This window comes from Durio zibethinus, chromosome 25 (genome assembly GCF_047325235.1).
Source record: "Durio zibethinus cultivar Kanyao isolate XHJ-2024 chromosome 25, ASM4732523v1, whole genome shotgun sequence".
NCBI classification, from domain to species: Eukaryota; Viridiplantae; Streptophyta; class Magnoliopsida; order Malvales; family Malvaceae; genus Durio; species Durio zibethinus.
In genome coordinates this window covers 1,379,665-1,668,022 of record NC_143186.1, presented here as the reverse complement: position 1 = coordinate 1,668,022, position 288,358 = coordinate 1,379,665, and the positions used below count along the sequence as shown (strand labels likewise).

General features: G+C 37.0%; 23 non-coding genes and 27 pseudogenes across 23 annotated transcripts; 33 read left to right on the top strand and 17 right to left on the bottom strand.

The window, feature by feature from the left end:
* Positions 1-83,702: 83,702 nt before the first annotated feature.
* On the bottom strand, positions 83,703-83,858 carry LOC149511511 (5.8S ribosomal RNA). Its single transcript, XR_016333861.1, has one exon. It is a non-coding gene; the product is annotated as a 5.8S ribosomal RNA (ribosomal RNA).
* A 3,384-nt stretch (positions 83,859-87,242) lies between these two features.
* On the bottom strand, positions 87,243-90,577 carry LOC149511510 (25S ribosomal RNA). Its single transcript, XR_016333879.1, has one exon. It is a non-coding gene; the product is annotated as a 25S ribosomal RNA (ribosomal RNA).
* Positions 90,578-90,816: 239 nt separating this feature from the next.
* On the bottom strand, positions 90,817-90,966 carry LOC149511509 (5.8S ribosomal RNA; annotated as a pseudogene).
* A 3,450-nt stretch (positions 90,967-94,416) lies between these two features.
* On the bottom strand, positions 94,417-97,760 carry LOC149511508 (25S ribosomal RNA). Its single transcript, XR_016333872.1, has one exon. It is a non-coding gene; the product is annotated as a 25S ribosomal RNA (ribosomal RNA).
* Positions 97,761-97,999: 239 nt separating this feature from the next.
* LOC149511507 (5.8S ribosomal RNA) lies at positions 98,000-98,155 on the bottom strand. Its single transcript, XR_016333855.1, has one exon. It is a non-coding gene; the product is annotated as a 5.8S ribosomal RNA (ribosomal RNA).
* Positions 98,156-101,861: 3,706 nt separating this feature from the next.
* LOC149511506 (25S ribosomal RNA) lies at positions 101,862-105,233 on the bottom strand. Its single transcript, XR_016333874.1, has one exon. It is a non-coding gene; the product is annotated as a 25S ribosomal RNA (ribosomal RNA).
* A 239-nt stretch (positions 105,234-105,472) lies between these two features.
* On the bottom strand, positions 105,473-105,628 carry LOC149511505 (5.8S ribosomal RNA; annotated as a pseudogene).
* Positions 105,629-109,347: 3,719 nt separating this feature from the next.
* Positions 109,348-110,842, bottom strand: LOC149511504 (25S ribosomal RNA; annotated as a pseudogene).
* Position 110,843: 1 nt separating this feature from the next.
* LOC149511503 (25S ribosomal RNA) lies at positions 110,844-112,060 on the bottom strand (annotated as a pseudogene).
* An 8,235-nt stretch (positions 112,061-120,295) lies between these two features.
* Positions 120,296-123,613, bottom strand: LOC149511502 (25S ribosomal RNA). The gene has a single exon (XR_016333881.1). It is a non-coding gene; the product is annotated as a 25S ribosomal RNA (ribosomal RNA).
* A 711-nt stretch (positions 123,614-124,324) lies between these two features.
* Positions 124,325-126,180, bottom strand: LOC149511501 (25S ribosomal RNA; annotated as a pseudogene).
* A 262-nt stretch (positions 126,181-126,442) lies between these two features.
* Positions 126,443-126,597, bottom strand: LOC149511500 (5.8S ribosomal RNA; annotated as a pseudogene).
* A 3,702-nt stretch (positions 126,598-130,299) lies between these two features.
* LOC149511499 (25S ribosomal RNA) lies at positions 130,300-133,677 on the bottom strand. The gene has a single exon (XR_016333876.1). It is a non-coding gene; the product is annotated as a 25S ribosomal RNA (ribosomal RNA).
* Positions 133,678-133,913: 236 nt separating this feature from the next.
* Positions 133,914-134,069, bottom strand: LOC149511498 (5.8S ribosomal RNA). The gene has a single exon (XR_016333863.1). It is a non-coding gene; the product is annotated as a 5.8S ribosomal RNA (ribosomal RNA).
* A 3,268-nt stretch (positions 134,070-137,337) lies between these two features.
* Positions 137,338-137,493, bottom strand: LOC149511497 (5.8S ribosomal RNA). Its single transcript, XR_016333890.1, has one exon. It is a non-coding gene; the product is annotated as a 5.8S ribosomal RNA (ribosomal RNA).
* A 3,707-nt stretch (positions 137,494-141,200) lies between these two features.
* On the bottom strand, positions 141,201-144,594 carry LOC149511496 (25S ribosomal RNA). Its single transcript, XR_016333873.1, has one exon. It is a non-coding gene; the product is annotated as a 25S ribosomal RNA (ribosomal RNA).
* A 237-nt stretch (positions 144,595-144,831) lies between these two features.
* LOC149511495 (5.8S ribosomal RNA) lies at positions 144,832-144,988 on the bottom strand. Its single transcript, XR_016333865.1, has one exon. It is a non-coding gene; the product is annotated as a 5.8S ribosomal RNA (ribosomal RNA).
* A 12,530-nt stretch (positions 144,989-157,518) lies between these two features.
* LOC149511494 (18S ribosomal RNA) lies at positions 157,519-159,268 on the top strand (annotated as a pseudogene).
* A 285-nt stretch (positions 159,269-159,553) lies between these two features.
* LOC149511493 (5.8S ribosomal RNA) lies at positions 159,554-159,709 on the top strand. The gene has a single exon (XR_016333862.1). It is a non-coding gene; the product is annotated as a 5.8S ribosomal RNA (ribosomal RNA).
* Positions 159,710-159,942: 233 nt separating this feature from the next.
* On the top strand, positions 159,943-163,320 carry LOC149511492 (25S ribosomal RNA). Its single transcript, XR_016333882.1, has one exon. It is a non-coding gene; the product is annotated as a 25S ribosomal RNA (ribosomal RNA).
* Positions 163,321-167,739: 4,419 nt separating this feature from the next.
* Positions 167,740-169,440, top strand: LOC149511491 (18S ribosomal RNA; annotated as a pseudogene).
* Positions 169,441-169,731: 291 nt separating this feature from the next.
* On the top strand, positions 169,732-169,886 carry LOC149511490 (5.8S ribosomal RNA). The gene has a single exon (XR_016333899.1). It is a non-coding gene; the product is annotated as a 5.8S ribosomal RNA (ribosomal RNA).
* A 231-nt stretch (positions 169,887-170,117) lies between these two features.
* On the top strand, positions 170,118-173,420 carry LOC149511489 (25S ribosomal RNA; annotated as a pseudogene).
* A 5,478-nt stretch (positions 173,421-178,898) lies between these two features.
* On the top strand, positions 178,899-180,665 carry LOC149511488 (18S ribosomal RNA; annotated as a pseudogene).
* Positions 180,666-180,946: 281 nt separating this feature from the next.
* LOC149511487 (5.8S ribosomal RNA) lies at positions 180,947-181,102 on the top strand. The gene has a single exon (XR_016333892.1). It is a non-coding gene; the product is annotated as a 5.8S ribosomal RNA (ribosomal RNA).
* Positions 181,103-190,217: 9,115 nt separating this feature from the next.
* Positions 190,218-190,373, top strand: LOC149511486 (5.8S ribosomal RNA). Its single transcript, XR_016333902.1, has one exon. It is a non-coding gene; the product is annotated as a 5.8S ribosomal RNA (ribosomal RNA).
* Positions 190,374-190,628: 255 nt separating this feature from the next.
* LOC149511485 (25S ribosomal RNA) lies at positions 190,629-192,411 on the top strand (annotated as a pseudogene).
* Positions 192,412-200,831: 8,420 nt separating this feature from the next.
* LOC149511484 (18S ribosomal RNA) lies at positions 200,832-202,636 on the top strand (annotated as a pseudogene).
* A 288-nt stretch (positions 202,637-202,924) lies between these two features.
* Positions 202,925-203,079, top strand: LOC149511483 (5.8S ribosomal RNA). Its single transcript, XR_016333905.1, has one exon. It is a non-coding gene; the product is annotated as a 5.8S ribosomal RNA (ribosomal RNA).
* Positions 203,080-203,310: 231 nt separating this feature from the next.
* Positions 203,311-206,003, top strand: LOC149511482 (25S ribosomal RNA; annotated as a pseudogene).
* A 120-nt stretch (positions 206,004-206,123) lies between these two features.
* On the top strand, positions 206,124-207,274 carry LOC149511481 (25S ribosomal RNA; annotated as a pseudogene).
* LOC149511480 (25S ribosomal RNA) lies at positions 207,275-208,751 on the top strand (annotated as a pseudogene).
* Positions 208,752-214,096: 5,345 nt separating this feature from the next.
* On the top strand, positions 214,097-215,890 carry LOC149511479 (18S ribosomal RNA; annotated as a pseudogene).
* Positions 215,891-216,181: 291 nt separating this feature from the next.
* Positions 216,182-216,335, top strand: LOC149511478 (5.8S ribosomal RNA). The gene has a single exon (XR_016333901.1). It is a non-coding gene; the product is annotated as a 5.8S ribosomal RNA (ribosomal RNA).
* Positions 216,336-217,523: 1,188 nt separating this feature from the next.
* Positions 217,524-218,990, top strand: LOC149511477 (25S ribosomal RNA; annotated as a pseudogene).
* Positions 218,991-228,711: 9,721 nt separating this feature from the next.
* On the top strand, positions 228,712-229,808 carry LOC149511476 (18S ribosomal RNA; annotated as a pseudogene).
* Positions 229,809-241,153: 11,345 nt separating this feature from the next.
* Positions 241,154-242,932, top strand: LOC149511475 (18S ribosomal RNA; annotated as a pseudogene).
* Positions 242,933-243,217: 285 nt separating this feature from the next.
* Positions 243,218-243,373, top strand: LOC149511474 (5.8S ribosomal RNA). The gene has a single exon (XR_016333864.1). It is a non-coding gene; the product is annotated as a 5.8S ribosomal RNA (ribosomal RNA).
* Positions 243,374-243,627: 254 nt separating this feature from the next.
* Positions 243,628-244,986, top strand: LOC149511473 (25S ribosomal RNA; annotated as a pseudogene).
* A 2,171-nt stretch (positions 244,987-247,157) lies between these two features.
* On the top strand, positions 247,158-248,933 carry LOC149511472 (18S ribosomal RNA; annotated as a pseudogene).
* A 290-nt stretch (positions 248,934-249,223) lies between these two features.
* On the top strand, positions 249,224-249,379 carry LOC149511471 (5.8S ribosomal RNA). The gene has a single exon (XR_016333906.1). It is a non-coding gene; the product is annotated as a 5.8S ribosomal RNA (ribosomal RNA).
* Positions 249,380-249,611: 232 nt separating this feature from the next.
* On the top strand, positions 249,612-252,959 carry LOC149511470 (25S ribosomal RNA). The gene has a single exon (XR_016333887.1). It is a non-coding gene; the product is annotated as a 25S ribosomal RNA (ribosomal RNA).
* A 6,899-nt stretch (positions 252,960-259,858) lies between these two features.
* Positions 259,859-261,657, top strand: LOC149511469 (18S ribosomal RNA; annotated as a pseudogene).
* Positions 261,658-261,914: 257 nt separating this feature from the next.
* Positions 261,915-262,070, top strand: LOC149511468 (5.8S ribosomal RNA; annotated as a pseudogene).
* A 223-nt stretch (positions 262,071-262,293) lies between these two features.
* On the top strand, positions 262,294-265,664 carry LOC149511467 (25S ribosomal RNA). The gene has a single exon (XR_016333883.1). It is a non-coding gene; the product is annotated as a 25S ribosomal RNA (ribosomal RNA).
* Positions 265,665-271,020: 5,356 nt separating this feature from the next.
* Positions 271,021-272,797, top strand: LOC149511466 (18S ribosomal RNA; annotated as a pseudogene).
* A 288-nt stretch (positions 272,798-273,085) lies between these two features.
* LOC149511465 (5.8S ribosomal RNA) lies at positions 273,086-273,241 on the top strand (annotated as a pseudogene).
* A 233-nt stretch (positions 273,242-273,474) lies between these two features.
* LOC149511464 (25S ribosomal RNA) lies at positions 273,475-276,846 on the top strand. The gene has a single exon (XR_016333877.1). It is a non-coding gene; the product is annotated as a 25S ribosomal RNA (ribosomal RNA).
* A 281-nt stretch (positions 276,847-277,127) lies between these two features.
* On the top strand, positions 277,128-280,309 carry LOC149511463 (25S ribosomal RNA; annotated as a pseudogene).
* Positions 280,310-285,821: 5,512 nt separating this feature from the next.
* Positions 285,822-287,035, top strand: LOC149511462 (18S ribosomal RNA; annotated as a pseudogene).
* Positions 287,036-288,358: the final 1,323 nt, after the last annotated feature.

Sequence of the window (288,358 nt, the reverse complement as noted above, 5' to 3'; positions counted from 1 at the left end):
TAATATTAAATTATTAGATATTAGTATATATAATTAATTTATATTATTAAATTATTATGGAAACATTATAATATTTATATTATCATAATTAATCATTTAATAATATTAATTATTAATTAATTAATTAATTATGTTAATTATTTTAACGAGTTGTTATTAATATATAATTATATCTATTAAATAAGTTTATGATATAATATGAATTATTAAGATTATTTATTAATATATTATAATATATATTATAACTTATTATTATTATTTAAATAATAATAATGATTAATTAATATATATTTTGAATAAAATATATATTTTGAATCAAAAAATAATAACAATTGGTTCTATTCATGCAAGCATATTTTGAATAAAATAATATAAATTTATTAATATTTCACAAATTAATAAGTATAATTTTAGAAAATAAAGCTATTTTCTAAACACATACAAATAGTTATAACTATTTGACAATTATTTATTTCAAATCATTATGACCATTTGTTTTGTCATAAACCAATTGTTTCTGTTCAAACAAGCTTACTTGGAATAAAATAATTCTAATTAATTAATATTCTAAAATTAATAAGTAAAAGATTTAAAAAATAAATTTGTTTATCAAGTGAGTTCAGATAGTTATGATTGTTTGAACAATTATTTATTTCAAATCGTTTTGATCTTTTGTTTTGTTATAAAACAATTGTTTCTATTCATACAAGTTTATTTGAAATAAAATAATACTAATATATTAACATTCTAAAAATTAATAAGTTGAAGATTTAAAAAATTAATTAGTTTACTAAACCAGTTCAAATAGTCATGTCCATTTGAACTATTATCTATTTCAAATTGTCATGACATTTTATTTTGTTGTAAAACAATTGTTTCTTATCGATCAAGTTGAAATAGTTATGACTATCTAAACAATTATCTATTTCAAAACATTATGACAATTTGTTTTTTCATAAAACAATTGGTTCTGTTCATGCAAGCATATTTTGAATAAAATATATAAATTTATTAATATTCTAAAAATTAATAAGTAAAATTTTAGAAAATAAAGCTATTTTGTTAAATTAATATTTATATTAATATACAGATTAGTACAAGGAAACTAATCATATTTTTTTATAATGTTTATTTATAAATATTTTATTATAAAATAACTATATAAAATATTTTATTGTAGTTTTTTCCTTTTTCTATATTAGTTAATTTGACTATAATTTAATTATATTACACTATAATATTATAAGATTCAAAATATTGCTAAACAACAATTATGAATAATAATATTTATATTCGTATAATAATATTTAATAAATTTTAAAATATTAATATTTATATATTAAATATAATTCTATTAATAATTAATAGAATATATTAATAATTAATATTTTAAATAACTAATTTTATTTACTATAATTAATTATAATATATATTTAATTATTAATTATACTAAAATATAATTATTAATTAATAATAAACTAATAATATTTTAAAAATTAATAAGTACGAGATTTAAAAAATAAATGTATTTGCTGAACCATTTCAAATAGTTAAGACTGTTACAATAATTATCTATTTTAAATCATTCTGACCTTTTGTTTAGTCATAAAATAATTGTTTAGTTCATACATGTTTATTCGAAATAAAATAATACTATTTTATTAACATTCAAAAAATTAATAAGCACAGAATTAAAAAATAAATTTGTTTAGCAAACAAGTTTAAATAGTTATGACTATTTAAACAATTATCATTTTAAAATCATTATGACCTTTTGTTTTATCATAAAACAATTGTTTCATTTCATAAAAGCTTATCCAAAATAAAATAATATTACTTTATTAATATTTCAAAAATTAAGAAGTTGGAGATTTAAAACATAAATTATTTTATCGAATCAGTTCAAATAGTTATGGCTATTTGAACAATTATCTATTTCAAATCGATTATTAATTATTTATATTTCAAACTTATAATTAATACTATTAAATAGTAAAATTTAATTAATATCATTAGAAATCAAATAAGTAATTATTTATAACAATTTATTATTAATACTTTTTGTACTATTATTTGAATAGTTTACTAAATTTATATAATATAATTAATTTAATATTAAACAATTGTTATAAATAAAACAATTAATAAATTATTAATAGTTTAAATAATAATAATTTAAACAAATATATAATTAAACAATAGTACAAAAAGTCATAACGATTTGAAATAAATAATTCATTAAATAATTAATGCAATAAATTAAACTATTAATAAACAAATATATTAATTATAATTATAATTATAATTATATACTTAAAAAATAAGTATTTTAATAATTCCAATAAATTATTTAATAATTTATATTATACTTAATATAATTACTAAATTATTAAATCATTCAAATGGTCATATTATAATCATAATATTTAATTATAATTGTATATATTAATAAATAAAATAATATATAATTTTTATAATAAATTAATTCTCAAAGTGATGTTATATTTTTTAAATATAAATATACTATAGTTATAATAATAAATGTTATTAGTACTATTAGAATAATTATTAAACCAAATGACTATAATAATAATTAATATTTGAATAATTATCAAATAACTAAAAATAATTATTAAATTATTAATAATAACAAATAAGTTATAAACAATTGTTACATAATTAAATTATATAATTATTAATATTAGTTAATCAAGTTATATGTTATAAACTATTATTAATATAATGATTATATTGAAATTATAAATTGTTTTATATATCTAAATTCTTCATATATAATATAATAACTTAATTAATTTATATTAACTTATAAATTTGATAACTATTATTTTATAAATGTCATATTATGTTATTATATAATTTATTAATTATTAATTAATAGATAATTTATTAAATATTATAAATAAAATAGTAATAATATATATTAAATATTGTTAATAATGTGTTTACTGAACAAATTCAAATGGTTAAGACTATTAGAACAATTATTTATTTTAAATCGTTCTTATTATTATATATATAATAATTAAATTATTATAATTTGATAATATATTACTTATTATTACTATATCTATTATTAAATTATAATAATAATATCATTATTAATAATTAGTATTATAGAAATACTTTGATTATAATTATACTTAAATATAATATAATAATAAGTTATAATAAATTAATTATTTGAACAGATTAAATTATTATATTAATTATAATAATTTGTAAATATATTCAGATAATTATTCAAATAGTCATGACTATTTGAACTTGTTTGGTAGACCTATTTTTTTTTAACTATAATACTATACTAATAATATATATATATTTAAATTAGTTAATAATTTTATAATAATCAAATAGTATAATAATTAAATGTATATGTGAATAGTCTATTGAATCAATAATTTATTAATCAATAATTAAAATATTTATGATTATTTTAATTCTATATCTTTATATTATAATTAAGAATCAATATTTCACTCTAAATAAGCTTATATGAATAGAGATAAATAATTGTTCAAATAGTCATAACTATTTGAACTGGTTTGCTAAACAAATTTAATTTTTAAATCTCTTATTAATTAAAATATAATATTTAATTAACAATTAATTAAATAAAACCTAAAATATAATTAATATTAACATTAATAATAAGTTAATATATTCAATATATTATCAAGAATTTGTTTGCTAATATAAATAATTGTTTGACTATTTAAATTATTATTTAAATATGAATAGATTAGTATTAGTTTTTAAATCTCTTATTAATAAATTACTTAATAAATAGTTATATCTAATTATAATAACATATTAATTAAATTAATTATAAAATTTTTACTATATTTAGTTTAAAGTAAACTAAATATTTAAAATTATTTGATACAATTAATCAAATTTATTACTAAAATTATTTTTTTTATATCTAATTAAATAATAAATTATTCATAATTTAATTTTTTATTGAATATTATTATTATTATAACTTAATAATTAGAATTAAGTTAATAATTATAGTATTAATAGTTATATAATATTATAAATAATTTATAATTAATATAACTATCGCTTCCATATAAATTGATTATAATTATATTAATAATTCAAATAATATGATAATAAATATATAATATAATTAATAATATTATTCTAATAATCTAATATAATTATAAATAATAATTTATTTATATTAATCATAAAATAATAATTAATATTTATAATATACTATTAATATTTATAATATAATTAATATAATTATTTTAAATAAATTCGAATTAATAATATTGTTAAGATAAGAAAGTAATAATTTCAAATTTTAATTATTATATTTTATATATAACTAATTTGAAAAGATCATAACGATTTGAAAAAGATAATCATTCATAGAGTCTTAACTATTTGAACTGGTTTGACAATTAGATTTATTTTTTAATTTTCTTAGTTATTAAGTTTTGAATTATTATTAAATTAGTACTATTTTATTCTAAATAAAATAGTATGAACAGAACCAATTGTTTAATGATAAAATAAAAGGTTATAATGATTTGAAATAAATAATTATTGAAATAGTAAAAACTATTTGAAATAGTTTGGTAAACAGATTTTTTTTTTAAATCTCTTACAGATTTATTTTCTAAATATTAATAAAACAATATTATTTTATTTCAAACAAACTTATACTAACAAAAACAATTGTTTTATGACAAAACAAAAAGTAATAATGATTTAAAATAGATAATTGTTCAAATAGTTATAATTATTTGACTAAACAAAAACATAATTATAACTTTTCGAACTAGTTCAAATAATGTCGTAACGGTTTTGGGACCGTCAGACGTAAAGTGTTTTAAAATCGAAGTAAATGAGAGGAGTCGCCACCAATCTTTGTTAGGGTGTGATTGGCCACCCAAAAGTTTATCTTTTTAATAAAACTATAAAAACGGGTTTAAAGTTTATCAAAAAGATAAATTTTGATCTATGAAAAATCAAGTTGGGTTCGGGAGTCGGTTACGTGTGGGGAAGGATTAGCACCCCCACAACGCCCATAAATTGGTACCATTTAATTATGCGCTACTTTCGGTGTTGGATAAAAATGGTTTTGACTTGAAATTTAATACTAATTCCCTTCGTTTTTAAAAATATTTTTGCTAAAATTTTTACTTAGAAATATTGAGAAAATCTTTAAGTTAAAAAATTATCTTAAAATTTTTCAACATCTAGGCAGAATTTAAAATAACTCTTTTCACTTAAGATTTAACACAACAATCCTTAAAATGAAATAACACTCTTTATAGAAAATTGTTGGTGACTCTCCAACATCTAGGCAGAGTACCAAGAATTATTTCTTTCGAAATGTTATTTTTATTTTATTTTGTAATATCACAATTTTTTTAAAAACGTATTATTCTTTTTTTATTATAAAATATTTTATCACCAAGTAGTAAATAAAAATTAAAGATGGAATAGTGCAAATAATTACTGATAATAACATGCTAACGTATGTATGCCAAGGAATGTTATGTAGGATGAGATGCAATTTAAAAGTTGGATTCTTAAGTATAATGAAGCCACCCTGACTCTCCACCATCTAGGCAGAGCTTAGGTGTGATTGTTTATATTTAAGATCCCAATTTACTGTTATACTTTTTATTTATTAATCTTATTATTAATGCGAATTAATAAATCATGTGAAAATACTTAACGAAGTAAAATTTCCTAAATACCCCATAATCTAGGCGGCATTCAGGAACAAATTGCTTTAAATGGAATTTTCACATGTGTCCTTAGGATTTTTAGGATGTTTTGAGTAAGGGCTTTAGTAGAGGTTTTAAAGGTTAAAGTTTCAAGATTTTGAAGATTCAGATTTTAAGGGTTTGGATTTAAGTTTTGAGAGTTTTAGGGTTTGCTTTTAAGGTATGGAAGGTTTAGGGTTTTGATTTTAGAGTTTGAAGATTTTAGGGTTTCGATTTTAAAAATTGAGGTTTGAAGTTTTGATTTAAGGGTTTGGATTTAAGAGTTTAAAGGTTTGGGATTTCAGATTTTATGGGGTTTTGGATTTTAGGGGTTTCGGATTTTAAGAGTTTGGATTTAAGGGATTTTTAATTTTAGGGTTTTGGATTTTAGGATTTTGGATTTTAAGATTTTGGATTTTAGGGGTTTTAGAAACCTAGGATTTTGGAAATTAAGAATTAGTGTTTAAGGTTTCATTTTTAAGAAAATACAAACATCTCTAAAAGTCCCCAACATCTAGGCGGATTTTCAAAGCAAGTTCGATTTTTATGATTTTTGAAAATTAATTAAAAATTTCTTACATATATTTTATTTTATTTTTTTCATGAAAATTTATTAATAATAATTTCCTAACATCTAAGCAAAATTATTTCTTTAGAAAAATATTTTTTATTCCCTCCAGCATCTAGGCAGAGAAAATAATAATAATAATTATTATTTTTTTGAACATTTTTAATATATATTTTTAATTACTACTTGTCTTCAATTTTATTATTATTAAAACAATTAAAATTTCTTCTAACAAATTTAAGAATTTATCATGCATCAATATAAAAAAAATAATATATAAAAAATTAGAAAATAAAAAAAAAAACAAAACAAAACACAAAAAAAATTTACCTGAACGGACCGGTCAACGGTCCGATAAACGCTGGTCTAGACCGATCTGACCAGTTTGATGATTCAATCAGTGGTTCGGGTAGCCTAGTGGTTTAGACCGGTTCGACCGGTTCACTGGCAGTTCGTCTGGATCGATTCAAGGTTGGTTGAAACGGGTTGGCGGATTGGTTTATGCGGATCTCGAGTCAGATCTGGGTCCACGCGCGAATCCTCTTTGGCTAAAACGGTGTCGTTTTGGGTCTTTCCCTAAACGATGTCATTTTTAGTTTTGCTTTCCTATATATAACTAAATTTTTTTTTGGTTCATTCCTTTCTATTTCAGAGAAAAAAAAAAAAGGGAAAGAGAGCTCTAGGGCTCTCGTCGTCCGGTCGTTGAACCACAGCACTGACAGTCGCCTGGGTCATCGTCGGTGGTTTTCGATCGTCGAAAAATGCAAAAATTATTCTGAAAGCTCTCTTCAACGTCCACTTTCTAGATCTAGCTCTCTTTTCGCCAAAAACAGCCCTATCATTGTAGATCAGGGCTTGAAGCTTTCTGCCTTTTTCCTTTTTTTTTTAGACTAAAACTGATCTGTTTTCTTAGTTTTTGGAGGGAACTCGACGTTAAGGTTCCTCCCTACGGGGAGGACTGTTTGTCTTTTTTTTGTTTCTGTTTTTGTGTTTCTGTTTAGGTATGGGTTTGGTGAGGGTTGAGGCTCAGATTGGGGTGCTAGTATGGGGACTGAGCTTGTTGAAAGGGGGGCTAGGCAGTGATGAAGGGTAAGCCCTTCGTGTGTCCGAGAGAGAGAGGTCCCAAGGGGAAGAATCTATGAGGTTTTTAAGGAGCTTCAAAGGGGAGCAAATGATGGTTGTAGGGGTGGCTATAGGGAGTGGCAGGAGGTGGGCTGTAGGTAATGGAGGTGGGTTGTAGGGTGGCTGGTCAGGGGCGACAGCAGCGCCGTACACTAGCCACCCTACTTTATGTTTTTTTTTTCCTATTTTCCTATTTTTTTCTTTTTTTAATAATTAATAGTTATTTTTAAAAAATATATATATTTATTATTATTAATTTTAATATTAGACCTGGATAAAATCGGTGTCTACATCTGCCCCTCTTTGCACATTACTGAGAATCAAGAATAGGGCAAAGACAAAGACAATGATTTTGTCCGAAAGTAAATCGTGGATTTTTTTTTTAAAACACAAAACGATTGGGATGACACCGCAAGTCAAAAAATAAAGAATCGATTGAGATAAGACCGTGAATCGAATTTATGTCCAGAGGTCTTAGAAATCATGTCCGGAAGTCTTAAGAATCATGCCCGGAGGTCTTACAGAATCGACCAAGATAACACCGCAAGTCAAAAATAATGAATCGATCCGGACAACACCGCGAATCGAATTTATGCCCGGAGGTCTTAAGAATCATGTCTGGAGGTCTTAAAAATTGATCGAGATAACACCGCAAGTCGAAAGATAAGGAATCGATCGAGATAACACTGCGAATCGAAGTTATGTCCGGAGGTCTTAGAAATCATACCCGGAGGTCTTATAGAATTGACTATAAGTCAAAAAAATAGAAATCGATCGGGATAACATTACGAATCGAAATTATGCCCAAACGTCTTAGAAATCATGCCCGAAGGTCTTATAGAATAGACTGGGATAACATCATAGCCGAAAGATAAGGAATCGATTAAGATAACACCACGAATCAAAATTATGCCTGGAGGTCTTAAAAATCATGTCCGGAGGTCTTACAGAATCGATTGGGACAACATCGTAAGTCAAAAAATAAAGAATCGATCGAGATAACATCGCGAATCAAAATTATGTTCAGATGTCTTAAAAAATTGACTGGGACAACACCGTAAGTCAAAAAATAAAGAATCGATCGGGATAACATCGTGAATCAAAATTATGCCCAGAGGTCTTAGAAATAACATCTTTGAATGCTCTTCTAATCCGAGATCTGTGAATTTTGAAAATTAAAAAAAAAATTTTGCCCAAAAATCTTGAAAGTTGTGCCCGGAGGCTTTAGAGATTACGTCGGAGGTTTTACAAATCTCAAAATCTTTGAACACTTCTCGTAATTAAAGGCAATAAAACATTTTAAAAAATTTGAGAATCTTTTGCCCATAGGTCTTGAAAGTTGTGCTCAAAAGTATTAGAGATTACGCTTGAAGGTCTTACAAATCTCAAAATCTTTGAATGTTCCTCATAATCAGAGGCAATGAAACTTTAAAAATTTAAAAATCTTTTACCCAAAAATCTTGAAAGTTATGCCCGAAGGCTTTAGAGATTATGCCCGAAGGTCTTGAAAGTTATGCCCAGAAGTCTTAGAGATTATGCCTGAAGGTCTTATAGATCTCAAAATCTTTGAATGCTTCTCATAATCAGAGACAATGAAACTTTAAAAATTTAAAAATCTTGAAAGTTATGCCTAAAGGCTTTAGAGATTATGCCCGAAAGTCTTGAAAGTTGTGCCCGGAGGTTTTAAAGATTATGCCCAGAGGTCTTACAAATCTCAAAATCTTTAAATGCTCCTCATAATCAGAGGCAATGAAACTTTAAAAATTTAAAAATCTTTTTAATCATGACTTTTGCTTGATCAGAGATTTTTGAAACTCTAAAGGTCTTTTCTGATGAAGGTTCTCTCTAAAAAAAAGTTTTGAAATCTTGATTGAAATTGGTTCCTTTTAAACAGAGGCTTTGAAATCTTGATTGAGAATGGTTCCTCTTAAACAGAGACTTTAAAACTTTAAAAACATGCCCCTTTTTTTCTTTTTTTTTTGTTTTTAATACTTACAAAGTTGATAAATGCAAACATGATACAAATGTCTATTCCCATCAAATGATGCTAATGAAAATGTTGATGCAAATGTCAATGCCAATGTAAGAATGCAAATGCTTGATACATTTGACTTTTTCACAATACAAATGACAATGTCCTTTTCATATAGATGCCCCTACAAATACCTTTTCTTAGGATACAGATGCCATAATGCAAATGTAAATTCTTCTTATGGTGTGAATTCAAATGTCTTATACAAATGCCAATGCAAGTGATGCAAATACGAATGTCTTTCTTGTGATGTAGATGCAAGCGATGCAAATGCCAAGACTCTTTTTGCCCCCCTTTTTTTCTTTTGAAAAATTTTTGTTTAAATTTTCATTGTTTTATTTTCACCCAAAAAATATCTCAGTATTATGTACAAAATGCTCAAATAATCTTGAAAATTTTCAAAAGTGATCAAAAATTACCCCACATAAAGTATCTTCGCAATTAATGAAAAATTTAGAACTCAAGACTTTTGAATCTCTTGGAAGTCGTTCACAACTATTTGTAAAGCTTATGGATGAGAGGGTAATTGACAATTCAACTCCTTTTACTGGTGGGCATATCTCATGGAAAGGCTCGACGAAGGTTGCGAGGATTTCTCTTGGGCTCATAAAAGAGATAATTTTTTTTTATAACACTTTTCTTTTATTGAAAACATGATACTTTAATGTAAGTCAAAACTAGCCATTACTTTCCAAACAAGATTTGGGAAGAAGACAAGGTTGGTTTTTTTTTTTTTTTGTTAAAATGAAAGGTCTTTAGTAGGTATTGGTCTTTCAAAAGGCTTTGCATCCTGATTTTTTTTTTTTATTTTGGATAGAACTTTGAAACTCTGAAATTCATTTTGGGGCCTCAAAAATGACTTTAGCTCTAAACTCCCCTTTTAAGGTTTTCACCTTAAAGTTATATTTTCTATCAATGAAGAATTCAACAAGTATATACAAATTCAAGGACATTGCTCTTCAATCCAAGCGTCAACATTTAATCAAAATGGACTTTTCAAGGTATGTAATGAGGGCCAAGGTTAAGGGTTATGAAAGGATGGATAAATAGGCTCAAAATATATTGTTTAGGGTAATTAGGCCAAAGATCCTGAGGAGCATTCTCTGACTTTCTTTCTTTGCTTTTTTTTTTGAAACATTTGGCTTTAATTTCAACAACTTTACTCACCCTTTTTTTTTGCCTTGAATTTTCATTTTCAAGGTACATATTTTCTCTTTTTTTATTTTTTATTTTGATTGAAGCTTCAGATTCTTATCTCCAAAGTTTCTTTACTCTTTCTTGGAAATACCCAACTTTATCTTTGGCTGTTCACTTTCCTGAATCTTGAGATTCCAATTAAAGCCTTGTTCATTTTTTATCCCAGACTTTCAACTTTGAGGGGCAGGTTAGACGCTTTCAATATATGAAACTTTTCTTGAAGTTAATCTTGAATGTATCCTAATTTTGCCCCCTAATGTAGAAAATGATCTTTGGCTAGGGTTTGTTTTGGAACAAAAAATCTAATAGGCTCAAATGGGTAGCAAATGGATAATTTTTATGTACGAAAAGGATAGAGAAAGATGGCCATTCATCATTTCAAACATGATCACTTGGCTAGAAGAACAAATCATTGAATATGTCCCTTTTATTTTTTTTTTTACTTTTTTTTATTTTTTATTTTTTTTGATGCCCCATCCTTTTTTACTCAAGGTTTTAATGACGATCAAGTCGTATAGGATTAATCGCATAGTTCAAAAAGGCTCTTTGGGCTTCAAAATTTTTTAGCATTTTCTTGGTAAAAGGAAGAGAAAAGGTATAAAGGTATGAAATAAATTGTCTTAGGCAGAAAAAGATTTTTTTTTCTTTTTCTTAATGTGCCTTAAGACATAGAACAAAGGTTATTTAAAAAAAAGGCTCAAGCATTTTATATCTATGGTCATAGCAAAATTTTGACACACATTGAATTATCAATTGAAAATTTGAAAGAGTATCCGATTTTTAAAATTCAAAACAAATTTTCAAAATTAATCTCTTTTGTTCTTTGCCCAAGAAAAGATTATCGGCCTTTTAAAGTCTGAACTCAAACTCACATTCCCTGAAAAGTTATGGTTGACGAGTCCAATCATTTAAGTGATTAGGGACATGAAAGTATTTGAAAAGGTGTGAAGGTATTTGATGAGCTTTTTCCTAATAGTAATCACCATTTTCCCTTAAGAAACCTTCCATCTTTATTGCAAAAGAAAACTTCTTTTTCTTTTTTTTGGTTTTTTTTTTAAAGTTACTTATGTGGGACTTTTATTCAAACAAATGCATAAAGAGAAAATTTCATGAAAAAGATCTAAAGTATTCAATTCTTCCAAAATAAGTTAGATAACTTCTAGAGACATAATGCACATGTCATACATATACAATAAAAAAATAAAAAAGAAATCATCCTATCCTGATTTTCAAAACTCGAAACCTCCCTCTTCATCTCAACTTCTCACATTTGACAATTGAATGGAGTCAACAAGTCCATTGTTCTATTAGCTCCGGAGTCAGAATACCATTCTTGATAAAATCTTCAACCTTTTCTTTCAATTGCCTGTATTTTTCAGTTGAGTGGCCAATTACCTCTATATGGTAATCACATTTGTCATTGGGATTGTAACTTCTTGCTGATGAATTTGGTGTATTTTTAAAGGCATAGGAGTGAGATATCAACCTTCTATTAGCAAAGGCAAAAGGTGAGAAATAGGGATGGCCAATTTCTCTTGATCATTCTTTTATCTTTTTTGATTCTTTGTTGGATGGGTGGTGGGTTCAAATGTAGGAACAAGATCATGAATGACCATTTAAGGATGAGAATTTGCTGGAAAGCTCAAATGCTGTCTTGGTTGGCAAAGATATGAGTTTTGAGAGATATGGCTTATGGTATGGTGATGAGGTTAATAAACAAGATAACGATCGTATGGGATAAAGCTATTAGGTAGATACCCCTCCATTGTGACTGCTTGCACCTTTCTTTTATTCTATTTTGATGTACTTTTCTCTTCAACATCTGTCGTATCTTTTAACTTAATCCTGCCACTCTTGATTGCATTTTCTATAATAGGGAGTGTCCCATGTCCAAAAAGTTTTTAGAGATATTCCCAATCATTCTTTCATAATAGGGAGTGTCCAAAGAATTGACAAACAAAACAATAATTTCTTTCTCTAACAAGGGTGGTTGTACTTGAGCTACTTTGTCTCTCCACCTATGTGCATATTCTTTGAATGTTTCAGTTGATCTTTTTTTCATGTTTTGCAAGGACAACCTATCTGGCACCATATCTTCAACATGCTTGTATTGTGCTAGGAAGGTCCTAGCCAATTCATTCCAAGAGCAAATTTTACTTCGGTCTAACTGAGCATACCATCTTGCTGCAGGTCCAGTGAGACTATCTTGAAAGTAATGGATCAACAATTTATCATCATAAGTGTAGCCTGTCATTTTTCGATAATACATGGTAATGTGTATTAAAGGGCATTTTGTTCCATCGTACTTCTTGAAACCTGGGGCTTTGAATTTTGATGGAATAACAAGATCAGATACTAGACTAAGTTCATTGGTGCCAATATTCTCGTACACATCGTGGCTTTTAATTGCTTTCAATCTCCTTTCCAACAGATCATACTTATCTTTCATCACTATATCTTCTGATGGATTTGGCACCCTTTTCAATTTCTTTAATTCTTTATGATCATTCACATTAGGCACAGTAGTGAAGTCGTGAGGAGTATGCCCAGGATTGACATTTGTTTGAACTGATGGTAACTTGGCAAAATGGCTAATATAAGGTTGATGAGTTATTGGAGATGCTTGAGACACATAGGGATCTTGAATATATGTGAACCCAAATGGATACAATGGTGTCTCGATAGCTATTTCCTCCCTTGTTCTGTACGTCTTAACAACTCCTTTTCCTTTAGTCAATTTCACTATCATCTGTTTTAATTCTGCTAGTTGTCTATTCATGTTCTGTTACATTCTTGTGATTGTTTTGTTGATCTCTCCCTGAGCCTTTTCTACTCTGTCCATTCGATCTGCATCTTTATTTTTCATGACTCTGGTACAGACTCGAGTGCTATAAGTATGCAGACTAAACTGACCTCGTTTCCTAGGATAGCTATCCTTGAACCTTTTATTAATTATCAAAAGTCAGAAATGCACAACATGAATTTTATTATAAAAAATCTTTTGGCTTTGAAGGTTTAACAAAAGTGTATTCACAATCATCATCTTTTGTCTTTAACTAGCATGAAAAACAATGAATTCAAACAGATGATGCATGATGTGCAAGCCAAATTTTATTATTATTAAGAATGAGGAAACTCGAGTTTTATCATATATTCTAGCTGGGTTATCTAAAGACATTCTTTCCTCTTTGAAAGTTCGATGAAAGTATATTCACAGCCGTCATTCTTTTTCACTGGCTCCAATTATTAAAGGAGGACAGAAGCATCAATTCATAGAAAATTTAGGTTAAAAAAAGTTTTCATTTATTCTAAAAGTATCAAGTTTACACATCATAAACCATTCTAGGGCTGAGGTCAAAAAGTGCCAGACCTGTTCCCACTTCTCTTTGTCTCACCTAAAAAATAGTTGACTATGATTATTAGGGAGGACAACTTTTTACTTAAAAAGCTTTTTATTCATCATCCTGACTAACTTTACTGTTGCCTGCAGCACTGCCTACCATTTCGACATGGATCAAAGAAGGGTTCTCATGAATAACTGGCTTCATCTTGGCATCAAAACTCAGATATTCGACTTTCATCAATCTTTACACCCTATGTTTCAAAGCTGTGCAGTCTTCTAGAGAATGGCCCACGACACCAAAATGTATTCACATCGAAAATTTAGGATATACCATTTGGGGAAAGGTGGTTTGCGAGGTTCAGCAGAGATGGGGGCAATAAGGTAGTTCCCTAGGAGTAACGGGTATAACTCTGTGTAGGACATGGGTATTGGATCAATAAGGATTTTTCCTTTGGTGTTATCAAAGTTTTTTTGTCCTATGGTTGGTTTGCTTTGCTAAAAAAGTGCTGGTATAGTTGGTTTCGAGGTGAATTGAGAAACTTTGGGTTGAAGTTTGGGCTGATAAAGTGGTAATTAGATAGCATGCTGAACAAGCGATTGAAATGTGAGGTAGGGGATGTGAATTCAAGTGTGAAAATTTTAAAGGTTGCATGACACTTGGGGGCTTAATTCTAGGTGCTTGGAAAAGAGGTTTGAAGTAGTCATAAGGAGGATTTAGGTACGGGTTAGGATTTGAGATAGTTGGTGATGGTTGTTTGAAGCCAGGTGACTCCTTATTGAAAATCAAACTCTTGAGCTCAGTCATTTGCATGGCTAGTTCACTCATTCCTCTCTTGAATTCGCCTAAACTTTGATCATTGTTCAAATCACCCAATGCCTTAGTTTGTTCTGGAAAAGTGCTAAGACTAACAGGAGTCGATTGATCTTAACTTGATGGAATCAAAAGTGACAATGATCCTTGAAGAGGAACAAACTCAACTCCACCACTACCTTTAACCATTTCTATCAATTGAGCCATTTGTCTTTTCATCTCTCGAAGCTCAAGCCATAATTCCTTTTGATTCAACTCTAAAGCACTAATCCTTGCTTCCAATTGATCTCCCATTTTTGCCATTCTAATTTCTACCAAGACAGACATTTTATTTCGGGACTTAGACCAAAAATTCTAGACTATTACCCTTATTGAATGAATATCACAAAAACAAAGACACACAAAGTATTTTTATGAATACATGAATATGAGAATGTCACGAAATGCATATATATTTATGACAATGGATTTTTATATGTACAAAGACCCAAATAAAAATTTTCGTCAATGATGAATGTGTATGCAAAAAATGCAATGTTATGTTGCAAGAATGTGGGATATGACATGCAATGTATGTTCCATACGACCCTATTATTCATGAATCTATATGCATGAAATGCAATGACATATTTACATGAATGATGAGATGTATTCCTATGACTAATGCAGCATACTTGTATGGAATGCATGAACCTATCAAGTGCTCATTATATTTTTATATGAAATGCAATGCTTGTGTTATGTCATCCTAATGAACTGACATTACCTTTAAACATGTAATGAGATGGAATGTGCGCACTACTTATTAAGACATGTATGGTAGGCATGTATCATTTATCAACAAGTGTATAACATGGGATGCATGCATTGTCCATTGATATGGATGAAATGGAATGCTCATATTATCCTATCATGATGCGCATGGGATGGGATACATGTATTATTTCATCATGATGCATGAAATGCGAAAGATGAAACAAAATATGAAAAAAAAAATTGAAAAGAAAAAACAAAAGAACTAGGACTTGAAAATTAAGTTTATTCGGTCAATAAACAAAAAATTCTATAAAAAAAATCTTTAATTTTTTTGGAAACTTTTTTTTTTTCATTTTTTTTTTTTGCTTGTTGGATTAATGCTAAAAATAATTCATTCTATTCTAAAATATTTTATGAAAATGTAAATTTTGGATAACTACCAAAGCAATGAAATACATGTAAAAAAAAAACTTCAAGAAAATGTTATTCTCTTATTGCTACAAAAGGGCAATGCTCTATCGAACGCCGGTCCCCTAAGGTTCACTGTATGCTGAGTGAAGATTTGTTCATCTAAAGGTTTCCAAATTGTTCCTCACTGACATCCATACTGGACTAGTGAGGAACCCCGATCCTTACCCATTATAGGCTACGAACGAAAAGGGTTCAATTTGAGTGGAAGTGTTTTGCTAGCAAATACGGAGGTTATCACCTCACGAGAGCGTAGCTACTTCACTTTCTCCTAAAAAGGGTAGAGCCCGGGTATAAAGCTCATGCATGTAAATGAATATGCAAAGTGTGTGTAAAGCAATGTATTAATCAAAATAATAACTAACATGCAATTTATTCTATTTATTAACTTGTATATATATATATTTGAAAAATTAAAACAAAAGAAATTAAACTAAATATTAAATAAAACCAATTAAATCCAATCATTGCTAATAGCGCATAATTAAAATTTAGGCCTAACTCTCAAATGTTCCCAGTGGAGTCGCCAAGCTATTGTAATGGTTTTGGGACCGTCAGATGTAAAGTGTTTTAAAATCGAAGTAAATGAGGGGAGTCACCACCAATCTTTGTTAGGGTGTGATTGGCCACCCAAAAGTTTATCTTTTTAATAAAACTATAAAAACGGGTTTAAAGTTTATAAAAAAGATAAATTTTGGTCTACGAAAAACCAAGTTGGGTTCAAGAGTCGGTTACGGGTGGGGAAGGATTAGCACCCCCACAACGTCCATAAATTGGTACCATTTAATTATGCGCTATTTTCGGTGTTGGATAAAAATGGTTTTGACTTGAAATTTCATACTAATTCCTTTCGTTTTTAAAAATATTTTTGCTAAAATTTTTATTTAGAAATATTGAGAAAATATTTAAGTTAAAAAATTATCTTAAAATTCTTTAACATCTAGATAGAATTTAAAATAACTCTTTTCGCTTAAGATTTAACACAACAATCCTTAAAATGAAATAACACTTTTTATAAAAAATTATTGGTGACTTTCAACATCCAGGCAGAGTACCTAGAATTATTTCTTTCGGAATGTTATTTTTATTTTATTTTGTAATATCATAATTTTTTTTAAAAGTATTATTCTTTTTTTGTTATAAAATATTTTATCACTAAGTAGTAAATAAAAATTAAAGATGGAATAGTGCAAATAATTACTGATAATAACATGCTAACGTATGTATGCCAATGAATGTTATGTAGGATGAGATGCAATTTAAAAGTTGGATTCTTAAGTATAATGAGGCCACCCCGACTCTCCAACATCTAGGTAGAGCTTAGGTATGACTGTTTATATTTAAGATCCTAATTTACTATTATACTTTTTATTTATTAATCTTATTATTAATGCGAATTAAGAAATCATGTGAAAAGACTTAACGAAGTAAAATTTCCTAAATACCCCATCATCTAGGCGACATTCGGGAACAAATTGCTTCAAATGAAATTTTCACACGCGTCTTTAGGATTTTTAGGATCTTTTGAGTAAGGGCTTGAGTAAAGGTTTTAAAGGTTAAGGTTTCAAGATTTTGAAGATTCAGATTTTAAGGGTTTGGATTTAAGTTTTGAGGGTTTTAGGGTTTGGTTTTAAGGTATGGAAGGTTTAGGGTTTTGATTTTAGAGTTTGAAGATTTTAGGGTTTCGGTTTTAAAAATTAAGGTTTGGGGTTTTGATTTAAAGGTTTGGATTTTAGGGGTTTGGATTTAAGGGATTTTGAATTTTAGGGGTTTCAAATTTTAGGATTTTGGATTTTAAGATTTTGGATTTTAGGGGTTTTAGAAACCTAGGATTTTGAAAATTAAGAATTAGTGTTTAAGGTTTCGTTTTTAAGAAAATACGAACATCTCTAAAAATCTCCAACATCTAGGCGGATTTTCAAAGCAAGTTCGATTTTTATAATTTTGAAAATTAATTAAAAATTTCTTATATATATTTTATTTTATTTTTTTCATGAAAATTTATTAATAATAATTTCCCAACATCTAAGCGGAATTATTTCTTTAGAAAAATATTTTTTATTCCCTCCAACATCTAGGTAGGGAAAATAATAATAATAATAATTATTTTTTTTGAGCATTTTTAATTACTACTTGTTTTCAATTTTATTATTATTAAAACAATTAAACATTTATTCTAACAAATTTAAGAATTTATCATGCATCAATATAAAAAAAAAATACTTAAAATAACAAAAATAATAATATATAAAATATTAGAAAACTCAAAAAAATAAAAAATAAAAAACAAAAAAAAAATTTTACCTGAACCAGACCGTTCACGCTGGTCTGGACCGATCTGACCGGTTTGACAGTTCATCCAGCGGTTCGGGCAACCCAGTGGTTCAGACCAGTTCAACCGGTTCACTAGCGGTTCTCTAGACCGGTTCAAGGTTGGTTGAAGCGGGTTGGCGAGTCGGTTTACGCGGATCTCGAGTCAAATCTGGGTCCACGTGCGGATCCTCTTTGGCTAAAACGGCGTCGTTTTGGGTCTTTCCCTAAACGACATTGTTTTGAGTTTTGCTTTCCTATATATAACTAAATTTTTTTTTGGTTCATTCTTTTCTGTTTCAAAGAAAAAAAAAGAGAAAGAGAGCTCTGGGGCTCTCGCCGTCCTGTCGTCGGACCACCGGGCTGGCAGCCGCTTGGGTCACCATCGACGGTCACTGCCGGTGGTTTTCGATCGTCTGAAAATGCAAAAATTATTCTGAAAGCTCTCTTCAACGTCTTCTTTTCATATTTGGCTCTCTTTTCGCCAGAAACAACCCCGATCATCATAGATCAAGGCTTGAAGTTTTTTGCCTTTTTTTTAAAAACTAAAACTGATCTGTTTTCTTTGTTTTTGTAGGGAGCTCGGCGCTGAGGTTCCTCATACAAGGAGGATTGTTTGTCTTTGTTTTTTGTTTCTGTTTTTGTGTTTTTGTTTAGGTATAGGTTTGGTGAAGGTTGAGGCTCGAATTTGGGTGCTAGTATGGGGACTGAGCTTGTTGAAAGGGGGGCTGGGCAGTGATGAAGGGTAAGCCCTTCGTGTGTCCGAAAGAAAGAGGTCCCAAAGGGAAGAATCTATGAGGTTTTTAAGGAGCTTCAAATGGGAGCAGATGATGGTTGTAAGGGTGGCTATAGGGAGTGACAGGAGGTGGGCTGTAGGGTGGTGAGTAGGTAGTGGAGGTGGGCTGTAAGGTGGCCGGTCGGGGGCGACAGCAGCGCCATACACCAACCACCCTACTTTCTGTTTTTTCTTTTTCCTATTTTCTTTTTTTTTAATAATTAATAATTATTTTTTAAAAAATATATTATTATTATTATTATTATTATTAATTTTAATAGTAGACCCAGACAAAACCGATGTCTACAAATAATGATGACTATTTAAACAATTACTTATTTTAAATCGTTATTACTTTTGTTTTGTCATAAAACAATTGTTTTAGCTAATACAAGCTTATACTGACTAAAATAATACTAATTTATTAATATTTCTAAAATTAATAGGTAAAAGATTTGAAAAATAAATATATTAATAATTTATTTCAATTGTTATATTATATAATAATATCAATTATTAATAATAAATAAATAAATATTTGAATAACTAATATAATATGCTAACAATTTACTATATTAATATAATGTTATATTAATAATATTATAATAATAACAATTTGTTATAATATATTAATTGTTTTATTAATTTATAATAATAATATAATTATTAATAATATTTAATATCTAAATACAAATAATAAATTATTTTTATAATTATGATTTATTAATTAAATAATATTTTTAATGTTACAAATAATTATATATTAATTATTATTTATAAAAATATAAAATAATATGATAATAATAATAATAATAATAATATTTAAAAATATATTGATATAATTCTATTATTAATTATAACAAATTATTTATATGTTAATATTTAATATTTAATATTAATAATTAATAGAATATATAAATAGCCTAATTGTTAATTAAATATTATATTAATAATTCAAATACAATTATTAAATTAGTATATACATAACATAATATGTATAAAATATTATAATTGAATAATAATTATTCAATAATTATTTGAAGTAACTATTAGTTATGAAATATTAATAAAAATTTATTAATTAATGATTATAATCTATTCATATTAATTATTATTAATAGTTAATAATTTATTTATTTATAATTATATAGATAAATTATATTAGATAATATTAATAATATTTTATTAAATAATTATAATATGGATTAAAATTATATTGTGAATATAAATTTGAATTAATAAATAATAATAGTAATAGTAATTTATTACGACAATTTTAGATATAATTAAATTAGAGTATAAATTTTAATAAATTTATATTTAATTAACAATTAATTAATTTATTAAAGAATTATTAAAACAATTATAATATTTAAATATTATAATTAAATATTAATTAATAATAGTCTATTAATTATATAATTTTAAATTATAATTACAATATATAAATATTAATAATATAATTAATATGATTTATACTATAATATAAAATATTAATTATGTTAAATATTTATAAGTAATAATTAATTGTTAATTAGGATATATATGTATTAGAATATATTAATAATTAAAAATATTAAATAGATTAATAATATTTATTTGATAATTCAAAAATTATGAACAATAATATGTTATTAAAAATAATTCTACTTACGAAACCAGTTCAAATAAATATAACTATTTACACAATTATCTATTTCGAATCATTATTACAAATTGTTTATAATTAATTAATAAATAATTATTGATTATTAATAAGACTTAATATTAATTAGTAATTAATAATATCAGATTTATGGGCATTTGTCATAAAGTTTAAATCTTTATGATTATTTGAACAATTATTTATTTTAAATTGTTATGACTTTTTGTTTTGTCATAAAACAATTATAATTAAATCTAAAAGATTTATTATATAATTATTACTTTATTATATAATTATAAAAATATTTATCAAATATTAGTTCATTTATAATAGTTAACTTGTATAAGTTTAAATTATAAATATTATTTGAAATTAATAATTTAATTATATTTAATATTTATATAATTAAATATTATTTAGATTATATTTTATTATTAGTAATTATATATATTACTAAATAAATTATAAAACTTATAAATTTTAAATATCTATTATTAATTAATTAATTATTTTAAATTATTATTAATTTTTTATTTAAATTATATTAAATTATTTATAATTTAAAAGATTAGATAATTTAATAATTAAATATAATTTATTTTAATTTATATAGTATTATTATATAATTTAGTATTTAATTGTTACTACTATTTAATTAAACTAAATAAATTTTCTTTATTTAGTAATATTTAAATATTATTAGGATGATTATTATATTAGGATAATTTTAATTATTAGTAAATATTTTTAATAGAATATAAATTTTATTTGATAAAATAACTTAATCCTTTGTTTTGACAAAACACAATTGTTTCAGTTCATAAAAGCTTATCCAAAATAAAATAATACTAATTTCTTAATATTTCAAAAATTAATAAGCAACAATTTAAAAAAATTAATTTTTTTATTGAACAAATTCAAATAGTTATGACTATTTGAACAATTATCTATTTAAAATCATTATGACCTTTTGTTTTATCATAGAACAATTGTTTCAGTTCATACAAGCTTATTCGAAATAAAATAATAGTAATTTATTAATATTTCAAAAATTAATAAGTAAGTGATTTAAAAAATGATTTTGTTTACCGAATTAGTTCAAATAATTATGGCTATTTCAACAATTATCTATTTGAAATCAATATTACCTTTTGTTTGGTTATATAACAATTGTTTTTTATCATACAAGCTTCAGAATAAAATAATACTAATTTATTAATCTTTCAAAAGTTAATAACTAAGAAATTTAAAAAATAAATTTATTTATCAAACTCGTTTAATTAGTTATGACTATTTGAACAAATGTATAGTTTAAATCAGTTATTTAAAAAATAAACCTTTTTTATTCTGTCATAAAACAATTATTCATGTTCATACAAGCTTATTTGAAATAAAATAATACTAATCTAATAATACTCTAAAAAGTAATAACTAAGAGATTTAAAAAATAAATTTATTTGTTGAACCAATTTAAATAGTTTAAACTATCTGAACAATTATTTATTTTAAATCGTTATGACTTGTTTTGTCATAAAACAATTTTTTCGATTCATACTAGCTTATTCAGAATAAAATAAAATGAATTTATTAATATTTCAAAAATTAATAAGATATTTTAACAAATAATTTTGCTTACCTAACCAGTTCAAATAATTATGACTTTTTGTTTTGTCATAAAACAAATGTTTTTGTCCATATAAGTTTGTTCAAAATAAATTAATACTATTCTATTAATATTTTAAAAATTAATAATAGATTTAAAAAATAAATCTTTTTAGATATCTATTAATTAATAAAAATCAATAATTAAAATATTTAAATTAAAATCAATAATTAGATAATTAATAATAAATTATAAGTATTATAATAATAATTTAATTAAATATTTATATTTTAATTAATTCAAATAATTGTTAATAGATTAAATTTCATGATTAATCCTTAAATATTAATCTAATTCATTTTAAATTTAATAGAAATAGCATTTTAAATTAATAAAAATTATTGTAAATATTAACAATTATTTATATTTAATTAAAATAAGGATCTATATTGTCAATATTTATTTTAATATTAACAATTAATCAATATTAATATTAAATAAAGACAGAATTAATTAATCTTTTAATTATAATATAAATGTGTGTTTTTCTTGTTAATGTTGCAAGAACACTTTCTATTCAGCCATTATTATTAATATTAATAATTCAATATTATTATTAAAACATAATAATAATAATAATTAATAAATTATTATTAATTATAGATAATTAATAAATTAATAAATAATTATATTAATTTATTAAAATAAATTATTATTGATAATTTTAATAATTATAATATTTTTGTTAAAATTATTATTCTTATATAATATAGTTATTATATATAGTAATAATTAATTGTTATAATTAATATTTAAATTAATTAAATTATTAAAACTAATCATTATTATTTAATACATTATAATTTATTAAGAAAATTATTTGTTTAATATGCTTATTTATTAAACCCAATTATTGGATAATAATTATATATTTTATTAATTAAACCATAATTATTAGATAAATTATATTATGATTAAGCTTGTATGATAATAAAATAAAGATATTACTATGAATTATTGATTTTAATTTAATATAACTAATAAATGAATAATTGTATTTATTAATTTTCAAAATATTTAACAAATATTTTAATAATTATTATTAAATATATTTTTATTAGTTATATTTGATACTATAATATATATTAATTTTAAATATTAAATCTAATTTATTTATATAATTAAAATTAATTAAAAGATTTACTTATTAATTTAAAATTAAAATAATTGTTATAATTAAATAATAATATAATATAATTATAATATATAATTAATTAAAATATAATATAAATATTTAAATTTTAAATATTAAAACTAATATATATTGTTTTAATATATTAATTTGTTTAAATTAAAAATAAATATTAAAATTTATTTTAAGTAATAATTATTGCAATAGCTTAATAATTAATACAAATAAATCTAATTATTTAATCTAATTATTAATAAAGTATTAATTAGTTTATTATGTAAACTATTGTTATAAGTATAATAAATATTGCATGAATATAATAAATTATTGTTTATTATAAATTAAATATTAATTTAAGTTTCCATTCTCATATATAACCATAGTCATTCTCATAAAATCATTAACCTCAATTTCCAATCATTAGAAGGGAATGTTACTTCAACTCCTACAAGTGGGACAATTCTTCCGGGCATTACTTGTAAAAGCATCATTGACATTGCGGGTGGTCTTACTGAATAAGGTTTAGCTTCCCACAAGCTATCCACCTTTCTTCCTCAACTTTTTGCATGAACATAATTTAATTAAGACTTTTACAAAACTTATAGCTCTTCTGAATATATGCTGAAAACAAAAGAAAAAAGAATCTTTTAAACTGAATCAAGTTAAGGAAAATTATATTACTATAATATAGTATATAATTATTATAAAATTATAATTAATATATAATTTACTAATATTAATATAATTATTAACGTTAAATAATTATATTAATATTAAGTTATGTTATTGTGCTAAATAACAATATCTGCTTCAAGTTATTATATATTTATTCAATTATTTATAATTTAATATTTGAAATTAAATAATTAATATTTGAATATTAAATTGATATTATCTAATAATAATAAGTATAATATTTGAGTTCAATTATTAACTATATTGCTTATTATATTATATGATGAAATATTTCATTGTATATTTCATTTGTATAATTATAAAAAAAATTGATTTAATTAAATCAAATATTTAAATAATAATCATAATTATCAATTATATTTGAAATTTTTAATTGTTCAGATTTAACAATTATCTATTTTAATTCAAATAGTCTATAATAAGAAAATCTATACAATTGTTTTTTGATAAAACAAAAAGTCATAGCAAGTTGAAATAAATAATTGCTTAAATAATCATAATGATTTGAACTTATTCAGTAAACATATTTATTTTTTAAATCTTTTACTTATTAATTGTCTTAATATTAATAAATTTGTATTATTTTATTCGAAATAAGCTATTATAATCAACTATTATTATAATATAATTTATAAATTATTCAAATATTAATTATTATTATAGTCATTTTTTAATATTATAACTATTAATATTAGTTAATATTATAAGCATAAACTTATAAATTTAATATTATAACCTTAACTATTAATACCTTAATATAATTATAATTATTTAATAATTATAATAAATATATAAATTAGTATAATACTATAATTAGTTCTTACTTATTGTTAATTAAAAAAATTAATAGTTATTTATAGTTTATAAAATAATTATTATAACTATAGTATTCTAATTGTTTATTATAATATTTTATAATATATGTATTATTAATAATATAAGTATAACTAGTAATATTAACTAATAAGTTATTCATAAAACTAATTATAATTATAACTAATTAATTAAATATTTTAATTATATTGTTAATAAATCATAATATATTATATTATAATTAATAATTTATAATATAAATTATTAATTAATTATAAAATATTAATTAATAATAATTAATTATTATCATAATATATTATATTATTCTAGTCATACTATAAATTGTTACTTATAATTTATATTAAACTATAAATTATATAACATTATATTATACTATAAATAAAATATTATAAATTATTAATAATATTTACTAAAAATTTATAAGATATTTATAATAATTATTAGTTAATAATAAATACAACTATTATAGTTAATATTATCAAATAATAATATTAATTGTTAATATTATTAATATTTAAATTAATAATATAATTATTTATATTACTAGATTTATTGTCGGATTATACAAGTAAAATACTATATAATATAAACATATTAGTAACAAATAAAATATAATTAATATTAATAAATATTATTAATAAATTAATAATTAGATTAAATAATTATAATAATATTTATTATAATTATTTATATTTATTTATATAATTTATTATATTGTTATAATTTATTTATAAATTATGAATTATAATAATTATATTATTATTATTATTTATACTTGATATTATACTATAAATTAGTTATAGTATACTAATAAATAATAAGTTATATTAATAAGTTATTAATATAATATTTATTTAAATTATTATAATTTAAATAATAACAAAATAGTTTTTTTTATAAACTAATTAAAAAATATTAATAATTAATTAAGTTATTAACAAATAGTATTATAAATTATAATATGATTTAAAATATAAATTAATAATGATTTAAAATAGATAATTATTTATTAATAAATATTTATTAATTGAAATAGTCAATTATTATAATATTTGACCTTTTGTTTAGTCATAAAATAATTGTTTCAGTTCATACAAGCTTACTCAAAATAAATTAATACTAATTAATAATATTTTAGAAATTAATAAGAAAGAGATTTTAAAAAAAATAAATCTGTTTACCAAACAAGTTCAAATAGTTATTACTATTTTAACAATTGTCTATTTAAAATCTTTTTAACCTTTTGATTTATCATAAAACAATTGTTTCAGTTAATATAAGCTTAGATGAAAAAAATAATACTAAATATTAGTATTACCTAAATTAATAAGTAAGAAATTTAAAAAATAAAATTATTTATTGAATTAGTTAAAATAATTATATAATTATTATTATTATTCATAATAATAATAAAATAATACTATATCCAGTTACAAAATGTGAAGAGTTTATTATGATATTAATATAAAATAATTTCAATATTTCCAATGTTAACTATTAATAATTATTAATAATTTTTATATTATTATTACAAATATTTTTGTTATTAATAATATTAATTTTACTTATTAATAAATTACTAATAAATTAATATTTATACTATAATATCTATATAATAATTTTAATATTATTATATTTAATTAATAACTATATAAGTAAAAACTTATTATTAATTTATAGTTGGTTTTTTTATGTTATTTACAATATTATTTATAAATAATAAATTGTTATTTAAACTTATAATAATAAGTTTAATGATATGAGGATAAGAATGGATATGATTTTAAGTTTTTATTAGATACGAAAATGGAGATGGATAATAACGTACCCACCTTGTATCTGTACTCATATCCTACTTATATATTTATATATATTTAATATATAGATTTTTTATTAAATAATATAAATTATTATTTTAAATTAATTAGAATTAATATATTGTTATTGAAAAATAAATTATCTAACTATACAAGATAAAAAATTAAAAAATAAATTTTATTTATTATTTCTTTTAAAAATTATGGGTATGAAAATTACTCACACCGATTAAATACCTACAAAGATAAGATAAATTTAAAATATCCTTTTGGTATAGGTACGAGGATGGATATAATATAAAAATCTGAAAATGATAATGAAAACAATTAAAATAACTTGGCTTATAAATTACAATATTATTTTTAATCTTTTTTTAGTAATTATATAGTATAATTATCAATTTGGCTATTATAATTTGATATATTAATATAATTTCAATTTTAAACTAATAGTCATATATTATTTAATATTTATAATATTATTACTATTTCTTATAATAATTAATTTATATAGTATCATGTAATAATTTAATAAATTATTATAATTAAATATTATTAATAATATTTTATGAATCATATTAATTATTTTAATATGTAATTATAATTGTATATTATATATTATATAATTTAATTGGACATATATATTAATAATTAAATAACATAACGATGATTGTTTGACAATAATAGTTAATAAAATATTAATAATAACTATTAACTATTAATATTATAATTAATTATAAGTTATAATTAAAATTATTTGATATAATTATATTTAAATTTAAATTTAATTATTAATAGTAATTAAGTTATTTTATTATAAGTTATAATAATAATTTAATATTATTATAATTATAAAATTATGAGTTTATTAATATTTCATAATTGAATTATATATTATAATTCAATTCAATATATAAAATTATTCATAATAAATATATTGTATCTAATATATTATGATATTAAATTACTACATAATAATTAAATATATAATTTATTAATATATTGAATAATATATTTATAATAATAATTATTAATTAATAATTTAATTACTTATTATGATAAAATGTTATAATAAAATATCATTAAATATTCATATGATCTCTTATATGTTTATATAATTTACAAGTCAAAGATTAAACTAATTATATAATTTATTAATAACAATTTAATAATAGTTTATATAAATAATTATTATTATAGAAAAATAATAATAGTTATAATAAAATTATTATTATTATTATAATAAATAGTTAATAATATATAATATTATTGTAATGTTATTATATAATTATAAATATAATAATATATTTTTAACACATTTATAATTGAAATAACTTATATTATTATTAAATAATTAATTATCATATTATATTAATGGAAATATATTTGTAATTATTGTATCTATTATAATTATAATTATATAAACTTATCTATTAAAATTATATTGTTCAAATAGTCGTAACTATTTAAACTTTTTCGATAAATAGATTCATTTTTTAATCTCTTACTCATTAATTTTTGAAATATTAATAAATTAGTATCATTTTATTTCAAATAAGCCTATATGAACTTATACAATTATTTTATGATGAAACAATTGATCATAATGATTTGAAATAGATAAATATTCAAAAAGTTAAGAGAACTTTCTCGGTAAACATATTTATTTTTAAAATTTTTTATTATTAATTGTCAAAATATTAATAAATTAATATTATTTTAATTTGAATAAACTTGTATGAACAAAAACAATTGTTTTACGATAAAACAAAAGGTCATAATGATCTTAAATATATAATTTATTATTAAAATATTATATAATTATTTATTTATTAATAGTGTTATTTTTAATAAATAAACTTATAAATAAAATATTTAGTATGTTATAAACTATTATACAATTAAATAATTAGTTTAATTATTATTAATATTATAAATGTTAATATTAATTTATAATTAATAATTATAATTATTATTAATATTATAAACAATAATTATAATTTAAAATATCTTATAATTTTATATAATAATTTATATATATGATAGTTAATATTTATCATAAATTAATGATAAATAATTTATATTGTTTATTATAATTTATAATATTAAATTATTAGATATTAGTATATTAATTAATTTATATTATTAAATTATTATGGAAACATTATAATATTATAATATTATAATTAATCAATTAATAATATTAATTATTAATTAATTATAATGTTACTTATTTTAACAAGTTATTATTAATATATAATTATATCTATTAAATAAGTTTATGATATAATATGAATTATTAAGATTATTTATTAATATATTATATATATTATAATACATATTATAACTTATTATTATTATTTAAATAATAATAATGATTAATTAATATATAACAATATCTGCTTCAACTTATTATATAAATTACCTTATATTATATTTATATTATAAATATATTATAATTATATTATTGATAATCTATAAATAAATAATTATTAATAAATGTATATAATATAAATAGTTATATAACTATTAACTAAATTGATAAAATATTTAATAAATAATTGTTTATTATATTTGATTATTTTATAACCAATTCATAAAATATAAATTAATAAATCAACTAATAATTATATTAATTTATTACTAATATATAATAATTAAAGAAAATTTTCAAATATATTAAACTATCAATTTAAATAATAATATCATTATTAATTAAAAATTAATTAATAATTAATAATTAATTAGATCTATTTATATATAGAAAAATTAATAATACAATTATAAATTATTAAGCTATAATAAATTTTGATATTCTAATTATAATTTATAACTTATTCTTATATCAAGTTTGATTATATCAGATAATTATTAACTATAAAATAATTATTAAATATTAAGTTATAATTATATAATAAAAATATAAATAATTATATAATATTATTTATAATTATATTAGTTATTAATTAAATTATATAATATACTTAATTATTAAAATATTAAGTAGGATACTTAAAATATATTAAATAATAAGATTTAATATAAATTATTATTTTATTTCGATTATAATTAATAAATATAGAATTTTCATTTATAATTAAATTTAATATTATAATATTATAATAATATAATTAATAATATATTAGTTATAAATTAATTATTCATATAGCCTTAACTATTTGAACTAGTTCAACAAATAAATTTATTTTTTAAATCTCTTAATTATTAATTTTCATAATATTATTAGATTAGTATTATTTTCTTTCAAATAAGCTTGTATGAACATAAATAATTGGTTTATGACAAAACAAAAGGTTGTAATGACTTGAAATATATAATTGTTTAAATAGTCTTAATTATTGGAACTAGTTCAGTAAATAGATAATCTCTTACTTATTGATTTTTGAAATATTAATAAACTAGTATTATTAATAATTTAAAAATTAATAATATATTAATGATTATAATAATTAATTATGACTATTTTAATAATGAATTGTTTAATTATTTATATAAATTATGTATAAAAAGAACTAAGATAATTGTAATAATTATCATTATAATAATTTATAATATATTATTTATAACACGTTCAAATAGTTATGACTATTTTATTAAATAGTAAATCTAATATACTATTTTAATATTAAATTAAATATAACTATATATTAAATTATAATATAATTAGTTAATATAATTGAATATTAAGCTATTAATTAATAATATTGTTTTAATATTATAACAAACTTATTTCAAATCTATTGACCAAATAAGTTCAAATAGTTATGACTATTTGAACAATTATTTATTTCAAATCATTAAAATAATAATAAATAATTAAAATAAATATAATAATTATAAATAACTTAAATATATAATAGTTATTAATATTATATAAATATATTATATATTATATAATTATATAGTATAATATATTAATATAATTGATAAATATGATATAATTAGATTATTTTATCAAATAGTTAAATAATTATTTGTAATCATGAATTAAGATTAGTATTTTAACTACATTAATATTAATTATAGTATTATATTTAAATTATATAATTAATATTATTATTTAATATATTACTAATATAGAAATAATATAACATAATTATTAATTTCGAATAAGCATGTATGAGTTGAAGCAATTATATTAAATTTAAATTATAATAATTACTAATTTATTATAATAATAATATTATTATTATTTATTAATATTTTTTAAAAAATTTAAACTAATAGTTATATTAAATTGTAATACATTATAATAATCAAATAATTGAAATAAATTTTGATTTTAATATTATAATTATTGATTTGATTATAAACTTTAATCAAAAGGAATTTATTAATTATTTATTGTTATATTAATTTAATAATAATAATTATCCGTTATTTGATAATAGATTAAATATTTATACTTGTTTATTTTTATATAAAAATATACTCATTCATTATAATATAAAACAATAAATATTTAATATTATTTTACAAATAATATATAATATATATTTAGATATTGGAATAATATAATATTATTTTACTATTTGATTAATTAATAATTGTTGAAATATTACTACTATTATTAAAATTGAATATTAATTAATTATAAAATATTATAATACTTATAATATTATAATTAACATTAGAAAATTATTAAATTACTTATAAATTTAAAGTAATAGATAATTTAATAAATTACTACAATAATTTATTTTACTAATTTAACAATTAGGATTTTAAAAGGTCTTAACTAGGCTTCAAATATAACAATAATTATAATTATTAAATATTAATTAATTTGTTAATTAATCTATTAATTGTTAATTATAAAGTGATTTAAAAAATAAATCCATTTATCAAAATTATTCATTTCAAATCTTAACATATTAATATTATATAATTTATCCAATATTAGTAATAATTAATTGTATATTAATAAATTTAATATATTATAATTAAATAATATAATTTCAATTAGTTATATTATTAATAATAATTATTATTAAATAATTATAAATATTATATATTATACTTATATTTATAATATAAATTAATAAATTATATAATTAGTTACAATTATAAATAATTATATTTATTAAATATATAAATAATTTATATAATAATTTATATTGTTATTTATCACCTCTAACCAAACAAAATTATAGGACTAAGTAGAAGGCATAACCAAACAAGTTTATCATATGGGAGGTTCACTAAAATGGAAAATATTCTTAAGCATATATCAAAAAACAATAGGCATTACAAACTATTATAATGAACAATTTATATTTAATGTAATACTAATTTATTATTTTAAATTAATAACTTAAATAAAAATTATATTATAATTTATTTATAATAATAACTAGTAAATATATAAGATATATTAATTATTTTATCTATTTTAATGATATCTATATAATAATAATACTAATTTAATAATATAATTTATATATTATAATAAGTAAATATTTAATAATATTTACAATTATTATCTTTAATTAAAATATAATAAAATTTAATTTATAATTAAAAACTAAATTTATTTGTCAAACTAGCTCAAATAGTTAAGAGTGTATGAATAATTATCTATTTCAAGTTGTTTTTGTTTTATCATAAAACAATTTTTTCAATTCACGTTAGCATTTTTAGAATAAAATAAAATGAGTTTATTAATATTTCAAAAACTAATATGTAAGAGATTTAAAAAATAATTTTGTTTACCTAACCGGTTCAAATAATTATAACTATTTGAATAATTATCTATTTCAAATCATTATGTCCCTTTGTCATAAGACAAATGTTTTTGTTTATATAAGTTTGTTTGGAATAAAATAATACTAATCTATTGATATTTCAAAAATTAATAAGAGATTTAAAAAATAAATATGTTCATCAAACTAGTTAAATAGTTATGACTACTTGAGCAATTATTTATTTCAAATCATTACGACTTTTTAATAATTATTAAAATATTAATAATTATTAATAAATTATTCAATAATAATTTATAAATTATTATAATTATTATAATATATTATTAATTAAATATATATAATTAAATTAATATATCAATATTAATTTATAATCAAATTATAATTATCATAATGTTATTATTATGCTTATTTATTTATAAATAAATATATAAATTATTTTAATAAATACAATTTTTTAATAATTAGTTATTATAGATATAACATATCTATTGTTATTTATATTATAATATTAATTATATTAATTATTGATTAGATTTATGAATATAATATTTTATATTAATATACATTATATTATAACATATAATATGAAACAAAATAACAAAAATTTTAACGATTTGAGATTAATAATTGTTCAAATAGTCATAATTATTTGAACTGGTTTGGTAAACAAATTTATTGTTTAAATCTGTTACCTATTAGTTTTGAAATATTAATCAATTAGTATTATTTTATTTCGAATAAGCTTGTATGAGAAAAAAACAATTGTATTACAACAAAATAAAAAGGTCATAATGATTTGAAATAGATAATTATTCAAATGGCCATAATTATTTTAACTGATTTAGTAAACAAATTTATTTTTTAATTTCTTATTAATTTAGGAAATATTAATAAATTAGTATTATTTTATTCCATCTAAGCTTGTATTAACTGAAACAATTGTTTTATGACAAATTAAAAGGTTATAACATTTTTAAATAGACAATTGTTCAAATAATAACTATTTGAACTTGTTCGGTAAACAGATTTATTTTTTAAATCTCTTTCTTATTAATTTTCCAAATGTTAATAACTTAGTGTTAATTTATTCTGAATAAGCTTGTATGAATTGAAACAATTGTTTTATGACTAAAAAATGGTCAGAACGATTTGAAGTATATAATTATTCTAATAGTCTTAACCATTTAAAATAATTAATAATTAAACAATATTTATTATTTGAAATATTAAAATCAATAATTTTATATTATTAATTATTATTAAACTAATAAATCATAATTAATTATACTCATGACTTAATTGATTTTGAATTAAAGATAATAAAATTAAATATTTAGTAAAATATTAATAATTTTATCTAATAATTTTATAATAAATCCTAAATACAATTATTGATTAATATTATATTTATTATTACTAAATATAATTAATAATTTAAATTAAATAATAATAATTTGTATTTAGGATTTATTATAAAATTATTAGATAAAATTAGTGTTATATAATTGAATAATCATAAATAATAAATTATTATTATTCAATTAATATTAATTAAACCTTAATATTATTATTTAACAAATATTATGAGTTTTATAGTATATAAAAATATTGTTTAGTTTAGTTTATAATTACTATTCAAATAATTTTAATTAATAAATTTAACAAATAGAAATAAATATAATTGAATTGAAAATTAAATATAACAATTTATATCCTTAAATTGATAATTTTAAATTGTTAATATTAATAATAGAAATATATTAATATGTAAAATATTAATAATTAAGATTGTTATTTATAAAAATTTTAATTATTTAATTAAAAATTTGAACCCATAAATATTAACTATATAATTATATAATTAAAATAAATTAAAAGTAGTTATAATAATTTATGATTAATCTAATCATAAATATTAATAATAATATTTGATTGTTATTATTTATAATAATATTAGGAATAAAGTAATTATTTATTACTTATAATCTTATATAATTTAATTAAATGATTAAATTAATATAAACTAAATAAATATTTTATTAATTATTCAAACAGAATTATTTTATCAATAATCCAAAAAATTAATCATTATTAATTATTAATAATGTATATTTATATTAATAAAAATATTATATTCATTAATGATAATAATTATTTATTATTTATTATTTACTTAATACAATTTGGATTAATTGTATTAGTTTAATAAGGTAAATATTTATAATTAATATTTAAATTATAAATATTAATAATTATTTTAATGAATATTTTAAAAATCAATTTATTAATTATTATTTTAATAAATTAATAATAATATTATTATATTATTATTACTAATAACATATATAGATATTATAGTATAAATATTAATTTATTAGTAATTTATTATTAACCAATCGATAAAATTATTAATTAATTTTAATAATTTGAAACAATAGTATACAAATTATATTAAATAATTTGACTTTTAGTTATATTCAAATAATACTATAATATTATTAAATTAATAAAATAATAATTGTTTATAAATTATTAGTCCAAACTATTGTTAATATAATAATTGAATGTAAATGTTTATCATTATTAATAGTTAATAATTATAAATTTGATTGATATTTAATTTATAATTAATACTAATTTAATAATATTTTGAAAATTAATAAGTAAGAGATTTAAAAAATAATAAATTCCATAATAATTATGATAATTGTTACTAATAGTTTGTACAAATATGATTTGTTTATAAATCACTTAGTTATTAATTTTTGGAATATTAATAAATTAGTTTTATTTTATTTTGAATAAGCTTGTATGAACTAAAACAATTATAGTTATAATAATATTAACTATTACTATTAGTTGTATACTTATAAATTATTTAATTTATACTATTTAATTAATAATTAATAAATTTAAATATTAATTTAAAACTTATAATGTTTAGTTAATATTTATAACTATTTATAAATATCTCTTTTATTTATCTCTGTTAATAATTTTAATCCTTAAAATTATTTAATAAAACCTTAAATCTATACTAATGTGCCCCAAGTGGTCAGTTGAGGTGGTTGATCTCCCAATAGTTTATCTTTAATAAACTTGTATGAACTAATGATATTACCATTATTATAATTTTGAAATTTAATTATAATATTATTATAGTTTGTATGATTATTGTTAATCATTATTAATAAAATAATGAATAAGTTGTATATTCATTGTAATTATTAATGTTTTAATAACTATTAGTATTATGAATAATTAACTTAATTATTACTATTAATTATAAATAATATTAATAATATCATCTAATATTTCGTAAATGGTTATTATATCTATTTTTATTATTCAAAAAATATAAATATATAATTATTGAAAATAATTATACTAATAAGCTTATAAGACATGAAACAAATATTTTATGACTAAACAAAAGGTTTGAACTATTTGAAATAGATAATTATTCTAATTGTTTTTACTATTTGAATTGGTATAGTAAACATATTTAATTTTTAAATCTCTTATTAATTTTTGAAATATTATTAAATTAGTATTATTTTTAACCAAATAGGCTTCTATGATTAGAAACTATTGTTTTATGATAAAACAAAAATTTTAACAATTTGAGATTGATAATTGTTCAAATAATCATAATTATTTAAACTAGTTTGGTAAACAGATTTATTGTTTAACATAAATAATTACTATTAATTAGTAATTACTTTATTATCTATTATAGTTTCCATTCATACAGTCTTATTAATAATCCAAATATTAATAAGATTTAAATATTAATATTATATAATTTAATTATAACTTATTATATAATATTCTTTAGTCAAATAATAAATCATTTAAAGTTTAAATGAACATTTAAATATTAGTTATTTAAAATATATATAAATATTTACCAAACCAGTTTAAATAATTATGACCAGTTCAAATAGTTATTACTATTTGAATAATTATCTATTTCAAATTATTATAACTTTTTGTTCTATCATAAAATAATTATTTCTATTCAAACAAATTTATTTGAAAAAAATAATACTAATTTAATAATAGTCTAAAAATTCATAATTAAGAGATTTAAAAAATAAATCCATTTGCTAAATCAGTTTAAATAGTTAAGGCTATATGAATAATTATCTATTTCAAATCGTTATGATTGTTTGTTTTGTCATAAAATAATTATTTCATAATTATTTAAATTATAATTTTAATATTTTAATAAATCCTTATTAATTATTAAAATAAATATACTTTATATATTAATATAAATTAATTTTAAATAATCTCTTATATAATCATTATGACCTATTGTTTTGTCATAAAATAATTGTTTTAGTTTATATAATTAAATATAAATTATATTAATACACTATTTGAACTTTTTTGGTAAATAGATTCATTTTTTAAATCTCTTACTCATTAATTTTTGGAATAGTAATAAATTAGTATTATTTTATTTCGAATAAGCCTATATGAATTGATATAATTGTTTTATGGTGAAACAAAAGGTCATAACGATTTGAAATAGATAATTATTCAGATAATTATTACTATTTGAACTTGTTTAGTAAACATATTTATTTTTTAAATCTTTTACTTATTAATTGTTGAAATATTAATAAATTAATATTATTTTAATCCGAATAAGCTAATATGAACAAAAATAATTGTTTTATGACAAAACAAAAGGTCATAACAATTTGAAATAAATAATTGTTCCAATAGTCATAACTATTCAAAATTATTTGGTAAATAGATTTGAAATAAGCTTGTATGAATAGAAAAAATTATTTTATGACAATACAAATGGTTATAGCAATTTGAACTAGATAATTGTTCAAATAGTCATAATTATTTGAACTTGTTCAGTAAACAGATTCATTTTTTAAATCTCTCACTTATTAATTTTTGTAATATTAATAAATTAGAATTATGTTATTCTGAATAAGCTTGTATGAACAAATACAATTGTTTTTTGAGAAAACAAAAGGTCATAATGATTTGAAATAGATAATTGTTCAAATACTCATAATTGTTTGCACTGGTCAAGCCAAAAGATACATTTTCTAAATCCATTACTTATTAATTTTCAAAATATTAATAAATTCGCATTACTTTATTCTAAATAAGATTATATGAACAGAAACAATTGTTTTATGATAAAACAATTAGTCATAATGATTTGAAATAAACATTTGGTCAAATAGTTATAACTAATTGAACTGGTATGGCAAATAAAATTATTTTTCAAATCTCTTACGTATTAATTTTTGAAATATTAATAAATTAATATTATTTTATTCCAAACAAACAAAATTATATAAACAAAAACATTTGTTTTATGACAAAACAAAAGGTAATAACAATTTGAAATAGATAATTATTCAAATAGTCATAATTATGTGAAATAGTTTTGTAATCATAATTGTTATGACTTTTCGTTTTGTAATAAAATAAATATTTCTATTCATACAAGCTTATTTGGATTAAAATAATATTAATTTATTAATATTTTAACAATTAATAAGTGAAAGATTTAAAAAACTAATATGTTTACCAAACAAGTTCAAATAGTCAGGACTATTTGAATAATTATCTATTTCAAATAATTGTGACCTTCTATTTTGTAATAAAATAATTGTTTCAGTTAACATAAGCTTATTTGAAATAAAATAAAGTAAACAATATTGAAATTACATTTCAAGTTTACTTTATATATTAATTATTAAATATAATTGTTTTTGTTAATAAATTATTATAGTTATTATAATAAATATTATTTATATTTAATTAATATAAATTAAATACATAATTTGGATTAAACTAATACTAATTTATTAATAAATGGATAATTAATATGTAAAAAATTTAAAAAATAAATATGTTTACTGAACTAGATCAAATAATCATGAATATTTGAATAAATATCTATTTCAAATTGTTATGGCCTTCTGTTTTATCATAAAAGAATTGTTTCAGTTCACATACGCTTATTCGAAATAAATTAGTACTAATTGTAGACACCCAATTGGGTCCGGGCCCGGATCAATTGGGCCTGACCCGGATCAATTGGGCCTGGCCCAAATGGGCAAGGCCCAATTGAATTTTTACCCGTATTTTTTATTTTTTATTTTTATTTTTATTTTTATTTTTTTTTCTCTCTTGTGTATTTTATTATTTATTATTATGTATTAATATATGTATATATATATATATATTTTTTTTTTCATTAGAATAGATTTATATGTATATAGTTATATATTTATTATTATTATATTATTATTCTTATCTTTTTTTTAATTATCTGTTCTGATTTTTTCTGATTTTCAGATATTATTTGAAAATTTTTTATCTTTTGATTTATCTTTCCAATTATCTAGATTTTATTTTAGTTTTTATTTTGGAGGGCTAGGATTCAAAGTTGAAGACTCCCACTTTGAAGGGGAATTCAATCAGAAGAGTCCAATTGGATTCAAAGACTGAATTCCCGTCCAAAGAGGAATTGGGATTGATCAGAAACTCCTGATCAATCCCTATAAAAGGGACCCCCTGGAACAGTCAAGAAGACACAAAAAAAACAGTGAGCAAAGCTACTGAATTTGAGAGAAAAAAAGTGTTTAAAAGAGTTTTCGAAGGCTAAAGAAGGTCGAGAAGTGTTAGGATAGCTGTAGGGATCTGAAAAAATTTTTTAGAAATTTTTTTGCGAAAATTTTTTCTGGAAATTTCTGGGAAATTTCCAGATTCCGGCGAAAATTCCGGCGAAATTTGAATTTTCCGGCACAAATTCCGGCGAAACTTGAAGATTCCGGTGACCAACCCAGTTTCCGGCGAGATTCCCAGAAACCGGCGAAGATTCCGGCCATATTCCGGCAAAAATCCCAGATTCCGGCGACATTTCCAGAATCCGGCACCGGTGTTCTTCGGTTTTCTAGAGAGAAGGGAGAGAAAAGGGAAGGAAGAGAGAGAGAGGGGAGGAGCGTTCTGCCGAAAAACAGAGGAGAGTGCCTTAAATACCCTCCAAAAACGACGTCGTTTTGGCCTTAAGTAACCAGAGGATCCGCGCGTTTTGCCGTGACCCGACCCGACCCGAGCGTCGACCCGCTTCTGACCCGCGCGTGCCAGCCTCCCTCCGAGCCAAGCCGAGCCGAGCCGAGCTTCCAAGCCGCTCCTCCGAGCCGTTTTTTTCTTCCTTGAGCCGAGCCGAGCCGAGCCGAGCCGATAGCCGAGCCGCTCCAGGTTTTTTTTTTTTTTTTTTTTTTTTTTTGAATTTTTTTTTTTTTGAATTTTTTTTTATTTGACTTTGATTTTGATCTTGATTTTTTTTTTCTTTTTTCTTTAATTAATCCGACGACGGAGCCTCTACAAGTAAAAACAGTAGTTTTTCTTGCATACTCCTGAGGTGAGGGAATTTTCTCAATTTTCTGCTAAAAGTATTAGAGTCAATTGAGAATAATTTTCGATAATTAATTAATTGGTTGATCTTGATTTTTCTTTAAATAATCCGACGACGGAGCCTCTACAAGTAAAAACAGTAGTTTTTCTTGCATACTCCTGAGGTGAGGGAATTTTCTCAATTTTCTGCTAAAAGTATTAGAGTCAATTGAGAATAATTTCCGATAATTAATTACTTGGCTGATTTTGATTTTTTTTTTCTTTAATTAATCCGACGACGGAGCCTCTGCAAGTGAAACAGTAGTTTTTCTTGCATACTCCTGAGGTGAGGGAATTTTCTCAATTTTCTGCTAAAAGTATTAGAGTCAATTGAGAATAATTTTCGATAATTAATTAATTGGTTGATCTTGATTTTTCTTTAAATAATCCGACGACGGAGCCTCTACAAGTAAAAACAGTAGTTTTTCTTGCATACTCCTGAGGTGAGGGAATTTTCTCAATTTTCTGCTAAAAGTATTAGAGTCAATTGAGAATAATTTTCGATAATTAATTACTTGGCTGATTTTGATTTTTTTTTTCTTTAATTAATCCGACGACGGAGCCTCTGCAAGTGAAACAGTAGTTTTTCTTGCATACTCCTGAGGTGAGGGAATTTTCTCAATTTTCTGCTAAAAGTATTAGAGTCAATTGAGAATAATTTTCGATAATTAATTAATTGGTTGATCTTGATTTTTCTTTAAATAATCCGACGACGGAGCCTCTGCAAGTGAAACAGTAGTTTTTCTTGCATACTCTTGAGGTGAGGGAATTTTCTCAATTTTCTGCTAAAAGTATTAGAGTCAATTGAGAATAATTTTCAACAACTAACTACTTGGTAAAATTTTAAGGCTTTTGGATAACACAAATTCAAGCTGGTACCATCTTTTGATGGGCGTTGTGAGGGTGCTATAACCTTCCTCACACGTAACCGAATTCCCGAACTCTGTTCTGGTTAAGCAGACCCGAACCTATTCTTTTAGGGACCCTTAAGCTTAGGTGTTCCCTAAAAGGGCAGATTCCTTAGGTGGCCAATCGCACCTAGATAAAAAAGATTGGTGGCGACTCCCTGAAAATCAATGTCTAGCGATAGATCCCCGGATCTAGACGTTACGACAGCTTGGCGACTCCCTGAAAATCAATGTCTAGCGATAGATCCCCGGATCTAGACGTTACGACAGCTTGGCGACTCCACTGGAGATCCTGAGAGTCAGGCCAGCAAATAATTTGTGTTATCCAAAAGCCTAATAAAATTGAACCTTTTTGTATATATGTATTATTATTCATTCATGTCTGTTAATTATGTCATTCATATGCATGTGCATAACATGAGCTCTACACCCGAGCTCCGTCCCTTTAGGAGGGAGTAAAGTACCTATTGCTTTCGTGAGGTCTAATGCCTCCGCAGTGGCTAGCGAAATACTCCCACTCAAATTGAACCTTTTCCGCTTGTAGCCTGTAATGGGTGAGGATTAGGGTGCCTTACTAGTCTGTGATGGACAAGGATGTAAGGAACAATTTGAGGACCTTTAGACTTTGACCCTAAAACCGCATATAGTGAACTTTAAGAGTGCCTAACCCATAGATAGAGCCATCACCCTTCCCTGTTAGAATTGACCAAAAGCATAGGATTCATCCTTTTTACTTTGTGTGATGTTTAAATTTATTTAGTTATTTATTCTTTTTCTGGGTATACTAACCTTTTTTTTTTTCTTTTGCATTGGTTCATGTGCACATCATAAAGTTGCATAAAGAACATTTGCCTGAAAAACGGTCTTCAACAAATTTTTTTTCATGGACACCAATGAACGCCTAGTTTGTTCTTCATCAGTATTAGCACCCTGTGGGACACCTAATGAGGTAAGGGCCTTGTCAGAAAAGACCCAACTGAAGATGGGAGATTGCTTGCCAATTGGGTATGAGTCTACTCTGTCTCAAGAAACATCTATCCTCCTCAAACAGAATAATTTAGAAGATTTGGTTGACATCTGGAAGAAGATGAGTCCGTCAAGACAAGAGCAATTTTGTCAGAAACATGGGCATATAGCACACCTTCTAGCAGTGGCTGTTGATGACCAACTAATTAGAGCTGCAACACAATTCTGGGATCCTACATACAGGTGTTTCATCTTTAATGAAGTTGATATGACTCCCACCATAGAAGAATATTCGGTCTTGTTGGGTTTGTATCTCAAGACTCCTGACAAGATATATGTCAAAAAGCATAAGTCAGGATTTCGTAAAAGTCTGGCTCAACTCATGGGGATAAACAAGGAAGTTGTGGATTCTCATACAAAGAAGAAACAGGAACAGGTCTGCCTACCTTGGAAGTTCTTTCATGAGTTTCTGATGCAACATGCCAATGAAGAACGGGGGTTGGACATATTTGCCTTGGCTATATACGGACTGGTAATCTTTCCAAAGGTTTTGGGACATATTGAGATAGAGGTAGTTGATTTCTTCGAGAGTGTGATCAATGGCTGTAATCCCTCAACGGTGATATTAGCAGAGACTATCAGATCCTTGAGTTATTGTCGTCGGAATGGAGGGCGCTTCATAGGATGCATACAGTTATTGTATGTGTGGATGAAAAGCCATTTCGAACATGGAAATGGTGCTTTCTCGAAGATTTATATCCGTAATCGCTTTCCGATCAAAGAGTTCTGTGAAAGTGGGTGGTCAAAACAGAAGTCTAAACAAGAATGGATAACTTTCTTGCAAAAGTTGGAAGGTGCCAGAGTGAGATGGTTAGTCCCATGGATGAATCGAGAGCCTATGTTATACCAATGTGGAGATAGTACAGTGGTTCCACTTCTGGGTTTATGGGGAGTGACGAATTATGCACCGCTCTTAGTGAGGAGACAATTAGGGGGAGAACAGTTTATTCCTATGACTTATGGGCTTCATCAGTTAGATTTCTCTTATAGTGAGCCTAAAGCATTTCAGAGGATGAATGGGATGATCAAAGCATGGAAAAATCCCCAAAGAGTGAGTCCTGGACCATTCACTGAAAAAGTCACTCCAGGTTACTTGGTTTGGAGAACAAAGAGAAGACAGGAAATGGTATTCACTTATGAAGTCTCTCAACCACCGACAGAAGAAAAGCTTGAAGAGATACCATCAGAGTTAGAGCTGGCAACAAAAGAGTTTGAATTTGAAAAGATCAAGTTAAAGAAAGAGATTCAAGAACTTCAAGAAGAAAAAGCCCAGTGGAAAGGTAGAGCTGAAAATTATGAAGTTAAAGTTCATAAGATTGCTAGAGAACGTGATGCAGCTACTGAAGATCTAGCAAGGTTACACCAGGAGCATAAGAGGCTATGTGTGAGAGAAAGGGCCAAAGGGATAACCATTGTCGAGCTGACTGAGGAAAACACAAGACTGAAGCAAGAGTATGCCGAATTAGAAGAAGAAAGTACTGAAGCACAGGCAGAAATTAACATGCTAAATAGTTATTTGAGCGGGCTAAGTCAAAGGTTGGATGAACAAGGAGACCACATTGCTACATTGGTTAGAGAACATAGAGAATTATCATACCAAGTCTGGTGTGGTAAAAGAGAGAACCTAGGGAGGCAGAAATACATTGAGCACTTAACAACCCAGATCCATAAAGGGGTATGTAAGGCAAAAGAGATGGTGGAAGAGGCAGAAGCATTAAGACAAGTGGTGGCCCCAGTAGGAGAACATGGACAGCGTCTGTTGAACTTCATAGAAGAAGCCAAAGCCCAATATGAACAGATCAAACAATTTTATGGCTATAATTCTAGAGGGATAAACTCAATGTAGATCAAAGTTTTTTGGAATAAATAAAATTTTTTTAGTTGAATACCGTTTTAAGGCAAATGTTCTCTGCATACATACATTTTTCATTCATTGCATTCTCATTCATTACACTTTAACCATGTGATAATCATGCAAAGTTACTAATTTTGAGGTATGGTACTCAAGGTTCCAAGGATAGCTCCATCTAGCGAAAACCCTGCCCATCGTTTCAACACAAGATCCAGAGCAAGGCAAATGGAGCAGGAAAATTCTCATAGATTCGAAAAGCTAGAAAAAGCTCAGGAGAAGATTGAAAGTGAGCTAAGCAAGATTCTGGAGGCTCTAAATAACATGAACAAAGGAAAAGGAGTTGAAGGAAGTACAAGCCAGCAAGAAGTGGCTGACCCTTTGTACCCTCCAGGTTTTGGCCCGCCTCAAGCTCCGTCTGCCCAAGAGGTCCCACCACAACATTTCGCATATCCAACATATCCTGGAATGCCATCAACTTTCAACCCAGGGCAGTATAACAGTTATATAAATCCTGTCTTCACTGAAAAGGCAGTAGAACCAATTCCTGATCTAGATGATTTAAAAGAGAAGGAGAAAGAAAAGATGAGAGTGGAAGCTGAGGAGAGTTCCAAGATTAGCATGCTAGAGCAAAGGCTAAGGGCCGTGGAAGGATTTAGCTTCTATGGGTCAGTTGATGCTGCGGGGCTCTGCCTAGTTCCTGATGTGGTTATCCCCCATAAGTTCAAGGTACCAAAATTTGAAAAATATGATGGTACAAAGTGCCCCAAAACCTATATCACCATGTATTGCAGGAAGATGGCAGCTCATGCACAGGATGAGAAACTCTTGATGCATGTTTTTCAAGACAGTCTTACTGGTTCTGCGGCCAGATGGTATGTTCAACTGGACAGGACTCGCATTCGCTCTTGGAGCGATATGGCGCATGACTTTATCAGTCAATACCGACATATCATCGATTTGGCTCCAGATCGTTTGTCTTTACAGAATCTGGAGAAAAAGACAAACGAATCTTTTAAAGAGTATGCCCAGAGGTGGAGAGATATTGCTTCTCAGGTACAGCCTCCTCTGACCGAGAAAGAAACTACAGTGCTATTTGTTAGCACTTTAAAACCTCCCTATTATGAAAAGATGATAGGGAATGCAACAAAGAATTTTGCCGATATGGTAATTTCAGGAGAAATCATTGAAAGTGCCATCAAGAATGGCAAGCTAGAAGGGAATGAAGCATCTAGCAAAAGAATCCCAAAGAAAAAAGAAACTGAAGCTCAGGCTGTGAGCTTTGATAGACAGCAACTTAGGGGTTATTCGCCCTACCCCCCACCAGAATATCTGCCCTATCACCCCACTGTAAATAACACTTCTTTTCACCCATACCAACCACCATACCCCCAAACCTATCAAACCTCTCATAGACCCCAAAACACCATGTACAGTTCTAACATTCAACCCACCCCAAAACCACAAATTCGCCCAACTAACCCTGCTGGTGGCTCGCGGGAGCAACGAACCACTCGCGAAAGACCTATTTTTGACCCTATTCCCATGACCTATACGGAATTATACAAGGAGCTCTACAACAATCATTTGATTGCTCCAAGTAAATTGGAACCCCTCAAGCCACCTTACCCTAAGTGGTATGATCCCACTGCCCACTGTGACTACCATTATGGGATTGCTGGTCACTCCACCGAAAATTGCACTACCCTGAAATATAAAGTGCAACGATTGATTAAGGATGGAATGATTTGCTTTGATACTGGAGGGATGACTGCACCAAATGTTAGTGGCAATCCTTTGCCAAATCATAATGTGAATGCTATAGGTGAAGAGCATGAGCGCCATGTGAAGAAAGAAGTGGTAGATATTAAGACACCTCTCGATCAGTTGTTTGATGTCTTACAAAAGGCAGACATGATGCAACTGGTAAGTCCACACAGCTATCATGGAGCATATATAGCTGGTACTAGTTGTAAGTATCATAGTGGGGCAAGAGGCCACTCCATTGAGACCTGTAAACAATTTCACCGAGAGGTGCAAAAACTCCTGAATTCACATCAGATAGAGGTCTACGAAGAAAAAGAAAGCTTGAAGAATGCTGAGGTGTGCATGAATGATAGGCCTGAAAAGCTGTTTCCCAAACCAGTGACAATTCGGTGTGGAAACAAACCAAAATCAGTCATAGACAAGCTCCTCCCTAGGCCGGTAACTTTTAAAGTCCCAACTCCTTTCCCATACAAAGATGATAAAGCTGTACCCTGGAGATATGGATGTGACGCTGTAGTGCAGGGGCAAAAAGAAGAGGTCTCCAAAGCCGATGCTTCTAACATTACTGGTGTAGGAGGCATTACTCGAAGTGGGAGATGTTACACCCCAGAAATGCTAGAGAAGGCTAGAAGAGAGAAGGCTAAAGAAGGAGAAAGACGAAATAATCCAGAGATAGAGCCTGAAGAAGATCAGCCAAAGCCAGTATCAGAAAGGGAGGTTTGTGAATTCCTGAAGCTGGTAAAACATAGTGAATATTCAGTTGTGGAACAGTTGAATAAAATGCCAGCTCGAATCTCATTGTTATCACTGTTGCTGAATTCAGAGCCACATCGAAATGCCTTGCTGAAAGTGTTGAATCAGGCATACGTGGCACATAACGTGTCTGTCGAATATGTGAATCACTTGGCTGGAAACTTAGTCATGCCAAATCACATTTCATTCAGTGATGATGAGATTTCTTTGGAGGGAAAGAGAAATGCTAAGGCCTTGCATATCACAGTAAAGTGCCAGAGCCATATCATAGCTAAAGTCCTTATCGATAATGGTTCTGCCATCAATGTCATGCCTATGTCAACTTTGGCAAGGCTACCCATCGATTATTCTCATATGCGAGATAGTCAGATGATTGTGAGAGCCTTTGATGGAACCAGAAAAGAAGTCCTGGGGGATATTGAGATGCCCTTACAAATTGGGCCGTGCACCTTCAATATAACATTTCAAGTGATGGATATCTCTCCATCCTACAGCTGTCTGTTAGGAAGGCCATGGATTCACATGGCAGGAGCTGTACCCTCTACTTTGCATCAAAAGATCAAATTCAATGTGAAAGGTCAATTAGTAGTGGTAGTTGGGGAGGAAGACATGCTAGTGACCCAACCATTGAACACTCCATATGTAGAGGCTGCCGAAGAAGCATTGGAGTGCTCCTATCGATCTTTTGAATTGGTCAATACTGTAGGTGAAGGATTTCAAAGTCAGCCTTTTTCAAAGATAGTGGTGAGCCAAGTCATCAACAAAGGCTGGTGTCCAGGACTTGGGCTAGGCAAAAATTTGCAGGGAATTAAAGAACCTCCGACAATAGCGGACAATAGCGACAGGGCAGGCTTAGGATACGAGATGGCAGAGTGGGAAGTCAAAAGAAGGCCATCAAGAAAGACAGCAAGACTGATGTTTATCCCACAATTGTACGAAACCTTCAGACCTGGAGGATTTATGAACCCAGATGCAAAGAAAAGTGTGGAAGAGGACTTTGCCCAGTTAGCCATTAATGCTGTTGAAGATGAAGTGGGGCTCAACAAAGAAGAATGGGTTCGCCTTTGTCCACAAGACTATGAGCTGAACAATTGGAGTGCCATTGAAATGCCTCTGACTTTTGATTTTGATTCAATGTAATTGTAACATCTCAATAGCTTTTGCCCAAGGCTATGGGGTGATCCTTTCTGTTTGGGCCATTCATCATTTATTATTTTTAATAAAAAATAGGGAGGATGCATTTACATTTATTTCTTCTCATGCCTTCATTATTTTCACCTTTCAAACACATCTTGCCAACATATCCCATTTCATTCAATTTCAGGTCTTTAAATGAACAAGAAGATAATCATGATAACCATCAAGAGGTTAACTTTGAGAATTCAATTAATACTGATGAACTTGACAATGAAGAGAATTTTGAAGAATATGTTATGTCTCCGGACCTAATGAGGATCATTGAACAAGAGAATAAGCCAATTGAGCCTTATCAGGAGGTAGTGGACTTAGTGAATCTGGGAGATGAAGAAAATAAGAAAGAGGTTAGAATGGGCACTTCACTTCCATCTGGAGATAGGCGACGGTTGGCAGACCTACTTCAAGAATTTATAGATATATTCGCTTGGTCTTACCAGGATATGCCAGGACTGAGCACAGAGATAGTGGAGCACAGATTGCCCCTAAAGTCAGAATGTAAGCCCGTTCAGCAGAAACTGAGACGGATGAAGCCCGAAATGCTGCTAAAGATTAAAGAGGAGGTGAAGAAACAATTTGATGCAGGTTTTCTGCAAGTGGCCAAGTATCCAGAATGGGTAGCCAATATAGTCCCAGTTCCTAAGAAAGATGGAAAAGTACGAATGTGTGTAGACTATCGGGATTTGAATAAGGCTAGCCCAAAGGATAACTTTCCTTTACCTCATATCGACACACTGGTAGATAACACAGCTAAGCATTCGATTTTCTCCTTTATGGATGGTTTCTCGGGGTATAATCAGATAAAAATGGCTGCAGATGATATGGAAAAGACTACTTTTGTGACCATGTGGGGAACTTTCTGCTACAAAGTCATGCCTTTTGGGTTAAAGAATGCTGGGGCGACATATCAAAGGGCTATGGTAACACTCTTTCATGACATGATGCATAAAGAGATTGAGGTGTATGTAGACGATATGATTGCAAAGTCTTATGAGGGTGAAGATCATGTTACTAGCCTCAGAAAGTTATTTGAGAGGTTAAGGAAATTTCAGCTCAAATTAAACCCAGCCAAGTGCACCTTTGGGGTAAGGTCAGGAAAGTTGCTAGGCTTTGTGGTCAGTGAAAGAGGAATCGAAGTCGATCCCGATAAGATACGGGCCATCCAGAATTTGTCACCCCCCAGCACACCAAGAGAAGTTCGAGGTTTTCTGGGGAGATTGAACTACATCTCTCGATTTATCTCTCAGCTTACTTACAAATGTGATCCCATATTTAAGCTTCTCCGTAAGAATAATCCTGGGAAATGGAACGAAGAATGTCAAGAGGCGTTTGATAAAATTAAGCAGTATTTATCGAACCCTCCAATATTGGTGCCACCTGTTCCAGGAAGACCTTTAATTCTGTACCTAACTGTAAATGAAAATTCAATGGGATGTGTGCTGGGGCAGCAAGATGAAGCTAGCCGAAAGGAGAGAGCTATTTACTATCTGAGTAAAAAGTTCACTGAATATGAATCCAAGTATTCTTCACTGGAGAAAATGTGTTGTGCATTAGCGTGGACTGCCAAAAGACTCAGACAGTATATGCTTTATCACACTACGTGGCTCATAGCAAAACTGGATCCAATTAAGTATATCTTCGAGAAGCCTTCTTTGTCAGGAAGAATTGCTAGATGGCAAGTAATGCTCTCGGAATATGATATTATATATGTGAGCCAAAAAGCAGTAAAAGGGAGCGCTATAGCAGAGTTTCTTGCAGATCGTGCTACTGAAGAGTATGAGCCGATGAAGCTAGAATTTCCTGATGAAGACTTAATGACTATTTCCCAACTGGAGGAAGGAGAGCATATGGAAAAATGTTGGAGGATGTACTTTGATGGAGCTGCTAACGCCTTGGGGCATGGAATTGGGGCAATTCTGATTTCTCCAGAAGAACAATACTATCCTGTAACAGCGAGGTTAAATTTTAATTGCACAAATAACATCGCTGAGTATGAGGCATGTGTCATGGGCCTGCAAGCTGCTATAGAAAGAAGAGTGAAAGTACTGAAAGTATTTGGAGACTCAGCTCTAGTTATATACCAGTTGAAACGAGAATGGGAGACGAGAGATTCAAAACTCGTTCCGTATCATAAGTATATTCTAGAGTTGACGAAACAATTTGAAGATGTCCAGTTCGATCACTTACCTCGAGAAGAAAATGTGATTGCTGATGCATTGGCTACTCTGGCTGCAATGATTCGAATTAATGATGACACCGACATTCAGCCCATCAAGTTAGATGTTAAGGATATACCAGCGTATTGTTCTAATGTAGAGGGAGAAGAAGATGGAAAACCCTGGTATTATGACATCTTACAATATGTCAAGGATCAGCAGTATCCAGTTCATGCAACAGAAAATGATAAAAGGGTCATCCGAAGATTGGCTATGAGCTTTTTCCTGGATGGGGATATCCTTTACAAAAGAAGCAAGGATCAAGTACTATTGAGGTGTGTAAATGAGACTGAAGCGAAAAAAATCATTGAAGAGGTGCATGATGGAATATGTGGGGCACATACTAGTGGACATATGATGGCAAGACAGATTATGAGAGCGGGATATTACTGGTTGACGATGGAGAATGATTGCATTGATTATGCTCGTAAATGCCATAAATGCCAGATATATGCTGATAAGATTCATGCTCCGCCGTCTGCTTTACATGTTATGGCACCACCATGGCCATTTTCAATGTGGGGCATGGATGTCATTGGTCCAATCACCCCAAAGGCTTCTAACAGGCACAGATTCATTTTTGTGATGATAGATTACTTCACAAAATGGGTAGAAGCAGCTTCATATGCAAACGTGACACACTCCGTGGTTTGCAAGTTCATAAAAAAGGAGATTATCTGTAGATATGGACTTCCGGAGAAAATCATTTCAGACAATGCCAAGAATCTAAATAGCAAGATGATGCAAGAAATATGTGCTCAATATAAGATCAAGCATCATAACTCGGCACCATACCGTCCAAAAATGAATGGGGCAGTTGAGGCAGCCAATAAGAACATAAAGAGGATTTTGGAAAAAATGACCGAGACTTACAAAGATTGGCATGAGAAGTTACCATTCGCATTGCATGCATACCGAACGTCAGTTCGCACCTCTACTGGGGCAACCCCATTTTCTTTGGTTTATGGGATGGAAGCTGTACTACCAGTGGAAGTAGAGATCCCCCTTTGAGAGTTTTAAAAGAAGTTGAGTTAGAAGAAGCCGAATGGATTCGAGAACGTTATGAGCAGTTAAATTTCATAGAAGAAAAGAGATTGACTGCACTGTGCCATGGTCAGTTATACCAAAGAAGAATGATGAGGGCTCATGATAAGAAGACTCGGCCTCGTTGCTTTCGAGAAGGAGAGTTGGTTTTGAAAAGAATTCTCCCAATCCAGCACGATAGTAGAGGAAAATGGACTCCGAATTGGGAAGGGCCGTATGTGGTGAAACGGGCTTTTTCGGGTGGAGCATTGATACTGACTGAGATGGATGGAAACGATTTACCCCATCCTGTAAATTCTGATGCTGTGAAGAAATACTATGCTTGAAAAAAAAATACAAAAAAATAAAAAAATAAAAAAAATGAAAAAATGGAAAAAATGAAAAATGATGAAAAATGAAAAAAAAAATGGAAAAAAATGGAAAAAAAAGAAAAAGAATGAAAAAGGAGGACTCAAGGCGAAAACCCAAAAAGGGCGGTTTGAGTCATAGGGGGTTGTCTAAGTTGAAAACCTGAAAAGGCAGCTTAGATAAGGAGGATACGGCATCGAATTTAAAAGTCTGCTGATATAGGGGCTAGCAAGTTCGGAAGAGTTCCAAGTTGTTAAATACATCAGAGGGTTGAGTTTTCATAAAAGACTTTGAGATGTGTTATCATGATTATCTGATTGTTCATTTTGGGCTTTGTCCCCATACCTATCCTTGTAATTCTTTCTTGACCAAAGTTTGCCAACATTTTGCTAATAAGAGACATTCTATTCCATTCTTTGTGTCTTTTTTCTTATGACTGTTTCTCAACATTCAGATTCTTTTCTTCTTAATACCCCACCATTGAAGAAATGTGCAAATGCATTCTTACTTTTTGAATTTGAAATAATGATTGATGAATGAATAACCACAGGAAAGATTTTTACATTACATTGAATGAGTCAAGAGTGAGAAAGGCAGAATCGACATGTTCAGTTCCTAATTAGGAAATTGAATCTAGGAAGAGATTTCTTACAAGAAGAATGTGAGTGGAAGAGACAATTGAGAGCTACACTGGTTCGATCTTAGAAGAGCAGTGCAATTGGATCCTTGAGGAATCAAAGGGCTTGACACCCAAGAAAAAAAGAGCTTGAGAAACTTGAGTACCATACATTGAACAGGAATTAATTGACCAACATTTGCATAGCATGCATTGAAATTCATATGCATTTGCATAGCATACACTACTTTTCAGGAAAGTATAGTGTACAAATTCAAGAAGCAGGGGTGTTCCAACATCCCACATGGAAAAGACAGATATGAAAAAACTTTGCAAGTTTGAGAAAAAACTTGTCAGGTAAGTTCCTAATCCTTGAAATAGGATGTCTCTTGGTATCAGGGTTGATTTATAAGACCTTTGGGCATAATCTCCTGAAATCCCTTCAAACACAACTTTCAACTCCTTCGGACATGATCGTCTAGGAGTATTTACTTTTCAAAGTTCCGTTGCCTCTGTTTAGAGGAGCAATTTACTTTTCAAAAGTCGTGGTGCCTCTGTTTAGAGGAGCAATTTATTTTTCCAAAGTTTCGTTGCCTCTGTTTAGAGGAGCAATTTATTTTTCCAAAGTCGTGGTGCCTCTGTTTAGAGGAGCAATTTATTTTTCCAAAGTCGTGGTGCCTCTGTTTAGAGGAGCAATTTATTTTTCAAAGTTCCGTTGCCTCTGTTTAGAGGAGCAATTTATTTTTCCAAAGTCGTGTTGCCTCTGTTTAGAGGAGCAATTTACTTTCCAAAGTCCGTTGCCTCTGTTTAGAGGAGCAATTTACTTTCAAAAGTCGTTGAGTCTCTGTTTAGAGGAGCTTCGGCCAAAAAAAAAAAAAAAAAAAAAAAAAACAAAAACAAAAAAACAAAAACAAAAAAATCAAAAAAAATCAAAAAAAAAAAATCAAAAAAAAAAAAAACAAAAATAAAAAAAAATCAAAAATAAAAATGTTGAGTTGAGTCTTGATTGGGTGTCTACGTCTTTGCGCAATTTCTGTTTCACAGAAAATGTGCAAAGAGGGACAGCTGTAGACACCCAATTGGGTCCGGGCCCGGATCAATTGGGCCTGACCCGGATCAATTGGGCCTGACCCAGATCATTTGGGCCTGGCCCAAATGGGCAAGGCCCAATTGAATTTTTACCCGTATTTTTTATTTTTTATTTTTATTTTTATTTTTATTTTTTTTTTCTCTCTTGTGTATTTTATTATTTATTATTATGTATTAATATATGTATATATATATATATATTTTTTTTTTTTTTTTCATTAGAATAGATTTATATGTATATAGTTATATATTTATTATTATTATATTATTATTCTTATCTTTTTTTTAATTATCTGTTCTGATTTTTTCTGATTTTCAGATATTATTTGAAAATTTTTTATCTTTTGATTTATCTTTCCAATTATCTAGATTTTATTTTAGTTTTTATTTTGGAGGGCTAGGATTCAAAGTTGAAGACTCCCACTTTGAAGGGGAATTCAATCAGAAGAGTCCAATTGGATTCAAAGACTGAATTCCCGTCCAAAGAGGAATTGGGATTGATCAGAAACTCCTGATCAATCCCTATAAAAGGGACCCCCCTGGAACAGTCAAGAAGACACAAAAAAAACAGTGAGCAAAGCTACTGAATTTGAGAGAAAAAAAGTGTTTAAAAGAGTTTTCGAAGGCTAAAGAAGGTCGAGAAGTGTTAGGATAGCTGTAGGGATCTGAAAAAATTTTTTAGAAATTTTTTTGCGAAAATTTTTTCTGGAAATTTCTGGGAAATTTCCAGATTCCGGCGAAAATTCCGGCGAAATTTGAATTTTCCGGCACAAATTCCGGCGAAACTTGAAGATTCCGGTGACCAACCCAGTTTCCGGCGAGATTCCCAGAAACCGGCGAAGATTCCGGCCATATTCCGGCAAAAATCCCAGATTCCGGCGACATTTCCAGAATCCGGCACCGGTGTTCTTCGGTTTTCTAGAGAGAAGGGAGAGAAAAGGGAAGGAAGAGAGAGAGAGGGGAGGAGCGTTCTGCCGAAAAACAGAGGAGAGTGCCTTAAATACCCTCCAAAAACGACGTCGTTTTGGCCTTAAGTAACCAGAGGATCCGCGCGTTTTGCCGTGACCCGACCCGACCCGAGCGTCGACCCGCTTCTGACCCGCGCGTGCCAGCCTCCCTCCGAGCCAAGCCGAGCCGAGCCGAGCTTCCAAGCCGCTCCTCCGAGCCGTTTTTTTCTTCCTTGAGCCGAGCCGAGCCGAGCCGATAGCCGAGCCGCTCCAGGTTTTTTTTTTTTTTTTTTTTTTTTTTTGAATTTTTTTTTTTTTGAATTTTTTTTTATTTGACTTTGATTTTGATCTTGATTTTTTTTTTCTTTTTTCTTTAATTAATCCGACGACGGAGCCTCTACAAGTAAAAACAGTAGTTTTTCTTGCATACTCCTGAGGTGAGGGAATTTTCTCAATTTTCTGCTAAAAGTATTAGAGTCAATTGAGAATAATTTTCGATAATTAATTAATTGGTTGATCTTGATTTTTCTTTAAATAATCCGACGACGGAGCCTCTACAAGTAAAAACAGTAGTTTTTCTTGCATACTCCTGAGGTGAGGGAATTTTCTCAATTTTCTGCTAAAAGTATTAGAGTCAATTGAGAATAATTTTCGATAATTAATTACTTGGCTGATTTTGATTTTTTTTTTCTTTAATTAATCCGACGACGGAGCCTCTGCAAGTGAAACAGTAGTTTTTCTTGCATACTCCTGAGGTGAGGGAATTTTCTCAATTTTCTGCTAAAAGTATTAGAGTCAATTGAGAATAATTTTCGATAATTAATTAATTGGTTGATCTTGATTTTTCTTTAAATAATCCGACGACGGAGCCTCTACAAGTAAAAACAGTAGTTTTTCTTGCATACTCCTGAGGTGAGGGAATTTTCTCAATTTTCTGCTAAAAGTATTAGAGTCAATTGAGAATAATTTCCGATAATTAATTACTTGGCTGATTTTGATTTTTTTTTTCTTTAATTAATCCGACGACGGAGCCTCTGCAAGTGAAACAGTAGTTTTTCTTGCATACTCCTGAGGTGAGGGAATTTTCTCAATTTTCTGCTAAAAGTATTAGAGTCAATTGAGAATAATTTTCGATAATTAATTAATTGGTTGATCTTGATTTTTCTTTAAATAATCCGACGACGGAGCCTCTGCAAGTGAAACAGTAGTTTTTCTTGCATACTCTTGAGGTGAGGGAATTTTCTCAATTTTCTGCTAAAAGTATTAGAGTCAATTGAGAATAATTTTCAACAACTAACTACTTGGTAAAATTTTAAGGCTTTTGGATAACACAAATTCAAGCTGGTACCATCTTTTGATGGGCGTTGTGAGGGTGCTATAACCTTCCTCACACGTAACCGAATTCCCGAACTCTGTTCTGGTTAAGCAGACCCGAACCTATTCTTTTAGGGACCCTTAAGCTTAGGTGTTCCCTAAAAGGGCAGATTCCTTAGGTGGCCAATCGCACCTAGATAAAAAAGATTGGTGGCGACTCCCTGAAAATCAATGTCTAGCGATAGATCCCCGGATCTAGACGTTACGACAGCTTGGCGACTCCCTGAAAATCAATGTCTAGCGATAGATCCCCGGATCTAGACGTTACGACACTAATTTACTAATAATCTAAAAATTAATTATAAAAAGATTTAAAAAATAATCTATTTACTGAACAATTATTTATTTGAAATCACTATAATCTTTTTGTTTTGTCATAAAATAAAAATTTCTGTTCATACAAGCTTATTTCAAAAAAAATAATACAAATTTATTAATATTAAGACAATGAATAAGTAAAAGATTTAAAAAATAAATTTATTTACTGAACAAGTTCAAATTGTTATGACTATTTAAGCAATTATTTATTTCAACTTGCTATGACTTTTTTTTTTGTCATAAAACAATTGTTTCTGTTTATACAAGTTTATTCGGATTAAAATAATATTAGTTTATTAATATTTTAATAAGTAAAAGATTTAAAAAATAAATATGTTTACAGAATAGTGATGACCATTTAAATAATTATCTATTTCAAATTATTATGACTTTTTTTTGTAATAAAAGAATTATTTCAGTTCATACAAGCTTATCTGAAACAAAATAATACTAATTTATTAATATTCTAAAAATTAATGAGTAAGAGAATTAAAAAAAAGAATTTGTTTACTGAATAAGTTCAAATAGTTATGACTATCTAAATAATTATCTATCACAAAACATTATGACCTTATGTTTTGTCATAAAACAATTGGTTTTGTACATGTAAGCTTATTTCGAAAAAAATAATTTATTAATTAATTTTTATATCAATTATTAACTAATAATTATTATAATAATATTTAATTAAATATTTACTAAGTTATAATATTATAATTATAATAATTTATTAATTAATATAATAATACATATTATTATTAATTTTATAAGATTTAGTAAATTAGTTAACTTATACAATTGAGTTATTCTAATACTAATAATATAAATTTATAATATCTGATAACTTTAATTATTAAAATTCGTATCATTATAGGTTTTTTATAAATTATAATGAATTAATGAATTATTATCTAATATTTCATAAATGGTTAAATTAGTTTAATAATACTAATTTTATTCCAAATAAACTTGTATGAAATGAAATAATTGTTTTATGACTAAACAAAAAGATAGAATGATTTGAAAATAGATAATTATTCTAATAGTCTTAACTATTTGAACTAGTTCGGCTAACATATTTATTTTTTAAATCTCTTATTAATTTTTGAAATATTATTAAATTAGTATCATGTTAATTCAAATAAGCTTGTATGAAAGGAAACAATTGTTGTATGACAAAATAAAGATCGTTATGATTTAAGATAGATAATTGTTCAAATAGTCATAACTATTTGAACTGGTTTAGTAAATAGATTTAGTTTTTAAATCTCTTATTAATTTTCAAAATATTAATAAATCAAAATTATTTTATTTTGAATAATTCTGTATGAACAGAAACAATTGTTTTATGACAAAACAAAATGTCATAACAATTTGAAATAGATAATTGTTCTAATGACATGACTAACATCCATTTAAATATAATCTATATATTAATATAAATTTTAATATTAACTAAACATTATTTAATATTGTTTTAAAACAACTATAATAGTTTAACTATAATCTTATATTTTATTAATTATATTTTACACAAAAATATTATAAACTATTATTAATTTATAATAATATAATAGTAAATATTATAAGTTTATTTATATTATTAAATTAACTATAATATTTGAAAATTAACACGTAATTTATAAATTATTAAAGATTAATATAATAATTTATATTTATAATTATAATTAAGTTATTATAAATCTAATAAATTTAGATAATTTATAAATATATAATAGTTAGAATAATTATTGCTTAATATTTATATAATACATATAAAATAATATACTTAATATTAGATTAATAATTTATTAAATATTAGAAATATTGTTATTTTTATTAATAACTGATACTAATTTAATAATATTTCAAAAATTAATAAGAGATTTTAAGAAATAAATATGTTAGCCAAACTAGTTCAAATAATTAAGACTATCAGAACAATTATTGATTTCAAATCATTCTATCCTTTTGTTTAGTCATAAAAAAATTATTTTAGTTCATACAAGCTTATTTGGAATAAAATAATACTAATTTATATATTCTATTTTATATATATAATTAACTATATTTCGAATAGTTATGACTATTTGAGCAATTATCTATTTAAAATCGTTATAAATTTTTGTTTTGTCATAAAACAATTGTTTTAGTTCACGAAAGTTTGTCCAAAATAAAATAATACTACTTCTCTTAATATTTTGAAAATTAAGAGATTTAAAAAATAAATTAGTTTATAGACTTAGTTTAAATAATTATGGCCATTCGAACAATTATCTATTTCAAATCGTTATTACCTTTCATTTTGTTATAAAACAATTGTTTTTCAACAGACAAGCTTATTTGAAATAAAATTGTTAGTACTTTTTGTTTTGTAATTATTATAACTTATTATAATAACTATTAACAAATACTATTAATTTTAATAAATTGATTATTTATTTTAATTAAATAAATAGATTTGTTTTAAATTGATACTTATAATACTATAATAATTAACCAAATAGTTATTCAAATAGTTATAAGTATATTACTATTATAATATATAAATTTATTATCCTATAAATAAATTATCAATATACTTAATTAATCTTAGTAATTATATTCATATTTATATTATTTATAATTACTTGAAAAAATGATTAAATTAATTTAATTGTTTCAATATATTAATTAGTAAAGAATTGTTCAAGTAATAAAATTACAATTTAGCTATAATATAATAATATTATAAGATTTAATAAATATATAAAAATAAATCATGAATAAGATATTATATTTAATTAATTAATAAATAAATTATATTATAATTATAATATTTGTTATAAAACAATTGTTTTTCAACATACAAGCTTATTTGAAATAAAATCGTTATTACCTTTCATTTTGTCATAAAACAATTGTTTTTCAACATACAAACTTATTTGAAATAAAATAATACTAATTTATTAATATTTTTAGAATTAATAAGAGATTTAAAAAATAAATGTATTAATTGAACTAGTTCAAATAGTTATGACTATTTGAACAATTATCTATTTCAAATTGTTATGACCTTTTATTCTATCATAAAGTAATTATTTCTATTCATACAAGTTTATTTGGAATAAAATAATACTAATTTAATAATATTCAAAAAATTCATAACTATGAAATTTAAAAAATAAATACGTTTTTCAAACTAGTTCAAATAGTTAAGACTATATGAACAATTATCTATTTCAAATCGTTATGACCTTTTGTTTTGTCATAAAACAATTATTTTAGCTCATACAAGTTTATTCGAAATAAAATAATAGTAATTTATTAATATTTCAAAATTTTATAAGTAAGAGATTTAAAAAATAATTCTATTATAATTATTAAATAAATAATTGAATAATATAATATTATTTTGCTATTTGATTGGTTATAAATAATTATTAAGTAATTATTAATTATATAAATAGTTTGACTATTTGAACAATTAAAATAATATTATAACAAATAATATTATAATTATAATAAATTATAATTGTTTTATAACAAATATTGTAATTATAATATAATTAATTTATTAATTAATAAATATAATATCTTATTAATTATTAATTTTATATATTTATTAAACCTTAAATATTATTATATTATAGCTAAATTAATATATATTTAGTTATTTAATATAAATTAATATTAAATCATATATATTTTAATTAATATAAATTAAATAAATAATTTGTTATTTAATAAATATTATATAAATAAACAAAATTTCAATATATTATTTATACTAATTTATAAGTAATAAATTATATTTAACTAATTATAAGTTATAATTTTTATTTAATATAGTAATTATTAATTGAAATATAATTAGATTATTAATTAAGATACTAAATTTTAATTAAAATTTTGTATTATATTATACCTTTAATATAATATAAAATAAACCTATATATTTATTCATTAATTGTAATTATACAATTATTAATATTACTAATAATTACTTATAATTTTAATATTAAATTATAAATAAATAATTATAATATATTAATTATAATATTTATTTTATGAATAAATTATATATTTTAATATATATATTAAATTTATATGATATAAATTTAATAATAGTTGCATAAACTATTATATTATAATAAATTTAAATATATTATAATTATATTATAAAATAATATTAAATATGTTACATTAAAAATATTAAAAATATTATAAATAATAATATTAATTTTAAATTAATAATTTCTCAAGCACTCTATGAGAGAGTTTGGAACCTTCTAGACCAGGTGCACCATAGAGTGTCTAGAATCAACTTCTTTCTAGAAATTCCCTAATTGACATTGTATGTGTCTAGGGGCCTTGGAACCCTCTAAAATGTATATAAGAGCCACGTACTTGATCCTTGGTGACTATGTAATATTAAAAATATTAAATAATATTTAATATATTATTACTTATAAGTGTTAAGTTCTAGAAATATTAATATAATAAATTATTGATATTTTAATACATAAATATAATTAAATTTTAATATCATAAATTATTTAATTATTAGTTTACAAATAATAAAATTAATTAATATTATAATAAAATATACTAAACAATTATATTAATAATAATATAATTAAATACTATATAATTAATTATTTTATTAATAATAAATTTCATACTATTATTTTTACTTTTAGGTATTTGTTAACTAATTAATTTAATTAATTTAACACTATTTTTTAATAATGATTATTTCAATTAGTAATGTTATATAATAATTAATTTTATTTTTAATAAAGTAATTCAATTATTTATTGATAATAAATAAATAGATATTATTATTAACAATTGTTTCTAAATTGTTTATTAATTAGTTATAATATTTATACTTATTAATTTAATAAATATTAATTAATCTAATATTTCATTCAAATATTAATTATTAAAATTTGAATTTTAATAATATATTAAACTATTACTAATCGATAATTAATAATTATATAATATTTAAGTGGGTTATTTATTTAATTATTTTATATATTATTACATTAATATTATAATTAAATTTATTATAATTATCGATTATATTATTTAAAGTTAAATTATAATGTTCAAACTAAGACAATGAGTCATTGATTCAGATAATTATTACTATTTAGAATCGTTATTAAGTATCATAATAAAATTATTAATTAAAATATTAAATTAAATTATATTTGATCTATTTTATAATTAATAAATATAATTATTACCAGTTCATATTAATTTATTTTATTTTGAATAAGATTATTATAAGAAAATATTGTTCAGAATAATATACTAATAATAGATCTATTTGAATTAAATTTATATATTTATTATATATAATTATAATATATAATAAATATAATATTAATTAATAATTGTATTTAGGATTTATTATAAGCTAATTAATTAATTATATTTAATTAAAATAATACTTTTTAATATTATAACAATTATTTTTCTACACATAAAACTACAATTTAGAATCAATTGTTTCATAAATATTTAATTTTCTGTTTAATAAAAATAGCATCATGAAAAATGAATAATTAAATAACATAACAATAATTAATATTATTAAATTATTTATAAATTATATTTAGTGATTAATATTATTAAATTTTTATTAATTACAATTATAGTATAATATATTAATATTAATATAATTAATTATAAATATTTTTAATGTAGTTTTAATGTATTAAGTATTAATATTTAATACTTATATAAACTTATTGTTTATAAATAATTAATAATAATTATAATTATTATATAACTCTATAATAAGTTATAGAATAGATTAAATAACTTAATTTAATATTTGACTAAATATTATTTGATAAACAATTATATTAACAATATTAATTATTAAAAGAATAACTCTATAATATATATATATTATACAATAGTAATATTTGAATTTTATATTATTAGTTTAATACCTTATAATAAATTAATATAATAATTTTTAAATTTAATATAAATAATTAGTAATAATTTATAATTTATTATTAATATTTTAATATTTAATTAATTAATATACATAAATAGAAATATTAATTTACTATAATATATAATAAACCAATACTTATAATTGTTATTAATAAATAATATCTATTTTTAATATATTATAATTATATTATAATAATAATAGTTATACTAATTATTATGTGTGTGTTCAATATAATTTATATATATGTAACAAATTATTATATAATTTGATTATATAATAATTAGTATATACGTAATATAATATGTATAAAATATTATAATTCTACAATTTAATAATTATTAATTCAGTATTTGAAAATTAACAATTGTTTTATTATTATAAAATTTTGGATTTAATATAATTTTAAAATATTAATACTAAATATGACTAATAATTAAATTATGACTATTAATATAACTATTATTATTAATATATAACTTAATATTGAATTAATAATTGATTTTCTATTAATTATTAATAACTAATTAATTAAAATTAGTTAATTTTAAAATTAATAAGCATGAGATTCAAAAAAATAAATTTGTTTATCGAATAAATTAAAATAGATTTGATTATTTAAACAATTATCTATTTAAAATTTATAATAGTTAATATTTAATAAGTAATAATTATTTTTTTAATTTATACTAATTAAATTATCACTTGAAATATATATGATTAAACTATTATAATTATTTATTATGCTAATTTGAAATATTAGCAATAATTATAATTAAATATTAATTAACTGAAAAATAGATTTATTTTTAGAATTAATTATAATATTTTAAATTAATTAATACAAAATTATTTTGTTAATAATACAAGCAAATATTTTATTACAAAATAGAAGCTCACAATGATTTGAAATAGATTATTTTTTAATATAATAATTAATTATTATATAGTTTATTAATTATTATAATATAATTAATTTATAGTTATTATTAATAATTATATTATAATTAGTTGTAACTAATTTATTAAATTATTAAGAATTTAAATATTATATTATATATTATTTTATAATAGAAATTATTTTAAATTAATAATAGTATAAATAATAATGTTAATCAAGTTGAACAATTATTCATATTTATATTATTCATATAAATAGTATAATATATTATTTATATTATTTATTTATAAAATTATAATAAATAACTAATTAAGATAAAGTATTTATATATTTATTAAATAGTTATTCTTAAACAATTATTTACCATAAAATATAATAAATATAAATATTTAATTATTACTTACTTGAATATATAACAAATTAATAATATTATTAATTTAATTGTTATAAATTATAATATTAATAATTATAATATATAGACAATTTTGACTATAATATTATATTATAATATAATAATAAATTATTTATTTTATTATATATTTAAAATTATATAATATTCTATAATAATACAATTATAAATTAATAGTTAAGACTATCAGAATAATTATCTATTTCAAATCATTCTATCCTTTTGTTTAGTCATAAATTATAATATTCATATAAACAATCATTTTATAATAATTAAATATTATAATTATTCATATTTATATTTTATATTATTAAATATATAAATATATTTAATAATATATAATTATAATTTGTTAAAATAATTAATTTGTTTAGTTATATATTTATTTTATAATAAATATTAAATTATTTATTTAATAATTAATTACTTTGTAATTAATAATAGTAATTTAGTTATTAAATTATCTAATAATAAGTTCTTAGTTAGTTTAAATAATAATATTATTAATTATTATTATAATAGTAATAATATTAATTATAATAATAAATAATAGTCAAAATATAACTAATAGTAATAATTTTAATTATTATTAATATTTCCAATATAATCATATTTAATTAATTATAACTTAATTATAAAATAGATTAAATAGTAATATACTTAATTATTTGACTATTATTCTATAATAATTATATTATTCATATAAATAACATAGTTATTACAATATGAATAACTTATTTGAATAATTAATTATAATATAATTATAATTTATAATTATTAAATAAATATATAACTTATTAAATATTATATTTATTATTATAATTTTAATTATAATAAAGCTTATAATAAGATTTAACTAATTTTATAATTTGATTCTAATAGTCAATTCAATATTTATTAATCAATAAACAATGAACAAACAATGAAAATTAAAATGATTTATAATGAATATGAGTAAAATTAATATTAGTAATTAATTTATAGTCATATTTATCATAATAATGATAATAATAAAATATTATAGATTTTATTGATATAAATAAAATTAATTATTATATAACAAAATTATGAAATAATAGAATTAATAAATTCTTGTTTATAAACAATATTAATATTATTTATAATAATTATAATTAACTATTATAATTATTATAATAAATTTATTATTATTTAATTATATCTTATAATTAATAATTCATATTAATTATTATTAATAGTTAATAATTAATTAATTTAAAATAGATAATTAATAGAATAAATAAAAAATTGTTTATTACTTAAATTTTAAATTAGAATTATATAATATTAATTTGATTATTATAATTGTTATGATATACTTATTAATAAATAGTGATAATAGTTTAGTATCAGTAAATAATTTAATATTAAATATGAATCATATTTTAAATATTATAATATATTTAAATAATTATTATAATTTTAATTTAATAAATTCTAATTTATAATTATAAATTATAATTAAATATCTTAGCTTATAATATTATTTGAATTGGTTTATAATAAATTATAATAATATAATTTAAAATTAATTATGATACTAGTTATACCTAGTAGCACCTCCCTAATTTGGTTTAAGTTTTACTGGGCATTTTTTTTACTTGGATTCAAAGTCCAATTATGAATTGAAAAACAAAATTAACACCCAATTAAAAATTAAATGATCCAAAAGTGCATCTCAATGATCAAAAACAAATCCTAAGTTTGAAAGCAAATCTCAAAACTTACGAAATTAAATTGTAGACTTCAAAATTGAGTTTTAAGCCGACTTAATAAAATTTGACTATGAGTTATAAAAATCAAATATAATTTTAAAATTCAAATTAAAATTAAATAAAATTAAACTCGTTAAAAGAATTGATTTTCTTTAATCATTATAAGTATAAAATATGATTTTATAATAATTTATAAATTTAATAATAATTTTAATATAATACTATTATATTATATATTATATATTATGTATTATATATAATTATTATATAATTATAAGCTATACAAGCTATTTAAGTCATAACTATTTAAAATATTATTAGTATTAAATTTAATTATTTTGTTATGACTATTTGAGCATAAATATAATTAAAATTCTATACTAAATTTTATTGATCAAGCCATATTATTATATTACAAATAGATAATTATTTAAATTTGTGGTTATAATTATTTAATTTGATTATTACAGATTAATATCAAATCTATTTTATTTCTTAATAATTATTAAGAAATTAAAATTATTAATAAATAACTATAAGTTATAATAATACTATAAGTTATTTCAATTATAGTATATCTTAATAATAAGCTTATCATTTTAATATAATAATAATTATATAATTTATTAATTTAAGTTATATTTATAACATTTATATTAATATTATATATTAATAATAATTATAAATAATAATATTATTAAAATGAATTATAATATAATCATAATATTATAATTTGATTATAACTTAATTAATATTAACTAATAATTTTTAAATTAATAATTATAATTATAATTGATAAGTACAATTAATAAATACAATCAAAATTTAATGTAAATTATTATTAATTATTTAATATATTTAAGTTATAATTATTAAAATAATTAATAAAATAATTATAATTTATATAACTAATACTTATAATATGATTATAAAATAATTTTTACTATAATTAGATTATAATTATATATTAATTATTAAATACTTTGAGAATTAAATAATTATAAATATATTATAATTAATGAATACAAATTATTTTAATTTAATATTTATTCTATTATTAATTATATTTCAATTATCTAATTTAAATTAATAATAAAGGTTCCCCAATTCACTATTAATTATTTGATATAGTTAGAATATATGAATATTATAAATCAATATTAAATATTAATTATATATTTATTTAATGTTTATTTTATTTAAATCATGAATAATTTTGATTAATTAATTAGAACTTTGATTTATACATCATTATATAAACATATAATAATTATCTATTTATTTAATTTTAATATATTATATTATATATTTAATATTAACATTAATTATAGTATTATAAAATTATTAATTATATTTATAATAATTATTAAATATAAATCCTTATATAATTGTTATATAATAGTTTAATAACAAAACTATTTAATATATAATAATTATAATATTAATTTATAATTATTAACTATTAATAATGATAAAAAATTCCATTCAATTATTATATTAATGATAATTTGGACTAATAATTTATAAACAATTATTATTGTATTAATTTAATAATATTATAGTATTATTTGAATATAACTAAAAGTCAAATTATTTAATATAATTTGCATACTATTGTTTAAAATTATTAAAATTAATTAATAATTTTATCGATTAGTTAATAATAAATTACTAATAAATTAATATTTATACTGTAATATCTATATATGTTATTAGTAGTAATAATATAATATTATTATTAATAATTTATTAAAATAATAATTAATAAATTGATTATTAAAATATTCATTAAAATAATTATTAATATTTATAATTTAAATATTAATTATAAACATTTACCCTATTAAACTAATACAAGTAATCCAAATTGTATTAAGTAAATAATAGATTATAATTTTTTATTATAATTAATGAATATAATATTTTTATTAATATAAATATACATTATTAATAATTAAATTTCTTGCTTAATAAATTTGAATAATGTTCATAAATAATTATATATAATTGATTAAATAAACATAATTTATTATTTTACTAATTACTAAATCTATTTACTTTATACATAATTGTTTAATAAATCATTATGATTTCAATTATAATTAATCTATTAATTGTTAAATTTAGTAAATTAGTTACTAAATTAATAAATATAATCAATAGTCATATAATATTAAATATATTAATTATTTATAATATATTTCTATTAATTAGATAGTAATATTAGTTTATATTTTTTAAAAAATTATAATTATTCTAATGATTTTAGTTATAATAGTTAAAAACAAATGTTTTTGTTTATATTATTAATCTCTTATAAAATTATAAACATATAAGTACTTATAATATATTATAAATTGTTTATATTATTATAAATTATATCTAACATTTATTTATATTTTATTATAATTCTTATATTTATATATAACAAATATACAATTAATTTTGACTAATTAATTAACTTATTTAAAAAATAATAAATCTTTTACTTATTAATTTTTAAAATATTAATAAATTAATATTATTTTATTCCAAATAGGCTTTTATGAAGAAAAACAATTGTGTCATGAGAAAACAAAAAGTCATAACAATTTGAAATAAATAATTGTTCAAATAGTCATAATTATTTCAACTTATTCGATAAATAGATTTATTTTTTAAATCTTTTACTTATTAGTTGTCTGAATATTAATAAATTTGTATAATTTTATTTGAAATAAGCTTGTATGAACAGAAAATTTTGTTTTAGGACAAAACAAAAGGTTATAAAGATTAGAAATAGATAATTATTCAAATAGTCATAATTATTTGTATTTGTTCGATAAACATATTTATTTTTTAAATCTCTTATTATTTTTTAGAATATTAATAAAATAGAATTATATTATTTCAAATAAGCTAGTACAGACAAAAACAATTGTTTTGTGATAAAACAAAAGGTCATAATGATTTGAAATAGATAATTATTCAAATAGTCTTAACTATTTGCACTAGTTAGGCCAATTGATTCATTTTTTAAATCTATTACTTATTAATTTCAAAATATTGATAAATTAGTATTACTTTATTTTGAATAAGACTGTATGAATAGAAATAATTATTTTATGACAATACAAATGGTTATAATGATTTGAAATAAATAATTGTTCCAATAGTTATAACTAATTGAGTTGGTTTAGTAAACAATTTTACTTTTTAAATTTCTTCTTAATTTTCAAAATATTAATAAATTCATTGTTTGTTCAAATGGACATTATAATATTATAATGAATGATGAAAATAATTAATAACTATTAATCTAATTTATAATATTTAATTAATATTTAATTATTTTAATTAAATTTAAAAAATAAATTTGTTTAGTACTATTGTTTGAATAGTTTACTAAATTTATATAATATAATTAATTTAATATTAAACAATTGTTATAAATAATTACTTTTTGTTTATTTATAATTTATAATATATTACTTAATATTTATATAATATTATTATATTATTATAATAATAAAACCATTCTTTTTGTTCATGCAAAATTATTCAAAATAAAAAAATATTGATTTATTAACATTCTAAAAATTAATAAGTAAGAGATTTGAAAAAATAAATTTGTTTACTAAACAAGTTCAAATAGTTATGATTATTTGAACAATTATCTATTTAAAATTGTTATGATTAAAAGATTTAATCTATTTGATTTTTATTAATTAGTTTTAATATAAATCTTTAAAAATCTAATTATCATACCTATTATTAATTTTTGAAATAATAATAAAAAACCAATTAGATTTATAAATCATAATTATTATCTATATGGCTTTTTTGACTAATACTTAATTTTAAAATTAAAAAGAAAATAAATTGCCTAGCTTTAAAAAATATAATCACTTAGTTATTAATTTCTATTAATAAATATTTTTAATAGATAAATTAAGATTAATATTTAATTTTAAATATTTTAAAATTAATTAATGATTGATCCCTACCATTTAATTATTTTTAATATTAATAATTATTATAAATATTTAAAAAATTAATATAATTATTAATTAGTATAATAATATTTGAGTACATTTACTTATTAATTAATATTTAAATGTTTGTTTAATAAAGAATACAAGATCCTTTCTATTGCTGGAACAATGTGGCTATGTACAAATGTGCTTGAGTAGCTTGTTGGTTCACAAGTTCACTGGTTCATGAGATGGTCCTATAAGGGAAGGGGCACCCCTATTTATACTTAAGCCCCCATGGCCTATGTGGTCATTAAGAAGCCAAGTGTGTGGCTCTTACATACATTTTAGAGGGTTCCAAGGCCCCTAGACATAGCAATTATCTATTTCAAATAGTTATGACCTTTTGTTTTGTCATAAACCAATTGTTTTTGTTCATATAAGTGTATTTGAAATAAAATAGTACTGGTTTATTAATATTCCAAAAATTGATAAGCAAAAGAGTTAAAAAATAAATATGTTTACCATGTAAGTTCAAATAGTTATGGCTGTTTGAACAATTATTTATTTCAAATAGTTATGATCTTTTGTTTTGTTATAAAACAATTGTTTCTATTTCAACAAAAAATAATACTAATTTTTTAATATTCTAAAAATTAATAAGTAGGAGATTTAAAAAATAAATATGTTTACCGAACAAGTTCAAATGTCATGTCCATTTGAACAATTATCTATTTGAAATTGTTAAGACCTTTTGTTTTGTCATAAAACAATCTGTTCATGCAAAATTATTCAAAATAAAATAATACTGATCTATTAATATTTTAAAAATTAATAAGAGATTTAAAAACTAAATCTATTTATGAAAATAGTTTAAATAGTTATGACTATTTGAATAATTATCTATTTCAACTTGTTATGATTTTTATTTTGTCATAAAACAATTGTTTCTTTCCATACAAGCTTATTCAAATTAAAATAATATAATTTAATAATATTTCAAAAATTAATAAGAGATTTAAAAAAATAAATATGTTTGTCGAACCAGTTTAAATAGTTAAGATGTTAGAACAATTATCTATTTCAAATTATTCTAACATTTTGTTTAGTCATAAAACAATTATTTCAGTTCATACAAGCTTATTAAATAAGATAATACTAATTTATTAATATTTGAAAAATTAATGAGTAAGAGATTAAAAAAATAAATTTGTGTACTGAACAATTTCAAATAGATTTGACTATTCGAACAATTTTCTATTTAAAGTCATTATGACCTTTTATTTTATAATAAAACAATTGTTTCAGTTTATAAAAACTTATACAAAATAAAATAATACTATTTTACTAATATTTCAAAAATTAATAAGCAAGATATTTAGAAACTAAAGCTATTTTTGAATCAGTTCAAATAATTATGACGATTTGAACAAATATCAATCTAAAATAGGTATGATCTTTGTATTCTCATAAAACAATTATTTCTGATCATATAAGCTTATTCAGATAAAAATAATACTAATTTAATAATATTTCAAAAATTAATAAGAGATTTAAAAAATAAATGTGTTTGCCGAACTAGTTCAAATAGTTAAGACTATTAGAATATTCATCTATTTCAAATCTTTCTGACTTTTTATTTAGTCATATAGTAATTGTTTCAGTTCATACAAGCTTATTCAGAATAAAATAATACTAATTTATTAACATTCAAAAAATTAATAAGCAAGTGATTTGAAAAAATAAATCTTTTTACCGAATAAGTTCAAATAGTTATGACTATTTGAATAATTATCTATTTAAAATTGTTATGACCTTTTGTTTTGTCATAAAACAACAGTTTTAGTTCATAAAAGCTTATCCAAAATAAAATAATACTACTTTATTAATATTTCAAAAGTTAATAAGTAAAAGATTTAAAAAATAAATCAGTTTATCAAATCAGTTAAAATGATTATGGCCATTTGAACAACTATATATTTCAAATCGTTATTACTTTTTGTTTTGTTTTATAACAATCGTTATTATAACAATTATCTATTTCAAATCATTATGACCCTTTATTTTGTTGTAAAATAATTATTTTGTTTGTACAAGCTTATTCGGAATAAAATAATAATAATAATTTAATAATATTTCAAAAATTAATAAGTAAGAGATTTAAAAAATAAATTTATTTACTGAATCAGTTCAAATGGTTAAGACTATTAGAATAATTATCGATTTCAAATCATTCTAGCCTTTTGTTTAGTCTTAAAATAATTGTTTCAGTTCATACATGCCTATTCAGAATAAATTAATACTAATTTATTAACATTCAAAAAATTAATAAGAAAGAGATTTAAAAAAAAAAACTTGTTTACCGAACAAGTTCAAATAGTTATTACTATGTGAACAATTGTCTATTTAGAATCGTTATAACCTTTTGATTTGTCATAAAATAATTGTTTCAGTTAATACAAGCTTAGACAAAATAAAATAATACTAGTTTATTAATATTTCCTAAATTAATAAGTAAAAAAATTAAAAAATAAATATGTTTATTGAATCAATTAAAATAATTATGGCCATTTGAATGATTATCAATTTCAAATCATTATGACCTTTTGTTTTGTCATAAAACAATTATTTTTTATCATACAAGTTTATTCAAAATAAAATAATACTAATTTATTAATATTTAAAAAATTAATAAGTAAGAGATTTAAAAAATAAATATGTTTACTGAACCAGTTCAAATAGTTATGACTATTTAAACAATTATTAGTCTTAAATCATTAAGATCTTTGTTTTGTTATAAAACAATTGTTTTTGATCATGGAATCTTTTTTTGGTTAAAAAAATACTAATTTAATAATATTTCAAAAATTAATAAGAGATTTAAAACATAAATGTGTTTATCGAACCAATTTAAATAGTTAAAACTATCAAAATAATTATCTATTTCTAATCATTTTGACCTTTTGTTTAGTCATAAAATATTTGTTTCATATCTTACAAGCTTATTTGGAATAAAATAATCCAAATTTATTAGCTTCAAAAAATTAATAAGCAAAAGATTTAAAAAAATAAATCTGTTTATTGAGCAAGTTAAATAGTTATGACTATTTTAACAATTATTTATTTAAAATCGTTATAACTTTTTGTTTTGACATAAAATAATTGTTTCGATTCATAAAAGCTTATCCAAAATAAAATAATACTAATTTCTTAATATTCCAAAAATTAATAAGGAAGAGTTTAAAAAAATAAATTTGTTTACCAAATAAATTCAAATAGTTTGACATTTGAACAATTATCTATTTAAAATCATTATGACCTTTTTTTTGTTATAAAACAATTGTTTCTATTCATGCAAGCTTATTCAAAATAAAATAATACTAATTTATTAATATTCTAAAAGTTAATAAGTAAATGATTTAAAAAATGAATATGTTTATCGAATCAGCTCAAATAATTATGGCCATTTCAACAATTATCTATTTCAAATTATTATTACTTTTTGTTTGATCATATAACAATTGTTTTTGATCATACAAGCTTAATTGAAATAAAACAATACTAATTTATTAATTTTTCAAAAATTAATAAGTAAGAGATTTAAAAACTAAATCTATTCGTCAAACCAGTTTAAATAGTTTTGACAATTTAAATAATTGTATACTTGAAATCATTATAACTTTTTGTTTTGTCTTAATACAATCATTTTTGTTCATACTAGCTTATTCGAAATAAAATGATACTAATCTAATAATATTCCAAAAACTAATAACTAAGAGATTTAAAAAATAAATTTTTTTGTCGAACCAGTTTAAATAGTTAAGACCATATGACTAATTATCTATTTCAAATCATTATGACCTTTTGTTTTGACATAAAACAATTTTTTCAATTCACACTAGCTTATTTGGAATAAAATAAAATGAATTTATTAATATTTCAAAAATTAATAAGTATGAGATTTAAAAAATAATCTCGTTTACCTAACCAGTTCAAATAATTATGATCATTTGAATAGTCATCTATTTAAAATTGTTATGACCTTTTGTTTTGTCATAAAACAAATGTTTTTGTTCATATGAGTTTGTTCAAAATAAAATAATACTAATTTATTAATATTCTAAAAATTAATAATTAAGAGATTTACAAAATAAATATATTTACCAAACAAGTTCAAATACTTATGTCCATTTGAACAATTATCTATTTGAAATTGCTATGACCTTTTGTTTTATCATAAAACAAATTGTTCATTCAAACAATTATTTAGAATAAAATAATACTGATCTATTGATCTTTTAAAAATTAATAAGAGATTTAAAAAGTAAATATGTTCATAAAAATATTTCAAATAGTTATGACTATTTGAACAATTATCTATCTTAAATCATTATGATCTTTATTTTGTCATAAAACAATTCTTTCTTTTCGTACAAACTTATTTAGATTAAAGTAATATTAATTTAATAATATTTCAAAAATTAATAAGTACGAGATTTTAAAAAATAAATGTGTTTGCCAAACTACTTCAAATAGTTAAGACTATTAAAACAATTATTTATTTCAAATCATTTTGACCTTTTGTTTAGGCATAAAATAATTATTTCAGTTCATACAAGCTTATTTAAAATAAAATAATACTAATTTATTAACATTTGAAAAATTGATGAGCAAGAGATTTAAAAAAATAAATCTGTTTACTGAACAAATTCAAATAGATTTGACTATTTGAACAATTATCTATTTAAAGTTGTCATGATTTTTTGTTTTGTCATAAAACAATTGTTTCAGTTCATAGAAACTTATCCAAAATAAAATAATACTACTTTACTAATATTTCAAAAATTAATAAGCAAGAGATTTAAAAACTACATCTGTTTATTGGATTTGTTCAAATAGTTATGACTATTTGAACAATTTTTATCTCAAATCATTATGATCTTTGTATTGTCATAAAACAATTGTTTCTATTCATACAAGCTTATTTGGAGTAAAATATTACTAAACTAATAATATTCTAAAATTAATAAGTGAGAGATTTAAAAAATAAATGTGTTTGTTGAACTAGTTTAAATAGTTTAAGACTATTAGAACAAGTATCTATTTCAAACCGTTCTAACTTTTTGTTTAGTCATAAAATAATTGTTTCAGTTCATACATGCTCATTTGAAATAAAATAATACTATTTTATTAATATTCAAAAAACTAATAAGCAAGAAATTTAAAAAAATAAATTGTTTAGCGAATGAATTCAAATAATTATGATTATTTGAACAATTATCTATTTAAAATCGTTATGACTTTTTGTTTTATAATAAAACAATTGTTTTAATTCATAAAAGCTTATCCAAAATAAAATAATATTAATTTATTAATATTTCAAAAATTGGCAAGTTGGAGATTGAAAAAATAAATCAATTTATCGAATCAGTTTAAATAATTATGGCAATTTGAACAATTATCTATTTCAAATTGTTATGAACATTTGTTTTGTCATAAGACAATAGTTTTTCATCATATAAGCTTATTCGAAATAAAATAATACTAATTTATTAATATTTAAAAAATTAGTGAGTAGGAGATTTAAAAAATAAATCTATTTATCAAACTAGTTCAAATAGTTATGACTATTTGAACAATTATATATTTCAAATCGTAAAAATCATTTGTTTTGTCATAAAACAATTATTTGTGTTCATACAAGCTTATTCGAAATAAAATAATACTAATCTAATAATATTATGAAAATTAATAACTAAGAGATTTAAAAAATAAATTTGTTTGCCAAACTAGTTCAATTAGTTAAGGTTATATGAATAATTATCTATTTCAAATCATTATGACCTTTTGTTTTGTCATAAAAAAAATGTTTTTGTTCATAAAGTTTGTTCAAAATAAAATAATATTAATTTATTCATATTTTGAAAATTAATAAGAGATTTAAAAAATAAATCTATTTATGAAACTAGTTCAATTAGTTATAATAATTTAACAATTATTTATTTCAAATCGTTATGACCATTTTTTGTCATAAATTTTTTTTTTCTATTGATACATTCTTATTTGGAATAAAGTAATGCTAATTTATTAATATTCTAAAAATTAATAAGTAATAGATTTAAAAAATGAATCTTGGCCTGACTAGTGCAAATAATTTTAACTGTTTGAACAATTATCTATTTCAAATTATTTTGACTTTTTATTTTGTCACAAAACAATTGTTTCTGTTCCTACATGCTTATTTGGAATAACTTAATTCTAATTTATTAATATTCTACAAATTAATAAGAGATTTAAAAACTGAATCTATTTATCGAATAAATTCAAATAATTATGACTATTTGAGCGATTACCTATTTCAAATCACTATAACCTTTTATTTTGTCATAAAATAATTTTTTCTATTCATACAAGCTTATTTCAAATAAAATAATACAAATTTATTAATAGTTAGATAATTAATAAGTAAAAAATTTAAAAACCAACTCTATTTACCGAATAAATTCAAATAGTTTTGACTATTTGAATAATTATTTATTTCAAATGGTTATGACTCTTTGTTTTATCATGAAATAATTGTTTTTGTTCATAGAAGCTTATTTGGATTAAAATAATATTAATTTACTAATATTTCAACAATTAATAAGTTAAAGATTTTAAAAATAAATATGTTTACTGAATAAGTTTAAATAATCATAACCATTTGAATAATTATCTATTTCAAATCGTTATGACCTTTTGTTTCATCATAAAACAATTGTATCAGTTCATATAAGCTTATTTGAAATAAAATGATACTAATTTATTAATATTCCAAAAATCAATGAGCAAGATATTTAAAAAATGAATCTATTTACTGAACAAGTTCAAATTGTTATGACTATTTGAATAATTTTTTATTTCAAATCATTATGACATTTTGTTTTGTCAGAAAATAATTGTTTGTATTCATACAAGCTTACTCCAAATAAAATAATATAAATTTATTAATATTCCAAAAAATAATAAGAAAAAATTTAAAAAATAAATCTATTTTTTAAACATGTTCAAATAGTTATGACTATCTGAACAATAATTTATTTCAAATGGTTATGACCTTTTGTTTTGTCATAAATCAATTGTTTTTGTTCATACAAGTGTATTCAAAATAAAATAATACTAGTTTATTAATATTCCAAAAATTAATAAGATTTTAAAAAATAAATCTGTTTACCAAGCAAGTTTAAATAGTTATTATGCCTGTTTGAATAATTATTTATTTCAAAAAGTTATCATCTTATGTTTTGTCATAAAACAATTGTTTCTAGTCATACAAGTTTATTCAGAATAAAATAACACTAATTAATTAATATTCTGAACATTAATAGGTTGGAGATTTAAAAATAAATTTGTTTACCAAACAAGTTCAAATAGTCATGTCCATTTGAACAATTATCTATTTCAAATTGTTATAACCTTTTTTTTTAATAAAACAATTGTTTTTATTCATGCAAAATATTTAGAATAAAATAATACTAGTCTATTAATATTTTGAAAATTAATAAGAGATTTAAAAACTAAATTTGTTTACCAAAATAGTTTAAATAGTTTGAGTATGTGAAGAATTATCTATCTCAAATTGTTATGATCTTTATTTCATCATAAAACAATTGTTTCTTCTCATAAAAGCTTATACGGATTAAAACAATACTAATTTAATAATATTCCAAAAATTAATAAGAGATTTAAAAAGTAAAAGTGTTTGCCGAACTAGTTCAGATAATTAAGACTATTGGAATAATTATCTATTTCAAATCGTTCTGACCTTTTGTTTAGTTTTAAAATAATTATTTTAATTCATACAAGCTTATTCAGAATAAAATAATACTAATTTATTAACATTAAAAAATTTAATGAGCAAGAGATTTTTAAAAAATCTATTTATCGAACAAGTTTAAATATATTTGACTATTTGAACAATTATTTATTTAAAGTCATTAGACATTTTGTTTTGTCATAAAATAATTGTTTCAGTTTATAAAAACTTATTCAAAATAAAATAATACTACTTTATTAATATTTCAAAAATTAAAAAGTAACTTATGACTATTTGAACAAATATCAATCTCAAATCATTGTGATTTTTGTTTTCTCATAAAACAATTGTTTCTGATCATACAAGCTTATTTAGATAAAAATAATACTAATTCAATAATATTTTGAAATTAGTAAGAGATTAAAAAATAAATGTATTTGGCAAACCAATTCAAATTGTTAAAACTATTAGAATAATTTTTAATTTCAAATCATTTTAACCTTTTGTTTAGTCAAATAATAATTGTTTTAGTTTATACAAGCTTATTTGGAATAAAATAAAACTAAGTTATTAACATTCAAAAAATTAATAAGCAAGAGAAAATAAATTTGTTTACTGAACAAGTTCAAATAGTTATGACTATTTGAACAATTATCAATTTAAAATCATTATGTCCTTTTTTTTTTTCATAAACAATTGTTTTAGTTCATAAAAGCTTATCCAAAATAAAATAATACTATTGTATTAATATTTCAAAAGTTAATAAGAGATTTAAAAAATAAATCAGTTTATTGTATTAGTTCAAATAATTATGGCCATTTAAACAACTACTTATTTCAAATTGTTATTACCTTTTGTTTTCTCATAAAACAATTGCTTTTCAATGTAGAAGCTTATTTGAAATAAAAATACTAATTTATTAATGTTTGAAGAATTAATAAGAGATTTAAAAAATAAATTTATTTACCGAACCAGTTCAAATAGTTATGACTATTTGAACAATTATCTATTTCATATTGTTATAACCTTTTTGTTCTATGATAAGACAATTATTTCTATTCATATAAGTTTATTTAGAATAAAATAATACTAATTTAGTAATATTTTAGAAAACTAATTAGTAAGAGATTTAAAATGTCAATTTGTTAACTAAACCATTTCAAATAGTTTTGACTATTTGAATAATTATCTATTTCAAAATTGTTATAACTTTTTATTTTGACATCAAACAATTGGTCTTATTCATACTATTTTATTCAAAATAAAATAATACTAATTTAATAATATTCCAAAACTTAATAACCAAGAAAATAAAAAAATAAATCTAATTGCCAAACCAATTCAAATAGTTATGATTATATGAATGATTATCTATTCCAAATTGTTATGACCTTTTCTTTTGTCGTAAAATAATTGTTTTATTCATACGAGCTTATTCTGATTAAAATAATGCTAATGTAATAATATTTTGAAAATTAATAAGTACAAGATTTAAAAAATAAATTTGTTTATCAAATCAATTCAAATAGTTAAGATTATTAGAACAATTATCTATTTGAAATTGTTTTGACCTTTTGTTTAGTCATAAAACAATTGTTTCAGTTCATACAAGCTTATTTAGAATAAATTAATACTAATTTATTAACATTAAAAAATTAATAAGAAAGAGATTTAAAAAAATAAATCTGTTTATTGAATAAGTTCAAATAGTTATTACTATTTGAACAATTGTCTATTTAAAATCGTTATGACCTTTTGATTTGTCATAAAACAATTGTTTCAATTACTAAAAACTTAGATGGAATTAAATAATGCTAATTTATTAATACTTACTAAAATAATAAGTAAGAAACTTAAAAACTAAAATCTGTTTACCGAATTAGTTAAAATAATTAGAGCTATTTGAACGATTATCTATTTTAAATCATTATGACCTTTTGTTTTGTCATAAAACAATTGTTTTTTTATCATACAAGCTTATTTGAAATAAAATAATATTAATTTATTAATATTTCAAAAATTAATAAGATATTTAAAACATAAATATGGTTATCGAACTAGTTCAAATAATTATTACTATTTGAACAATTATCAATCTCAAATTGTTAAGATCTTTGTTTTGTCATAAAACAATTGTTTCTGATCATAAAAGCTTATTTGGTTAAAAGTAATACTAATTTAATAATATTCTAAAAATTAATAAGTAAGAGATTTAAAAACAAGTGTGTTTGCCAAGCCAATTCAAATAGCTAAAACTATTAGAATAATTATCTATTTCAAATTGTATAGACTTTTGTTTTGTCATAAAATATTTGTTTCATATCTTACAAGCTTATTCGGAATAAAATAATCTAAATTTATTAACATTCAAAAAATTAATAAGGAAATGATCTGAAAAAATAAATTTGTTTACCAAACAAGCTTAAATAGTGATGACTATTTGAACAATTATCTATTTAAAATCATTATGACCTTTTGTTTTGTCATAAAACAATTGTTTGAATTCATATAAGCTTAGTCAAAATAAAATAATACTAATTTATCACTATTCTGAAATTTAATAAGTGATTTAAAAAGTGAATTTGTTTACCCAATTGGTTCAAATAATTATGGCCATTTTCAACAATTATCTATTTCAAATTTTTATTACATTTTATTTGGTCATATAACAATTGACTTTTATCATATATGTTTACTTGAAATAAAATAATAGTAATTTATTAATCTTTCAAAAATTAATAAGTAAGAGATTTTAAAAAATAAATCTATTTACTGAACTAGTTTAAGTAGTTATGATTATTAGAACAATTGTATACTTCAAATCATTATAGCCTTTTGTTTTGTCATAAAACAATTATTTCTATTCATACAAGCTTATTCAAAATAAAATAATACTAATATAAAAATATTCCTAAAATTAATAACTAAGAGATTTAAAAAATAAATTTGTTTGCCAAACTAGTTCAAATAGTTAAGACTATATGAACAATTATCTATTTCAAATCATTTTTTTTTTTTGCCATAAAACAATTTTTTCAATTCATGCTAGCTTATTCAAAATAAAATAAAATGAATTTATTAATATATAAAAAATTAATATGTAAGAGATTTAAAAAATAATTCTATTTACCTAACCATTTTAAATAATTATGACTATTTAAAAAATTCTCTATTTCAAATCGCTATGACCTTTTGTATTGTCATAAAACAAATGTTTTTATTCATATAAGTTTGTTTAGAATAAAATAATACTAATATATTAATATTTCAAAAATTAATAATAGATTTAAAAAATAAATTTGTTTAACAAACCAGTTCAAAAAGTTATGACTATTTGAGCAATTATTTATTTTAAATTCTTATGATTTTTTGTTCTATTACAGAACAATAATTTTTACTTATAAAAGCTTATTAAGATAAAAGTAATACTAATAATTTATTAATATTTTGACAATTAATAAGTAAAAAATTTTAAAAATAAATATGTTTATTGAACAAAATCAAATAGTCATGACTATTTGAATAAGTATTATTTCAAATCATTGTGATCATTTGTTTTGTTATAAAAAATTATTTTAGTTCATGTTAGCTTATTTGAAATAAAATATTACTAAGTTATTAATATTCTAAAAATTAATAACCAAGAGATTTAAAAAATGAATATGTTTGCCAAATAAGTTTAAATAATTATGACTATTTGAATAATTATCTATTTGAAATCACTATAACCTTTTGTTTTATCACCAAATGATTTTTCTGTTCATTCAAGCTTATTTTGAATAAAATAATATAATTTATTAATATTAAGACAATTAACAGGTAAAAGATTTAAAAATAAATATGTTTACCAAACAAGTTCAAATCTTTATGACTAATTGAATAATTATTTATTTCAAATTGTTAGGACTTTCTGTTTTGCCATAAAACAATTTTTCCTATTCATACAAGCTTTATTTGGATTAAAATAATATTAATTTATAAATATTTCAATAAATAATAAGTAAAAGATTTAAAAATAAATATGTTTACTGAACAAGTTCAAATAATCTTGATTATTTGAATATTTATTTATTTCAAATCATTATGACCTTTTGTTTTGTAATAAAATAATTATTTCAGTTTATATAAGCTTATTTGAAACAAAATAATACTAATTTATTACTATTTTGAAAATTAATGAGTAAGAGAAGTAAAAAATTAATCTATTTACCAAACATGTTTAAATAGTTATGACTATTTGAACAATTATCTATTTTAAAACATTATGACCTTTTGTTTTGTCATAAAACAATTGGTTCTGTTCAAGCAAGCTTATTTAAAAAAAAATAATATAAATTTATTAATATTCCAAAAATTAATAAGTAAAATTTTAAAAAATAAATATGTTTTCTGAACATGTTCAAATAGTTATGACTATTTGAACAATTATCTATTTCAAATCATTATGACCTTTTATTTTGTCATAAATCAATTATTTCTATTAATAAAAGCTTATTTGGAATAAAATAATACTAATTTATTAAAATTCCAAAAATTAATAAGTAAAAGATTGAAAAAAAATAAATTTGTTTACTGATTGAGTTCAAATAGTCATGACTCTTTGAACAATTATTTATTTCAAATCGTTAAGATCTTTTGTTTTGTCATAAAACAATTGTTTCTATTCATATAATTTTATTTGAAATAAAATAATGCTAATTTATTAATATTCTAAAAATTAATAAATTGAAGATTTAAAAAATAAATCTGTTCACCAAACAAGTTCAAATAGTCATGTCCATTTGAGCTATTTTCTATTTTAAATAATTATAACATTTAGTTTTGTTGAAAAAAATTATTTCTATTTATAAAAAATTATTCAAAATAAAATAATACTAATTTATTAATATTTCAAAAATTAATAAGAGATTTGAAACTAAATCTATTTATCAAACTAGTTCAAATAATTATAACTATTTCAACAATTATCTATCTCAAATCATTATGATCTTTGTTTAGTCATAAAAAAATTGTTTCTGTTGATACAAGGTTATTCAAAGTAAAATATTGCTAAATTAATAGTATAAAAAAATTAATAAACAAGAAATTAAAAAAATAAATCTATTTACCAAACAAGTTCAAATGGTTACAACTATTTGAATAATTATCTATTTATAAGAAGTATAACCTTTTTGTTTTATCATAAAACAATTGTTTTAGTTCATAAAAGCTTATCCAAAATAAAATAATATTACTTTATTAATATTCAAAAATTGAAAAGTTAAAGATTTAAAAAATAAGTTTGTTTATCGAATCACTTCAAATAATTTAGCCATTTAAACAATTTTTTACTCCAAATTGTTACAAACTTTTGTTTTATCATAAAACAATTGTTTTTCATCATACAAGCCTATTTAGAATAAAATAATACTAATTTATTAATATTTCAAAAATTAATAAGTAAGAGATTTAAAAAATAAATCAATTTACCAAACTAGTTTCTATTTGAACAATTATCTATTTCAAATCATTATAATATTTTGTTCTATTATAAAATAATTATTTCAGTTCATATAAGCTTATTTGGAATAAAATAATACTAATTTAATAATATTCAAAAAACTGATAACTAAGAGATTTAAAAAATAAATTTGTTTATCAAAGCAATTCAAATAATTAAGACTATATGAATAATTATCTATTTATAAAAAATTATGGCCTTTTTTTTGGTCATATAACAATTGTTTTTGATCATTCAAGCCTATTCAAAACATAATAATATTAATTTATTAATCTTTCAAAAATTAATAAGTAATAATTTTAAAAAATAAATCTATTTACCAAACTAGTTTAAATATATAACTATTTGAACAATTATAAACTTCAAATCGTTATAATTTTTTGTTCTTTCATAAAACAATTATTTTTGTTCATATAAGCTTATTCAAAATAAAATAATACTAATATAATAATATTCTAAAAATTAATAACTAAGAGAAGTAAAAAATAAATTTATTTGTCGAATCAGTTCAAATATTTAAAACTATATGAATAGTTATCTATTTCAATCATTATGACCTTTTTTTTTGTCATAAAATAAGTTTTTTTGAATTCATACTAGTTTATTTGGAATAAAATAAAATGAATTTATTAATATTTTAAAAATTAATAAGTAAGAGATTTAAAAAATAATTCCATTTACCTAACCAGTTCAAATAATTATGATTATTTGAATAATTATTTATTTCAAATCGTTATGATCTTTTGTTTTGTCATAAAACAAATGTTTTTGTTCATATAAGTTTGTTTGGAATAAAATAAAACTAATCTATTAATATTTTAAAAATTAATAAGAGATTTAAAAAATAAATCTATTTATCAAACGTTCAAATAATTATGACTATTTGAACAATTATTTATTTCAAATCGTTATGACTTGTTGTTTTGTTATAAAACAATTGTTGTTGTTCATACAAGCTTCATAGGATTGAAAATTTATTAATATTTCAATAGTTAATAAGTAAAAAAATTAAAAAATAAATATGTTTACTGAACTAGATTAAATAGTCATGACTATTTGAATAATTATGTATTTCAAATCGTTATAACCTTTTATTTTGTCATAAAAAAATTATTTTAGTTCATATAAGCTTATTCAAAATAAAATAATACTAAGTTATTAATATTACGAAAATTAATAAGTAAGAGATTTAAAAAATAAATATGTTTGTCAAATAAGTTTAAATAATTACGACTATTTCAATCGTAATAAGATAATATTTAGAACTGCCTTTTGCAAATCAGAGATGATGTGGTGATAGTAGCAACATCTAGAACTGCCTTTTGCAAATCAAAGCGAGGCAGTTTCAAGGATACTTATCCTGATGATTTGCTTGCTCCTATTTTAAAGGCATTGATAGAGAAAAACAATTTGAATCCAAATGAAGTTGGGGATATTGTTGTGGGAATAGTCTTGGAATAATAATTATTAAATCAAATAATTATTAATAAAATAAACTAGGTCCATCATTGAGAATGCTTTTCCATACTACCATTCAGACGTCGGGGGCGCCCGATTCCCATGCTAGGCTTTTTTTAATTCACTCACTGTTACTAGGGGAATCCTGGTAAGTTTCTTTTCCTCTGCATATTGATATGCTTAAACTTAGCGGGTGATCCCACCTAACCTGGGGTCATAATATGAGCATCAGCTGAGTGATGTAGGGGATCTGATAGGGTCTGGATGGACAACGAGCATGTGTCACCGGAGACGAGGCACACTAAGAGCTTTACCACTAATAGTCACGACACTGTCATTGCCGGAGACTCACTTTTGGGCCAACCACGATCGATCGAATCATGGGAGGCCATCTTTCGCCCTCTGCCTGCCCCCTAGCCTAATGGTTAGAGGGGTAAGAGAGGGCAACGAAGCATGGCACCCAGGCAGGTGTGCCCTCAGCCTAGTGGCTTAGGGCGTAACTTGCATTCAAAGGCTTAATGGTTCACGAGATTCTATAATTCACACCAAGTATCACATTTTGCTATGTTCTTCATTGATGCGAGAGCCGAGATATCCATTGTTGAGAGTCGTTTTGGTTTTTTATGATGAAAGGAGCTACAGCACCGCCTGCTCATACACTACGAATAAGATGGCGACAATACACGCGCTCTATTTTCATTTTCAGTTCCTTGGCACAATTCACACCAAGGGTTCATTATTTGGACATAGCCAAGATGATGTTGATCGTTTCACCCTCTCGGGGGACTAGATGAAGTGATCATTGCATTTGCCAAAGGTCAGAAGGAGCTCGAGGTGCGGAGGCACCCTCGCCCCCTTGGTGTTTCATTAGCGTATCGTGGGTCATCTGTCGAGTGTGTTTTGACAATGATCTTTCTACAGGTTTACCTATAGAAAACCTTGTTATGACTTATCCTTCCTCTAAATGATAAGGTTCAATGAGCAACGTTACGGCCAGTGAACAATCCACTTCACCATGATCCAAACACTTCATTAGACCATTCAATTGATAGGAATGATAAGTGGTGTGTACAAAGGGCAGGGACATAATCAATGTGAGTTGATGACTCACGCTTACTAGGAATTCTTCGTTGAAGACCAACAATTGCAATGATCTATCCCTATCATGATGAAATTTTAAAGATTACCTGGGCCTATTGACCAAGGCTATAGACTCATTAAATACATCATTGTAGTGCGCGTGTAGCCCAAAACATCAATTACAGGCATAAGCTTATTTAGAGACTTGGTCTAGGGTCTAAGGTAGCATTAGTTATGGGCATGGGCTCAAGCTCAGCTCCCTTTTTTTGCATGCATGCCAACTGATTGAGGCCATGGGTGCTTGTGGGTCACCAAGTGACCAGTCATAGGATAAAATGGTCAGAAGGCATGACGCCCTGTATTTTGCTCCAAGGACATTGCCATGGATGTACATAATGACAAGCTTATGATGCACACCTACTCCCCCGTTGGGGGAGGGGAGAGGGGGCATCGGACTACCACACCTTAAAGGGTGTTAGAGATTTTACATATATGCTACCAGTAGACGTTAAAGTGTCTAAAATGGGGACACTTTTTTCAAACAAGCATATCCTACACCGAGGCCTAGCATGTGTGTCGATGGTGTTCGAGGTAATTGCCTACACCAAGGGCCATCTTCTGCCAATGCTGATTGAGGCATGGCACATGCCGATGAAGGTCAAGGCAAGTGCCTATGCCAAGGGCTAGCTTATGCCGATGGTGGTGAGGCATGTGCCTACATCAAGGGCCAATATGTGCCGATGATGGTCGAGGCAAGTGCTCACACTGATTCCAGATTATGTCAATGCTGATTAAGACATGCATCTACTGATGGTGGTTGAGGCAAGTGCCTGTACCAAGGGCTAGCTTGTGCCGATGGTGGCTGAGGCAATTACCCGTACCGAAGGCCAACTTGTGTCAATTATGGTCGATGCTTGTGCTCGCACCATACGCCAAGATGTGCTGTTGATGGTTAAGGCCTTGGTCGAAGTTTGATTTTGGGCCACGATGCACAAGCTAGGCTCAAGAATGTGCTAGGCACCATCGTCGGAGCATCATCGAAGAACCTAATTGGCAGCATGGGGGTTTCGATGATTGGGGGTAGGGGGTCGAGGGGTGTACGCACGTGATGTGTGATGGGTGTTGGTACTTGGCCCTTATATTGGCTCTCTATCTCGTATGCAACCTTGAGAACTCACACCCCCTTAAAGAGCATTTAAGCTTTTACAGGTTTGCTACTAGTAGTCATTCAAGTGTATGAAATGGGGACACTTTTTTCGAATGGCCACAAAATCTTCTACACTTTAATTTTTTGGCTAATTTTTTTTGCGTGCCAAAAAAAATACAAGGATCAGGTCTACACTACAATGTTTGGGGCTAAAAATCCTTTTAAAAAAATTTAAAAAAATTCAAAATCGTAAAAAATTTTAAAAATCATCAAAAATAGAAAACTAGTCATCTTACCATGAAATTTCACATGAAGGCTTAGAGGACCATTGTATGAATTTACAAGCCCTAAAAATGGCATTGTCATGGTAGAAATATGAAGATGTGCCTAAACCCACCCACTATCTAGTTGTGTCTTGATGGTACTCAGCCCAGGCTTAGGACACCCGCGTGTGGTGTACGGGCGCTAGGGAGCACTCATATGAATTCACAGGCCATAAAAATGGATTTAGCATGGCAAAAATACGAGGATGTGTCTGAACCCACTTATTGCCCGATCGTGGTGCACATGGTGCATGGCCCAGGCCTAGGTGCGGGCGCTTGGTGCCCAACCCAGCATGTGCTGATGGTGTTCAATGGAACTACCCACACAAAGGGCCAACATGTATCAATGGTGGTCAAGGCATGTGCTGAGACCAAGGGCCAACATGTCCCGATGGTGGTTGAGGCAAGGGCATAGGTCACGGTCAGCAAGCAAGCTGGGATTGGTCGTAGGGTTTTAGCGAGATAAGGTTTGATAACCTAAAAGACTAGGCCTTAAGGCCTACTCGAGGCGTAGGTCGATGAAACTAGACTAGGATAGTGGTGCAAGTGGTGATCAGGACTTTAAAGGCTCAGGCACGATGTTCAGGTTTGGTAGAATTAAGCCAAGCCCAAGTGCATGTGCTGGTGAGCGGTGCGCAGGCACACAGTTAGACCCAGGTGCAGGCACTAATGATTGAGGTGTGGTATAGGTCAAACCCAGGGGTGTCCGAAGCAACAACCTTTACCAAGTGCTAGTGTCACACCCTGGGCATATGCACCTAGAGCTGAGGCCCGCACACCAGCGTCAAGGCTTGAGCATTAAACATAGAGGTGAGGGTTCTAGCAATAGTTATGCTAGAAGCATCCAGATCACTTGTACCTAAGTCAAGCCAATCCATAGCATCAAGACTAGGCCCACAACATGCTTGCATCGTACCCAGGCACTTCTAAGGAGGGGGCCAAACTAGGACCGTATAGAAAGCCTTCAAGATTTACAGCACACAAAGGGCGCCTGGTCAATCCTTAGCTCATGTATTCTGCTTTTCTAGTTGGCTTAATGCCTGCATACTTGTTTCGTAGGCTAGCTCAAGCATAGAGAGTTCATTCCTAGTCTAAGGCCATATAGTGTTTGGTTTGAGAATGGAGCCTATGACACCAGCATCTACCAAAAAAGTATCCAGGGCACCGTGGGGTTAGCACTCACCAAGGAGGTGTTCGAGGCAACATCCTAGGGAAACAACAAGTAAGCATCTACCATCGATGGTCTTGGACATGATTGGCTGCACCAACCAAAGACCAGATACCGTTGATGGTGTTCGAAGCAATAACCCACACCAAGGGCCAATGTATGGCGATGGAGATCGAGGTAGGTGCCTGAATAGAGGGCACCATTCATCCCTAACCTCGAAGGGGTGTGGTGTTAAAAGAATGAAGTGAGGGGACTTGGAAAGGGGTGGGGGGAGGGATGAATTGAAGTGACAAAGGGTTGAATCATAGTGGACCATGGCAGCAAAGCCACTCTACCACTTACAATACCCTGTCACGTATTTAAGCCATCTGAAAAGGATTTTACTTGTCACTTGGTAGGCATTGAGCTACAAGAAGGCCTACGCGGCTTGTCCGTCATGGGGGCTACACCTACGACATATGCCCTTGGGGGTCATAGGCTTGTACTATGGGTCAAGAATCGAGTGATGGGCACATGTGTTACTTTTAGCCCGGATTCTAACTTAGAGGCATTCAATCATGATCCATCACATGGTAGCTTTAGACCACTAGCTTTTCAACCAAGTATGATGACCAATTGTGAGAATCAATAGTTTCTCTCGTACTAGGTTAAATTATTATTGTGATGCTACCATCAGTAGGGCAAAACTAACCTATCTCACGATAGTCTAAACCAACTCACATTCCCTATTAGTGGGTGAGCAATCTAACACATGGTGAATTCTGCTTCACAAAGATAGGAAAAGCTAACATCAATGGATCAAAAAGCAATGTCGTTATGACTGCTTTGCTGCCACAAGCTAGTTATTCCTATGGTAACTTTTTTGACACCTTTAGCTTCAAATTTTGAAGGTTTAAGGGATCGATAGGCAATGTTTCATGGTTTGTATTTGTATTAGAAATCAGAATCAAACAAGCTTTTACCCTTTTTTTCCATTTGAGATTTTTGTTCTTGTTGAGGTCATCTTAGGACACCTGCGTTATCTTTTAATAGATGTGCCATCCTAGCCAAATTCCCCACCTGACAATGTCTTTCACCCAGATCAACCGACTAATTTTGACCTAGGTCCAAAGGAAGGGGTCATGCCCCGCCTTTAATTCATGGAATAAGTAAAATAATGTTAAAAATAATGGTATTTCAATATCGCCCGAGGGCTCCCACTTGTCCTACACCTCTCAAGTCATTTCACAAAGTTGGATTAAAGTCAAGCTCAACAGGGTCTTCTTTCCCCATTGATTCTGCCAAGCCCATTCCCTTAGCTGTGGTTTCGATGGATGGTAGACAAGGATAGTGGGAATCTTATTAATCCATTCATGCATGTCACTAATTAGATGATGAGGCATTTACCTGTACTTGGTTGAATTTTTTCACTCTGACATTCAGAGCACTAGGCAAAAATCACATTGCATGAGCATCCGCAGGGACCATCGCAACGCTTTATTTTAATTAAATAGTCAGATTCCCCTTATCCAAACTAGTTTTAAGTCAATTGTTTATCACCCAGGGAAGGCCCTCGAGGGAGCCATTCCAATTCCATCCCCCAGCTGGCACATCGTGACCCACTCTTGCCACGAGAGTAATTCGAACAGTGCACTAGTAGTCAACAGGCTCTAGACTAGGACCCCTATGCCTAGCCCTTAGAGCCAATCCTTTTCCCAAGGTTACAGATCCATTTTGCCAACTTCCCTTGCCCACATTGTTCCATCGACTAAAGGTTGTTTACCTTAGAGACCTGATGTAGTTATAAATATGACTAGGCATAGACAGCACTCGATCCTCTGGATTTTTTATGGTTGCCAGGGGTGTACCAAACACCATGAAATGTGCGATGCTCTTCCAGCCACAGGACCCTACCTCTGGTTGAGCCGTTTCTAGGGTAGGCAGGCTGTTAAATAAAAAAGATAACTATTCCTGAGGCCTCCAGTAGCATCTTCAGACTCCCTAACATTGCCGTCAGCCACCGTGTCCTAGTTCAAAAATTTTAACCTGATTCCCTTTCAATGCTCGCATTAGACATACTGTCGAATGGGCTTTCCTCGTCTCTTAGGATCAATTAGTGCAAGTGTCATTCACATGGAACCTTTTCCCTCTTCGGCCTTTAAAGTTCTTATTTGAATATTTGCTACTACCACCAAGATCTACACCGATGGCCACTCCACCTAGGCTCATACCTCAAGTTTTACGATGACTATTGTGCCATTTTACTCATAGAGGCTTGGCCCTTACCTTGATGATCAGGTATAATACTTAAGCAGCATCTATTTTTTAGGCTAGTTGATTTGGTGGGTGAGTTGTTACCCACTCCTTAGCAGATTTTGACTTGCATGACCACTGTCCTACTGTTTTAATTGACCAACACCCTTTGTGGGTTCTAGGTTAACGTGCACTTAGGCACCATAACTTGGCTTCCAGTTCATCATAAATTGCTAGCTTTGTTTACCAAAAATTGGCCCACTTGGAGCTCTCAATTCTGTGGCATGGCTCAATGAAGCAGCTACACCGTCCTACCTATTTAAAGTTTGAAAATAGGTTGAAAGCATTGTACCCTCGATGCCTCTAATCATTGGCTTTACCTAATAGAACTCACTAAGGGCTCTAGCTATCCTAAGGGAAACTTCAGAGGGAACCAGCTACTAGATGGTTCGATTAGTCTTTTGCCCCTATACCCAAGTCAGAGGAACGATTTGCATGTCAGTATTGCTGTGGGTCTCCACTAGAGTTTCCTTTGGTTTTTCCCCACTCAGGCATAGTTCACCATCTTTTGGGTCCCAATAGGCATGCTTGCACTTGAACCCTTATCAGAAGATCAAGGTCAGTCAACGGTGCACCTGTGAGGGATCCCGCCAATTAGCTTCCTTGCACCTTATGGATTTTCTAGCCTATTGACATGTACACATGTCAAACTCCCTAGTTCGTGTTTCAAGATGAGCCAGATAGGGAGCCCGTAGGCCAACGCTGGGAGCATGTCAGTGCCAAAACATGCCATGACAGCGAGTGCTACATTCCATGATCATGGCGACGATGTCTCCATAGGCATATAAAAGCCTGGGCTTGGGCCACCATTGCGACCTGTGTCAGTCCATGCCTCAAGTCGATTGGTGGACCAGTTCTCGGCATTCCACATCCAATCGAGGTGCATTGTCGCCCTCCATCTGCTTCCCTTATAACAATTTCAAGCACTCATTGACTCTCTTTTCAAAGTCATCATTTTTCCCTCCTGGTACTTGTTCACTATCGGTCTCTCACCCGTATTTAGCCTTGGATGAAATTTACTACCTGATTGGTGCTATATTCCCAAACAACCTGACTCACAGATAGCACTTTGTGGTGTGTCAGGGTCCAGGCACAATGAGGTTCTTACCCTCTTCGATGCCTCTTTCCAAGGGACTTGGGCTTGATCTATTGTTGAAGGTGCTTCTCCAAACTACAGTTCAGATGTCAGGGGCACTCGATTCTTAGGCTGGGCTCTTTGCAGTTCGCTCACCATTACTAAGGGAATCTTGGTAAGTTTCTTTTCCTCCACTTATTGATATGCTTAGACTCAGAGGGTGATCCCACCTAACCTGGGGTCATGATACAGGCATTGGCAGAGTGATACAAGGGGTCTAATAGGGTCTAGATGGATAACAAGTGTGTGTCACCAAAGATGAGACACATCGGGAGCTTTACCATTGATGGTCACAGCATTGTCATTGTCGGGGACTCATTTTTGGGCCAACAATGACTGCTTGGATTGGGGGAAGCCTTTTTCCACCTCCACCGTCCCCCCAAGCTTAATGGAAAGAGGGGTAGAAGGGGGGGCAATGGTGCATGATACCCAAGTAGGTGTCCCTCAACCTAGTGGCTTAGGGTGCAACTTATGTTCAAAGACTTAATGGTTCATGAGATTCTGCAATTCACACCAAGTATCACATTTCACTACATTCTTCATCGATATAAGAGCTGTCCATTGTCAAGAGATGTTTTGGTTTTTCACGACAAAAGAAGCCATAATGTTGCCTGCGTATGCATCACGAATGGGATGGCGATGGTGCACGTACTCTATTTTCATTTCTAGTTCCTTGGTGCAATTCATGCCAGGGGTTCGTTATTAGGCCACAGGCAAGATGACACCAATCATTTTGCCTGCCCGAGGGCTGGATAAAGCCACCCTCTTACTCGTCAAAGGCTAGAAGAGGCTCGGGGTATGGAGGCACCCTTGCCCCTTTGGTGTTTTATTAACACATTTACAGGTCATCCATCAAGCAAGTTTTGACAATGATACTTCCATAGGTTCACTTACAGAAACCTTGTTATGACTTCTCCTTCTTTTAATTGTCACAGGTGGTGAACCACCCATGTCGTCGTGATCTGAACACTTTACTGAACCATTCAATCAGAAGGGGCAAGGTAGTGTGTACAAAGGATAGAGACATAATGAACGTGAGATGATGACTCACGCTTACTAGGAATTCCTTGTTGAAGACCAACAATTGCAATGATTTATTACCATCATGATGAAATTTCAAAGATTACCTTAGCCTATCGACAAAGGCTATAGACTCATTGAATACATTAGTGTAGCACACGTGCAGCCTAAAACATCAGTCATAGGCATGAGCTGATTTAGGGACATGGTTTGGGGTCTAGGGTAGCATCATTCCTAGGCATGAGCTCTAGCTCGGCTCCCTTTTTCTACATGCATGCCAACCAATCGAGGCCATGGGTGCTTGTAGGTCATCGGAGTGACCAGCCATTGGACAAAATGGTTGAAAGGCATGCATGGCCTACATTTTGCTTCGGGGACATTGTCGTGGATGTATGCAATGACAAGCCCATCATGCACACCTACTCCCCCCATTAGGGGGGAGAGGGGGCACAAATTACCACCCCCTAAAGGACATTAGAGATTTTATAGATGTGCTACTAGTAGGCATTAAAGTATCTGAAATAAGGACACTTTTTCAAACAGGCATATCCCATACCGAGGCCCAACATGTGTGTCAATGGTGTTTAAGGCAACTACCCACACCAAAGGCCACCTTTTATCGATGTTGATCAAGGAATGGCACATGCTGATAGCGATCAAGGCAAGTGCCCATTCCAAGGGTGAGTTTATGCTAGTGGTGGTCGAAGATGTGCCCCCACCAAAGGCCAGCATGTGCCGATGGTGTTTGAGGCAACTACTAACACCTAGGGCCATCTTTTACCAATGCTAATCAAAACATATGACTACACCAGTTCTAGATTGTGTCAATGTTGATCAAGGCATGCATGTGCCCATAGTGCTCAAGGTATGTGCCTGCTCAAAGGCCTAACAAGCGCCAATGGTGTTCAAGGCAGATGCCTGCACTAAGGGCCATCTTCTATCAATGCTAATCAAGGCATGACACGTGCCAATGGTGATCGAGACATGTGCCCACATCAGTTCTAGATTGTGCCAATGCTGATTGAGGCATGCATATGCCGATGATGGTCGAGGCAGTGCCCGTACCAAGGGCCAGCTTGTGCCAATGGTGGTCAAGGTAATTACCCTTACCAAAGGCTAGCTTTTGTCGATGATGGTCGATACATGTGCCTGCACCATACACTTGCATGTGTCGTTGATGGTCGATGCCTTAGCTAAAGTTTGATTTTGGGCCACGATGCACATTCTTGGCTCAAGCATTTACTGGTGTCGTATTTTTTTACCTGGGGCACCATCATCAGAGAACTTTACCAACGACATAGGTGTTCCAGTGATTGGGGGTAAGAGATTAGAGGGGTGTGTGTACGTGATGTGTGATGAGTACTGGTACATAGCCCTTATATTAGCCCTTTATCCCACATGCAACCTCGAGAACTCACACCTCGTTAAAAAGCATTTGAGCTTTTATAGGTTTGCTACCAGTAGCCATTCAAGTGTATAAAATGGGGATAATTTTTTCAAATGGCCACAAAATCTTCTACACTTTGATTTTTTAGTTGAATTTTTTTACGCATACCAATAAAAATACAAGGATCAGGTCTACCAAATTTAGGATCAAAACTCCTAAATTTTTTTTTTAAAAAATCCCAAACTGTAAAAAATTTTAAAAATCATGAAAAATAGAGAACAAGTCATCTTACCATGTCGTGGCATGCATTGTGCTCAACCCGAGCTCAGGACATGCACGGGTGCTGGGGAGTGCTCATATGAATTCATAGGCCATAAAAAATGGCTTTGGCATGGTAGAATTATAAGGATGTGTCTGAACCCCCTATTGCCCAATTGTGCTACGCATGGTGCGTGGCCTAGGCCCAGGTGCGAGCGTTTGGTGCGAGACCTAGCATGTGCCGATGGTGTTTGAGGGAACTGCCCACATAAAAGGCAAGCATGTGCTGATGGTGGTCGAGGCCTGTGCCCACACCAAGGGCCAACATGTCTCGATGGTGGTCGAGGCAAGGGCATGTGTCATGATCAGCACATAAGCTAGGACTGACCCTGGGGTTCAAGTGGGACAGCCTAGGGCACCAAGCCTTGAGGCTTACTCGAGGTATAGGTTGAGGGAACTAGACTGAGACAATGGCGGGGGCAATGATTAGGGCTTCAGAGGCTCAGGCACGATGTTCAAGTTTGGCAAAATTAAGCCAAGCCCAAGTGCAGGTGCTGGTGAACGGTGTATAAGCACATAGTCAGACCCAACTATGGGCATTGATGATCGAGGTGCGGGCATAGGTCAAACACAGGGGTGTCTGAGGCAACAACTCGTACCAAGTGCCATTGTCACGCTTTGGGTATGCACACCAATAGCCAAGGCTCGAGCAATAAACATAGAGGTATGGGTTCTAGCAATAGTCATGGTAGAAGCATTTAGACTACCTACCCCTAAGTCAAACCTATCTGTAGCAGTGAGATCAGGCCTATAACATGCTCACATCGCACCTAGGTGCTCCCAAGGAGTGAGGCCAAACCAAAACCATATAGAAAGCTTCCAAGATCTATAGCACACAAAAGAGGGCTTGGTCAATCCTTAGCTTGTGTATTCTACCTCTCTAGTTGGTTTAGTGCCCGCACGCTTGTTTCGTAGGTTGACTTAGGCATATAGAGTTTATTCCAGTCTAAGGCTACATGGAGTTTGGTTTGATAGTGGAGCCCATGACACCAACATCTACTAAAGAGGTGTCTGGGCCACCGAGGGGCTAGCACCCACCAAAGAGGTGTCTGAGGCAACATCCTAGGGCAATAATAGGCCAGCATCTACCATCAATGGTGTTGGATGCGATTGGCCACACCAGCCAAAGGCCAGACACTATCGATGGTGTTCAAGGCAACAACCCACACCAGGGGCCAACGTGTGGCGATGGAGTTCAAGGTAAGTGCCCGTACAGAGGGCATCATTCATCCCAACCCTAGAAGGGTGCTGTATGAAAGGAATAAAGCGAGGGGGCTAGGGAAGAGGTGGGGGGAGGGATGAATAGAAGCAACAAAAGGTTGAATCTTAGTGGATCATGGCAGCAAGGCCACTCTACCACTTACAATACCCTATCATGTATTTAAGTCATTTGCAAAGGATTCTACCAATCACTCGATGGGAATTGAGCTCCAACAAGGCCTGCATGGTTGTTCGTCGTAGGGGCTACACCCACGACAAGTGCTCTTGGGGGCCATGAGCCTCGATTGTAGGTCTACAATTGGGTGATGGGTGTGTGTATAGCTTCTAGCCTAGATTTAGACTTAGAGGCATTCAGTTATAATCCAGTGCACGGTAGCTTCGTGCCACTAGCTTTTCAACCAAGCACGATGACCAATTGTGCGAATTAACAGTTCCTCTCGTACTAGACTAAATTACTATTGTGGTGCTACCATTAAGAGGTTGAAACTAACCTGTCTCATGATGGCCTAAACCCAGCTCACATTCCCTATTGATGGGTGAACAATCCAACACTTGGTGAATTCTGCTTCACAATAAAAGGAAAAGCTGACATTGAAGGATCAAAAAGCAACATTGCTATGAACGTTTGGCTACCACAAGCTAGTTATCCCTGTGGTAACTTTTTTGACAACTCTAGCTTTAAATTTTGAAGGTCTAGAGGATCGATAGGCCACGCTTTCATGGTTTGTATTTGTACTAGAAATCAAAATCAAATGAGCTTTTACCCTTTTGTTCCACACGAGATTTTTGTTCTCATTGAGCTCATCTTATGACACTTGTGTTATCTTTTAATAGATATGCCACCCTAGCCAAACTTTCCACCTGACAATGTCTTCCACTTGGATCAACCAACCGAGGTCAGCCTTAAGATCAAAAGAAAGGGTCGTGCCTCACCTCTGATTCATGAAATAAGTAAAATAACATTAAAGGTAGTGGTATTTCAATTTCACTCAAGGGCTCTCACTTATCCTACACTTCTCAAGTCATTTCACAAAGTCAGACTTGAGTCAAGCTCAATACGGTCTTCTTTCCCTGTTGATTCTACCAAGCCCATTCCCTTGGTTGTGGTTTCGCTAGATAGTAGACAGGGATAGTGGGAATCTTAGTAATCCATGCATGTGCATCACTAATTAGATGATGAGACATTTGGCTACCTTAAGAGAGTCATAGTTACTCCTGCCATTTACCCGTGCTTGGTCGAATTTCTTCACTTTTCCATTCAAAGTATCGGGCAAAAATCACATTGTATGAGCATCCATAGGGACCACCACAATGCTTTGTTTTAATTAAATAGTCGAATTCCCTTTGTTCGTACCAATTTTGAATCGATTGTTCATTGCCCGAGGAAAGGCCCTGAAGGAGCCGCTCTTAATTCATCCCTCGATTGGCACATAGCGACCCACTCTCAATGCAAAAGTAGCTCTAGCAATGCATCAATAGTCTATGGGTTCAGGATTGGGACCCCCGTGCCCAGCCCTTATAGCCAATCCTTTTCTCGAGGTTACAGTTCCATTTAACTGACTTTCATTGCTACATTATTCCATCGACTAGAGCCTGTTCACCTAGGAGACCTGATGCTATTATAAGTATGACCAAGCATGGATAGTGCTTGATCCTCTAGATTTTCAAGGGCCATCAGGGGTGCATCAGACACTACCAAATGTGTGGTGCTCATTCAACCACTAGACCTTACCTCCCGCTGAGCTGCTTCTAGGGTGGAAGGTCGTTAAATAGAAAAGATAACTCTTTTCGAGGCCTTTACTGACATTTTTGGACTCTCTAACGTTGCTGTTAGTCGTCATGTCCCGATTCCAAAATTTTAACCTGATTCTCTTTCATAGCTCACGTTAGACACGTTGTTAGATAAGCTTTCCCCATCTCTTAGGATCAATTAACCCATGTACAAGTACTGTTCACATGGAACCTTTCCCGTCTTTGGCCTTCAAAGTTTTCATTTAAATATTTCTACTACCACCAAGATTTGCATCGATAGCCGCTCTGCCTGGGCTTGTACTCTAAGTTTTACGATGACCTATGTACCCTTCTACTCATCGGGGCTTGGCCCATGCCTTGATGGTTGGGTATAAGTCGTGCGCTTAAGCGCTATCCATTTTCGGGGCTAGTTGATTTGGCAGGTGAGTTGTTACACACTCCTTAATGGATTTTGACTTCCATGACCACCATCCTGCTATCTTAATTGACCAACACCCTTTGTGGGTTCTAGGTTAGCGCACACTTGGGCACCGTAACCTAGCTTTTGGTTCATCCTACATTGCTAGTTTTGCTTACCAAAAATGGCCCACTTGGAGTTCTCGATTTTGTGGCGTGGCTCAGTGAAGCAGCCACGTTGTCCTACCTATTTAAAGTTTGAGAATAGGTCGAGGGCATTGTGCCCCTGATGCCTCTAATCATTGGCTTTACCCGATAGAACTCACTAAGGGCTTTAGCTATCCTGAGAGAAACTAAGGAAAGAACCAACTACTAGATAGTTTGATTAGTCTTTTGCCCTTATACCTAAGTCAGATGAACAATTTGCACATTAGTATCACTGTGGGTCTCCACCAAAGTTTCCTATGGCTTCACCTCACTTAGGCATAGTTCACCATCTTTCAAGTCTTGACAAGCATGCTCGCACTCAAACCCTTCTCAAAAGATCAAGGTCGGTCAGTGGTGCACCCGTGAGGGATCCCACCAATTAGCTTTCTTATGCCTTATGGGTTTTCTAGCCCATTGACTCACACACATGTTAGACTCTTTAGTTTGTGTTTCAAAACGGGTTGGATAAGGAGCCCACATGTTGACTTTATGAGCATGCCAATGTCGGGGCACGCTGAGATGATGTGTGATATGTTTCACGATCTCGATGACAACATCTCCGCGAGCATATCGAAAGCTCGGGCTTGGGCCACTGTCTAACCCGTGTGGTCCACATCCATCCAAGGTGCATCGTCGACCTCTATATACTTCCCTCTCGACAATTTAAGGCACTTTTTGACTCTCTTTTCAAAGTCCTTTTCATCTTTCCCTTATGGTACTTGTTCGCTATAGATCTCTTGCTTGTATTCAGCCTTAGATGGAATTTATTGCTTGATTGAGGCTGCATTCCTATACAATCTGACTCATAGATAGTGCCTTATGGTGTGATAGGGTCCAAGCACAATGGGGCTCTCGACCTCTCCAGTGCCCCTTTCTAGGGGACTTGGGCCTGGACCACCATTAGGTTGCTTCTCCAGACTACAATTTAGATGTCAGGGGTACCCGATTCTCAAGTTGGGCTCTTCTCGATTCGTTTACCATTACTAAGGGAATCCTAGTAAGTTTTTTTTCCTCTACTTATTGATATGCTTAAACTCAACAGGTGATCCCACCTGACCTAGGGTCATGGCGTAAGCATTGACCAAGTAATGTAGGGGGTCCGATAGGGTCTAGGTGGACAACAAGCATGCATCACTAGAGACAACACAGGTTGGGAGCTTTACCACTGATGGTCATAGCACTATCATTGTCGGGGTATCATTTTTGGGCCAACCATGACTAATCGAATCGCAGAAGGCTATCTTTCACCCCTTCCCTCCCCCCAAGCTTGACAAGCTAGGGGGTCAGAGAGGGGACAATGGTGCATGACACTTAAGTAGGTGTGCCCTCAGCCTAGTGGCTTAGGGCACAACTTGCATTCAAAGACTTGATGATTCATGGGATTTTACAATTCACACCAAGTATCGCATTTCGCTATGTTCTTCATCGATGCGAGAGCTGAGATATCCATTGTCGAGAGTCATTTTGGTTTTAAATGATGAAAGGAGCTGTGGTGCCACCCGTACACGCACCTTGAATGGATGGCAATGGCACACGCACTTCATTTTCATTTTTGGTTCCTTGGCACAATTCACGCTAGAGGTTCATTATTCGACTATAGGCGAGATGACACTGAACATTTCACCCCCTAAGGGACTAGATGAAGTGACCTTCACTCCCTCTAGGGACTGAAAAGGGCTTGGGGTGCAGAGGCACCCTTATCCCCTTGGTTTTTTGTTAACGCATTCGTGAGTCATCCGTCAAGCAGGTTTTGACAATGATCTTTCTACAAGTTCACTTATGGAAACCTTGTTAGGACTTCTTCTTCCTCTAAATGATAAGGTTTAGGGGACATCTCATGACATTAAGGGCGGTGAACCATTCGTGTCGCCACGATCTGAACACTTCATTAGACCATTCAATCGGTAGGGGTGACAAGTGGTGTGTATAAAGGGCAAGCATGTAGTCAACGTAAGCTGATGACTCACACTTACTAGGAATTCCTTGTTGAATACCAATAATCGCAATGATCTATCCTTATATGATGAAATTTTAAAGATTACCAAGGCCTATCGATTAAGGCTATAGACATGTTGAATACATTAGTGTAGCATGTGTGTGGCCCAGAACATTAGTCTCTAGCACGGGCTGATTTAGGGATTTGGTCTGGGGTCTAGGGCAGCATCAGTCATGGGCAAGAGCTTGAGCTTGGCTCCCCTTTCCATATGCATGTCAACTGATAGAGGCCATGATAGCCTGCGAGTCACTGAAGTGACTAGCCGTAGAACAAAATGGCTAAAAGGCATGCACGGCCTATATTTTGCTTTGAGGATGGTGCTGTGGATGTACACAATAATAGGTCCATCATGCACACTACTCCCCTCGTTAGGGGGGAGAGGGGGCATCAGACTACCACTCCCTAGAGAACATTAGAGATTTTACAGATATGCTACTAGTAGACGTTAAAGTGTCTGAAACGAGGATATTTTTTTAAACAAGCATATCCTACACTGAGGCCCAGCATATGTGTCGATGCTATTTGAGGCAACTACCCATACCAAAAGCCATCTTCTATCGATGTTGATCGAAGCATGGCATATGCTGATGGTAGTTTAGGCAAGTGCCCATGCCAAGGGCCGACATGTGTCGATAGTGGTCGAGGCATGTGCCCACGCCAAGGGCCAACATGCATCGATGGTGTTTGAGGTAACAACTTACACCTAAGACCATGTCTTGCCAAAATTGATCGAGATATGTGCCCACATCGATTCCAAATTATGTTAAAGCTGATTGAGGCATGCATGTGCCTATGTTGGTCAAGGCAAGTGCCCATACCAATGGCCAACTTGTACCGATGGTGGTCGAGGCATGTGCCTACTCTAAGGCCCAGCATGCGCCAATGGTGTTCAAGGTAGATGCCCGCACCAAAGCCCAGCATGTGCTAATGGTGTTCAAGGCAATTGCCTGCACCAAGGGCCATTTTTTATTGATGCTGATCGAGGCATGGCACGTGCCGATAGTGTTCAAGGCATTTCTTACACTGGTTCTAGACAGTGTCGATACTGATCGAGGCATGCATGTGCCGATGGTGGTCGAGGCAAGTGCTTGAACCAATGGCTAGCTTGTGCCGATAGTGGGTGAGGTAATTGCCAATACCAAAGGCCAACTTGTGCTGATATAAGTCAATGTATGTGCCTACACCATACACCAACACATGCCATTGATGGTCGAGGCCTTGGTCAAAGTTTGATTTTAGGCCATGATGCACATGCTAGGCTTGAGCATGTGCTGGTGGCACATCTTTTTGCTCGGGACACCATTGCAAGAGAACTTGATTGGTAGTATGGGGGTTTCGATGATTGGGGGTAGGGGGCCAAGAGGTGTGTGCACATGATGTGTGATGGGTGTTATTACTTGGCCCTTATATTGGCCCCTTATCCCACATGTAACCTTAAGAACTCACACCCCCTTAAAGAGCATTTGAGCTTTTACAGGTTTGCTACCAGTAGCCGTTCAAGTGTCTAAAATGGGGACACTTTTTTCAAATGGCCACAAAATCTTCTACACTTTGATTTTTTAGCTGAATTTTTTAGTGCATGCCAACAAAAATACAAGGATCGGGTCTACCAAAAGTTTGGGCCAAAACTCTTAAAAAACTTTTTAAAAAATCCTAAACCACAAACAATTTCAAAAATCATGAAAAATAAAAAATGAGTCATCTTGCCATGAAACTTCGCATGAAGGCTTAGAGGACCATTGTATGAATTTACAAGCCACAAAAATGGCATTGGCATGGTAGAAATATGAAAATGTGCCTAAACCCACCCAATGCCTGGTCGTAGTGTACATGATGCTCAGCCCGAGCTTAGGACACCCGTGCATGGTGTGCGGGCTCTGAAGAGTGCTCATATGAATTCACAAGCCATAAAAATGGCTTTGGCATGATAAAAATATGAGGATGTGTTTGAACCCACCAACTACCTAGTCATGGTGCACATGGTGCGCGGCCCAAACCTAGGTGCGAGCGCTTGCTGCATGATCCAATGTGTACCGATGGTGTTCGAGGGAACTGCTCGCACAGAGGGCCAGCATGTACCAATGGTGGTTGAGGCATGTGCCAAGACCAAGGGCCAGCACGTCCCAATGGTGGTTGAGGCAAGGGCATGTGTCACGGTCAGTAAGCAAGCTGGGACTGACCTTAGGGTTCTAGCGGGATAGGGTTTGATAGCCCAAGGAACTAGGCCTTGAGGCCTACTTGAGATGCAAATCAAGGAAACTAGACTAGGACAATGGTGTGGGCAGTGATTAAGACTCCAAAAGCTCAGGCACGTTGTTCACGTTCGATAGAATTTAGCCGAGCCAAGGTATAAGTGCTAGTGAGTGGTGCTAGTGAGTGGTGCTAGTGAGTGGTGCACGGGCACACAATCAAACCTAGGTGTGGGCACTAATGATCAAGGTAGGCACAGGTCAAACCCAAGGGTGTCTAAGGTAACAACCAGCACCAAGTACTAGTGTCACACCCTAGGCATACACACTAAGAGCTGAGACCCGTGCACTAGAGTCCAAGGCTTGAGCACTAGACACAGAGGTAAGGGTTTTAGCAATAGTCATGGTAAAAGCATCCAAACTGCTCACCCCCAAATCAGGTCTATCATAGCACCAAGACCAGGCCCACAATGTGCCCATACAGCACCCAGTGCTCTAAGGATTAAGGCCAAACCAGAACCATATAGAATGCCTCCAGGATATACAACACACAAAGGGGGGGCCTAGTCAATCCTTAACTTGCCTATTCTACCTTTTTGGTTGGTTTAGGTCAATCATTCCTTGTCTAAGGTCACATGGTGTTCAATTTGAGAGTGGAGCCCATAACACCAGCATCTACCAAAGAGGTGTTTAGGGCACCAAGGTGACGGAACCTGTAATGAGGTGTCTAAGGCAACATCCTGGGGCAACAACCGTCTAGCTTCTACCACTGATGGTGTTGGACATGATTGGCTGCACCAGCCAAGTGCTAAACACTATCAATGACATTCAAGGCAATAACCCACACCAGGGGCTAGTGTGTGGAAATGGAGTTTGAGGCAAGTGCCAGCACCAAGGGCACTATTCATCCCTAACCTCGGAAGGGTGCGATGTGAAAAGAATGTAACGAGAAGACTTAGGAAGGAGAAGGGAAAAGGGAGGGACGAATCAAAGCGACAAAAGGCTGAATCTCAATGGATCATGGTAGCAAGGCTATTCTACCACTGACAATACCCTATCACATATTTAAGTTATTTATAAAGGATTCTACCCATTTCTCAGTGGGAATTAAGCTTCAAGGAGGCCCTTGTGGCTTATCCGCCATGGGGGCTACACCTATGACGTGTGCTTTTGGGGGCCATGGGCCCCTATTGTGGGTCGGCAATCGGGCGACAGGCGTGTGCATTGCTTCTAGCCTAGATTCTGATTTAGAGGCATTCAGTCATAATCTAGTGCACAGTAACATCAGGCCACTAACTTTTCAACCAAACGTGATGACCAATTATGTGAATCAATAGTTCTTCTCGTACTAGGTTGAATTACTATTACGATGCTACAATCAATTGGGTAAAACTAACTTGTCTCATAACGGTCTAAACCTAGCTCATGTTTTTTATTGGTGGGTGAACAATCTAACACTTGGTGAATTTTACTTCACAATGATAGGAAGAGCCTACATCGAAGGATCAAAAAGCAACGTCGCTATGAATGCTTTGCTGCCACAAGTCAGTTATCCTTGTGGTAGCTTTTCTGACACCTTTAGCTTTAAATTTTGAAGGTTTAAAGGATCGATAGGCCATGCTTTCATTGTTTGTATTCATACCAGAAATCAGAATCAATCAAGCCTTTACCTTTTTGTTCCACATGAGATTTCTGTTGTCGTTGAGCTCATCTTAAGACATCTGTATTATCTTTTAACAAATGTGCCACCCCTACCAAACTCCCCACCAATAGTGTTTTTTGCCCAGATCGATCGACTAAGGTCGACCTTAGGTCTAAAAAAAGGGATTGTGCCTTGCCTCTGATTCACGGAATAAGCAAAATAATGTTAAAAGTAATGGTATTTCAATTTTGCCTGAGGGTTCCCACTTATCCTAAACCTCTCAAGTTAATTCATAAAGTAAAATTAGAGTCAAGCTCAACAGGGTCTTCTTTTCGCATTGATTCTACCAAGCCTGTTTACTTGGTTATGGTTTCACTAGATAGTAGACACGGACAATGGGAATCTCATTAATCCATTCATACATGTCACTAATTAGATGACAAGGCATTTGGCTACCTTAAGAGAGTCATAGTTGCTCTCACCATTTACCCATGCTTGGTTGAATTTCTTCACTTTGACATTCAGAGCACTAGGTAAAAGTCACATTGCGTGAGCATCCGCAGGGACAATTGCAATGCTTTGCTTTAATTAAACAGTCAGATTCCCCTTGTCCATACTAGTTTTGAGTCAACTGTTCATCACCAAAGGGAGCCATTCCTAGTCCGTCCTCTGACCAGCACGCGATGACCTTCTCTTACCATGAGAGAAGCTCAAGCACTGCATCGATAGTCAATGGGTTCAGGACTAGGACACCTATGCCTAACCCTCAGAGCCAATCTTTTTCCCAAGGTTATGGATCCATTTTGCCAACTTCCCTTGCCTACATTATTCCATCGACTAGAGGCTATTCACCTTGGAGACCTAATGTAGTTATGAATACGATCGAATGCAGATGGCACTCGATCCTCTAAATTTTTAAGGGCTATTAAAGGCGTATCGGGCACCATGTAATGTGCAGTGCTCTTCCAACTAGTGGACCCTACCTCTGGCTGAGCTGTTTCCAAGGTGGGCAGGCCATTAAATAGAAAAAATAACTCTTCTCGAGGCCCTTACCGACATCTTTGGACTCCTTAACATTGCCATCAGTTGTCGCATCTCAGTTAAAAAATTTTAAGTCGATTCTCTTTCGAAGCTCATGCTGGAAGCACTGTCGGATAGGCTTCCTCCATCTCTTAGGATCGACTAACCTATAGGCAAGTGTCATTCACATGGAACATTTCCTCTCTTTGGCCTTCAAAGTTCTCATTTGAATATTTGCTACTACCACCAAGATCTACACTGATGGCCGCTCTGTTCAAGTTCATGCCTTAGGTTTTGAGACGACTGTCGTACCCTCCTACTCATCGAGGCTTGGCCCTTACCCCGATGGTCAGGTATAAGTCACACATTTAAATGCCATACATTTTTAGGGCTAGTTGATTTGGCAAGTGAGTTGTTACACACTCCTTAGTGGATTTTGAATTCCATGACCACCATCCTATTATCTTAATCGACCAACACCCATTGTGGGTTCTATGTTAACATGCACTTAGGCATTATAACCCAACTTCTGGTTCATCTGTATCACTAGTTTGCTTACCAAAAATGCCCACTTGGAGCTCTCGATTCCTTGGCATGGCTCAACGAAGCAATTGTGCCATCTTACCTATTTAAAGTTTGAGAATAGGTCGACGGCATTATGCCCCGAATGCCTCTAATCATTAGCTTTACCTGATAGAACTTGCTAAGGGCTCCAACTATCCTGAGGGAAACTTTGGAGGGAACCAACTACTAGATGGTTCAATTAGTCTTCCACCCCTATATCCAAGTCAGATGAATGATTTGCATGCCAGTATCTCTATGGGCCTCCACCAGAGTTTCCTTTGGCTTTGCCCTACTCAGGCATAGTTCACCATCTTTCAGGTCTTTACAAGAATGCTCACACTCAAGCGCTTCTCAAAAGATCAAGGTCAGTCGATGGTGCACTTGTGAAAGATCCCACCAATTAGCTTATTTTGTGCCTTACGGGTTTTCTAGCCCATTGACTCGCACACATGTTAGACTCCTTGGTTCATGTTTCAAGATAAGCCAGATAAGGAGCCTGTAAGCCGATGTCGAAAGCATGCCGGTGCTTTGGCATGCTAAGATGATGCATGCTATGTTCCATGATCCCGGTGACGATGTCTTTGCGACATGTAGAAAGCCCAAGCTTGGGCCACCATCATGACCCGTATCGGTCCTTGCCCTAAGCCGATTGGCAAACCACCTATTGTCATTCCACATCCAACTGGGTGCATCGTCAGCCCGCATCCACTTCCATCCTGACAATTTCAAGCAATATTTAACTCTTTTTTCAATGTCTTTTTCAACTTTCCCTTGTGGTACTTGTTCGCTATCGGTCTCCCACTCGTATTTAGCCTTAGATGAAATTTATAGCCCGATTAAGGCTGCATTCCTAAACAACCTGACTTGCAGATAGTAACTCATGGTATGACAAGGTCTATGCACAATGAGGCTCACACCCTCTTTGGTGCCCTTTCCCAGGGGACTTGGGCTTTGTCCACCACTGAGGACACTTCTTCAAATTATAATTTAGACATCGGGGGCACCCGATTCTTAAGCTAGGCTCTTCTTAGTTTGCTCATTATTTCTAAGGGAATCTTGGTAAGTTTCTTTTCCTCCACTTATTGATATACTTAAACTCAGTAAATGATCTCGCCTAACTTAGGGTCACGATGCAAGAATTGATTGAGTGATGCAGGGGGGTTCGATAGGGTCTAATTGGACAACGAGCATGCGTCACCAGGGATAAGGCACGTTAGGAGCTTAACCACCGATGGTCTTAACACTGTCATTGCTGGGGACTTACTTTTGGGCCAACCGTAACCGATTGGATCATGGGATGCCATCTTCTACCCCCTCCTTCGCCTTAAGCCTGACGGGCAGAGGGGTCAGAGGGGGGCGATGGTGCATGACACCTAGGCAGGCTTGCCCTCGACCTAATGGCTTGGGGCATAACTTGCATTCAAAGACTCGATGGTTCATGAGATTCTACAATTCGTACCAAGTATCACATTTCACTACATTCTTCATTAATGCGAGAGCTGAGATATCCATTGCTGAGAGTCATTTTTGTTTTTCATGATGAAAAGAGCCACTACACTGCTCGTGCATGCACCATGAATAGGATGATGATGGCGTACATGCTCTATTTTGATTTTCAGTTCCTTAATGCTATTCACATCAACGGTTCATTATTCGACCATGGATGAGATGACGCCAATCATTTTGCCTACACGAGAGCTAGACAAAGGGACCATCATGCTCGTCGAGGGTTGAAAGGGGCTCGAGGTGTAAAGGCACCCTTACCCCTTCGGTGTTTCATTAACGCATTCATGGGTCATTCGTCGAGTGGGTTTCGACAATGATCCTTTTGTAGGTTCACCTATGAAAACTTTGTTACGACTTCTTCTTCCTCTAAATGATAAGGTTTAGTGGACTTCTCATGACATCGCGGGGAGCGAACCATCCATATCACCATGATCCGAACACTTCACTAGACCATTCAATCGGTAGGGGTGATAGGTAGTGTGTACAAAAGGCAGGGATGTAGTCGATGCAAGTTGATGACCCATACGTACTAGGAATTCCTCATTGAAGACCAATAATTGCAATGATCTATCCCATCGTGATGAAATTTCAAAGATTACATGGGCCTATCAACCAAGGCTATAGACTCATTGAATACATTAGTGTTAATGCACGTGTAACCCAAAACATCAGTTGTGGGCATGGGTTGATTTAGGGACTTGGTCTGGGGTTGAGGGCAGCATCAATCGAGGGCACGGGTTAGAGTTTGACTCTCTTTTTCTACATGCACACCAACCGATCGAGGTCATGGGTGCCTATGGGTCACTGAAGCGACTAGTCACCAAACAAAATTACCAAAAGGCATGCACGGCCTGTATTTTACATTGAGGATGTTGCCATGGATGTACATAAGGACAAGCACATCGTGCAAACCTACTCCTTCCATTGGGGGGTGACGGGCTATCGGACTACCAACCCTTAAAGAGTATTAAAGATTTTATAGATATGCTACCAATAAATGTTAAAGTGTCTGAAATGGGGACACTTTTTTCAAACAGGCATATCCTACACCGAGGCCCAGCATATGTGTTGATAGTGTTTGAGGTAACTACCCATACCAAGAGCCATCTTTGGCTGATGTTGATCGAGACATGGCACATGCCGATGGCGACCGAGGTAAGTGCCCATGCCAAAGGCTAGCTTGTACCGATGGTGGTCGAGACATGTACCCGTACCAATGGCTAGTATGTGTCAATGGTGTTTGAGGCAACTGCCCGTACCTAAGGCCATCTTTTGCTGATGCTAACTGAGGTATGTGCCTACACCGATTCCAAATTATGTCAATGCTGATCAAGGCATGCATGAACCGATGGTGGTCAAGGCAAGTACCTGACCTAGGGCTAGCTTGGACCAATGATGGTTAAGGCATATGCTCGCTCCAAGGCCCAGCATGTGTCAATGGTGTTAGAGATAGTTGCTCACACCAAGGGCCATCTTCTATCGATGTTGATCGAGGCACGACACATGTCGATGGTGCTCGAGGCAAGTGCTTGTAACAAGGGCTGACTTATGCCAATGGTGGTTAAGGCATGGGCCTGCATCGATTCCAAATTGTGCTAAGGTTGATCAAGGCATGCATGTGCCAATGGTGGTCAAGGCAAGTGCTCGTACCAAGGGCTAGCTTGTGCCAATGCTGGTCGAGGCAATTGTCCATACCAAAGGCCAGCTTGTGTCAATAATGGTTGATGTATGTGCCCTCACCATACGCCAGTATGTACCATTAATGGTCGAGGCCTTGGTTGAAGTTCGATTTTGGGCCACGGTACACATGCTGGGCTCGAGCATGTGATGGTGCCACATTTTTTTACTCGGAGCAACATCGTAAGAGCATCGTTGGAGCATTGTCGGAGAACCTGACCGGTAACATAAGGGTTCTAATGATTGAGGGTAAGGGGCTAGAGGGTGCACACATGATGTGTAATGGGTGCTAGTTCTTGGCCCTTATATTAGCCCCTTATCTCACATACAACTTGAAAAACTCACAACCCCTTAAAGAGCATTTGAGCTTTTATAGGTTTGCTACCAGTAACCGTTCAAGTGTCTAAAATGGGGACACTTTTTTTAAATGGCCACAAAATTTTCTACATTTTGATTTTTTAGCTGAATTTTTTTATGCATGCCAAGAAAAATACTAGGATCAAGTGTACCGAATTTGGGGCAAAAACTCCTTTTAAACAAATTTTTAAAAAATCCCAATCTGCAAAAAAATTCAAATATAGAAAATGAGTCATCTTGCCATAAAACTTCATGTGAAGGCTTAGGGGACTATTGTATGAATTTAAAACCATAAAACTGGCATTGGCATGGTAGAAATATGAAGATGTGCCTAATCCCACCCAGCGCTTGGTCGTGACGCACATGGTGTGCTCAGCTTGAACTCAGGACACCTGCGTGTGGTGCACAAGTGCTGGGGAGCACTCATATGAATTCACAGGCCATAAAAATGGCTTTGCCAAGGTAAAACTATGAGGATGTGTTTGAACCCACCTACTGCTCGATTATGGTGCGCATGCTACGTGGCCCAGGCCTAGGTACGACACTTGGTACATGACCCAGCATGTGCCGACGATGTTCGAGGGAACTACTCGTAGAAAGGGCCAGATGTGCTGATGGTGGTTGAAGCTTGTACTGAGACCAAGGGCCAACATGTCTTGATAGTGGTCGTGCCAAGGGCATGTGTCATGGTCAGCAAGCAAGCTAGGATTTGCCCTAAGGTTCTAGCAGGGCAGGGTCTGACAGCCTAAGGGACCGAGCCTTGAGGCCTACTCGAAGTGTAGGTCAAGGGAACTAGACCCAGACAATGGCGCAGGTAGTGATTAGGACTCTAAAGGCTCAGGCACGATGTTCAGGTTCTGTAGAATTGAGCCAGGCCCAGGTATAGGTGAGGGTGAGCAATGCTTGGGCACACAGTCAGAACTAGGTGCAGGCACTAATGATTGAGGTGAGGGCACAGGTCAAACCCAGGGGTGTCTGAGGCAACAACCCATACCAAGTGCCAGTGTCATGCCCTGGGCGTGTGCACCAGAAGCTGAGGCCTGTGCACTAGCTGCTGAAGCTCGAGCACTAAACGTAGAGGTAGAGGTTCTAGTAATAGTCATGGTAGAAGCATCCAGACCACCTATCCCTAAGTCAGGCCTATTCGCAGCACCGAGACTAGGCCTATAAGATGCTCACATCGCACCTAGGCATTCTCAAAGAGTGGGGCCAAACCAAAACCATATAGAAATCCTCCAGGATCTGCAGCACATCGAGGGGGGCCTGGTCAATCTTTAGCTTGCGTATTCTACCTCTCTAGTTGGCTTAATGCCCGCACGTTTGTTTCGTAGGCTAACTTAGGCATACAGAGTTCATTCCCAGTCTAAGGCTATACAGTGTTTGGTTTGAAGTAGAGCCTGTGACACCAGCATCTACCAAAAAGGTGTTTGGGGCACCAAAGGGCCATCACCCACTAAGAAGGTGTCCAAGGCAACATCCTAGGGCAACAGTGGGCTAGTATCTACCGTCGATGGTGTTGGACATGATTGGTCACACCAACGAAGGGCTAGAAGCTTTTGATAGCATTCAAGGCAACAACCCGCATCGGGGGCCAACATGTGGTGATGGAGTTCGAAGCAAGTGCCCATTCATCTCCAACCCCAAAGAGATGTGGTGTGAATAGAATGAAGTGAGGAGACTTAGGAAGGGGAGGGACAAGGGCAAATCAAAATGACAAACGGCTGAATCTTAGTGGATGATGGCAGCAAGCCCACTCTACCACTTACAATACCCCATCATGTATTTAAGTCATTTGCAAAAGCTTTTACCTATCGCTAGGTGGGAATTGAGCTCCAAGAAGGCCTGCGTGGCTTGTCTGCCATGAGGGCTACACCTACGACACATGCCCTTGGGGCCCTACAATTGGTCAACAATCGGGTGATGGGTACGTGCATCATTTCTAGCTTAGATTTTGACTTAGAGACATTTAGTCATAGCACAATGCATGGTCACTTCGTGCCACTAGCTTTTCAACCAAGCGCGATGACCAATTGTGCAAATCAATGGTTCCTCTTGTACTAGGTTGAATTACTATTGCAATACTGCCATTAGTAGGGTAAAACTAACCTATCTCATGATGGTCTAAACCCAGCTCACGTTCCCTATTGGTTGGTGAACAATCCAACCTTTGGTGAATTCTACTTCACCATGATAGGAAGAGCCAACATCGAATGATCAAAAAGCAATGTCATTATGAACACGTGGCTACCATTGGCCAATTATCCCTGTGGTAACTTTTTTGACACCTCTAGCTTTAAATTTTGAAGGTCTAAAGAATCGATAGGCCACGCTTTCATGTTTTATATTTGTACTAGAAATCAAAATCAAACAAGCTTTTATCCTTTTGGTCCACATGATATTTCTATTCTCGTTGAGCTAATCTTAGGACATATGTGTTATCTTTTAATAGATGTGCTACCCCAACCAAACTCCCCTCCTAGCAATGTTTTCCACCCAGATTGATCGATTGAGGTTGGTTTTAGATCCAAAAAAAGGGGTTGTGCCTCGCCTTTGATTCATAAAATAAGTAAAATAACATTAAAAGTAGTAGTATTTCAATTTCTCTAGAGGGCTCCCACTTATCCTACACCTCTCAAGTCATTTCATAAAGTCAGACTAAAGTTAAGCTCAACAGGATCTTCTTTCCTCATTGATTCTATCAAGCTCGCTCCCTTGGCTGTGGTTTCACTGGATAGTAGACAAGGATAGTGAGAATCTCATTAATCTATTCATGCATGTCACTAATTAGATGATGAGGCATTTGGCTACCTTAAGAGAGTCATAGTTACTTCTGCTATTTACCCACGCTTGGTTGAATTTCTTTACTTTGACATTCAGAGCACTGGGTAGAAATCACATTGCGTGAGCATCCGCAGGGACCATCGTAATGCTTTGTTTTAATTAAATAGTTAGATTCCCCTTGTCTATACTAGTTCTGAGTTGATTGTTCATCACCCGGGGAAAGCCCCTAAGGGAACCATTACTAGTCCATCCCTCAGCTGGCATGTAGTGACCCATTTTCGTTGTAAGAGTAGCTTGAGCAGTGCACCGATAGTCAACGGGGTCAGACTGGGACCCCTATGTCCAGCCCTCAAGGCAATCCTTTTTTCGAGGTTACGAATCCATTTTGTCAACTTCCTTTGCCTACATTGTTCCATTTACTAGAGGCTATTCACCTTGGAGACTTGATGCTGTTATGAGTATGACTGGCCATGGATGGCACTTGGTCCTTCAAATTTTCAAGGGCCACTGGGGGCACATCGGACACCACGTGATGTGTGGTACTTTTTTGGCTACTGGACCCTATCTTCGGTTGAGCTATTTCCAAGGTGGATAGGCTGTTAAATAGAAAAGATAACTCTTTCTGAGGCCCTCACTGATGTCTCTGGACTCTCAAATGTTGCCATCAACCATCGTATCTTGGTTTATGAATTTTAACCTAATTCCCATTTGAAGCTCGCATTGGATGCATTGTCAGATGGGCTTCCCTTGTCTCTTAGGATTGACTAACCCATGTGCAAGTGCCGTTCATATAAAACCTTTCCCCTCTTCGACCTTCAAAGTTCTCATTTGAATATTTGCTATTACCACTAAGATCTGTACTAATGGTTACTCCACTCGAGCTTGCACCCCGGGTTTTATGGTGATTGTTGCACCCTCCTACTCATCGGTGCTTGGCCTTTACCTCGACAGCTGGGTATAGGTCACATGCTTAAGCACCATCTATTTTTTGAGCTCGTTGATTTCTCAAGTGAGTTGTTACACACTCTTTAGTGGATTTTGACTTCCATGACCACCTTTTTACTATCTTAATCAATCAACACCCTTTGTGGGTTTTAGGCTACCACGCATTTGGGCACTATAACTCGACTTTTGGTTCATCTCGCATTACCAATTTTGTTTACCAAAAATAGACCACTTGGAGCTTTCAATTCTATGGTGCACCTTAATGAAGCAGTCATGGCATCCTACCTATTAAAAGTTTGAGAATAGGTCGAAGGCATTGTGCCTCCAATGCCTCTAATCATTGGCTTTATCTAATAGAACTCACTAAGGGCTCCAGCTATCCTGAGGGAAACTTTGGAAGGAACTAGCTACTAGATGGTTCGATTAGTCTTTTGCCCCTATACCCAAGTCAGACAAATGATTTGCACATCAATATTGCTACGAGCCTCCTCCTAAGTTTCCTCTGGCTTCACCCTACTTAGGTATAGTTCACCATCTTTCAGGTCCCAATAGGCATGCTCACGCTTGAACCCCTCTCAGAAGATCAAGGTTGATTGGCGGTGCAGCCATAAGGGATATCACCAATTAGCTTCCTTGTGCCTTACGAGTTTTCTAGCCCGTTGACTCGTACACATGTCAGACTCCTTGGTCCGTGTTTCAAGACGAGGTGAATGGGGAGCTCGCAGGTTGACATCGAGAGCACGTTGGTGTCGTGGCATGCTGAGATGGTGCATGTTGCATTCCATGATCTCGATGATGATGTCTCTACAGATATATCAAAAGCTTGGGCTTAGGTTACCATCGTAACCTGTGTCGATCCATTCCTCAAGCTGATCGATGAATCGGTGCTCGCCATTCCACATGCAATCAGGGCACACCTACGACATGTGCCCTTGGCGGCCATGAGCCCCTGCTGTGGGTCAACAATCAAGCATCGGGCACAACCGTTGCTTTTAGCCTAGATTTTGATTTAGAGGCATTTAGTCATAATCCAGCGTATGATAGCTTCACTGTGTTTTGTTAACGCATTCTTGGGTCATCCGTTGAGTGGGTTTTGACCATGATCCTTCCACAGGTTCACCTAAATGATAAGATTTAGTGGACTTGTCATGACATCATGGGCAACGAACTGTCTAGTCACCACAATCCAAACATTTCACTAGACCATTCAATCGATTGGAGCGACAAACATTGTGTACAAAGGGTAGGGACATAGTCAACATGAGCCGATGACTCATGTTTACTAGGAATTCCTCATTGAAGATCAATAATTGCAATGATCTATCCCTATCATGATGAAATTTCAAAGATTACCCATGCCTGTCAGCCAAGGCTATAGACTCATTAAATACATTAGTATGGCACGTGTACGGCCCAGAACATCAGTCACAGCACGGGCAGATTTAGGGACTTGGTCTGGGGTCTAGGGTAGCCTTAGATACAGGCATGGTCTCGAGCTTAGCTCCTCTTTTCTATATGTACATTAACCAACCGAGGCCATAGGTGCCTACAGGTCGTCAGAGCGACCAATCACTAGAAAAAATGGTCAAAAGGCATACACGGCCTGTATTTTGCTTTGGGGACATTGCCATGAATGTATGCAATGACAAGCCCACCATGCATACCTACTCTCTCGGTTAGGAGGGAGAAAGGGGCCAGACTACCACCCTCTAAAGAGCATTAGAGATTTTATAGATATGCTACCAGTAGACATTAAAGTGTTTGAAATAGGGACACTTTTTTCAAACAAGCATATCCCACATCGAGGCCCGAGCATGTGTGTCGATGGTGTTCGAGGCAACTACCTATGCCAAGGGCCATCTTCTATCGATGCTAATCGAGGCATGGCACATGCTGATGGTAATCGAGGCAAGTGCCCGTGCTAAGGGTTGGTTTGTGCCAGTGGTGGTCGAGGCATATGCCCGCACCAAGGGCCAGCATGTGCCAATGGTGTTTGAGGCAACTACCTGCACCAAGGGCCATCTCTTATTGATGTTGATCGAGGTATGAGTCTGCATCAGTTCCAAATTATGTCGATTCTGATCGAGACATGCATGTATCGATGGTGGTCGATGCAAGTGCTCATACCAAGGACCAGCTTGTGAAGATGGTGGTTGAGGCATGTGCCCACTCCAATGCCCAGCATACATCGATGGTGTTCAAGGCAGATGCCTACACTATGACCCAGCATGTTCCAATGGTGTTCGAGGCAACTGCCTTCACCAAAGGCAATCTTCTGTCGATGCTGATCGAGGCATGGCATGTGCCAATGGTGGTCAGGCAATGCCTATACCAAGGGTCTATTTGTGTCGATGGTGGTCGAGGCATGTGCCCGCACTAGTTCCAGATTATGTTGATGCTGATCGAGGCATGCATGTACTGAGGGTGGTTGAGGCAAGTGCCTATACCAAGGGCTAGCTTATGCTAATAGTGGTCGAGGTAATTGCCTGTATAAAAGGCTAGCTTGTAAAGATGATGGTCGGTGCATGTGCCCGCACCATATGCTAGCATGTGCCGTTAATGGTCGAGGCTTTGGTCGAAGTTTGATTTTGGGCCATGGTGCACATGCTGGGCTCAAGCATGTGCTGGTGCCACATTTTTTGCTTGGGGCACCATCACTGGAGCATCATCGAAAAACCTGATCGGTGGCATAGGGGTTCCAGTTATTGGAAGTAAGGGGCCGGGGGGTGTGTGCACGTGCTGTGCGATGGGTGCTGGTACTTGGCCCTTATATTGGTTCCCTATCCTACTGCAACCTTGATAACTCGCACCCCCTTCAAGAGCATTTGAACTTTTATAGGTTCGGTACTAGTAGTCATTCAAGTGTCTGAAATGGGGATACTTTTTTCAAATGGCCACAAAATCTTCTACACATTGATTTTTTAGCTGAATGTTTTTGTGCATGCCAAAAAAAATACAAGGATCAGGTCTAGCAAATTTGGGGCCAAAACTCCTTCCAAAAAAGTTTAAAAAAAAACCCTGAACCATAAAAAATTTCAAAAATCATGAAAAATAGAAAACGAGTCATCTTGCCATGAAACATCACATAAAGGCTTAAGGGACCATTTCATGAATATGTGCCTAAAACCACCCACTGCCTAGTTGTGGCATGCATGGTGCTTGACACAAGCTCAAGACACCTGTGCGTGGTGCGCGGGCACTGGGGAGCCCTCATATGAATTCACAAGCCATAAAAATGGCTTTGGCATGATAAAAACATGAGGATGTGTTTGAACCCACCTTGCACCCGATCGTGGTGTGCATGCTGAATGGCCCAGGCCCAAGTGCGGGCACTTGGTGCGTGACCCTGCATGGGTCGATGGTGTTTGAGCAAACTACCGCATAAAGGGCCAACGTGTGCCAATAGTGGTCAAGGCATGTGTCGAGACCAAGGGCTAACATGTCTCGATAGTGGTCGAGGCAAGGGCATGTGTCACGATCAGCAAGCAAGCTGGGACTGGCCTTAGGGTTATAGTGGCATAAGGTCTGACAGCCCAGAAGACCAGGCCTTGAGGACTTTTCGAGGTGCAAGTTAAGGGAACTAGACCGAGACAGTGGTGCGGGTAGTGATTAAGACTCTAGAGGCTTAGGCATGCTATTCAGGTTTGGTAGAATTAAGCTAGGCCTAGGTGCAAGTGCTGGTAAGCGATGCGTAAACACATAATCAGACCCAGGTGTGGGCACTGATGATCAAGGTGTAGGTATAGGTTAGACTTAGGGATGTCTGAGGCAACAACCCATACCAAGCACTAGAGTTATGCCCTATGTCACGGGCCATGCATTTCTTATTCTGAAACCACGTGTCTGTGTAGCCCATTAGACTACTCATAGTCGAGGTGAGCCTTTCTCAAATCCATTTTCTCATGGACAGCCCAATTTTGATCCTTGAAGCCACACACTCATGAGCCTTTCTTGGCTCTGACCCTGTAGGGTCACTCATATTCGAACTCTATAAAGAGGAACCCAACTCCCATCAGCACATTAGCCCACGATTCTCAAAGGGACCTTGAGCACCCATCTCTGCCCGTAGGGCTTAACATCTTAGCCATCGATCCTTGAATTCTCATAGGGGCGTACAGCCTCGGTTCTCCTGATATTATTACTTCCTATCATGGTGATAACCCAACACTGTGCCCCCACGTATCGTACGCAAGCTCTCATATCAAGATCCCATAAGCTCACCACTTATGTTGGACAGTAGCCAGCTTAGAGCCTTTAGTTTCCTTTCATCCCATGGGACTCAATTCTTAGGGCTTAGGCCCTTAGCCTCAATGTAGGCTGCCCGTATGCATGATTAACACCTAACATCATGCTAGTCCCACAAGGGGGACTTGAAGGTGTTGCCCCAGCTACAACACCCATCTATCTATTAGACACAAGGGTCTAGCAACATGACAGCCTGCTAGCCCACTCTCTATTAGTCTCAATGGTGCCCTTTCTACTCAAACAACATCTTATTATCCTTTTCGCTCAAGGAGGGGAAATTGAGGGGTGTAGCAAACTTTACCGCGTAACCCCATGATTCAATGCGAAGGTGCGATATGAGGCCCATTGACCCCAATCGTCCCCGGGTTTACCATGACTCGAGGAAACATAGTGCCATACTCTTGACCCTACGATGCCTACCCACATAAACACCACTAGTGCCTAGGAGTAGCTCACTTCAAACTAGCCAAGCCCCTGCCTGCCCGCTAGCCAATGGAGTGATGGAGAGCTGACACTAGTCATCCCCTTATAAAGAGCGTAAGAGATTTTCCCAGTCTCCAACCAATAATCGCAAGATTGTCTGAAATGGAGGCACCTTTCTCCCCAACCATCTCAAGGCCTTTCTCCAGCTAACTCAAGGCCCCATAACCTTCCTCTTGGTTACCATTATTCCTTGATTCTGCTCATTACTCCACTAACCCACTCAAAGGTGCCCGCACATGGCTTCGACTGATAGCATCTGACTGGTGAGCTGGCCCTAAGGAATCAATGCACTGCCTCACACTTACCTACGTATCTTAGGGTTTAGGGCTCACACTATCCACACACAATGTCCCCAACATATTCCCATGCTCAGCATGCTCGTACAATTACTTCGAGACCATCATCCTACTAACTCAGCTTTGATCGCTGCTTAGCTCAAGGTCAAGTCAGGGTAGAACCGAGGCACACTAGGGCCTGACCCTGACACTCTCCCCTACTTACTATGTCAATGCCCTCATCGATGCCAACACCACACCCAACTCTTTTGTTGCACACAGCTGATATTTACTCATATGTCTCTCACTTATTCCTTCAAGGTTTGGGTCAAAGTTCCATCACATGGGGCACTACCCATAGTACTCGTCCATTGCCAATGTAGATTGGTCTCATCCCGACTCTAATGCACCTCTGTGCTATTTCCTTCTCAAACTATCTAACTCTATCTTGGTTGCTCAACATATACTACTACATTGCTTAACCCCTGATCACATCACGTTGTGACCTTAAGGCACCCTTATTGATCTATGACCCTCAGTAGAATGAATGACCACCCATTTTGCCACTCATTGGTGCATTCCACTGGATGTGACCCCGTATACCAACTGCACGCCTATAGCATTAACTCTTCGATGTGCCCTTCTGAACGTGGTGCTTAGGCAACTACACTCATACGGCACCACACACGATAGACCCTAGCATGATGGCATTCAGAAACTTTGGTCATCTCACAACTTGCGTCCTGATGGTAGCACCTTAATGCATGCTAACTCGGTCTTTGCCTCTAACTCAAACATGATGCTCAATAGATTAAGGCTCTTCTGCCTTGGCTCAGTCCCATAGGGAATCACAAGTCTCCCTCACTTTTACTCGACCTCGATTTAGCTATGTATGCAACCATGTCTCCTCGATGGTTCCATAGCTCATTTGCCTTAACTCTGGTATAGCTCATAGGGCATCTCAAAGACCACTCCATACCCAGAGACCCATTGATCCAACTAATCACCTTATCCACTAACTTGCTCGACTCGAGGATTCACGCACCCACTCAATTCTCAAGGTCCACTAACTTACACAACTCAAGGCCTTGTCAATTGGCCAATTCCCACTTACTTGTTCCACTGGATTACACTCGATCATCGCCTATTGACCACCACCACACATGAGGCCTTCCCTCTAGCTAACACGAAACATAGTTCACTGACTCACACACTCTTATGACCCTCTAACCATGAGAACTCATGGTCCATCGACCATCACAACTCATGGCTTCAATCCTCAGCCAATTCACACTCCTCTGTCTCTACAGAACTGCTTCATGTTAAACCTAAAAACTTAGCTTATACCTCTACTAGGGCACCTGTACCATACAAGAAGTGCACACATTAGTACGTAATCTTGATACCCCTATCTCGTGTCCCTCAAGACAAAATTCACTTGGCCCATATGGCCTTACACAACACCATTTAATGGTGCATGCCTCTTTTTGCATTTTGGTCTCACCACGATTTCTTCCACCATAAAGGCATCCCATGCCCAAAACATGCCAACAACTTTTTGCTAGGTGCGGCTAGACTCCAATGCCTTTTTTCTTGGCATCCATGAACCTATTTAAGAGCCTTTTTCAAAGGCCAAATTTTCCCACAACACGCATCATTGGCTCTTTTCTAAGCCTCCATAGCCACAGAATCGCATTCGCATCTCAATAGCTCTATTTGAGCTTAGTACCACCTCAATTTCACATCATTAAGCCCACACATGGGGTCACATTAATCTCACCACTAAGCCAAACCTAGGCTCTGACACCACATGTCATGGGCCACGTGTTTCTTATTCTGAAACCACACATCTGTATGGCCCCTTAGACTACTCATAGTCAAGGTGAGCCTTTCTCGAATCCATTTTCTCATGGATAGATCGATTTTGATGCTTGAAGCCACGGCTTTGACCTTGTAGGGTCGCTCATATTTGAACTCTATTGGGAGGAACCCAACTCCCATCAACACATTAGCCCACGATTCTTAAAGTGGCCCCGAGCACCCATCCCTGCCCGCAGGGCTTAAGGTCTCAGGCATCGATCCCTGAATTCTCATAGGGGTGTACAACCCCGATTCTCCTAATATTATTACTTCCTATCATGGTGAGAACCCAACACCATGCCCGCACATATCGTATGCAAGCTTTCATATCAAGATCCTGCAAGCTCACCACTTATGCTAGATAGCAACTAGCTCAGAGCTTTTAGGTTCCTCTCATCCCACGGGACTCAATTCTTAGGGCTTAGGCCCTTAGCCTCAATGTAGGCTGCCTGCATGCATGATTGACACCCAACATCATGCTAGACTCGTAAGGGGGACTTCGAGGTGCTGCCCCAACTACAGCACCCCTCTACCGATTGGCCATAATGGTCTAGCAACGTGACAGCCTGCTAGCCCATTCTCTATTAGGCTCGATGGTGCCCCTCCTATGCAAACACCATTTTATGATCCTTCTGGCTCAAAGAGGGGAAATCAAGGGGCGTAGTGGACTCTATCGTGTAACCCCATGGCTCAACGCGAAGGTGCGATACGAGGCCCATCGGCCCCAACCATCCCTGGGTTTACCATGACCCAAGGAAACATTATGCCACACTCGTGACCCTACGATGCCCGCCCACCTAGCACCACTAGTGCCTAGGAGTAGATCACTTCAGACTAGCTAGGCACCTGCCTGCCCATTAGTAAGGGGGTGGTGGAAAGTTGACACTAGTCATCCCCCTATAAAAAGCGTAAGAGATTTTCCTAGTCTTCTACCAGTAACCATAAGATTGTCTGAAATTGAGACACTTTTTTCTCCAGCCATCTCAGGGTCTTTCTCCAGCTAACTCAAGGCCCCATAACCTTCTTCTTGGTTACCATTATTCTTTGATTCTACTCATTGCTCTACCAACCCATTTGAAGGTGCCCACACATGGCTTCAACCAACAGCATCTGACTGGCTAGCTGGCCTCAAGGCACCGATGCACTGCCTCACATTTACCTGTATATCATGGGGTTTAGGGCTCACACTATCCACACACAATGTCTCCAACATATTCCCATGCTCAGAATGCCTGCACACTTACTCTAAGACCATAATCCCACTAACCTGGCTTCAACCACTGCTCAGCTCAGGGTTAAGTTAGGGTAGAACCGAGTTACACCAAGGCCTGACCCTGACACCCTGGGTGTGTGCACCAAGAGCTGAGGCCCGACACTAGTTGCCAAAGCTCGAGCATTAGACATAGAGGTAGGGGTTCCAGCAATAGTCATGGTAAAAGAGTCTAGACCACTTGCCCCTAAGTCAAGCCTAATCACAACGCCTAGACCAGGCCCACAACATGCCCACATAGCACCCCGATGTTCCTAAGGAGTGGGGCAAAACCAGAACCATATAGAAAGCTTTCAGGATTTGCAACACGCAAAGAGGGCCTATTCAATCCTTAGCTTGCATATTTTGCCCCTCTAGTTAGTTTAGTGCCTGCATGCTTATTTCGTAAGTTGACTTAGGCATACAGAGTGCATACCCAGTCTAAGGTCGCACGATGTTTGGTTTGAGAGTAAAGCCCATGACACCAACATCTACCAAAGAGGTGGTCAGGGCACCGATGGGCCAGCACCTACCATAGAGGTGTCCGAGGCAACATCTTAGGGTAGTAATAGGCCAGCATCTACCGTTAATGTTGTTGGACATGATTGGATGCACCAGCTAAGGGCCAGATGTTGTTGACGATGTTTAAAGCAACAACCCATATCATAGGCCCATGTGTGGTGATGAAATTTGAAGCAAGTGCCTGCACGGAGGGCACCATTCATCCCCAATTACAGAGGGGTGCAGTGTAAAAAGAACAAAGCGAGGGGACTTGGAAGGGAAAGGGGGAGGGGGAGGAGAAGGAGGGAGGGATGAATTGAAGCAACAAAAGGCTTAATCTCAGTGGATCGTGGCAGCAAGGCCACTCTACCACTTACAATTCCCCATTATGTATTTAAGTCATCTACAAAGGATTTTACCTGTAGCTCGATAGGAATTGAGATCCAAGGAGGCCCATATGGCTTGTCCTTTACAGGGGATGCACCTACGACATGTACCCTTAGGGGCCATGGGCCCCTACTATAGGTTTATCATCAGGCAATGGGTGCGTATGTCACTTCAAGCTTGAATTCTAACTTAAAGGCATTCATTCATAATCTAGCACATGGTAGCTTTGCACCACTAGCTTTTAAATCAAGCATAATGACCAATAGCGAAAATCAACGATTCCTCTCACACTAGGTTGAATTACTATTACGATGCTACCATCAGTAGGGTAAAACTAACCTGCCTCACAACGGTCTAAACCCAGCTTACATTCCCTATTGGTGGGTTAATAATTCAACACTTAGTGAATTTTGCTTGATAATGATAGGAAAAGTTGACATTGAAGGATCAAAAAGCAATGTCATGATGAACGCTTGGTTGCCACAAGCCAGTTATCCTTGTGGTAACTTTTTTGACACCTCTAGCTTTAAATTTCAAAGGTCTAAAGGATTATTCCATGTGAGATTTCTGTTCTCATTAAGCTCATCTTAGGACACCTACATTATCTTTTAATAGATGTGCCACCCTAGCCAAACTCCCTACCTGACAATGTCTTCCACCCAAATCGATTGACTATGGTTAGTCTTAGGTCCAAAAAAGGGGTCGTGCCTTACCTCCAATTAATAAAATAAGTAAAATAACATTAAAAGTAGTGGTATTTCAATTTTGCCCGAAGACTCCCACTTATCCTACTTCTTTCAAGTCACTTCACAAAGTCAGACTAGAGTCAAGCTCAATAGGGTCTTTTTTCCCCTTTGATTTTGCCAAGCCCATTCCCTTGGCTGTGGTTTCCTTGGATAGTAGACAGGGATAGTGCCAATCTTGTTAATCTATTCATGCACTCACTAATTAGATGATGAGGCATTTGGCTACCTTAAGAGAGTTATAGTTACTCCTATCGTTTACCCGTGCTTTGTTGAATTTTTTCACTTTGACATTCAAAGCACTGGGCAAAAATCACATTATGTAAATATTTGTAGGGACCATCGCAATTTGTTTTAATTAAACAGTTAGATTCCCCTTGTCCATACTAGTTTTGAGTCGATTGTTCATCGCCCAGGAAAGGCCCTCGAGCGAGCCCTTTCCAATCCATCCCTTGGTTGGCATGTGAAGACCCGTTCTTATCGTAAAAGCAGCTCAAGTGAAGCACTAGCAGTCAACGAGTTTGGGACTGGGACCTCTTTGCCCAACCCTTATAGCCAATTTTTTTCTTGAGGTTGCAAATCCATTTTGTCGACTTTCCTTGTCTACATTGTTCCATCGACCATATGCTGTTCACCTTAGAGACTTGATGCAGTTACGAGTACAATCGGGTGCAGATGGCACTTGGTCCTCCAGGTTTTCAAAGGCCATTAGGGTCACACTAGACACCACATGACGTGCGGTGCCCTTCCAGTAGTTGGACCTTACCTCTGGCTATGCTGGTTCCATGGTAGGCAAGCCATTAAACAAAAAAGATAACTCTTCCTGAGGCCCTTGCCGACATCTTTGGACTCCCTAACATTGCCATCAGCCATCGGTTCCTGGTTCAAGAATTTTAACCCTATTCGCTTTCGAAGCTCATGCTAGACACATTGTCAAATGGGCTTCCCCCTTTCTCTTAGGATCGACTAAACCATGTGCAAGTGCCGTTCTTATGGAACATTTCCCCTCTTCGACCTTTAAAGTTCTCATTTGAATATTTGCTATTACCACCAAGATCTACACTGATGGCCATTTCGCTCAAGCTCACTCCTTGGGTTTTATAGTGATCGCCATGCCCTTCTACTCATCGAGGCTTGGGCCATGCCCCAACGACTAGGTATAGGTCGCACACTTAAGTGCCATCCATTTACGAGTCTAGTTGATTCAGTAGGTGAGTTGTTACACACTCCTTAACAGATTTTGACTTCCATGACCACCATCTTGCTATCTTAATCAACCAACACCCTTTGTGGGTTCTAGGTTAACACGCACTTAGACACTATAACCTAACTTTTGGTTTATCTCGCATCACCAATTTTGCTTACCAAAAATGGCCCACTTAGAGCTCTCGATTCTATAGCATGGCTCAATAAAGTAGCTACACTATTCTACCTATTTAAAGTTTGATAATAGGCTGAGGGTGTTGCACACCCGATGCCTCTAATCATTGGCTTTACCTAGTAGAACTCGCTAAGGGCTTTAACTATCCTAAGGGAAACTTTAAAGGGAACTAGTTACTAGAAGGTTCGATTAGCCTTTTGCCCCTATACCCAAGTTAGATGAATGATTTACATGTCAGTATCATTGCAGGCCTCACCAAAGTGTTCTTCGACTTCACCTTGCTTAGGCATAGCTCACCATCTTTTAGGTCCCAAGAGACATGCTCGCACTCGAACCCTTCTCAGAAGATCAAGTTTGGTCGATGGTGCACTAGTGAGGGATCTCACCAATTAGCTTTTTTGTGCCTTATGAGTTTTTTAGCCTATTGACTCACTCACATGTTAGACTTCTTTGTCCATGTTTCAAGACAGGCCAGATGGGGAGCCCACAGGCCAATGCTGGAAGCACATTAGTGCCAGGGCACGTCGAGATGGTGTATGCTACATTCCACGATCGTGATGATGGCGTCTCTATGGGCATATTGAAAATCCAAGCTTGGGCCACTGTTGCAACCCGTGTTTGTCCACTCTTAGAGCTAATTGGTGGACCAGTTCTCACCATTCCACATCAGATCGGGGCATATCGTCAGCCTCCATCCACTTCCCTCATAACAATTTCAAACACTCTTTAACTCTCTTTTCAAAGTCCTTTCCATCTTTCCCTCGTGGTACTTGTTCGCTATCAGTTTGTCACCCGAATTCAGCCTTGGATGGAATTTACTACCTAATTAGGGCTGCATTCCCAAACAACCTAACTTGTAGACAATGCCTCATGGTACGACAGGGTCCAGGCACAATAAGGCTCTCACCCTCTTCGGTGCCCCTTTATTAGGGGCTTGGGCTCGGTCCGTCGCTAAAGATAATTTTTCAAACTATAATTCAGATGCCAGGGGCACTCGATTCTCAAGATGGGCTCTTCTTGATTCTTTAGCTTTTACTAAGGGAATCCTAGTAAGTTTCTTTTCTTTCGCTTATTGATATGATTAAACTTAGTGGGTGATCCCACCTAACCTGGGGTCATGACGCGAGCATCGACTGAGTAATGTAGGGGTTCTGATGGGGTTTGGGTGGATAGGAAATGTGCTTCACTGGACAAAAGGCATGCCAAGAGCTTTAAAAGTAGTGGTATTTTAATTTCGCTTGGGTGCTCCCACTTATCCTACACCTTTTAAGTCATTCCATAAAGTCAGACTAGAGTCAAGCTTAATAGGATCTTCTTACCCTGCTGATTATGCCAAGTCTATTCACTTGGTTGCGATTTTGTTGGATAGTAGATAGGGATAGTGGGAATCTCGTTAATCCATTCATATGTGTCACTAATTAGATGATGAGGCATTTGGCTACCTTAAAAATAGTTACTCCCATTGTTTACCCGCACTTGGTTGAATTTCTTCACATTAACATTTAGAGCACTAGGTAGAAATCGCATTGCATAAGCATCCATGAGGACCATCACAATGCTTTGTTTAAATTAAACAGTCGGATTCCCCTTATCTATACCAGTTTTGAGTCGATTGTTCATCGCCTAGAGAAGGTTCTCAAGGGAGCTATTCCCTATCCATCCCTCAGCCTACATGCGATGATCAGCTCTCATAGTGGAAGCAACTCGAGTAATGCACTGACAACCTACGAGTTTAAGACTGGGACTTTAATGCCCAACCCTCAAAGCCAATCTTTTTCTTGAGGTTACAGATCCATTTTGCCAACTTCCTTTACCTATATTGTTTCATCAACTAGAGGCTATTCAGGTTGGAGACCTGATGTGGTTATGAGTATGAGCAGGCGTGGATGGCACTCAGTTCTCTAGATTTTCAAAGGCTACCGAGGGTGGATCAGATACCACGTGATGTGTGGTGCTCTTCTGGCCATTCCACCCTACTTTCGACAGTACTGTTTCTAGGGTGGATAGGTCATTAAACAGAAAAGATAACTCTTTCCGAGGCTTCGATCGATGTTTCTAGAGTCCCTAACATTGTCGTCAGCCATCACATCCTGATTTAAGAATTTTAACCCTATTCACTTTTGAAGCTCATGCTAGACGCGATATCGGATGGGCTTCCCCCATCTCTTAGGATTAACTAACCCTTGTGCAAGTACCGTTCACATTGAACCTTTCCCTTTTTCAGCTTTCAAAGTTCTCATTTGGATATTTGCTTTTACCACAAAGATCTACATTGATAGCCATTCTGACTGGGCTCGTTCCTTGGGTTTTGGATGATCATCATGCCCTCCTACTCAGCGAGGCTTGGCCCTTGCCCCAACGGCTAGGTATAGGTTGTGCACTTAAGCACCACCCATTTTTAAGGCTAGTTGATTCGGTAGGTGAGTTGTTACACACTCCTTAGTGGATTTCGACTTTCGTGACCACCATCCTACTATCTTAATCGACTAACACCCTTTATGGATTGTAGGTTAGTGTGCACTTGGGCACCACAACCTAACTTTTGGTTCATCTTACATCGTTAGTTCTACTTACCAAAAATGGACCAATTAGAGCTCTTGATTCCATGACATGGCTCAATGAAGCAGTCATGCAATCCTACCTATTTAAAGTTTGAGAATAGGTAGAGGGCATTGTGCCCCTGATGCCTTTAATCATTGGTTTGAACTGATAGAACTCGTTAAGGGCTTTAGCTATCTTGAGGGAAACTTCAGAGGGAACCAGCTACTAGATGGTTCGATTAGTCTTTCACCCCTATACCTAAGTCGGACGAACGATTTGCATGTCAGTATCATTGTGGGCCTCTACCAAAGTTTTCTTTGGCTTTGCCCCGCCAGGCATAGTTCACCATCTTTCGAGCTTTGACAGGCATGCTCGCACTCGAATCCTTCATAGAAGATTAAGGTCGGTTGGCAGTGCACCCATGAGGGATATCCCACCAATTAGCTTTCTTGCGTCTTATGGGTTTTCTAGCCCATTTACTCACACACATGTTAGACTCCTTAGACCATATAAGAAGATAGGCCAGATGGGAAGCCCGTAGGTCAATACCAAGAGCACACCGGTGTTGGGGTATGTCAAGATGGCGCATGCTACATTCGATGATCACGACGATGATGTCTCTACTGGCATATCGAAAGCCTAGGCTTGGGTTCCCACCACAACCCATGTTGGTCCACATCCAGAGTCGATTAGTAGATCGGCTCTCACTTTTCAACATTCGATCGAAGTACATTATTGGTCCCCATTTGCCCCATTTTCGGTAGTTTCAAGCACTTGTTAACTCTCTTTCAAAGTCTTTTTCATCTTTCCCTCATGGTACTTGTTCACTATCGGTCTCTTGCCCATATTCAACCGTAAATGGAATTTGTCACACGATTGGGGTTGCATTCCTAAACAATCTGACTCACAGACAATGCCTCATGGTGCAATAGGGTCTAGGCATAATGGGGCTCTCACCTTTTCTGAAGCCTCTTTCCAAGGAACTTGGGCTCGATGCACCATTGAGGACACTTCTCTATACTATAATTTAGATGCCAAGGGTGCCCAATTCTCAAGCTAGGCTTTTCTCATTATCTCGCCATTACTAGGGGAATCCTGGTAAATTTCTTTTTCTCCACTTATTAATATGCTTTAACTCAGCGGGTGATCCCGCCTAACCTAGGGTCGCAACACGAGCTTTGGCTGAGTGATGTGGGGGGTTTGATAGGATCTGGTTGGACAACAAGCATGGGTCACTGGAGACGAGGCATATCAAAAGCTTTACCATCGACGGTCACAACACTGTTGTTGTTGGGGACTCACTTTTGGGCCAATCATGACCGACCAGATCAAGAAAGGCCATTTTCCTCCCCCTTCCTCCCTTCGAACCCTACAGGTGGAGGGGTCAGAAGGGGGGCGATAGTGCATGACACCCAGGCAAGCGTGCCTTCAGCCTAATGGCTTGAGGTGCAACCTACATTTGAAGACTCGATGGTTCATAAGATTCTACAATTCATACCAAGTATCACATTTCACTACTTTTTCATCGATGTAAGAGCCGAGATATCCATTGTCGAGAGTCATTTTGGTTTTTCATGATGAAAGGAGTTGCAGCATTGCCCACATATGCTCCGTGAATGTGATAGATATGGTGCACGTGCTCTATTTTCATTTCCAATTCCTTGGCATGATTCACACTAGGGGTTCATTATTTGACCATAGGTGAGACAATGCTGATCGTTTTACCCACTTGGGGGAATGGACGAAATAACTATCATGCCTATTGTGGGCTAAAAGGGGCTCGGGGTACAAAAGCACCTTTGCCCTCTCAGTGTTTCATTAATGCATTCGTGGGTCATCTGTTGAGCGGGTTTCGATAGTGATCCTTTCGTAGGTTCACCTTTAGAAACCTTGTTACGACTTCTCCTTCCTCTAAATGATAAGGTTTAGTGGACTTCTTATGACATCGACGATGGCAAACTATCAACATCACCATGATCCAAACACTTCACCTGACCATTCAATCGATAAGAGCGATGGGTGGTGTGTACAAAGGGCAGGGACATAGTCAATGTGAGCTGATAACTCACGCTTACTAGGAATTCCTCGTTGAAGACCAATAATTACAATGATCTATCCCCATTATGATGAAATTTCAAAGATAACACGAGCCTATCGACTAAGGTTGTAGACTCATTGAATACATCAGTGTAACATGCATACGGCCCAGAACATCAGTTGTGGGCATGGCCTGATTTAGGGACTTGGTCTGGGGTCTAGGGTAGCATCAGTCATGGGCACGGGCTAGAGGTCAGCTCTCTTTTTCTGGATGCATGCCAACTAGTTGAGGTCATGGGTGCCTGTGGGTTACTGGACAAAACTACTGAAAGGCATGCATGGCTTGTATTTTGCAGTAAAGACATTGCCATAGATGTACGCAATGATAGGCCCATCATGCATACCTATTCCCCCTATTGGGGGGGAAAAAAGGCACTGACCTACCACCCATTAAAAAGCATAAGAGATTTTATAGATATGCTACCAGTAAAGTGCCTAAAATGGGGACATTTTTTTCAAACAAGCATATCCCACACTGAAGCTCAACATGTGTATCGATGATGTTCAAGGCAATTGTCCACTTCAAGGGCCATCTTCTGCGAATCCTAATTAGGGCATGGGACATACCAATGGCAATCAAGGCAAGTGCCCGTGCCAAAGTTTGGCTTGTATTAATGGTTGTTAAGGCATGTGCTCGTACCAAGTGCTAGCATGTGTCGATGGTGTTTGAGGCAACTACCCACACCTAAGGCCATCTCTTGCTAATGTTGATCGAGGCATGTGCCCACATAGATTCAAGATTGTGTCAATGCTAATCGAGGCATGCATGTGTCGATGGTGGTTGAGGTATGTACCCTCTTCGAAGCCCAGTATGCTCCAATGATGTTCAAGATTGATGCTCGCAACAAGGCCCAACATGTGCCAAAGGTGTTCGAGGCAACTGCCTACACCAAGGGCCATCTTTCATTAATGTTGATCAAGACATGACACGTGCCAATAGTGGTCGAGTAAGTGCCCATACCAAGGGCCAACTTGTGCCGATGGTGGTCAAGGCATGTGCTTGCACTAGTTTCAGATTATTTCAATGCTGATCGATACATGCATGTTCCAATAGTGGTCGAGGCAAGTGCCCGCACCAAGAGCCAGCTTGTGCCAATGCTGGTCGAGGCAATTGCCTGTACCACAGGCCAGCTTATGTCAGTAATGGTAAATACATGTGCTTGTACCATATACCAGCATGTGCCATTGTTGGTTGAGGCCTAGGTTGAAGTTTGATTTTGGGCCATGGTGCACATACTGGGCTCAAGCATGTGCTGATGGCACATTTTTTTGCTTAGGGCACCATCACCAAAGCATCACCAGAGAACTTGATCAGTAGCATATGGGTTCTGACGATTAGGGGTAAAAGGTCAGGAGGTGTGCGTACATGATGTGTGATGGGTGCTGGTACTTGACCCTTATATTGGCCCCCTATCCTGCATGCAACCTCAAGAACTCACACCCCTTTAAAGAGCCTTTGAGCCTTTACAGGTTTGCTACGAGTAGCCATCTAGTGTTTGAAATGGGGACACTTTTTTCAAATGGCCACAAAATCCTCTACACTTTGAGTTTTTAGCTGAATTTTTTTGTGCATGCCAACAAAAATACAAGAATCGGGTTTACCAAATTTGGGGCCAAAACTCCTTTTAAAAATTTTTTTAAAAAATCCCAAACCATAAAAAATTTTGAATATCATGAAAAATAGAAAATGAGTCATCTTGCCATGAAACTTCACATGAAAGCTTAAGGGACCATTGTATGAATTTACAAGCCATAAAAATAGCATTGGCATGATAGAAATATGAAGATATGCCTAAACCCACCCAGTGCTCGATCATGGTGCCCATGGTTTTAGACCTGGGCTTAAGACACTCGTGCATGATGCATGGGTATTGGGGAGCACTCATATGAATTCACAAGCCATAGAAATGGCTTTGGCATGGCAAAAGTATGAGAATGTGTTTGAAAGCACCTACTACTCGATCATGGTGCGCAGCCTAGGCATAAGTGCGGGTGCGCAGCCTAGGAGGTAGCATGTGCCAATGGTGTTCGAGGGATTGCCCGTACAAAAGGCCAGATGTGCCGATGGTGGTCAAAACATGTGCCGACACCAAAGGCCAACATGTCCCAATGGTGGTCGAGGCAAGGGCATGTGTCACAGTTAGCATGCAAGCTAGGACTGGCCCTAATGTTCTAGTGAGATAGGGTTTGATAGCCCAGGGAACAAGGCATTGAGGCCTACTTAAGGCATAGGCCAAGGGAACTAGATAGGGACAATGGTGCGAGAAGTGATAAGCACTCCAGAGGCTTAGGCATGGTGTTAAAGTTTGGTAAAATTGAGCAAAGCCTAGGTGCAGGTGCTGGTGAGCAGTGCACAGGCACACAGTCAGACCTAGGTGCAAGCACTGATGATTGTGGTGCGGGCACATGTCAGACCTAAGGGTGCTTGAGGCAATAACCCATATCGAGTGCTAGTGTCAGACCCTGGGCATGCGCACCAGGAGCTGAGGCCCGAGCACCAGTGGCCAAGGCTCGAGCACCAAACAGAGAGGCAGGGGTTTCAGCAATAGTCATGGTAGAGGCATCCAGACCGTCTACCCCTAAGATAAGCCTATCCGTAGCATCGAGATCAGGCCCATAACATGCCCTTATCCCACCTAAGCGTTTCCAGGGAGTGGGGCCAAACCAAAACCATATACAAAGCCTCTAAGATTTACAACACATAAAAGGAGGCCTGGGCAATCCTTATCTTGCATATTTTGCCTCTTTGGTTGATTTAGTGCTTGCATGCTTGTTTTATAAGCTAACTTTGGCATATGGAATTCATTCCCAATCTAAGGTCGCATGGTGTTTGGTTTGAGAGTGGAGCTCATGACACCAGCATCTTTTAAAGAGGTATTCGAGGCACCGAGGGGCCAACACCCACCAAAGAGATGTCTGAGGCAACATCCCAAGGCAATAACAGGCTAGCATCTACCACCGATGGTGTTGGATTTGATTGGCTGCACCAACCAAGTGTCATATGCTGTCGATGGCATTCAAGCCAACAACCAGCATCGAGGGCCAACATGTGGTGATGGAGTTCTAGGCAAGTGCTCGCACGGAGGGCACCATTAATCCCCAACCTCGGAGGGGTGCGGGGTGAAAAGAATGAAATGATGGGATTTGGGAGAGGGAAGGGGGAGGGACGAATCAAAGTGACAAAGGGTTAAATCTCAGTGGATCATGGCAGCAAAACCATTCTGCCACTTACAATACATCGCCATATATTTAAGTCATCTGTAAAGGATTCTACCCACCGCTTGATGGGAATTGAGCTTTAAGGAGGCCTACACAACTTGTTTGCCATGGGGTCTTTAACAATAACACATGCCCTTAGAGGCCATGAGCCTCTACTGTGGGTCGACAATCAAGCAATGTGCATATGCATCACTTCAAGCCCAGAGTCTGACTTAAAGACATTTAGTCATAATCCAACACATGATAGCTTCACACTACCGAATTTTTAACCAAATGCAATGACCAATTGTGCAAATCAATGATTTCTCTCATACTAGGTTGAATTACTATTGCAATGCTATTATCAGTAGGGTAAAACTAACCTATCTTATGATAGTCTACACCTATCTCACGTTCTTTATTGGTGGTGAACAATCCAACACTTGGTGAATTCTACTTCACAAGGATAAGAAGAGCTGACATTGAAGGATAAAAAAGCAATGTCGCTATGAATGCTTGGCTACCATAAGCCAGCTATCCTTGTGGTAACTTTTCTAACACCTCTAGCTTCAAATTTTGAAGGTCTAAAGGATCGATAGGCCACACTTTCATGGTTTATATTCATACTAAAAATCAGAATCAAATGAGCATTTACCCTTTTGTTCCATATGAAATTTTTATTCTCGTTGAGCTCATCTTAGGACACCTACATTATCTTTTAACAGATGTGCCACCCTAGCCAAACTCCCTACCTAACAATGTTTTCTGCCCAAATTGACTGACAGAGGTTAACCTTGGGTCCAAAAGAAGGGGTTGTGCCCCACATCTAATTCATGGAATAAGTAAAATAACGTTAAAAGTAGTTGTATTTCAGTTTTGCCCGAGGGCTTCCACTTATACTACACCTCTCAAGTCATTTCGCAAAGTCAAACTAGATTCAAGCTCAACAGGGTTTTCTTTCCCCATTGATTCTACCAAGCCCATTCCCTTGGCTATGAATCACTAGATAATAGATAGGGACAATGAGAATCTCGTTAATCATTAAAGCACACACTATTTAGATGACAAGGCATTTGGCTACCTTAGGAGAGTCCTAGTCACTCCTACCATTCACCTGTGTTTAGTTGAATTTCTTCACTTTGACATTCAGAGCACTGGGTAAAAATCACATTGCGTGAGTATCAATAGGGACCATCACAATGCTTTGTTTTAATTAAAAGTCAAATTCCCTTTATCTGTACCAGTTTTAAGTTAACTGTTCATCATCCAGAGAAGGCCTCTAAGGGTGCCATTACTAGTCTATCCCTCGATCGACATACGGTGACCCATTCTTTTTGTGAAAGTAGCTCAAGTAGTGCATTAGTAGTCAATGGGTTTGGGACTGGGACCCTTGTGCCCAACCCTCAGAGCTAATCCTTTTCCTGAGGTTATAGATCCATTTTGCTGGCTTTCCTTGCCTACATTATTCCATCGACCAAAGGTTGTTCACCTTAGAACCTGATGTGGTTATGAGTATGACCAGGCATAAACAGCACTCAGTCTTTTAGATTTTCAAGGGCCACCAGGGGTGCACCGAACACCATGTAATGTGTGATGCTCCTTCGACTATTGGACCCTACTTTCAGTTGAGTCATTTTTAAGGTGGAAAGGCTATTAAATAGAAAAGATAACTCTTCTCAAGGCCTTTGCTAACATCTCCAGACTCCCTAATGTTTCTGTCAGTTGCTGCATCCTAGTTCAAGAATTTTAACCTAATTCCCTTTTGAAGCTCGTGCTAGATGCGCTGTTGGACAAGCTTTCCCCATCTCTTAGGATCGACTAACCCATGTGTAAGTGTCATTCACATGGAACCTTTCCTCTCTTCGACCTTAAAGTTCTCATTTGAATATTTGCTACTACCACTAAGATTTGTACTGATGACCGTACCACCTGGGTTCGCACTTCAATTTTATGGTGATTATCGCACCCTCTTACCCATCAGGGCTTGGCCATTGCCCTTACAGCCTGGTATAGGTCCCGTGCTTAAGTGCCATCCATTTTTTGAGCTAGTTGATTCGACAGGTGAGTTGTTACACACTTCTTAGTGGATTTCGACTTCCATGAGCACTATCATGCTGTCTTAATCAACGAACACCATTTGTGGGGTCTAGGTTAGCGAGCAGTTAGGCATCGTAACTTGGCTTCTAATTCATATTGCATCACTAGTTTTACTTACCAAAAATGGCCACTTGGAGCTCTCGATTCTATGGCATGGCTCAACAAAGCAACCGCATCATCCTACCTATTTAAAGTTTAAGAATAGGTTGAGGGCATTGTGCCCCTAATACCTTTAATCATTAGCTTTACCCGATGAAACTTGCTAAGGGCTCTAGCTATCTTGAGGGAAACTTTGGAGGAAACCAACTACTAGATGGTTCGATTAGTCTTTCGCCCCTATATCCAAGTCAGATGAATGATTTACGCATAAGTATTGGTGCAAGCCTTCACTAGTGTTTCCTTTAGCTTCACCTTGCTCAGGCATAGTTCACCATCTTTTAAGCCCCAACATGTATGCTCGTACTCGAACCTTTCTTAGAAGATCAAGGTCGATCAGTGGTGCACTCGTATAGGATCTCGCCAATTAGCGTCTTTGTGCCTTACTGGTTTTCTAGCCGATTGACTTGCACACATGTTAGACTCCTTAATCTGTGTTTCAAGACAGGCCATATAGGGAGCTTGTAGGCCAACGTCAAGAGCGCACCGATGTTGAGGCATGGTGAGATAGTGCATGCTACATTCTTCAATCTCAGCAATGACATCACCACAGGCATATTGAAAGCCTGGGCTTGGGTCACCGTCGTAAGCTGCGTGAGTCCATGCCTCAAACAAATTAGTAGACCAACTCTTACCATTGTAGATTTGATGGGGGTGCATCGCCAACCCCTATCCACATCCTTCATAACAATTTCAAGCACTCTTTGACTTTTTTTTCAAAGTCTTTTTCATCTTTCCCTTTGGTACTTGTTTGATATCGATCTCTCACTCGTACTTAGCCTTGGATGAAATTTACCACCCGATTGGGGTTGCATTCCTAAACAACCTGACTTACAGACAATGCTTCATGGTGTGGTTGGGCTCAGGCATAACGGGGTTTTCACCCTCTAAGGCCCCTTTTTAGGGTACTTGGGCACAGTCCACCACTAATGATGCTTCTCTAAACTATAATTCGGATGCTAGAGGTGCTCGATTCTTAAGTTGGGCTCTTCTTAGTTCACCCACCGCTACTAAAAGAATCTTGGTAAGTTTCTTTTCCTCCACATTTTGATATGCTTAAACTTAGCAAGTGATCCCAATTGGCTTGAAGTCACGATGCGAGCATCAACTGAGTGATGCGAGGGGTTCGATGGGGTCTAGGTGGACAACGAGCATGTGTCACCAGCGATGAGGTACGCCAAGAGCTTTACCATCGATGATCATGGTGGTGTCATTGTCAGGGACTTACTTTTGGGCCAACCATGATCAATCATATCATGGGAGGCCATCTTCCACCCACTCTCTCCCTTTGAGCCCAATGGGTGAGGGGTCGAAGGGGGGTGACGTGCATGACACCTAGGCAGGCGTGACCTTGGCCTAGTGGCTTGGGGCACAACTTGCATTCAAAGACTTGATGGTTCATAGGATTCTACAATTCACAACAAGTATCACATTTTGCTATGTTCTTCATCGATACAGGAGCTGAGTTATCCATTGCTGAGAGTCATTTTATTTTTTCACGATAAAAAGAGCCCTGGGGCCATTGACACATGCACCGTGAATGGGATGGTGATAACATGCACTCTATTTTCATTTCCAGTTCCTTGGCATGATTCGTGCCAGAAATTCATTATTTGGCTGTGGGTGAGAAGACGTCAATCATTTTGCCACCTAAAAGGCTGAACGAAGTGACCGTCATGCCCATAGGGGGTCGAAAGGGGCTCGGGGTATGGAGGCACCCTCACCCCCTTGGTGTTTCATTAATGCATCGTGGGTCATCCGTCGAGTGGGTTTCGACAATGATTCTTTTGCAAATTCACCTACAAAAACCTTGTTATGACTTCTCCTTCCTCTAAATGATAAAGTTCAACAAACTTTTCGTAATGTCACGGGTGGCAAACCATCCAAGTCATCACGATCCGAACATTTCACCAAACCATTCAATCGGTAAGAGCAATGGGCATTGTGTACAAAAGGTAGGGATGTAGTCAACATGAGTTGATGACTCACACTTACTAGGAATTCTTTGTTGAAGACCAATAATTATAATTATCTATCCCTATCATGATGAAATTTTAAAGATTACCAAAGCCTATCAGCCAAGGCTATAAACTCATTGAATACATTTAAGTAACGTGCGTACGACCCATAACATCAGTTATGAGCATAGGCTAATTTAGGGACTTGGTTTGGGGTCTAAGGCAACATCAGTCATGGGCATAGGCTCAAGCTCAACTTTTTTTTTGCATACATGCCAATCGGTCCATGGGTGCCTATGAGTCACCAGAGTGTCCAGTTGCTGGACAAAATGGTCGAAAGGCATACATGGCCTATATTTTGCTCGGACGATGTTACTGTGGATGTACTCATTAACAAGCCCGTCACGCACACCTATTCCCCCTATTGAGGGAGAGAAAGGGCACTGGACTACAACCCCTTAAAGAGCATTAGAGATTTTATAGATATGCTACTAGTAGACATTAAAGTGTCTAAAATGGGGATACTTTTTTCAAACAGGCATATCTTGCACCGAGGCCTAGCATGTGTGTCAATGGTGTTCGAGGCAACTATTTGTACTAAGGGCCATCTTCTATTGATGCTGATCGAGGCATGACACATGCCAATGGCAGTCGAGGCATGTGCCAATGCCAAGGGTCAGCTTGTGCTGATGGTGGTCGAGGCATGTGCTTGCACCAAAAGCCAGCATTTGCTGATGGTGTTTGAGATAATTACCTGCACCTCATGCCATCTCTTGTCGATGTTGATTGAGGCATGTGCCCTCACTGGTTCAAAATTGAATTGATACTAATCGAGGCATGCATGTGCTGATGGTGGTTGAGGCAAGTGCCTATATCGAGGGCCAGCTTATACTAATCGAGGCATGTGCTCACTCCAAGGTCCAGCATGCGCCAATGGTGTTTGAGGCAGATGCCTATACCAAGGCCCAACATGTGCCGATGGTGTTCAAGGCAATTGCCCGTACCAAGGGCCATCTTCTATCGATGCTGATCGAGGCATGGCAAATGTCAAAGGTAGTCGAGGCAAGTGCCCATACCAAGGGTCAGCTTATACTGATGGTGGTCAAGGCATGTGCCCACACCAATTCCAAATTGTGTCCATGCTGATCGAGGCATGTATGGGGTGATGGTGGTCGAGGCAATTGTCCATACCAAAGGCTAGTAGGTGTTGATGATGGTTGATGCACGTGCCCACACCATATGCCAGCATGTGCAATTGATGGTCAAGGCCTTGGTTGAAGTTTGATTTTGGGCCATGGTGCAATGCTGGGCTCGAGCATGTGTTGATGCCATAATTTTTTGCTCGAGGCACCATTACCGAAGAACCTAACCAGTGGCATGGGGGTTCTAACGATTATGGGTAGGGGGCCAGACGGTGTGCACACATGATGTCTGATGGGTGTTGGTACTTGGCACTTATATTGGCCCCCTATCCCACATGCAACCTTGAGAACTCACACCCCCTCAAAGAGCATTTAAGCTTTTACAAGTTTGCTATCAGTAGCCATTCAAGTGTCTAAAATAGGGACACTTTTTTCAAAAGGCCACAAAATCTTCTACACTTTGATTTTTTAGTTGAAATTTTTTGTGCATGCCAAAAAAAATACAAGGATTAGGTTTTCCAATTTTGGGGTCAAAACTTCTAAAAAAATTTTTAAAAACTCTTGAATCGAAAAAAATAAAAAATGAGTCATCTTGCTTGGCTCGGGCTCAAGACACCCACGCGTGGTGCGTGGGCACTCGGGAGTGCTCATATGAATTCAAAGGCCATAAATATGGCTTTGGCAAGGTAAAAATATGAGGATGTGTCTGAACCCACCTACTGCTCGATCATGGTGCATATGGTGCATAGCTTGGGCTTAGGTACAGGTGCTTGGTGTGCGACCTAGTATGTGCTAATGGTGTTTGAGCGAACTACCCGCACAAAGGGCCAGCATGTGTTGGTGGTTGAGGCATGTACTGAGACCAAGGGCCAACATGTCCCAATGGTGGTCAAGGTAAGGGCATGTGTCACAGTCAGTAAGCAAGCTGGGACTGGCCCTAAGGTTCTAGTGGGATAAGGTCTGACAACCCAGAGGACCAAGCCTTGAGGCCTACTCAAGGTGCAAGTCAAGGGAACTAGGCTAGGATAGTGGTGCAAGCACTAATCGAGACTCTAGAGGCTTAGGCATGGTGTTTAGGTTGGGCTAAATTGATCTAGGCCTAGGTACAGGTGTTAGTGAATAGTGCATAGGCACACAGTCAGACCCAGGTGCGAGCACTGATGATCGAGGTGTGGGCACATGTCAAACCTAGGGATGTCCAAGGTAACAACCTACACTAAGTGCCAGTGTGACATCCCTGGTGTACACACCAGTGGCTAAGGCTTGAGTACCAGACATAGAGGTCAGGGGCACCCAATTCTCAAGCTGGGCTCTTCCTGTTTCACTCACCGTTACTAGGGAAATCTTAGTAAGTTTCTCTTTTTTTTACTTATTGATATGCTTAAACTTAGTGGGTGATCCAGCCTGACCAGTGATCACGATACGAGCATCGATTGAGTGATGTGTGGGTTCAATGGGGCCTAAGTAGATAATGAGCGGGCATTACTAGAGATAAGGTACACCGCAAGCTTTACCACCGATATCATGGCACTATCATTGCTGAGGACTCACTTTTGGGCCAACCACGATTGATCGGATCATAAGAGGCCATCTTCCACCCCCTCCCTCCCTTCGAGTGTAATAGGTGAGGGTCGGATGGGGGGTGATTGTACATGACACCCAAGTAGGCATGCCCTCGGCCTAGTGGCTTGGGGCATAACTTGTGTTCAAAGACTTGATGGTTCACAGGATTCTACAATTCACACCAAGTATCATATTTTGCTACATTATTCATCGATGCAAAAGCCAAGATATCTATTGTCAAGAGTCATTTTGGTTTTTCACAATGGAAAGAGCTGCGATACTGCTCACACATGCACCGCAAATGAGAGGGCAATGGTGCATACTCTCTATTTTTATTTCTAGTTCCTTGGCATGATTCGTACTAGGGGTTCATTATTCAATCGTGAGAGAGATGAAACCGATCGTTTGGCTTATCTAAGGGGCTGGATGAAGCGACCGTCATGCCCGTCGGGGGCTAAAATGGGCTCGGGGTGCAGAGTGACCCCACTGTGTTTCATTAATCAATTCATGGATCATCCATCAAGCGGGTTTCAACAATGATCCTTCCATAGTTTCACCTATAGAAACCTTGTTACGACTTCTCCTTCCTTTAAATGATAAGGTTCAGTGGACTTCTCGCAACGTCATGGGTGATGAACCATCTATGTTGCCATGATCCGAATACTTTATTGGACCATTCAATCGGTAGGAGTGACAAGCGGTGTGTACAAAGGGTAGGGACATAGTCAACGTGAGCTGATGACTTACACTTACTATGAATTTCTCATTGAAGACCAACAATTGCAATGATCTATCCCTATTATGATGAAATTTCAAAGATTACCTGGGCCTATTGGCTAAGGCCATAGACTCATTGAATACATTAGTGTAGCATGTGGCCCAAAACATTAGTCACAGGTACGGGCTAATTTAGGGACTTGGTATAGGGTTTAGGGAAGCATCTATTAGGGGCAAAGGCTTGAGCTTTACTCTCTTTTTCTACATGCATGCCAGCTAGTCGAGGCCATGGGCACTTACGGGTCACCAGAGCGACCAGTCACCAGACAAAATGATCGAAAGGCATGCACGGCCTGTATTTTGCTTCAAGGATGTTGCTGTGGATGTATATAATGATAGGCCCATCATGCACACCTACTCCCCCCGTTGAAAGGAAGAGGGGGTGCCAGACTACCACCCTTAAAGAGCATTAAAGATTTTACAGATATGCTACTAGTAGATGTCAAAGTGTTTAAAAAGGGGACTTTTTTTTCAAACAAGAATATCCCACACCAAGGCCCAGCATGTGTATTGATGGTGTTCGAGGTAACTACCCACACCAAAGGCCATCTTTTGTCGATACTGATCGAGGCATGGCACATGCCGATGAAGGTTGAGGTAAGTGCCCATGCCAAAGGTCGGCTTATGCCGATGGTGGTCGAGGCATGTGCCCACACCAAAGGCTAGCATGTGCTGATGGTGTTCGAGGTAATTGCTTGCACTTAGGGCCATCTCTTACCAATGCTGATCGAGGCATGTGCCCATACTGGTTTTAGATTGTGTTGATGCTAATCAAGGCATGCATGTGCTGATGGTGGTCAAGGCAAGTGCCCATGCCAAGGGCCAGCTTGTGTCGATAGTGGTCAAGGCATGTGCCCACTTTAAGACCTAACATGCATCATTGGTGTTCGAGGCAGATGCTTACACCAGGGCCCAGCATGTGCTAATGGTGTTCAAGGCAATTGCCCACACCAAGGGCCATCTTCTATTGATGCTGATAGAGGCATGGCACGTGCTGATGGTGGTCGAGGCAAATACCCATACCAAAGGCTAGCTTATGCTAATGGTGGTTGAGGCATGTGCCCGCACCGATTCCAGATTATGCCAACGCTGATCAAGGCATGCATGTGCTGATGGTAGTCAAGGCAAGTGCCTGTACCAAAGGCTAGCTTATGCAGTTAGTGGTCGAGGCGATTGCGTGTACCAAAGGCTAGCTTATGCCGTTGATGGTTGAGGCCTTAGTCGAAGTTTGATTTTAGGCCACGATGCACATGCTGGGCTTGAACATGTACTGGTGCCATATTTTTTTGCTCAGGGCATCATCATCGGAGCATCATTTGAGAACTTGACCAATGGCATAAGGGTTTCAATGATTGGGGGTAGGGGCCAACGGGTATGTGCACATGATGTGCGATGGGCGTTGGTACTTGGCCCTTATTTTGGCCCTCCATCCCACATGCAACCTTGAAAACTCACACCCCCTTAAAGAGCATTTGAGCTTTTACAAGTTTGCTACTAGTAGCTGTTCAAGTGTCTAAAATGGGGACACTTTTTTCAAATGGCCACAAAATCTTCTACACTTTGATTTTTTAGCAAACTATTTTTGTGCATGCCAATAAAAATACAAGGATTAGGTATACTAAATTAGGGGCCAAAAATCCTTCTAAAAAAATTTTAAAAAATCTCGAATAGCAAAAAATTTCAAAATTGAAAACAAGTCATCTTGCCATGAACCTTCACATGAAGGCTTAGGGAATGATTGTCTAAATTTACAAGCCATAAAAATGGCATTGGTTTGGTAGAAATATGAAGATGTGTCTAAACCCACCCATCGTTTGGTCGTGGTACGCCTGGTGCTCAGTTTAGGCTCAGGACTCTCACATGTGGTGTGCAGGCACTGAGGATTGATCATATGAATTTACAAGCCATAAAAAGGCATTGGCATGGTAAAAATATGAGGACGTGTCGAAACACACCTACTACCCGATCGTGGTGCGCATGGTGTATGGCTTAGGTCGAGGTGTAGGCGCTTCGTATGTGACACAACATGTACCGGTAGTGTTTGAGGGAACTGCTTGCACAAAGGGCCAGCATGTGCCAATGGTGGTCAAGGTAAGTGCCGAGACAAAAGGCCAACATGTCCCGATAGTGGTCGAGGAAATAGCATGTCTTATGGTCAGCAAGCAAGCTAAGATTGACCCTGGGGTTCTAGCTGGATAGGGTCTGACAGTGTAGGGGACCAAGCCTTAAGGCCTACTCAAGGTAAAAGTAGAGAGAACTAGATAAGGATAATGGTGCAAGTAGTGATTAGAACTCCATAGGCTTAGGCATGGTGTTCAGGTTCGACAGAATTGAGCCAAGCCTAAGTGCAAGTGCTGGTGAGCAAAGCACGGGCACACGGTCAGACTCATGTGCAGGCACTAATGATCGAGGTATGGACACAGGTCAAACCTAAGGGTATCCAAGGCAACAACTTGCACCAAGTGCCAGTGTCACACCTTGGGTGTGTGCACCAAGAGCTGAGGCCCATGCACCAGTGGTCGAGGCTCAAAGACTAGACACAGAGGCATGGGTTCAGCAATAGTCATGCTAAAAGCATCTAGAGCACTTTCCCCCAAGTTAGGCCTAACTATAGCACCAAGACTAGGCCCATAACATGCCCGCATTGCACCTAGGCATTCTCAGGGAGTGGAGCCAAACTAGAACCATACAGAAATCTTTCAGGATCTATAGCACAAAAAAGAGGGCTTGGTCAATCCCTAGCTTGCGTATTTTGCCTCTCTGGTTGGTTTAGTGCCCGTACGCTTGTTTTATAGGCTGACTTAGGCATAGGAGTTCATTCCCAGTCTAAGGCCACATGGTGTTTGGTTTGAGAGTGGAGCCTATGACACCAGCATCTACCAAAGAGTTATTCGGGCACTGAGGGTCCAGCACCTACCAAGGAGGTGTTTAAGGCAACATCCCTGGGTAACATTGAGCTAGCATCTACTACCAATGGTGTTGGATGTGATTGGCACATATCCAAGGGCCAGACATTGTTGATGATGTTTGAGGCAATAACCCACATTGAGGGCCAGTGTGTGGCAATGGAGTTCAAGGCAAGTGCCCACACGGAGGTTACCATTCATCCCAAACATTGAAGGGGTGCGGTGTGAAAAGAACGAAGTTAGGGGACTTGGAAAAGGGAGGAGAGAGGGAAAAATCAAAGTGACAAAGGGTTGAATCTCTATGGATCATGGCAGTAAGGCCACTATGCCACTTACAATACCCCATTGTGTATTTAAGTCATCTACAAAGGATTTTATCCACTGCTTAGTGGGAATTGAGCTCCAGGGAGGCTCGTATGGCTTGTACATTATGGGGGCTACACCTACGACACATGCCCTTAGGGGTAATAGGCCCCTACTATGGGTTGGTAATCGGGTGATGGACGTGTGTGTTGCTACTAGCCTAGATTCTAACTTAGAGGCATTTAGTCATAATCCAACGCATGATAGCTTCATGCCACTGGCTTTTCAACCAAGCACGATGACCAATTGTGTGAATCAATGGTTCTTCTCGTACTAGGTTGAATTACTTTTGTGATGTTACCATCAGTAAGGTAAAACTAACCTGTCTCATGATGTTCTAAACCCAGCTTACATTCCCTATTAGTGGGTGAGCAATCCAACACTTGGTGAATTCTGCTTTATAATGATAGGAAGAGCCAACATCGAAGGATCAAAAAGCAACATTTTTATGAACGCTTGGCTACCACAAGCTAGTTATCCTTGTGGTAACTTTTCTAACACCTCTAGCTTCAAAATTTGAAGGTCTAAAGGATTGATAGGCCACACTTTCGCGATTCGTATTCATACTAGAAATTAGAATCAAACAAGCTTTTACCCTTTTGTTCCACATGAGATTTTCTGTTCTCGTTGAGCTTATCTTAGGACACCTATATTATCTTTTAACAGATGTGCCACCCCAACCAAACTCCCCACCTGATAATGTTTTCCTCCCAAATTGATCAATTGAGGTCGACCTTAGGTCCAAAAGATAGGGTTGTGCCTGGCCTTCGATTCATGGAATAAGTAAAATAACATTAAAAGTAGTGGTATTTCAGTTTCACCCAAGGGCTCCCACTTATCCTACACCTCTCAAGTCATTTCACAAAGTCGGACTAGAGTCAAGCTCAACAGGGTCTTTTTTCCTTGTTGATTTTACCAAGCCAGTTCCCTTGGTTATGGTTTCGCTGGATAGTGGACAAGGATAGTGGGAATCTCATTAATTCATTCATGTGCATCACTAATTAGATGATGAGGCATTTGGCTACTTAAGAGAGTCATAGTTACCCCAACTGTTTACCTGCGCTTGGTTGAATTTCTTCACTTTGACATTTAGAGCACTAGGCAGAAATCACATTGCATGAGCATCCGCAAGGACTATCACAATACTTTGTTTTAATTGAACAGTCAGATTCCCTTTGTTTGTACCAGTTTTAAGTTGACTGTTCATCACTTGGGGAAGGCCCCCAGGGAGCCATTCCTAGTCTATCCCTAGCCGGTATACAATGACCCACTCTCACCACAAGAGTAGCTCAAGTAGTGCATCGGTAGTTGATGGGTTTGGGATTGGGAGCCCTATGCCTAGCCTTTAAAGCCAATCCTTTTCCTAAGGTTACGAATCCATTTTGCCAACTTCCCTTTCCTATATTGTTCCATCGACCAAAGGCTGTTCACCTTGGAAACCTAATGTAGTTATGAGTATGACCGGATGCAGATGACACTCGGTCCTTTAGATTTTCAAGGGTTGTCGGGGGCACACCGAACACTAAATGAGTGCGATGCTTTTTTGGCCATTGGACCCTACCTTTGGCTTAGCTATTTCTATGGTGGGTAGGCCACTAAACAAAAAAGATAACCTTTCTTAAGGCCCCCGCTGATATCTCTAGACTCCTTAATGTTGCCATCAACCATCGTATCTCAATTTAAGAATTTTAACCTAATTCCTTTTCGAAGCATGTGCTAGACATGCTTTTGGATGGGCTTCCCACATCTCTTAGGATCAACTAACCCATGTGCAAGTGTCATTCACATGGACCCTTTCCCCTCTTTGGCCTTCAAAGTTCTTATTTGAATATTTGCTACCACCACCAAGATTTGCACCGATGGTCACTCCACTTGGGTTTGCGTCCTAGGTTTTATGTTGACCATTGTGCCCTTCTACTCATTGGGGCTTGGCCCTTGCCTCGATAATCAGGTATAGGTCACGCGCTTAAGTGCCATTCATTTTTAGGGCTAGTTGATTCGACAAGTGAGTTGTTACACACTCTTTAATGGATTTTAACTTCCATAACCATCGTCTTACTGTCGTAATCGACTAACATGCTTTTTGGGTTCTAGGTTAGCATGTACTTAGGCACTAGAACCCGACTTCTTCTTCATCTCATATCGTTAGTTTTCCTTACCAAAAATGGCCCATTTGGAGCTCTCAATTTTATGGCATGGCTTAACAAAGCAGCCATACCATTCTACCTATTTAAAGTTTGAGAATAGGTTGAGGGCATTATGCCCCCAATGCCTCTAATCACTAGCTTTACCCGATAAAACTCGCTACGGGCTCTAGCTATCCTAAGGGAAACTTCAGAAGGAACTAGTTACTAGATGGTTCGATTAGTCTTTTGACCCTATATCCAAGTTAGATGAATGATTTGCATGTCAGTGTCACTGTAGGCCTCCACTAGAGTTTCCTCTGGCTTCACCCCTCTTAGGCATAGTTCACCATCTTTTGGGTCCCGAGAGGCATGCTCGCACTTGAAACCTTCTTAAAAGATCAAGGTCAGTCAGTGATGCACCCATAAAGGATTCTACTAATTAGCTTCCTTATGCCTTATGGGTTTTCTAGCCCATTGACTCACACACATGTTAGACTCCTTGGTTTTTGTTTAAAGATGGGCCAGATGAGGAGCTTGTAGGTCGATGTCATGAGCCGTCAGTGTCGAAAGCATGTCAATGCTGAGCCATATCGAGACGACATGTGCTACGTTCCATGATCATGGTGACATGTCTCCATGGGCATATCAAAAGCCTAAGCTTGGGCTGCCACCGGAACCCATGTTGGTTTTCGCCCCAAGTTGATTGATGGATCAGCTCTTATCATTCCACATCTGACCATGGCACATTATCAACCCCCATCCACTTCTCGATTAACAAATTCAAGAACTCTTTGACTTTCTTTTCAAAGTCCTTTTCCTTATGATACTTGTTCATTATTGGTCGCTCGCTTGTATTCAGCCTTGGATAAAATTTATCGCCTGATTGAGGCTACATTCCTAAACAACCTGACTCGTAAACCATGCCTCATGGTGTGATAGGGTCTAGGCACAACAAGGCTCTCACCTATTCTGACACCTTTTTCCAAGGGACTTGAGCGTAATCTGCCACTAAATATGCTTCTCCATACTACAATTTGGATGCCAGGGGTATTCGATTCTCAAGTTGGGCTATTCTCGATTTCATCACCATTACTAAGGGGATCCTGGTAAGTTTCTTTTTCTCCACTTATTGATATGTTTAAACTCAATGGGTGATCCTGTCTAACTTGGGGTCATGATGTGAGTATCAACTGAGTGATGTAAGGGGTCCAATAGGGTACGAGTGGACAATGAACACGTGTTACCAGAGACTAGGAACATTGAAAGCTTTACTATCGATAGTCATGGTGTTATCATTGCTGGGGACTCACTTTTGGGCCAACTGCAACTGACCAGATTGTGAGAGGCCATCTTCCCCCTTCCTTCTCCTTGAGCTTGATGGGTGGAGGGTTCAAAGTGGGGGTGATGGTGTAAGACACCAAGGTAGGCGTGCCCTCAACCTAGTGGCTTAGTGTGCAACTTGCATTCCAAGACTCGATGGTTCATAGAATTCTGCAATTCACACCAAGTATCACATTTTGCTATGTTCTTCATCGAATATGAGAGCCGAGATATCCATTGCCAATAGTTGTTTTGGTTTTTGATGACAAAAGGAGCCACGGTGCCACCCGTGCATGAACCATGAATGGGATGGCAATAGCACACGCACTCCATTTTCATTTTTGATTCTTTGAAGTGATTCACACTAGGGGTTCATTATTCGACCATGGGTGAGATGATGTCGATTGTTTCTCTCACCTAAGGGGTTGGACGAAGTGACCATTGTGCTTGCAAAGGTCGAAAGAGGCTAGGGTTATAGAGGCACCCTCGCCCCCTCAATGTTTCATTAACGCATTCATAGGTCATTTGTCAAGTGGGTTTCGATAATGATCCTTTTATAGGTTCACCTATGAAAACCTTGTTACGACTTCTCATTCCTTTAAATAATAAGGTTCAGTGGACTTCTCACAATGTTACAGGTGATGAACTATCCACATCACTATGATTCAAACATTTCACTGGACCATTCAATCGGTAGGAATGATAGACATTATGTACAAAGGGCAGGGATATAGTCAACGCAAGCTGATGACTCACACTTACTAGGAATTTCTCATTGAAGACCAATAATTCCAATGATCTATCCTCATCATAATGAAATTTCAAAGATTACCCAGACTTGTATGCGAAGTCTATAGATTCGTTGAATATCTCAGTGTAGTGCACGTGTGGCCCAGAACATTGGTCACAAGCATGGGCTAATTTAAGGTTTTGGTCTAGGGTCTAGGGTAGCATTAGTTATGGGCTGTGTCTTTTTCCACATAGGTAGCATGAAATTGGCTCATGGTTTCCCTTTGCCTTCCATTTTTCTACTGGTGGCTTCTTCTTGCTATCTTTGTTTGAATGGTCTCAGTCCCCATCCTTGGACTACTAATCATGACCCTTTCCCTTATACTGTCTTTTTTGATCCCTCTTATCATTGTCTTTTCCCTTAGGCTTGAAAGACTCAAACTTGTTTTGTGGTTTGCACTTCACCAAGGACTCAATAGTAGTCATTGCTTTAGCCATGTCACAAACTCCCCTTCATTTGAGCTTGTGCTTCACCTATGGCTTCAGCCCATCCACAAAAGCAAATAGACCACTTATCTCACTCAGATCCAAGATCGAAAGCATTAGTTTAGAGAATTTTTGAATGTACTCCCTCATGTCCCTTTGTTTGCTAAGCTTGGGCAACTTTGCCCATGCCTCATCATTGGCATACTCTAGGTAAAACTACTCTTTGAATGCTTTTTAAAACTCCTTCTAGATTCCAATCATGGCACCCCCATGTCAGACATCATCACACTTGTGCCTCCACCATAATAAGGCAGCATTAGTAAGATACATTGAAGTTGTGCTTACCTTGGTAGCATCATCTTGCATGCCCGTGGCTCAAAAGTATTGTTCAATCCCCCATAGGTAGTTGTCTATTTCATTGGCCACTCTTGTCCCCTTGAACACTTTGGGCTTAGGAATCTCTACATAGGTCTTAGACACTCTAGCAACATGCCATTCCCAATGGCATTCTTACAAGTAGCAAGCTTACCTTTGAGCTCTTGCATCACTTTGCACACGACCTCCATCTTATTGCGCATGGTCTCCACCTAGGCTTTTAAGACTTTATTCCTCTAACTGATCATGTTAAGGCTTTTATTGAGAGCAATTTGTAACTCACCCTTGAGCTCCTTCTCTATGGAGTCTAGCATTTTAACATTAGTCTTCACATCATCAAGCTTCTCTTTCACATCACCCATGGTCACCTTTATCTTAGACAGCCTACCATTCATGGTAGACTAGAGGTCTCTCAAACTGGCCTTCTTGCCCCTTTCGTGGCCTTAATGTTAAGCCTCTAGTTATTGGCTAGCAGCATCACTTTGGGATGCCATCTCCTCGACTGTGATATAACCTATACATAAACATAAGCAGAACCTGAATCGAACCTACTCTGATACCAATTGTCATGGGCTACAACCTAAGCTTAGAATTTATGTGGCCTTAGGCTTGGAATGACCTTCTTTTAGCCTAAGTCAGCCTAAAACACAAGTGGACAGGCACTAGAATAACTGGAAAGAGAGAATGCACTAGTTTGAGAGAGCAATAGAATTGCTAGAATATGCACTATGTATTACTAAAGCAAAGTGCTTGATGATGTACAAAAGAGGGTGAGGTGACCCTTTGTGCACTAAGAGGGTGATGCTATATAGTTGAGGCCCCTAGCTCTACTTATGGCTAACTCCTAAAATAATGGGATTACAATATCTCATAAAAATCAGGGATTACACAGATTACACATTAATACAGAAGGCTCTTTTTGATTTTTAGGGTCAACCAGATCTTGCTGAAGGCTTCTGTCGATCTTGGCTACTTTTGGAACATCCTGGATTGGTCCTACTCCCTTAGGCCCTTCTAGGCATGGTACAGACATCTTGTGGGCCTAGCCCTAGCTATATAAGTAGGCTTGCATGTTGTACAGGTGGTTTGGACTCCTTTCCAATGTCCCTAGTGCTCAAGCCTGTGCGTCTGGTGCACCTGCCCAAGGTGTGACACAGGCACTTGCCTCGACCTTCATCCATGCACGCATGCCCTTGGCATGGGTTGTTGCCTTGGACACCTCTTTGGCAGATGTTGGCAATTGGTGTTGTTTGTTGCCTCAGACACCCCTTTGGTAGATGCTGGTGTCATGCCTCAAGTGAGAGCACCATGAGTTGAGGACTGCGCCCCAGTAGCCAATGCTCGAGCACTAAAGATAAAGGCAATGGTTCACATAATAATCATGGTAAAAGCATCCAAACTGACTGCCTAATAGTTAGGCCTACCCATAGCACTAGCACAAGGCTCGTAACATGCCTACACCAAACCTAAGTGGGCCCAAAAAAGGGGCCAAACCAAAACCATCAAGAAGTCTCCAGGATTTATAGCACATAAAAGAGGACCTGGTCAATACTTAGGATCATGAAGTAATTTGTATAATCTATATTTTTGAATTTGAAATTGAAATTGTAATACCCTTGATATTAGGAACTACTAGAGTTAGGGCCTAACTATAAATAGAGGACTACCCCACCCTCATTTGTAAGCATTCACCATTGAGTAATATATGGAGCATTCCAACATTCCCATGTCTTTTTAGTTTGCATATTTTGCCTTTCAGAGTTGGTTTTATGCCCACACACTTGTTCGTAAGCTGACTTAGGCATACAGAGTCAATTCTCAATTTAAGGCCATATAGAGTTTGGTTAAGATTAGAGCACATGATAGTTGGTATCAAAGTAGGTTCTACTTGGTGATTGTGTTCAGGTCACACTCAAGGCATTTGTAGAAATGGCATCTCAGAGCGATGTTGCTAGCCAACAACCAGAGGCCTAAAAATAGGGTCACAAAAGAGGCAAGAAAGCTAGTTTGAGGGACATTTGGTCTACCATGGATGGGTGATTTTCCAAGGTGGAGACGATAGTGGCTGATATGAAAGAGAAGCTTGACAAGGTGGAGACTCATATTGAGAATTTGGACTCCATGGAAGAGATGCTCAAAGGTGAGGTGCAAGCTACCCTAAACCAGACCAATAACATGTTCACCTAGCAAAACAAGGCCTTAGAGGCCCTGGTGGGAAGACCATGCACAAGGAGATGGAAAAGCTCAAAAAAGAGCTCATTGCTTGCAAAACAGTCATTGAGAATGGCATGATCGCTGGAGTGCCAGGCCCTGAGTGGATGTCCCCAACCTTAAGGAGTTTAAGGGGACCAGCGCTACCAAAGAAGTGGATAACTTTTTATGGGGGATAAACCAATACTTTCAAGCCATGGGCATGCAGGATGATGTTACTATAGTAAGCACTACTTCAATGTATCTTACTAATGTTGCCTTGTTGTGGTGGACGTGCAGGTGTGATGATGTGGGGCATAGTGGTACCTTAATTAGAACTTGGGAGAAGTTCCAAAAGGAATTTAGGGAGCAATTGTACCCTGAGTATGCAAATGATGAGGTGCGTGCAAAGTTATGCTAGCTGACATAGTAGGGTAAGATAAGGGAGTATGTTTAGAAGTTATCTGAATTGATGTTGCAAATTTTAGATTTAGGCAAGGTCGAGGGTCTTTTCACCTTTATGGATAGATTCAAGCCATGGGTGAAGCATGAGCTATAGGGAAGGGGAGTTCATGATTTGGCCAAAGCCATGACTGTCACTAAGTCTTTGGTAAAGTTTAAGCCACAAAATAGGTTTAAGTCTTCCAAGCCCAAGGGTAAAGGTAAGGGTAATAGGGACAGGGAATGATAGTCCAAGGGTGGGGACCATGACCAGCAAGCTAAAGATGGGAATTGAGACCATTCAACTAAGGATGGCTAAAGGAGGCGACCAATAGGGAAGTGGAAGGCTAGGAGAGACTGAGAGTCGATCGGTTGCTTCTTATGTGGAGGGCCACATATAGCACAAGACTACCCCAAGAAAGGCAAGCTGGTTGCTATAGACAAAAGGCCAGATGAGAAGGCAAGCAAGGAGACTATAAAGCTTGAATCGATTATGCTGAATGTAGTCCAAGGCAAGGGGAGCCACAAGCTAAGGGACTGATATATGTAGATCTATTGGTTGTGGGCAAGAAAATGAATGCTCTGGTGGACAAAAGAGGTTCACATTTATTCATTTCTAGTGATGGAGCCCAGATACTCAGCTTGAAGGTGCACAAAAGGACTAGTACCATCAAGACAATCAACTCTAAAGAGGTCCCAACCATTGGAGTGGTACATGCAGTAGAGCTATAACTTAGTAATTGAAAGGGCGAGGAAAGCATTGAGGGAATACCTTTAGATAATTATGAGTGTGTGGTTAGTTTAGATTTCCTTGTTTAGATTAACACCCTCTTTGTGCCTTTTGCCAATTACATATGCATTCTAGATGCAAGGTGCCAATGCCATATACCACTAAGGTATGGGTTCCGGCCTGGGACTAAGGTGCTGTCAACCATTTAATTTGCCAAGGTGGTGAGCAAGAATGAAGACACCTTCTTAGCTACCCTAAAGTATGATGAACCTTGTCAGCTAAAAGCTAACGCATCCTTAGAAGTGCTAGAAGTGTTGGAGGCCTTTAGTGTTGTGATGCCCGTACAGTTGCCTAGCATACTGCCACCCAAGATAGAGGTGGACCAGTAGATTGAGTTAGTGCTTGAGGCTAAGCCACCAACTACGTCTCTTTATCGAATGTCACCCCTAAAGTTAGAGTTGAAGAAATAGCTTAGGGAATTGATTGATGCTAGCTACATCAGGCTATCTAAGGCCACATATGGTGCCCCAATTTTTTTCTAATGCAAGCATGGTGGGTCTTTGTAGTTGTGTTATTGACTACCAAGTACTAAACAAGTTGACCACCAAAAACAAGTATCTTATCCCCCTCATTGCTGACTTGTTCAACCAACTTGGAAGTGCAAGGTGGTTCACTAAGCTAGATTTGCAGTCAAGGTAATACCTAGTCAGGATTATAGAGGAAGATGAGCCTAAAACTGCTTGTGTCACCCACTATGGCTCTTATGAGTTCTTGATCAAGCCATTTAGACTCACCAATGCATCGGTAACATTCTGCACTTTCATAAACAAGGTATTGCAACCATTCTTTTATCATTTCAGTATGGTTTATCTTGATGATATTTTGATCTATAGCCAGACATTAGAGGAGCATGTAGACCACTTGAGGTAGGTGTTTTAGGTTTTATAGGTAATTGAACTATTCTTAAAAAGGAAAAGTGCTAATTTTCCCAGTGAAAGGTACCATTTTTAGGCACATAGTGAGAGGTGGTAAGATATCCATGGATCCCAGTAAGGTCCATGCAATTTTAGATAGGGAACCACCAGCCAAGGTCATCGAGTTGAGATCATTCCTTAGGCTAGGTAACTGCTACCAATGCTTCATCAAAGGCTACTCATCCATTGCCATACCATTGACTTACTTGCTTAATAATGGGAGAGTGTGTGACTGAAGCACTAAATGTAAGCAAGTCTTTGATCAATTAAAATAGGCAATGACTAAAGAACCAATCTTAGCCTTTTCAGACCAAGCCAAACCATATGAGGTGATGCAAATGCATCAAACTTTGTGATAGGGGGTGCTAATACAAGAAAATCATCTGGTTACATTTAAAAGCCAAAAGCTCAACAAGACTTAGTGTATATACACAGTCTAAGAAAAAGAGATGATAGTAATGGGCACTGCTTGTGCACTTGGTGGCACTACTTGTTGGGGTCAGGGTTTGTGGTAAGAACCGACAACATTACAACCAGCTACTTCAAAACATAAAAGAAGCTATACCCTAAGTAGGCCCATTAGCAAGACTTCTATGCAAAATTTGATTACTAGTTGGAGTACAAGCCTAGGTGTGCAAACACAGTGGTTGATGCCCTTAACTGAAAGGCAAGCCTTACTGCTATCAGTCAACCAGAAGGGTCTTTGGTGCCATACATCAAAGAAGGGCTATCCCATGATCCTATAGCAAAGACTCTTATCAACCATGTTAAGCAAGGTAAGACTAGATAGTTCTGGTTATAGGATGATTTATTGTACATCAAGGGTAGTTGGTTGTTTGTGCCACAGCATGGGAAACTCTACAAGGAGGTGACACAATAGTGAAATGATTTCAAGTGGGCTGGTCACCCAAGCGTACATTGCACCTTAGCCTTGTTAAAGGATCGATAGTACTAGCCACACATAAGGGATGATGTTAAGGCCTATGTGAAAACCTATCTTTTGTCCTAGTAAGACAAAGTAGAGCTGAAGGCACTAACTAATCTCTTGGAGCCTTTTCCCATAACAAAGTGACCGTAAGAGAGCATCACTCTGAACTTCATAGTCAATCCACCTAAGAGGGATGGGTTTAGGAGCGTTATGGTAGTGGTGGACATATTTTCTAAGTACAAGACATTCATTCTAGCAACTAAGGAGTGCCAAGCTAATGAGGCAGCCCATTTGTTCCTAAAAAATGTGGTAAAGTACAAGGGGTACCATAGACCATTGTTAATGATCAGGATGGGTGATTCACAAGGTGGTTATGGACTGAGTTGTTTAAGTTGTTAGGGTTAGACTTGAACTTTTCCAATAGCATGCATCCCCAGACTAACAAGCAAACCGAATGAGTAAATGGATTGTTAGGGTCTACCTCAGGCACTGTGTGTTTGTAACAAAGTGGGACTAGCCCAAGTTGCTTGATGTCACCCAGTTCTCATACAACTTGGAGCAGAGCGAAGCAATGAACCAAAGCCCTTTTAAGATTGTGATAGGGTAATAGCTGCTAACACCAGTTTTGATTGTAACAGGGTACACGAAGCCTAATCTAGCATCATATAAGTTTGCCAAGGTTTGGTAGGAGCAAATTGACCTAGCCAGAGTCTCTCTACTCGAAGCATCAAAGAAGTCCAAATAGTGGGTAGATTAGAAAAGGAGCAACATACAGTTCCAAGTGAGGGAATTGCTCTTGGTGAAGCTACACCCTATCATGCACAACAAGGGTCTGCATGAAGGCTTAGTCTGGAGGTACGAGGGACCTTTCAAAGTTCTTAAGAGGTAGGCAAGGTTGCCTACAAGATGGATATACCACCAAAGCCAAAACTACACTCGATTTTCCATGTTAACAAGCTTAAGCCGTTCCATGAGGACCAAGGGGATCCAAGGCGAGTAGAGTCAAGGTATGCACCATTGGGAGCCAGGGCCTCATATGAGAAGGAGGTCCAACACATTCTTACTGATCGGGTCATGAGGTAATAGAATTATAAACCAAGATGAAAGCACATGGTGTAATGGAAGGGGTTTTCAGATAGTGAATCTAGTTAGGAACCAGATGAAGACCTATGGTAGTTTTATGACTAAATCAAGTAGTTCCACATAGAGGACACAATAAGGGCATCACAAGATCTGGTGGGAAAGAATGTCATGCCTCAAGTGGGTACACTAGGAGCTAAGGACTCTACCCTAGTGGCCAAGGTTCAAGCACCAGAGATAGAGGTAGAGATTCTTGAAATAATCATGGTAGAAGCTTTCAGACTACCTGCTCAATGATTAAGCCTACCCATAGCACCGGGATAAGGTCCATAACATGCTCGCACTACACCCAAGTGGGCCCAAGAGAATAGGGCCAAGCCAAAACCATCTAGAAGCCTTTAGGATCTACAGCTCATAGAGAAAGACCTAGTCAATCTTTAGGATTAGGATGTAATCAGTGTAATCTATATTTTTAAATTTGAAATTGAAATTATAATCCTTTGATATTAGGAACTACCAGAGTTGGGGCCTTAACTAGAAATAAAGGGCCACCTCACCCTTATTTGTAAGCATTCACCATTGAGTAATATACAAAGCATTCTAGCATTCCCTTGTGTTTTTAGCTTGCGTATTCTACCTTTTGATGTTGGTTTTATGCCTGCACACCTATTTCATAGGCTGACTTAGGCATACAGAGTTAATACACAGTTTAAGCTGGCATGAAGTTTGGCTTAAGACCGAACCCCATGACACTGGCACTTGATGCAGCTTGTGTATTGCGACCCTTCAGCTAAGGCACTTTTTAGCCCCTTGACCACTATCAGCATCGAATGACACTCGATCCATGTGCCACTAGCTTCATTCTTAAACTAAACTCCATGTAACCCTGGACAATAAGTTGAATCCACCTGCCTAATTCAACTTACAAATTTGTGCTCATCATAATTCTAGCTTATCAAACATTGTCCTGTAATACCGAGCCTTCTAGAACCCAACAAAACTTATCTAAAGTGTGACTGTGTTCAGGCATGCCCACACCTAGGTTTGACCAAGCATCTGTGACTTGATCATTAGTGATCACACCTAGGTCTAACTGCATCTTCGCATAATGCTCACCACCACCTGCACTTGGGCCTGGCTCAATTTTGCTAAACTCGAACACTATGCCTAAGACTCTAGAGTCTTAATCACTGCCCATATCATTGTTTCAAGCTAGTTCCCTATGACTTGGGCCTTTAGTAGGCCTCATGGCTTGGTCACCATAGCTATCGAACCTTGTCTTGCAAGAACCCCTAGGCACAGACCAATTTGTAAACTATGACACATACCATGCCTCGACCACCATTAGGACATGGTGGCCTTTGGACTTGGTATACACTAGCCCTTTATACAGGCAGTTCTATCAAACACCATCGGCACATGTTAGGCCATCCACCACACATAGGTATCCTAGGCTTGGGCCATACACCATGCACACCACAATTGGGTAGTGTGTAGGTTTAGGCACATCATTATATTTTTGTCATGCCAATGACATTTTTATGGCTTGTAAATTTATACAAGCACTCACTAGCACCTGCACCTGGGCCTGGCTTAATTCTATCAAACATGAACACCGAGCCTGAGCCTTTTAAGTCTTGATCACTACCTATACCACTACTTTGGGGTAGTTTCCCACAACCTGGGCCTCCAGTAGGCCTCAAGACATGGTCACCCTAGTGTTAGACCCTATGCCACTAGAACCCTTGATCATGGACCACCTTGTAGGCTATCACACATTCACATGCCTCGACCATTATCAAGACATGTTGGCCTTTGGTCTTGGCATATGCTTCGAATGCTATTAGCACATGATGGCCCTTTATGCATGTTGTTCCTTCAAACACCATTGGCACATGCTGAAGCATGCACCACACATCAGTATCCTGGGCCCAGGCCATGCATCTTGCATACCATGACTTAGCAGTAGGTGGGTCTAGGCATATCTTCAATTTTTTTGTCATGCCAATGCCATTTTTAAGGCTTATAAATTTATATAAGCACTCATTAATAGCACCTAGGCCTGGCTCAATTTTACCAAACACGAACACTTTGCTCGAGCTTTTTGAGTCTTGATCACTATCCATAGCACTATTCTGGGCTAGTTCCTCATGACCTAGGCCTCTAGTAGGTCTCAAGGACTAGTCCCCTTGGTTGTCAGACCATATCTCGCTAGAACTCTTGGGCATGGACTAGCTTGCAAACCATGACCCATTAACATACCTTGACCACCATCGAGACATGTTGGCCTTTGGTCTCAACACATGCTTTGATTGCCATTAACAAATGCTAGCCTTTTGTATGGGCAGTTTCTTTGAACACCATCGGCATATGCTAGGGCATACACCACACATTGGTATCTTGGGTTCGGGCTGCACACCATGATCAAGTAGTGGGTGGGTTCAGGCATATCTTCATATTTTTTACATGGCAATGTCATTTTTATGGCTTGTAAATTCATATAAGTGCTCACCAGTGCTCGTATCTAGGCCTATCTCAATTTTGCCAAACATGAACACTAAGCCTGAGCCTTTCAAGTCTTAATCACTACCTAGGCTAGTTTCCTATGACTTGGAGCTCAATTTAGCCTTAAGGCTTGGTCCCCTTGGCTGTCAGACCCTATTCTGCTAAAACCTCTAGGCTTGGACTAGCTTATGGTCTATGACACATGCACATGCCTCGACTACCATTAGATTTGTTGGCCCTTGGCCTCAGCACATGCTTCAACCACCATCGACACATGCTAGTTCTTTGTGTGGGTAGTTCTTTCAAACCCCATCGGCATATGTGGGCCACGCATCACGCGTAGGTATCCTAAACTTAGGCCACGCAGCATGTGCACCATGATCGGGTAGTAGGTGAGTTCAAAAGCATCTTTATATTTCTTCCATGCTAATGGCATTTTTATGGCTTGTAAATTCAATAATGGTCCCCTAAGCTTTCATGTGAAATTTCATGGCAAGATGACTTGTTTTCTATTTTTCATGATTTTTAAAATCTTTTTATGGGTCAAGATTTTTTAAAAAAATTTTTTTAGAAAGTGCTTTGGCCCTAAATTTGGTATGCATGATCCTTGTATTTTTTTTAGCATCCACAAAACATTTAGTTAAAAAATCAAAGTGTAGAAGATTTTGTGTCTATTTGAAAAAAAGTCCCCATTTAAAACAGTTGAATGGTTATTGGCTACGAACCTATAAAAGCTTTTATGCTCTTTAAAGGGGTGTGACTTATTGAGGTTTCTTAGGGGATAGGGGCCAATATAAGGGCCAAGTACTAACACCCATTGTACATCATGTGTGCACACCCCCAACCCCCAATTCCAATGTTGTCAGTCAGGTTATCTAGTGATGCTTTGATGATTTTACCCCAACAAAAAAAATATGGCACCAACACATGCCTGAGCCTAGCATATGCACCATGGCCTAGAATCGAACTTCGACCAAGGCCTCAACCATTAACAGCCCATGTTGGTGCATGGTAAGGGTACATGCCTCGACCATCATCGACACAAGTTGGCCTTTGGTATAGGCACTTACCTCGACCACCATCGAAATAAGCTAGCCTTTGGTATAGTTACTAGCCTCAACCACTATCAACACATACTGGCTTGGTACGGGTACATACTTTAATCAACATCAATAGAAGATGGCCCTTGGTGTAGGCAGTTACCTTAAACACTATCACCACATGCTAAGCCTTGGTGCAGGCACATGCCTCGACCACTATTAGCACCTGTGGACCCTAGCTATGGGATATGCCTGCTTGAAAAAAGTGTCCCAATTTTAGACACTTTAATGTCTACTGCTAGCATATCTATAAAATCTCTTATGCTCTTTAGGGGATGATTATCCGAGCCCCTTCTCCCCTTATGAGGGTAATAGGTGTGTGTGATGGGCCTATCATTATGGACATCCACAGCAACATCCCTGGAGCAAAATCTAAGTTGTGCATGCCTTCTAGCTGTTTTGTCAAATGACTGGTTACTTCGATGACCTATAGGCACCATGGCTTCAATCAGTTGGTATGCATGCTAAACAAGGGCTTGATTGTGTTGAACTTAAGCCTAAGCCTATGGCTGATGCTACTGTAGACCCCAGACCGTGTCCTTGAATAAGACAGTAGCTCAATGGGGTGGTGATAGTAGAGTTTGCATGTACAGTCTTGGCCAGACCAAGCACTGGTGGTGTTATGCCATTGGTGCCTGTTGGATGGTAGCGATAGTCTCTTGGCCTTTATTTATGTTTTTCCTATGCTAAGCAATTGTGGTATGGTCTTGTACGTTATTTCCTTTGCTTGGTCATCAAGTATGTGATCAAATGCATTGTGGGCTCGTGTGTGTGGATGTTACCACTTGTACATAATGGGCATATGAGTGGTGCTATGGTTGCTCATGTTGGTAGGCTCGATGCTTGATGCATTGAACTATCGAACCATCATCCTTTTCAATCTCCCCCCATGTGTTCATCATACCTAGGGGGGATAATCAGGATCTTGTGTTGCATACCTAAATCAATGGAAATTGGATGTTTTGCCATCCTTCATCCATCTTGTGTCTTTGGGGCTATGTATCAAACCATAATCATGCCTTGTGTCCTAAGAGTGCCACTTAAACCTCCGTGGTCGCATTGGTGCACCAGTGTTTGATCGTGCTCTCAGATGTAGAATATTTTGATGACATGGGCTCTTAACCCTTGTTCATCCAATGCCATGCATTTCACATGCTAGACACTTGGGCTCTGTGTTGGCTCCCTCTACCACTTGGTCGGTGCATTAAGGTCCACGTGGTGCCAACATCCCAAAAGAATGCTACTTGATCGATCTTGCTAGTAGCATACGCTTGTCTTAAAGATTAAGCCTTGCATGTGTAAGTATGAACTAATTCGGATTATGAAACCACAAATGGCTCATTAAATCAGTTATAGTTTGTTTGATGGTATCTACTACTTGGATAACCATAGTAATTCTAGAGCTAATACATGCAATAAACCCTAACTTTTGGAAGGGATACATTTATTACATAAAAGGTAGAAATGGGCTTTACCCATTGCTTAAATGATTCATGATAACTCAACAAATCGTATGGCTTTTATGCCAATAATACATCATTCAAAATTTTTCCCTATCAACTTTTGATGACAGGATAGTGGTCTACTATAGTGGTGATGGGTGATGGAGAGTTAGGGTTTAATTCCAGAGAAAGAGCCTAAAAAATGTCTACCACATCCAAAGAAGCAATAGGTATGCAAATTACCCATTCTTAACATAGGGAGGTAGTGATAATAAATAATAGTACTGGGCTCTATGAGTCTGGTAATTGGAATAAGTACAATCTAAATCCCTTAAAGAGGATCCATTGGAGCTCAAGTTAGTTGCCAAAAACCATAGTAATTCTAGCTCCAATAGCATATGTTTAAGTTGTTGTAGTTGAAAAGCTTATAGTTGGAACTAGGATTAGGTCATCCGGTCTACCTTATGATGAGCATTGGTCTACTTATCCCAACTACTGGCTATGCACCCTTAGCTTTAACTGGCTGGGTCATTCCTTTGGGACTATTACTTTGAAGAAATTAGAGTGCTCAAAGCAAGCCTACACTTGTATAAATTAGCATGGGATAACATTATAGGATTTCAGTCCTATTATTTTGGCCTTCAGAATTAGAGAAATGATTAATAGGGATAATTGAGGGCATTCATATTTCATAGTCAAAGGTGAAATTCATGGATTTATGAAAGACAAACAACTAAGAAAGCATTTGCCAAGGATGTTTTCATTAATCAAGAACAAAAGTTGGAGGCTCGAAGACAATCACATACCATCCTAGTCTCAACCATAAATGATATCGGCCAGGGATCGATGGATGTTAGTTTGAGGACTCTAATGACACCTTATGAGAAATCAATGTCTTTGGGTTTTGAGGATAGTATGGCCATAAGGCTAAAACTTAAAGGAATTGATGAAAGGCCACCACCAGAAGTAGAGCCTATGACTTAATTTGACTCAGCTTGGGGAAACTTACCAGGTCCAGACATAGAAAGGATTGACAGAATAATAGCTCTTTCTTGATTCTATGGGTGGTGGCGCAAGGCTGTTCTTAGTTGGTGGAGTGATTTATTTGGTTAATTCCATTGACAGACAAGACCTCAACCTACTAGCTTCTTAGAGGGACTATGGCCATTTAGGCCAAGGAAGTTTGAGATAATAATAGGTTTATGATGCCCTTACTGTTCTGGGCTACATGCATGCTACACTAATGTATTAAATGAGTCTATAATCTTTGAAATTTCATCATGATGGGGATAGATCATTGTAATTGTTAGTCTTTAATAAGGAATTCCTAGTAAGTGTGAGTGATCAGCTCACATTGACTATGTCCCTACCCTTTCTACACACAACCGATCATTCCTACCGATTGAATGGTCCGGAGAAATGTTTAAATAGCAGTAATATGGATAGTTTGTTGCTCATGATGTCACAAGAAGTCCACTGAACCTTACCATTTAGAGGAAGTAAAAGTCATAACAAGGTTTCCATAGGCAAACCTGTGGAAGGATCATTGTCCAAAGCCATTCAACAAATGACCTGTAAACTCATTAATGAAACACTGAGGGGGCGAGGGTGCCTTTATGCCCTAAGCCCCTTTGGCCTTGGGTGGGGACAGCAATCAACTCATTCTGCCCCCCGAGTGGGTGAAGCAATCGGTGTCATTACCTGTAGCTAAATACCCCTAGCACAAATCGCACTAAGGAACTGTACTGGAAAAAAGCATGTGCACCATTGCCATCCCATTCATGGTGTATACACAGGTGGCACCATGACTTTTTTTGTCATGAAAAACCAAAATGACTCTCAATAATGGATATCTTGGCTCTCACATCGATGAAGAATGCTACGAAATGCAATACTTGGTGTGAATTGTAGAATCTCATGAACCATTGAGTTTTTGAATGCAAGTTATGCCCTAAGCCATTAGGCTAAGGGCATGACTGCCTAGGTGTCACGAATCGTCACACCTTTCAACCCCTTACCTATTGGGCTCCAAGTGAAGGTAGGCAGAAGATGCTTCCAGCGATCTTGTAGATAGTGGTTGGTCCAAAAGCATGTCCCCGAAAATGATAGCATCGTGATCGTTGGTGGAAAAGCTCCTGGCATGCCTTGTCTTTGGTGATGCATGCTTATTGTCCATTTAGACCCCATCGAACCCCTCACATCGCTCGATCGATGCTCACATTGTGACCTCAGGTCAAGAGGGATTACCAGCTGAGTTTAAGCATATCAATAAGTGAAGGAAAAAAAATTTACTAGGACTCTCTTAGTAATGGCGAGCAAACTAGAAAAAGCCTAGCTTGAGAATCGAGCAACCCTAGAGTCCAAATTGTAGTCTAAAGAAGTGCCTTCAGTAGTAGATCAAGTCTAAGTCCTTTAAGAAAAGGCATCGAAGAGGGTGAGAGCCTTGTTCTACCTGGACCCTATCACACCATGAGGCGTTATCTATGAGCCAAGTTGTTTGGTAATACAACCCTAATCGGGCAGTAAATTTCATCCAAGGCTAAATACGAGTTAGAGATTGATAATGAACAAGTACCATAAGGGAAAGATGAAAAGGATTTTGAAAAGAGAGTCAAAGAGTGCTTGAAATTATTGGGAGGGAAGTGGATGGGAGCCAATGATGCTCCTCGATTGGATGTGGAACAGTAAGAGTTAGTCCATCGATCGGTTCAAGGTATGGACAGACACAGGTCACGATAGTGGCCTAAGCCTGGGCTTTCAATATGCCTGTAAAGATGTCATTGCTGTGATCATGGAATATAGCATGTGCCATCTTAGCATGCCTCAACACCAATGTTCTCCCAATATCAGCCTATGGGCTCCCTATCTAAACCATCTTGAAACATGTACTAAGGAGTTTGGCATGTGTGTGAGTCAACAAACTAGAAATACTATAAAGAAGCTAATTAATGGGATCCCTCGCTGGTGCATTACCAACTGACCCTGATCTTTGATAAGGGTTCGAGTGTAAGCATGCTTGTTGGGACTCAAAAGATGATGAACTATGCCTAAGTGAGGCAAAGCTAGAGGAAACTCTAGTGGAGGCCCATAATGATACTAACATGCAAATCATTCATCTGACTTGGGTATAGGTGCAAAAGACTAACCAAACCATCTTGTAGTTGGTTCTTTCTAAAATTTCCCTCAAGATAGCTAGAACCCTTAGCGAGTTCTATCGGATAAAGCCAATGATTAGAAGCATCGGGGGAATAATGCCCTCGACTTATTCTTGAACTTTAAATAGGTTGGACAGCATGGTTGCTTCATTGAGCCATGCCATGAAATTGAAGCTCTAAGTGGGCTATTTTTGGTAAGCAAAACTGTTGATGTAGGATGAATTGGAAGCTAGGTTATGATTCCCAATTGTGCAGTAACCTAGAACCCACAAAAGGTGTTGGTCGATTGAAATAGTAAAACAGTAGTCATAGAAGTTTAAATCCACTAAAGAGTGTGTAACAACTTACCTACCAAATAAACTAGCACCAAAAATGGATGGCACTTAAGTGCACAACCTATACCTTATCATCAAGGCAGGGGCTAGGCCTCGATAAGTAGGAGGGCATTGTAGTCGTCATAAAATACAAGGCACGAGCTCAAGTGGAGCAACCATCAGTGTGGATCTTAGTAGTGTAGCAAATATTTGAATGAGAACTTTGAAAGTTGAAGAGGGGAAAGGTTCCATGTGAATGGCACTTGCACATAGGTTAACCGATCCTAAGAGAAAGGGGAAGCCCATCCTATAGCATATCTAGCGCAAGCTTCAAAAGAGAATCGAGTTAATATTCCTAAACTGGGATGTGACAGCTAATGGCAACATTAAAGAGTCTAAAGAGGTTAGTGGAGGCCTCAGGGAGAGTTATCTTCTCTATTTAACAATTTGCCTACCTTGGAAATAGATTACCCAAAGGTAGGGTCCAGTAGCTAAAAGAGCACTGCACGTCATGTGGTGTTCAGTAAGCCCTCAATAGCCCTTGAAAATCCAGAAGACTAAGTGCTGTCTGTGCCCTATCATACTTATAATTGCATCAGGTTTCTGAGGTGAATAGCCTATTGTCAATGGAACAATGTAGGCAAGAGAAGTCAGCAAAATGGATTTGTAACCTAGGGAAAAAGATTGGCTCTTAGTGTTGGGCATGAAGGTCCTAGTCTTGAACCCATCGGTTGTCTGTGCACTGCTCGAGCTACTCCTATGATGAGAATGGGTCATCATGTGCTGGTGAAGGGTTGGACTGGGTCTAACTCCCTTAAGGGCCTTCATCAGGTAATGAATAGTTGACTTAGAACTAGTATCGACAAAGGGAATCCAATAGTTTAATTAAAACAAAGCATTGTGATGGCCCCTATGGATTGTCATGCAATGTGATTTTTGCCTAGTGCTTTGAATGTCAAAATGAAGAAATTAAACCAAGTGCGGGTTAACGACGGGAGTAACTATGACTCTCTTAAGGTAGCCAAATGTCTCGTCATCTAATTAGTGACATGCATGAATGGATTAACAAGATTCCAACTATCCCTATCTGCTATCTAGTGAAACCATAACCAAAGGAACAGGCTTAGTAGAATTAACAGGAAGAGAAAACCCTATTGAGCTTGACTCTAGTCTAACTTTGTGAAATGAATTGAGAGTTGTAGGATAAGTGGGAGCCCTCGGGTGAAATTGAAATACCATTACTTTTTATATTATTTTATGTATTTGAGGATTAGAGATGAGGTACAACCCTTTCTTTTAGACACAAGGCTAGCATTGGTCAATTAATCTAGGTGGAAGACATTGTCTAGTAGGGAGTTTGGTTAGGGCAACACATATTTTAAAAGATAATATCGTGTCCTAAGATGAGCTCAACAAGAACATAAATCTTTTTTGGAACAAAAAGGTAAAAGATTGTTTGATTCTAATTTCTAGTATGAATATGAATAGTGAAAACGTGGCCTATCGATCATTTAGACTTTCGAAATTTGAAGCTTGAGGTGTCGAAAAAGTTACCACAAGGATAACTAGCTTGCGGCAGCCAAGCGTTCATAGCGACATTGCTTTTTGATACTTTGATGTTAGCTTTTCCTATCATTGTGAAGCAGAATTCACCAAGTGTTAGATTATTCACCCACTTGTAGGGAATGTGAGCTAGGTTTAGATTGTTGTGAGATAGGATAGTTTTACCCTATTGATGGTAGCATCATAATAGTAATTCAACCTAGTACAAGAAGAACCATTGATTCGCACAATTGGTCATTGCACTTGGTTGAAAAACTAGTGGCATAAAGCTACCATGCATTGGATTATGACTGAACAAATCTAAGTCAAAATCTTAGCTAGAAGTGATGCATGTGCCCATAGCTTGATTGTCGACCTACAGTATAGGCCCATGGCCCCTAAAGTTACATGTTATAGGTGCAGCCCTAGTGGCGGACAAGCCACACAAGACTCCTTGGAGCTCAATTCTCACCGAATAACGAGTAGAATCCTTTGTAGATGACTTAAATATGTGACAGGGTATTGTAAGTGGTAAAATGGCCTTGCTACCATGATTCACTGAGATTCAGCCCTTTGTCACTTCAATTTGTCCCTCCCCTTTTCTACATCTATCTAAGTCCTCTCACTTTATTTTTTTAAACTGCACCTTTCTGAGGCTGGGGATGAATGTTATTGTCCATTGCAATCAATTCACCTAAGCAATGACATCCTTCCCTTAAGCATCCAAGTAAATGACAACTGAATGCCATCAGTATTCATTATAGGGATGGGCTTGCCCTCATGTAGGCACTTGCTTCGAAGTCCTATTACCCTTACACATTATCCCCTAGGGTAAGTGGGTTGTTACCTTAGACACCATCAGCGAATGCTAGCCTATCATTGTCTTAGATGCCATCGACAGATGCTAGCACCTTGTTACAAGTGGGATGTAGCCTCAAACACCATTTTTAGATGCCGACACTTGGTACGGGCACTTGCCTTGGCCACCATCCACTCAAGCAAGCCCTTGGCGTGGGTTGTTGCCTTAGTCACCTCTTTGGTAGATGCTGGCACTTGGTGCGGGTTGTTGCCTCGGACACCCTTTTGGTAGATGTTGGCACTTGGTGCAGCATGTGTACCATGACCTTCTCATCCAAGGCACTTGTTTGCCCTTTGATCGCCATCAGCACTGAATGACGCTCATTTCATGTGTCACTGGCTTTGGTCTCAAGCCAAACTTTAGGCTACCTTGGACAAGGAATTGACTCTACCTATCTAAGTTAGCCTGCAAAACTCAAGTGCCCAGCATAATACCAGCTTGTTAAACATTATCTTGTAGTACTGGGCCTTCTAAAAGCCCACAAATCTAATCTAAACCATGATTGTGTTCAGGCATACCTGCACTTGGGTCTGACCATACACCTATGCCTTGATCATCAATGCTCACATCGAGTCTAACTATGTCCTCATGTATCAATTCTGCCAAACTTGAACACTGTGCTTGAGACTCGAGAGTCTTGAACACTAACCACACCATTCTTTTAAGCTACTTCCTTATCACCTAGTCTTCTAGTTGGCCTTAAAGCTTGGTCCCTTTGGCTATCAGACCTTATCCTAATGGAACCCCCAAGCATGGATCAGTTTATGGACTGTGACACATACACATGCCTCAGCCACCATTGGGACATGTTAGCCCTTAGTTTCGACACATGCTTTGACCACCATTGGCATATGCTAGCCCTTTATGTTAGTAGTTCCCTTGAACACCATTGGCACATGCTGGGCCACACACCATGCATGGGTATCCTAAGCCCGAGTCACACACCATGTGTACCACAGTCGGGTAGTGGGTGGGTTCAAGCACATATTCATATTTTTACTATGCCAATGCCATTTTCATGGCTTGGAAATTCGTATAAGCACTCATCAGTGCCCAAACCTAGGCTTGGCTAAATTCTGTCAAACATGAACATCATGCTTGAGCCTTTTGAGTCCCGATCACTACCCATACAACAATTTTGACTAGTTCCCCATGACCTAGGCCTCTAATAGGCCTTAAGGCCTGGTCCCCCAAGTTATTGACCCTATCTCACTAGAGCCTCTAGAAGTGGACTAGCTTGTAGACTGTGACACATGCGCATGCCTCGACCACCATCGAGACCTATTGGTCCTTGGTCTCAGCACATGCTTTGATCACCATCAGCACATGTTAGCCCTTTGTGTAGTAGTTCCCTAGAACACCCTCGACATTTGATGGGTTGTATAGCACGCATGGGTATCCTGGGCCTGGGCCATGCACCATATGCACCATGATTAGGTAGTGGTTGAGTATAGGCACATCTTCATATTTCTACCATGCTAATGCCATTTATATGGCTAGTAAACTTATATAAGTGTTCACCAGCGCTCGCACCTAGGCTTGTCTCAATTATGCCAAACATGAACACTATGCTTGAGCCTATTGAGTCATAATCGCTACCCATACCACTATTTGGGCTAGTTCCCCATGACCTAGGCCTTCGGTAGGCCTTAAGGCCTAGACCCCCTAGCTATCGGACCTTATCCTACTAAAACCCTTGGGATTGGACTCTCTTATGATTTGTGACACATGCACATGCCATGACCACCATCGGGGCATGTTGACCCTTAGCCTCGGAACATGCTTTGACTACCATTAACATATGTTGTCCTTTTATGGGGGCAGTTTTCTCAAGCACCATCAGTACATACTTGGCCATGCACCACACATGGGTATCCTAAGCCCGATCATGCATCATGTGCACCATGATTAGGTAGTAAATGGGTTCAAGCACGTCTTCATATTTCCACCATGCCAATGCCATCTTTATGGCTTGTAAATTCATATAATGCTCCTCTAAGCCTTCATGTGAAGCTTTATGGTAAGATGAATCATTTTTTATTTTTCATAATTTTTAAAATTTTTTAAGGTTCAGGATTTTTTAAAAATTTTTTAAAAGGAGTTTTGGCACCAAAAATTGATATATGTGTCCTTATATTTTTTTTAGCATCCATAAAAAAATTTAGCTAAAAAATCAAAGTCTAGAAGATTTTGTGGTCATTTGAAAATAGCCTCCCCATTTCAAACACTTGAATGGCTATTGCCTATGAACCTATAAAAGCTTCTATGCTCATTAAGAGGGTGTGAGTTGTCAAGGTTTCTTAGGGGATAGGGGGCCAATATAAAGGCTAAGGACTAGCACTCATCGTATGTCATGTGCGTACACCCTCTAGCCCCCCACTCTCAATCGTCGAAACCCCTAATGCTATAAGTTAGGTTCTTCGATGATGCTGCTCTAGGCAAAAAAATGTGGCACCAACACATGCCTGAGCCCAACATGTGCATTGTGGCCCAAAATCAAATTTTAACCAAGGCTTCAACCATTAATAGACCATGTTGGTGCATAGTGTGGGCACATTCCTTGACCATCATTGGCATAAGCTAGCCTTTGCTATAGGCACTTGCCTCAACCACTATTGGCACAAGCTACCCCTTGGTATAGGCACTTGCCTTAACCTCTATTTACACATGCTGGACCACTATCGGCACATGTTGGCCAATGGTACAGGCATTTGTCTTAACCTCTATTGACACATGCCTCAATCAGCATTAACACAATCTAGACCTAGTGCGAGCACATGCCTCGATTAGTATCTGCAAAAGATGGCCCTTGGCACGGGCAGTTACCTTGAACACCATTGCCACATGCTAGGCCTTGGTGTAAGCACATGCCTTAACCACCATCGGCACCTGTGGACATTTGGTACGGGATATGCCTATTTGAAAAAAGTGTCCCTATTTCAGACACTTTAATGTTTACTGCTAGCATATCTTTAAAATCTTTCATGCGCTTTAGGGGGTGGTTATTTGGGTCCACTCTACCCTCTAATGGGGGGAGTAATTATGTGTGATGGGCTTATCATTGTGTACATCCATAGCAACTTTCCTAGAGCAAACTTCAAGCCATGCATGCCTTTTGGCCATTTTGTCTAGTGACTAGTTGCTCCAGTAACCTGCATATAGCCATGGCCTCGTCTAGTTGGCATGCATGCAGAAATAGGGCTTGGCTATGCTGACCTTAAGCTCGTGTCTGTGATTGATGTTGACCCAAACCCTAAAGCAAGTCCCTAAATTGGGTAATGACTCCATGGAGTGGTACAAGTAGAAGCTGCAGTTGCGGGGCTTTGCCAACCCAAGTCTCTTAGGTTTTTGGTGGTCTAGTGGTCCCTTCTCATTGACCACAAAAATGCCTCAGCTTAGCTAAGCCTTTGCATGCAGCTGATGCTACCCAAGACCCTAAGAATAAGTCCTTGAATCGAGCAATATCACCCTAAGGTGGTGACAGTAATGTTTGCGCGTGCAGTCTCAGCCAGACTAAGCATTGGTGATGTCATGCCATTGTTGCTCGTTGGATGGCGGGGCAATCTCGTGGCCCTTACTTGTGCTTTTGCCATGCTAAAAGGGTTGTGGCATGGCCTTGTACGTTGTTTCCTTTGCTCGTTCATCGAGTAATTGATTGGGTGCATTGTGGACCGATACGCAAGGATGCTGCCACTTGTACGCAATAGGCATATGAGTGGTGCTATAGTTGCATGTGTTGGCAAGCTCCATGCTTGATTCATATAACTATCAACCTATCATCCTCTCCAATCTCCCCTTTGTGGTTATCGTACCCTAGGGGTGTAATCAGGATCTTATACTGCATACTTAAATTGATAGAAACTAGATGTCTTGCCATCCCTAATGCATCTTACGTCTTTAAAGGCTACAAGTCAGATCTCAATCATGCCCTAAGTCCCAAATGTGCTAGCCAAACCTCTATGGCCACATTGGTGCACCAGTGTTCGATCGTGCTTTTAGATGCAAAACATTTTGTAGGCATGGGCTCTTGGTCATTGTTCATTCGATTCCATGCATTTCATGTGCTTGACACTTGTGCTCTGTGTTGGCTCTCTCTGCTACTTGGTCGGTGCACTAAGGCCTATGTGGTGCCAATGTTCCAAAGGAATGCTACCTAGATGATCTTGCCAGTAGTCATATGCTTGTCTCAAATATTAAGCCTTGCATGTGTAAGTATGAACTAATTCACATTGTGAAACTATGAATGCTCTATAGATTAGTTATAGTTCGTTTGATGGTATCTACTACTTGGATAACCTAGTTATCCTAGAGCTAATATCTACAACAAACCCTAACTTCTAGAAGGGATGCATTTATTAGATAAAAAGGTCGACGCAAGCATTGTCTATTACTCTAATGATTCCTAATAACTTGATAGACCGGACAACTTTTGTGCTAGCGATACATAATTCAAAATTTTGACCTGTCAACTTTCGATAGTAGGATAGTGGCCTACTGTGGTGGTAATGGGTGACAGAGATTAGGGTTCGATTTCGAAAATGGAGCCTAAGAAATAGCTACCACATCCCAGGAAGGCAATAATTATGCAAATTACCCAATCTTGACACAGAGAGGTAGTGACAATAATAACAATACCAAGCTTTATGAGTTTGGTAATTGGAATGAATACATTCTAAATCCCTTAACATTGATCCATTGGAGGGAAAGTCTGGTGCTAAGCACAGGTCTACTTGTCCCTATTACCAGTAATGCACTCCCTAGCCTTAACTACCGAGTTGTTCCTTTAGCATTATTACTTTGAAGAAATTGGAGTGCTCAAAACAGGCCTATGCTTGAATACATTGGCATGGGATAACATCATAGGATTTTGATCCTATTGTATTGGCATTCAGGATTGGAGTAATGATTAACTGGGATAGTCAGGGGCATTTGTAGTTCATATTCAGAGGTGAAATTCTTGGATTTATGAAAGATGAACAACTACGAAAGCATTTGCCAAGGATGTTTTCATTAATCAAGAATAAAAGTTGAGCGCTTGAAGACAATTAGATACTGTTCTAGTCTCAACCATAAACAATGTCAACCAGGGATCGATGGTTGTTACATTTAAGACTTTATCAGCACCTTATGAGAAATCAAAGTTTTTGGGTTCTAGGAAGAGTATGGTTGCAAGGCTGAAACCTAAAGGAATTTATGGGAGGGCACCACTAAGAGTGGAGCTTATGGCTTAATTGGACTCAATATGAGGAAACTTACAAGGTCCAGACATAGTAGGGATTAACAAACTGAAAGCTCTTTCTTGATTCTATGGGTGGTGGTGCATGGCCATTCTTAGTTGGTAGAGTAATTTATCTAGTGAATTCCATTAATGAATGAGACCTTAGCTTGTTAACTAGCAATATAGAGGTGATCTTTCATGTCTAGCTTCTTAGAAGGACTTTGGTCACTTAGGCCAAGGAAGTTTGTAGCCATAACAAGTCTAGGATGCCCTTAGATGTTTTGGGCCGCATGCGTGCTACACTGATGTATTCAACGAGTCTATAGCCTTGGTCAACAAGCTCGAATAATCTTTGAAATTTCATCATGATGGAGATAGATCATTGTAATTTTTAGTTTTCAACAAGGAATTCCTTGTAAGTGTGAGTCATCAACTCACATTGACTACATCCCTTCCCTTTGTACACACCACTCGTCACTCTTATTGATTGAATGATGTGGTGAAATGTTTGGATCGTGGCAACGTGGATGGTTTGCTACCTATGACATCATGATAAGTCCATTGAACCTTGTCATTAAAGTAAGAAGAAGTTATAAAAAGGTTTTTGTAGGTGAACCTACAGAAGGATCATTGTCAAAACTTGCTCAACGAATGACCCACAAATGCATTAACAAAACACCAAGGGGGTGAGGGTGCCTCCATGCCCTGAGCCCCTTCCAACCCTAGACAGGCATGACGGTCACTTCTTTCTGCCTCTTGGGTATGAGACATGATCGACATCATCACTCGTAACCAAATAAAGAACACCCGGTTCAATTCACACCAAGGAACTAGAATGGAAAAGAGCACCAGCACCATTGCCATCCGATTCATGGTGCATGCATGAGTGACACTAAAACTCCTTTGGTCATAAAAAATTAAAATGACTCTTGGCAATGGATATCTTAGCTCTCGCATTGATGAAGAACACAGCAAAATGTGACACTTGGTGTGAATTACTGAATCTCATGAGCCATCAAATCTTTGAATGTAAGTTTGCCCCAAGCCATTTGGTCGAGGGCTCGCCTGCCTAGGTGTCATGCATCATTACTCCTTTTAAACCCCCACCCATTAGGCTCTAGGTAGAGGTAGGTGTTTTGGCCTCCTACGATCTCATTGGTCATGGTTGGCCTAAAAGCAAATTCCTGGTAATGATAGCGCCATGACCATTGGTGGTAAAGCTCTTAGCATACCTCACTTTTGGTGATGTATGTTTGTTGTCCATCCGAACCCCATCAGACCCTAGCATCACTCAATTGATACTTACATCGTGAACCTAGGTCAAGCAAAATTACCCACTGAGTTTAAGCATATCAATAAACAGAGGAAAAGAAACTTACTAGGGTTCCCTTAGTAATGGCGAACGAACAAAAAAAAACCTAGCTTAAGAATTGAGCACCCCTAACATCCGAATTATAGTCTGAAGAAGCATCCTTAGAGGTGGACTCGGCCTAAGTCCCTTAGAAAAGGGTACCAGAAAGGGTGAGAGCCCCATTATGCTTAGACCCTGTCACACCATAAGGTGCTGTCTACATGTTGAGTTGTTTGGGAATATAGCCCCAATCAAGCGATAAATTCTATCCAAGGCTGAATACAAGTGAGAGACCGATAGCAAACAAATACCATAAGGGAAATATGAAGAGGACTTTGAAAAGAGAGTCAAAGAGTGCTTGAAATTATCAAAAAAGAAATAAATGAAGGTCAGTAATGTGACTCGATCAGATGTGAATGGTAAGAACCAATTGTCGATTGGCTCTAGGTGTGGACCAGTGTGGGTCATGGAGATGGCCCAAGCCTGGGCTTTTGATATGCCTGCAAGAACATCATTGCCATGATCATGGAATGTAGCATGCACCATCTCGATGTGCCCTGGCACTGGCATGTTCCTTGGCATCAGCATGCTCCCAATGTTAGCCTATGGGATCCTTATCCGACCCATCTTGAAACACAGACCAAGGCATCTAACATGTGTGTGAATTAATAGGCTAGAAAGGCTATAAGGCACAAGAAAGTTGATTCGCAGGATCACTCGTAGGTGCATCACCAACTGACCTTGATTTTTTGATAAGGGTTTGATTGTGAGCATGCTTATCGAGACCCAAAAGATAGTGAACTATACTTAAGTGAGATAAAACTAGAGGAAACTCTGAAGAGGCCTACAGTGATACTGACATGTGAATCATTCATCTGACTTAGGTATAAGGGCAAAAGACTAATTAAACTATCTAGTAGTTGGTTCCCCCAAAATTTATCTTAAGATAGCTGGAGCCCTTAGCGAGTTGTATGAAGTAAAGCCAATGATTAGAGGCATTGGGGGTGTAATGCCTTCAACCTATTCTTAAATTTTAAAAAGGTAGGATGGTATGAGCTCCAAGTGGGCCATTTTTGGTAAGCAGAACTAGTGATGCAGGATGAGCCTGAATGCAGGTTATAGTGCCCATCTATGCTCTAACCTAAAACCTACAAAGGGTGTTGGTCGATTAAAATAGTAGGATAATGGTCATGGAAGTTGAAATCCATTAAGGAACATGTAACAAATCACTTACCGAATGAACTGGCCCTGAAAATGGATGGCGGTTAAGTGCATGACCTATACCCGATCGTCAGGGTAGGGGCCAAGCCTCGATAAGTAGAAAGGCATGACAGTTGCTACAAAACCTAAGGCACGAGCCTGGATGGAGTGACCATTGGTGTAGATCTTGGTGGTAGTAGCAAATATTCAAATAAGAACGTTGAAGGCCGAAAAGGGGAAAGATTCCATGCGAGCAGAATTTGCACATGGGTTAGTCAATCTTAAGAGATGGAAGAAGCCTATTCAATAGCGTATCTGGTGTGAGCTTTGAAAGGGAATTAGGTTAAAATTCTTGAACTAGGAAATGGTGACTGACGGTAACATTAGAGAGTTTCGAGACATCGATGAGGGCCTCGAGAAGAGATATCTTTTTTGTTTAATGACTTGCCACCCTAGAAATAGCTTACCTGGAGATAAGTTCTAGTGGCTGGAAGAACATCACACGTCACATGGTGTCTGGTGTGCCTTCGTAGGCCTTTGAAAATTTGAAGGATTGATTGTTGTCTACACTCGATCGTACTCTTATCCTCATTAGGTCTCCAAGGTGAATAACCTCTAGTCGATGGAATAATGTTAGCAAGGAAAGTCAATAGAATATATCCATAACCTCGAGAAAAAGATGGCTCTGAAGGCTTGGCACAAGGGTCCCAATCTTGAACCAGTCAGCTATTGGTGTACTACTCGAGTTGCTCCCATGGCAAGAGAGTGTCACCATGTGATGACTGGGGGATAAACTAGGAATAGCTCCCTCAAAGGTCTTCCTTTGGTGATAGATAGTCGACTCATAACTGGTACGAATAAGGGAAATCTAACTGTTTAATTAAAGAAAAGAATTGCAATGGTCCCTGCAGATGCTCATGTAATGTGATTTTTACCAAGTGCTCTAAATGTCAAAGTGAAAAAAATTCAATCGAGTGCAGGTAAATGATGGGAGTAACTATGGCTCTCTTAAGGTAGCTAAATATCTCATCATTTAATTAGTGACACGCATGAATGGATTAATAAGATTCCCACTATCCCTATCTACTACATAGTGAAACCATAGCCAAGGGAATGGGCTTGGCAAAATCGATGTGGAAAAAAGCCTTTCTGAGCTTAACTCTAGTCCTACTTTGTGAAATGACTTAAGAGGTGTAGGATAAATGGGAGCCCTCAGGTGAAATTGAAATACCATAACTTTTAACATTATTTTACTTATTCCATGAATCATAGGTAAGGCACGACCCCTTTTTTTGGACCCAAGGCTGGCCTCAATCAGTTAATCTAAGTGGAAGACATTGTCAAGTGGGGAGTTTGGTTAGGGTGGCACATCTATTAAAAGATAATTTAGGTGTCCTAAGATAAGTTTAACAAGAATAGAAATATTGTGTGGAACAAAAAGGTAAAACCTCATTTGATTCTGATTTCTAGTATGAATACAATCCTTGAAAGCATGGCTTATTGATCCTTTAGACCTATAGAATTTGATGTTAGAGATGTCAGAAAAGTTACCCCAGGGACAATTGGCTTGTGGCAACCAAGCGTTCATAGCAATGTTGCTTTTTGGTCCTTTGATGTCAGATCTTCCTATCATTGTAAAGCAAAATTCACCAAGTGTTGGATTGTTCACCCACCAATAGAGAACTTGAGCTGGGATTACACTATCATGAGATAGGTTAGTTTTACCTTATAGATGGCAATGTCATAATAGTAATTCAACCTAGTTTAAGAGGAGCCATTGATTCACACAATTAGGCGTTGCACTTGGTTGAAAAGCCAATTGCACGTGCCTGCCACCCAATTGCCGACCCATAGTAAGGGACTATGTCCCTCAAAGGCACTTGTCATAGGTGTAGCCCTAGTGGTGGAAAATCCACACGGGCCTTCTTAGAGCTCAATTCCCATTGAGTGGTGGGTACAATCCTTTGCAAATGACTTAAATACGTGATAGGCTATTGTAAGTGGTAGAGTGGCCTTGTTGCCACGATCCACTGAGATTCAACCTTTTGTCGCTTTGATTTGTCCCTTCTCCTCTCTGCACCCATTGAAGCCCTCTCACTTCATTTCTTTACACTACACCCTTTTGAGGTTGGGGATGAATGGTGTTCTTTGTTGCAATTGATTTCTCGAGCAATGACTTCCCTCCCTCAAGTGTCTAAGTAAATGATAACTGAATGCTTTTGGTATTCATTTTAAGGATGATCTCACCCTTGGTGTGGGCACTTGCCTCGAACTCCTCTTGTCTCACATGCTAGACCCTAGTGCAAGTGGGTTGTTGCCTCAAACACCATTGCCAAATGTTGGCCTTTTGTTGCCTTGAATACAATCAATGGATGCTGGCCCCTTGGTGTAGGTGTTACCTTAGATGCCACTGCCAGATGTCAACACTTAGTGCAGGCACTTACCTCGATCATTGTCTATGCAAGTGGGCCCATGGTATGGGTTGTTACCTCAGACTTCCATTGGCGGATGCCAGCACTTGGTGGAAGTTATTGCCTTAGACACTACTTTGGTAGATGTAGGCACTTGGTGCAGCATGTGTGCAATGACCCACCCACCCAAGGCACTTATCTACCCTTAGATTGCCATCAGCACCAAATTACACTTGGTGTATGTGTCACTAGCTCTGATCTTAAGCCAAACTCTGTGTGGCCTTGAATAGGGAATTGACTCTACCTACCTAAGTCAACCAACAAAACTCAAGTGCTTAGCATAATTCTAGCTTGTCAAACGTTGTCCTATAGTATTGAGCCTTCTAGAAGCCCATAAATTCGATCCGAACTAGGACTATGTTTTGGCATGTGCACACCTGGGTCTAACCATATGCCTACACCTCGATCATCAGTGCCTGCACCTAGGTTAGACTATGTCCCTGTGCATCGCTCACCAACTCCCACACTTAGGCTTGGCTCAATTCTGCCAAACTTGAACACTATGCCTGAGACTCAGAGTCTTGATCATTACCCATACCATTCTTTTAGGCAAGTTCCCTGTGACCTGGACTTCTAATAGGCCTTAAGGCCTAGTCCCCTTAGCTGACAAACATTGTTCTACTAGAACACCCAGGCGTGGATGAGCTTGTGGACCGTGGCACATGCATATGCCTTTACCACTATTGAGACATGTTGGCCCTTACTCTCAGCACATACTTTGACCACCATTGGCACATGCTAGCCCTTTGTGCATATAGTAACCTTGAACACCATTGGCACATTCTGGGCAGTGCATCATACATGGGTATCCTAGGCTTAGGTTGTGCACCATGCACACCACGATTAGGCAATGGGTAGGTTCAAGCACACCTTTATATTTCTAGCATGCCAATGCCATTTTTATGGCTAGTAAATTTATATAAGTGCTCACCAACGCCTCTACCTAGGCCTAGCTCAATTTTGCTAGACAAGAACACCATGCCTGAGCCTCTTTAGTCCTAATCACTACCCATACCATAGTTCTAGGCTAGTTCCCTATGACTTGGGTCTTCAGTAGGCCTCAAGGCTTGCTCCCCCTCACTGTCGAACCCTATCTTGCTAGAACCTATGGGCATGGACCAACTTGCAGACCCTGACACATGCACATGTTGTGACCAATATTAGGACATGTTGGCCCTAGGTCTTGGTACATGCTTCGATTGCAATCGACACATGCTAGCCCTTTGTGTGAGTAGTTCCTTCGAACAACATCAACACATGCTAGGATGTGCACCAAGCATGGGTATCCTAGGCCCGAGCCATGCACCATGTGCTCCATGACCAAGTAATGGATGGGTTTAGGCACATCTTTATATTTATGTCATGCCAGTGCCATTTTTATGGTTTGTTAATCCATATAAGCACTCACCAATGCCCACACTTGGGCCAGGCTCAATTCTGGCAAGCATGAACACCATGCCTGAGCCTCTTGAGTCTCGATCATTGCCCATACCACTGTTCTTGGCTAGTTCCTTATGACCTAGGCCTCAAGGCCTAGTCTCCTTGGCTATCAAACCCTATCCCACTAGAACCCCTGAGCATGGACTAGCTTTCAGACCATGACACATGCAAATGCCTTAACCACTATCGAGACATGTTGGGCTCTTTTCTTAGCATATGCTGTGACTGCCATCAGTATATGCTGGCCTTTTCTGTTGGCAATTCCGTTAAAAACCATTGAAACATGCTGGGGCACACACCATGCATGGGTATCATGGGATTGGACCATGCACCATGTGCACCATGATTGGGCAGTGGGTGGGTTCAGGCATATATTCATATTTCTACCATGCCAATGCAATTTTTATGGCTTATAAATCCATATAAGTGCTCACTAGCGCTTACACTTGGGCTTGGCTCTTGAGTCCCGATCATCACCTATACCACTATTTCAGGCTAGTTTCCTATGACCTAGGACTCTAGTAGGCCTCAAGGTTTGGTCTACCTCACTATCAGCCTATCTAGTTAGAACCCGTAGGTGTGGACCAAATTATGGATCGTGACACATGCACATGCCTTAACCACCATTGGAACATGTTAGCCTTTTGTCTTGGCACGTGCTTTGATTGCCATCGGCACATACTGGCCATTTATGTGGGCAATTCCCTCAAACACCATTGGCACATGTTGGGATGCACACCACACATGGGTGTCTTGGGCTCAAGCCATGCACCATATGCACACGACTAGCAATAGGTGGGTTTAGGTACATCTTTATATATTTTTCCATGCCAATGCCATTTTTACGGCTTGTAAATTCATATAAGTGCTCACCAGCACCTATGCTTAGGCCTGGCTCAATTTTGCTAAACATAAAACCTATGCTTGAGCCTCTTATGTCCCAATCACTACCTATACCACTATTTCAAGCTAGTTCCCTATAATCTAGGGCTCTAATAGGCCTTAAGGCCTAGTCCCTCTGGCTGTTAGACCATGTCCTATTAGAACCCTTGGGCATTGACTAGTTTCTGGATTATGACACATGTACATACCTTGATCAGCATCAAAACATGTTGGCCTTTGGTCTTGGCACATGCTTCGACCACCATCGGTACATGTTGGACCTTTGTGTGGGTAGTTCCCTTAAACACCATCGGAATATACTAGGGTGCACACCACACATAGGTATCCTAGGACCAACTCATGCACCATGTGCATCGTGATCAGGCAATGGGTGGGTTTAAGCACATCATCATATTTTTACTATGCCAATACAATTTTTATGGCTTGTAAATTCATATAAACACTCACCAACGCCTAAATTTGGCCCTGGCTCAATCCTACCAAGCATGAACATTGTGCCTAAGCCTTTTGAGTCTTGATCACTACCCATATCACTGTTCTAGGCTAGTTCCCCATGTCTTAGGCCTCTAGTAGGCCTCAAGGCCTAATCCATCTAACTATCAGACCCTATCCTGATAAATCACTGGGCATGGACCAACTTGCAGATCATGACACATGTACATACCTCAACCACCATCAGAACATGTTAGCCTTGGTCCCGACACATGTTTCAACTGTCATTGGCACATGCTAGCCCTTTGTGTAGGCAGTTCCCTCTAACACCATCGGCACATGCTGGGTTACACACTGTGCATAGGTATACTAGGCTTGGGCCAGCAACCATGCGCAGACAACTAAGAAGTAGGTGGGTTCAAGTATATCTTCATATTGTTTCCATGCCAATGCCATTTTTATGGCTATAAATTCATATAAGTGCTCACCAAAGCCTGCACCTGGGCTTGTCTCAATTTTACAGAACATAAACATTGTGCCTCAGCCTTTTGAGTCCCGACACTACCCATACCACTATTTGGAGCTAGTTCCTCATGACTAGGGCCTCTTATAAGCCTTAAGGCCCCATCCCTTTGGCTATCGAACCTTATCCTGTTAGAGCCCATTGGCCTAGACTAGCTTGTAGGCCATGATACATGCACATGCCTCGACCAACATTGGGACATGTTAGCCCTTGGTCTCAGCACATGCTTTGACCACCATTGGCACATGTTCACCTTTTGTGTAGGTAGTTGCCTTGAATACCATTGGCACATGCTGGGTGTTATGGTCCTAGAGTGGAGCCATAAATCTCACATTAGCTATATACTAGAGTTAGTCATAAGATATAAGGGTTCATGCCACCTTTAACTTTTGATGTGCCTTTTATGGGACAAAACCATGAGGCCAAAAGGGCCAAAGTAGACAATGCCTCACAAGTTAGTATGGACCATGACATTTGGTATCAGAGCCGACTCTGGGGGTACTAGTGATGTGTCACCGAGAATGGTGGGCCTTTGTTGAAGTGAAAGAGGATGTCATGGTCCTAGAAAGGAGCCATGAATCCTCTAGGACCATGACATCCTACATCAACTATGTGCTAGAGTTGGTCTTGAGATATAAGGGTTCACACCACCTTCAACTTATAAAGCACCTTTTGTGGGACAAAACTGTGATGCTAGAGGGGCTAAAGTGGACAATATCTCACAAGTTAGTGTGGACCATGACACTGGGCCATATACCATGCATGGGTATCCTAAGCTTGGGCCACGCATCATGTGCACCATGTGCACCATGATTAGGCAGTACAAGGGCTCAGGTACATTTTTATATTTCTGTGATGCCAATGCCATTTTTATGGCTTGCAAATTCATATAATGGTCCCCTAAGCCTTCTTGTGAAGTTTCATAGCAAGATGACTCATTTTCTATTTTACATAATTTTTGAAAATTTTTTCAATTTGGGATTTTTTAAAATTTTTTTAGAAGGATTTTTGGCCCCAAATTTGGTATATGTGATCCTTGTAATTTTTTTTAGCATCCACAAAAAATTCAACTAAATAATCAAAGTGTAGAAGATTTTATGGCCATTTGAAAAAAGTATCCCGTCTTTAGCTTCTTGGCCTAGTGGCCAAGAAAGCCTTAGGAAGACATAAGGCTAGGCTTCGACCCTAGCCTCCCCTCTTTCTCCCTTAATGTAGGGCTATGCTTTTTTTGAAAACCAAAAAAAAAATGTATCCCCATTTTAAACACTTGAATGGCTACTGGCTATGAACCTATAAAAACTCTTATGTTGTTTAAGGGGGTGTGAGTTGTTAAGGTTCCTTGGGGTATAAAGGGCCAATATAATGGCCAAGGACTAGTCCACATCACACATCATGTGCCTACACCCCTCACCCCCTACCCCCAATCGCTGGAACCCCTAATGCCACCGGTCAAGTTCTCCAATGATGATCTGATGATGGTGCCTCAGGCAATAAAATGTAGCACCAATACATGCCTAAGCCTAACATGTGCACCATGGCCTTGAATCAAACTTTGACCAAGGCTTGAACCAGTAATGACCATCCTAGTGCATGGTGCAGGCATATGCCTCAACCATCATTGAAACAAGTTTGCCTTTGGTACAGGCACTAGCCTTAGCCACGATCGATACATGCTAGCTCTTGGTATAGGCACTTGTGCTTCGTGTTGGTTCTTTTCGTTGCTTGATCAATGCATTAAGGCCCACACGGTGCCAACATCTTAAAGGAATGCGACCTGATTGGTCCTACCAGTTTTCATATGATTGTTTTAAAGATTAAGCCATACTTATATAAATATGAACTAATTTAGACTATGAAACAGTGAATGGCTCATTAAATCAGTTATAGTTTTTTGATGGCATCTATTACTCGAATAACCATAGTATTTCTAGAGCTAAAATGTGTAACAAACCTGGACATCTAGAAAGGATACATTTATTAGATAAAAGGCTGATGCAGGCTTAACCCATTGCTTTGATGATTCATGACAACTCGATGGATCATACAACTTTTGTACTGGTTACATATCATACAAATTTTTTCCTTATCAACTTTTAATGGTAAGATAGTGGCCTACTATGGTGGAAAGGGGTAACAGAGAATTAGGGTTTAATTTTAGAGAAAGAGCTTGAGAAACAGCTACCACATCTAAGGTAGTAGGTGAGCAAATTACCCAATCTTGACACCAGGACATAGTGACAATAAATAACAATATCGGGCTTTGTGAGTTTGGTAACTGGAATGAGTACAATCTAAATCCCTTAACAAGGACCATTAAGGGCAAGTCTGGTGCTAGCAGCTATAGTAACTCTAGCTCTAATAGTGTATATTTAAGTTGTTGCCATTAAAAAGCTCATCATTGGAACTAGGGTTATGTTGTCTAGTTTGCCTTACATTAAGCACTGATCTACTTATCCTTACTGTCGATGATGCATTCCAAACCTTAACTGGCCGGGTTGTTCCTCCAGCACTATTACTTTGAAGAAATTAGAGTGCTTAAAAGCATTATAGAATTTTGGTCTTATTATGTTGGCCTCCAGGGTCGGAGTAATGATTAACTATGACAGTTGAGGGCATTTGTATTTCATAGTCAGAGGTGAAATTCTTGGATTTATGAAAAATGAACAACTATGAAAGCATTTGCCAAGGATGTTTTTATTAATGAAGAACAAAAGTTTAGGGCTCAAAGATGATCAAATACCATCCTAGTCTCAACCATAATGATGCTGACTAGGGATTGATGAATGTTACTTTTAGGATACTATCAGCACTTTATGAGAAATCAAAATCTTTGGGTTTCGAGGGAAGTATGGTCACAAGGCTGAAACTTAAAGGAATTAATGAAAGGGCACCACCAAGAGTGGAGCCTATGACATAATTTGACTCAACACGAGGAAACTTACCAAGTCCAAACACAGTAAGGATTGACAGACTAAAAGCTCTTTCTTAATTCTATAGGTGGTGGTGCATGGCCATTCTTAGTTGGTGGAGTGATTTATCTGGTTAATTTCATTAATGAATGAGACCTTAGCCTACTAACTAGCTACATGGAGGTGATCCTTCATGGCTAGCTTCTTAGAGGGACTATGGCTACTTAGGCTAAAGAAATTTGAAGTAATAATAGGTTTATGGTATCCTTAGATGTTCTAGGCTGAACACACGATACATTAATGTATTCAACGAATCTATAGCCTTGTTTGATAGGCCCAAGTAATCTTTGAAATTTCATCATGATAGGGATAGATAATTGCAATTGTTGGTCTTCAATGAGGAATTCCTAGTAAGTACGAGTCATCAACTCACATTGACTACATCTCTGCCCATTGTACACTCCACTTGTCACTCCTACCAATTGAATGGTCTTGTGAAGCATTTTGATCATGGCAAGATGTACAATTCGCTACCCATGATGTCACGAGAAGTCCACTAAAACTTATCATTTAGAGGAAGGAGAAGTCATAACAAGATTTTTGTCGGTGAACCTGTGGAGGGATCATCGTTGAAACCCACTCAACAAATGACCTACAAATGCGCTAATGAAACACTGAGGGGACGAGGGTGCTTCCGTGCCCCAAGCCTCTTCTAGCCTTAGGCAGGCATAATGGTCACTTTGCTCCACCTCTTGGGTGGGTGAAATGATCAGTGCCGTTGCTTGCAGTCAAATAAGGAACCTCCGAAGTGAATCCTGCCAAGGAACCAGAAAGAAAAAGAGTTCGTACACCCATTCATGGTGTGTGCGTAGGTTGCACCGTGACTCTTTTTGTCATGAAAAACTAAAATGACTCTTAGCAATGGATATCTCAGCTCTCGTATCGATGAAAAACGTAGCAAAATGTGATACTTGGTGTGAATTGTAGAATGTCATGAACCGTTGAGTCTTTGAAGGCAAGTTGCACCCCAAGTTATTAGGTCGAGGGCACGATTGCCTAGGTGCCATGCATCATTACCCCCTCTAACCCCTTACCCATCAAGCTTCAGGTGAAGGGGTGGAATATGGCCTCCCATGATCTTATCAGTCATGGTTGTCCCAAAAGTGAGTCCCCAGCAATGATAATGTCATGACCTTTGGTGGTAAAGCTCCCAGCATGCCTCATCTTTGATGATGCAAGCTCATTGTCTGTCTAGATCCCATTAGACCCCCCACAGCACTCAGTTGATGCTTGTATCATGACCCAAGTCAGGCAAGAACTTACCTTGACCACCATCCATGCAAACAGGCCCTTGGCATGGGTTGTTGCCTCGAACACCTCTTGGGTAGGTGCCAGCACTTGGTATGGGTTGTTGCCTTGGACACAACTTTTATAGATGCTGGTGTCATGCCTTGGGTAGGCATACCAGGAGATGAGGACCACACCCCAGTGGCAAAGGCTCAAGCACCAAGGACAAAGGCAATTATCATGGTAGAAGCATCTAGACCACCTACCTTGATAGTTAGGCCTACCCTAGCATCAGGACAAGGCCCACAACATGCCTGCACAACACCCAGGTGGGCCTAAAAGAGTGTGGCCAAACCAAAACCATCTAAAAGCCTTCAAGATTTATAGCATATAGAAGAGGACTTGGTCAACCTTCAGATCAGGATGTAATCTATGTAATCTATATTTTTAAATTTGAATTTGAAATTGTAATCCCTTGATATTAGGAACTACCAAGCTGGTGCCTTAACTACAAATAAAAGGCCACCTTACCCATATTTGTAAGCATTCACCACTGAGTAATATATAGAGCATTCTAGTATTCCCTTATGTTCTTAGCTTGCATATTCTGCCTTTCGATGTTGGTTTTATGCCTGCACGCTTGTTTTGTTGGCTAACTTAGGCATACATAGTCAATTCCTAGTCAAGGTTGTACAAAGTTTGGCTTAAAGTTAGAGCCCATGACAGTTGGTATCAGAGTAGGTTTTGCTTAGAGGTTATGTTTAGGTCGCACTCAAAGCATTTACAAAAATGGCATCTCAAAGTGATGTTGCTAGCCAATAACCAAAGGCCTAAGAGCAGGGTCACGAAAGGGGCAAGAAAGCTAGTTTAAGGGACGTTTAATCTACCATAGATGGGTAGTTGTCCAAGGTAGAGGTGACATTCACTAACATATTGAAGATTTGGACTCATTGGAGGAGGTGCTCAAAGGTGAGATGCAAGCTACCCTAAACTAGACCATTGACATGTTTACCAAGAAAAATGAGGCCTTGGTGGCCTTGGCGGAGACCATGCATAAGGAGATAGAGGAGTTCACTGCTTGTAAAACAACCATTAGGATTGGTGTGATCATTGGAGTGCCTAGGCCCCAGGTAGATGTCCCCAAACCTAAGGAGTTCAAGGGGACTAGGGCTACCAAGGAATTGGACAACTTTCTATGGGGGGATAGACCGATACTTTTGGGCCACAAGCATGTAGGATGATGCTACTAAGGTAAGCATTGCTTTAATGTATCTTACTAGTATTGCCTTGTTATGGTGAAGGTGTAGGTGCAATGATGTGAGGCATGGTGGTTCCTTGATTAGAACCTGAAAGGAGTTCCAAAAGGAATTAAGGGAGCAATTCTACCCCAAGTATGCCAATGATGAGGTGCATGCAAAGTTACATCGACTTACTTAGTAGGGTGTGATAAGGGAGTATGCCCAAAAGTTTTTTGAATTGATATTGTAGATTTCAAATTTAAGTGAAATTAAGGGTCTTTTCACCTTTATGGATGGACTCAAGCCATGGCTAAAGCATGAGCTATAGAGAAGGGGAGTTCATGATCTGGCCAAAGCCATGACCATCACTGAGTCCTTGGTGGAGTTTATGCCACAAAACAAGTTCGAGTCTTCCAAGCCTAAGGGGAAAGGCAAGGGTAAGAGAGATTGCAAACAATAGTCCAAGGGTTAAGACCATGATCGACAAGCCAAAGATGAGGACTAAGAACATTCAACCAAGGATGGCCAGAAAAGGCCACAAGTAGGGAAGTGGAAGGCTAGGAGAGACTGAGAGTTGATCGTTTGCTTCCTATGTGGAGGGCCATATATAGCACGAGATGCCCCAAGAAGGTCAAGCTCGCTGCCATAGACGAAGGGTTGAATGAGGAGCTAGAAAGGGAGACTGCAAAGCTTGGCTCAATTATGTTCAATGTAGTTTGAGGTCAAGGGAACCATAAGCCAAAGGGATTGATGTATGTGAATTTGTTTGTTGTGGGCAAGAAAGTGAATGCTCTAGTGGACACCAGAGCTTCACATTTGTTCATTTCTAGTGATAGAGCCCAAAAACTTGGGCTAAAGGTGCATAAAGGAACTGGTACCATCAAGACAGTCAACTCTAAGGAGGTCCCAACCATTGGAGTGGCATATGGGTTAGAGCTACAACTTAGAGATTGGAAGGGCAAGGAAAGCAATGAGGTAATACCTTTAGATGATTATGAGTTTGTGGTTGGTTTAGATTCCTTTATTTAGATTAATGCCCACCTTATGCCTTTTGCCAACTATATATGAATACTGGATTGATGATGCCAATACCTTGTACCACTGAGGTGTGAGTTCGAGCTTGGGACCAAGGTGTTATCGGCCATTCAATTTGCCAAGGCGGTGAGCAAGAATGAAGACACCTTTGTGGCTGTCTTGAAGTATGATGAACCTAGTGAGCCAAAAGTCAACACCCTTTTGGAAGTGCTAGAGGTGCTAGAGGCCTTTAATGATATGATGCTTGCACAGTTGCCTAGCAGGTTGCCACCCAAGAGAGAGGTGTACCATAATATCAAGTTGGTGCCTGATGCCAAGCCACCAACTAAGTCCCTTTATCGAGTGTCACCATAATGTTAGAGAGTTAAGGAAGTAGCTTAAGGAGTTGATTGATGCTGGCCATATCAAGCCATCCAAGGCCCTATATGGTGCCCCAGTTCTATTCCAATGCAAGCCTGATGGGTTATTGTGGTTGTGTTTTGACTATTGGGCATTGAATAAGCTGACCATTAAGAACAAGTATCCTAACCTTCTAATTGCTGACTTGTTCAACCAATTTGGAAGTGCAAAGTGGTTCACCAAACTAGATTTGTAGTCAAAGTATTACTAGGTCGAGATTAAAAAGGGAGATGAGTCCAAAACTACTTGTGTCACCTGCTATGGCTCTTACAAGTTCTTGGTCATGCCATTCAAACTCACCAATGCAACAACAACATTTTGCACTCTCATGAACAAGGTATTGTAACCATTCTTTAATCATTTCATTGTGGTTTATCTTGATGATATTATGATCTATAGCTAGACATTGGAGGAGCATGTGGACCACTTGAGGTAGGTGTTCCAGGTTCTTCAGATGAATGAACTATTCATAAAGAAAGAGAAGTGCTCATTTGCCTAGCGAGAGGTACCATTTTTAGGCCATATAATGGGAGGTGGCAAGATATGCATGATGCCAACAAGGTCCATGCAATTCTAGATTAGGAACCACCAGCCAAGGTCATCGAGTTGAGATCATTCCTTAGGCTAGTTAACTACTACTGGCACTTTATCAAAGGCCACTCTTCCATCACCATACCATTAACTAACTTGCTCAAGAAGGGGAAAGTGTGGGACTAAAGCACCAAATGTCGTAGGCCTTTGATCAACTGAAGCGAGTAGTGACCAAAGAGCCAGTCTTAGCCTTACCAGGCCATGCCAAACTATATGAGTGCATGCAAATGCATAAGACTTTGCAATAAGGGGTGTGCTAATGCAGGAGAACCATCTAGTTGCATTTAAGAGCCAAAAGCTTAATAAAACCAAGTGTAGATATATGATCTAGGAGAAGAGGATGACCGTAGTGGTACACTACTTACACTCATGATGGCACTACTTTCGAGGTCAACTTTTGTGGTCAAAACTAATAATTTTGCAACCAATTACTTCCAAACATATAAGAAGTTGTCCCTCAGTAGGTCAATCGGTAAGATTTTCTTGTAGAATTTGATTATGGGTGGAGTACAAGCCTATGCATGCAAACACAATGGTCGATGCTCGTAGTCAAAAAGTAAGCCTTGCTTCCATAAGCCAATCATAAGGGTCCTTGGTGCCATGCATCAAAGAAGGGCTATCCCACAATCTTATAGCAAAGATCTCATCGACCATGCCAAGCAAGGTAAGACTGATAGTTTTGGCTATAAGATGATTTATATACACCAAGGGCAGTCAGTTGTTTGTGCCATAACATAGGAAACTCCATAAGGAGGTGATACAATAATGCCATGATTCGAAGTGGGCTGGTCACCCGATCATACATGGCACCTTACCCTTGTTAGAAGATCAATACTACTGGCTGCACATGAGGGATGATGTTGAAGCCTATGTGAAAACCTATCTTGTGTGCCAATAGGACAAAAAAGAGCTCAAGCCACCAGTCAATCTTTTAGAGCCTTTGCCTATACCAGAGTGAGTATGGGAGAGCATCACTCTGGACTTCATAGTCAGTCTACCTAAGGTGGATGGGTTTGGAAGCATTATGGTAGTGGTGGATAGATTTTCTAAGTATGGGACTTTCATTCCAAAAACCAAAGAGTGCCAACTAAATAGGCAGCTCATTTATTCCTGAGGAATGTGGTGAAGTACTTCAGAGTACCATAGACCATTGTTAGTGATCGAGACGGGTGATTCACAAGGGCATTTTGGACTGAGTTGTTCAAGTTATTGGGGTAAGACTTGAAATTTTGCACCAACATGCATCCCAAACCAATGGATAGACTAAACAAGTAAATGGACTATTAGAGGTCTACCTCAAGCACTATGTGAGTGCCATACAGTAGGATTGGCCCAAGCTACTTGATATCACCCAATTCTTATAGAACATGCAACAGAATGAAGTAATGAACTAGAGCCCTTTTGAGATCATGATAGGGTAGAAGCCGTTAAGACTAGGTTTGATTGCAGTAGGTTACACAAGGCCTAATCTAGTAGCATATAAGTTTCCCAAAGCTTGGCAAAGTTAGCGAACCTAGCCAAAGTTTATCTACACAAAGTAGTAAAAAAGTGGGCAAACCAAAAAAAGAGGGACATGTAGTTCCAAGTGGGGGACTTGGTCCTGGTGAAGTTGCACCCCATCATGCATAACAAAGGTTTGCATAAGGGCTTAGTCTAGAGGTACAAGGCACCTTTCAGTTCTTAAGAGGGTAGGCAAGGTTGCCTACAAGTTGGATATGCCACCAAAGCTGAAAGTACACATGGTTTTCCATGTTAGCATGCTCAAACCATTCTATTAGGACTAGGGGGATCTAAGGTGGGCAGAGTCAAGCAATGCACCATTAGAAGCTTGGGCCTTATAAGAGAAGGAGGTTTAACACATTTTTGCTAATCAGGTTATAAGACGGTAAAGTTATAAACCAAGATAGGAGTACTTAGTGCAATGGAAGGCGCTTTCAGACAGTAAAGCTAGTTGGGAACCAATAAAGACCTATGGCAGTTCCAAGACTAGATCAAGTAACTCCACACAGAGGAGTCAATGAAGGCATCATGAGATCAGGTAGGGGAGAATGTCATGCCCTAAGTGAGCACACCAAGAGCTAAGGACCATGACCCAGCAACCAAGGCTTGAGCACCAAAGATAAAGGTAAGGTTTCATGCAATAATATGGTAAAAGCATCCAGATTGCCATTTCGATAGTCAGGCCTACCTGGAGCACTAGGACAAGGCCCACAAAATGCCTACACCAAACTTTAGTAAGCCTAGGTGAATGAGGCCAAACCAGAACCATTTAGAAGCCTCTAGGATTTGTAGACACAGAGAAGGAGCTAGTCAACCCTTAGGATCAAGATGTAATCTTTGTAATCTATATTTTTGAATTTGAATTTGAAATTATAATCCCTTGATATTATGAACTATTAGAGCTGGGGCCTCAACTATAAATAGATGGCCACCCCACCCTCATTTGTAAGCATTCACCACTAAGTAATATATAAAGCATTTCAACATTCCTTTATGTTCTTAGCTTACATATTCTACTTTTCAATGTTGGTTTTGTACCCGCACGCTTGTTTCGTAGGTTGACTTAGGCATATAGAGTCAATTCCCAATCTAAGGCTACATGAAGTTTAGCTTAAGATCGAGACCATAACACTGGCACTTGGTATGGCTTGTACATCGTGACCCTCCCACCCTAGGCACTTATTACCTTTTGTTGTCGTAGGCACGAAATGATGCTCTGTGTACATGTCACCAACTCCAATCTTAAGCCAAACTTCATGTAACCTTGGATAAGAAATTGACTCCACCTACCTAAGTTAGCCTACAAAACTCTAGTGCTCAGTATAATTCCAGCTTGTCAAACTATCTTATAGTACTGAACCTTCTAGAAGCCCATAAATTTGATTCGAACCATAATTGTGTTCAGGTATTCTCTCACATAGGTCTGACCATACACCTGTTCCTTGATCATTAGTACCTATACTTGGGTCTGATTGTGTCCCTCTGCATCACTCACCAATGCTCGCACTAGGCCTAACTTAATTTTGCCAAACCTAAACATTATGCCTAAGACTCTAGAGTCTCGATCATTGCCTAAACCATTGTTTCAGGCTACTTTCCTATGACTTGGGCTTTCAGTAGGCCTTAAAGCTTAGTTCACCTAGCTATCAGACCTTGCCTTACTAGAACCCTTAAGCATGGACTAGCTTGTAAACCGTGACACATACACATGCCTCTACCACTATTGAGACATGTTGGCCCTTGGTCTATGCACATGCTTCGACCACCATTAGCACATGTTAGCCCTTTGTGTGGGTAGTTCCCTCAAACACCATTGACACATGTAGGGCCATGCACCATGCATGGGTATCTTAGGCTCGGGCCCACACCATGCACACCATAATTGGGCAGTGGGTGGGTTCAAATACATCCTCATATTTTTATCATGCCAATGCTTTTTTTATGGCTTGTAAATTCATATAAGTGTTCACCAAGGTCGACACTTGGGCCTAGCTCAACTTTGCCAAACATAAACACCATGCTTGAGCCTCTTAAGTCCTGATCATTGCCCATACCACTGTTTTGGGCTAGTTTCTTATGACTTAGGCCTCTAGTAAGCCTCAAGGCCTGGTATTGCTGGCTATTGAACCTTGTCCCACTAGAATCTCTAGGTGTGGAGTAGCTTGTGAACTGTGACACATGCACATGCCTTGATCACCATCAGGGCAGTTCCCTTGAACACTAACAGTACATGCTAGGGCATGCACCACGCATGGGTATTCTAAGCTCGGGCCAGATACCATATGCACCATGACTGGGTAATGGGTGGGTTCAAGCACATCTTCATATTTCTATTGTGCCAGAGCCATTTTTATGGCTTGTACGTTCATATAAGTTCTCATCAGTGCCTACACGTAGGCTTGGCTTAATTATGCCAAACATAAACATCACGCCTGAGCCTCTTGAGTCGTAATCACTACCCATACCATTGTTCTAGGCTAGTTTCCCATGACCTAGCCATCAGTAGGCCTCAAGGATTGGTCCCCTGGCTATTACACCCTATACTGCTAAAACGCCTGGGTGGAGACCAACTTGCAGACTGTGACACATGCACATGCCTCGACCTTTATTGAGACATGTTGGCCATTGGTCTCGGTATATGCTTTCATCACTATTGACACATGCTAGCCTTTTGTACTGGCAGTTCCCTTAAGCACCATCAACACATGCTAGGGTGCACACCACGCATGAGTATCTTAGGCCTGGGCCATGCACCATGCATACCATGACCAGGCAATGGGTTGGTTTAGGCACACCTTCTTATTTCTACCATGCCAATGCCATTTTTATGGCTTGCAAATTTATATAAGTGCTCACCAGCACCTATACCTGGGCTTGGCTCAATTCTACTATACATTAACATTATGCCTGAACCTTTTGAATCTTGATCACTACCCATTACACTGTTTCGGGCTAGTTCCCAGTGACCTAGACTTCTAGTAGGCCTCAAGGCCAATGATGTTTTTATTAATCAAGAATGAAAGTCAGAGGCTCAAAGATGATCAGATACCACCCTAGTCTCAACCATAAATGATGTCAACCAATGATCAATGAATGTTACTTTTAGGACTCTATCAGCACCTTATGAGAAATCAAAGTCTTTGGGTTTCAAAAGAAGTATGGTTGCAAGGCTGAAACTTGAAGAAATTGATAGAAGGGCACCACTAGGAATTGAGCTTGCGATTTAATTTGACTCAACATGGGGAAACTTACTAGGTCCAAACACAGTAAGGATTAATAGACTGAAAGCTTTTTCTTGATTCTATAGGTGGTGGTACATGGCCATTCTTAGTTGGTAGAGTGATTTGTTAAGTTAATTTCATTAATGAACAATACTTCAGCCTACTAACTAGTTACATGAATGTAGTCCTTCATGGCTAGCTTCTTAAAAGGACTATGGCTACTTAGGCCAATGAAATTTGAGGCAATAACAAGTTTGTGATGCCCTTAGATGTTCTAAGCTGCATGCACACTACACTGATGTATTCAATGAGCCTATAGCCTTGGTCGATAAGCCTAGGTAATCTTTGAAACTTCATTGTGATAGGGATAGATCATTACAATTATTGGTCTTCAACAAGGGATTCCTAGTAAGCACGAGTCATTAGCTCACGTTGACTATGTCCCTGCTGTTTGTACACATCACCCATTACTTCAACCGATCGAATGGTCTGATGAAGTGTTTGAATCACGGTAACGTGGATGGTTTGCTACCCATGTAGTCATGAGAAAGTCCACTGAACCTTATCATTTAGAGGAAGGAGAAGTTATAACAAGGATTCTATAGGTGAACCTATAGACGGATCATTGTCAAAACCTGCTCAACAAATGACCAGTGAACACAATACCAAAACTTAAGGGGCAAGGGTACCTTCATCCCTTAAGTCTTTTCCAACCTTAGGTGAGCATGACAGCTGCTTCATTTTGCCTCATGGGTGAGTTAAACAAATGGCATCATTGTCCATGGCTGAATAATGAACCTTTAGGACAAATCACACCAAAGAACTGGAATGGAAAAAAGCACATACGCCATTGCCATCTTGCTCGCCATGGGATGGCACCGCGACTCCTTTTGTTGTGAAAAAGAAAAACGAGTCTTGGCAATGGATATCTTAGCTCTCGCTTCAATGAAAAACATAGCAAAATGAGATACTTGGTATGAATTGCAAAATCTTGTGAGCCATCAAGCCTTTTAATGCAAGTTATGCCCTAAGCCATTAGGCTGAGGGCATGCCTGCCTAGGTGTCATGCATCGTCACTCCCTCCAACCCCCTGCCATCGAGCCTCAGGTGAGAGGGTCAAAAGATGGCCTCTTGTGATCTCGTTGGTCATGGTTGGCCTAAAAACAGCTCCCTGACAACGATAGTGCGATGACCATTAGTGGTAAAGCTCCCAGTGTGCCTCGTCTTTGGTAACATGAACTCATTGCCCATCCAAACCCCATCAAACCTCCAGCATCACTTGATTAATGCTAGCATCATGACCCCTTGTCAGGTGGGATTACCCATTAAGTTTAGCATATCAATAAGTGGAGGAAAAGAAAGTTACTAGGATTTCCCTAGTAATGGCAAACGAACTAGGAAGAGCCCAGCTTGAAAAATCAGGGGGCGAACATCTGAATTATAGTTTTAAGAAGTGTCCTCAGTAGTGAATTAGGCTCGACTCCCCTAGAAAAGTGCATTGGAAAGGGTAAGAGCATCATTGTTCCTAGACCTTATCACACCATGAGGCATTCTCTGCAAGTCAATTGTTTGGGAATTTAGCCCTAATCGGGCTATAAATTCTATCCTAGGCTAAATACGGGCAAGAGATTGATAGCAAACAAACACCACAAGGGAAAGATGAAAAGGACTTTTAAAAGAGAGTGTAAAAGTGCTTGAAATTGTCAAAAAAGAAGTGGATGGGTGTCGACAATGTGCCCCAGTTAGATGTGGAATGACAAGAACCAGTTTATTGATCAGCTTAGGGCATGGACTAACATAGGTCACAGTGGTGGCCTAAGCCTGGGCTTTTGATATGCCCGTAGAGACTTCACCACCATGATCATGGAATGCAGCATGTATTGTCTCGATGAGCCTTGGCACAGGTGTGCTCCCAGCATCTGCCATGAGTTCCCCATCTAACCCATCTTGAAACACAGACTAAGAAGTCTAACATGTGTATGATTCACCGAGTTAAAAAATTGGTAAGGTGTAAAGAAGCTGATTGGTAGGATCCTTCGTAGGTGCACTACCAACCAACCTTAATCTTCTGATAAGGGTTCAAGTGTGAGCATGCCTGTTAGGACCCAAAAGATAATGAACTATGCCTAAGCAAGGCAAAGCTAGAGGAAACTTTAGTTGATGCCCATAACAATACTGACATGCAAATTGTTCATCTAACTTGGGTATAGGGGCAAAAGGCTAATTGAACCATCTAGTAGCTGGTTCCTTCCAAAGTTTCCCTTAGGATAATTAGAGCCCTTGGCAAGTTCTATTGAGTAAAGCCAATGATTAGAGGCATTGGAGTTGCAACATCATGGACCTATTCTCAAACTTTAAATAGGTAGGATGGCACGATTATTTTGTTGAGTCAAACCATAAAATTGAGAGCTCTAAGTAGGCCATTTTTGGTAAATAGAACTGGTAATGTGGGATGAACCAAAAGCCAAGTAACTATCCAATTGTGTTCTAACCTAGAACATACAAAGGGTGTTCATTGATTAAGATAGTAGGATAGTGGTCATGGAAGTCAAAATTTGTAAAAAGTGTGCAACAACTCACCTGTCGAATCAACTAGCCCCAAAAATGGATGGGGCTTAAGCATGTGACCTATACCTGACTGTTGGGGTAAGGGCCAGGCCCCGATGAGTAAGAGAGTGTGGCAGAGTTGCCATCGATGTAGATCTTGGTGGTAGTAGCAAATATTCAAATGAGAACTTTGAAGGTCGAAGATAGGAAAGGTTCCATGTGAATGGCACTTGCACGTGGGTTAGTTGATCCTCAAAGATAGGGGAAGACCATTCGACAACACGTCAGATGTGAGCTTTAAAAGGGAATTGTGTTAAAATTCTTGAACCAAGACATGGTGGCTAATGGCAATGTTAGGGAGTTCGAAAATGTCAATAGGGGCCTTGGGAAGAGTTATCTTTTTTGTTTAACGACCAACCCACCCTAGAAGGGGCTCAGCAAAAGGTAGGGTCCAGTGACCAAAAAAGCATCGAACCCCTTTGCTGAGGACTAAGTGTCGTTTGTGTCTGGTCGTACTCATAACCACATCTGGTCTCTAAGGTGAACAACCTTTAGTCAATGGAATAATGTAGCCAAAAGAAGTTGGCAAAATGGATCTGTAACCTAGAGAAAAGGATTGGCTTACCCTTAGTGTGGGCACTTGCCTCAAACTCTTCCTGCCCTTACATGCTAGCCCATGGTGTAGGCAGGTTGTTACCTTGGATGCCATTGCTAGATGCTTGCCCATTTTTGCCTCGATAACTATTAGTGGATGTTGGCCCCTTAGTACAGGTAGGATATTGACTTAGACACCATTGCTACATGTCGGCACTTGGTGTGGGTACTTGTCTCAACCACCATCCGTGTAAGCAGGCCATTGGCATAGGTTATTGCCTTAAACACCTTTTTGGCAAATGCTAGCACTTGGTGCAGGTTGTTGCCTTGGACACCCCTATGGAAGATGATGGCACTTGGTGCGGCATGTGTACCATAACCCTTTAACCCAAGGCACTTGTTTGCCCCTCGATCACCATCAGCACCAAATGATGCTCAATGTATATGTCACCTACTCTGGTCTTAAGCCAAACTCCATATAGCCTTAGGTAGGGAATTAACTCTACCGACCTAAGTCAACCTATAAAACTCAAGTGCTAAACATAATTCTAGCTTGTCAAACATTGTCTTATAGTATTGGGCCATTTAAAAGCCCATAAATTTGATCTAAACTAGACTGTGTTTTGGCATGTCCACACTTGGGTTTGACCATGCACCTGTGCCTTGATCATCAATGCCCACACCTAGGTCTAACTATGTCTATGTGCATCACTCACTAGCACCCACAACTGGGCCTGTCTCAATTCTGCCAAACTTGAGCACCATGCTTGAGACTCTGGAGTCTTGATCACTGCCCATACCATTGTTTTGGGCTAGTTCCTTGTGACTTGGGCCTCTAATAAGCTTCAAGGCTAGGTCCTTCTAGCTGTCAGACCTTGTCTTACTAGAACCGTTAGGCATGACTAGGTTACGGACCATGACACATGCACATGCCTCAACTAGCATCGAGATAGGTTGGCCATTGGTCTTAACACATGCTTCGAGTGCCATCGACACTTGCTAGGCTTTTATACAGGCAATTCTCTTGAACACCATTAGCACATGCTTGGCCTTACACCATGCATTTGTATCCAAAGCCTGGGCCATGCACTAGATGCACCATAACCTGGTAGTGGATGGCTTCAGGCACATCTTCATATTTCTACCATGCCAATGTCATTTTTATGGCTTATAAATTCATATAAGCGCTCACTAGCACCTGTACCTACACCTGCACCCGTACCTACACTTGGGCTTAGCTTAATTTTATTGAATATAAACATTGTGCCTGAGCCTCTTGAGTCCTGATCACTACCCATACCACTATTTCAAGCTAGTTCCCCATAATCTAGGCCTCTAGTAGGCCTCAAGGCCTAGTCCTCCTGGCTATTGGACCCTATCCTACTAGAACCTCTAGGCATGGACCAATTTGTAGACCATGACACATGTACATGCCTTGACCACTATCGAGACATGTTGGCCCTTCATCATAGCACATGCTTCAACTACCATCGACACAGGCTGGCCCTTTGTACAGGTAGTTCCCTTAAACATCATCGACACATGCTAGTGTGTGCACCATGCATGGGTATCCTAGGCTTAAGCTAGCACCATGTGCACCACAATAGGGTAGTGGGTGGGTTCAGGTACATCTTCATATTTTTATTGTGCCAATGCCATTTTTATGGCTTGTAAATTCATCTAAATATTCATCAACACCCGCACTTGGGCCTATCTCAATTCTGCCAAACATGAACATTGTGCCTGAGAATCTTAAGTCCTGATCATAGGCCACACCAAAATTTTGGCTTTGTTTCTTATGACTAGGGCCTTCATTAGGATTCAAGGCCTGGCCCTTTCTTGTTAGAATCTTGTTAGAATCTATGGGCCTAAACCAGCTTGCAGTCTGTGACATATGCACATGCCTTGACCATTATTGGGACATGTTAAGCCTTGGTTTTAGCACATGCTTTGATCACCATCAACACTTGCTAGCCCTTTGTGCATGCAGTTCCCTCAAACACCATCGGCACATGTTGAGTTGTGCACCATGTGCACCATGATCGAGCAGTAGGTGAGTTTGGCATATCTTCATATTTCTACTGTACCAATGCCATTTTTATGGCTTGTAAAATCATATAATGGTCCCCTAAGCCTTCATGTAAAGTTTCATGGCAAGATGATTCATTTTTTTTCATGATTTTCAAATTTTTTTATGGTTCATGATTTTTTAAAATTTTTTTATATGGAGTTTTGGCCCCAAATTTGACATACGTAATCCTTGTATTTTTCTTTTAGCATCCATAAAAAAAATTTAGCTAAAAATTCAAAGTGTAGAAAATTTTTTGGCCATTTGAAAAAAGCATCCCCATTTTAAACACTTGAATGGCTACTGGCTATGAACCTATAAAAGCTCTTCTGCTCCTTAAAGGGGTGTGAGTTGTCAAGGTTCCTTGGGTGACAAGGGATCAATATAAGGGCCAAGGACTAGCATCCAATTCACATCATGTGTGCACACCCCTGGCTCCCACCCTTAATTATCAAAACTCCCAAATTCATCAATCAAGTTCTTTGGCAAAATAGCATCATAGGATTTTTGTCCTATTGTGTTTGCCTTCAAGATTGGAGTAATGATTAGCAAGGATAGTAGGGGGCATTCGTATTTCATAGTTAAAGGTGAAATTCTTGGATTTATGAAAGATGAACAACTACGAAAGCATTTGTCGAGGATGTTTTATTAATCAGGAATGAAAGTTGAGGGCTCAAAGATAATCAAATACCATCCTAGTCTCAATGATAAACAATGCCAAGAAGGGATCAATGGATGTTACTTTTAAGACTCCACCAGCATTTTATGAGAAATCAAAGTTATTAGGTTTTAGGGAGAGTATGGTTGCAAGGCTAAAACTTAAAGGAATTGATGGAAAGGCACCACTAGGAGTGGAGCCTATGGCTTAATTTGACTCAACATGAGGAAACTTACTAGGTCTAGGGATAGATCACTACAATTGTTGGTCTTCAATAAGGAATTCCTAGTACGCATGAGTCATCGCTCATGTTGACTATGTCTTTGGCCTTTGTACACACTACCTATTGCTCCTACCAATTAAATGGTATGGTGAAGTGTTTGAATTGTGGCAATATAGACGGTTTGCTACACATGATATCACAAGAAGTCCACTAAACCTTATCATTTAGAGGAAGGAAAAGTTGTAATAAGGTTTCCATTAGTGAACCTGTGAAAGGATCATTGTCAAAACCCACTAACGAATGACCCACAAACATGGTAACGAAACACCAAAAGGGCAAGGGTGCCTTCATGACTGTGTTTAAGTATGCTTGTACCTAGGTCTGACTGTGTCCCCAAGGATCGCTCACTAGTACCTACACTTGGGCTTAGCTCAATTCTACCCAACCTAAACACCATGCCTTAGACTTTGGAGTCTTGATCATTGTCCATACCATAGTTTTGGGCTAGTATCCTGTGGCCTGGGCTTCCTATAGGCCTCAAAGCCTAGTTCCCCTAGCTGTTGGACCTTGTCTTGCTATAACCCCTAAAGGTGGACCAATTCATAGACTATGACACATACACTTGCTCGACCACCATTAGGACATGTTGGCCCTTGGTCTCTGCACATGCTTTAACCACCATTGGCACATGCTAGCCCTTTGTGTGAGTAGTTCCCTTGAACACCATTGACACATGCTGGGTAGGGCACCACACGTAGGTATCCTAGGTTCGGGCCATGCACCATGTGCACCATGACTAGGTAATGGGTGGGTTTGGCATGTCTTTATATTTCTGCCACAACATTGCCATTTTTATGGCTTGTAAATTCATATAAGCGCTCATCAGCACCTCCACCTGAACCTAGCTCAATTCTGCCAAACATGAACACTATGCTTGAGCCTTTTGAGTCCCGATCACTACCTATACCACTGTTTCAGGCTAGTTCTCCTGACTTGGGCCTCCGATAGGCCTTAAGTCCCGATTCCCCTAGTTATCGAACCCTGCCCAGTAGAAACCCTAGGCATAGACTAGCTTACAGACCATGACACATGCACATGCCTTAAACACCATCAAGACATGTTGGCCTTTGGTCTCGACACATGCTTTAATTGCCATCAGTGCATGCTTTAACTGCCATCGACTCATGTTAGCCCTTTGGGTGAGTAGTTCCTTCAAACACCATCGACACATGCTGGGGCATGCACTATGCTTGGGTATCCTAGGCCTAAGCCATGCAACATGCATACCACGATCGAGTAGTCGGTGAGTTCAGGCACATCTTCATATTTTTACCATGCCAATGCCATTTTTATGGCTTGTCAATTCATATAAGCACTCACTAGCACCCGTACTTAGGCCTGGCTTAATTTTATCGAACATGAACATTGTGCTTGAGCCTCTTGAGTCACGATCACTGCCCATATGATTGTTCTGGGCTAGTTCCCCATGACTTGGGCCTCCAGTAGGCCTTAAGGCCTAGTTCCCCTAGCTCTTAGACCCTATCCCACTAGAAACCCTGGGCGTGGACCAGCTTGTAAATCATGACACATGTATATGCTTCGACCACCAACGAGACTTGTTGGCCCTTGGTCTCAGCACATGCTTTGACTGCCATCAATACATGCTAGCCCTTTATGTAAGTAGTTCGCTTGAACACCATCGACACATGCTAGGGCATGTACCATGCATTGGTATCGTAGGCTCAGGGTGAATCGTGTGCACCATGATCGGGCAGTGGGTGGGTTAAGGTGCATCTTCATATTTTTACTATGCCAATGCCATTGTTATGGCTTGTAAATTCAAATAATGGTATGCTAAGCCTTAAAGTGATGTTTTATGGCAAGATTACTCATTTTCTATTTTTTATGATTTTTAAAACTTTTTACAGTTTGGGATTTTTAAAAATTCTTTTAGAATGAGTTTTGGCCCCAAATTTGATATACATGATCCTTGTATTTTTTTAGCATCCACATAAAAATTAAGCTAAATAATCAAAGTGTAGAAGATTTTGTGGCCATTTGAAAAAAGCATCCCCATTTCAAACAATTAAATGGCTATTGGCTATAAACCTGTAAAAGCATTATGCTCTTTATGGGGCTATAAGTTATTGAGATTTCTTAGGGGATAAGGGGCCAATATAAGGGTCAAGGACTAGCACCAATCACACATCATGTGCGCACACCCCCTTCCCCTACCCCCAATGCCACCAATCAGTTTCTTCGATGATGCTTCGGTGATAGTGCACCTACTAAAAAATTATGAGTATATAAGGCATATGCCACACAAAGGCCTAGCATGTGGCGATGGTGTTTGAGGCAACTATCCATACCAAAGGCCATCTTTTGTCAATGCTGATCGAGACATGTGCTCGCACTAGGTCCAGATTATACCATTGCTGATTGATATATGTACTCACACCAAAGGCCAGCATTTGCTGATGGTGGTCAAGGCAAGTGCTTGCACCAAAGGCCATCTCTTGCTGATGGTGGTCGAGGCAAGTGCCAATACTAAAGGCCAACTTGTACCGATGATGGTTAAGGTATATATCCATACCATGCACCTACTTAAGCCACTGATGGTTGAAGCCTTCTTCAAAGTTTGATTTTGGGCCACGGTGCATATGTTGGGCTCGAGCATGTACAGGTGCCATATTGTTTTTGCTAGAGCACCATCACTAGAGCATCACTAGAGAACCTGATCGATGGCATTAGGGGTTCTGGTGACTGGGGGTGAGGGTCGAGGGGTGTATGCACGTGATGTGCAATGGGTACTGATCCTTGGCCTTTATATTAGCCCCCTATCCCCTAAGAAACCTTAACAACTCACACCCCTATAAAGAGCATAAGAGCTTTTATAGGTTCGCTGGTAGTAGCCATTCAAGTGTTTAAAATGGGGATGATTTTTTCAAATGGCCAAAAAATCTTCTACACTTTGATTCTTTAGCTTAATTTTTTTGTGGATGCATAAAAAACATAGAAGGATCATGTATACCAAATTTAGGGACAAAACTCCTTTTAAAAAAAAATTTTAAAAATCTCAAACTGTAAAATGTTTTAAAAATCATGAAAAATAAAAAATGAATCATTTTGCCATGAAACTTCACTTGAAGGCTTAGCGGACCATTATTTGAATTTATAAGCCATAAAAATGGCATTGGCATAGTAGAAATATTAAGATATACCTAAACCCACCTATTGTCCATTCGTGGTGCACAAGGTCATGGCTCGGGCTCAAGATACCCATACGTGGTGCTTGGCCTAGCATGTGCTAATGGTGTTCAAGGGAATTGCCAATACAAAAGGTTAGCATGTGCTGATGGTGGTCAAAGCATGAACTGAGACCAAGGGATAATATGTTCCAATGATGGTTGAGGCATATACATGTGTCACGGACTATAAGATGGTCTGATCTAGGGGTTTTAGTGGGATGGGGTTTGATAGCCATAGGGGACCAGGCCTTAAGGCTTACTAGAGGCCCAAGTCATAGGGAACTAGCCTGGAATAGTGGTGTAGGCTATGTAAGTATAGAAGATTTTATGGCCATTCAAAAAAAACATCCCCGTTTCAAACACTTGAATGGTTATTGGCTATGACTTGTAAAAGCTCTTATGCTCATTGAAGGGGTGTGGGCTATTGAGGCTCCTTAGGGGATAAGGGGCTAATATAAGGGCTAAAGACCAGCACCCATCATATATCTTGTGTACACACCCCCAGCCCTTTACCTTTAAGCATTGAAATCCGTAATGCCATTGATCAGGTTCTCCAACGATGGTGCCCTATGCCAAAAAGTGTGGCACCAACACATGTCCAAGCCCAACATGTGTACTATGGCCCAAAATCAAACTTTAACCAAGGCCTTAACCATCAATGGCCCATGATGGCACTTGGTGCGGGCACTTGGTGCGGGCACTTGGTATGGGCACATGCCTCGACCATTATTGGCATAAGCTGGCTTTTCGTATGGGCACTTGCCTCGACCACCATCGACATATGCTAGACTACCATTGGTACATGCTGGCTTTTGGTGCAGGCATATATCTTGATCAGTATCGGTATAATTTGGACCTAGTACAGGCACATGCTTCAATCAACATTGGTAAAAAATGGCCCTTCATACAAGTAATTACCTCAAACACCATCGGCACATGTTGGGCTGTGGTGGGGGCAAATGCCTTGACCACCATTGGCACCTAGGGACCTTCAATGCAAGATATGCCTATTTGAAAAAAGTATCCCCATTTCAGACACTTTTAATATCTACTGCTAGCATATCTATAAAATCTCTCATGCTCTTTAAGGGGTAGTTGTTTGGGCCTACCCTCTCCAACCATAGAGGGAGTAGGTGGGCATAATGGGCCTATCATTATGTACATCCATGGTAATGTCCCTGGAGCAAAATCTAGGCTATGCATGCCTTCTGGCTATTTTGTTTGGCAACTGGTTGCTCTGATGACCTATAGGCGCGTATGGCTTTAATTGGTTGGCATGCATAAGGAAAAGAGGTTCAGCTGTGCCTAGCTTAAGCCTGTACTTATGGTTGATGCTACCCCAAACCAAGTCCCTGAATCTAGTAATGGCACCATGGGGTGGTGCAAGTAAAAGCTATGATCATAGGCTTGGCCTAGTGAAGTCTCTCAGTTATTTGGTAGTCATGTGGTCCCTTCCCATTGACCACAAAAATGCTTTTGCCTAGCCAAGCCTGTGCACACAGTCGATGCTACCGAAGACCACAGGAACAAGTCTTTGTATTGGGCAACATCCCCTTGGGGTGGTCACAGTGTCATTGTTGCCTATTAGATGGCAGGGGTAGTCTTATGGCCCTTGTTTGTGTTTTTTTTATGCCAAACAGTTGTAGAGTGGCCTCATATGTCATTTTTTACGCTCACTCATCGAGTAATTGATTAGGTGCATTATGGACTTGTGTGCATGGATGCTACCACTTGTACATAATTGGCATATGAGTGGTGCTATGGTTACACATGTTAGTAGGCTCCAAGCTTGATGCATTGAATTGTTGACCCATCATCCTTTTCAATCTCCCACCATATGGTCATTATACCTTAGGGATGTAATCAAGATCCTATACGGCATGCCTAAATCAATCCAAATTGTATATCTTGCCACCCTCATACATCTTATGTCCTTAAGGGCTATAGGTCAGACTTCAATCATTCCCCATGTCCTAAGTACGCCACCCAAACCTCCATGGCTGTATTGGTGCACCAGTGTTTGATCATGCTCTTAGATGCAAAATGTTTTATGAGGGCGAGCTCTGAACCCTTGTTCATCCAATGCCATACATCTCACATGCTCGACACTTGTGCTTTATGTTGACTATTTTACCACTCGGTCAGTGCATTAAGTCCCACTTAGTGCCAATGTCCCAAAGGAATGCTACCTAGTTAATCCTACTAGTAGTCATATGATTGTCTCAGAAATTAAGCTATGCTTGTGTAGGTATGAACTAATTTAGATTGTGAAACTGTGAATGGCTCATTAAATCAGTTATAGTTTTTTAGATGGTATCTACTACTCGAATAACCATAGTAATTCTAAAGCTAATACATGTAACAATCCCTAACTTTTGAAAGGGATGCATTCATTAGATAAAAGGTCGATGTGGGCTTTGCCCATTACTCTGATGATTCATGATAACTCGATAGATCACATGACCTTTGTGCCAATGATACATCATTCAAATTTCTACCTTATCAACTTTTGATGGTTAGATAGTGGCCTACTATGGTGGTTACAAGTGATGGAGAATTAGGGTTCAATTCTAGAAAGGGAGCTTGAGAAATGGCTACCACATCCAAGGAAGGCAACGAGCACACAAATTACCCAATACTGACATAGGGAAGTAGTGACAATAAATAACAATATCGGGCTCTATAAGTCTAGTAATTGGATTAAGTATAATCTAAATCCCTTAATGAAGATCCATTGGAGGGCAAGTTTGGTGCCAATAGTCGTGGTAATTTTAGCTTCAATAGTGTATATTTAAGTTGTTGCAATTAAAAAGCTCATTGTTGAAACTAGGGTTAGGTCATTCAATTTGTCTCAAGGTGAGCACCAGTCTACTTGTCCCTACTACTGGTGATGCACTCATGGCCTTAACTGGCCAAGTGATTCCTCTAGCACTATTACTTTGAAGATATTAGAGTGCTCAAAGCAGGCCTACGCTTGTATACATTAGCATGGGATAACATCATAGGATTTCAGTCCTATTATGTTGGCCATCTAGATCAGAGTAATGATTAATAGGGATAGTCAGGGGCATTCATATTTCATAGTTAGAGGTGAATTTCTTAGATTTATGAAAGACAAACAACTATGAAAGCATTTTCCAAGGATGTTTTCATTAATCAAGAATGAAAGTTGGGAGCTTAAAGATGATTAGATCTATCCTAGTCTCAACCATAAACAATGTCAACCAAGGATAGGCAGATATTACTTTTAGGATTCCATTGGCACTTTATAAGAAATCAAAGTCTTTGGGTTTTAGGGATAGTATGGTCACAAGGTTGAAACTTAAAGGAATTGACAGAAGGGCACCATTAGGAGTGGAGCCTACAGCTTAATTTGACTCAACATGGAGAAACTTACCAAGTCTAGACATAATAAGGATTGACAAACTAAGAACTCTTTCTTGATTCTATGGGTGGTGGTGTATGGCCATCTTAATTAGTGGAGAGATTTGTTTGGTTAATTCCATTAACGAATAAAACTTCAGCCTAGTAACTAGCTACACAAAGGTGATCCTTCGTGGCTAGCTTCTTAGAGGGACAATGGCCATTTAAGCTAAGGAAGTTTGAGGCAATAATAGGTCTTTAATGCCCCTAGATGTTCTGGGCCACACGTATGCTACATTGATGTATTCAACAAGTCTATAGCCTTGGCTGACAGGCTCGAGTAATCTTTGAAATTTCATCATGGTAGGGATAAATCATTGTGATTATTGGTCTTCAATGAGGAATTCCTAGTAAGCATGAGTCATCAACTAGCATTAACTTTGTCCCTACCCTTATACACATCACCTATCACTCTTGTCGATTGAATGGTCTGGTAAAGTGTTTAGATTGTGGCAACAAGGATGGTTCGCTGCCCATGATGTCATGAGAAATCCACTGAACCTTTTCATTTAGAGGAATGAAAAGTCGTAACAAGGTTTCCATAGGTGAACCTGCAGAAAGATCATTGTCAAAAACACTTAATGAATGACCTGTGATACGTTAACGAAACACTAAGGGGGTGAGGGTGCCTTCATGCCTTAAGCCTCTTTTGGCCTCGGATGGGCATAATGGTCACTTCATTCCACCTCCCAAAAGGGTGAAATGATCGGTGTCACTACCAGTAGCTGAATAATGAACCCCCAACCCAAATCATGCCAAGGAACCAAGATGAAAAAACATGTGTAGACCATTGCCATCCCATTCATGTTTGTGTGCAAAAGGCACCGTGACTCTTTTTGTTATGAAAAGCCAAAACAACTCTTGACAATGGATATCTCATCTCTCGTATCGATGAAGAACATAGTGAAATGTGATACTTTGTGGAATTGTCTAATCCCATGAACCATTAATTCTTTGAACGCAAATTGCACCCTAAGCCATTAGGCTGCGGGCACACCTACCTGGTTGTCAGGTATTGTCACCCCTTTCAACCCGCTATCCATTGGGTTCCAGGTGAGGGGGTGAAAGATGGCCTCTCACAATCTTATCGATCATGGTTGGCCTAAAAGCTATCCCTAACAATGATAGTATTATGATCATTGGTGGTAAAGTTCCCAGCATGCCTTGCCTCTGATGACACACACTTGTTGTCTATCTAGACCCCATCAGACCCTTTACATCACTTGGTTGATGCTCACATTGTGACCCCAGGTCAAGTGGGATTACCTACTAAGTTTAAGCATATCAATAAGCAAAGGAAAAGAAACTTACCAGGATTCCCCTTGTAACGACGAGCAAACCAAGAATAGCCCAGCTTGAGAATTGGGTGCCCTCGGCATCGAAGAGGGTGAAAGTGCCATTGTGCCTAGACTTTGTCACACCATGAGGTGCTATCTGCAACTTGGGTTATTTAGGAATGCAACCCCAATCCGTAATAGATTCTGTTGAAGGTTGAATATGAGCAAGAGACCAATAGTGAACAAGTACCATAAGGGAAAGATGAAAAGAACTTTGAAAAAAAAGTCAAAGAGTGCTTGAAATTGTTATGAGGGAAACAAATAAGGACTGATGATATGCCCCAGTCGAATGTGGAATGGTGAGAGCCAGTTTGTTGATCGGCTCGAGGCATGGATTGACATGGGTCACGATAGCGATCTAAGCCTAGGCTTTTGATATGCCTGTGGAGACATCATCACCGTGATTGTGGAATGTAGCATGCATCATCTCAGCATGCCTCAATATTGGCGTGCACTTAACATTGGCCTGTGAGCTCCCCATTCGACCCATCTTGAAACACAGACCAAGAAGTTTGACATGTGTACGAGTCAATAGCTAGAAAACCCATAAAGTATAGGGAAGTTGATTGGCGGGTTCCCTTGTGAGTGCATCACTGACCAACCTTGATCTTTTGAGAAGGTTTGAGTGTGAGCATGCCTATCAGGACCCAAAAGATGGTGAACTATGTGTAAGTAAGTTAAAGCCTGAGGAAACTCTAGCGGAGGCCCACAATGATCTAGTAGCTAGTTCCCTCTAAAGTTTCCCTTAAGATAGCTATAGTCCTTAGTGAGTTCTATCAGGTAAAACCAATGATTAGAGGCATTGGAGGCATAACACCCTTAACTTATTCTCAAGCATTAAATAGGTAAAATGGCATGGCTGCTTTATTGAGCCATATCATGGAATTAAAAGCTCCAAGTGGGCCATTTTTGGTAAGCTGAATTGGCAATATGGGATGAACTGGAAGCCGAATTATAGTGCCCAACTACATGCTAACCTAGAACCCACAGAGAGTGTTGATTGATTAAGATAGTATGATGGTTGTCACTAAAGTCAAAATCCACTAAGGAGTGTGTAACAACTCACTTGCCAAATCAACTAGCCTTAAAAATGGATGGCACTTAAACACATGACGTATACCCGACCATTAGGGCAAGAGCTAGGCCTCGATAAATAGAAGGGTGCAATAGTCACTCTAAAACTCAGGGCATGAGCCTAGGTAGAGCGATCGTTGATGCAGATCTTGGTAGTCGCAAATATTCCAGTGAGAACTTTAAAGGCTAAAATGGGAAAAGGTTCCATGTGAACGGCACTTGCGCATGGGTTAGTCATCCTTAGAGATGGGGAAGCCCATTCGATGCAAGCTTCAAAAGGGAATTAGGTTAAAATTCTTAAATTGGGATGCAATGGCTGACTATAATGTTAGAGAGTTTGGACACATCAGTGAGGGCCTTAAGAAGAGTTATATTTTCTCTTTAAAGGCCTACCCACCCTGGAAATGGCTCAGTCGACTAAAAATTGTATAAATAAAGGGAATCCAATTGTTTAACTAAAACAAAGCATTATGATGGTCCCTGTGGATGCTTACGTAATGTTATTTCTACCTAAAGCTCTAAATGTCAAAGCAAAGAAATTTAACCAAGTGTGAGTAAACGATAGGAGTTACTGTAACTCTCTTAAGGTAGCCAAATGCCTCATCATCTAATTAGTAACATGCATGAATGCATTAATGAGATTCCCATTATCCTTGTTTGTTATCCAATGAAACCATAACCAATGGAACAGGCTTTGTAGAATTAATGGGGAAAGAAGACCCTGTTGAGCTTGACTCTAGTCTGACTTTGTGAAATGACTTAAGAGGTGTAGGATAAGTGGGAGCCCTTGGGCAAAATTGAAATACCACTACTTTTAATGTTATTTTACTTATTTCATGAATCAGAGGCAAGGCACGACCCTTTTTTTGGATCAAAGGCTAGCCTCGATCGGTCAATCTTGGTAGAAGACATTGTTAGATGGGAAGTTTGGCTAGGTAGCACATCTGTTAAAAGATAACGTAAGTGCCCTAAGATGAGCTCAATGAGAACAGAAATCTCATATGGAACAAAAAGGAAAAAGCTCATTTGATTCTAATTTCCAGTATAATTATGAACCACAAAAATGTGGCCTATCAATCTTTTAGACCTTTGAAATTTGAAGCTAAAGGTGTCATAAAAGTTACCACAAGGATAATTGGCTTGTGGCAACAAAGCGTTCATAGCAACATGGCTTTTTGATCCTTCAATGTTGGTTCTTCTTATCATTATGAAATAGAATACACCAAATGTTGGATTGTTCACCAACTAATAAAGAATGTGAGTTAGGTTTAGACCATCATGAGATAAGTTAATTTTACCTTACTGATGGTAGTGTCGTAATAGTAACTCAACATAGTACAAGAGGAACTGTTGATTTGCATAATTGGTCATCGCACTTAGTTGAAAAGCCAATGGCATGAAGCTACCATGCACAAGATTATGATTGAACACCTCTAAGTCAGAATCCAAGCTAGGAGAGACACATACGCCCACCTCCTAATTGCCGACCCACAATAAAAGCCCATGGCCCCCATGGGCACATGTTATAAGTGCAGCTTTAGTGGTGGACAAACTACATGGGCCTCTTTGGAGCTTAATTCCCATCGAGCAGTGGATAGAATCCTTGGCTTATAAGCTTTCCATCTAACCCATCTTAAAACATAGACCAAGGAGTCCAACATTTATCAGAGTCAATGGGCTAGAAAACTTGTAAGGCACAAGGAAGCTAATTAATGGGATCCCTTATAGGTGCACCACCAACCAACCTTGATCTTCTAAGTAGGGTTCAAGTGTGAGCATGCCTGCTGAGACCCAAAATATGGTGAACTATGCCTGAGCAGGGTGATGCTAAAGAAAACTCTAGTGGAGGCCTGTAGCGATATTGATGTGGAAATCATTCATCTAACTTGGGTATAGGGGTGAAAGACTAATCAAACTATCTAGTAGCTGGTTCCCTCTAAATTTTCCTTTATGATAGTTGGAGCCCTTAGCAAGTTTTATAGGTAGGATAGTGTAGCTGTTTTGTTGAGTTGTGCCATGGAATCAAGAGCTCCAAGTGGGCGATTTTTGGTAAACAAAGCTGGTGATGCAGGATGAACCAAAAGCTGGGTGATGGTGCCCAACTACACACTAAACTAGAACCCACAAAGGGTGTTGGTCAATTAAGATAGCAGGATAGTGGTCATGAAAGTTGAAATCTACTAAGTAGTGTGTAACAACTCACCTGTAGAATCAATTAGCCTCCAAAATGGATAGTGCTTAAGCGCGTGACCTATACCCAACAGTCGGGGTAAGGGCCAAGCCCCAATTAGTAGGAAGGCATGACGATCATCGTAAAACCTAGGGTACAAGCCCAAGTCGAGAGATTGTTGGTGCAGATTTTGGTGGTAGTAGCAAATATTCAAATGAGAACATTGAAAGCCAAAGAAAGGAAAGGTTTCATGTGAATGGCACTTGTACATAGGTTAGTCAATCCTAAGAGATAAGGGAAGCTAGTCTGACAACGCATCCAGTGCAAGCTTAACAAAAGAATCAGGTTAAAATTCTTGAACCGATGTGTGATGACTGACAACAATGTGAGGGAGTCCAGAGACATCGACAGGGGCCTCCGAAAGAGTTATCTTTTTTGTTTAAAGGCTTGCCCACCTTGGAAATGGCTCAGCTGAAGGTTGGGTCTAGTGACTGGAAGAGCGTCGCATGTCACGTAGTGTCTGGTGCACCCTTCGTAGCCCTTGAAAATCTAAAGGATTGAGTGTCATCTGTGCCCTGTGGTACGTATAACTGCATTAGGTCTCCCAGGTGAGCAGCCATTGGTTGATGGAACAATGTAGGTAAGGGAAGTTAGCAAAATAGATCTGTAACCTCGAGAAAATGATTAGCTCTAAGGGCTAGGCATGAAGGTCCTAGTCCTAAACTCATCAATTGTCGGTGCATTGCTCAAGCTACTCTAGTAGCAAGAATGGTCTATCGCATGCCTGTCGAAGGACAAACTAGGAATGGTTCTCTTGGAGGCCTTTCTCGAATGAAGAACAGTTAACTCAAAACTAGTACGAACAAAGGGAATTTGACTATTTAATTAAAACAAAGCATTATGATGGTTCCTACGAATGCTCTGATTGTCAAAGCGAAGAAATTTAACCAAGTTCGGGTAAATGGCAAGAGTAACTATGACTCTCTTAAGGTAGCCAACTGCCTCATCATCTAATTAGTGACACGCATGAATGAATTAACAAGATTCCTATTGTCCCTGTCTACTATCTATCAAAACCATAGCCAAGGGAATGGGCTTGATGGAATCAACGAGGAAAGAAGACCCTATTACGCTTGACTCCAGTCTGACTTTGTGAAATGACTGAAGAGGTGTAGGATAAGTGGAAGCCCCTAGGTGAAATTGAGATATCACTAGTTTTAATGTTATTTTACTTATTTCATGAATCAGAGACGGGTACAATCCCTTCTTTTAAACCTAAGGCCAGCCTCGGTTGGTCAATCCAAGCGAAAGACATTATTAGGTGGAAAGTTTGGCCAAGGTGGCACATCTATTAAAAGCTAACGTAAGTGTCCTTAGATAAGCTTAATGAGAATAGAAATCTTGTGTGGAACAAAAGGTAAAAGCTCACTTGATTCTAATTTTTAGTACAAATACAAACTGTGAAAGCATTGCCTATCGATCCTTTAGACCTTTGGAATTTGAAGCTAGAGGTATCAAAAAAGTTACAATAAGGATAACTGGCTTCTGGCAACCAAGTATTCATAGCAACATTGCTTTTTAATCCATCGATGTTGACTCTTCCTATCACTGTGAAACAGAATTCACCAATTGTTGGATTGTTCACCCACCAATAGGGAACATGAGCTAGGTTTAGATTGTTGTGAGACAAGTTAGTTTTACCCTACTAATGGTAGTGTCACAATAATAATTTAACAAAGTATGACAGGAACCATAGATTCACATAATTGGTTTTCGAGCTTGGTTGAAAAGCTAGTGGCATGAAGCTATCTTGCACTGGATTATGATTGAATGCCTCTAAGTCAAAATCTGGGCTAGAAGCAATGCACGCACCCATTGCCTAATTGCTGACTCGTAGTAAGGAATCATAAACCCTAAGGGCATGTGTCATAGCTATAGTCCCAGTGGTGGACAAGCCATATGGGCTTTTTTGGAGCTCAATTGCCACAAGCAGTGGGTAGAATCCTTTGCAGTTGACTTAAATATGTGACAAGGTATTCTAAGTGGCAAAGTGGCCTAGCTACCACGATCCACTAAGATTTAGTCCTTTGTCACTTCGATTCATCCTTCCCCTTCCACACCCACCGCAACCCTTTCATTTTATTTTTTTATAGTGCACCTTTTTGGGGTTGGGGATAAATTATGTTCTCTGTTATAGTTGATTCACTCGAGCAATGACATCCTTCCCTCGAGCATCCAAGTAAATGACAACTGAATGCACTTGGTATTCTTTACAAGGATAGGCTCACTTTAGCATAGGCACTTGCCTCAAACTGCTCTTGCCCTCACACGTTAGCCTTGTTATAGGTGGGTTGTTGCCTCAAACACCATCACTAGATGCTAGCCTATTGTTGCATCAACACCATCGATGAATGCTAGCCTCTTGGTGAGGCAAGATGTTACCTTAAACACCATCACCAAATGTCGACACTTGGTGTGGGCACTTTCCTCAACCACTGTCTACACAAGTGGGCCCTTGGCATGGGTTGTTGCCTTGGATACCTCTTTGGTAGATTTTGACACTTTATGTGAGTTGTTACCTTAGATACCCCTTTGGTAGATATTGGTTTCATGCCCTGGAGCACCAAATGCCAACAGGCCTTTGATTAGTTAGAGTGGGCAATGATCAAAGAGCCAGTCTTAGCCTTGCTAAACCATACCACACTATTGAGGAGTATACGGATGCATTAGAGTTGTGATAGGTGGCATGCTAATGTAGGAGAACCATCTGGTTGCATTTGAGAGCCAAAGGCTCAATGAGATTGAATGTAGATACATGGTCTAGGAGAAAGAGATAGCAACAATGGTGCACTAACTGTACGCTTTGTTACACTACCTGTTAGGGTTAAAGTTTGTGGTCAGAACTAACAACATTGCAACCTAGCTACTTCTAGACAAAAAAGAAGCTATCCCTCAAGCAGGCCTATTAGCAAGACCTCCTTACAAAATTTGATTATAGGTTGGAGTACAAGCTTAGGTGTAGAAACATAGTGGCTGATGCCTTCATTTAAAAGGCCAACCTTGCTACCATCAGCCAACTAGAAGGGTCCTTGGTGCCATGCAGCAAAGAAAGGCTATCTCATGATCCTCCAACAAAGACTCTCATCAACCATGCCAAGCAAGCTAAGACTAGATGGTTTTGGCTATAGGATGATTCATTGTACCCCAGGGGCAATCAATTATTTGTGTCACAACATGGGAAACTTCATAGGAGGTGATACAAAAGTGCCATGATTCAAAGTGGGCTGATCAACCAGGCATTCACTGTACCATAGCCTTATTAGAGGATTAATACAATGTGAAAACCTGTCTTATGTGCTAGTAGGACAAAGTAGAGCCCAAGCCACCATCTGGTCTCTTAGGGCCTTTGCCCATACTAGAACGACCATGGGAGAGCATAATTCTGGACTTCATAGTCAGTCTACCTAAGAAGGATGGGTTTAGGAGCATTATGGCAGTGGTGGATAGATTTTCTAAGTATGAGCTTTCATTCTAGCAACAAAGGAGTACCCAGCCGATGAGCTAGCCCATTTGTTCCTAAAAAACGTGGTGAAGTACTGAGAAGTACCATAGACCAATCTTAGTGATCAGGATAGGTGATTAATATAATAGTTCTTGACTAAGCTATTCAATCTATTAGGGTCAGACTTGAACTTTTCTTCCAGCCTGCATCTTTAGACCTAAAGGCAGACAAAATGGACTGTTGGAGGTCTACCTTAGGCAAGACTAGCCCAAGCTACTTGATGTCACCTAGTTTTTATACAACCTACAACAAAGTGAAGCAACGAACCAAAGCCTTTCTAAGATCATGATAGGGTAGCAGCTGCTAACACTAGGTTTGGTTGTACCAGGTTACACGGGGCCTTATCCAGTAGCATATAAGTTTGCCAAGGCTTGGTAGGAGCAAGCCGACCTAGCCAAAGTCTATCTACATAAAGCACTAAAAAAGTCCAAGAAATGTGCAAACTAAAAAAGAAGGGACATACAATTCCAAGTGGGGGACTTGGTCTTGGTGAAGCTACACCCTATCATGCATAATAAGGGTCTGTATAAGGGCTTAGCCTAGAGGTACAAAGAACCTTTCAAAGTTCTCAAAAGGGTAGGCAAGGTTGCTTACAAGCTAGATATGCCACCAAAGCCAAAAGTACACCCAATTTTCCATGTTAGCATGCTCGAGCCATTCCATGAGGACTAGGGGAATCAAAGGTGGGTAGAGTCAAGGCATGTACCATTGAGACCTAGGGCCTTATATGAGAAGGAGGTTTAATGCATTCTTGCTGATCGGGTCATGAGGCAGCAGAGTTATAAACCAGATAGAAGTACTTGGTATAATGGAATGGGCTTCTAAACAGTGAAGCTAGTCAGGAACCAGTTGAAGACCTATGGTAGTTCCAAGACTAGATTAGGTAGTCCCACATAAAGGATGATAAGGGAGTCATGAGATTAGATGGGGGAAAATGTCATGCCCTGGGCAAGTGCGTAAGAGTTAAGGACTGTGCCAGAGCAGCCTAGGCTCAAGCACCAAGAATAGAGGCAGTGGTTCATGCAATAATCATGGTAGAAGTATCTAGCTACTCACTTAACAGTCAGGCCTACCCATGCTCTAGGACAAGGCCCACAATGTGCCCGCACTGCACCCAGGTGGGCCTAAGATAGTGGAGCTAAACCAAAACCATCAACAGGTTTTAAGATAAACAGCACATAGAGGAAGACCTAGTAAATCCTTAGGATTAAAATGTAATCTGTGTAATCTGTATTTTTTAATTTGAAATTGAAATTGTAATTTCTTGATATTAGAAACCACCAAAGCTGGGGCCTCAATTATAAATAGAGGGCCACCCCACCCTTATTTGTAAGCATTCAGCATTGAGTAATACATAGAGCATTATAGCATTCCCTTGTGTTCTTCGCTTGTATAGTCTACCCTTCAATGTTAGTTTTATGCCCACATACTTGTTTCATAGGTTGACTTAGGCATATAGAGTCAATTCCCAATCTAAGGCTCCATGATTTGGCTTAAGACTAGAGCCCATGACACTGGCACTTGGTGCGACGTGTAAACCATGACCCTCCCACCGAAGGCACTATTTACCCTTTGTTAGCCATAGACACCAGATGATGTTTAGTGCATGTGTCATCAATTTCGATCTTAAGCCAAGCTCTATATGGCCTTGGATAAGGAATTCACTCTACCTGCCTAAGTCAGCCTATAAAACTTAAGTGCTTAAAATAATTCCAGCTTGTCAAACATTGTCCTGTAGTATTGGGCCTTCTAGAAGCCCAGAAATCTAATCCAAACCATGACTGTGTTCAGGCGTGCCTGCACCTAGGTCTAACCATGCATCTGTGCCTTAATCATCAATGCTTGTACCAGGTCTGATTATGTCCTCAGGAATCGCTCACCAGTGCCTAACTAGGCCTAGCTCAATTTTGCCAAACTTGAACACCATGCTTGAGACTTTAGAGTCTTGAACTTTACCTATACCATTGTTTTGTGCTAGTTCCTTGTGACCTGGGCCTCTAGTAGGCCTCAAGGCTTGCTTTTCTAGCTGTCAGACCTTGTCTTACTAGAACCCACAAGCATGGACTAGTTTGTAGAATGTGACACATACATATGCCTTGACCACCGTTGGGACATGTTGGCCTTTGGTCTTGGCACATGATTCAACCACCATTGGCAGATACTTGCCGTGTGTATGAGCAGTTCCTTTGAACACTTTGACACATGCTGAGCCACACACCATGCATAGGTATGCTATGCTCAGGCTATGCACCATGTGCACCATGATTGGGCAATAGGTGGGTTTAGGCACATCATCATATTTCTACCATGCCAATGCCATTTTTATGGCTTGTAAATTCATATAAGCACCCACCAGTGCCTGCATCTAGACTTGGCTTAACTCTACCAAACAAGAACACCATGCCTAAGCCTCTTGAGTCCCGATCATTACCCATACCACTATTTAGGGCTAGTTTCTTGTTATTTGGGCCTCTACTAGGACTTAAGGCTTAGTCTTCCTAGCTATCAAACCCTATCATGCCAAAACCCTTTAGCATGGACCAACTTGCAAACCATGACACATGCACTAGCCTTGACCACCATCAAGACATGTTGGCCCTTGGTCTTGGCACATGCTTCAGTTGCCCTCGGTATATGCTAGCTGTTTATATGGGCAGTTCCCTCAAACACCATTAGCACATGTTGAGCACCACACACATGTATCTTGGGCCTGGGCTACACACCATGCACACCACGACTAAGTAATGGGTGGGTTCAGGCACATTCTTATATTTCTTTTATGCTAATGCCATTTTTGTGGCTTGTAAATTAATTTAAGCATGCAGCAGTGCTTGTACCTGGGCTTAGCTCAATTCTGCCAAACATGAACATTGTGCCTGAGCCTCTTGAGTCTTGATCACTACCCATACCATTATTGTAGGTTAGCTCCCTATAACCTGGGCCTCTAGTAGGCCTCAAGGCCTGGTCTTTTTTGCTATTAGACATTGTCTACTAGAATCCCTAGATGTGGACTAACTTGTTGATCGTGATACATGCACATGCCTTAACCACTAACCATACATGTTAGCCCTTAGTCTTGGCACATACTTCAACTTTCATCTACTCATGTTGGCCCTTTGCATAGGTAGCTCCCTAGAACACCATCAACACATGTTGGGGCAAGCACCACACATGGGTATTTTGGGCCCAAGCCATGTACCATAGATACCATGACCAAGCAGTGGGTTGATTCAGGCACATCTTCATATTTTTGCCATGCCAATGCCATTTTTATAGCTTGTAAATTCATATAAAATGTCACCAGTGCCCATACCTAGGCCTGTCTCAATTTTGTCAAACATGAACACCATGCTTGAGCCTTTTGAGTCTCGATCACTAACCATACCACTATTTCAACCTAGTTCCCCATGACCTTAGCCTTCAGTAGGCCTTAAGGCCTGGTCTCCCTAGCTATTGGCCCTATCCCACTAAAACCCCAAGGCCTAGACCAGCTTGTAGTCTGTGACACATACACATGCCTCGACCACCATCAAGACATGTTGGTCTTTGGTTTCAACACATGCTTCAACCACCATCAACACATGCTAGCTTTTTGTGCAACTAGTTCCCTTGAGCACCATCAACACATCCTAAGCCGCACACCAAGTGCAAGTATCTTGAGCCCTGGTTGTGCACCATGTATGCTGTAACCAAGTAGTAGGTGGGTTTAGGCACATCTTCATATTTCAACAATGCCAATGCCATTTTTATGGCTTTTAAATTCATATAATAGTCCCCTAAGACTTTATGTGAAGTTTCATGGCAAGATGACCTGTTTTTTATTTTTCATAATTTTTAACATTTTTTTTGGTTTAGGATTTTTTTAATTTTTTTAGAAGCAGTTTTTACCCTAAATTTGGTATATATGATACTTTTATTTTTTTAGCATCCATAAAAAAATTTAGCTAAAAATTGAAGTATATAAGATTTTGTGGCCATTTGAAAAAAACGTCCCCATTTTAAACATTTGAATGGCTATGGGCTGGGAACTTGTAAAAGCTTTTATGCTTTTTAATACATGCAACACCCTAACTTTTGGAAGGGATGCATTTATTAGGTAAAAGGTCAATGCAGGCTTTTCCTGTTGCTTTAATGATTCATGATAACTTGATAGATCGCTTCGCCTTTATGTCGATGATATATCATTCAAATTTCTACCCTATCAACTTTCAATGGTAGGATAGTGGCCTACTATGTTGGTGATGGGTGATAGAGAACTAGGGTTTGATTTTAGGGAGGTAGCCTGAGAAACAGCTACCACATCCAAGAAATGTAGTAGGCGCACAAAACAACTAATCCTAACATGGGGTAGTAATATCAAAAAATAATAATATCGAGCTCTATGAGTCTGGTAATTAGAATGAGTACAATCTAAATCCTTTAATTAGGATCCATTGAAAGGCAAGTCTGTGCTAGTAGCCATGGTAATTCCAACTCCAATAGCATATAATTAAGTTGTTGTAGTTAAAATGTTTATAGTTGGAACTAGGGTTGGGTCATCCGATCCACCTCACGGTTAGCACCGATCTACTCATCCCTACAGTTGATGATGCATTCCTGGCCTTAAGTAGCCAGATCATTCCTCTGATGCTATTACTTTGAAGAAATTAGAGTACTCAAAATAGGATTATGCTTGTATACATTAGCATGGGATAACATCATAGGAATTCAGTCCTATGGTGTTAGCCTTTAGATTGAAGTAATGATTAATAAAGACAGTCAGGGTCATTTGTATTTCATGGTCAGAAGTGAAATTCTTGAATTTTTGAAAGTTGAACAACTACAAAAGCATTTTCCAAGGATGTTTTCATTAATCAAGAATGAAAGTTGAGGGCTAAAAAATGATCAAATACTATCCTAGTCTCAACCATAAATGATGCTGACTATGGATCAATGGATGGACTCTGTCTACACTTTGTGAGAAATCAAAGTCTTTGAGCTCCAGGGGGAGTATGGCTGCAAGGTAAAGACTTAAAGGAATTGATGGAAGGGCACCACTAAGAGTAGAGCCTATGGCTTAATTTAATACAACATAGGGAAACTTACTAGGTCTAGACATTGTAAGGATTGATAATTAAGAGCTCTTTCTTAATTCTATGGGTGGTGGTGTATGTCGGTTCTTAGTTGGTAGAGCGATTTGTCTGGTTAGTTCCATTAACAAATAAGACCTTAGCCTGCTAACTAGCTACATGAAGGTGATCTTTTGTGGCTAGCATCTTAGAGGGACTATGGCTGCTTAGGGCAAGGAAGTTTGAGACAATAATACGTCTTGATGCCTTTAGAAGTTTTGGGACACACGCACACTACACTGATGTATTCAATGAGTCTATAGCCTTGGCCGACAGCTTTAGTTAATCTTTGGAATTTCATTGTGATGGGGATAGATCATCATAAGTGTTGGTCTTCAACAAGGAATTCCTAGTAAGCATGAGTCATCAACTCACATTGACTATGTCCCTACCCATTGTACACACCGCCCATCACTCCTACTGATTAAATGGTCTGGTGAAGTGTTCGGATCATGACAACATGGATGGTTCGCTACCCATGACATCGTAAGAAGTTCACTGAACCTTATCATTTAGACAAAAAGGAAGTTGTAACAAGGTTTTCATAGGTGAACCTATGAAAAGATCATTGTTGAAACCCGTTCAACAAATGACCCACAAACACGATAACGAAGCACCAAGAGGGCATGGGTGTCTCCATAGCCCGAGCCATTTTCAACCTAAGGTGGGTGGGATAGTCGCTTTGTTCTACTTCACAGGCAGGTGAAATGATTGGCGTCATCACCCATGATGGAATAACGAACCCCTGACACAAATTATGCTAAGGAACCAGAATGAAAAAAAGCTCATGTGCTATTGCCATCTTGTTTGTGGTGCATGTGCGCATGGCACCGCGACTCCTTTTGCCATGAAAAACCAAAACAACTCTTGGCAATGGATATTTTGGCTTTCACATCAATGAAAAGCGTAGCCAAATGTGATACTTGGTGTGAATTGTAGAATTTCATGAACCATAGAGTCTTTGAACTCAAATTGCCCTAAGCCATTAGGCCGAGGGCACGCTTGCCTGGTTGTCATGCATTGTCACCCCCACCAATCCCTCACTCATCGAGCTTTAGATGAGGGGGCAAAAAATGGCCTCCCTCGATCTTATTGGTCATGGTTGGCACAAAAGCAAGTCCCTAGCAACAAGAGTGTCTTGACCATTAGTGGTAAAGCTCCTGGCATGCCTAGTATTCGATGAAGCACACTCATTGATCATCTAGACCCCATCAAACACCTCGCATCACTCAGTCAATGCTTGCATTATGACCCCATGTTAGGTGGTAGCTTGTTACCTTTAAAGTTTCCCTCAGGATAGCTAGAGCTCTTAGCAAGTTCTATTGGGTAAAGCCAATGATTAGAGGCATCAAGGGCGCAACGCCTTTGACCTATTCTTAAACTTTAAGTAGGTAGGATGGCATGGCTACTTTGTTGAGCCATGCCACAGAATTAAGAGCCCTAAATGGGCCATTTTTGGTATGTAAAATTGGCGATGTGGGATGAACTGAAAGCTGAGTTACGATGCCTAACTACGTGCTAACCTATAACCCATAATGGGTGTTGGTTAATTAAGACAGTAGGACAGTGGTCACAGAAGTCAAAATCTGCTAAAGAATGTGTAAAAACTCACCTATCGAATCAACTTGCCCTAAAAATGGATGGCACTTAAGTGCAGGACCTATGCCCAACTGTTAAGGCAAAGGCCAAGCCTTCATGAGTAAGAGGGCATGGAGGTCATCATAAAACCCAAGGCATGAGCATAGGCAAACCAGTCATTAGTGCAAATCTTAGTGGTAGAAGCAAATATTCAAATGAAAACTTTGAAGGCTAAAAAGGGGAAAGGTTGCATGTGAATGGCACTTGCACATAGGTTAGTCAATCCTAAAAGATAGGGAAAGCCCATCCGACAAAACATCCGACACAAGCTTCTAAAGGAAATCAAGTTAAAATTCTTGAACTGGGATACAGTGGTTGATGACAACATTAGAGAGTCCAGCAACAACAATGAAGACCTCAGGAAGAGTTATCTTTTTTGTTTAATGGCCAGCCCACCCTAGAAACAACTCAACATGAGGTAGGGTCTAGTGGCCAAAAGAGAACTGCACATCACATGGTGTCTAGTACACCCTTAGTGGCCTTTGAAAATTCAAAGGACTAAGTGCCATCCACACCTGGTGATACTTATAACCATATCAGGTCTCCTAAGTGAACAGCCTCTGGTCGATGGAGCAATACAGGCAAGAGAAGTTGGCAAAATAGATCCGTAACCTCAGGCAAAGGATTAGCTCTGAGGGCTGGGCATGGGGGTCCTAGTCCCGTGCCCATTGGCTATTAGTGCACTGCTCAAGCTACTTCTACAGCCAAAATGGGTTGCCACATGTTGCTTAGGGGATGGATTGGGAACAACTCGCTTGAGACTTTTCCCTGATGATGAACAATCAACTAAGAACTGGTACGAATAAGGGGAATCTGACTATTTAATTAAAACAAAGCATTATGATGGTCCCTACAGATGATCATGTAATGTGATTTCTACCCAATGTTGTAAATGTCAAAGTGAAGAAATTCAACCAAGCGCGAGTAAATAGCAAGAGTAACTATGACTCTATTAATGTAGCCAAATGCCTCATAATCTAATTAGTAACGTGCATGAATGGGTTAATGAGATTCCCATTATTCCTATATGCTATCTAATGAAACCATAGCTAAGGGAATGGGCTTGGTGGAATTAACAAGGAAAGAAGACTCTGTTGAGCTTGACTTTAGTCTGACTTGAAATGACTTAGAGTTGTAGGATAAGTGGGAGCCCATGGGCAAAATTGAAATACCTCTACTTTTAACATTATTTTACTTATTTTATGAATTAAAGGTAGGGCACCAACCATTCTTTTGGACCCAAGGCCAACTTTAGTTGGTCAATCTGGGTGAAAGACATTGTTAAGTGGGGAGTTTGTCTGGGGTAGCACATCTATTAAAAGATAATACAAGTGCCCTAAGATGAGCTAAATGATAATATAAATCTCATGTGGAACAAAAGAGTAAAAGCTCATTTGATTCTAATTTCCAGTATGAATATGAACCATGAAAATGGTGGCCTATCGATCTTCTAGAGCTTCAGAATTTGAAGTTAAAGGTGTTGGAAAAGTAACCATAGGGATAACTGGCTTATAGTAGCTAAGTGTTCATAGCGACGTTGCTTTTTGATCCCTCGATGTCGGTTCTTCCTATCATTGTGAAGCAGAATTCACCAATCGTTGGATTGTTCACCCACCAATAGGTTAGTTTTAACCTACTGATGGCAGTGTTGCAATAGTAATTCAACCTAGTATGAGAGAAACCATTAATTCACACAATTGGTCATATCGCTTGGCTAAAAAGCTAGTGGTACGAAACTATCATGTGCTAGATTATGATTGAATGCCTCTAAGTTAGAATCCAGGCTAGAAGCAATGCATGCACCTATTCCTTAATTGCTGACCTACAGTAGGGGCCCATAGCCCCCAATGGCACATGTCTTAGGTGTAGCACCATAGGGAAACAAGCTTTACGGGCCTCTTTGGAGCTCAATTCCCATCGAGTGATAGGTAGAATCCTTTGTAGATGACTTAAATATGCAATAAGGTATTGCAAGTGACAGAGTGGCTTTGTTACCATGACCATTGAGATTCAGCCCTTTGTGATGTCGATTCGTCCCTCCCCCTTACATATCCACCGAAGCCCTCTCACTTTAATTTTTTAAACCACACCTCTCTAGGGTTGGGGATGAATGGTGTTGTCCATTGTAATTGATTCACCCAGGTGATTACATCCCTCCCTCGAGCATCCAAGTAAATGACAACTGATTGCCCTCAATATTTGTTATAAGGATGAGCTTGCCTTCGATGTAGGCACTTACCTCAAACTCCTTCTACCATCACATGCTAGCACCTAATGTAAGTGGGTTGTTGCCTTAGACACCATCACCAGATGCTGGCCTATTATTGCCTTAGACACCATCAGCAGTTGCTGGCTTCTTAGTACAAGTGGGATGTTACCTCAGACACCATTGCTAAATGCTGGCATTTGGTGTAGCCACTTGCCTTAACCACTATCTGTGTAAGTAGGCTTTTGGCACAGGTTGTTACCTTAGACACCCCTTTGTTAGATGCTGGTGTTATGCCCCAGGCGAGTGCATCGGGAGCTGAGAACCATGCCCCAATGGCCAAGGCTCAAGCACTAGAGATAAAAGAAGAGGTTCACGTAATAATCATGGTAGAAGCATCAAGATCGTTCACTTAATAGTCAAACATGCCTATAGCACTCGGACGAGGCCCATAGCATTCTTGCACTGCACCCAAGTGGGCCTAAAAGAGTGGGGTTGAACCAAAATCATCTAGAAGCCTTTAGGATTTGCAACACATAAAAAATGACTCGATTAATCCTTAGGATCAAGATGTAAACTATGTGATTTGTATTTTTGAATTTGAAATTGTAATCCCTTGATATTAGGAACTACTATAGCTAGGGCCTCAACTATAAATAAAGGGCCACTACACCCTTATTTGTAAGCATTCACCATTGAGTAATATACAAAGCATTCCAGCATTCCTTTATGTTCTTCGCTTGCATATTTTACCTTTCGATGTTTGTTCTATGCTTGCACGCTTTTTACCTAGGCTGATTTAGGCATATGGAGTTAATTCTTGGTCTAAGGTTGCACGAAGTTTGGCTTAAGACCAGAGCCTAATGGTAGAAGAGCAAGTTCTGCTTGGCAGTTGTGTTCAGGTCACACTTAAGGTGCAAAAATGGCATTTCATAATGATGTTGCTAGCCAACAACCAAAGGCCTAGGAGTAAGGCCACAGAAGGGGTAAGAAAGCTAGTTTGAGGAGCATTTGGTCTACTATGGATGGGCAATTGTCCAAGGTAGAGGTGATAGTAGCTGATGTGAAGGAGAAGCTTGACAGGGTGAAAACTCACATGGAGGATTTGGACTCAATGGAAGAGGTGCTCAAAGGTGAGATACAAGCTACCCTAAACTACACCATTGACATATTTACCTAGAGAAATGAGGCCTTGGAGGCCCTGGTGAAGACCATGTGCAACTACATGGAGGAGCTTAAGGGGAACCTCACTGCTTGCAAAATAGCCATTAGGAATGCCATGATCGCTAGAGGCCTAGGCCCCAAGTGGATATCCCTAAGCCTAAGGAGTTCAAGGGGACCAAGGCTACCAAGGAGGTGGACAACTTACTACAGGGGATAGGCTAGTACTTTCAAGCCATAAGCATGTAAGATGATGCTACTAAGGTAAGCATTACTTCAATGTATCTTACTGTTGTTGCCTTGTCATGGTAGAGGTGCAAGTGCAATGATGTAAAGCACGGTAGTTCTTTGATTGAAACCTGGGATGAGTTTAAAAATGAATTCAGGGAGCAATTCTACCTTAGGTATGCCAATGATGAGATGCATGGAAAGTTACACCAGTTTAATTAATAGGGTAAGATAAGGAGTATGTATAGAAATTCTCTAAATTGATATTACAGATTCAGATTTGATCGAGATCAATAGTCTTTTTACTTCATAGATGGACTCAAGCCATGGGTGAAACACAAGCTGTAGAGAAGGGGAATTAATGATCTAGCCAAAGCCATGACCACCACTGAGTCCTTGGTGGAGTTTAAGCCACAAAACAGGTTTGAGTCTTCCAAGCCCAAAGGGAAGGGCAAAGGTAAGAGGGACCAGGAATGATAGTCCAAGGGTGGAGACCGTGATCGATGAGACAAAGATAGGGACTGAGACCATTCAACCAAGGATGACCAGGAAAGGCCACCAACAAGGAAGTAGAAGGCTAGGAGAGATTAAAAGTCGATTGCTTGTTTCTTATGTGTTGCCACATATAGCACAAGATTGCCCCAGAAAGGGCAAGCTAGTTGCCATAGATAAAAGGTAAGATGAGGAGCTAGAAAAGGGGATTGCAAAGGTTGGCTTAATTATGCTAAATGCAATCCATGATAAAGGGAGCCATAAGCCAAAAGGATTGATACATGTGGATCTGTCGATTGTAGGTAAAAAAGTGAAAGATTTATTGGACATAGGAGCTTGTTCATTGTTGGTGAAGGAGCCTAAAAACTTAGACTAAAGATGCATAAGGGGATTGGTACCATTAAGACACTTAACTTTAAAGAGGTCCCAACCATTGGAGTGGTACATGGGGTAGTGCTACAACTTAGAGATTGGAAGGGGAAGGAAACCATTAAGGTAATACACTTAGATGACTATTAGTTTATTGTTGGTTTAGATTTCTTTGAGTAGATTAACACCCTTCTTGTGCCTTTTGCTTTTTACCAACTGTATATGCATTCTGGATGCATGGTGCCAATGCCTTGTACCATTAAGGCATGGGTCCAAGGTTAGGACCTAGGTGCTGTCAGCCATTCAATTTGCCAAGGTGGTGAACAAGAATGTAGACACGTTCTTGGTTGCCCTAAACTATGATAAACCTAGTGAGCTAAAAGCTAACCCCCTTGGAAGTGCTAGAGGTGCTAAAGGCTTTTAGCAATATGATGCCCATATAGTTGCCTAGTAGGCTGTCACCCAAGAGAGATGTGGACCATAAGATCAAGTTGGTGCCTGTGGCTAAGCCACCAACTAAGGCCCTTTATTGAATGTCACCCCTAGAGTTGGATGAGTTAAAGAAAAAGCTCAAAGAGGTAGTCGATGTTGGCTACATCAAGCCATCCAAGGCCTCCATATGATGCCCATGTTCTATTCCAATACAAGCATGATGGGTCCTTGTAATTGTGTATTGACTACCAGGCACTAAACAAGCTGACCATCAAGAACAAGTATCCTATCCCTTTCATTGTTGACTTGTTTGACCAACTTGGAAGCGTAAGGTGGTTCACCAAGCTGGATTTATGGTTAGGGTATTACCAAGTCAAGATCACAGAGGAAGATGAGCCTAAAACTACTTGTGTCACCTCTTATAGCTCTTACGAGTTCTTGGTTATGCCATTCAGACTCACCAATGCACTGACAACATTTTGCATTCTTATGAACAAGATATTGCAACCATTCCTTGATCATTTCATTATGGTTTATCTTGACAATGTTGTGATCTATAGCCAAACATCGAAAGAGCATATCAACCACTTGAGGTAGGTGTTCTAGGTTCAGTAGGAAATGAACTATTCATAAAAAAGGAAAAGTGCTCATTTGGCCAATTAGAGGTACAATTTGTAGGCCACATAGTGAGAGGTGGCAAGATATGCATAGATGCTAGCAAGGTCTGTGTAATCCTGGATTAGGAATCACTAGCAAAGGTCACTAAGTTAAGATCATTCCTTGGGTTGGTTAACTACTATCTATGTTTCATCAAAGACCACTCATCCATCACCACGCCATTAACTAACTTGCTCAAAAAGGGGAAAGTATGGGACTAGAGCACTAAATGCTAGTAGGTTTTTGATTAGTTAAAGTGAATAGTGATCAAAAAGCTAGTCTTAGCCATGCTAGACCATGCTAAACTGTATAAGGTGCATACAGATGCATCAAACTTTGCAATTAAAGGCATGCTGATGCAGAAAAACCATTCGATTGTATTTAAGAGCCAAAAGTTTAATGACACCAAGCACAGATACATAGTCCAGGAAAAATAGATGATAGCAATGGTGCACTACTTGCACACTTGGTGGCACTCTCTTTTAGGATTGATGTTTACGGTCAAAACTAACAACCTTACAACTAGTTACTTTCAAGCACAGAAGAAGCTGTCCCTCAAGTAGGCCCAGTGGCATGACTTTTTTGTAGAATTTGATTATAGATTGGAGTACAAGCCTAGGCATGCAAATATAGTGGCCGATGCCCTTAAACAAAAAATGAGCCTTGCTGCCATCAACGAACCAGAAAGGTCATTAGTGCCATACATCATAGAAGGGCTATCCTATGATCCTAAAACAAAGACTCTTATCAACCATGCCAAGCAAGTAAAACTAGGTGGTTTTGGCTGAAAGATGGTTTATTATACACTAGAGGTAATCAGTTATTTATGTCATAGCATGAGAAACTCCACAGGAAGGTGATGCAAAAGTACCATGATTCAAAGTGGGCTGGTCACCCGAGCATGCTCTGTATTTTAGCCTTATTAGAGGATCGATAGTACTGGTCACACATGAGGGATGATGTCAAGGCCTATGTGAAAACCTATCTTATGTGCTAGTAGGACAAAGTAGAGCTCAAGCTATCAGCCAGTCTCTTGGAGCCTTTTTCCATACAAGAATGACCATGGGAAAAGGTCATTCTAGACTTCATAGTTAGTCTACCTAAGGTGGATGGGTTTGAGGGCATTATGGTAGTGGTGGGCAAATTTTCTAAGTATGGGACTTTCATTCCAATAACCAAGGAGTGCCCAATAGAGGAGGTAGCCCATTTGTTCTTGAAAAACATGGTGAAGTACTAGGAAGTATCACAGACCATTGTTAGTGATCGAGATGGGTGATTCACAATGTGATTTTGGACTGAGTTATTCAAGCTGTTAGGGTTAGACTTGAACTTTTCCATCAACATGCATCCTCAAGCCGATGGGCAAATCAAATGAGTAAATAGACTATTAGAGGTCCACCTTAGGCAATATGTGAGTGCCTCACAAAGTGACTGGCCCAAACTGCTTAAGGTAGCCTAGTTCTCATACAACTTGTAGCAGAGTGAAGCAATGAACCAAAACCCTTTTGAGATGATGATAGTGTAGCAGCTGCTAACACCAGATTCAATTGTAGTAGGTTACACAGGGCCTAATCTAGTAGCATATAAGTTTGCCAAGGCTTGGCAGGAGCAAGCCAACCTAGCTAAAGTCTATCTGCACAAAGTAACAAAAAAGTCCAAGAAGTGGGCAGACCAAAAAATGAGGGAAGTGCAGTTCCAAGTGGGGTACTTGGATTTGGTGAAGCTACATCCTATCATGTGTAATGAGGGCCTACAGGCTTAGTTTGGAGGTATAAGGGACCTTTCAAAGTTTTTAAGAGGGTAAGCAAGGTTGGCTACAAGCTGAATATGCCACTAAAGCTAAAAATACACCCAGTATTCCATGTTTGCATGCTCAAGCTATTCCATGAAGACTAGGGGATCTAGGGTGCGTAGAGTCAAAGTGTGCACCACTGGGAGTAAAAGCCTTATACAAGAAGGAGCTCCAACATATTCTTGCTAACCAATCACGAGGTGGTAGAGTTATAAACTAAGACAAGTACTTGGTGCAATGGAAAGGTCTTCCAAACAATAAAGCTAATTGGAACCAGCTAAAGACCTATGGCAGTTCTAAGACCAAATTAGGCACTTTTACACAAAGTGTGTGACAAGGGCATCACGAGATTAGGTGAGAGAAAATGTCATGCCTCGGGCAGGTGCACTAAGAGCTAAGAACCGTGCTTCAGCGGCCAAGGCTCGAGCACCAGAGATAGAGATGGGGGTTCATGCAATAATCATGGTAGAAGCATCTAGATCACATACCCAATAGTCCAGCTTGCCTATAGCACTAAGACAAGGCCTACAACATGCTTACACCACATCCAGGTGGGCCCAAAAGAGTAGGGCTAAACCAAAATTATCTAGAAGCCTTCAAGATCTATAGCACACAGACGATGACTAGTTCATTCTTTAGGATCAAGATGTAATCTATGCAATATGTGTTTTTTAATTTCAATTTGAAATTGTAGTCCCTTGATATTAGAAAGTACTAGAGAAAGGGCCTTAACTATAAATAAAAGGCCACCCCACCCTCATTTGTAAGCATTAACCATTAAGTGATATACAGAGCATTCTAGCATTCCCTTGTGTTCTTAGCTTGCATATTCTACCATTCAATGTTGGTTTTGTGCCCAAATGCTTGTTTCATAGGTTGACTTAGGCATATGGAGTCAATTCATAGTCTAAGGCTACACAGAGTTTGGCTTAAGACTAGAGCCCATGACACTGGCACTTGGTATGGCATGTGTACCATGACCCTCCCACGTAAGGTACTTGTCTACCCCTTGATTTCCATTGGTGCCAAATGAAACTTGACATATGTGTCATTGGCTCTGGTCTTAAGCCAAACTCTATGCTACCTTGGATAGGGAATTGACTCTGCATGCCTAAGTCATCTTATAAAACTCAAGTGCTTAGCATAATTCCAGCTATTCAAACTTGTCCTGCAGTATCGAGACTTTTAGAAGCCCACAAATCTGATTTGAACTATGACTATATTTAGGCATGCCCGCACCTAGGTCTGAATGTGTCCCTATCCATCACTTAGTAGCACCCATACCTAGGCCTAGCTCAATTTTGCTAAACTTGAACACCATGCCTGAGACTCTTAAGTCTTGATCATTACCATACCATTGTTTCAGGCTAGTTCCTTATGACTTGGGCTTTCAATAGGCCTCAAGGCTAGGTCCCCTTCATTGTCGAACCTTGTCCTATGAGAACCGATTGGCATGGACTAACTTATAGACCATGACACATACACTGCCTTGACCACTATTGGGACATGTTGGCCCTTTATCTTTGCATAAGCTTTGATGACCATCGACATATGCTAGACTTTTGTGTAGGCAGTTCCCTTGAACACTATTGGCATAGGCTGGGCTACACACCACACGTGAGTATCCTAGGCCTGAGCTATGCACCATGCATAACATGACCAGGCAGTGGGTGGGTTCTAGTACAACTTCATATTTCTGCTGTGCCAATGCCATTATTATGGCTTGTAAATTCATACAAGCACTCACCAATGTTCATATCTAGGCCTGGCTTAATTCTGCCTAACATAAACACCATGCCTAAACCTTTTAAGTCTTGATCATTGCTTATACCATTGTACTGGGCTATTTCCCTATGACTTGGGCCTTTAGTAGGCCTCAAAGACTGGTCTCCTTGGCTGTCAAACCCTATCTCGCTAGAACCTCAGGGTATGGACTAGTTTGCGAACCATGATACATCTACATGCCTTGACCACCATTGGGACATGTTGGCCCTTGGTCTCAGCACATGCTTAAACCACCAATGGCACATAATGGTCCTTTGTGCAAGCAGTTCCCTTGAACATCATCGGAACATGTTGGGCCATGCACCACGTATGGGTATCCTAAGCCTAGGATGTGCACCATATGCACCTCGATCAGGCAATAGGTAGGTTCAAGCACATCTATGTATTTTTGCTATGTGAATGCCTTTTTTATGGATTGCAAATTCATTTAGTGTTCTCCTAAGCCTTCATATGAAGTTTCATGACAAGATGACTTATTTTTCTATTTTTCATGATTTTTAAAAAATTTTACAGTTTAAAATTTTTTTTAAAATTTTTATAGAAAGAGTTTTGGCCCCAAATTTGGTATACGTGATCCTAGCATTTTTTTAACATCTACAAAAAAATTTAGCTAAAAAGTCGAAGTGTAAAAGATTTTGTGGCCATTTGAAAAAAGCCTTCCAATTTCAAACACTTAAATGGCTACTAGCTATAAACCTATAAAAGGTCTAATGCTTTTTAAAAGAGTGTGAGTTGTTAAGGTTTCTTGAGGGTTAGGGGGCTAATATAAGGGTCAAGGACCAGTACCCTTGGCACATCATGTTCATACACCTTCTGGCCCCCAACCTTCAATCATCAGAACCTCCAATCCTGCTAGTCAAGTTTTTCAGCAATGCTCCTGTGATGGTGCCCGAGCTAAAAAAATATGGCACTAGCACATGTCCAAGCCTAGCATGTGCATCATGGCCTAGAATCAAACTTTAGCTAGGGCTGTAACCATTAATGGCTGATGTTGATGCATGCTATATGGTGTTGGGAAATGCGTTGACCATCATCGACACAAGCTGGCATTTGGTATAGGCATTTACCAATACCACCATCAACACAAGTCAGCCTTCAGTACGGGCAATTACCTCAACCACCATTAGCATATGTTGGACCACCATCAACACATACTAGCCTTTGGTATGGGTAATTGCCTCAACCATCATTGGCATAAGCTAGCCCTCAGTGTGGGCACATGCATTGATCAACATTGACAAAATATGAACCTAGTGTGGGCACATGCCTCTATTAGCATTGGTAGAAAGATGGCCCTTAGTGTGGACAGCTACCTTGAACATCATCACCACATGCTGGGCCTTGGTATGGGCACAAGCCTTGACCACTATCGGCACCAACAGACCTTTGGTGTGGAATATGCCTGTTTGAAACAAGTGTCCTCATTTTAGACACTTTAATGTCTACTACTAGCAGATTTGTAAAATCTCTCATACTTTTTAAATGATGGTTGTATGGGCCTTTCTTTCTTCTCACGTGGGGAGTAGGTGGGTATGGTGGGCCTATCATTAAGTACATCCATGACAATGTCCTTGGAGAAAAATCTAGGCCTTTCATACGTTCTAGCCATTTTTTTGATGATTGGTTGCTCTAGTGACTCGTAGGCACCCATGGCCTAGATCAGTTGACATGCATGTGAAAAAAAGGCTCGGTTATGCCAAGCTCAAGCCCATGCTTGTGGTTGATGCTACCCTAAACCCCAAACCAAGTCCCTAAATTAGGCAATAGCTCAATAGGGTAGTGCATGTAGAAGCTGTGGTTGTAGGCTTGGCTTAGGCAAGTCTCTAGGGTATTTGGTAGTCTAGTGGTCCCTTCTAATCAACCATAAAAATGCCTTGGCCTGGCCAAGCTTGTGGACACAACTGATGCTACTTAAGACCCCAGAAACAAGTCCTTGAATCGGGTAACATCCCCCTAAGGTGTTGACAGCTGAGTTTGTGTATGCAGTCTTGGCCAGACAAAACATTAGTGGTGTCATGCCTTTGTTACTTGTTGGATGGCAAGGGCACTCTCGTGGCCCTTGCTTGTGTTTTTCCCATGCCAAGTGGTTATGGTATGGCTTTGTACGTCGTTTCCTCTGCTTGCTCGTCAAGTAATCAATCGAGTGCATTATGGACCAATGTGCATTGATGCTACCACTTGTACGCAATGGGCATAGGAGTGGTGCTATGGTTGCACATGTTGACAGTCTCCATGCTCAATGCATTGAATTGTTGACCCATCATCCTCTTCAATATCCCCAATGTGGTCATCGTACCTTACGGGTGCAATCGGGATTGTGTGCTGTATATCTACAATGATGGAAACTGGATGTCTTGCCATCCCTCATCCATCTTATGTCTTTAGGGGCTATAGGTCAGACCTCATTCATGCCATATGTCCTAAGTATGCCACGGTTGCATTGGTGCATTGGTGCATTGGTGTTTGATCATACTCTCGGATGCGAAATATTTTATGGGCGTGAGCTCTTGGCCCTTGTTCATTTGATGCTATGCATTTCATGTGCTTGACATTTGTTCTTCGTGTTGGCTCTCTCTGCCACTCAGTTGATGCATTAAGCCCATACAGTGCCAATGTCTTGAAGGAAAGCTATCTAGTTGATCTTACCAGTCGTCATATGCTTGTCTCAAGGATTAAGCGATGTATGTGTAAGTATGAACTAATTCAGATTGTGAAACTATGAATGGCTCGTTAAATCAATTATTATTTGTTTGATGGTATCTACTACTTGAATAACTATAGTAATTCTAAAGCTAATAGGTGTAACAAAACTTAACTTCTAGAAGGGATGCATTTATTAGATAAAAAGTCAATACTGGCTTTGCCCTTGCTTTGATAATTCATGATAACTTGATAGATCACATGGCCTTTGTGCCAGTGACACATTATTCAAATTTCTACCCTATCAACTTTTAATGGTATGATAATGGCCTATTATGGAAGTGACGGGTGATGAGTGATGGAGAATTAGGTTTGATTCTAGAGACGAAGCCTGAAAAATGACTACCACATCCAAGGAAGGTAATAGGTGCACAAATTACTCAATCTTGACATAAGGAGGTAGTGATAATAAATAACAATACTAGGCTTTGTGAGTTTGGTAATTGGAATGAGTACAATCTAAATCCTTTTATGAGGATCCATTGGAGAGAAAGTATGGTGCCAGTAGCCACGGTAATTCTAGCTCCAATAGCATATATTTAAGTTATTATAGTTAAAAAGCTTGTAGTTAGAACTAGGGTTGGGTCATCCAATCTACCTCATAGTGGGCATCAGTCTACTCATCCCTACTACTGACGATGCACTCCTGGCCTTAACTAGCTAGGCCATTCCTCTAGCGCTATTACTTTGAAGAAATTAAAGTGCTCAAAGCAGGCCTATGCTTATAAACATTAAATTGGATAACATCATAAGATTTCAGTCCTATTATGTTGGCATTTGAGATCAGAGTAATGATTAACAAGGACAGTCAAGGGCATTCGTATTTCATTGTCAAAAGTGAAATTCTTGGATTTAAGAAAGATAAACAATTGTGATGCCAAGGCATTAATCAAGAATGAAAGTTAGGTGCTTAAAAATGATCAGATACCATCCTAGTCTAAACCATAAACTATGCCAACCAGGGATCACCAGATGTTATTTTTAGGACCTTGTCGGCACCTTATAAAAAATCAAAGTCTTTGGGTTCTACGAAGAGTATGGTCATAAGGCTAAAACTTAAAGGAATTGATGGAAGGACACCACCAGAAGTGGAGCCTACAGCTTAATTTAGCTCAACATAGGGAAACTTACCAAGTTTAGATATAATAAGGATTGAGAGATTGAGAGCTCTTTCTTAATTCTATGGGTAGTGGTGCATGGCTATTCTTAGTTGGTGGAGCGATTTGTCTATTAATTCCATTAACAAATGAGACCTCAACTTGCTAACTAGCTACATGGAGGTGATCCTTTGTCGCTAGCTTCTTAAAGGGACAATAGCCATTTAAGCCAAGGAAGTTTGAGGCAATAATATGTCTGTGATGCACTTAGATGTTCTAGGCTGCACGTGCATTACACTGATGTATTTAATGAGTCTAGAGCCTTGGTTGATAAGTCCAATGTCATGAGCTAAACTTTCCCTTAGTGAAGCAATAGGCCATGTGGCACTTGGATGGATGCTTCCACACAAGTCAGCTAAGAGTAGCCTAATATCTGAATAGGCAACAAGCAAGCGACAAGTTAATCTCAAGCATACATAACTATATACACATATCAAGGCAAAATGGGAGCACATCAAGGCAACACTAGGGGTTCCCAAATAAAAAAATATTTTATTAATATAAAATATAGTGCATCAAGTGTTTCCCACCATCATCAGGGCCAAAAAGGCAACCTTAGATGGGTGATCTAGCACATACCTTAACTAGTGAGGTAGCCTAATAATATGCTGACTGCTCACCCCCTCTAAAGAGTAAATGAAATTTTATAACTATGCAACCAATAAACATTACAATGTTTGAAATGGGAACATTTTTCCTAGCATATGAGATCTATCCTCCCCCTTTGGCAACTCTACCCCATCATGGCCCTATACATGAATGGCTTATGACAACCTAAGCCTGGTCATGGCCCTATACAATGTTGGCTCATGACATCCTCCCCCACCTATTCTATCAATGTCATCATTAATTTGCTAGCCTAGAATTCTTCAATTTTCCACTTGAATGCTCGAAGGTCATGCTCTTTTTACCAGTTGGTTTCTTCTAGTCTTAAGCCTTTCCACTTCACTAAGTACTTATGCATTATTCTTTGAGATACCTCGGATACCTTATCCACTAAAATCTCTTCAACTTGATGTTCTGATGATGGATTTATGGAGATGTTAGCCCTAGTTGACTCCTTACGACTTACATTTATAGGATCTGCATGCAAAGGCTAAAAGTTGCACACATCAAACACTGGGTGCACCTTTATCCATCTTGGTGGGTCGATTTTGTAAAAGGCATTCCCCACTTTGGAAAAGATCTTCACCGGACCCTTATATTTATGCAATAATCTATGATCCCATTTTTTTAAGAATTTGGTTTGTTCAGGCACTAGTCTGAGAAGAACAAGATCACCAACTTTGAATTGTTATACTCTATTACCCTTATCTGCCCACTTCTTCATGTGCTTTGATGCCTTCTTCAAGTATGCTTGTGCAATCTCTATATTTTATTTCTATTCTTTGTTGAGGTTAAAGGCTCACGGATTCTTTTCTCTATATGGCTTAAGAGAGGTATGAGATAGTCTAGGTTGTTGCCTTATGACCACTTCAAATGGACTCTTATTTGTAGAAGAACACTTATTGGAATTAAAATAGAGCTGAGCAACATCTAATAATGAAGGTCAATTCTTCTAATTAGCTTGAACAAAGTGTCTTAAGTATTCTTCCAACAACCCATTGAATCGCTCAGTTTGACCATCGATTTACGAGTGATAGCTTAAAGAGATGTTGAGTTAAGACCCTAATATCTTGAAAGTTCTCTCCAGAATGACCCCATGAATCTTGGATCCCTGTCACTAACAATGTTTTGAGGAAGGCCCCAATATTTGATTACATGTTTAAACATTAGTCAAGCTGTATCTTTCATAATGCAATATTTTTGGGTGGGAATAAATGTGGCATACTTTGAAAAATGATCAATCATCACCAAAACAGACCCGAGGTCACCAACTTTAAGAAGGTCTGATATGAAGCCAAGAGAGATACTTTCCCAAGGTCTTGTAGGTACAAGTAGTGGTTCAAGTAAACCAGCTAGTTTCTTCTTTTCAACTTTATCTACTGGCAAATGAGGTAAGTCTTCGTATAGTCCACATATCTTGCCATATATGCAACCAATAATAGCTTAGTTTCAATAATGCCAAAGTATGTTGCCAACCCGGGTGCCTCACCCATGAGGTGTCATGACATTCCCTCATTAGTATTTGTCTCAGACCTCTTACTTTCGGTGTAAACAATCGAGGGCCCTTTGTCAATAAGACCCTATTTTCCTACCAAAATTACTTGGACTTCCCTTTTTCTACTAACAACAGGATGGCACTGGCCTATGGCTCTTTTCCCAAATTATCTTCAATTAGTTTATGGACATCTATTGTGACGTTACTAGCTACCATTGGGGCAATTCTCCTGAGGTTAGTCTACTCTACTTGTCTACTCAATGCATTGGCCACTTGATTGCTTATTCCAGCTTTGTGTTCAAAACAAAATTCAAATTCAACTAGAAATTCCTACCACCTAGCTTGCTTAACTATGAGCCCTGGTTGGGTGAGAAAATGACTAACTATCGCATTTTTTGTCTTCACGATGAAGTGTGAACCTAAAAAATAGTGCTACCAAGTTCTCAGACAATGAATTACTACTAGAAGCTTTTTCTCTTAACTTGTATATCTCATTTCAGCTTAACTTAACTTTCTACTTTCAAATGCTATTAGGTGTCGTTCTTGTAAAAGCACTCCCCCAACAGAAAAGTTAGATGCATCTATTTGAACTTCAAAAGGTTTTTCAATATCAAGGAGAGCAAATATAGGGTCTTTTATAATAGCTTTCTTTAATCCCTCAAAAGCCTTTTAACATTCACTTGTCCAACACTATTTATGCTACTTTTTTAATAGCTTAATAAGGGCAGTGGTTCTACGAGAGTTCCGTTCTACAAATCTTCTATAATAATTGGCCAATCCCAAAAATGAGTGGAGTTCACTAACATTCTTCAGTGTTGCCCACTCCTTAATTGCCCTAACTTTTTCCATATCTATTCGAATATGGCTTTGTTCAATAATGTGGCCTAAGAAGTGAATTCATGTTTGAGCAAATGGATATTTCTCTCTTTTAACATACAACTGGTGGTCTTGTAATCTTTGGAACACAAGACGTAGGTGTTCTTGGTGCTCTTCCAAGGTAGAACTATACATCACTATGTCATCTAAATAAATGACAACAAACTTGTCAAGATAGTCTTAGAGCATCTAATTTATCAAGGTACAAAATGTGGCAAGGGCATTAGTCGATCCAAAAGGCATAACAAGAAATTCAAATGCACCATACCATGTCACATAAGTGGTTTTTGGCTCATCTCCTTCAACAACTCTAACCTGATGATAGCCAAATCTTAAGTCCAATTTGGAAAAATACTTAGTTGATCAAACAAATCTACAATAAGGGGAATGGGATATTTATTTCTCACAGTGACTTTGTTCAAGGCCCTATAGTCCACACATAACCATAAACTTCCATCATGCTTTCTTTGAAATAACACAGGTGTTCCAAAGGGTGCCTTCGATGACCTGATGAACTTGGCCTATAAAAGCTCATCTAATTGTTTTCTCAATTAAGCCAACTCTGGTGGAGCCATGTGGTATAGGGCTCTAGAAGGTGGTTTGACTCCTGGGAGAAGTTAAATCTCATGGTTCACCAATCTTTAAAGAGGTGCGACCTTAGGCAATTACTTTGGCATCACATTCCCAAACTCTTCCAACACCTTTTTCACCCCATTGGGTATTAGTTCTAACTCAATCCCTTCCTTATAGATTGACATGGCCACATAAAAGGGCCCCTCTCTCTTTACCCTTTTCTTAAATTGTAATGATAAAATCATTTTCTTCCCACTTTTAGAAAAGATCATGGCTGGCACAACACACGAGCGTTCCCTTAAGAACAGTAGACAACTAGTAGCGGGGATGAAGATCACCTAAGCCAACATCATGAAGTCCAATCCGAGGACAACATCAAAGTCATCCATGGAGGAGATCGTGAAGTCTACCTTTCCTTCTTATGGCCCCAACTTGGTCATCACACTCTTTGAGTTTCCACTGATTGTAAAGGTTGGCAAATTAACCGCTTTCATTTGCCCACAATCCTTAATAACCTTGAGAACACACCTCTTTGCTTCCTCTGGTGTGATGAAGGTATCGATTGCACCCATATCTACCATGGCCCTTGTGGTCTTTCCATTGAGTACTAGATCCATATGCCTCAAGCCTCTGCTAGGTTTTTTCTTTATCATGTTTAGTTGGGTACAGAGGGCATTAAGGAATCGCATTGAGCCTATCATGGCTGGCTCTTCTTCAGCTTCTTTGACTATCTCAGGTACTTTCATGGACTCTTAAGATGAGGCTCTTAAAGCATTAAAGGCACCTATATATGGGCATTCAACCACTCGATGTAGCTTCTGGCATAGGAAGCAAGCTAACAGTTGCCTCGGCTTGAAATTCACTACATTTTTTACCTTGGGTTGGGTATTATCTCGACCAAAGGGCCTCTTATCTGATCCTCCATTGAAGGGTTGGTCTGCTCTAGCCATCTTTCTTCCACTCCCAAAGTTAGAGTTACTGCCACCTGATGGAGGATTTTTATTTTGAGGAGCCATCATTATAATTATGAAGACATTTTGTAGTAGCCATGGTTGTGGCCACATCTTGCACATTTTATCTTCATAGTTCCATCTTGGCCCAAGGTTTGAGGCCTTCAAGGAAGTAGAACATCTTATCCTTTTTAGACTTGTCTCTAACATCCAACATCAGGGCAAAAAAGCTCTTCACAAACTCTCGCATTATTTCTATTTGCATCAATTTTCAAAGCTTCCTTTGGGCCATATACCCCACATTCTCAAGGAAGAATTGGTTTTTCAATTCTTGTTTAAGATCCACCTAAGTTTTAATAGGGCATTCATCATTTATAAATTTTGAATGCCACCATAGCTTGTCATCCCTTGCAAGGTTCATCGATGCCATTCTAACCTTATCCTCCTCTGATTTAGTATGCATAACTTGAAAGTATTGTTCCATGTCAAATAGGAAGTTCTTAAGCACTTCGGCATCTATTGCGCCCTCATAAAATCAAGGCTCCAACACCTTAGCCCTTTTCTCTTTTTCCATTGAGCTAGAACTTGACCTGACCAAAGCCATCTATGGAATGCTCACTTGGGCCCTGAGCTCCTCAAACTCTTTTTAAAGGACATTCAAGGCATCTCTAACCTCCTTACCCAAGCTATCTAGAGTATTGGAAAACTCCCACTGGGTTGTCCCAATCTCTCTTCATCAATCATTAGTTACCACATAAGCTTTTAGGGTAGCCACTACGGCCTCAAGTCCTTAATCTTCTGTTGGTCACTGAATCCACCACTCATGGCCATTTTATCAATTCTTTAGCACTTTTCAACCTGCTCTGATACCACATGTCACGGGCTAAGCTTTCCTTCTGTGAAGTAATAGGTCATGTGGCACTTGGATTGACGCTTCCACACAAGTCAGCCAAGAGTAGTTTGATATCTGAATAGGCAACAATAAGCCACAAATTAATCTCAAGCATACATAACTATATACACATATTAAGGCAAAATAGGATCACATCAAGGTGACACTCGGGGTTCCTAAATAAAAGAAATATTTTATTAATATAAAAAATAGTACATCGAGTCTTTCCCACCATATCGGGGTAGAGGGGTAGCCCTAGATGGGTGATCTAGTGTATACCTTAACCAGTGAGGCAGCCCAATAATACACCAATTGCTTACCCCCTCTAAAGGGCAAATGAGATTTTATAGCTATGCTACCAATAACCATTACAATGTTTGAAATTGAGACATTTTTCCTAACACATGAGATCTACTCTCCCCTCTTGGCACTTCTGCCCCATCATGACCCTATACATGGGTGGCTCATAACAACCTAAGTCTAGTCATGGCCCTACACAAGGTTGGCTCATGACACTAGGGTAATTTTTGAAATTTCATCATGATGGGGATAGATCATTGCAATTGTTGGCCTTTAATGAGAAATTCCTAGTAAGCATGAGTCATCAGCCTATGTTGAATACTCATTGCCCTTTGTACACACCGCCCATTACTTCTGTTGATTGAATGGTCTGACAAAGTGTTGGGATTGTAGCAACATAGATGGTTTGCTGCCCATAACATCGTAAGAAGTCCATTAAACCTTATCATTAGAGGAAGAAGAAGTCTTAATAAGATTTTTAAAGGTGAACTTGTAAAAGGATCATTGTCGAAACCCACTCAATGAATGATGCTTGAATGCGTTAATGAAACACTAAGGGGATGAGGGTTCCTCTATGCCTTGAGCCTTTTTTAGCCTCAAGCAAGGACAACAGTCACTTTGTTTCACCTCTCGAGTGGGTGAAATGATCGACATCATTGTTTATGGCCAAATAACAAACCTTCGAGGTGAATCGATCCAAGGAATTAGAATGAAAAAGAGCACATGTGCAATCGCTATCCCATTGCAGTGCATGCTTGGATGGCACCATAACTCTTTTTATTGTGAAAAACCAAAACGACTCTTAGCAATTGATATTTTAGCTCTCACATCGATGAAAAATGTAGCAAAATGTGATACTTGGTAGAATCCTTTGTAGATGACTTAAAGACATGATGGGGTATCATATATGGCAGAGTGGCCTTGTTGCCATGATCCACTGAGATTCAGCCCTTTGTCACTTTGATTCATCCCTCCCCCTTCTGTACCCATCAAAGCTCTCTCACTTCATTCTTTTACATCGTACCTCTTTGGGGTTGGGAATAAATGGTGTTCTCTATTGCAACTGATTTGCTCAGCTGATGAAATCCCTCCCTCAAGCATCCAAGTAGACGACAAATAAATGCCCTCGATATTTGTTACAGGGATAACTTACCCTCAGTGTGGGCACTTATCTAAAACTCCTTTTGCCCCCACATGCTGGCCCTTGGTGCAGGCGACTTGTTGCCTCAAATAGCATCACTAGATATTGGCTCATTGTTACTTAGACACCATCTGTAAATGTTAGCCCCTTGGTGCAAACAAGATGTTACCCTGGACACCATCGTTAGATGCTAACACTTGGTGCAGGCACTTGTTTCGACCACCATCCGTGCAAGTGGGCCCATGGTATGAGTTATTGCTTCAGATATTTCTTTGGTAGATGTTGGCACTTAGTGTGGCATGTGTATGGTGTCCTTCCAACCCAAGCCCTTATTTGCCCCTCAATCTCTATTGGTACCAAATGATGCTTGATGCATGTGTCACCATCTCTGGTTTTAAGCCAAACTTTGTGTGGCCTTGGATAAGGAATTAATATGCCTACCTAAGTCAACTAACAAAACTCAAGTGCTCAGCATAATTCTAACTTGTCAAACATTAACCTGTAGTGTCGGGCCTTCAAAAAGCCACAAATTTGATCCAAACCACAATTATTATTCAAGCATGCATACACTTGGGTCTAACCATGCACCTATGCCTCGATCATCAGTGCCTACACCTAGGTCTAACTATATCCTCGCGCATCACACATTAGCACCTGCACTTGGGCCTAGCTTAATTCTACTAAACTTGAACATCGTGCCTAAGACTCTACTATCTTAATCACTACCAATACCATTGTTTCCTAGTCTTCCTAGCTATCATATCTTATCCTGCTAGAACGCCTAAGCATGGACTAGCTTACGAACTATGATATATTTACATACCTTGACCATCATTAGGACATGTTGGCTTTTGGTCTTGGCACATGCTTCGACCAACATCAACATATATGGGCCTTTTATACAGGTAGTTCCATTGAAATGATCGATACATGCTGGGACATGCACCGTGCATGGGTATCCTAGGCTTGAGCCATATAACATGTGCAACACAACCAAGACAATGGGTGGGTTCAAGTTCATCTTCATATTTTTACAGTGCCATTTTTATGGGTTATAAATTCATAGAAGCACTCACTAGCACCTGCACAAGGGCATGGTTCAATTCTACAAAACACAAACACTATGCCTATGCCTCTTGAGTCCTAATCATTGCCTATACCATTGTTTTGAGCTTGTTCCCTATGATCTGGGCCTCTAATTGGCCTCAAGGCCTGGTCTCTCTAGTTGTCAACCCTGTCTCGCTAGAACCACTAGGCATGGACTAACTTGCAAACCATGTCACATACACATGCCTTAACCACTATCAGGATATGTTAGCCCTTTATCTTGGCACATGTTTCGATCACCATTAGCACATGCTGGCCTTTTGTGTGGGTAGTTCCCTTAAACACTATTGGCACATGCTAGGGTATGCACCACGCATGGGTATTTTAGGCCTCAACCATGCACCATGTGCACCATGACCAGGCAATGGGTGGGTTCAGGCACATCTTCATATTTCTATCATGCTATGCCATTTCATTGGATTGTAAATTCATATAAGCTCTCACTAGTACCCACACTTGGGCTTGGCTCAATTCTGTCAAGCATGGACACTGTGCTTAAGCCTCTTAAGTCCTGATCACTACTTATACCAATGTTCCTAGCTAATTCCCCATGACCTAGGCCTTTAGCAGGCCTCAAGGCTAGTCCCCCTAGTAGTTAGACCCTATCCCCCTAGAACCCCTGGGCGTGGACCAGCTTGTGTACATGCACTTGCCTTAACACCATTAGGGCATATTGGTCCATGGTCTCAGTACATGCTTTAACCACCATTGGCACATGCTTTAACCACCATTGGCACATGCTTTGACTACCATCAGTACATGCTAGGCTTTTGTGCAGGCAGTTCCCTTAAACACCATTGGCACTTGCTAGGGTGTGCATCATACATGTGTATCTTAGGCCTAGGCTGCACATCATGCACACCATGACCAGGTAATGGGTGGGTTCAAACACATCTTCATATTTTACCCTGCCAATGCCATTTTCATGGTTTGTAAATTCATATAAGTGCTCACTAGCACCCGCATCAAGGCCTATCTCAATTTTCCTAAGCATGAACACTGTGCTTGAGACTCTTGAGTCCCGATCACTACCCATACCACTGTTCCAAGCTAGTTCCCTATGACCTGGGCCTTTAGTAGGCCTCAAGGCCTGGTTCCCCTAACTATTGGACCTTATCCTACTAGAACTATTGGGCTTAGACTAGCTTGTAGTCTGTGACACATGCACATACCTCGACCATCATTGAGACATGTTGGCCCTTGGTCTTAGCACATGCATTGACCACCATTAGCATATGCTAGCCTTTTCTAAAGGTAGTTCCCTCGAACACCATTAGCATATGCTGGGTTATGTACTATGCATAGATATCCTGAGGCCACACACCATGTGCACAATGATCGAGTAGTAGGTGGTTCAAGCACATCTTCATATTTTTGTTGTGCCAATGCCATTTTTATAGCTTGTAAATTCATATAATGGTCCTTTAAGCCTTCATCTGAGGTTTCATGGCAAGATGACTTGGTTTTTATTTTTCATGATTTTTGAAATATTTTACGTTACGAGATATTTTCAAATTTTTTTAGGAGTTTTGGCCCCAAATTTTGTATACGTCATCCTAGTATTTTTTTACCATTCATAAAAATTCAGCTAAAAGATTAAAGTGTAGAAGATTTTGTAACCATTCAAAAAAAGCATCCCCATTTCATTCACTTGATTGGCTATTGGCTATAAACCTGTAAAAGCTCTTATGCTCTTTAAAGGGGTGTGAGTTGTTAAAGTTTCTTTAGAGATAAGGGGCCAATATACGAGCCAAGCAGTAGCACTCAAAATACATCATATGTGCACACTTTCCACCCACAATCATCGAAATACCCAATATCATCGGTTAGGTTCTTTGGTGGTGGTGGCCTAGGTAAAAAAATGTAGCACCAACACATACGCGAGCCCATCATGTGCATTGTGTCCTAGAATCAAAGTTTGACTAAGGCATCAACCATCAATGCCCTATGCTGGCACATGGTGTGGGCACATGCCTCAACCATTATCAGCTCAAGCTGGCTTTTGGTATAGGCACTTGCCTCAACCACCATCGGTACAAGCTGGCCCTTGGTATTCTTGTTTGAAAAATGTATCTCTATTTTAGACACTTTAATGTCTACTACTAGCATATCTATAAAATCTTTCATGCTTTTTAGGGAGTGGTTGTCTTGCCCTCTTCTCCCCCTACGAGGGGAGCAAATGTGCATGATAGGCCTATCATTGTGTACATCCATGGCAACATCCCTGGAGCAAAGTCTAGGCCATGCATGCTTTTTAGTAATTTTGTACGATGGCTATTGCTTTGATAACTGATAGGTGCCCATGGCTTCGATCGATTAGCATTCATCCACAAAAGAGGCTCGATTATGCTAAGCTCAAGCCTATGCTTAAGGTTGATGCTACCTAAAACCGTCGACCAAGTCTTTAAATCATGCAATGACTTTATGGGGTGGTGTAAGAAGAAGCTGCAATCCCAAGCTTGCCTTGGCCAAGTCTTTTAGGTATTTGGTAGTCTCATGGTCCCTTCTCATCAGCCACGAAAATGCCTTGGCTTGACCAAGCCCATGCACACAGTCGATGCTAGCCAAGACCCCAAGAATAAGTCCCTGAATCGGGCAATGTCCCGCTAATGGTAGTGGAGTTTGTGTGTGTGATCTTGGCTAGATCAAGCATTGGTGGTGTCATGCCATTATTGCTTGTTGGATGGTAAGGGTAGTCTCATGGCCCTTGCTTGTGTTTTTCCCATGCCAAATGGTTGTGGCATGGCCTCATACATCATTTCCTTTGCTCATTCATGAAGTAATCGAATAGGTGTGGACTGGTGTGTGTGGATGTTGCCACTTGTATGAAATGGGCATAAGAGTGGTGCTATGGTTACACATGTTGGTTGGCTTCATACTCTATGAATCAATTTATCGACTCATCATCCTTTTCAATCTCCCTCTATGTGGTCATCGTACCTTGGGGGTGATATCGGGATCTAGTGCCACATACTTCAATTTATGGAAATCGGGTATCTTGCCATCCTTTATCTGTTTTATGTCTTTAAGGGCTATAGGTCAAACCTCAATCGTGCCTCGTGTCCCAAGTGTGTGACCCAAATCTTCATGGTTGCATTGGTGCATCGATGTTTGTTTGTGCTCTCGAATACAAAATGTTTTGTGGGTGTAGGCTTTCAGCCCTTATTAGTCGATGCCATGCATTTCATGTGCTCAACACTTCTGCTCCATGTTGGCTCTCTCTATTGTTCGGTCAATGCATTGAGGCCCACATGGTGCCAATGTCTTGAAAAAATGCTATGTGGTTGATCTTGCCAGTTGTCAAATGCTTGTCTCAAAGATTAAGCCATGCTTGTGTACGTATGAACTATTTTAGATTGTGAAACTACGAATGGCTCATTAAATCAATTATAGTTTGGTTGATGGTATATACTATTTAGATAACAATTCTAGAGCTGATATGTGCAACAAAACCCGACTTTTGGAAAGGATGTATTTGCAAGATAAAAGGTCGATAAGGGCTTTGCGTATTACTCTAATGATTCATGATAATTCGATAGATTGCATGGCCTTTGTCCTGATGATGTATCATTTAAATTTCTACCCTATCAATTTTTAATGGTAGGAAAGTGGCCTATTATGGTGTGACAAGTGATGGAGATTGCAAAAAGAGAGCCTGAGAAATGGCTAACACATCCAAAGAAGGTAGCAGGCATGCCAATTACCCAATCCTGACATGAAGCGGTAGTGACAATAAATAACAACACTAGGCTCTATGAGTCTAGTAATCGGAATGAGTACAATCTAAATCTTTTAACGAGGATTCATTGGAGGGTAAGTTTGGTGCTAGGAACCGTGGTAATTCCGGCACCAATAATGTAATTTTAGTTGTTGTAGTTAAAAAGCTCATAGTTGGAACTAGGGTTAGGTCGTCTGGTTTACCTTACAAAGAGCATTGGTTTACTCATCCCTATTACCGATGATGCACTTCTAGCCTTACCTAGCTAGGTCATTCCTTCGATACTATTACTTTGAAGAAATTAGAGTGCTAAAAGCAAGCCTATGCTTGTATACATTAGCATGGGATAGCATCATAGGATTTTACTCCTATTATGTTAACCTTTGAGATCAAAGTAATGATTAACAAAGATAGCCGAGGGCATTTTTATTTCATAGTTAGAGGTGAAATTTTTGGATTTATGGAAGACAAACAACTATGAAAGCATTTGCCAAGGATGTTTTCATTAATCAAGAATGAACATTGGGGGCTTTAAGACAATCAGATACCATCCTAGTCTCAACCATGAATAATGCCAACTAAGGATTAACGGATGTTATTTTTAAGATTCTACCGGCACCTTATGAGAAATCAAAGTCTTTGGGTTCCAAAAAGACTATGGTTGTAAGGCTGAAACTTAAAGGAATTGACAAAAGAGCACCACTGGGAGTGAAGCCTATGGCTTAATTTGACTCAACACAAGGAAACTTACCAAGTCCAGACATAGTAAAGATTGATAAATTGAGAGCTCTTTCTTGATTCTATGGGTGGTAGCGCATGGCCGTTCTTAGTTAGTGGAGTGATTTGTCTAGTTAATTCTGTTAATGAATGAGGCCTCAGCCTACTAACTAGCTATACAGAGGTGATCCTTTGTGGCTAGCTTCTTAAAGGGACTATGGTCACTTAGGCCAAGGAAGTTTGAGGTAATAACAGGTCTGTGATGCCCTTAGACCGCACACGTGCTACATTGATGTATTCAATGAGTCTATAACCTTGGCCAATAAGCCTAGGTAATCTTTGAAATTTCATCATGATAGGGATAGATCATTACAATTATTAGTCTTTAATGAGGAATTCCTAGTAAGCACAAGTCATCAACTAGTGTTGATGATAACCCTACCCTTTGTACACACTATGCATTGCTCCTATCAATTGAATGGTCCAGTGAAGTGTTTGGATCATGACAATGTGGATGGTTCACTACCTGTCATGTTGTAAGAAGTCCACTAAACCTTATCATTTATAGGAAGGAGAAGTCATAACAAGGTTTTCATAGGTGAACCTGTGGAAGGATCTCAAAACCTACTCAATGAATAACTCACAAATGAGTTAACAAAATGCCAAAAGGGCGAGGGTGCCTCTGTGCCCCGAACCCATTCCAGCCCTCTTTGGGTGTAACGATAATTTTGTTTTGCATCCTGTGCAAGTGAAATGATCTGTATCATCACCTGTAATAGAATAACAAACCCTCAACATGAACCACACCAAGGAATTAGAATAGAATAAAGTGCGTAAGCCATTGCCATCCCATTCATGGCATGCGCAGGCAGCACTGTGACCCCTTTTGTCATGAAAAGCAAAACTAACTCTCAGTAATGGATATCTCGACTCCCACATTGATGAAGAATGCAGCAAAATGTGATACTTGGTGTGAATTGTAGAATTTCATGAGCTATCGAGTCTTTGAACACAAGTTATGCCCTAAACCATTAGGTCGAGGGCATGCCTACCTAAGTGTCATGCATTGTCACCCCTTCCAACCCCCCGCCCATCAAGCTCTGGGTGAGGGGGCAGAAGATGGCCTTTCATGATGTCGTCCGTCATGGTTGGCCTAACAGTGAGTCCCTGGCAATGATAGTGCCATGATCGTTGGTAGTAATGCTCTCGGTGTGCCTTGTCTCTAGTGATGCATAATCATTGTCCATCTAAACCCCATCAAACCCCTTACATCACTTAGTGATGCTTGCATCATGGCCCCAGGTCAGGCATGATTACCCAGTGAGTTTAAGCTTATCAATAAGTGGAGGAAAAAAAACTTACTATGATTCATCTAGTAACAGTGAACAAACCAAGAAGAGTCTAACTTGAGAATCGAGCACCCTCGATGTCTGAATTATACTTTGGAAAAGTATCTTCACCAACGAAACGAGCTTAAGTCCCTTGGAAAAGGCACCAAAGAGGGTAAAAGTCTTGTTATGCCTAGACCTTATCACACCATAAGGCATTCTTTATGACTCAGGTTGTTTGAGAATGTAACCCCAATCAGGCAATAAATTCCATCCAAGGCTAAATACGAGTGAGAGACTTATAGTGAACAAGTACCACAAGGGAAATATGAACAAAACTTTGAAAAGAGAGCCAAAGAGTGCTTGAAATTATCAAAAGGGAAAGGAATAGGGGTAGGTGATACACCCTAATTAGATGTGGAACAATGAGAGCCAATATACCCATTGGCTTATAGTGTGGATCGATGTAGGTCACAATAGTGGCCTAAGCTTGAGCTTTTGATACCCTTGTAAAGACTCATCGCAGTGATCATGGAATGTAGCACATGCCATCTTGGCATGCCTTAACACTGGTAAGCTCTTAACGTCGACCCACGGCCTCCCCATCCAGCCTATCTTGAAACATGGACTAAGGAGTTTGACATGTTTGTGAGTTAATAGGCTAAAAAACCCATAAGGTGTAAGGAAGGTCATTGGCGGGATCTTTCATAGGTGCGCTACTGACTAACCTTGATCTTTTGAAAATGGTTTAAGTGTGAACATGCCTATCAGGACCTGAAAGATGATGAACTATGCCTAAGTAAGGCAGAGCCAGAAGACACTTTGGTGGAGGCCTATAGTGATATTGACATGCAAATCATTCATCTGACTTAGGTATAGGGACAAGAGACTAATCGAACCATCTAGTAGTTGCTTCCCTCTGAGGTTTCCCTCAACATAGCTAGAGCCTTTAGCGAGTTTTATCATAATTGAAGTGACTATTTTGTTGAGCTACACCATATAATTAAGAGCTTCAAGTGTGTCATTTTTGGTAAGTAAAATTGGCAATGTGGGATGAACCAAAAGCCGGGTTATGAATACCCAACTACGCATTAACTTAAAACCCATAAAGGGTGTTGGTCTATTAAGGTAGTAGGATGGTAGTCAGAGAAGTCAAAATCTGCTAACGAGTGTGTAACAACTCATTTGTTGAATCAACTAACCCCAAAAATGGATGGCATTTGAACATGTGACCTATACCTGGTCATTGGGGCAAGGCCTGGCCCCAATGAATAAGAGGGAGTGGCAGTGATAGCACATGCTTCAACCACCATTAACACATGTTGGCTCTTTGTGCTGGCAGTTCTCTTGAACACCATTGGCATATGTTGGGTCGTGCACCACGCACGTGTATCTTGAGCCTGGGACACGCATTTTGTGCACCATGACTAAGCAGTATGTGGGTTCAGGCACATCTTCATATTCTACCATGCCAATGCCATTTTTATGGCTTGTAAATTCATATAATGGTCCCTTAAGCCTTCATGTGAAGTTTCATGGCAAGATGACTCGTTCTTTATTTTTCATGATCTTCAAAATTTTTTGTAGTTCAAGATTTTTTTAAATTTTTTTAGAAGGAGTTTTGGCCCTAAGTTTGGTATACGTGATCCTTATATTTTTTTTAGCATCCATAAAAAATTTAGCTAAAAAATCAAAGTGTAGAAGATTTTGTGGCAATTTGAAAAAAGCATTATCATTTCAAACACTTGAATGGCTATTGGTTTGGAACCTATAAAAGCTCTTATTCTCTTTAAGGGGTGTGAGTTGTCGAGGTTCCTTAGGGGATAGGGGGCTAATATAAGGGCTAAGGACCAGCACCCATCGCACATCATGTGCGCACACCTCTTAGCCCTTTACCCCCAATCACCAAAACCTTCAATGCTGTCGATGAGGTTCTCTAATGATGCTCCAGCTATGGTGCCCTAAGCAAAAAAATTTGATACTAGCACATGCCTGAGCCTAGCATGTTCACTGTGGCCCAGAATTGAAGTTCAATGAAGGCCTCAACCATCAACAGACCATGCTAGTGCATGGTGCAAGCACATGGCTCGACTATCGTTGGCACAAGCTGGCCTTTTATACCAGCACTTGCCTCAACCACCATTCACACAAGTTGGCCCTTGGTATGAGCACTTACCTTGACCACCATCAGCACATGTTGGACCACCATTTTTATATGCTGATCCTTAGTGTGGGCACATGTATCGATCAACATCGACACAATCTAGACATAGTGTGGGCACATGCCTCGATTAGCATCAATAAAAGATGGCCCTTGGTGTGGGCAGTTACCTCAAACACCATTACCACATGTTAGGCCATAGTGTGGGGAATTGTCTTGACCACCATTGACACCTGTAGACCCGAGGTATAAATATGCCTGTTCGAAAAAAGTATCCCTATTTTAAACACTTTAATGTCTACTACTAGCATATCTGTAACATCTTTCATACTTTTTAGGGTGCGGTTGTCTGGAACCCTTTCTCCCCCTAACGAGGGAAATAGCTGTGCAAGATGGGCCTATCATTACATACATCCACAACAATGTCCATGGAGCAAAATCTAGGTCTTGGCCATTTTATCCAATGACTAGTTGCTTTAGTAACCCGTAGGCACCAATGGCCTCAATAGGTTGGTGTGCATGCTAAAAAAGGGCTCAGCTATGCTGAGCTCAAGCCTGAGCTAGTAGCTAATGCTACCCCAAATCCTAGACCAAGTCCTTGAATCAGGCAATGGCTTCATAGGGTGGCGCAAGCAAAAGCTACGATTATAGTGTTGTCCTAGCCAAGTTTTTCAGGTATTTGGTAGTCTCATGGTCTTTTATCATTGACCACAAAAATGCCTTAACCTGGCTAAGTGGTGTTGTGCCATTGTTGCCTGCTAGATGGCAATGGCAGTTTATGGCCCTTTCTTATGTTTTTCCATGCCAAGTAATTTTGGCATTACCTCATACATCATTTCCTCTGTTTGCTTGTCAAGTAATCGATTGGGTGTGTTATGGATCGGTGTGTGTGGATGCTGCCACCTGTACGTAATAGGCATATGAATGGTGCTATGGTTGTGCATGTTGGCAAGCTCCATACTTAATGCATTGAACTATCGACTTGTCATCCTCTTCAATCTCTGCCATGTGGTCACATACCTTAGAGGTGCACTTGAGATCCTATGTTGTATACCTAAATAGATGGAAACAAAATGTCTTACCATCCTTCATCTGTCTTATGTCCTTAGGGGCTATAGTCAAACCTTAATTGTGCCCTGTGTCCCAAGTGTGCCACCCAAACCTCTGTGGCCGTATTGGTGCAACAGTGTTTGATCATGCTCTAAGATTCGAAATATTTTATGGGTGCGGGCTCTCTACCTTTGTGCGACTAATGCTATGCATTTCATGTGCCTGACACTTGGGCTCCATGTTGGCTCTCTCTACCACTCGGTTGGTCTATTGAGGCCTATGTAGTGCCAATGTCCTAATGGAATGCTACCTGGTTGATCCTCCTAGTAGTCATATGCTTATCTCAAAGATTAAGCGATGCATGTGCAAATATGAAATAATTCAGACTATGAAACTACGAACGACTCATTAAATCAGTTATAGTTGTTTAATGGTATCTACCACTCAAATAATAGTATTATTCTAGAGCTAATATGTGCAACAAACCTTGACTTCTAGAAGGGATTCATTTATTAGATAAAAGGTTGATGTGGGCTTTGCCTGGTGTTATGATGATTCATGGTAACTCGACGGATCACACAACCATTATGTCAGTGATGCATCATTGAAATTTTTACCCTATCAACTTTTAATGGTAGGATAATGGCCTACTATGGTGGTGACGGGTGGTAAAGCATTAAGGTTTGATTCCAAAGATGGTGCCTAAGAAATAGTTACCACATCCAAGGAAGGCAACAAGTGTGTAAATCACCCAATCACAACATAGGGAGGTAGTGACAATAAATAACAATATCGGGCTCTATGAGCCTGGTAGTTGGAATAAATACAATTTAAATCCATTAAAGATGATCCATTGGAGGGCAAGTCTAGTGCCAGTAGCTGTGGTAATTCCAGCTCTAGTAATTTGTATTTAAACTATTTCAATTAAAAATCTCAGAGTTGGAACTATGGTTGGGTCATTCAATTTGCCTTACAATGAGCACTTATCTACTCATCCCTACTGCTAGTAATGCACTCCTAGCTTTAATTGGTTGGGTCATTCCTCTGGTGCTATTACATTGAAGAAATTATAATGCTCTAAGTAGGCTCATGCTTGTATACATTAGCATGGGATGATGTCATAGGATTTCTATCCTATTGTGTTGGCCTTTGAGATCAAAGTAATGATTAACAAAGATAGTCAGGGGCATTCGTATTTCATAGTTAGAGGTGAAATTCTTGGATTTATGAAAGATGAACAATTGCAAAAGCATCTGCCAAAGATGTTTTCATTAATCAAGAATAAAAGTTGAAGGCTCAAAGATGATCAGATACCATTCTTGTCTCAACCATAAACAATGCCAACCAGGAATCAACAAATGTTACTTTTAAGAGTCCATCGATATATTACGAGTATGGTTGCAAGGTTGAAACTTAAAGGAATTCATGGAAGGGCACCACTAGGAGTGGAGCCTATGGCTTAATTTGACTCAATACAGGGAAATTTACCAAGTCTAGACATTGTAAGGATTGATAGATTGAAAGCTCTTTCTAGATTCTATAGGTGGTGGTGCATGGCCATTCTTAGTTAGTGGAGCGATTTGTTTAGTTAATTCCATTAACGAATGAGACCTTAGCTTGTAACTAGCTACATGGAGGTGATCCTTTGTGGTTAGCTTCTTAAATGGACCATGGCCACTTCAGCTAAGAAAGTTTGAAGCAATAATAGGTCTGTGATGCCTTTAGGTGTTCTGGGCCACACGCACACTACATTGATGTATTCAACAAATCTATAGCCTTAGCCAATAGGCTTGGGTAATTTTTGAAATTTCATCATGATCGGGATAGATCATTGTAATTATTGGTCTTCAATAAGGAATTCCTTGTAAGCGTGAGTCATCAACTCGTATTGACTATGTCCCTATCCTTTGTACACATCGCTTGTTGCTCCTATTGATTGAATGGTTTGGTAAAGTGTTAAGATCTCAGCAACGTGGATGGTTCACTGCCCACGATGTCATGGAAAGTCTGGTAAACCTTATCATTTAGAGAAAGGAGAAGTCATAACAAGGTTTCTATAGGTGAACCTATAGATGGATCATTATCAAAACCCATTTAACGAATGTCACACAAAAATGTTAGCATAACACCAAGAAGGTGAGGGTGCCTTCATGCCCCAAGCCCCTTTCGGCCCTGGTCGGGCATGATGGTTGCTATGTTCCACCTCTTGGGTAGACGAAATGATCCTTGTCATCACTAGTGGCCGAATACCAAACCCCAGCACGAATCATACCAAGGAACCAAAATGAAGAATAGCGTGTATGCCATTGCCATCCCATTCATAATGCATGGGTAGGCAGCACCCTGGCTTTTTTTGTCATGAAAAATGAAAACAACTCTCAGTAGTGGATATCTTGGCTCTCGCATTGATGAAGAATGTAGTGAAATATGACACTTAGTATGAATTACACAATCCTATGAACCGTCAAGTCTTTGAATGCAAGTTGTGTCACAAGCCATTAGGTTAAGGGCATGCCTACCTAGGTGTCATGCAGCATCACCTCTTCGAACCCCCCACCCATCAGGCTATGAGTGAGGGGGTGGATGATGGCCTCTCATGATCTTCTTGGCTATGGTTGGCCCAACAATGAGTCCCCGGTAATGATAGCACAATGATCGTTGTAGGTGAAGCTCCCGTTGTGCCTTGTCTCTGGTGATGCACGCTCATTGTCCATTTAAACCCCATTGGACTTCCCACATTACTTAGTCGATGCTCGCATTGCAACCTCAGGTTAAGTGAGATTACCCATTGAGTTTAAGCATATCAATAAGTGGAGGGGAAGAAACTTACAAAGATTCCCCTAGTAACGGCAAGTGAACCGAAAAGAGTCTAGCTTAAGAATTAGGTGCCCTCAGCATTTGAATTGTAGTCTGGAGAAGCATCTTCAACAATGGACCAAGCTTAAGTTCCTTGGAAAAGGGCATCAGAGACGATGAGAGCCCTATTGTGCTTGGACCCTATCATAACATGAAGCACTATCTGTGAGTCGGGTTGTTTAGGAATGCAACCCCAATCAGGCTATAAATTTTATCCAAGGTGAGAATTTGATAGCAAACAAATGCTGTAATGGAAAAATGGAAAGGACTTTCAAATAAGAGTGAAAGAGTACTTGAAATTATTAGAAAGGAAGCAGATGGGGGCCTGCGATATGACCTGATTGGATGTGGAAAGGCAAGAGCTAGTTTACTGATCAACTTGGTGCATGGACTGACACGGGTCATGATGGTAGCCCAAGCTTGGGAGCAAAGATGTTGTAGCTGCAATCATGGAATGTAACACGTGCTATCTCGGCATGCCTCTTACACTAGTATGCTTTTGGCATCTGCCTATGTGCTCCCCATCCATCTAATCTTAAAACATAGACCTAAGAGTCTGACATGTGTGCAAGTCAATAGGTTAGAAAACCCATAAGGTGCAAGGAAGCTAATTGGTAGGATCCCTCATGGGTGCACCACTAACCAACCTTGATCTTCTAAATGCCTGTCGGGACCTGAAAGATGGTGAACTGTGCCTGAGTGGGGAAAAACCAGAGGAAACTCTAGTGGAGTCCCATAGTGATATGACATACAAATCGTTCATTTGACTTGGGTATAAGGGTAAAAGACTAATCAAACCATCTAGTAGTTGGTTCCCTCTGAAGTTTCCCTTATGGTAGCTAGAGCCCATAGTGAGTTCTATCAGGTAAAGCCAATGATTAGAGGCATCAAAGGTGCAATGCCCTTGACCTATTCTTAAACTTTAAATAGGTAGGATGGCATATCTACTTCATTAAGCCATGTCATGGAATCGAGAGCTCCAAGTGGGCCATTTTTGGTAAACAAAACTAGCAATGCAGGATGACCTAAAAGCTAGGTTCTGGTTCCTAATTGTGCACTAACCTAGAACCCATAAATGGTGTTGGTCAATTAAGATAGCGAGATGGTGGTCATGGAAGTCAAAATCCACTCAGGAGTGCATAACAACTCACTTACCAAATCAACTAGCCCTGAAAGTGGATGGCACTTAAGCGCGTGACCTATACTAGGCAGTCGGGGGCAAAGACCAGGCCTTGATAAGTAAATAGGCATGACGACCACCACAAAACCCAAGATGTGAGCTTGAGTAGAGCAACCATTAGTGCAAATCTTGGTGGTAGTAGCAAATATTCAAATGAAAACTTTCAAGGCCAAATAAGGGAAAGGTTCCATATGAACAGCCTTTGCACATGGGTTAGTCAATCCTACGAGATAGGGGAAGCCTATTTGATAGTGCATCCAATGTGAGCTTCGAAAGGGAATTGGGTTAAAATCCCTAAACTAGGATGCAGTGGTTGATAACAATGTTAGAGAGTTCAAAGACATTGACGGAGACCTCAAGAAGAGTTATATTTTATGTTTAATAGCCTACCCAACCTGGAAATGACTCGACCAGAGGTAGGGTCTAGCAGTTGAAAGAGCATTACATGCCACATAGTGTTTGGTACACCACTAGCGGCTTTTGAAAATCCAAAGGATTGAGTGCCATCTGCACTCAATTGTATTTATAACCACATCAAGTCTTCAAGGTGAATAGCCTCTGGTCGTGGAAAAATGTAGGCAAGTGAAGTTAGCAAAATGAATTCATGACCTTAAGAAAAATTTGGCTTTTAGGGCTGGGCATAGGAGTTCAAGTCCTAAACCTATCGGCTATCGATGCACTGCTTAAGCTACTCCTATAAAGAGAGTAGGCCACTGTATACCAGTTAAGGGATAGACTAAGAATGGCTCCCTTGAGGGCCTACCTTGGGTGACCAGCAGTCAACTTAGAACTGGTACGAACAAGGGGAATCCAATCATTTAATTAAAACAATGCCTTGCAATGGTCTTTACAGATGCTCACATAATGTGATTTCTACCCAGTGCTCTAAATGTCAAAGTGAAAAAATTCAATCAAGCGCGAGTAAATAGCAGGTGTAACTATGACTCTCTTAACATAGCCAAATGCCTCATCATCCAATTAGTGATGCACATGAATAGATTAATGAGATTCCCACTGTCCCTATCTACTACCTAGTGAAACCACTACCAAGGGAATGAGCTAGGTAGAATCAGCAGGGAAATAAGACCCTATTGAGCATGACTCTAGTCTGACTTTGTGAAATGACTTTAGAGGTGTTGGATAAAGGGGAGTCCTTGGGCAAAATTAAAATACCTCTACTTTTAAAGTTATTTTACTTATTCGATGAATCAGAGGTAGGCTATAACCCCTTTTCTTAGACCCAAGGCAAACTTTCGTCAGTTGATCAAGGTAAAAGACATTGTCAATGGGAAGTTTGGCTAAGATGGCATATCTATTAAAAAATAACATTGGTGTCCTAGCATGAGCTCAATGAAAACATAAATCTTGTATAGAACAAAAGGGTAAAAGCTCATTTGATTTTGATTTCTAATACAAATACAAACTATGAAAGCATGGCCTGTCAATCCTTTAAACCTTCAAATTTTGAAGCTAGAGGTGTTAGAAAAGTTACCATATGGATACCTGGCTTACGGTAGCCAAGCGTTCATTATAGCATTAGGTTTTGTTCCTTCGATGTCGGATCTTCCTATGATTATAAAGCAAAATTCACTAAGAGTTGGATTGTTCACTCACTAATAAGGAATGTGAGCTAGGTTTAGACCATCATGAGATAGGTTAGTTTTACCCTATTGATGGCAATGTTGCAATAGTAATTCAACCTAGTACGAGAGGAACTGTTGATTCACACAATTTGTCATTATGCTTGGTTGAAAAGTCAATGGCATAAAGCTACTATGAGTTAGATTAGGACTAAATGCCTCTAAGTTAAAATATGGGATAGAAGCAATGCACATCCCTACCACCCAATTGCTAACCCCCAATAGAGGCCTACAACCCATAAGGGCACGTGTCGTCGATGCAGCCCTAGCGGTGGACAAGCCACACGAGCGTCTTTAGAACTCAATTCCCATCAAGTGGTGGGAAAAATCTTTTGCAGATGACTTAAATATGCGATGGGGTATTGTACATGCCTTAACCACCATTGGTGCAAGGTGGCCTTTTATGAAGGCAGTTCCCTCGAATATCATTGGCACATTTGGGTTGCAGACCATGCATAGGTATCCTAGACCTAGGGCATGCACCATGTGCACCACAACTAGGTAGTGGGTGGGTTTAGGCACATCTTTGCCTTACCAATGCCATTTTTATGGCTTGTAAATTTATATAAGCACTCACCAACACCTGCACCTAGGCTTATCTCAAATTTACCAAACATGAACACCATGCCTGAGCCTTTTGAGTCTTGATCATTGTCATACCACTATTTTGGTCCAATTACTAGTGACCTAGGCCTTCAGTAGGCCTTAAGGCCTAGTTTCCCTGGCTGTTGGACTTTATCCCATTAGAACCTTTGTGTGTTAACTAGCTTACGGTCTGTGACACATGCACATGACTCAACCACCATCAGGACATGTTGGCCCTTAATCTCAACACATGCTTTCACTACCATTGGCATATGCTAGCCTTTTGTGCAGGTAGTTCCCTCGAACACAATTGGTACATGCTAGCCCACATACCACATGTGGGTATCCTGAGATCAGGCTATGCACCATGTACGCCATGATCGAATAGTAGGTGGGTTTAGGCACATCTTTATATTTCTATCATACCAATGCCATTTTTATGGCTTGTAAATTCATATAATGGTCCCTTAAGCCTTCACGTGAAGTTTCATGGTAGGATGACTCATTTTCTATTTTTAATAATTTTTAAAATTTTTTACAGTTCAAGATTTTTTTAAAATTCATTTAGAGGGAGTTTTGGCCCTAAATTTGGTATAGGTGATCCTTGTTTTATTTTTTTTAGCCTTCACAAAAAAATCAGTAAAAAAATCGAAGTGTAGAAGATTTTGTGGCCATTTGACGAAAGCGTCCTAATTTCAAACACTTGAATGGCTACTGGCTGTGCTCTTTAAGGGTGTGTTAGTTTTTAAGGTTCCTTGGGGCATAAGAGGCCAATATAAGGGCCAAAGACCAACACCCATCGCACATCATGTGCAAACACCACCCGACCCTCACCCCAATCAATTAAACCCTTAATGTCGCTGATCAGGTTTTTCGGTGATGCTCTGGCGATGGTGCCCAAGGCAAAAAAAATACATCACCAACACATGGTTGAGCCCAGAATGTGCACTATGGTCTAGAATCAAACTTCAACTAAGGCTTCAATGATCAATGACCCATGCTAGCACATGATGTGAGCACATGCCTCGACCATCATTGGTATAAGCTGGCCTTTAGTTTGTACACTTACCATGACCACCATTGGCACAAGCTAGCCCTTGGTATGGGTACTTTCCTTGACCACCATCAGCATATGTTGGACCACCATTGACATATGCTAGACCTCCATCGGTACACGCTGGCCCTTGATATAGACACTTACCTTGACCACCATCGACACATCTAGCCCTTGGTATAGGCACATGCCTTGATTAGCATCAATACAATCTAGACCTGGTGTGGGCATATACTTTGATCAGTATCAGTAAAAGATGGCCTTTGGTGTGGGCAGTTATGTCAAACACCATTGCCATATGTTAGGCCTTGGTACAGGCATATACCTCGACTATCATCAGCAAATGTGGACCCTCAGTGTAAGTTATGCCTATTTGAAAAAAGTGCCTTCATTTCAAACACTTTAATGTCTACTGCTAGCAAATCTATAAAATCTCTTAGGCTCTTTAAAAGGTGGTTGTTCGAGCCCTTTTTCTTTCATAAGGGGGAGTAGGTGGCATGATGGGCCTATCATTGTGTACATCTATGGCAACATCCTTAGAGAAAAATCTGGCTATGCATGCTTTTTGGTAGATTGTCGACCCACAGTAGGGGGCCCATGGCCCCTAATGACATGTGTCATAGTTGTAACCCCAGCTACGAACAAGGTGCGTAGGCCTCCTTGAAGCTCAATACCCATCGAGTGGTAGGCAGAATCCTTTGCAAATGACTTAAATATGCGATGGGGTATTGTAAGTGGCAAAGTGGCCTTGCTACCATGATCCACTAAGATTCAACCTTTTATCACTTTGATTTATCCCTCACCTTTCCACACCCACCAAAGCCCTCTTACTTCATTTTCATACATCGCACCCTTTTAGGGTTAAGGATGAATGGTGTTTTTCATTGCAACCAATTCACTTGGGCGATGACATCTCTCCCTCAAGCATCTATATAAATGACAACTAAATGCCCTTGGTATTCATTACAGGGATCAGATCGCCTTTGTTGTGGGCACTTACCTTCAACTTTTTCTACCTTCACATGCTTGCTCTTAGTGTGGAAAGGTTGTTGCCTTGAACAGTATCACTAGATGCTAGCTTGTTGTTGCCTCAAACACCATTAGCTTGTTGTTTGGACACCATCACCAGATGCTAGCACTTGGTGTGGGCACTTGCCTCAACCACCATTTGTGTAAGCGAACCCTTGGTATGGTTGTTGCCTTGGACACCTATTTGGCAAATGCTGACACTTAGTACAAGTTGTTGCCTTTGACACCCCATTGGTAGATGTTGGCACTTGGTGCGACATGTGTAGCATGACCCTCTGACCTAAGGCACTTGTCTATCCCTTGATCACCATTGGCACCAAATGATGCTATTGCATGTGTCACCAACTTTAGTTGTAAGCCAAACTCTATGTATCCTTGGATAGGGAATTGACTCTGCCTACCTAAATCAACCTACAAAACTCAAGTGCTCAGCATAATTCCAGTTTGTCAAACATTATCTTGTAGTAGCGAGCCTTCTAGAAGCCCATAAATTTGATCTGAACTATGACTGTGTTTAGGCATGCTCACACCTAGGTCTAACCATGTGCTTGCACCTCGATCATTATTACTTGTACCTGGGCCTGACTGTGTCCCCATACATCACTCACCAGGACCTGCATCTAGGCTTGGCTTAATTTTATCGAACCTAAACACTATGGCTCAAACTTTGAAGTCTTGATCACTGCCCATACCATTGTTTCAAGCTAGTTACCTATGACCTGGGCCTTTAGTATGCCTCGAGGAATGGTCCCACTGGCTATTAGACCTTGTCCTACTAGAACCCTAGGCATGGACTAGCTTGTAGACTGTGACACATACACATACCTTGACCACCATTGGAACATGTTGGCCCACGATCTCAGCATATGCTTCGACCACCATTGGCATATACTGGCCTTTTATGTAGGCAATTCCCTCAAACACCATCAGTATATGTTAGGCCGTATACCATGCGTGAGTATTCTAGGCTTGGGTTAAGCACCATACTCACCATGACCAAGCAATGGGTGGGTTCAGGCACATCTTCAAAATTTTGCCATGCCAATGCCATTTTTATGGCTTATAAATTCATACATGCACTCACCAGCACCCGCATCAGGGCCTGGCTCAATTATGCCAAACATGAACATTGTGCTTGAGCCACTTGAGTCTTGATCACTGCCCATACCACTATTTGGGGCTAGTTCCTTGTGACCTGTGCCTCCAGTAGGCCTCACGGCCTGGTCCCTCTAGCTATAAAACCCTATCCTACTAAAACCCTTAGGCACGAACCAACTTGAGGACCATGATAGATGCACACGCCTCAACTACCATCGGGACATGTTGGCCCTTGATCTCAGCACATGCTTCGACTGCCATCGACACATGCTGACACTTTGTGTGGGTAGTTTCCTCGAACACCATCAGCATATGCTGGAGCACCCACCATGCATAGGTATCCTGGGCTTGGCTCATGCACCATGTGCACCACAACTGGGATGGGTGGGTTCAGGTACATCGTCATATTTTTACCATTCCAATGCCATTTTTATGGCTTGCAAATTCATATATGCGTTAACTAGCACTCGTACCTTGGCCTAGCTCAATTCTACCAAACATGAACACTGTGCCTAAGCTTTTTAAGTCCTAATCACTGCCAATACCATTTTTCTAGGCTTGTTCCCCATAACCTGGGCCTTCAATAGGCTTTAAGGCCTAGTCCCCTTAGCTGTCAAACCTTGTCCCATTAGAACCTCTAGGTGTGGACTAGCTTACAGACTATGACACATGCATATGCTTCGACTACCTTTGAAACATGCTTGCCCTTGGTCTCGACACATGCTTTGACCTTTATCAACATATACTTTAACCTCCATCAACACATGTTAGCCCTTTATGCCGGTAGTTCCCTCAAACTTCATTGGCATATGCTGAGGTGCACACCACGCACAAGTATCTTAGGCTTAGGCTATGCACCATGCACACCTTGATTGGGTAGTGGGTGAGTTCACGCACATCTTCATATTTTTGCCATGCCAATGCCATTTTTGTGACTTGTAAATTCATATAAGTGCTAACTAGCACTCGCACTTGGGCTTGTCTTAATTCTGTCAAACATGAACACCGTGCTTGAGACTCTTAAGTCTCGATCACTAGCTATACCATTATTTTAGACTAGTTGCGTGCTACCTAGGCCTCAAAGCTTGGTCCCCCTAGCTATCAGACCTATCTTGCTAGAACCCTGAGGCTTGGACCAGCTTGTGGTTCGTGAAACATGCACGTGCCTTAACCTCTATCGGGACATTTTGGCCCTTGGTCTTAGCACATGCTTTAACCACCATTAGCATATGCTGGCCTTTTGTGCAAGTAGTTCCCTTGAACACCATTGGTACATGCTAGGCTATGCACAACATGTGAGTATCTTGAGCCTGTGCCATGCATTATATGTACCACGATCGGGTAATAAGTGGGTTCAAGCACATCTTCATTTTTTTGCCATACCATTGCCATTTTTATGGCTTGTAAATTTATATAATGGCCCTCTAAGCCTTCATCTAAAGTTTCATGGATAGATGATTCATAGTCTATTTTTCATAATTTTTGAAAAAAAATTTTCAACATTTTTTAAAATTTTTTTAGGAGTTTTGGCCCTAAATGTGGTACATGTGATCCTTGTAATTTTTTTAACATTTGTAAAAAAATTCAACTAAAAGATTGAAGTGTAGAAGATTTTGTGGCCATATAAAAAAAGTGCCCCCATTTCAAACACTTGAATGACTACTGGCTACCAACCTATAAAAGCATTTACGCTCTTTAAAGAGGGAGTTCTTGAGGTTTCTTGGGGGATAGGGGACCAATATAAGGGCCAAAGAGCTCCAACCATTGCACATAATGTGCGTACACCCCCAGCCCCAATCACCAAAACACCCTAATGCTACTAGTTAGGTTCTCCAACAATGCTCTGGTGATGGTGCCCTAGGCAAAAAAATATGGCACCAGCATTGCTCTAGCCAAGCATGTACACCATGGCCCAAAATCAAACTTTGACCAAAGCCTAATCATCAACTGCCCATGTTAGCGTATGGTGAGGGAACATGCCTCGACCATCATCGGCACAAGTTGGCATTTGGTATGGACACTTGCCTTAACCACTATCAACACAAGTTGGGCCTTAGTATTGGCACTTACCTCTACCACCATCATCATATACTAGACCACTATTGATACATACTAGACCTTGGTGCGAGCACTTGCCTTTACCACCATCAACACATGTTGGCCCTTGGTACGAGCACATACCTCGATGAGCATCGACATAATCTAGACTTGGTATGGGCATATGCCTCAATCAGCATTGGTAGAAGATGGCCCTTGTTATGGGTAGTTACCTCGAACACCATTGCCATATGCTAGGCCTTCGTGTGAGCACATATCTCAACCACTATCGATACCTGTAGATCTTTGGTGTGGGATATGCCTATTTGAAAAAAGTGTCCTGTTTTAGACACTTTAATGTCAATTGCTAGCATTTTTAGGCGGTGGTTGTTCGCCCCCCTTCTCCCCTCCATGGAAAGAGTAGGTGTGCATGATGGGTCTATTATTGTGTACATCAATGGCAACATCCCTGGAGTGAAATCCAAGCTGTGCATGCCTTCTAGCCATTTTGTCTAGTGATTGGTTGCTTTGTGACCTATAGGCACCCATGGCCTTGACAGATTGGCGTACATGCAAAATAGGGGCTCGATTATGCTAAGGTTAAGCCTGTGCCTATGGCTGATGCTACCCTAAACCCCAGACCATGTCCTTGAATTAGGCAATGGCTCCATGGGTGGTGCAAATAGAAGCTACGGTCATGGGCTTAGCCTAGCAAAGTCTCTATGGTATTTGGTAGTCGCATGGTCTCTTATTGTTAACCACAAAAATGCTTTGTTTGGCCAAGCCCATGCATGAAGTCAATGTGCCTAAGGCTCTAGGAACAAGTCCCTGAATTAGGTAATGTCCTCTTGGGGTGTTGATAGGAAAATTTACATGTGTGGTCTTAGCCAGAATAAGCATTGGTGGTGTCACACCGTTGTTGCTTGTTGGATGGCAACAGTAGTCTTGTGGCCCTTGCTTGTGTTTTTCCTGTGCCAAGTGGTTGTGGCATGGCCTTGTATGTCATTTGTTTTGCTCACTCATCAAGTAGTTGATTGGGTACATCGTGGATTGATATGCATGGATGTTCACACTTGTATACAATAGGCATATGAGTGGTGCTGTGATTGCACGTGTTGGCAGGCTCCATGCTCGATACATTGAATTATTGGCCCATTATCCTTTTTAATCTCCTCTCATATGGTGATCATACCCTAAGGGTGCAATTAGGATCCTATGCTGTGTACCTAAATCGATGGAAACCAGATGTCTTGCCATTTCTCATCCATCTTGTGTCTTTAGGGGCTATGGATTAGACCTCAATCGTGCCTCATATCCCAAGTGTGCCACCTTAACCTCCAGGGCCACAATGGTTCACGGGTGTTTGATCATGCTCTCGGATGCAGAACATTTTATGGGAATGGGTTTTTGGCCTTTGTTTGTCTGATGCCATGCATTTCACATGCTCGACACTTGTGCCTCATGTTGGCTCTTTCTACCGCTTGTTCGATGCATTGAGGCCCACATGATGCCAATGTCCTAAAGGAATCTACCTTGCTGATCCTACTAGTAGTCATATGCTTTCCTCGAAGATTAAGCCATGCATGCGTAAGTATGAACTAATTTAGATAGTGAAATTGTGAATGGCTCATTAAATCAGTTATAGTTTGTTTAATGGTATCCAGTACTCGGATAACTATAGTAATTCAAGAGCTAATACATGCAACAAACCCTGACTTCTGAAAAGGATGTATTTATTAGATAAAAGGTCGAGGTGAGCTTTGCCCATTGCTCAAGGATTCAAGATAACTCAATGGATCGCACAGCCATTCCATTAGTGATGCATCATTCAAATTTCTACCCTATCAACTTTTCTTGGTAGGATGTGGCCTCCTATGGTACTGACAGGTGATCGAGAATTAGGGTTTGATTTTGGAGAGAAAGCTTGAGAAATGGCTACCACATCCAAGGAAGGCAGTAGGCATGCAAATTATCCAATCTTGACATAGGGAGATAGTGACAATAAACAACAATACCAGGCTGTATAAGTTTGGTAATTAGAATGAGTACAATCTAAATCCCTTAATGAGGATCCATTAGAAGGTAAGTTTAATGCGAGTAGCTATAGTAATTCTAGCTCCAATAGCATATATTTAAGTTGTTGCAGTTAAAAAACTCATAGTTAGAATTAGGGTTGGGTCATCTAGTTACCTCATGATAAGCACTGGTATACTTATCCCTACTATCGATGAGGCACTCTTGGCCTTAAATAACTGAGTCATTCCTTTGGCACTATTATTTTGAAGAAGTTAAAGTGCTCAAAGCAGGCCTATGCTTGTATACATTAGCATGGGATAACATCATAGGATTTCGGTCCTATTGTGATGGCTTTTAAGATCAAAATAATGATTAATAGGGATAGTTGGGAGCACTCATATTTCATAGTCAGAGGTGAAATTCTTAGATTTATGAAAGATAAACAACTACAAAAGCATTTGCCAAGGATGTTTTCACTAATCAAGAACAAAAGTTAAGGGCTCGAAGATGATCAGATACCATCCTAGTCTCAACCATAAACGATGTACACTAAGGATTGACGAATGTTACTTTTAAGACTCTGCCAGCACTTTATGAGAAATCGAAGTCTTTGGGTTTCAAAGGGAGTATGGTCACAAGTTTGAAACTTAAAGGAATTGATGGAAAGGCACCACCAAGAGTGGAGCTTATGACTTAATTTGACTCAACATGGCGAAACTTACTAGGTCCAAACATAGAAGGATTGATAGACTAAAAGCTCTTTCTTGATTCTATGGGTGGTGGTGCACGGCCATTCTTAGTAGGTGGAGTGATTTGTCTGGTTAATTTTGTTAATGAACGAGACCACAACATGCTAACTAGCTATATAGAGATGATCCTTCATGGCTAGCTTCTTAGAGGGACTATGGTCGTATAGGCCAACAAAGTTTGAGGCAATAATAGGTTTGTGATGCCTTTAGATATTCTAGGCCGCACACTTACTACACTAATGTATTCTATGAGTCTATAGCCTTAGTCGATAGGCCCAAGTAATCTTTGAAATTTCATCGTGATGGGGATAGATCGTTGCAATTGTTGGTCTTCAATGAGAAATTACTAGTAAGTGCGAGTCATTAGCTCGCGTTGACCACATCCTTGTCCTTTATACACACCACTCGTCACTCCTACTAATTGAATGGTCTGGTTAAATGTTCAAATTATGGCATCGTGGATAGTTCACTGGCCATGATGTCACAAGAAGTCCACTAAACCTTATCATTTAGAGAAAGGAAAAGTCATGGTTTTCATAGGTGAACCTACAAAAGGATAATTGTTGAAACCCACTCAATGAATAACCCGAAAACACATTAATGAAACATTAAGGGGGTAAGGGTGCCTTTTTGCCCAATGTTAGCGTGATGACCTCTTCATTCCATCTTTTATGTAGAAATGATCGGCGTTGTCACCCTCGGCACAAACCGTGCCAAGGAACTAAAATGAAAAAGAGTGCATGTGCCATCGCCATCACCATCCCATTTGTGGTGTATGCACAGGCGGCATCGTGACTCTTTTTCTCATGAAAAACAAAATGAGTGTCAGCAACGAACATCTTGGCTCTCGCATTAATGAAGAACATAGCAAAATGCGATACATGGTGTGAAGTGTTTAATCCTATCAATCATTGGGTCTTTGAACAAAAGTTGTGCCCCAAACCACTAGTCCTAGGGCACACTTACCTAGGTGTCATGCATCATCACCCCCTTTTACTCTCTGCCCATCTGCTTCGAGTGAAGAGGGCTAGAATATGGCCTCTTGCCATCTCGTTAGTCATGGTTAACCCAAAAGCAAGTCCCTAGCAACGATAGCACTATGACCATTGGGGGTAAAGCTCTTGATGTGCCTCATCTCTAGTGATGTGTGCTCATTGTCCATTTAGACCCCTGACATCACTCAATCGATAATCACATCACAACCCCAAGTTAGGTAGGATTGCCTACTAAGTTTAAGCATATCAATAATTGAAGGAAAAGAAACTTACTAGGATTCCCTTAGTAATGGCAAGCAAACTGGAAAGAGCCCAGCTTGTGAATCATGTGCCTTCAACATCCAAATTGTAGTCTAGAGAAGTGTCTTCAATGGCAGACTGGGCCCAAGTCCCCTAACAAAGGGCATCAGAGAGGGTAGAGCCCCCTTATGCCTAGACCTTATTGCACCATAAGCACTATTTATGAGTCAGGTTGTTTAGGAATACAACCCTAATCGGGTGGTAAATTCTATCCAAGGCTAAATATAGGCAAGAGACTAATAGCGAACAAGTACCATGAGTGAAAAATGAAAAGGACTTTGAAAAAAAAGTTAAAGAGTGCTTGAAATTGTTGAAAAAAAAGTGGATGGGGGTCGATGATTCACCTCTATTAGATGTGGAAAGATGAGAGCTGGTATGCTGATCGGCTTGAGGCATGGACTAACGTGGGTCGTAATGGTGGCCCAAACTTAGGCTTTTGATATTTCAGTAGAGATTTCATGGTCACAATCATGGAATATAGCACATGCCATCTCGGCATGCCCTGGCACTAACATGCTCCCAGCATTAGCCTACGGGCTCCCCATCCGACTTGTCTTAAAACATGGATTAAAAAGTCTAACATGTGTGCAAGTCAATGGGCTAGAAAACCCATAAAGCATAAATAAGCTGATCGACAGGATCTCTCACAGGTGCATTGCCATCAGACCTTGATCTTCTGAGAAGAGTTTAAGTGTGAGCATGCCTATCATGACCTAAAAGATGGTGAATTATGCTAGAGTAGGGCAAAGCTAAAGGAAACTTTGGTGGAGGCCTATAGTTATACTAACATGAAAATATTCATTTGACTTGGGTATAGGGTCAAAAGACTAATCGAACCGTTTAGTAGCTGGTTACCTTTGAAGTTTCCCTTAAGATAGCTAGAGCCCTTAGTGAGTTCTATCATGTAAAGCCAATGATTAGAGGCATCGATGGTGCAACGCCCTTGACCTATTCTCAAACTTTAAAAAGTTAGGATGGCACGATTGCTTTGTTGAGCAATGCCACGAAATTGAGAGCTCTAAGACGGCCATTTTTGGTAAGTAAAACTGGTGATGCAGGATGAATTGGAAACCAGGTTACGATGCCTAATAGTGCACCAAACTAGAACCTGTAAGAGGTGTTAGTTGATTAAGATAATAGGACGATTGACATGAAAGTTGACATCCACTAAGGAATGTGTAACAACTCACTTGTCGAATCAACGAGCCATAAAAATTAATGGTGCTTAAGCACACAACCTATACTGAGCCATCAAGGCAAGGGCCAGGCCCTATTGAGTAGGGATCACAGTGGTAACTACAAAAACCAAGGTGTGGGCTTTAGAAAAGTGACTGTCACTATAGAACTTGGTGGTAGCAACAAATATTCAAATGAGAACTTCAAAGGTTGAAGAAGGGAAAGGTTCCATGTGAATGGCACTTACACATGGGTTAGTTGATCCTAAGAGATAGAGGAACCCCGTCTGCATTTGGCATGAGCTTCAAAAGGAAATTAGGTTAAAATTCTTGAATTAGGGATGCAGTGGCTGATGGCAACATTAAGGAGTCCAGAGACATTGACAGGATGCTTGAAAAGAGCTATCTTTTCTATTTAATGGCCTACCTTTGCTAGAAACGGCTCAACCAAAGATAGGGTCCAACAGCCAAAATAGTACCATATGTCATGTCGTGTGTCTGGTATGCCTCTAACAACCCTTGAAAATCTATAGGACTGAATGCCATCCATGCCTGATTGTACTCATAACCTTATCAGGTCTCTAAGGTGAATAGCCTTTGGTCGATGGAATAATGTAGGCAAAGGAAGTCGACAAAATAGATCTATAACCTCAAGAAAAAGATTGGCTCTAAGGGCTAGCCATAGGGGTCCTATCTCAAACTCGTTAACTATCGGTGCACTGTTCAAGTTACTCTTATGGCGAGATGGGGTTGTCCCGTGTAGGCCAAGGGATGGATCGAGAATGACTCCCTTAAGGGCCTTTCCAGGGTGACAAATAGTTAACATAAAACTGGTGTCAACAAGGGGAATTCGATTGTTTAATTAAAATAAAGCATTGCGATGGTCCTTAGGGATGCTCATGTAATGTGATTTCTGTCCAGTGCTCTGACTATCAAAGTGAAAAAATTCAACCAAGCATGGGTAAACAACATGAGTAACTATGATTCTCTTCAGGTAACCAAATGCCTAATCATTTATTTAGTAATGTGCATGAATGGATTAACAAGATTCCCATTATCCCTGTCTACTATCCAATGAAACCACTGCCAAGGCAATAGGCTTCATGAAATCAACGGGGAAAGAAGACCTTGTCGAGTTGGATTGTAGTCTGACTTTATGAAATGACTTGAGAGGTGTAGGATAAGTGGGAACCCTCAGGCAAAATTGAAATACCATTACTTTTAATGTTATTTTACTTATTCTGTGAATTAGAGATGGGGCATAACCCCTTCTTTTGGATGCAAGGCTAGCCTCAATTAGTTAATCTAGATAGAAGACATTATCAGGTGGGGAGTTTGGCTTGGGTGGTACATCTATTAAAAGATAACATAGGTGCCCTAAGATGAGCTCAACAAGAATAGAAATCTCCTATGAAACAAAAAGGTAAAAGTTCATTTGATTTTGATTTCTAGTATGAATAGAAACTATGAAAGATGGCATATCGATCTTTTAAACCTTTGGAATTTAAAGCTAGAAGTGTTAAAAAAGTTACCATAGGGATAACTGCCTTGGGGCAGCCACACGTTCATAGCGATGTTGTTTTTTAATCCTTCGATGTTGGCTCTTTCTATCATTATAAAGTAGAATTCACCAAGTGTTGGATTGTTCACTCACTAATAGGGAACGTGAGTTGGGTTTAGACTATCGTGAGATAGGTTAGTTTTGCCCTATTGATGGCAGCATTGCAATAGTAATTCAACCTAGTACGAGAGGAACTGTTGATTCAGACAATTATCACACTTGGTTGAAAAGCTAGTGGCATGAAGCTACCATGGGTTGGATTATGACTGAATGCCTCTAAGTCAGAATCCAGGCCAAAAGTGATGCATGTGACCATCGCCCAATTGTCAACCCATAGTAAGGGCCCATGGCCACCATGGGCATGTGTTTGAGGTGCAACCCTAGTGGTAGACAAGCCGCGCAAGCTTACTTGGAGCTCAATTCCCACCGAGTAGTGGGCAAAATCCTTTACAAATAATATGTGACAATGTATTGTAAGTGGTAAAGTGGCCTTACTACCATGATCCACTAAGATTCAACCCTTTTTTGCTTTAATTCATCCCTTCACCTCTCCACACCCAGCAAAGTCCTCTCACTTCATTTTTTTACACCATTTTTTGGGGTTGAGGATGAATGAAGTTCTTTGATGCAATCGATTTGCTCGGGTGATGACATCCCTCCCTCAAACGTCCAAGTCAACAACAACCAAATGCCCGTAGCAGTCATTGTAAGCATGGGCTTACCTTTGGCATAAGCACTTGCCTCAAACTCCTCCTACCTTCACACACTAGCCCTTGGTGTGGGCAAGTTATTGCCTTAGACACCATCACCAACTACTGGCCCATTGTTGCCTCAAAAACCATCAATGGATGCTGGCCCCTTGGTGTGGGTGGGATGTTGCCTCTGACACCATCGCTAGATGTTGACACTTAGTATGGGCACTTGCCTCAACCACCATTAGCATAAATAGGCTTTTGGCATGGGTTGCTACCTTGAACACATCTTTAGTAGATGTCAGCACTTGGTACAGGTTGTTACCTCAAACACCTTTTTATAGATGCTAGCATTTGGTGCAGCAAGTGAATTGTGACCCTCCCACCTAAGGCACTTGTTTGCCCCTCGATCGCCATCTACACCAAATAATGCTTGGTGCATGTGTCACCAGCTCTTGTCTTAAGCCATACTCCAGTTGCCTTGGATAAAAAATCCACTTACCTGCCTAATTTAGCCTACAAAATAAAAATGCTCAACATAATTCCAGCTTATCAAACATTCTCTTATAGTACCAAGCCTTTTAGAAGCTCACAAATTTGATATGAACCATCATTGTATTCAGGCATGCCTATACCTTGGTTTGACCATACGCCTGTACCTCGATCATCAGTGCCTACACCTAGGTCGATTGTGCTTCTGTGTATCACTCACTAGTGCTCACACCTAGGCTTGGCTTAATTATGTCAAATTTGAACACCGTGCCTAAGACTCCGAAGTCTTGATCATTGCCTATACCATTGTTTTCTCCTAGTTCCCTATGACCTGGGGCTCCAGTAAGCCTTAAGGCCTAGTCCCCCTAGCTAACAGACCTTGTCCTGCTAAAACCCCTAGGCATCAACTAGCATGCAAACCATGACACATACATATACCCTCGACCATCATCGGGACATGCTGGCTCTTGGTCTTGGCTTATGTTTTGACCACCATCAACACATGCTGGCTTTTTGTGTGGGTAGTTCCCTTGAACACTATCGACACATGTTGGGTCATACACTACACTCGAGTATCCTAGCCTTAAACCATGCACCATGCATACCACAATCAGGTAGGGGAGGGTTCAGGCACATCTTCATATTTTTTCCATGCCAATGCCATTTTAATGGCTTGCAAATTTATATAAGCACTCACCAGTGCCTGCACCAAGGCCTGGCTCAATTCTGTCAAACGTGAACATCATGCCTAAGCCTCATAAGTCTTGATCACTAGCTATACCAATATTTTAGGCTAGTTCCCTATAACTTGGGCATTTAGTAGGCCTCAAGGCTTGGTCCCCCTGGCTATCAAACCCTATCCTGTAGAACCCCTAGGTGTGGACCAACTTGCAGACCATAACACATGCACATGGCTTGACCACCATCAAAACATGTTGGCCCTTGGTCTCAACATATGCTTTGACCACCATTGGCACATGCTGGGCCTTTATGTGGGTAGTTCCCTCAAACACCATTGGCATATGCTGGGGTGCATACCATGCATGGGTATCCAAGGCTTGAGTTATGCACCAATGTGCACCATGACCGAACACTGGGTGGGTTTAGCACATCTTCATATTTCTACCATACAAATTCCATTTTTATGGCTTGTAAATTCATATATGTGCTCACCAGTGTCTGTACCTAGGCTTGGCTCAATTCTACTAAACATAAACACCATGCCGAAGCCTCTTCAATCCTGATCTCTACCTATACCATTGTTCTAGGCTAGTTCCTTATGACTTGGGCTTTTATTAAGACTTAAGGCCTAGTTTCCCCTAGCTATCAAACCCTGTCCTGCTAGAACTCGGGCATGGACCAGCTTGCAGACTATGACACTGCACATACCTTGACCAATAATGGGACATGTTGGCCCTTGGTCTTAGCATATGCTTCGATTGCCATCGGCATATGTTGGTCCTTTGTGTAGGTAGTTACCTTGAATAACATTGGTAGATGTTAGGATGCACACCATGCACAAGTATCCCGACCTTAAGCTGCACACCATATGGACATGATTGGGCAATGAGTGGGTTCAAGTCCATCTTCATATTTTTGCCATGCCAATGCCATTTTTATGGCTTGTAAATTTATATAAGCATCCATCAGCGCCTGCACTTAGGCCTATCTCAATTCTACCAAGCATGAACATTGTGCCTGAGCCTCTTAAGTCCCAATCACTACCCATACCACTATTTTAGGCTAGTTTCCTATGACATGGGCCTCTAGTTGGCCTCAAGGCTAGGTCCCTCTAGTTGTCGAACCTTATCCAGCTAGAACCCCTAGGCCTAGACTAGCTTGTAGTCTGTGACACATGCACATGCCTTGACCACCATTGGGACATGTTGGCCCTTAGTCTCAGCACATGCTTAGATCACCATCAGCATATGCTGGACCACACACTATGTATAGGTATCCTAAGCCCAAGCCACGCACCATGTGTACCATGATCGGGCAATAGGTAGTTTCAAGCACATTTTCATATTTTTGCCATGCCAATACTATTTTTAAGGCTTGTAAATGCTTGTAATGGTCCCTTATGCCTTCATATGAAGTTTCATGGCAAAATGACTCATTTTTTATTTTTCATGATTTTTGAAAGTTTTACGATTTGGGATTTTTTTAAAATGTTTTAAAAGGAGTTTTGACCCCAAATTTGGTATACGTGATCCTTATATTTTTTTAGCACCCATAAAAAAATTCAACTAAAAAGTCAAAATGTAGCAGATTTTATTGCCATTTGAAAAAAGCATCCCTATTTCAAACACTTGAATGGCTACTGACTACAAACCAATAAAAGCTCTTAAGCTGTGACACATGCACATGCTTGACCACCATTGTGACATGTTGCCCCTTGGTCTCAGCACATGCTTAAACCACCATCGGCATATGCTGGGCCACAACCATGTACAGGTATCCTAAGCCCAAGTCGCGCACCATATGCACCATGATCGAGCAATAGGTAGGTTCAGGCACATTTTCATATTTTTGCCATGCTAATACTATTTTTAAGCTTGTAAATTCTTGTAATGGTCCCTTAAGCCTTCATATGAAGTTTCATGGCAAAATGAATCATTTTTTATTTTTCATGATTTTGAAAATTTTACGATTTGAGATTTTTTAAAAATGTTTTAAAAGGAGTTTTGACCCCAAATTTGGTATACGTGATACTTGTATTTTTTTAGCACCCACAAAAAAATTCAACTAAAAAGTCAAAATGTAGCAGATTTTATGGCCATTTGAAAAAAACATCCCCATTTTAAACACTTGAATGGCTACTGACTACAAATCAGTAAAAGCTCTTAAGCTCTTTAAGGGGGTGTGAGTTGTCGAGGTTCCTTAGGGGATATGAGCCAATATAGAGGTTAAGGACTAGCACCCATTGCATATCATGTACACACACACACTAACCTCTATCCTCATTTGCTAGAAACCCTAATGCTACTGGTCAAGTTCTCTGATGATGCTCTGGTGAAGGTGCCCTAGGTAAAAAAATACAGTACTAGCACATGCTTGAGCCTAGCATGTGCACCGTGGCCTAGAATCAAACTTTGGCCAAAGCCTCTACCATCAATGGGCTATGCTGGCACATGGTATGGGCACATGCCTCGACCATCATTAGCATAAGCTGGCCTTTGGTACAGGCACTTGCCTCGACCACTATTAGCATAACTTGGCCTTTAGTATGGGTACTTGCCTCGACCACCATCGACACATGCTAGACCACCATCGATACATACTAGGCCTTAGTATGGACAGTTGCCTTTACCACCATTAGTACATGATAGCCTTTGCTGTAGGTACATGCCTTGATCAATATTGGCAAAAGATGAACCTTAGTGCGGGTAGTTACCTTAAACACCATCACCACATTTTAGGCCTTGGTGCGAGCACATGCCTCAACCACCATCGGCACCTGTGGACCCTTGGTACAAGATATGCCTGTTTGAAAAAAAGTATCCTTATTTCAGACACTCTAATGTCTACTGCTAACATATCTATAAAATCTCTCATGCTCTTTAGGGGGTGGTTGTCCAAGCCCCCCTCTTTCCCCTGCGTGGGGAGTAAAACTACATGATGGGCCTGTCATTTTGTACATCCATGGCAATATCCCTTGAGTAACATCTAGGCCATGCATGCTTTTTGGCAATTTTATTCGATAACTGGTTGCTTCAGTGACTCGCAGGCACTTATGGCCCTGACGATTTGTGTGCATGTAGAAAAAAAGCTTAGCTATGTCGAGCTAAAGCTCATGCCTGGGACTAATACTACCCCAGACCCTAGACCAAGTCCCTAAATTAGGCAAAGGCTTCACAAGGTGGTGCCAACAGAAACTATGATCACGAGCTTGGCCTAGTCAAGTCTCTTAGGTATTTGGCAGTCTTGTGGTCCCATCTCATCAACCATAAAAATGCCTTCACCTGGCCAAGCCTATGCACACAACTGATGCTGCCTAAGTCCCTAGGAACAAGTCCTTGAATCAGGTAATATCCTTCCAAAGTGTTGACAATGGAGTTTGTATGTACAGTATTGGCCAAACCGAGCATTGGTGGTGTCATGCTGTTATTGCTTGTTAGATGGCAAGGGCAGTCTCGTGGCACTTGCTCGTGTTTTTCCCTTGCCAAGTGATTGTGACTTGGCCTTATACATCGTTTCCTTTGCTTGCTTGACAAATAATCAATCGGATGCATTATGGACCGGTGTGCATGGATGCTACCACTTGTACAAAATAGGTATATGAGTGGTGCTATGGTTGCGAGTGTCGGTAGGCTTCATGCTAGAAGCATCAAACTATCAGCCCCTCATCAATCTCCCTCTATGTGGTCATCATACCCTAAGGGCATAATTGGGATCCTGTGCTATATACCTAAATAAATGGAAATTAGATGTCTTGCCATTCATCATCTATCTTTTATCCTTAAGGGCTATGAATTGGACCTCAATCATGGCCCATGTCCCAAGTGTGCCACCCAAACCTTCTTGGCCATATTGGTGCATCGGTGTTTGATCATGCTCTTAGATGCAGAATATTTTGTGGGCATGAGTCTTGGCCCTTGTTCATATAATGCCATGCATTTCTCATGCTCGACACTTGTGCTCTAAGCTGGCTCTCTCCATTGCTCAGTTGGTGTATTGAGGCTCATGCAGTGCCAATGCCCTAAAGGAATGCTACCTGGTTGATCTTACTAGTAGTCATATGCTTGTCTTAAAGATTAAGCCATGCATGTGTAAGTATGAACCAATTCAGACTGTGAAACTATGAATGGCTCACTAAATCAGTTATACTTTGTTTGATGGCATCTACTATGTGAATAACTATAGCAATTCTAGAGCTAATATGTGCAACAAACCCCAACCTCTAGAAGGGATGCATTTATTAGATAAAAGGTCAATATGGGCTTTACCTATTGCTCTAATGATTCACAATAACTAGATGGATCGTATGACCTTTTGTGCCGACAATGCATCATTCAAATTTTTGCCCTATCAACTTTCGATGGTAGGATAGTGGCTTACTATGGTGGTGATGGGTGATGGAGAATTTAGGTTTGATTCCAAAAAAGGAGCCTAAGAAATAGTTACCACATCCAAGGAAGGTAGGAGGCATGCAAGTTACCCATTCCTGACATGAGGAGGTAGTGACAATAAATAATAATGCCAAGCTTTATGAATCTAGTAATTGGAATGAGTGCAATGTAAATCCCTTAATGAGGATCCATTGGAGGGCAAGTTTAGTGCCAGCAGCCATGGTAATTCTAGCTCTAATAGCATATATTTAAGTTGTTGTAGTTAAAAAGCTTATAGTTAAAACTAGGGTTGGGTCATCTGGTCTGTCTCACAATATGCACCAGTCTACTTGTTTGTACTACTAGTAATGCACTTTTGGCCTTAACTGGCTGGGTCATTCCTTTGACATTTTCAAAATAGGCCTATGCTTGTATACATTAGTGTGGGATAATATTATAGGATTTTGATCTTATTTTGTTGGCCTTTAGGATCGAAGTAATGATTAACAAGGACAATTGAGGATATTCGTATTTGAAAGTCAAAAGTGAAATTCTTGGATTTATGAAAGGTGAACAACTGCTTTCCCAGGATGTTTCCATTAATCAAGAATGAAAGTTGGGGGCTCGATGATGATCAAATACAATCTTAGTCTCAACCATAAACGATGTCGACCAGGGATCAATGGATGTTACTTGTAGGACTCTACCAACATCTTAAGAGAAATCAAAGTCTTTGGGTTTCAGTGGGAGTATGGTCATAAGGCTTAAACTTAAAAGAATTGATAGAAGGACACAACTAGTAGTGGAGCCTATTGCTTAGTTTGACTCAACATAGGGAAACTTACTAGCTCCAAACATAGTAAGGATAAATAGACTGAGAGCTCTTTCTTGATTCTATGGGTGGTGGAGCATGCCCATTCTTAGTTGTTTGAGTGATTTGTGTAGTTAATTCTGTTAACAAATGACACCTTAACCTACTAATTATCTACGCAAAGGTGATCCTTCATGGCTATATTCTTAGAGGGACTATGGTCTCCTAGGCCAAGGAAGTTTGAGATAATAATAGGTTATGATGCCCTTAGATGTTCTAAACCACACGTGTGCTACACTAATGTATTTAATGAGTCTATAGCCTTGGCTGACTGGCTTGGGTAATCTATTAAATTTCATTGTGATGGGGATAGATCATTGCAATTGTTAGTCTTCAACAAGAAATTCTAAGTAAGCATGAGTCATCAGCTCACATTGACTATGTCCTTGTCCTTTGTACACACCGCTCATTGCTCTTACTGATTAAATGGTCCAATGAAGTGTTCAAATCATAGCAACATAGACGGTTCACTGCCCAAGATGTGACAAGAAGTCCGCTAAACCTTATCATTTAGAGGATGGAAAAGTTGTAACAAGGTTTCTATAGGTGAACCTATGGAAGGATCATTGTTGAAACCCACTTAATGAACAACCATGAACGTATTAAAGAAACACTGAAGGGGTGAGGGTGCCTCCATACCTCAACCCTTTCCAACCTCGAGTAGGTATGATGATCATTCATTTTACCTCTTGGAGGGGTGAAACAATCAACATTGTTGCCTGTGACTAAATAATGAACCCCTAACATGAATCGTGCCAAGGAACTAAAATGAAAAAAAATGCATGTACCCTTACTATCTCATTCGTGGTACATGCATGGGCAGCACTACTACTCTTTTCGTCATAAAAAACCAAAATAACTCTTGTCAATAGGTATCTCAGGTCTCACTTTGATGAAGAATGTAGCGAAATGTGATATTTGGTGAAAATTGTAGAATATCGTCAACCATTGAGTCTTTGAATGGAAGTTGTGCCCCAAGCCATTAGTCTAAAGGCATACTTGCCAGGGTGTCATGCATCATCGCCCCCTCTAACCCCTCTCCCATTGGGCTTTAGGTGAGGGGGTGAAAGATGGCCTCCCGTGATCTCATCGGTCATGGTTGGCCTAAAAACAAGTCCCTGGCAATGATACTGCTATGATCGTTAGTGGTAAAGCTCTCGGTGTGCCTCATTTCTAGTGATGGCACTCATTGTCCATCCAAACCTATCGACCCCCCATATCGATCGCTCGATCAATGCTCGCATCATGACCCTAGGTTAGGAAAGATTATGAGCTGAGTTTAAATATATCAATAAGTGGAGGAAAAGAAACTGACCATGATTCCCCTAGTAACGATGAGTGAATCGGGAAGCGCCCAGCTTAAGAATGTAGCACTCTCGATGTCCAAATTGTAGTCTAAAGAAGTGTCTTCAGTGGTGGACTAGGCCTAAGTCCCTTCAAAAAAAGCAGCAAAGAGGGTAAAAGCCGTGTTGTGCTAGGACCCTATCGTACCAAAAGGCACTGCCTGTAAGTTAGGTTGTTTGGGAATGTAGCCCCAATAGGATGGTAAATTTCATTCAAGGTTAAATATGGGTGAGATACTGATAGCAAACAAGTACCGCAAGGGAAAGATGAAAAGGACTTTGAAAAAGAGTCAAAGTGTGCTTGAAATGTTTATGAAAGAAGCAGATGGGGGCTAGCAATGTGCCTCAGTTAGATGTGGAATGGCAAGAGCTGGTCTGTCGATCAACTCAGGGCATGGACTGACATGGGTCACCATGGCGACCCAAGCCTGAGCTTTTGATATGCCTATGGAGATGTCATCACTACGATCATGGAATGCAGCATATCCCATCTCAACATGCCCTAACACTCGTGTGCTCTTGACATTAGCTTGCAGGTTCCCCATTCGATCCTTATTAAAACATAGACCAAGGATTCTGACATGTGTCTAAGTCACCAGACTAGAAAATTGTAAGGCGTAAGAAAGCTAATTGGTAAGATCCCTCATAGGTGCACCACCAATCAACCTTGATCTTCTGAGTAAGATTTGAGTGTGAACATGCTTCTCAAGACCCAAAAGATGGTGACCTATGCCTGAATAGGGTGAAGCTAGAGGAAACTCTAGTGGAGCCACAGTGATAATGACATGCAAATCATTTGTTGGACTTGGATACAAGGGCAAAAGATTAATCAAACCCTCTAGTAGCTGGTTCCCTTCAAAGTTTCCCTTAGGATAGCTAGAGCCCTTAACGAGTTGTATTTAGTAAAGCCAATGATTAGAGGCATCGGGGGCACAATGCCCTTGACCTATTCTCAAACTTTAAATAAGTAGGATGGCATGGCTATTTCATTAAGCTATGCCATGGAATTGAAAGCTTCAAGTGGGCCATATTTGGAAAGCAAAATTGGTGATGTAGGATGAACCAGTAGCTGGGTTAGAGTGCCTAACTATGAGCAAACTTAAAACCTATAAAGAGTGTTGGTCAATTAAGATAACAGGAAGGTGGTCATGGAAGTTGAAATCCTCTAAGGAGTGTGTAACAACTCACCTGCTAAATCAACTAGCCTTAAAATTGGATGGCACTTAAGTGTGTGACCTATACCCAACTATCGGGGTAAGAGCTAGGCCTCGATGAGTAAGAGGGTATGGTGATTGCCATAAAACCTAGGGCATGAGCCTAGGCAAAGTGGCCATTAGTGTAGATCTTAGTAGTAGTAACAAATATTCAAATGAAAACTTTGAAGGCTGAAAAGGGGAATGGTTCCCTGTGAATGCCACTTACATGTGGGTTAGTCAATCCTAAAAGATAGGGAAAGCCCATCTGATAGCAACATTTGACGTGAGCTTTGAAACGAAATTAGGTTAAAATTTTTGAACTAGGATGCATCGGTTGATGGCAATGTTAGTGAGTCAGAGACATCTGCAAAGGCCTCGAGAAGAGTTATCTTTTCTGTTTAATGGCTTGGCCACCCTAAAAATAGCTTAGCCAAAGGAAACGTCTAATGGCCAAAAGAGCATCATATGTTGCATGGTGTCTGATGCACCCTTGGTGGCCCTTGAAAATTTAGAGGACCAAGTGCCATCTATGCTTGGCCATTCTCATACTGCATCAAGTAGCCTTTGGTCAATGGAACAATGTACGTAAAGGAAGTTAGCAAAATGAATTTGTAACCTTGAGAAAAAGATTGGCTTTGAGGGTTAGGCATGGGGGTCACAGTCCCAAACTCATCGACTGCTAGTGCATTGCCCATGCTACTCCTATGGTGAGACTGGGTTGCTGCTGTTAACTAGAAGATGGACTTGGAATGGTTCCCTCGAAGGCCTTCCCTAGATGATGAATAGTTAACTCATAACTAGTATGAATAAGGGGAATCTGACTATTTAATTAAAACAAAGCATTACGATGGACCCTATGGATGCTCACGTAATGTGATTTCTACCTAGTCCTCTAATTGTTAAAGTGAAGACATTCAAGCAAGCATGAGTAAATAGCAGGAGTAACTATAACTCTCTTAAGGTAGCCAAATGCCTCATCATCTAATTAGCAACATACATGAATGGATTAATGAGATTCCCACTATCCCTTTCTACTATCCAATAAAACCACAACCAAGGGAATGGGCTTGGTGGAATCAACGGGGAAAGAAGACCCTATTGAGCTTGACTCTAGTATAACTTTGTGAAATGATGTGGGAGGTGTAGGATAAGTGGGAGCCCTTAGGTGAAATTGAAATACCACTACTTTTAATGTTATTTACTTATTCCGTGAATCAGAGGTAAGGCACAACCCTTTCTTTTAGACCTAAGGCTAGCCATGGTTGGTTGATTGGGGTGGAAAACATTGTCAGCTGAAGAGTTTTGCAGGGTCAGCACATTTGTTAAAAGATAACATAGGTGTCCTAAGATGAGCTCAATGAGAACAGAAATCTCATATAGAACAAAAAGGTAAAAGCTCGTTTGTTTGATTATGATTTCCAGTATGAATATGAACTGTGAAAGTGTGGCCTATCAATCTTTTAGACCTTTAAAATTTGAAGCTAGTGGTGTCAGAAAAGTTACCATAAGGATAACTACCTTGTAGCAGCCAAGCATTCATAGCAACATTGTTTTTTGATCCATTGATGTCCGCTCTTCCTATTATTATAAAGCAAAATTCCCCAAGTGTTGGATTGTTCACCCACCAATAGGGAATGTGAGCTAGGTTTAGATCATCATGAGATAAGTTAGTTTTACCTTACTAATGGTAGCGTCGCAATAGTAATTCAACCTAGTATGAGAGAAACCATTAATTCACATAATTGGTCATTGTGCTAGGTTGAAAAGCTAGTGGCGTGAAGTTACCATGTGCTGGATTATGACTAAATGCCTCCAAGTTAGAATCCAAGCTAGAAGTAATGCATGTGCCCGCTACCCAATTGTTGACCCATAGTAGGGGCCCATGGCCACCTAGGGCACATGTCGTAGGTGAAGCCCTAGTGGCAGACAAGCTATATGGTATCTTTGAGCTTAATTCCCATCGAGCAGTGGGTAGAATCCTTTGTAGATGACTTAAATATGTGATGAGGTATTGTAAGTGGTAGAGTGGCCATACTGCCACGATCCACTGAGATTCATCCCTTTGTCACTTCGATTCATCCCTTCATATTCCACACCCATTGAAGCCCTCTCCATTATGTATCCTTAAGGGCTAGGGTCAAACCTTAATCATACCTAGTGTCCCAAGTGTGCCACCCAAACCTTTATGGCTATATTGGTGCACAGATGTTAGATCATGCTTTTCAATGTAGAACGTTTTGTGGGTGCAGGCTCTTGGCCCTTGTTGGTTCGATGCCATGAGTTTCACATGCTTGACACTTGTGCTCTGCGTTGGCTCTCTTCATTGCTTGGTTAGTGCATTAAAGCCTACATAGTGCCAATGACCCAAGAGAAGGCTACCTGGTTGATCCTACCAATAGTCATACATGTCTTAAAGATTAAGCCATGGATGTGTACTATAAACTAATTCAAACTGTGAAACTACGTATGTCTCATTAAATCAGTTATAGTTCATTTGATGGTATCTACTACTCGGATAATTACAGAGTCAGGCTGTTTGGGAATGCAACCCTAATTGGGTGGTAAATTTTGTCCAAGGCTAAATACAGGCAAGAGATCTATAGCAAGCAAGTGCCATGAGGGGAATATGAAAAAACTTTGAAAATAGAGTCAAAGAGTCCTTGAAATTATTGGGAGTGAAGTGGATGGTCGCCAGCAATGTGCCCTAGTTTGATGTGGAATGATGAGAGCTAGTCCACTAATTGGTTTGATGCATGGATAGACGTAGGTCACAGTAGCAGCCTAAGCTCAAGCTTTCGATATGCCCATTGAGATGTTATCGCCATGATCATGGAATGCAACATACACCATCTCTGCATGCCCCAGCACTTGCATGCTTTTAACATTGACCTACAAGCTTCCTATCCTGCCTATCTTGAAACATGAGCCAAAGAGTTTGACATGTGTGTGAGCTAATAAGCTAGAAAACCTATAAGATGCAAGGAAGTTGATTAGCAGGATCCATCATGGGTGCACTACTGACCAACCTTGATCTTCTGAGAAGGGTTTGAATGTGAGCATGCCTATCAAAACCCAAAAGATGGTGAACTATGCCTGAGCATGGCAAAGCTAAAGAAACTCTAGTGGAGGCCCACAACCATACTGACTTGCAAATCATTCATCTAACTTGGATATAGGAGCAAAAGACTAATTGAACCATCTAGTAGCTAGTTCCTTCCAAAGTTTCCCTCAAGTTTCCTGGAGCCCTTAGCGAGTTTTATCAAGTAGAGGCATTGGGTGCGCAATGCCCTTGACCTATTCTCAAACTTCAAATAGGTAGGATGGTGCGGCTACTTCATTGAGCATTGCCATTGAATCAAGAGCCCTAAGTGGACCATTTTGTGAAAGCAAAACTAGTGATGTGGGATGAACCAAAAGTTGGGATACGACACCTAACTATGCACTAAGCTAGAACACACAAAGGATGTTGGTCGATTAAGATAGTAAAATGATGGTTATAGAAGTCAAAATCTACTAAAAAGTGTGTAACAACTCACCTGCCAAATTAACTAGCCCCAAAAATGGATGGCACTTAAGCACGCACCTAAACCCGACTGTCGGGGCAAGAGCCAAGCCCCGATGAGTAAGAGAGGGCAGTGGTCACCATAAAATCCAAGGCACGAGCCTAGGTAGAGCAGCTGGTAATGTAGATCTTAGTGGTAGTACCAAATATTCAAATAAGAACTTTGAAGGTTGAATAGGGAAAAGGTACCACATAAGTGGTACTTGCACATGCGTTAGTTGATCTTAAGAGATGGGGTAACCCATCCAATGCGAGCTTTGAAAAGGAATTGGGTTAAAATTCTTGAACTAGGACGTGATGACTGATAGCAATGTTAGGGAGTCTGAAGATGTTAGTAGGGGCTTTGGAAAGAGTTATCTTTTCTACTTTACGGCTTGCCCACCTTAGAAATGACTTAGCAAGAGGTAGGGTCCAATGACCAGAAGAGCACCACTTGTTGTGTGGTGTTCAATGCACCCCGATCACCCTTGAAAATCTGAAGGATTGAGTACTATTTGTGCCCAATCATACTTTCAACTACATTAGGTCGCCAAGAAGAACAACCTCTGGTCGATGGAACAATGTTGGTAAGGGAAGTTGGTAAAATGGAACTGTAATCTTAAGAAAAAGATTGGCCCTAAAGGCTAGGCATAGGGCTCCCAGTTCCAAATTCATCGGCTACCAATGCACTGCTTGAGCTATTACCATGATGAGAGTGGGTTACCATGCGTCATTAAGGGACAGACTAGGAATAGTTCCCTTAGGGGCCTACCCCAAGTGATGAACAATTGACTTAGAACTAGTACAGACAAGGGGAATCTAACTATTTATTTAAAACAAAGCATTGTGATGGTCCATGTGGATGCTCACACAATGTGATTTCTGCCTAGTGCTCTGAATGTCAAAGTGAAAAAAGTCAACAAGCACGGGTAAATAGTGGGAGTAACTATGACTCCTTTAAGGTAGCCAAATGCCTTGTCATCTAATTAGTGACAAGCACGAATGGATTAATGAGATTCCCACTATCCTTATCTACTATCTAGCAAAACCATAGCCATGGGAACGGGCTTAGTAGAATCAATGGGGAAAGATGACCTTATTAAGCTTGACTCTATTCCAACTTTATGAAATGACATGAGAGGTGTAAGATAAGTGGAAGCCCTCAGGTGAAATTGAAATACCAATACTTTTAACATTATTTTACTTATTTTGTGAATCAGAGGTAAGGCATGAGCCTTTCTTTTAGACCCACAACCAGCCTTCATCGGTCGATTTGGGTCAAAGACATTGTCTATTGGGGAGTTTGGCTAAGGTAACACATCTATTAAAAGATTACACAGGTGTCTTAAGATGAGCCCAACAAGAATAGAAATCTCATTTGGAACAAAAGGGTAAAAGTTCATTTGATTATGATTTCTAATACAAATATAAACCACGAAAACGTAGCTTATTGATCCTTTAAACCTTTGAAATTTAAAGCTAAAGCTATCAAAAAAGTTACCACAGGGATAACTAGTTTATGGCAGCCAAGCGTTCATAGTGACATTGCTTTTTGATCCTTTGATGTTGACTATTCCTATCATTGTTAAATAAAATTCACCAAGGGTTGGATTGTTCACCCACTAATAGGGAATGTGAGCTAGGTTTACACTATCGTTAGACATGTTAGTTTTGCCCTACTGATAGCAACATCATAATAGTAATTCAACCTAGTATGAGAGGAGCCATTTATTCGCATAATTGGTCATCGTGCTTGGTTGAAAAGCCAATGGCGTAAAGTTACTATGCACTGAATTATGACTGAGTGCCTCTAGTGCCTAAGTAAATGACAACCAAATGCCATGCATTTCATACGCTTGACACTTTTGCTTCATGTTGGCTCTCTCTACCACTCAGTCAGTGCATTGAGGCCCATACGATGCCAAAGTCCCAAAGGAATGCTACCTGGTTGATCCTGCCAGTAGTCACATGCTTATCTCAAAGATTAAGCCATACATGTGTAAGTATGAACTAATCAGACTATGAAACTATGAATGCCTTATTATATCAGTTATAGTTTGTTTGATTGTATCTACTACTCGAATAATCATAGTGATTCTAGAGCTAATATGTGCAACAAACCCCAACTTATGAAAGGGATGCATTTATTAGATAAAACGTTGACATGGGCTTTACCCATTGCTTTGATGATTCTGAAACTCGAAGGATTGCATGGTCTTTATGCAAGTGATGCATCATTCAAATTTCTACCCTATAAACTTTTGATGGTAGGATAACGACCTACTATGGTGGTGATGGGTGATGAAGAATTAGGGTTTGATTCTAGAGAAGGAGCCTGAGAAATGGCTACCACATCCAAGGAAGGTAGCAGGCAAGAAAATTACCCAATGCTAACAAGAGGAGGTAGAGATAATAAATAACAAGATCAGGCTCTATGAGTCTAGTAATTGGAATAAGTGCAATCTAAATCCCTTAATGAGGATCCATTGGAGGGCAAGTCTGGTGCTAGTAGCTATGGTAATTCTAGCTCCAATTGCATATATTTAAGTTGTTGGAGTTAAAAAGCTCATAATTGGAACTAGGGTTGGGTCTTCATGTCTGCCTTATGGTGAGCACTGGTCTACTCATCCCTACTATCGATGATGTACTCCTAGCCTCACGATGAGCACCATAAAAGCCCTTTGTCACTTTGATTCGTACCTCTTCCCTTCACACTCACTGAAGCTTTTTCATTTCAACTTTTTACATCGCACCCCTCTAGGGTTGGTGATGAATGGTGTTCTCCATTGTAACTAATTTGCCTGGGTGATGACATTCCTCCCTCGAGCATCTAAGTAAATGATAACTGAATGCCTTTGGTATTCGTTATAGGGATAGGCTCACCCTTAGTGTAAGCACTTACCTCAAACTCTTCCTGCCTTCACATGGTGACCCCTAATCCAGATAGGTTGTTACCTCAAACACCTTTACTAGATGTTGGCTTATTGTTGCCCTGGACACCATCAATAGATGCTAGCCCCTTGTTACAGGTGAGATGTTGCCTCAAACACCATCGCTTGATGCCAGCACTTAGTGTGAGCATTTCTTCTACCACCATCCATTCAAGCGGGCTCATGGTGTAGGTTGTTGCCTCAGACACATCTTTGGTAGCAAGCATTGGTGTCGGTTGTTGCCTTAGACACCCTTTTGGTAGATGCTGGCACTTGGTGCTGCTTGTGTACTATGACCCTTCCAACCAAGGCACTTGTCTACCCCTTGATCGCCATTGGCACCAAATAACGTTTGATGCATGTGCCACTGACTCTAGTCTTAAGCCAAACTCTATGCAACCTTGGACATGGAATTGACCCTGCTTATCGAAGTCAGCCTACAAAACTCAAGTTCTTAACATAATTCTAGCTTGTCAAACATTGTCCGATAGTACCAGGACTTCTAAAACCTGCAAATCTGATTCAAACCATGACTATTTTCAAGCATGCCTACATCTGGGTCTGAACATGCACCTATGCCTTGATCAACAGTGCCCACACTTGGGTTAACTATGACATCGCACATTGCTTACCAGCGTCCACACCTAGGCTTGGCTTAATTCTACCAAACCTAAACACCATGCTTGAGACTCTAAAAACTTGATCACTACCCAAACCATCGTTTCGGGCTAGTTCCCTATGACCTGGGCCTTCAGGCTTAGCCCCCTAGCTCTCAAACCTTCTCTAGCTAGAACCCCTAGGTGTGGACCAGCTCGTGGACTGTGATACATACACATGCTTTGACCACTATTGGCACATACTTTGATAACCATCAGCACACGTTGACCCCTTATACGGGCAGCTCCCTTGAACACTATTGGTACATGCTGAGCTATACACCACATGCGAGTATCCTAGGCTCGGGCCACACAACATGCACACTATGCAAGGGTATCCTAGGCTAAGGCTATGCACCATGTGCACCATGATCGGGCATTCGCTAGGTTCAGCACATTTTTATATTTCTGCCATGCCAATGCCATTTTTATGGTTTGTAAATTCAGATAAGTGCTCACCAGTACCCACACCTAGGTGTAGCTCAATTTTAACAAACATAAACACTGTGCTTGTGCCTCTTGAGTCCCGATCACTACCCATACCGTTGTTTCAAGCTAGTTCCCTACAACTAGAGCCTTTTGTAGGCCTTAAGGTCTAGTCCCCCTGGCTATCAAACCCTGTCCCACTAGAGCTAGTTCCCTATAACCTGGGCATCCAATAGGCCTCCAGGCTTGGTCCCCCTAGTTATTAGACCCTATCCTGCTAGAACCCTTGGGTGTGGACTAGTTTGTAGACCATGACACATACATATACCTTGACCACCATCAGGATATGTTGGCCTTTGGTCTTGACACACGCTTCGACCACCATCCACACATGCTGGCTCTTTGTGCAGGTAGTTCCCTTAAACACCATCAGCACATACAGGGGCATGCACCATGCATTGGTATCCTGGGCCTATCCCACACACCATGTGCACCATGATAGGGTAGTGCATGGGTTTAGGTACATCTTCAAATTTTTACCATGCCAATGCCATTTTTATGGCTTATGAATTCATATAAGCGCTCACTAATGCCTGCACCTAGGCTTGTCTCAATTCTGCTGAACAAGAACATTATGCCTGAGTCTCTTGAGTCTCGATCATTGCCTACACCACTATTTTGAGCTAGTTCCTTATGACCTGGGCCTCCAGTAGGCCTCAAGGCCTGGCCCTTAGTTGTCAAACCCTATCCGACTAAAACCCTTAGATCTAGACTAGCTTGTAGTCTGTGGCATCTGTACATGCCTCGACCACCATCGGGACGTGTTTACCCTTGGTCTCAACACTTGCTTTGACCATCATTGGCACATGCTAGCCCTTTGTGTGGTTCGTTCCTTGGAACACCATCAGCACATGTTGGGTCATGCACCATACGTGAGTATCTTGAGCTAGAGCCACTCACCATGTGCACATGATCGAAAAATAAGTGGGTTTAGGCACATCTTTATATTTTTACCTTGCCAATGCCATTTTTATGGCTTTTAAATTCATATAATGGTCTTCTAAGCCTTTATGTGAAGTTTCATGGCAAGATGACTCATTTTCTATTTTTCATGATTTTTAAAATTGTTTACGATTCGAGATTTTTTATAATTTTTGTAGAAGGATTTTTGTCCCTAAATTTGGTATATGTGATCCTTGTATTTGTTTAGCATTTACAAAATAATTTAACTAAAAAACCAAAGTGTGGAAGATTTTATGGTCATCTGAAAAAAGCATCCCTATTTCAAACACTTGACTGGCTACTGGCTGTAAACCTAAAAAAGCTAAGTAAGTGTGAGTTGTCAAGGTTCCTTGGGGGATAAGGGGCCAATATAAGGGCCAAGGACTAGCACACATCGTACATCATATACGCACACCCCCAATCCTTACCGTAATCACTAAAAACCCTAATGCCACTAGTCAAGTTCTTCGATGATGCTCTGGTGATGGTGCCCTTGGTAAAAAATGTAGCACCAGCACATGCTCGAGCTTAGCATATGCACCATGGCCCAAAAGCAAACTTTGGCCAAGGCATCAACCATCAATGGCCCATGCTAGTGCTTAGTGTGGGCACATGCCTTGACCATTATAAGTGTAAGTTGTCTTTTGGTATGGGCACTTGCTTCGACCACTATCGATATAAGCTAGCCCATGGTATGGGCACTTACCTTGACCACTATTAACACATGTTGGCCCTTGGTATGGCTACATTTCTCTATCAACATCGACAAAAGATAGCCCTTGGTACGGACAGTAGCCATGAACACCATCGCCACATGCTAGGCCTTGGTGTGGGCACATGCCTTAACCACCATTGGCACCTATAGACTTTTGGTATAGGATATGTTTATTTGAAAAAAGTGTTCTTATTTTAGACACTTTAATGTCTAATGCTAGCATATTTGTAAAATCTCTCATGTCTTTATGAGGGGGTTGTCTAGGCACCCCTTTCCTCCCTAAGGGGAGTCAGTATGCATGATGGGCCTATTGTTGCATACATCCATGATAATTACCCTACAACAAAATTCAAGCTATGCATGCCTTCTAGCTATTGTGCCTGACAACTGGTTGCTCTAGTGACCCACAGGCACCCATGGCCTTAATCGATTGCCATGCATATGGAAAAGGGCTCAGTTATGCCAAGCTTAACCCTGTGCCTATGGCTGATGTTACCCTAGACCCTAGACCAAGTCCTTGAATTGGGCAACAACTTTATGGGGTGGTGCAAGCAGAAGCTACAGTCACAGGCTTGGCTTGGCCAAGTCTCTTAGGAATTTGGCAATCTTATAGAGCTTTCTGGTTGACCACAAAAATGCCTTGGCCTAGCCAAGCTCGTGCACACAATCGATGCTGCCCAAGACCCCAGGAACAAGTCTTTGAATAGTGCAACATTCCCTTGGGGTGGTGATTAAGGGTGTAATTGAGACGAGTCGAGCCGAATAGTGAAAAGCTCAAGCTCGAGTTCGACTCACAACTCGAGGCTCGATACTCGGGTCGAGCTCGATCGAGTTTTATTTTTCAAGCTCGAGCTCGATTCATGATCGAATTCGAGCTACTCGAGCTCGCTCGATTAAGCTCGATTAATATGTAAAAATAAGCTCAATTCGTACACTCGACAAGAGTTCGATTATTCATGCTCGAACTCAAACTCGAACTCGAAATATTTTATTAATTAAAATAATAAAAATATATTTAAATATAAAAGCTTGATTAGACTCGCGAGCTACTCGAGTCAGATATAATAATACTCGAATTCAGCTCGATCGATAAGTCGAGCTACTCAAGCTTGAGCTCGACTCGATAATAATCGAACCAAATTTGAGTTTTCTTCGAATCGAACCCGAGTAACTTACGAGTACTAATGTATCATTTACACCCCTACTGGTGATAGTGAAGTTTGTGTGTGCAATCTTGGCCAGACCAGGCATTATTGGTGTTGTGCCATTGTTGCCTATTGGATGGTAGGTATAGTCTCATGGCCCTTGCTTATGTTTTTCCTATGCCAAGCAGTTGTGGTATGGCCTCGTACATCATTTCCTCTGCTCACTCATTGAGTAATCAATGCGTTGTAAACTGGTGTGTGTGGATGCTACCATTTGTATGCAATGGGCATATGAATGGTGCTATGGTTGCACATGTTGGTAGGCTCTATGCTTGATGCATCGAATTGTCAACCCATCATCCCTTTCAATCTCCCCCCATGTGGTCATCATTCTTTAGGGGCATAATCAAGATCCTATGCTACATATCTAAATCAATGGAAACCATATGTCTTACCATCCCTCATCCATCTTATGTCCTTAAGTGCTACGGGTCTAACCTTAAACATGCCACATGTCCCAAGTTTACCACCCAAACCTCCATGGCCACATTAGTGCATTGGTGTTCGATCGTATTCCCATATGTGAAATGTTTTATAGGTGTGAGTTCTCAAGCCTTGTCAGTTCGATGCCATGCATTTCACATGTGAAATATTTAAGTTGTTGTAGTTAAAAAGCTTGTAGTTGGAACTAAGTTTTGGCCATTTAGTCTACCTCACAGTGAGTACCGATCTACTTATCCCTACTACTGATGATGCACTCTTGCCTTAACTGGTTGGGTTATTCCTCTAACACTGTTATTTTGAAGAAATTTGAGTGCTTAAAGCAGGCTTATGCTTGTATACATTAACATGCGATAACATCATAGGATTTCAGTCCGATTGTGTTGGCCTTCAGAATCGAAGTAATGATTAGTAAAAATAGTTGGAGGCATTCGTAATTCATAGTTAGAAGTGAAATTCTTGGATTTATGAAAGATGAATAATTGTAAAAGCATTTGCTCAGGATGTTTTCATTAATCAAGAATGAAAGTTGAAGGCTCGAAGATGATCAGATACTATTCTAGTCTCAACCATAAATGATGCCGACCAAGGATGGATGGATGTTACTTTTAGGACTCTGTCAACACGTTATGTGAAATCAAAATCTTTAGGTTCCAAAGGGAGTATTGTCTCAAGTCAAAAACTTAAAGGAATTGATGAAAGGGCACCCCCAAGAGTGGACCTATAGCTTAATTTAACTCAAGATGGGGAAACTTACCAAGTTTAAACATAATAAGATTGATAGACTGAGAGCTCTTTCTTAATTCTATAAGTGGTGGTGCATGGCCATTTTTAGTTAGTGGAGCTATTTGTTTGGTTAATTTTGTTAATGAATGAGACCTCAGCCTACTAACCAGCAACGTGGAGGTGATCATTCGTGGCTAGCTTCTTAGAGGGATTATGGCCACTTAGGCCAAGGAAGTTTAAGGCAATAATAGGTCTAGGATACCCTTAGATGTTTTAGGCTGTACGTACGTTACACTAATGTATTCAACAAGTTCATAGCCTTGGCCGACAGGCCCAAGCAATCTTTGAAATTTCATTATGATGGGGATAGATCATTGCAATTGTTGGTCTTCAAAGAGAAATTCCTAGAAAGCATAAGTTGTCAGCTCATGTTGACTATGTCCCTGTCTTTTGTACACACTGCCCATCGCTCCTACTGATTGAATGGTTTGGTGAAGTGTTTAGATTGTGACAACATGGATGGTTTGCTACCCATGACATAATGAGAAGTCCACTGAACCTTATCATTTAAAGGAAGAAGAAGTCATAACAAGGTTTTTGTAGGTGAACCTATGGAATGATCAATGTCAAAACTCGTTCAACGAATAAACCATAAAAGTGTTAATGAAACGCTGAGGGGGGAGGCTGCCTCCATGCCTCGAACCTTTTCTGACCTCAAGCAGGAGCAATGGTCACTTCATTCCACCTCCTAAGTGGGTAAAATGATAGGCGTTATCACCTGCGACCTAGTAACAAACCCACAGTGTGAATCACACCAATGAATAGGAGTAAAAAAGAGTGCAATGGTGTGGCTATACTTGAGTGGCCTTTAATGAAGTGCTGGTAATAGTTGACCAGCCCAAGGAATAACCAAAACTCAATTACCTTGGCTGGTGGCTCCAACTCTAGAATGGCACAAACTTTGCCTGCTTCTATGCATATCTTGCCACCTCTCACTATGTGGCCAAGAAATGGTACCTCTCATTGGGCAAATGAGCACTTCTCCTTCTTCACATACAATTCATGCACCCATAACACCTTGAACACCTATCTCAAGTGGTCTACATGCTCTTCCAATGTCTAGCTATAAATCACAATATCATCAAGATAAACCATAACAAAATGATCAAAAAACAACTGAAATACCATGTTCATGAGTGTGCAAAATTTTGCCAGGGCATCGTGAGTCTAAATGGCATAACCAAGAACTCATAAGAGCCATAGTGGGTGACACATGTTGTCTTGGGCTCATCCCCCTCTGTGATCCTGACCTAGTAATAACTTGACCTTAAATCTAGCTTGGTGAACCAGCTTATGCCTGCAAGTTGGTCGAACAAGTTTGTAATAAGTGGGACAAGATACTTGTTCTTGATGGTCAGCTTGTTCGATGCCCATTAGTCAATACACAATCACAAGGACCCATCTTGCTTGTGTTGAAACAAAACTAGGGCACCATATAGGGCCTTTGATGGCTTGACGTAGCCAACATCATTCAACTCCCCAAGCTACTTCCTCAACTACTCAAACTTTGGTGGGGACATTCAGTAAGGGGCCTTGGTTGGTGGCTTGGCTTGAGCACTAGCTTGATTTTATGGTTTACTTTTTTCTTGGGTGGTAGCTTGCTAGGTAGCTTTGTGAGCATCACATCGCCAAAGGTCTCCAACACCTCTAGCACCTCCAAGGGGGTGTCGATCTCCTTCTCCCTCGGTTTCTCATACTTTAGGGCATCCAAGAAGGTGTCTTCATCCCTGCTCACCACCTTGGCAAATTGAATGGTCAATAACACCTTGGACCTAATCCTGAACCTGTGCTTTAACGGTGCAAGGCATTAGCACTGTGCATCCAAAATTGATATGCAATTAGCAAAAGGCACAAGGAGAGCATTAATCCAAACAAGGAAATCTAACCTA